The sequence below is a fragment of the Antechinus flavipes genome, chromosome 3 (genome assembly GCF_016432865.1).
Source record: "Antechinus flavipes isolate AdamAnt ecotype Samford, QLD, Australia chromosome 3, AdamAnt_v2, whole genome shotgun sequence".
In the NCBI taxonomy this organism is placed as follows: Eukaryota; Metazoa; Chordata; class Mammalia; order Dasyuromorphia; family Dasyuridae; genus Antechinus; species Antechinus flavipes.
In genome coordinates, this window is record NC_067400.1 from 313,780,414 (window position 1) to 314,054,875 (window position 274,462).

General features: G+C 35.5%; 2 protein-coding genes across 2 annotated transcripts; one reads left to right on the plus strand and one right to left on the minus strand.

Moving 5' to 3' along the window:
* Nucleotides 1–71,381: 71,381 nt before the first annotated feature.
* On the plus strand, nt 71,382–234,256 carry ARHGAP31 (Rho GTPase activating protein 31). Its single transcript, XM_051985332.1, is given in 13 exon segments — nt 71,382–72,350; nt 186,517–186,619; nt 189,460–189,604; nt 199,217–199,302; nt 202,755–202,862; nt 204,501–204,640; nt 207,752–207,950; nt 213,082–213,206; nt 217,792–217,851; nt 222,910–223,077; nt 223,080–223,454; nt 224,801–225,099; nt 226,575–234,256. Coding segments are annotated over 13 exon segments (4,395 nt in total). The 5' UTR covers nt 71,382–72,250; the 3' UTR covers nt 229,062–234,256.
* A 5,680-nt stretch (nt 234,257–239,936) lies between these two features.
* Nucleotides 239,937–269,389, minus strand: TMEM39A (transmembrane protein 39A). Its single transcript, XM_051985333.1, has 9 exons — nt 269,276–269,389; nt 265,132–265,317; nt 259,985–260,207; nt 256,356–256,439; nt 251,229–251,383; nt 245,254–245,602; nt 244,299–244,486; nt 242,357–242,477; nt 239,937–240,335 (listed from the first exon to the last, which is right to left on the minus strand). Exons 2-9 carry the CDS (start codon nt 265,242–265,244, stop codon nt 240,102–240,104), a joined length of 1,467 nt encoding a protein of 488 aa, XP_051841293.1. The 5' UTR covers nt 265,245–265,317; nt 269,276–269,389; the 3' UTR covers nt 239,937–240,101.
* Between the last annotated feature and the right edge of the window lie 5,073 nt (nt 269,390–274,462).

Here is a 274,462-nt window from a genome sequence, read left to right on the forward strand (position 1 = left end):
TACAGAAAAAGAATTCATACATTCCTGTAAGTTCTTCACCTTTTCTATTCCCCACAGCTCCCCCCTTCTAACATGTAAATGATTTTTATCATATTTCTATGAAGAACTTACACACTGTTCAAAATCAGTTAGTATATCTATATATACATTGTTTATCAAGTTCACAATCAAGATCATCCCTCTTTAATACATTTCAGTCTTTTCTCTGAAGAATCATCATTTTAATAGCATCTTCTGTATGCAATATTTTGATAGGGACCACTGAACTATTCTGGTTACTAATGTAATTATACAGGATAGACAAAGCAGCAACAGGATAATACCATTGATTGCAATAAGTTCATACCATAAAAATTGCTTCCATCAACTATCTTAGAAACAGTTATCACAGAACAGATTGGCATTTGGCAAACATAAAAATACAAAGATAAATAAAGATGACAATCTAGGGAAACTGAGGCACAACATTACACATTCTTCTTCTGAATATTTGAATTATTGAATTACCTCCCCAAGATACCTGGAAGGTCTCAGCACCATAATTTTGACCAATCCAATGTGAGGCAAATAAGTCAAAATGAAACTAGAAAATGCAAGGACTTATGGCAAGGACAAGTCTCTTCCTGACAACCCCAGAGTTATCAGCAGTACAAAGGCCCTCATCTCAGCCAGAGAATCCAGTTTGAGATGGACAGTTCACTGTGTTAGGTGGTCTGCAGTCATTTGTGCACTTAACTCAGCTTCTGCTTATAAAGGGAGTAGCAGGGCTCGAGACAGTCATGCTGCCCATTCAGAGGGGCAACCCACTTTAGGGGAGAAGGGTGAGGCTTAGTGTAGCTCCACCTGTCCCCACCCAAGGGGACAGACAGGGCTGCTACTAGAATACAGATTTCTGAGCAGAGCTATCAGAGCATGCACAGTTAGAACATGAAGGCAGGCAAACCCCAAACTTTAGAGGCTTGATCTCAAAAGGGCAATGTTATTAAAAATGCTGAGGTACCAGTTAAGAAACTGGGGTTACAGGGCTGGTGATTGCCAGTCCCAAGACAAATGTCTTTATCTTAGAGATTTCTTTAAAACAGAATAGTTCCCAAAACTGAGTCTGCCAGGGCAATTCCACAGAATAAGGGGTTTCAAAGCTAAAACATAGTAAAAACAAAAAGGATTGTTTAAGGACTTCCAATTCAATCTGAACTGGTGGTATAGGGGGTGGGGCAGAAGTACGTAAGGCAAAAGTGAAAGAAAACTAAGGGTTCCCACTCTTTTAGGTATTTTGAGAAAAATCCACCAGTTTCCCTAGTTCCCTATCTCTTCCTCTCCTTTTTTTTTCCTCATGGAAAGGAATCATCCAAAAAAAAAGTAAATAGTCAAATAACCATCCACATATAAATCCCAAGAGTGAATTAAAGTTCCTACATACATAACAGTCTAGTACAGGAGGAGTTTCCTAAAATCAATCAAATCAAATCAAATCAAATACCTTAAACAATTACATATTCTGAAGTGAACATAGATATTATAAACATATTATAACTTCCTTAACAGCAATAGTTACCATTTTTAATAATTTCCATCCCAAATCTTAAACACACAGTAATGTTTGCATTTTTTTCTAACTCTAGTAATAGAATTGTAATTTTAACAATAATTCATCAACCACTTTCCCATTTCCCCCATATCAGTCCAAATTACATCAGGAGCACTGGCGATGGTCTCGATCTTAGCTGCTTCAGGCTGAGAAATGGGCGAAGGTGCTCAATCCATGCAGGGGTGTGGGTGTGGTGTCAATCTAAGCTTCAGATGTGCCGATCCATGTCTCAGAAGAGATTCAATAATCTGTAATTTGACCAAAATCTAGAACAAAAAACTAAATTTAACAAAGTTAGAACAGTCTGGACCTGCAACAACATGTGGGGATGCCAGTATAGATTGGCCAGCAGTTCCTGTGTGAAGGAATAAGCTTGCTTCACAGGACAAGCAGACAGCTATAGTTCCAATAAATAGCAGTTAGGTTTCACAGACCATTGTAAATTGTCCTCTTATCATTTAAAAAAAAACATTTTAAAAATAAAACACAAATATCCAGTAATAGACAGATGACCAGGCTAAATACTTATTTGCCTAAGTATTTAGGATATAATGATTACATATAACCAGATTGGAAACAGCAAGGTATGACATATTTGAATTACATTAACAATTCTTATTAACTATTGTTCTGATCATAGAAATCAGTCACAGGAGGAAAAAATGCAAGAACATAACTATAACATAATATAAGTAGTTAAAACTCAATCTTCAGCACATCAAAGAGTGGAGCTTTAAAACTTCCAAACAGCATTAATTACAAGCCCAAAGAATTTCGTCTCCAAAGTTTCAAATAAATCTCAGTTATTTACCATGACCTTATATCAATAACAGTAAGAAATTTATCCCAGAAAATTCACACAATTCTTATATACTCAAGTAGATGTTGCATCTTGAATAAATTGAATATACCAATCATTTTGCTAATTTTGCATTTACCCAATATACAGAAAAATCCCAAACTACATATGGTTCACAACAAAAACATTTTCAAAAGGAAGAAGGCAAAAACTATTATCCTTGAAGTCCCATTTCAGATAATTGGCATCAATATAGTTAATTAAAACTTCTTATTTTCACATAAAAAGAATCTGAAAAGTTCTTGAAAACATCAATTAAACTTTTTGAAATAACCCTTTCAAACTATATACCACATTTCTGATCATATTCTTTAATATTTATAACCATTATGTATCTAAAGAAACAAATATTCAATCAATTAATATCTTGTAAGAACAATTTGTCTCTTTAAATAACCGTTTGTTTTCTTCAGCCAAAGGAACCAAGCGGCTGCCGTTTTCCACTGCTGCTCGCTTGCTCTCCTCCCACAAAAACACATCCCTTCTCACAGCCATCTCTCTGTGACTACCCTTTCCAACCAGTTCCTTCTTTTTCCCACTGACGACTTCTTGAAATCATTTGTTTCTACTAATCAATCCTTCTTAAATTACCTTCATTCTCCTATCCCATCTCTGTCTCTCTCTCTTCCCAATGCTTACTTGCTCAAAATTTATTACATACTTTAAACACTCCTAAACCAAAAATCCTTCCGACTAGATGCTCTATTTAAACTATTAATTGCTTTTGTAAATCAATCTCTTTTCCCTTGTCTTTAAACATCTTTTTTTAAACTTTAAACTTCAAGATTCACAATTAATTTTGAATCAAATTTCATAAAACTTATAATATAGTTTACAAATTACTCAATACTTTTAAAAAGCAACATACCATTTAAGTAGGGAGATACAAACACAAGCCCCCCCTAAGGTAAGCTACTGGCATTTTGTTTAATAACCTATATTTCAATTTGAAGTCCAACCAAATAATAAAAAAAAAGAAAAGTTTTTCTCTTCAGTTGTAAAGGCCACAATATTCGAAAAATTCTTAAGATTTTATACTCAGAATAAATCTAACATGTGTCAGACAACAGTAAATTATTTCCCCCAATTTTAATTTTATTTCAATTTCAAAATTATAGTACCTCTTTAAAATATAGTAAATTCCCAAAACTCTTAATCAAATATTGCAAACAATTACCCAGTTTAGTCTTCTTAAACTTTCTGTTCTCTAATTCCATGAAGGCAAATTTACTAATAATGATCTTTCTTTCTTTTCCTGAAAAATGTTTTTTCTTTAGAAGTATGCCTAGTCCACAGGTCCAACAGGTCAGAATGCCCCTGTGTTCAACTATTTACCTCTCTTACTCTATATTTATTCCTCCCTTCCAATATCTGCAGTTTCTTATTTCCGATCTTAAATTTTCCAATCTTAACACACACACCAATTTAAAGTTATTTTACTTCAGTTTGTGAAATTTCCTAAAATTTACCTAGATACTTTATTCCCATGTCTTTTCTTTAGTAACCAGGAAAGAGTTAAGCACCAATCCTTGCTTTACCTTGAGAATTCTTTTCTCTGGCTGAGTCCTGATAACAGGCTCCTTGTTTACAGGAGCGATAGCCACTGTTCTTCTATTTTCTCAAAACTTTCCAAACTTTCAATCTATGTTTTTATTTTCCCCTTCTCTCCCCCTTCCTGCAAAGCCACTGAGAGAGACAGAGGGAGAGAAAGAGAAAAATGATTTTCTTTTCTTGAGAAGCCCAAAACTAGTTCCCAAATTCTAAGACCAATACATTCTGAGCCACTCTGAAAGAATTACTACTCTGAATGAATTCCAGTTCCCACAATTCAGCCTGATATTTTTCTAAGCCTGTAACACAGAGCTGAATTCTTATCTCTTATGAGCTTTCTAACTTTTAACACAGAACAAAGGCAATGCAAAGCAGACATACACACAGACATTCATAAAACTCTTTTCACCTTTTACATACAGATTTAAGTCTGATATACCCAAATAATCCTGGGATATACATCCTCCCAGTTTTCTTCCCTTGTATATCTGGGAAGTTCATTCCAGTCTTGAATTCCCTAGCTAACGTCCTGATACAAATTTTCGGACTGCTTCTATACTACCCTGGACCTGATCCAGGTGTTGGCGGAGGCCCTATGTTACCTTCACGCCCCCACAGCCACTCGAGAGCCTCCTTAGGAAAAGTCCTTTATCGTTGGGGTTAACAGCAGTCCACACGAAAAATAAATTTAAGAGGGCTAATCCCTCAGGGTCTCCCTCGACCCAGCCAATAAACCCCCAGACTTCCCAAGAGCTTTACCTCGAGAACATATGTTTCTTTTCAGGCTGCAAATGCCGGCCATCAGGACTCTATTTCTTTCAATCTTCAATTCTACGTTCCACTGAGTATTCCTGCTTCGGTTCGTTGTCTAAGAGGGGAGGGAGGCTGCTCACCCAGAGCCAGAGACCATGGAGAAAACTACTCCGTGGGCGCCTGTCCCTGTTCGGGGTGCACATAGCCATCTCCCCCAAAGACCCCATCCCGGACAAGCCCCCATCTGTGTGGGATGTAGAAGACCCTTACCCAAAATGACTACTCAGAGATCCCTCAGTAGAAGGCAGAAAAGTTGTTTATTGAAAAACCTCCGGAGTATGAGCCGTCCCATCGCAAGATAAGCTCGCAGTAGGAGGGCTAAAGAAGTAGTAGAGATACATAGCTTTTATATAAGAAATTACATCACAAGTAAGAGAGCATTGAGAAGGGGAGGGGGAGGCATCTAATTGGTTGTTGCTAGTTGGGGAGATTGGAATGGAAGGTTTCTGTTTCCCTGAAATCTCCTGATTTCTGGGAAACAAAGTCAGGCCTTCAGGCTTAATCAAGCAGACAGTGGTCCAGCTAATAGACTAAATATTGATAAATGTCAAATACCAATAAATGTCATCAGTTCAGGTTAAGTAAATATGTTTCTAGCTGGCCAAGGCTCAAGTAGATATGAGCCTGCACATATACAGGTCATAGGGGAGACACAGAAATAATAAAATACAGAAAAAGAATTCATACATTCCTGTAAGTTCTTCACCTTTTCTATTCCCCACAGTATCTACTAGGGTCCTACTTACCCTAGCCTCTTTAGAAACAGGGTTACTTTCTAAAAGCAATAAAGCTCATTCCAAAGCTTCCTAGTCGCCTAAGGGCATAAAAGTTCCACCCTTTTGGAATATTAATGACCTCTGGCTTAATGAACTTCTAATCTAAACTAACAAGATGCTGGTATAGGATCCACCCACTCCCAAATATTTGGCCTAGTCAGTAGTTAAGATAGCTTTGTGGTTCACTTCATTCTTGACTTGGGGAAGGGTACTACAAATATGCAGGGTGGGGTCCTTAGATTGTATGATATACAATTGTATATGAGGAGTCTTCTCTGGAACAAGGAGCAGGCTTTTGCTCATGTGAAAAGATTAGCTCAGTGGATACTGGAAAAAGCTGGGGGGATAACAAAACACCAAATCCAGCATTCATTCTCTATTGCTGACCTTGCAAAAAATCAAACTGCCAGTATAATAAGATTGATAGTGAACTGGCCTTATTGTATTCAGTAACTAAAAAGAGTGTGGTGGGTTTTTAGGGACTAGCCTATGAAAGTCAAGAACTAGTGGCTTTGAAAGTGAAGAAATTACTCAATGAGAATATATCCTGCCCTAGGCTCTCCAATCTGGGTTCTGCATCCTGAGAATATAGTTCTTGATGAGATGTTTAATGCTGGGTGTGACTAGCAGAGGAATTGATAAAAATGATTGGTAATGAATGAAGGTAAAAATTGGTAAAAAATGAAGGTAAACGACATTTGGTAGCTTGTGGTGGACGATGGGGAACTGAACAAAGTCATCATATCTGTTATTAATGGCATAAACTATATTAATCTAGGTCCAAGTAAGCAGTATGGAGTCATCTATCTCACCAAAGCCTTCTCCTCTATCCCATGCTAGGACAAGTCTGAAGCAATTTGCTTTCCTAGGAAAAAGGTCGGTAGCATAAATATGTTGATAATATGACTGAGATCCTAGATTAGATCATGTAAAAAACAAAAGGTGGGAAATTGGCGCTAAAAAAATCCAGGGTCCAATCTGTTCAGTCAAATTTGGAGAATTACAGTAGATGACAAGAACTCAATGGAATCTGTGTTTTTTTTTAAGGAATAAACTATTGATATTTACTTCTCCATTATCTAAGGAGGAAGTCCAGAGAGATTTACTGGACTCCTTACCCCCAATCTGGATAGTTGATGGCCCCCACTTACCAAGTCCCTAACTTTTTTCATAGGGCTCCCAGAAAAGGTTATGTCCTTGGAAGATTTAAAGCTGGCTAATCCAGGCAGTCTTGCCCCTTAAACCCTTCTAACAATTGCATGGCCCATATTTCTGGAGGTCACTGTCCATAAAATACCAGGTTGAGCAGAGCCTTTTGGTACATACCAGGATGTGGTCTGAATAAGCAACTGTTAGTTTTCTCCTGCTGCAAGTTCCCCAAAGAGGCCACTCTAAGCCACTTTTGAAATGCAGTTGCTCCGCCTTGCTCTGCCTTGCTCTGTCATGACCAGTCGACAGAATATCCAGCAGCTGCTGTAGGCTGAGGAATATACTATGAGAGGTTTCCCAAGACCTTAATAGAAAGCACCAGAGACTGAAGCAAACCTAAGAAGCCCAGGCTGAGACTGAATGCTACTGACAGCAAAGATAGTATAGGGAAAGAGCTGAGGCTTTTAAATTGCAAATAAGCTTTTTTTTTCCTTGATAGTCATGGAAGTTGCAGCACTAAAGCAAAGAAGGAAATCCAGGACATGTTCATCTACCAGAACCATTTCTGAAGAATTAAGGAAGAAATTCTAGAAAACCTGTGGGTTTTGTGTGTGCCATCTTGCCAGAAATCCACAAAAAAAACTGTCACCTAAGGATAGGAAAAAAAAAGGAACTACGTTCATTATTTCATAGGTTGGTGGTTCATAGGTGGTTTCTACTGTAGAATTGAAGCTTTAGCCAGGCTGTGATGAGACTTAAAATTATATCCATATAGTATTTGTTGTAATGATTCAGACTTTTTAGAGGATAGAGAATTTAATTACATACAGAGTGAAAGCTCATCTAAAGATTTAATATTCTTAATTCTTCTCATACTAACATATGCAGTAAACAAGTGTGTGGGTCAGAAACAGTTAATAAAAAAGACTGGAGAGATCTTGAGAAGCAAAGCAAAGTTTGTTATATGTTATCACGAGAATCAGACGCCCCATCCATAGAGCAGACAACCGAAGGGAGGAAGCACTGTATGGGGCAGGGTCAACGCTTTTAATCCCTAACGCAAATTCCCCCTCCTACCACTGACCCTCATCCTTATTGGCTGAGAATCTTACATTCTAATCGTGGGAATATCCAAGAAATTGAATTTGACCAATAAGTACATAGTTGCCCATGTTTGGTTGAAATAGGGAGGATAACAAGAAGGGGGCTTAAGTGTGTCCTTAGGAGGATGGCAGGGAGGAGACTTTAAGTATGTCCTTAGGAGGATGGCAGGGAGGAGACTTTAAGTATGCCCTTGACTTAATGCTTAAAGTCCTTCAGGCCTACTCAAACTTTGAAATAGATGAAGCCTTACTCGATTTTCACAACTGTCTTGAAAGATCTCACCTCATCTCGTTCATTCCTCTCTTATTTATAAACTGAGATCTCTTCAAATTCTGGTAGCATAACTTCACATTCCCTATTGAATTCCACGTTCCCTATTGAATTCCTCATCCCCTTCTGGTTCCTGTCTTCTCCTTGGGCCACTGGCTCCCACCCTTGTCCTTTTAACACCATCAATCTAACAGACCCTTCAGCTTTCTCTTCCAACCTAATCATTCTAGGTAATGAGTTCTGGACTATTCTGGTTATCAATCGGATCAAACAAGTTTTGCAGATAGGGAGTAATATAACACTATTGAGAGCTATAAGGCCAAACCAAAGGAGCTGCTTCCCCCAGCTTCCCCCAAACCAGGACCACCAAGAAGTATTGAACAGTGAGGTCCAAGTCTGTACAGGAACATGAGCAAGTTTCCTAATGTTTTTAATGACTTTTTAATAAATTTCCATTGTCATCTTTATACATCTTTATACAACAAATATACAAATTTAGTTTCACACAAACTTCCCCTTCCTCAGCTAACAAATAATCCAGCACAAGGCTGTTATAAAACAGCCTCTCTTGTTTGAGTAGCTTGGTCAGCCAAAAGATCTAGTGCCTCAGCTGTCTGATTGGTGATAATCTCTACAACTGCTTGAAGCTTAATTATCCTGTTCAACATATATATTGGGGTTCTCTATCCCCGGCTTCCATCTTGAGCCCAAGTGGCTGGCTCATACTCTTTATTCTTTTTGGAGGTCAGGCATCACCCACCATTGCATCTTCAGTCTGAGTAATGGAAGTATCTAAACCCCATTTCTCTCTTCCCAAATCATTGTACAACTGAATCCCTAAATATCGGTTTGCCTGTCCAGGAAGAAAGAAAAATTTTGGCCTTATTAGTCCAATATAGCAAATCCCTGTCCAATTAAGAGGTAGGTGAGTATAAGCAGTTAAACCACAGATCCAATAATGACCCATTAGAATAGGTTGTTCCCTGGAAAAAATGTCTGAACTATTCCTTGTAAAAGGGCGATATTGCTGGTCTCTCGTCCCTAGGGGACTTTCCCCTACAAAGGTGACATACTGACATTTCCATAAACCCTGCTCCTTCCTCCTACAATTGGCAACTGGCCATTGACCTATTAGGTTAGAGGTATTCCAAAATGTGGGAAACAGAGTCCCATGTTTCCCAGGTGTCCCTGGGGTGACATGGTACCAACCCCATTGATGTCTAGACAGGTAAAAACTTAGTTTTCCAAATCCTTGCAGCCTCCCTCGTGTCTCCTAGAGACAGAGCAGACAAAAAGTCTTTTGTCAATCCGCAGCAATTCCTAAGGAATTGTGCCAGAGTTCCCAAGAGCTCCAAACGACAACTGCAGTGTCCACTACAAGATAAGGAAAGAAAAAGTCTTTTACCTTGTCCAGAGTTAAGTCCACTCACATACACTATTTCCCAGCTTCAAACTTTGCCCTGTTTAACAAATCCTATCTTCTGTCAATGGCCACTGATGTTTCTCTTCTAAGTTCCAGAAATCAGTCCCATTATGAATTTGGGGTCAGTTACTAAGGATCCAGGTTCGGCTTCAGGGGACAGGTACCCATGGCCATTAGCTCAAATGTTGGGAATGAGCAGGAGGAGCTGGTTCTCATCTCTGGAAGATAAAGGTCTGGTTTCTATGGCTATCATGAGGAAATAGGCAAACCCAAAGCTCAGGGAAAGCCCATGAAAGTTTCCCAAAGTAATTCCCAAAGTAATTAATGTAAGAAAAGTCATACAGATACAACGCACTGGATTCAGAATTTGTGTCCCATTCAGTGGAGGTCCCCTTCTCAAATGTAATTTGAGGTCTCCCCATCTTCAACTGTCCACTCGGCTAAAGGTGGCGCCACAGGTCCTTTTGTTCTGGTGTGCTGTGTCCAGCCTCGTTCCTGGATGCGAATTGCAGTGTCTGAGAGGTCAGTATCACCTGGTAGGGTCCATCCCAGCACAGAGTCAGCTTCTCATCCTTCCAAGAATGAACGGATCAATACCCATTCTCCACTTGAATTCTATGAACAGGAAAATCTAGAGGAGTCTGAGCTATTAACCTTTTTGTTGAAGTCCTTGTAAATGTCTTAGCAATGATTTAACATATCTCTTAAGAAATAAATCCCTTGTCTCTAAGAAAGGGTCCCAGTTTCCCATAGGACAGTCCTGGAGAGGATGACTGTACAATAATTCTTAAGGTGAAAGTCCAATTTCTCTATGTGGCTTAGTTCTGATTCTGACCAGAGCAAGAGGAAGACATTTAGTCCAAGGTAGTGGGGTCTCCAAACATAATTTAGTTAGTTGCCATTTTATTTCCTGATTCATCCTTTCTACTTTCCCAGAAGAAGGAGGATGCCAAGGGGTGTGGAGATCCCAAGTGATTTCTAAAGCCCCAATCACATTCTGTAACACCTGAGCAGAAACATGTATTCCCTGATCCGAGTCTATCCTTTCCACTATTCCATATCTAGGAATAATTTGTTCTAATAAGACCTTACTCGCTGTCGAGGCAGTTGCTCAGGCTGAGGGGAATGCCTCCACCCATGAGGTCAGATGGTCCACTATGACCAGCAAGTATTTGAGGCGACCCATGGTGGCAGCTCAGTGAAGTCCACCTGGATGCTTTGGAATGGTCCGATTCCCGGAGCTCGTCTCCCTTTTGGGATCTGGCGTTGAGTAGCCTTGTTAGCCCTTCGACAAACAAGACAGCCATCCACCAGTTGTCAGGCCATAATATATAGGCTAAGAGTAACATACCTTGTCAGCACAGCATCACACAGGTTTTGGACATCCCAGAGACAGCCCTGGTGCAGTTGCTGAAGGACCTGCCTCACACTTGCTTTGGTCAGTACCTCTCTGCCATCAGGTAAGAGCCATCGTCCTTTCGAGTTTCCAATTGCTCCGAGAGTCAAGGCCTTCTCTTTTCCTTCGGAAGCTGGGAGAGGGTAGACTAGGGGGAAGTACAGGTATCACAGGCATCATGAGAAATCTCCTGGTCTCCAGCTCCCTTGGCCCCCTCATCTGCTAATCTATTTCCTCTTGCCTCAAAAGAGCTTCCCATCTGATGTCCCTTTATATGTATTACTGCTACATTCCTAGGGGCCAGAATGTTTTCCAGTACCTCTCTAACTAGTGTATAATGGGCCAGTTCTTCTCCTTTACTATTTACAAATCCTCTTTCCTCCCAAATCCTTCCAAATACATGCACCACACCCCAAGCATATTTTGAATCAGTATATATATTCCCATCTTGGTCTCTCAATAACTTCAAGGTTTGATTTAAGGCATACAATTCACAAGTTTGAGCCGACCAATGGGCAGGTAGACTGCCCCTGGTAACAGTGGAAGTCCTATCTCCATCCACAATAGCAAACCCATTTTTCCTTTTCCCATCTATCACTCTAGGGGATCCATCTATAAATCAATTTACTCCCCCAGGCATTGGGGAGTCTTGTGAATCCTCTTACTTTCATTTGAAAATCAATTAATTCTAAACAACAATATTCCTCTGCAGGGATGGTTCTGTTCCAAGAGACAGGAGGCAGGATTAAGATTATCAACATTCTGAAATCTGTGAAACCAGCCTTCTGATTTAATTTTGTTCTTACTTGGTGTGGGACACTTACTATAATACTGCCTCCAAAGGTGAGCTTCCTACTCTCTTCTACCAAGAGAGTGGTAGTGATGAGGTATGGATCGTGACAGGAAAATGGGTTGGTCTCCTAGTTCTCCCTAACACCAAGTTAGGGCAGGTTTGCAACGAGAAACGCTACATAAAAGGCTGTCATAAGAAAAGGCTTTATTAAAGAGAGAGATACCAAGATGTTCTCTTGGTGGACAATGTCAAAGAATTGCCGAAAACATTTTCTCAGGGCTTACTCTTATACAGAAACAAAACAATTCGGGTTTTGCATCCAAAAGGAATATACTTAAGATTGGGTGTGGGAAAGGAGTCTTTCCTAGGGAATGTAGGTTTTGCATCCAAAAGGTGCATAATGTTGGGAACAGAGTCTTTCCCAGAGAATGCAAATGCTCTTCTGGGTGAGGCTGCATTATCCTCATCAGTAGCAGCTACTGCTTGTACACAGGTCAGCCATCCTTTGACTACCAGATCTAATACTTTAGAAAGGAAAGTCACTGGTCAGGAGCAAAGGATCAGCAATGCAACATGGGCAGCTGGTCCTATAAGCCTCCTTCCCTTCACCTAGAGTGAATTCCCCTTCATTTCATTTTCTCCGCGTATTTAATGGGGAATTGTTTGGGTATCAAAAGTTCTCTTCCCATATAGCCCCTCCATGATCATGCAAAACATGAAAAACGCATCTGATGACAATATAGATCTTTGATAAGTAAATCAGGGGCCTAGGATTGGGATTCCAGAGATAGCCCTGCCTTCCATCAGAACACAGTGTAAAAGACTCTAGGCCTAAACCTTAGCCTAATCAGGGCGATGAGATTCCCAGCTTTCTCAAAAGGCAAGGTGGGAGTGGCCCGAAGTAAACCTTTAGATAAAGAAATTCTAGCCCCAGGAAGTAAAAAAATTAAAAGATTAATAGCAGCAAACAAAGTCTGGCCGCAAATTAAAATATCTACTTAAGGCAGTTTTACTTCAGGTAACTGTCCTTAAGTTTTAACCATTCCACCTTATGACCTATGCAGTCACACCTGAATTCAAAACTCCCAGCAAATATTAGCTGCAGTCCCAAAGGATTTTATCTTTTACATCAATTATCATTAATCAAGGGCTTCAGATGAATCTAGTTCTCAAGAATCACAGTAAAGGGTTTACAGCTTATACAGCTATCTTTCTTATCTAAGTAGATAGTTCTAAATTTAACATTACACAGATCATTTGCCTTTAAAATACTCAAATACAAAGAAAAAAAAATTCTAAATCGCATGTTGTGCATCCCGTTTCCACATAAAAGAAACTTTTAAATCTTTCAGATTTAACATTAATACTCTCTTCATTGTAAAAAAAAGAATTTTTGGAAATAACTCTATCAAATTATCAGATCAGATTAAAATCCTGCTCTAGATTTTCATCATCTTCCTTAAACAAGGAGACTACCATGCATGTAAATAAGCATTAAATAATTTGCTTTAGACAAATGGGATCTTAGTAGAACAGATAACTTACAGTTCCAACAAATAAAAATAAAACATTCAGTTATTAACACCATATAAATGTAGGCTATTCCTTTAAACAGTAGAAGCAATTGATATCTGAACCAGGAAGGTGTTGCAGCCACCATACTTAATGGGGAAGGGGGATTAGATCACCTGACAAGGTTCCTCTCCATATGGCCACCCTTCCCCCAACCCACCATGCTTCCCAACCCTAACTTATCACAGTCAACTTTTTTAGGGTGCCATTTCCCCAGGATCCAATCTGCCAGCTCAAGACAGGCCCCAACCTCATGGGATATATCTTCTTTTCCCATGGCAAATGGCAGATTCACTAGGGAATTGCGCCTTTTTCTTTTCCATTTCTGGAGAGCTATTTTCCTCTCTTTTTCTTTCACACCATCTCTTCCTGTCCCATCTCTCTCCTTCCAAAACTTACTTGCTTAAGCCTTCTCCGACATATGTTAAACAATCCCAAACCAATACTAGATGCTCCATTTAAACTACTAATTGCTTTTGCAAATGAATCTTTCTTGTCCCTCGTCTTTAAATCAAAGAAAAAAAAATTTTTTTTAAACTTTAAACTTCAAGGTTTGCAAATAACTGAACCAAATTGAATAAAACTTATAATTGCCCAACAGAGATGACAAATTTTAAGACATAACTCAGTTACAAATTACCCAATGAAATGGACAAATCCCTCCTTCCCACCTTGGGCCAGCAGAAGAAAGTTTGCTTAGTTAGATTGGGGATTTGTTTTGTATTTCAAAAGACTGGGTCAACAATGTCCTTAAGGTTATCTGTTCCAGGTGGGTGGTGCTGGGGGGGGGGGTGGTGCTGGGGGGGGGGGGTGCTCAAGATTAATCTCTTTATGCAAAATACCTACTCCCACCCTGTTGTAAAATGCTAATCACAGATTCCAATGTAACATAGCCGAACAAAGAAAAACGTTTATAAAAGCTGTCCTTAGTGCTGTGAAGGTACGGAATTTTGACCATTCCCTCCCGAGCACGGTACCAAATAAATCCTAAATCTTCCTCATTGCGGCTGTCTTGAATTTTATTGCCTGGGCTATTTCACCCAATACCTCTAGAAAACATACTATCTAAGCAGGGAGATACAACCCCAACCTCCCCTAAGGTAAATTACCAGCATTTTGTTTTAGTAACCTATATTTTAACTTAAAATCCCAAACACAGCTTTAAATTCCCAATAATATAAAACCACTTTTGCCATCATATTTAAAATAATGAATTTCACCAAATTGCAGTTTCTTTCCCTTGGTTCCACGTGGCCCTACTGCAGGTCAGGACGTGTGGGAGGGAAAGGAAAGAAGCCACATCTTCACTCTCTCGATCCCACATACTTCCCCGATGTATAGGGTGATTGTGCTTCCAATTGGGATCTGCTAATGGTATTTCTGGTCAGCTGAAATTACACCTGCAGCTGGAGGGTTTCTCCTGTACCACTCCTTCATAGCTGTACCTCTAATTAGTCCCCTCTCCTCTTGTGAGGAGAATTCAAAATAGACCTAAATTCTTCTACTGACCCCGAGGGCCCTTGGAGGAGCTGATGGAATTAAATCCTTTCCTTCTCTTTCAGGTACAAATTCAGTCTTTGGCACATCCAGTCTTCAATAGTGCCTTCATCAATATCTTTGTCACCCCAAACAAAACAATATCTTATCATCTTTTTCTTTTTCCTTGCTTTTTCCTTATATATTTTGGCAGTTCGTCCCAATTACTTAATTTATCTCTCAAGGGACTATCTACCGGTATTTTCTGATCATTTTTCTCATTTCTCTCCGCAAGGACTGGCTGGGACTGGGCCACACTCTTTGAATTTGGACGGAATCTAAATTCTAAAACACCCAAACATGCCAATTGTCGCCAATTGACTCCAGTCACCTTAGAAGGCCTAGCCAAGCCTATCCTGTCCAGAGACCCAGAGTTTAAGGCTCCAGGCCTCACAGGCTCCTGTCCAGAGACCCCTCCAGAGTTTATGACTCAAGGGCCTCACAGGGGGGCTTATCTTATCCTGTCCAGAGACCCAGAGTTTAAGACTCCAGGCCTCACAGGATCCTGTCCAGAGACCCTTCCAGAATTTAAGACTCAAGGGTTTCACAGGGGGTTTACCTCTGGATTGTTGCGCAACAAATTGCTTGATTGATCTTTCCTCCACCGACCGGTCGGGATTTCTGCCTTTTACTGTGGAGTTTCTCTTGCTTTGCTTTGCTCTGAGTTTCTCCACTTCAGGCCCACTTTACCTTGGGAAGTAAGGAGAAGCCCTGGACACTGGCAGGTTGCCTAAATCATGGCAGGGCCCCACCCCACTAGCACCCCAAGGGTTCACCTACTCACCACAAGTAGTGTAATCCTGGACAAGCCCCCAAAACAGTGTGGGTCAGAAACCATTTAATAAAAAAAGACTGGAGAGATCTCTAGAAGCAAAGCAAAGTGTATTATATGTTCTCGCAAGAATCAGGCGTCCCACCCATCAAGCAGACAATCGAAAGGAGGAAGCACCGTAAGGAGCAGGGTCAATGCTTTTAATCCCTAACGCAAATTCCCCTCCCACCACTGACCCTCATCCTTATTGGCTGAGGATCTTACATTCTAAATGTGGGAACTACCCAAGAAATTGAACTTGACCAATAAGTACATAGTTGCCCATATTTGGTTGAAATAGGGAGGATAACAAGAAGGGGACTTACGTATGCCCTTAGGGGGATAGCAAGGAGGAGACACTTTAAGTATGCCCTTGACTTAATGCTTAAAGTCCTTCAGGCCTACTCAAACTTTGAAATAGATGAAGCCTTACTTGATTTTCACAACTGTCGTGAAAGATCTCACCTTATCTCGTTCACAAGTATAGCTTTTCTTTGCCTTTTAGTTGGTAAGCAGAATACTACTCTACTTTCTAGATGGTCTTAGTGCAGAAGAAAATTCCTTAAAGAAAGAAAATTAACTTTTATGTTGCTTTCTCAAGGATTTTTCATTATTGTAAACAAAAGAAGCTCTGGGAAATAAATAATGGTCATCCTTAAAATAATCCCATTTAAATGAGGGTTAGCTTAAAGTTGCTGCTAAGGCTATTTTAGTTCCTTTGAATGACCACTAATGGAAGAGACCCTGCTTCCTGAACTCAGATGGTTAAGAATATGATGTTACATTTAATACACAGATAGTCTCTTGGAAGTAAAGACTATTTAAAGTAAGTGCTCCATAGTTGCACCTTTTCTTCTGGCTCACACACTTTTTAAAAACAGAGGACCCAAAGGAATGGAGACAAGATGACAGTGATAGTACAGTGAGAGAGCAAGTTCAATAGGCAAGAATTACTGAAAGACTCAGGCCCCTTCTCTGAGAAACAAACTATCACTATCATAAAAGCAAGCAAACAGCACCAGAGTCTGGTCTGAAGGGCTTGCCTGATAGTTATAAGGTAAGGATTATCTCCTCCCAAGGGAGATAACCCTTCAATTATTGGTTGGAACTAATACATTTCTGTTAGGCCTCAGAAATTTCCTCCCCTCCCCCCCCCCTTTTAAAATAGCTTTTCATTTTCAAAATATATGCAAAGAGAATTTTCAACATTTACTTTTATAAAACTTGTATTCCAAATTTTTCTCCCTCCCTTCCTCCTAACCATCTCCTCTTACCTGGGGAAGTGGGGGGAAGAGGGGTAATTGCTTGCTTTCTGCAAGTAATCCAAATATATATTAAACATGTACAATTCTTCTGAACCTATTTCCATAGTTATCATGTATGCTACATAAGACAAATCAGATCAAAAAGGAAAAAAAAAAAGAAAATAAAAAAATACCAACGAAAAAAGTGACAATACTATGTTGTAATCCACACTCAGTCCCCATAATTCTCTCTCTGGGTGCAGATGGCTCTTTCCATCATAAAGCCATTGGAATTGTCCTGAATCATCTCATTAATGAAAAGTGCCATGTCCATCAGAGTTGATCACCACATAATCTTGTTGTTGCAATATACAATGTTCTCCTGGTTTGACTCTTCTTCATTTAGCATCAGTTCATGTACATCTCTCCAGGTCTTTACGAAATCATTGGGCCTCAGATCTTGAAGCACTCAGTAAGACTCAAACTTCCTACACCTGGCTGAGAGGGCAACAGCATCTGCCTGCAGTCAGCTGCCCACCCCAAAACTAACAAAGGCCCTTCTGGGGTTCTGTAAGGAAACCTAATGAGTAAGAAATCTTAGCGAGTCTCATCTATGTCTTTTTTATAACTTTTGCTGAGAACATGAGAATATGCTCAGTTATCTGATGAAATGCCAGGAAATATAAAAAAGGGAAAGCCATTCTTCTGATGAAATGATTAATATTATTGATCATCTATATTTGCTTTTGAAACCTGGACAGTTCCCTGAGCAAATAGTCATCCTAAAGGAATGAACAAATATTCTCCTTGGTGCATCCCTTAAAATGAAGCACCCTGTACCTGGAAGGCTACTTTGTCTCAAGAGTCATGTATCAAATGGAACTATTTAGCATAGTGCTTTCTTTGTTCTCAGCCTACAAAAGCTCCTTAGTGGAAAAGGGACTTTGAGAATCTCACTCAGGAAGGATTATACAGCTTGTCTGGGATTTTTTCCCACCCCAATTCTCTGAATGGCTGTGACCAGGAATTCACCTAGCCAAGAAATTCAGATGTTTGTGCTTCCTTGAAGTGGTGATGATATATGTTGTATGTTTAAAATTATATTGTTTGTTATATTATATTTTTTATTATGGTAGCAAGTGTGTTCATTGTATATTACTTTTATGTTTTCCCTTATGTCTTGTTTGAATCAAGATTCTGAATAGTAATAAACCTGTATTCATACCCTTTAAGTCTGTACCTGATGAATGCAAATTCTGAACCTAGATTAATGTTACAGGCCCACTCCAATAGGATATAATGTAGCTGAGCTCTTCTCCACAAATTACTCCACAAATTACTGGTGGGAAAATCTATTAGAAGTCATAGTAAGTCCATTGGCTGGCCCAAATCAACACTGGGCCTGAATCATCTCATTGTTGGAAAGAGCCATGTCCATCAGAACTGATCATCATCTAATCTTGTTGCTGTGTATAATGATCTCCTGGTTCTGCTCATTTCATTTAGCATCAGTTCATGTAAGTCTCTTCGGGCCTCTGAAATCATCCTGCTGATTGTTTCTTACAGAACAATAATGTTCTTTAACATTCATATACAATAACTTATTCAGCCATTCTCCAACTGATGGGCAACCACTCTATTTCCAGTTTCTTGCCATTTCAAAAAGGGCTACCACAAACATTTTTGCACATGTGGGTCCCTTTCCCTCTTTTATGATCTCTTTGGGATATAAGTCCAGTGGAAACACGAAGCAAGTCCACTCATGCTTAGACACAAATCAGAGGCAACAATCAGATTTTGCTCTTGTTTCAAACCACTTTAGGAACACTGAAATATTACAATTCCCTAGGCTCTCTCTAAGATCCTGAAATAACAGACCACCCCAAAAGGCAGCAGCAGGATCCACCTAGACTTTTCCACCAAAAGTGCCATAAAACACAGTCTTAATATAAAGTCTGTGGAAAAGCAGGCAAACAAAAAATGACCCTCAACATAATGAGCTGTTATGATATCAGAAATGCTTAAGGTACAAATGCAAAAGAGAATGATTCCAACAAATCTATAAAGCTTGTCTCAGAAAAAAAATACCTTGAGCATTAACTCAGCAAAATTCCTAGAAGAGATTCAGCAAGAGGATTTTTTAAAAAGTTAAAAATCTTTTTATAAGTGGAATGAGAGTGCTTGATGAAAAAAACTGGAAAATAAATGAGAGCTAATGAAAAAATAATTAGAAAGGAAATTAAAAGCTTGGCACAAGAAACATAAAACCTTTTTCAAGCAACACCTGAAAATTCAAATGGACCAAATAGAAATCAATGACTACATGAGTCAATAAGAAATATTAAAAACAAAGTCAAAAGGATGGGAAAAATAAAAGAAAATATGTTCTCTCATATCAAAAACAATTGATCTGGAAAATAGATCAGGGGAAAATTTTTAAGAATCATTCAACTATCTGAATATCATAACAACAGCAACAACAAGGAGCCTAAACATCTAGTTTCAAGAAATCTTAAAAGAAAGCTACCCAGATCTCTTAGAACCACAGGACAAAATTGAAATAGATGGAACCTATTGGTAATCTCCTGCAGAAAAAATAAAAGCAACCAGAAATCCAGAATAAAAATTCTGAGGAACATCACAGTCAAAATCCAAAGATGTCAAAGAAGAAAAATACTTCAAAAAAGAATTGAAATATCAACAAACCACAGTCAGATATAATTTAATAGCTACTATTGCAAAGAAACAGAGAGCTTGGAACATGATATTCAAGGAGGCAAAAGATATGATATTACAATTGAGAATAACTTATCCAGCAATAGTGAGTATAATGATAAAAGAAAAAAAATGGAGTTTTAATGATATAGAAGACTTTGAAGGATTCCTCATGAAAAGAGCTCTGAGGAAACTTGAAATTCAAACACTGGAGTGAAAATAAATATACAAAGGTAACTATGATGAACAACATAAAAGACTATATAGAAGGATAAACTAATTGCATTCAATTATGAGGAGATGATATTGTCTTCTCTGAACCCTAAAATCATCACAATTCATAGAGGGAGTCTAATTAGACAGGACATGGGAGTGATTCTTTTCTGTCTTGATGATTTCACCAACAATGTTTCATACTATATCTTGCCATTGGATCCAAATGGCTTTGGAAGGGAAAGTGAGGCAGGTGACCTTGTACAGCCCTTCCTCACTTAAATCCAAGTCACTTTCATGTCACAGCATCTCCTTCCTGATGTCATGATCCTCTTCAAGAACAAAGGGCAAACAACAACAAGCAAAGAATTGAAACAGAAGGGAAGAAGAATACATGTGGGGATAAGAGGAGAAAAAGGAAGAGAAATTTTTTCTACATAATGAAAGTGCCTTAGAGTTCTATACAAATAAGGAAGATGAGGTAGAGGGGAGCAATTGACTGTCAAAAAAAAAAAAAAAAGGAAGAATAAATACATATAAAGAATTAGGTAGAAAAACAGATTTCACTTAAAGATGAGGGAGAGAAAATTGAGAAGAGATTATTAGGATATAAAGGAAGATTAGATTTAGGGAGAGACTGTTGTTGTTATTCAGTAATTTCAATCATGTATCACTCTTCATGACCCCATTTGAGATTTTCTTGACAAAGATACTGGAGTGGTTTGCCATTTATGTCTCCAGCTCATTTTACAGATAAGAAAACTTAGCCAAATAGAGAAAAATAAGTGACTTGTTTAAGGTTACACAGCTAGCAAGTTCCAAAGGTCAGATTTGAACTTAGGAATATGAGTTTTTCTGACTCCAGACTTTGAGGTCCATGCATTATACCACATAGCTGTCTATTAAGGGAGGGATTAATTCTAAGCAAAACAAATTATAAGGATCTGCAAAAATATGTATAGCAAAAAATAGGAATCTGAGGGGTATATTGAGGAATGGATGAACAAATTATGGTATATAAATGTGATAAAATATTATTACGCTGATATCTTTTCTTGGGGGGGATTATGATAGGTCAATTTTCTTTTTCTTATTAAAACTTTTTATTTATAAAACATATGCAAATGTAATTTTTTAACATTGAGCCTTGCAAAACTTTCTATTCCAAATTTTCCCTTCCTTCCCCCCACCCCCTACCCTAGATGGCAGATAGTCCACTACATGTTAAATATGTTACAATATATGTTAAATCCAATATATGTGTACATAGTTATACAATTATCTTGTTGCACAAGAAAAACCAGATCAAGAAGGAAAAAAAAAACTGTGAAAGAAAACAAAATGCAAGCAAATAACAATAGAAAGAGTAGAAATGCTATGTTGTGGTTCACACTCAGTTCCCATAGTCCTCTCTCTGGGTGTAGATAACTCTTCATTACTGAACAGGAACTGGTTTGAATCATCTCATTGTTGAAGAAAGCCATGTCCTTCAGAATTGATCGTTGTATAGTCTTCTTGTTGACATGTATAATGATGTCCTAATTCAGATCATTTCTCTCAGCATTAGTTCGTGTAGGTCTCTCCAGGCCTCTCTGTCTCTTTCAAGAATACCCCACAATACTGACTTTTGATATTTTGTTTAATTTGCAAGTGATTTCTTTTCTACTGTGCTAGATGTTTCAAGTCTGTTGTAGCCTCATACCATTTTGCAGGCATGTGTCTTATGTACTGAGCACTAAAGTTGATAAAATATTTATTGAACTTCCACTCCATGTTCAGCATTGTGTTGGATACAATGAAGTAGGCATTAAAGTGATAAGGAAAGAAAGAAGATACCAGTCAATGCTAGAAAAACTCTTAATCTGCTTCTTTGCTGTGGATAAGCTTCTTTTTTTCCTTTTTTTTTTTTCTGTTTATACATGAACACTGATGTTTTAAAATACATATTTCGTTATTAATCATGTTGAGAGAGAAAAATCAGAACAAAAGGGAAAAACCCTGACAGAAAAAAAAAAAAGATGAAAAAGGCAGCGGGGTAGAGGGGAGGAAAGTGAAGATAGCATGTGTTGATTTACATTCAGTTTCTATAGTTCTCTCTCTGGTTGCAGAAGGCATTTTCTATCAAAAGTTTATTCATATTACCTTGAAGGTTAAGCTTTTTCATTTAAGGAAAAAAAAAACTGGGACCTATTGTGATTTTTGACCCAGAATCTCTTATTTCAGTGTTGACATCTTCCATATGTTAGAGGTGAGCTAGTTATCACATTAGCAACATCTTCACAAATCTCAGGACTCAGAATTGTCACTGGTGCAACTATTTAAACTTGGGCCCCCAAAGATTTGTAGTATCTGATAACTTTAGATATACCTCCAAGAATTTATTTTCCAGTCTCTCTATTGGAATTCATCTAGGTAATCCTTTTCATCTCTGTGATTCCTAGATCATACTTTTAAAGGATCTATAGATCTGCCCCAGAGTCCATTAAATATGCTATAATTTTGCCATTAAGATGGAAATAGGTCCTGGACCTCTGTTTTTTTTTGTTTTTTTTTTTCCCTTCTTGTCCCATAACCTAGAACTTTTTTTTTTTTAATAGCTTTTTATTTACAAGTTATATGCATGGGTAATTTTACAGCATTGACAATTGCCAAACTTGTTATTCCAATTTTTCCCCTCCTTCCCTCCACCCCCTCCCCTAGATGGCAGGATGACCAGTAGATGTTAAATATATTAAAGTATAAATTAGATACACAATAAGTATACATGACCAAACCGTTATTTTGCTGTACAAAAAGAATCAAACTCTGAAATATTGTACAATTAGCCTGTAAAGTGTAATGGGCTGAGGCTTGAGTTGATGCACTGAGGTCCCAAGCACATGAGGCTAAATAGTAATTGGACCACACTCTATTAATATATAAGCTTGGAGAAAGAATGGCCCCCACCCACTCTTTGTGCAAGTCCTGATGTGTTGTATAGGAAATGACGATTTTGGTGGGTGGAGGCAGGGGAGTGGAAAAGGAAGGGGAAGGAGAGACTTTTGGGATTGCCATTGCCACAGTTGGCTCAGCTCACATCTCTCTCTGTTAGCTTGGCCCTATTTATATTTCTACTTAATGACATTTTATAACTTTTAGTTCTCCCCATTTCACTTAAGAACCTTTTCTTTTTGCTTCCCTGGACACACACATGTCCTTGACCTATTCAGAGATTCTCTTTCCTCACTAGACTAAATTCCTACAGGGCAAGAAATAATTTACCTTCTATAAGGATTTTCTCTTTCATTGGGACTCTGAGCTTGTCAATCTACCTTCAAAGTGGCTGACACTCTTGATCAACATAAAGTTCTCTATTTTATAACTCACTTAGTATTAGTAAATCTCATACTAGATTGTTAGCACTCCAATACAAATATGCACATACACAGCTCATATACCACCAATAGATGGCAGAGCTAGATCTCAAATTTTAAAGAGTGATTTCAGAGGCTACAGGATGTTTCTGTGGGTATTCTGGTACATTCCACCAACACTTCCTGGGATTCCTTGCTATTAGATGACATTTACTGGGGTAGAAAGAAAGGGATTCTAATACGCTTCTTTGGAGTTTATAAATTAGTTATGTTGTGAACATATTTGTGCTATTTCTTCAAATGTAGAAGTTTGTAATTTCTAGAGTTATCAATTCAGCAGATTATATTTTGCTTTGTGGAAAGTTTAGCATTAAAACTGATGGCAGTTTCACTTTAACTCTAATAATCATCACCATAAAGACAGAAAAGTGGAAAAGCATACTTAGTAGCTTCTCACCACTATATCCCACCTAAATTTTTTTTCTAAAATGAAATTCAATTTAATAAGAATATTAAGTATCTTCTATATACAATACACTATGATAGCCTCTGGAGATACAAAGTTAAAGACATAAGATTCTTATCTTATTTGTTAAAGACAAAAGCTTATATTCACACATGTATACATATATACATGTGTTGAGTATAACATGTGTATGTATATACATATACATATGTGTACACATATACACAGAGGTAGCTGGAGACAGCTCTTACCATTTCTTAAAAACCAACTGTGAAATTTTCAATGTGAGAATTTACACCTCTTTCAGTGATGAAGAGAGCCATCTACTCCCAGAGAGAGGGCTGTGGGAACTGAGTGTGGAACACAACATAGCATTTTCATTCTTTCTGTTGTTGCTTCCTTGCATTTTGTTTTCTTTCCCAGGTTTTTTTTTTTCCTTCTTGATTTGATTTTTATTGTGCAGCAAGATAACTGTATAAATATGTTTACATATATTGGATTTAGCATATATCTTAACATATTTAACATGTATTAGAATACCTGCCATTTAGGGGAGAGGGTGGGGGGAAGGAAGGGATAATTTGGAACAGAAGACTGCAAGGGGCAGTGTTGAAAAATTACCCATGCATATGTTTTGTAAATAAAAAGCTTTAATTAAAAAAAAAAAATTTACACCTCCCAAATCAACAAACACTACAGGTTGGGGGTTTTCTTCTTATTGTTCAGTCATTTCCATTCACATATGACTCTCTGTGACTCCTTGTGGAGTTTTCTTAGCAAAGATACTGGAGTGGTTTACCATTTTCTTCTCCAGCTCATTTTAGAGATGAGAGATTGAGGAAAACAGAGTCAAGTGACTCCCCAGGGTCAAACAATTAGTGTCTGAGGCCAAATTTGGACTCAGAAAGATAAAACTCAAGGCCCAGCAATCTATCCACTGTTGCACTCTAAGAAGTGATGTTAATTTTTTGTTTGTTTGTTTATTTTCTTGCATTTTGTTCCCTTCTTGGTCTGATTTTTTTTTTTATCAAAATATGACAAACACAGAAATATATTTAAAAAGATGGCACATAACTAACCTATATCAGATTGCTTACTGCCTTAAGGAAGAGGGGGGAGGGAGACAATTTTGAAGCTCAAAATCTTATAAAAATGAATGTTGAAAACTATTTTTACATGTAATTGGGAAAATAAAATACTATTGAAAAAAAAAGTGGTGGTGAAAAGATAGATGAATGGCAGCTAAGTGGTGCAGTGGATAGAACATTGGTCTTGGAATCAGAAGAATCCAAGTTCAATATGACCTCAAATATTTTCTCGATGTATAACCCTGCCCAAGTCACTTAAACCTGATTGCATCCCAAAAAGTGATGGTGAAAATTGTAATGATGCAGATTAAATTTAAAAGTATATACTGGACAATTATTTTTGTAATTAAATATCTATCACACATACACACATATATATAAATATACATGAGCATTTGTATTATTTGTAAATGTACACAGAGAATACTTTCAAGAAGGCATCTACTGACACTGGAGGAGAGAGCAAGGAGAGAGCACAACACACTCTTAGGAATGTAATCAACTAAAATTTTAGAAGCTTAAAATACCTGAAGATCATAAAGGTGCATATCTTTTGAATACTTAAAAGGTAAAACAATAAAGTCACAGGATTTCTATACTGAGATGACTTAACGATAAAGAGAGTAGTCAGAACTCTAGACTTGGCGTCAGAAGATCTGGCACTGGCTCCAGTCCCAGCTCTGGAGCTCACTGATCCTGTGACCTTGAACATCTTATTTATCCTCCTCAAGTGTGTTTCCTCCACTTTAAAATAAAGAATGATTAGCCTAGGTGATTTCTAAAGTCAGTTCTAGCATTAATATTTAGAGAAATAAGCATTATTGCCTTCAAAGAAATTGTTATGGAAAGTTATGTAAACATTTCAAAGATGCTACCACTGATCAAAATTGTTTTTGAACTCTCTTTGGAATTGCCTGCAGCTCCTATTTAAACGTCACAGAAGAAATTTTGTCTTATTACTTTAATACTACTTTAATAGGTGCACCTTAAGTTTTGTTTTGTTTTCCTCCTGTTTATTTCCAAAAAAATATATTACCAGCTTAATCTTCAGCTTTCATTTCCCTTACCAGATTTCCCTCATAAATACTTTTGGCTGTTTCTAAAAATCAAAACCACCTTCAAAGAATGAAGATTTACCACACTAAGTAGTTGGTGCTGAAGGCAATCCCAAAGGAGAAGTGCTAAAACTGTTTTTAGTAAAAGCAGCATCCTTGGAATAATTGTAGATATCAGGGTGTGGAGCAAAGCATATTTTTTCAGACTGCCCTTTTTTAGATATTTAATAGCTGCCCTGATTCACCTATTTGCCAAATATAAAATGGTTAAAATGAGGAGTGGCCCATTCACCATTTATCAGGGAATTATAGAAGAAATTTTACTTCTTTACTCCTTTAGAAGCTCCGAGAGAGTTCTTCAATTTACTTGGCAGAATTATAAGGCTAATGGCCTTTGGCTGGGGGAAAAATTAGTCATTGCTTCCAGTAACCTTCGAAAAACAGACAACATTGAGAAAAGTTAGGAAGAATCTTTCACATGAGTCAAGAGAGTCAAATGTAAAGTCTTATAGCCTTGGAGAAAAGCAGACCCAGAGACCCCAGTGAAGCTAGAAGTCTAGTACAACCAGCATAAGAACATCACAAAAAGAAATAAAACATCAGGGTCTGCTGTGTGGGAGATATTAGTTGCCTTGGTGATTTGTATGTCCTATATGTGTGTTCATTCTACATGGTATGTTTTTATGGATGAGTGAGCCCAAGGTTTATGAGCAGAATATTTTATTACTACTATTTATGCTATACCATTTCAATAAATGCCTTTGCTGTTGAGCTAATTGTATTAACTGGCTAACTGGTTTTTTTGTTTTGTTTTGTTTTGTTTTTACTTTTTATTTTTATTTTTAATTTTTAAAGCTTTTTATTTTCAAAGCATATGCACGGATAATTTTTCACCATTGACCTTTGTGTAGCCTTATGTTTCAGATTTTCCCCTCCTTCCCTCCACTCCCTTCCCTAGATGGCAAGCAATCTAATATATGTTTAACCTGTTAAGATGTGTTAAATCCAATATGTATAAACATATTTATACAATTCTCTAATTGCACAAAAAAAAAAATCAGATCAAAAAGAAAAGTAAATGAGTAAGAAAACAAAATGCAAGCAAACAACAACAAAAAGAATGAGAATGTTATGTTGTGATTCACACTCAGCTCCCATGGTCCTCTCTTTGAATGTATGGCTCTCTTCATCACAAGGTCAGTGGAACTGGCATCAATCATCTCGTTGTTGGAAAGAGCCATGTTAATCAGAGTTGATCATTGTATAATATTGATGTTGAACTGGCTAATTGTTACAAATGAATCCACTGATTGGGATTGATAAATCATAGTTTTAGAAGTGCTGACTGAGAGTTTGAGAGGAAGAACCCCAGAGGGAATACTTTATATAGATGGACAACATGATAATACTGAAAAGGGTAGTACTTATTGAAATATAGAAGTTTTGGTCTCTTAAAAGTAATTATACCTAAAATGTAGAATGGCTTAGATGAAGTGATGTAAAACAAAGTAAACAAAACCCAAGAGAACAATTTACACAATAGCATAAAGGAAAACAGCACTGAAGGATAACACAGTAATTTTAAATTCAAGGATCAATCTGGATTCCAGAGGATTATTTGGGAAATATAGCTCTTCTCAGGAGACATGATACACAAGAAGGCATATAATGGCTAATAGACATAGACACAGACATGGCCAATGCATTGGTTTGTTTTCCTTTACCATGTTTCTCTGTTATAAAGGAAGTTTCTATGTGTGTATGGGATGTAAGCTAAAAAACATTTTTTAAATACCTATTATGTACTAGGCACTGTGTTAAGTACTGGGGATACAAAGAGGCAGAAGATACTCCTTGTTCTCAAGGATCTCAAAATCTAATGGGGGAAACAACAATCATACAAATATGTACAAGCAAACTATAATCAAGACAAAAAAATTAAGAAAAGAATGGCACTATGAAATTGTTAGTCTAAGTTCCATAAACACTTAACAATTATTTTTTCAATAATTTCTGTGCTCCAAAATAGATCATTTTGATTCTATTAAATTAAAAAGTTTTTCTATAAACAAAACTAATGCAGACAAGATTAGAAGGGAAGCAATAAACTGGGAAAACATTTTTACATTCAAAGGTTCTAATAAAGTCCTCATTTCCAAAATATATAGAGAATTGACTTAAATTTATAAGAAATCAAGCCATTCTCCAGTTGATAAATGGTCAAAGGATATGAACAGACACTTTTCAGATGAAGAAATTGAAATTATTTCTAGTCATATGAAAAGATGCTCCAAATCATTATTGATCAGAGAAATGCAAATTAAGACAATTCTGAGATACCACTACACACCTGTCAGATTGACTGAGATAACAGAAAAAGATAATGACAAATATTGGAGGAGATGTGGGAAAACTGGGACACTGATACATGTTTGGTGGAACTGTGAACAAATCCAACTATTCTGGAGAGTAATTTGGAATTATTTTCAAAGGTCTATCAAACTGTGCAGACCCTTTGACCCAGCATTATTTCTTTTTTTTTTTTTAATTTAATTTTATTTAATAATAACTTTGTATTGACAGAATCCATGCCAGGGTAATTTTTTTACAACATTATCCCTTGCACTCGCTTATGTTTCGTTTTTTCCCTTCCCTCCCTCCCTCCACCCCCCCCCCCAAGATGGCAAGCAGTCCTATATATGTTAAATATGTTGCTGTATATCCTAGATACAATACATATTTGCAGAACCAAACAGTTCTCCTGTTGCACAGGGAGAATTGGATTCAGAAGGTAAAAATAACTCGGGAAGAAAATCAAAAATGCAAATAGTTCACATTCATTTCCCAGTGTTCCTTCTTTGGGTGTAGCTGTTTCTGTCCATCATTTATCCATTGAAACTCAGTTATGTCTCTTTGTCATAGAAATCCACTTCCATCAGAATACATCCTCATACAATATCGTTGTCAAAGTGTATAATGATCTCCTGGTTCTGCTCATCTCACTTAGCATCAGTCCATGTAGGTCTCTCCAAGCCTCTCTGTATTCATCCTGCTGGTCATTCCTTACAGAACAATAATATTCCATAACATTCATATACCACAATTTACCCAGCCATTCTCCAATTGATGGGCATCCATTCATTTTCCAGTTTTTAGCCACTACAAACAGGGCTGCCACAAACATTTTGGCACATACGGGTCCCTTTCCCTTTTTTAGTATCTCTTTGGGGTATAAGCCCAATAGAAACACTGCTGACCCAGCATTATTTCTACTGGGCTCATATCCCAAAGAAATCTTAAAGGAGGGAAAGGGACCCACATGTGCAAAAATGTTTGTGGCAGCCCTTTTTGTAGTGGCTAAAAACTGGAAACTGAGTGTATGCCCATCAATTGGAGAATGGCTGAATAAATTGTGGTATATGAATATTATGGAATATTATTGTTCGGTAAGAAATGACCAACAGGAAAATTTCAGAAAGCCTGGGGAGACCTACATGAACTAATGCTAAGTGAGATGAGCAGAACCAGGAGATCATCACACACGGCAACAAGAAGACTATATGACGATCAATTCTGATGGATGTGGCTCTCGTCAACAATGAGTTGATTCAAACCAGTTCCAATTGTCCAGTAATGAAGAGAGCCATATACACCCAAAGTCTTTGGGAACTGAGTGTGGACCACAACATAGCATTCTCACTCTCTTTGTTATTGTTTGCTTGCATTTTTGTTTTCCTTCTCCGTTTTTTTTTTCTTTTTAGATCCATTTTTTCTTGTGCAGCAAGATAACTGTATAAATATGTATACATATATTGGATTTAACATATTTAACATGTATTGGACTACCTGCCATCTATGGAAGGGGGCGGGGAAGAAGGAGAAAAGTTGGAACAGAAGGTTTGGCAAGGATCAATGTTGAAAAAATTACCCATGCATATGTTTTGTAAATAAAAAGATATAATAAAAAAAAATTTCTGTGCTCTATCAATCTGTGTGTGTTTACACACACACACACACACACACACACACACACACACACACATATAGAAATAGAAAAGCCCTTAAAGAACTCACTATATATGTGATTTGATATAATCTAAATTATATAGAAAATATTCCTATAATTGAATCTGTGATTGTTTTTCATGAGAATTTTATATATGCATATGTATGTGTCTATATAGATATATATGTTAATATTTTAACAATACAGAATGAATAGTTTAGATTTCCATAAAATATATTTCTAATAATTGTATAAATATGTGTGCATATATTGATTTAACGCATATTTTTACCATGTTTAACATATATTGAATTACTTGCCATCTACCAGAGGGGATAGGGGGAAAAGAGGGAAAAATTGGAACACATTGTTTTGCAGTGGTCAGTGTTGAAAAATTATCCATGCATATCTTTTGAAAATAAAAAGCTTTAATAATATATATATATTTCTAAAATATCAGATGTCTTGAATGAATGATTGGCAAGTTTTAGTATGAATTTTTTGGTGAGTACCCAGAGGGCAAAATATTCTGTGCTGTTGATTAAAAAGCAATCCACATGTTTTTTAGATAACTAGCATGGAAGAGATTGAGTTTAATAAGGTAAAATTCATAAAATCTTAAAAAGACAGACATCAAAAAAAAAAAAAAAGACAGATAGCATTTCCTTTAGAATCTTTAGGATCACATTACCCCTTTAGGATAACATACTAATATTTAAAATTTTCACTTTTCACTGAAAATATATATGGATATTTGCATTTATTTGGACTGAAACATTTTCAACAAAATGTGTGGACACAAATGAAGATTAAGATAAATTAAAGACAATATAACAATATACCTTCATTATTAAGCTGAATTCTAAAGGATTTAAAGTTGATTTTCACTTATGTATAAACAAATTAAACTTACAAAATCTAAAACAAAAAAATAGAAAAGAAAAATTAAGAAAGACATTAAAATTGAGACCAAAAAGCAGGGGGGAGTTGGAAAATAGAGATGCAAGAAAATGTTGAGTAAAACTTTTTTTGTTAAAGATCTAAAAACAAATAATTATTTCAGTCATAGGATCTTTATGTAGATGAGGAGTTTTTAACTATTTTTGTGTCCTAGATTTTATTAACAATTTGGTGAAGCCTATGAACCCCTTCTCAGAACAAAATTTTTAAAAGCATAAAACAAAATACCTACAATTACAAAGGAAACCAATTATATTGAAATAAAGTGAGTTGCTTTTTTCCCCTATTCAAGTTCATGGATCCTCTGAAATCTCTCCATTGTTCCTAAGTTAAGAATCCCTAATATAACTTCTTAAACTATGATTTAGGACAGCATATGGGATCCTACAACTGAATGTGGAGGTCAAAAATTAGAATTGATTATTTGTAAATGTTTGATTTGTACATTTATTTTATGTACCTATATATCTGGGGTCATGTAAAAAATTTCTCTGGCAAAAAGGAACCACAGGTAAAAGTTTAAGAAGTCCTGACCATGGTTAGATTTAGGATAGCAAGATCAAATAGTGGCCAATGAATAGATAGATGAAAACATTCTAGAGTATATAGGAAGAAATAGAAGTTTTGCTCAGCTGAAATAATAGCATCATAAAATTTAAAATGGAAGAAATATCAAAGGTTATCTAGTCAATTTCTTTATTTTACAAATGAGGAAACTTAGATTTAAACAGGGTAAGAATCTTATACAAAGTTCTACAGTCAATAAATAGCATTCAGGATTAGGATACAGGTCTCCTCTCCCCAAACCCAGCTTTCTTTCCACTTGCATCATTCTGGAACCAATATAGTGTGACTATCCAGACATAAGAAAATACTACAAAAAGTCTCAGCCACTGGATTTCAGGGTGTGGGATGTGGCCATTTGCCCAGAGTCCTTTGCCACAGAATAAAATACAACCAGTGATTGAAAGCTAGCAGTTCAAATGAAGAATGTGGGATAGTCTAAAGATTCTAGTCCTCTTTCTTTGAAAAGTAAAATAAAATCAGGACAATATTTCTAATTAAAAAGCTGGAGAGATGGCAAAGAGAATATATATAGAATCAAAAACAGGCATGTGGAAGGGGTAAAGAAATGGTCACTAAAAAAACCCAAAAAACAAAAACAAAAACCCAAGCCCCATTACAGCCAGGATTTGGAGAATGCCTTTTACTCTCATTGCATGCCTTTTCTCTCTCACTATCTAAAAATAGCATTTCCAAATATGGCAGCTTGTAGATGATTTTCTTGCCCCCTCCTCCAATTAGAGTAAAGTTTCTCTGGTTTTCATAATATCATGCTGGTATCCCTTCAAAATGTATTGGTGACCAAAAAGTTATTTTGCAAATAAATGAATAAAAGTGACCCATTAAATAGGACTAAGACTCTCATATCTTCTCCAGCAGAAGAAACATGTTCTAGATTCAATCAAAACTACCTATATTTTCTTTTTTTTAAATAATATTTTAAAAACTACCTATATTTTCTTAACTTCCAGAGGAAGTCTTAAGAATCTATTTTATTATTATTGACATAATAGGATATTATAAGAGAAATATATATTGCTGAAGGGTTGTGTGTAGGAATAATTGGGTAAAAATAATAATAACTCACATTTGTATGATTTTTTAAAGTTTGCAAAGTGCATTACATAAAGGATCTCCTTTGATCCTTACAATAACTCTATGAGGTAACTGCTGCTTTCAGACCCATTCTACCAATGAGGAAACTGAGGAAACTAAGAGACTTTGCTCAAGGTCACACAGCTGTTTTTAACAATGAAACCAGATTGTTAAGTATAATCAAGCCCTATTTACCCAGCTGCCAAAATAATCTTAGTATTAACATAGACTTGATCATTGCCATTTCTGTGCTCAAAAACATTTAGTGGCTCCCTATTCCTTATAGGACAAAATAGAAATGTCATAGTCTAATATTCTAAGCCTTCATAGCCAGAATCCATATTACTTTTACAGTCTTAGATATACTTTCCAACTAAACTGGATTAGTAACTATTCTATTATCTGATCTTCATCTCCTTTTATTCAGAACAGACCATTTTCCTCTCAAGACTGGAATATATTTCATCACTGATACTTGCTGAAATCTTTCAAGGCTTAGTTGAGTTGCTATCATTTCTGTGAAGTTTCACTTATGAGGTTTACTCTCCTTTCTTCCTTCTTTACCCTTCCTCCTCTCCCTTTATCCCCATAGCTGACAGAGTTCTCTGTCTCCTCAAGAACATTTTGACTGGAATTCTCTTTTACTTTCTTGAATTCTACATGGTATTCTGCCAACTTGTACAGCATATCTTTCCTTCACACATGAAGCCTCTAGCATAGCTATCCCAAGATTCAAGATAGTCTGTGGATCCCCATCAACTCAAAACCATTGCTACTGGGCTCCCAGGAATGCTCTTATTTTTTTCTCTAGTCAGCCAGAAAACACAAATGATTCAAAGCAAAGGCATTTAAAATGGAAAAATTAATCAATCAATAAACATTTATAAAGTGCTATGTGCCAGATACAGTGCTAAATGCCTGAGATATAAAAAGGAGCAAAAGACAGTTTCTTCCCTCAAGGATTTTATAATCTACTAAAGAAGATAGGCAAAAAAACAAAATGTACAATGAGTTTTATGCAAGATAAATAAGACATAATTAAGAAAGGGAAAGCACTAGAATTATGAGGGATTAGAAAAGTTACCACATAATATGTTTCTCCCATAAACTTGGACTATATTCTCCTATAAATACATATAACATCACAGAGAGTGAGAATACATAGGAGTTCCACATAAAGAACATATGTTTAGGGCATACATATGATCTCAGCACATGCATAGGAGGTCACTCATATCTCCATTGTGGCAGGATATCTTTGATCAGTGTCATTATGGGCTTGGTAGTTTCTGTTGGTCTTGTAGTGACTTCTACCTAATTAATCAATCAATAACTATTTATTAAATGTCAGTTTGTGCCAGGCCCTGTGCTTAGCTCACATTCTAATAGGGGAGACAACATGCAAAAAATATATTTTTAAAAGCTATATATAGGATAAATAAATTATCAACAGAGGGAAGAAATTGTTAATAGAGGTCAAGGAGAATGAAGATGTTTGGGTTTGTCATTCAAGAGATCAATGGTAATTTTGGAGGGAGAAGTTTTGATGGAATGATGAGGCTGGAAACCAGGATCATAAGGAATTAAGAAGAGAGTGAAAAAAAAAATGCCTATTAAAGATGGACTTAGATACTAACGAAATAAGAAATAAGATCTAGGATGATAATTTTGGGGAATGGAAAGATCAAGTAAGGCAGGGGACAGCTAGGTGGTACAGTGGAATAGAGCACCAGCCCTAAAGTCAGGAGGACCTGAGTTCAAATCTGGTCTCAGACACTTAACACTTCCTGGCTGTGTGACCCTGGGCAAGTCACTTACTCCCAATTGCCTCAAAAAAAAAAAAAAAAAAAAAGATGACAGGTACATTGACACATTTGCTGGCAATAATGAAACAGCCAGTAGACAAGGAGAGATTGAAAATAAGTGAGAGTAGGGATGATAGAGGAGGTAATCTGCTAGAAGATATAGAAGGGTAGTGCTTGAGCAGGTAAGGAGTTTAGTCTTGATAAGAAGTAAGACTATCTCATCTTATGAGATAGGGACAAAGGAAAAGAGTGGCAGAAAACTTATGTATGTTATGAGTTGGGGAAGAGGAGCAAGATAGAACTCACAGCAAATAGTCCCAATTTTTTTCAGTAAAATGTGAGGTAAAGTGAGGTTAAAAAAAAAAAAAACTCAGCTAAGAGAGAGGATGGGGAAGGAGACCCATGAGAGGTTTGAGGAAGGATGAAAAGGTTTAGAAGAACTTTTGTAGAGAATAAACTGATAAGGCAAGTATAAAAGGATTGCCTAGCAATAGAGAGATAGCATAACATAAATTTTTAGCCGACCAAATCATAATGATTGTGTGACTTTCTCCAACTTTGTTCAGCAGCATACATAGGGCATTGAAAACAGTGAATAAGTGATCCAAGGCTGAGGCTTGGCAGGACATAATTGGTAAAATGATAACAGACTTAGGGATTCAAGAGAGGAAGACAGTATAGAGTTGAATTGGTTCACCAAGGGGTCAAGATGAGGAGAAGAGATAAGAATGACTGGTGCTGGGGAGATGGACAAGGAGAGAATTCAAGGGGACTAAGGATTGAAGGTCATTATATGGACAAAGTGTTAGGTTTTGTAAAGAAAATAGAAACCACAAAAAGTCAATAGATTATGGTCAGATAAGGAAAATTTGGGATTCTTGAGAATATGGAAACAGTACATTTGTGTGAAATGGGAAAATCAAGGGTATGTCTATCTTCATATGTGATTGAGGTGGGATGGAGAGGCAGCTGAGAAGTAGTTGAGTAACTGTGTGGTTAAAGTATTTGAGGAAAGTTAATCTTTTGCTGAAGATCCCCATCATGAGGGCAAAAATTAGGGAGGAGAGAAAACTTGTGAGTTATGTACTAAATTTGTTGAGAAAGGGATAGGGGAGGGGATCCTAGGCTACCAGGATTTTGATCGATATGAAGAACATGAACCTCAAAGGAGAAGAGATTCTTGAGTGATAGAGGTAAGGGGAAAATGTAGAAGAAACTTTGAGAACAAGAAGTATTTTAAGACCCTCATCTGCACCAACTGAGGGGAATAAATGAAAGCAGAGCTAGTACTAGAAAGGGTGGCCAAGGAGGTTGTGTTATTGGGAGGGAATCAACTTTCAGTAATGACTAAAAAGTAGAAGGAGAAAGAAAGGAAAAGATTTAGGATGAAGGGAAATTTATTAGCTATGCAACAAGCATTCCACAGGGCTCAATAGAAGAGATGGTGTTTGGTTGAAAATTTGAAGGGGACAGGAATAAAGAATTGGATAGTGGGGTATGGAGAATGGGATTTGTAAGATGACCTACAGAGGTTTTGAGTCACTGGGATATGAAGGGTACGATCAGGCAAGATAACATTGATGGAATAGAGGGTGTCAATCCTATTCCCAAAGGAGATTGAAGATAATGCTAGACCACATATGCAAAAATGTTTGTAGCAGCCCTTTTTGTAGTGGCAAAAAACTGGAAACTGAGTGGATGCCCATCTGTTGGAGAATGGCTGAATAAATTATGGTATATGAATATTATAGTTCTATAAGAAACAATCAGCAGGATGATTTCAGAGAGGCCTGGAGAGACTTACATGAACTGATGCTAGGTAAAATGAGCAGAACCAGGAGATCATTGTACATGGCAACAGCAAGATTATACCATAATCAATTCTGATGGACGTGGCTCTCTTCAACAATGAAATGATTCAGGCCAGTTCCAATGACTTTGTGATGAAGAGAGCCATCTACACTCAGAGAGAGAACTGTGGAAACTAAGCATGCATCACAACACAGCCTTTTCATTCTTTTTGTTGTTGCTTGCTTGCATTTTATTTTCTTTCTCATTTTTTTCCCTTTTTGATTTGATTTTTTTATGCAGCAAGATAATTGTAAAAATATATATGCATATATTGGATTTAACATATTTTTACCATGTTTAATATTTATTGGATTACTTGTCATCTAGGGGAGGAGGTAGGCGGAAGGCAGGAAAAATTGGAACACAAGGTTTTGCAAGGGTTAATGTTGAAAAATTATCCATGCATATGTTTTGAAAATTATAAAGCTTTAATTTTAAAAAAGAAGGAAGGAGAAGAAGAAGAAGAAGAAGAAGAAGAAGAAGAAGAAGAAGAAGAAGAAGAAGAAGAAGAAGAAGATGATGATGCTAGAGGCAAATATAGTATGTGATGGGAGGCATGTAGCTAGATGGGAGTATAGGGAGCCTGCTTCACTAATTTTTTTCCCCCTCTAAATGGTAGTGATTAGTCAGGACAGGGTACAACAGGAGACTTGAACCTGCACAATAGGAGAAATAAATCTTGGGGTTTTTTTTTTGTTTTTTTTTTTTTAATTTTTATTTAATAATGACTTTATATTGACAGAATCCATGCCAGGGTAATTTTTTTACAACATGCACTCAATTTCTGTTCTGATTTTTCCCCTCCCTCCTTCCACCCCCTCCCCTAGATGGCAAGCAGTCCTATATATGTTAGATATGTTGCAGTATATCCTAGATACAATATATGTTTGCAGAACCGAACAGTTCTCTTGTTGCACAGGGAGAATTGGATTCAGAAGGTATAAATAACCCGGGAAGAAAAACAAAAATGCAGATAGTTCACATTTGTTTCCCAGTGTTCTTTCTTTGGGTGTAGCTGCTTCTGTCTGTCATTTATCAATTGAAACTCAGGTCTCTTTGTCAAAGAAATCCCCTTCCATCAAAATATGTCCTCATACAATATCGTTGTCGAAGTGTATAATGATCTCCTAGTTCTGCTCATTTCACTTAGCATCAGTTCATGTAAGTCTCGCCAGTCCTCTCTGTATTCATCTTGCTGGTCATTTCTTACAGAACAATAATATTCCATAACATTCATATACCACAATTTACCCAGCCATTCTCCAATTGATGGGCATCCATTCATTTTCCAGTTTCTAGCCACTACAAATAGGGCTGCCACAAACATTTTGGCACATACAGGTCCCTTTCCCTTCTTTAGTATTTCTTGGGATATAAGCCCAATAGAAACACTGCTGGGTCAAAGGGTATGCACAATTTGATAACTTTTTGGGCATAATTCCAGATTGCTCTCCAGAATGGTTGGATTCGTTCACAACTCCACCAACAATGCATTAGTGTCCCAGTTTTCCCGCAGCCCCTCCAACATTCATCATTATTTTTTCCTGTCATTTTAGCCAATCTGACAGGTGTGTAGTGGTATCTCAGAGTTGTCTTAATTTGCATTTCTCTGATCAATAATGATTTGGAACACTCTTTCATATGAGTGGTAATAGTTTCAATGAGAAATAAATCTTGTGTCCTACCAACTTTATTCTTCCTCTTCCATCAAGGAACAAGTCACAGCAACAGATCAAGGACTGGGGCCAAGTGGAAGTTTGGTTCTCTCTCCACCACAAATTCTCCACATCCTAATTAGGAGGCTGGGCTGGCAGCAGGAGGTAGAAGTTGTCTTATTGATACAAGGAAGTTGTGGCTTTGGAGCAGATGAGACCCCCAGTACAGTCCCTTACCACCCTCCCTTGGGGACCCACTGCACCCAACAGAAGATGGAAGGTATAAGGCTCTCAGGCAGGAAGAGGAGCTGCCTTCTTTCTCATGAATGTAGTCTCAGCTGTGTACTGTGCTACCCATGCTGATTTCTGGGTTCACAGATTCTCCCTTCAATTAGCTTCTGGGCTTTATCTCTTCAATGCCACTTGTGCTATCTCACTTTACTCCAGTTTCATAGATAGTTTAGAACTTTTTTGGATTGAGAACAGGCAGATAGCTTTTTAATCACAGCTACTACACCCAGTTAACAAAAGGCAGGAAGCCTGACTGACTTCTTTATAAAGGTGGGAGATAATAAAAATAGAACATTGCATATACTGTCAAACACAATTGATGTGTTAGTTGCTTTTTGAACTGCCTTTTCTTTGTTTTCTATTCTTTAAAAAAATTTTTTTTAAATAGGGCTGGTTTGCTGAATAGAGTAGAAGAGATATTCCTAAGATTCTCTCTGATTTAGCATAGAAATTATTAAAATACCTTTTTATTATTTAATTAAAATTCCCAATTACATGTAAAAAAAATTATGATTTATTTTAAAAGTTTTTGAGTTTCCAATTCTCTTCCTGACTGTACATGTAAAACTATATCAGATTGCTTGTCTTTTTGGAGAAGGGGATAGGAAGGGAGGAGGAAGGGAAAAAATGATGGAGATCAAAATCTTATAAAAATAAATGTTGAAAACAAAAAACAAATTCTCTCCCTCCCTCTTGCCTCTCCCCTTTCCTTGAGAAGGCAAGTGATTTAATATCAATTATACATGTGAAATCATACAGAACATTTCCATATTAGCCATGTTACAAAAGAAGGCTGATTTTTTAAAAAAGAAAAAGAAAGTTTAAGAAAAAAATATGCTTCAATCTGTATTCAGAATTTATCAGTTTTTTTCCCTGGAGATAGTGTTTTTCATCATGGGTCCTTTGGAATTGGTCTCGAAACTGTCCTCCTTGACTTTTGGGGTGAGCTCTGAAACTCTCCTGACAGAGACCCACTTTTCAGGGCAGTTAAGTGGTTTCATTAACATTAACCCAGGACCACTCCCTACTTATCTGGAACTTAAGTGGTCTCATTCAGCTGGAAAGCTGGGTCTGGGGGCAGTGACAACATTGAAGGAATCTCTTTCAATAGAAATCCCAGTCTCAGATTTCTTATAAAAAGACAAATTTAAACTCCAGATCTTTGCAGAAGTCCAAAGTAGGATTACGCTTTGCCAAAAGACTCTCCTCTTGGCACAGCTGCCTGCCAGGACTCCTGCCTGCTGGGAAAACATTCTCTTCTCAGTGATAACCTTTTGTAATTTCTCTGCCAGGACCTCTTGCCACTCAGAAGTCTGTCTTCCTAGCAAAGCTGGAATAACTTCCAATAAACTTCCTTTTTCCCAGTCAGACTTTTCAGGTTTGTGAATTCCTTCACGTTGGACCTGCATCGACCAGAGTGGGTTCCCACAACTTTCTGCACTGCCACTAACTGCAGCAGAATCATTGTCTTGACCTGAGTATTTTCCAGATGATCATCCTTACACTATTGCTGTTACAATGTAAAATATTCTCCTTGTTCTGCTCACTTTACTTTGTGTGAGTTCATTTAAGTCTTCCCAGGTTTTTCTGAAACTATGTTTTGTTTTTTTTTTTTCCCCTGAGGCAATTGGGAGTTAAGTCACATAGCTAGAAAGTGTTAAGTGTTTGAAGTCAAATTTGAACTCAGGTCCTCCTGACTTCAGGGCTGGTGCTCTATCCACTGTGCCACCTGGCTGCCCCTTTTCTGAAACTATGTTGCTCATCATTTTTTATATTACAATAGTGTTCCATCATAATCATATACTACAACTTATTCATTCATTCCCCCCCATGAATGGGCATCCCATCTAGTTTCAATTCTTTGCCATCACAAAAAGAGCTTTAGCATACAAATCAATTTGAGCCAAATTCAAAGATAAGCTAAGAAAGCAAGATCATTGTTCTCTACCTTCTTCACTGGTATTTCTGCCTTTATTAAGCATATCTACGAATGCCTGAAAGGTTAGATGACTTTTTTTCAGGATTATAGTTTTGATGTCAAATCATGTGTCAGATGCAAGATTTGAATCCATATCTTCCTGCTTCAGAGGCTACCCCTCTATCTACTATGTCACAATGCTTTTCTCCTTCTACATCGTAATCACTTAATATATTTTTGTTGAATGAAGTGTGTCTAGACATCTTTGAATAATTATTTCAGTTTTAGAAATTCTACTAAGTACCTAATGTTGGCACAATCTTTGTGTCTACTTAAATTGTGTCCTTTAGTTTGACTACTTAACAAACTACTTTCATGATTTGAGCACTGGCAAAAGCACAGTTCTCAATAAAGAGAATATTTGATTTTTATGATCAATTAGGGACAGATTTTATTCTAGTAAATACACTATTGCCAAAATAATAATGACATTCAATGACTGGAAAGCAGTCTGGCAAAAATTAGGTTTAGGCTAATGCTTTACACCATATTCTACAATACATTCTAAATAGATTTGTGATCTTAACATTATAGAAAATACCATTTAAAAAAAATAGAAGAGGAGCAGATCATACACTCCTCATTTGTATGAGTAAGAGATGTATTCTAAACCAACAAGAGATAGAAGAATTATTAAAAAATAAAATAGATAATTTTGATTATTTGAAACAGAAAACCTTGCATCATCAATGCATCCAGGATAACAAAGGAAGCAGTCAAATAAAAAAAGGAAATTTGTACCAATTTCCCTGATAAAAATTTGGTATCCAAGATATGTAAATAATTAATATTTTTATGAGACTAATAATCATTCCCCAATAGGATTTTGAACAAACATGTCTCAAAAGAAGAAATGCAAAATATTCATAGCCATGTGAAAATGTCCAAAATTACAATAAGAGAAGAATCAAAATCAAATCAAAACAACCCTTATTTCACTTCAAATCCTATAAATTGGCAACAATGACCAAAAAAAAGAAAAGAAAAAAAATAAAAAAAAAAGAAAAGAAATAGTCAGTGTTGGAGTGATTGTGGATATAATGAGCACCCTGAAAACTTGTTAGTGGAGTTGTGAAATGATATAACCATTTTGGAAATAATGCAAAAAAAATGATAAGATGCCCATACCCTTTGAACCAGATATGGCATTACTGGATTTGTACACCAAGAAAGTCATTGATCTGACATAAGAAATGTAATCCTGAAAAAAAGTCACCTAACCTTTCAGACATTAGATATGCTTAATAAAGGCAGAAATGCCAATGAAGAAGGTAGAGAACAATGATCTGGCTTTCTGAGCCTACTTTTGTAAATGGGGGAAGGGGAAGAGCAAAGGGAAAAAGGAAAGGGAAGAAAAGGAAAGCAAAAGAGAGGAGAGGAGAGGAGAGAAGAGAGGGTAGAGGAGGAGAGGAAAGGGGAAGAGTGGAGAGGGGAAGGGAGAGGAGAAGAGGGGAGGAGAAGAGAGGGGAGGAAAAGAAAGGAGAGGAGAGGAAAAGAGAGGAGAGGAGGAAGGAAGGAAGAAAGGAAGGAAGAGAGGGAGGGAGATATTGGGAAAAGGCTGAACAAATTGTGGCACATAAATGTAATAGAATATTACTATGCTGTAAGAAAAGTAGAGAAGCATGGAAAGATCTACAGGTATTGAAAGAATAAAATAAGCAGAGTCAAGAAAGCAATATGCACAAAAAAAATAACAGTATAAATAGAAAAGTTAAACACACACACATACAAAATCTTCAAGACTAAATGTACCAAAATTATAAAAGACCAGCATGGCTCAAATGAAGAGAAATGAATGGTACCTCAATATGCATACTTTGTAGAAGTTGCACATCTCACATGTTTTCAGATTTGTTCAATGTTTTGATCAGTTGTGCTGATTTTTTTTCCTCTTCTTTTTTTCTCTTCTCTTTTAAAAATATTGTTTGATAGATGGGATAACTATAATAAAGGGAAGGGAGGAATGTTGTAAAAAAAAAAGACATTAATAAAAACATTTTTCAAAATTCAGTGGAAAGAGATCATTTAATTTTTAAAATTATTCACTTTTGATTGATTCAATTCCATCCAATAGCTAGTTATTATACATCTTATATGAGCAAAACACAGTTCTTGACATTGGAATATAAAAAGAAAAAGTAGTTACTGTCCTTAAAGAGCTTATAATCTAACAACTATTGTAATTAAAGCGTTTCTTGGAAAAAGATGAGGAGAGAGCAAGAAATATCTGTTCTGTCTCACTTTAAGCCACATAATGGCTCTGTTACACACAGAGGGACAGCCTTGTTACATCTAAATAAAAGAACTAAGGTATTGTTCAAGTAAATGCCAATCTCCCTTAATGTTAGTGACTTCCCTCTACTCATGATTTTCAAGCCACCTAATGTAGCTTGTTTGTTGCCTTCCCTGTTAGACTGTGAACATCTTGAAAATAAGGATTGTTTTTTTTTACCTTTCTTTGTATCCTTGCAGTGCAGCACAGTATTTGGAATATCGTAAGCATTTAATAAATGCTTATTGTGACAGCTAGATGGAGAAGTAGATAGAGCACTGGCCCTGGAGTCAGGAGGATCTGAGTTCTAATCTAGCCTTAGACATTTAAAACTTATTAGCTATGTGACTTGGGACACATCATCAGTTGCCTTACCAAAAACAAAAAAAATATCAAACAAAAAAAATGCTTATTAACCAACATAAAGACTGAGGAAAGCAGGTCTCCTATTTGGAGACTCCCTTCATTGGCAAGGCAGTAGAAAGAATAGAGATTGTGTTCTGAGGTACCACTACATATCTCTCAGATTGACTAATATGACAGGAAAAAATAATGATAAATATTGGAGGGGATGTTGGAAAACTGGGACACATACATTATTGGTGGAGTTGTGAACTGATCCAACCATTCTGGAGAGCAATTTGGAGCTATACCCAAAAGGCTATCAAACTGTTATTCTTTGATCCAGCAGAGTCTCTACTGGGCCCATATTCCCAAAGAGATCATAGAAAAGGGAAAAGGAAATACATGTGCAAAAATGTTTGTGTCAGCCCTTTTTGTAGTGGCAAGAAACTGAAACTGAGTGGATGTCCGTCAGATGGAGAATGGCTAAATATATTATGGTATATGAATGTTATGGAATACTATTGTTCTGTAAGAAAAAAACAGCAGGATGATTTCACAGAGCCCTGGAGAGACTTATAGGAACTGATGCTGAGTGAAGTGAGTAGAACCAAGAGAACATTGTACACAGAAACAAGATTATGTGATGATCAGGTCTGATGGACAGAGCTCTTTTCAACAATGAGGTGATTCAGGGCAATTCCAATAGACTTGTGATGGAGAGAGCCATTTGTATTCAGGGAGAGGATTGTGGGGACACAATATGGATCACAAGAGAGTATTTTCACTTTTTTGTTGTTGTCACTATTTGCTTTCTCTTTTTTTTCTTTCTTAATTTTTTTTTTTCCTTTAGATAACTAAATTAAGGGATATAATTAAAAAAAAAAAAAACACAGAGATTGAGCTAACATGTTTGGACTTTCCAGAATTTCTAGAGCTAATGAATTACCTCAGGCTGCTTTTTCAGATTCTGATTTACCCTTTCCAGAGATTCCGGACTGAACTCTAATCTTTTATAATGGACAGAAAACTATTATCTTTTATAATGAAAAAAGGCAGTGTGATGCTTTCAGAATTTTTTATCTGAGAGCTCAAAAGTGAAATTTACAATTATAATTGTTTGCATGTGTACATATTTTGAGTGGAAAAGCTGAGGAATGATGAAGGTATATGCCAAAAAAAAAAAATTCATACCATAAGAAAAGAGTGGAAACACAGTGCTCGTTTTTAATTGATGAATAACTAAATGAATTGATTTTAAAATGTGGGTGAAAAGCTAGGTGATACAGTGGATGGAGGACTGGGCTTGGAGTGCCTGAGTTCAAATGCATCCTCAGGCTTTATTAGCTGTGTAACCCTAGACAAGTCAGTTTTCTCATCTACAAAATGAACTAAAGAAGAAAATGGCAAACCATTCTAGTATCTTTGCACCAAATATCCAAATGGGGTTACAAAAAATCAAACAACAATAAGGCTTGCTAATTTGACCTGACTGTAAAACAGTCAAATAGGAGAAAGTCAGAAAAGTGTGGGAAGCTTTTCATGAATTGATGCAGAGCAAAGGAAAATAAAACCCTATGTTTGTAGAGTTTTCTCAATTGCCAGGAGACATGTGAATCTCCTTTCAAAATTTATTTTATGATTTCAGATGTTATTATGGTTTGCACTGTAATTAATCAACATTTCAATTAAAAGAAAACTTTGCATTAATTCATCTTTTCAACTCAGTTTTGAACAAAGGAGAAATTAAAACCATGATTATAATTCTGTAGCATTTTCCTATAGATCCTGTTTAGAAGTATTTGATCTTGTCCTATAATTGCTTTTGTTCTGTAACACCGTAAGTCATGATTCTGTGTCAATAAATTGTGTTTAGAATTCAAAAATAAAATAAAATAAAATAAAACCAAGAGAATATGTATAATGACCACAATGATGTAAATTAAGACAATACAAAAAGATACCAGAATCCAGATTAATGTAATGATCAATCTTGGCTCCACAGAAAAAGGAAAACACAGTCCCTCATTTTAATGGAAACAGCAGATTCCAGTAATCCCTTCTCATCCCACAGGTGAGAAACAATGTAAGTTCTATGTCTGTTACAATGGTTTTTCTCACAACTTATTTGTTGTTCTTGTTGTATTAAGAGAAGGTTGCATGAGAGCTCATTAAAAAATCAAAAATCAAAAAATATTGACAAATGCTACCAAAAACACCCAAAAGTTATTCATAAAATAATTTTTAGGTGATGGGTTCTATTGAGAGCATTTTAGTGAAGCAGAAAAAAGTAAGAAATTTGTGGGATAAAGTACCAGTACAGCTTCTTTATCTGGGATGCCAAGAGATAGCGTGGTAGGAAAATGAGCATCCAGGGGAAAGCTGAAGTGAAAGGGGAGGAGTATAAAAGAGGTAGAAGATTATAGTGTGTCAAGTTCTAACAATAAACTGTGTGTATCAGGAAAACAGTTTTATTCAAGAGTGCTATTTATAGGGATGTTTTTCCTCAGAATTCCCTTCCCCCATCTCCTCCCTTTTGTGTTGAGAGGCGCCTGGCAGATTGGTAGCAAGTTACAGACCAAAGACAGGAAGCTATGGAACACAATGAACGGGGAGTGGACAAATAAGCACCCAAGAATATGACTTGCTCCATTACTTTTGGCTCCCAGGACAGATGAGACAGATCAAACCCTGAAGCATACCTTTTCTTTTCCTGCCATTCTCCAAATCATAAACATTAGCCAACTTAACATCCAAATTAGATTTTTCTAGAACTATAGCACCTAGAACACATCCAAATGAAAAAAAATCTAAGACAGATCTAAAAATTTAAGATTAAATAAAATCCAGGAAAAGGAGTAAAATAAAACAAAACAAAAGCAAAGAAAACGGAGAAGAGGAAGAGGAAGAGGAAGAGGAAGAAGAAGAAGAAGAAGAAGAAGAAGAAGAAGAAGAAGAAGAAGAAGAAGAAGAAGAAGAAGAAGAAGAAGAAGAAGAAGAAGAAGAAGAAGAAGAGAAGAAGAAGAAGAAGAAGAAGAAGAAGAAGAAGAAGAAAGAAAGAAAGAAAAGAAAGAAAGAAAGAAAGAAAGAAAGAAAGAAAGAAAGAAAGAAAGAAAGAAAAGAAAGAAAAGAAAAGAAAAGAAAAAATTATCGTACCAAAAGGATATTTTTTACAATGATCACAGTAATATAAAAGAAAATAGTATTGAAGACAACAAAATGATTTCACATGAGAGATATTTCCATGTTTAGAGAGATGGTGAGCTACAGGGAGCAGAATAAAGTGAATATTGTTAGAACCAATGTATTATTTTGTTTTACTCAATTATACTTCATTAAAAAGAGAAAATTCTATTTGTACTGGGGACAGGGGAGGGAAAGTTGGAAATGATAGCAAAGATACAAAAGATACAATGAGGTAAAGTACTTTACAAACAATAAAGCTATATAAATGCTTTGTTGTTTAGTTGTTTTTCAATCAAGTCCAGCTTTTCATGATTCCTTTAAAGGGTCTTTTTGCAAAGACACCATTTCTTTTTTCAAAAAAGCCCATTTGACAGATGAGGAAACTGAGGCAAATAGGGTTCAGTGATTTGCCCAAGATCACATAACTAAAAAGTGTTTGATGATGGAATTGAACTTAGATTTTCCTGACTTGGACCCAGCATTCTATTTAGTGCCACAATAAGTCGCCATAAATGCAATATTATTGTTACTAGGATTTAGAAAAAAAAGTCTATGGGGAAGAGGCTGGGGAAGAAGGAAAGAAAGCAAGTATTTATTAAATACTACTTTGTTCCAGGTATTGTGCTAAGCACCTTACAAATACTATCTCATTTAATCCTTAGAGCAAGCCCAGGAAGGTAGGAGCTAGTATGGTCCTTATTTTACAAATGATAAAACTGGAACAGGGAGAAGGTAAGTGATTTTCCCAGAGTTGTACCATTAGAAAGTCTATAGATATGAATTAGGTCTTCCTGATTCTAGGTCCAGGGCTCTATCTATCCACTGTGGCACTTAGCCATATCAGGCAACTAACATACAGTTCTTAAATGTTTATTCTATGTCAGACACTGTGCCAAATACTGGGCATAACAAAGCAAAACAGTCCCTGACTTCAAGGGTCTTACATTTTAATGGTATCCTAAATTGGTAGTATTAAGAATAGTGACTAGAAATGCGATTCCACTGGTACAAAGAATTCCTGGATGAAGAAATTACCTCTACCAATATAAGTCAATGGCTTCTCTTCAACATAGAGTCTTAGAGAATTAAGGGCAATTTATTTGTGTGTGTGTTTTTTAAATTTTTAAAAAGATTTTAAGGAGTATTTAATTTTTCCCAATTACATATAAAGACATTTTAAAATATTCATTTTTATAAGATTTTGAGATCCAAATTTTTTTCCCTCCCTTCCCTTCCTCCTTCCTAAGATGGTAAGCAATTTGATATAGGTTATATATGTGCAATCGTGGAAAATATATTTCCATATTAGTCACTTTGTGAAAGAAACAGAATCAAAGAGGGAAAAAAAAACTTTTTAAAAAAAGAAAGTAAAAAGAAAATACCTCAATCTGCATTTAGACTCCATCAGTTCTTTCTCTAGATATGGACACTATTTTCTATCATGTGTTCTTTGTAATTGTCTTGGATCATTGTATTGCTGAGAAAAATTAAGTCATGCATAGTTGATAACACAATGTTGCTGCTTACTGTGTACAATGTTCCCCTAGTTCTGCTCACTTCACTTTGCATCAGTTCATATAAATCTTTCTAGTTTATTTTTGAAATCTACTTGCTCATCATTTCTTATAATACAATAGTATTCCATTACTTTCATATATCACAACTTGTTCAGTCATTCCCCAGTTGATGGATATGACCTCAATTTCCAATTCTTTACCACCACAAGAAGAGTTGCTATAAGTATTTTTGTACATATAGGTAATTTCCCCCTTTTTAATGATCATTAAGAGCATTTTAAAGGACTTCTGATTTAAGTGACATGTCCAGGGCCACCTAGCCAGTATATGTCAGAGGCAGATCTTGAAACAATATCTTCCTGGTTCTGAAGCCGTGAAGACTATGTACCAAGTATGCTTCAGCTCTTTCTCCCACAGACAAGTTGGCTACCACTGACTCTCAGAGTTTTAAAAGTAGCCTAAGGGGTTTGGAAGTATCTTTTATCTTCTGTTATTGACTCAAACACCTATCCCAATTTTTTTCCTCTGGAAGCAGAGTCAAGATGACAGAATAAAGGTAAAGTTTTTCTCTCACTGTTAAGTATCAGCGAGTGATTAGAGTCCCCATTCATGTAAGCACTTAACATCCACTTAGCCTTTAGAAAGAGATATTTAATTTAAAGATATAGCAAGAACAAAAATATAAACATTTTCCTACTTACCCCTTAGAGTGTCTATCTATTGCCTTAGGTCCCTGGTGAGAATGGGCTAAGATTTAATTTAGTTACTATAGTATAATTTAGTATACTATAGTTTAGTATAGTGAAATCGCTGCTGAATGAGTCTTTGCTTCACATATCACTGGACTTGGCCCTGAAAGTCATTTGCAAAGGTCATTCCTAACTCCACAGGACATCAATGCTAAGCTAAATCCAAAACCCAAATGATGGACTCTAGATGTCTGGATGCTAGAATACCCAGACATTTGCTCTCCTGATTTTTCAAAACTCACAAAAATGGAGTCTCAAGATTAATCTCTTTCACCTAAATAAATGGCAAGACAAGCCTCAAAGAGGACAAGGATCTTTTCTCTTATAGCATTGTCTCTCACCAGATGTCAGTGAAGGAATCGAAGCAAGAGAGACCAACCAAATAAAAGAATGCAGGCAGCTGACTTGTTTCAGGTCTGCAATTATAGTTTATGGAGAAGTCTTCTTCTAACTAGCAAAGAGAACCAGTTTCAGACTGTCTATGTATGCTCCAATGTCTTTCAAAGGTACCAACTAGCTGTCCCTATAAAATTCTATTTTTTAAAAAGGAAAAGATTAAACTGACTTGACAAGGATCATACAGCTAGGAAATATGAGGCAGTATTTGAATTTAGGTTTTCCTGACTCCAAATCTTGTGCTCTAAACACTGGGTCAATCTTAGAGGGAAAGGTTTCTTGGAGAAGATGGTACTTGAGCAGAGGATTGAAGGAAGTCAGTGATTATAAAAAAGGAGACTGTGAGTAGCAACATGGAGGAGTGGATAGAGTGTTGGCCCTAGAGTCAGGAGGATCTGAATTCAAAATGGGCCTCAGATTCTTCCTAACTCTGTGATTCTGAGCAAGTCACTCAATCCTTTTTGCCTCAGTTTCTTCATCTGTAAGCTGAAGAAGGAAATGACAAACCACTTTGCCCAGAAAACTCCAAATGGGGTCACACAACTAAAAAACAACAGGCTGATTTCAGCGTTCATCCATCTTTTATTCCTCTGAATGATGATTTCCAATTTATATTCTGTAGCTGGAATCCACTATACAGATAAAGACATGAGCACCACTGAAGCTAGTCTCCCTCGTAAGTGAACAACAAGAGGAAGTTGTGTAGGTAGTAAGTAGCAGAGCCAGATTTGAACCTGGATTATTTATTCTAATTTCATTGTTTTTTTTTTTCCTATTTTCAAAGAATCATCCTTCATCTCAAAGAACAACAACCAACCAATTTACAAATGGGAGCAATCCTGACAAAGGCCACCAAAATGAGGAGAGGTTTGAAAACCATATGTCCCAAAAAGAATGGTTAAAGAAACTAAGAATATTTAACTTGGAGGAAGGGGGTGGTGATGGGATGAGGGGAGAGGGGGACTGTGGTAACTGTCTTCAATTATTTTAAGAATGAATTCAAATTTATTCTATGTTGTTATAACCAAACTAAGGCAAAGGGTAGAAGTAATAAAAAGTAATACTTATGTATAAAGAATAACTTTCTAACAACAAGAGTTAATTAACAAGGGAAAGGTACAATGCTAGATGACCATGCCAAAAATGCTTCAGAGAGGATTTCTTCCAAGAGTGTGAGGTTAGGTTAAATGGAAAGAAGGAAGGAAATAAATACTAAGTTCTTACTGCATGCCAAGCACTATTCTAAGTATTTTGCAAGTATTAACTTGTTTGATCCTCATAACAACCCTGAAGGGTAGGTGCTGTTATTATCTCCATTTTACAGCTGAAAAAACTGAAGCAGGGAGCATTTAAATTGCTTCCCCAGAGTCAGATAGCTAATAAATATGTTCAGGTCATATTTGAACTCAAGTTTTCCTGACTTCTAACCTAATGCTCTAACCATTGCACCACCTATTGGCCTTTAAAAACTGCCTGTCTAAGGCCTGGAGAGACTTACATGAACTGATGCTGAGAGAAATAAGCAGGACCAGATCATTATATACTTCAACAACAAAACTATATGATGATCAATTCTCATGGACCTGGCCATCCTCAGCAATGAGATGAATCAAATCAGTTCCAATAGAGCAGTAATGAACTGAACCAGCTACACCCAGGGAAAGAACTATGGGAAATGAGTGTGAACCACTACATAACATTTCCAATCCCTCTGTTTTTGTCCACCAGCATTTTTGATTTCCTTCACAGTTTAATTGTACACGATTTCAAAATCCGATTCTTCTTGTGCAGCAAAATAACTGTATGGATGTGTATATATATATTGTATTTAACATATACTTTAACATATTTAACATGTATTGGTCTACCTGCCATCTGGGGGAGGGGGTTAGGGGAAGGAGGGGAAAAATTGGAACAAAAGGTTTTGCAATTGTCAATGCTGAAAAATTAGCCATGCATATATCTTGTAAATAAAAAACTACAATAAAATATATATGATAAAAAAAAACATGCCTTTCTAAATCTACATTTTACAGGTATTTCCAAATATCAATTAATAGTGTTATTTATTTATGAGCCAGCTTCAATAAAAACAAATTTCATGAGCAGGACCAGGAGATTATTATATACTTCAACAACAATATTATATGATGATCAATTCTGATGGACCTGGCCATGCTCAGCAATGAGATGAACCAAATCAGTTCCAATGGAGCAGTAATGAACTGAACCAGCTACACCCAGCAAAAGAACTCTGGGAGATGACTAAGAACCATTACATAGAATTCCCAATCCCTATATTTTTATCTGCCTGCATTTTTGATTTCTTTCACAGGCTAATTGTACACTATTACAGAGTCCGATTCTTTTTGTACAGCAAAATAACAGTTTGGACATGTATACTTATTTTGTATTTAATTTATACTTTAACATATTTAACATGTATTGGTCAACAATGTATTGGGGTGGGAGAAAGGAGGGGAAAAATTGGAACAAAAGGTTTGGCAATTGTCAATGCTGTAAAATTACCCATGCATATAACATGTAAATAAAAAGCTATTAAAAATAAAATAAAAATAAATAAATAAAATTTATTCTACAGGAAAAAAAATTTAAAAAAATAAAAACAAATTTCAGTGGGTAGGGATAAATAAAGGTAAGGAGAATTCATCTACTCAAATGCTGAATGCAAGTGACTGTGAGATGTCATTTTCTGATATGACTTCTCATTCTATGTACTTCTATATTTCCTACTGTCTTCAAGACATCTCTATTTGGATATCCTAAAACCTCAAACCTCATCCATCCCCAAAAGAAATTCATTATTTGTTCCTCCATCTCATCACTATCTCTAATCCAATTTCCCATTATTTACACCAGTACTACCATGCACTTTATCCAACTTACAAACTTAGAAACATTCCTTTCTTTCTCTTTTTCACCTTCTACACTACCCATCATTTATTAATTACTCTTTCATAACATTCATTTTAGAGGCAAAGTGGTACAGTGAATAGAGTGTTGATCCTGGCTAGCCTAATGTTTTTACTAGCTATGTGTTCCTGGGTAAGTCACTTAATGCTGCCTGCTTAGTTTTCTTACCTGCAAAATGAAGATAAGGGTACAATAAGAGTATCTGTTATGTGAAGGATTGTAGTGAAGACCAGATGAGATAGTATTTGTAACACTCTTATTACAATACCAAAGTAGATGCTTAATAAATTCTTATTTCTTTCCTTCCTTCCTCATCTAGTATCCTTTCTCATCCATTTTCATTACTATTACTCTGAGGCAAGACTCTGTTTCAGTCTAGTCTCAAATAGCTTCTAAGCTGGGGCTTATTTATTCAAGTCTCCCTCAATCTATCCTTTGAAAAATGGTGACTGCAATTTTGGTTCCCAAAAAACCGACAGATGAAACATATCTTCCTCCTTGTGAGAGGATAGGATGGTAGAATTAACAGGAGCCAAATGTTGTCTACATCAGTAGCTTCAGTTGTCATTCCTGTTATAGTTTTACTTAAATGTTTTTCTTTGTTACATGGGAAGATTCTATTGTGGGTGAGGACATTTGGGAAAATGAAAGTGTTGTTTTAAAAAATAAAGAAAACTAGTGACTTATTGTTTGATATATCTTGGACTATTATTGTTGGGAAGAGAAAAACATTATTACTGTTTTTTAAATAATGTTGTGGTTAGGAAAAGAACATGTCCTAGAGTCTCCTGTTCTCTTCCCTTATATCACCTCCTTACACACACACACACACACACACACACACACACACACACACACACACAACCTTCATCTCTATCCTACTATGAAAAGAAGGGTGAATTGTTTTCTTTTTTCTTTTTTGGCTAGGATAAAGGAAGTGGTCTTTTTAGAGTCTTTTGACAATTCTAATTTGGCCAGTGACCAGAGAATGAGAACTAGTGGTAAGATTGAGAACCAAAAAAAAAAAAAAAAAAAAAAAGAGATGGGAAATGGAGCTCCTGGGTAACAGTGATATATGTTGTTTCCCTCCTATAACTGCTAAGGACCATCTGTTCCTTCCCTGTACACCATTCTCCTGTTTTATATTATAATCATTTGTGCCAGGTACCTTATCTTTTCTTGTAGGTGGACACCTGTTCTTATTTATTTTTGTGTCACCACATTGTAATAAATGCTTATTTGTTGAATCTTACTACTTAGATCATCCATAGATCATCATCATTGGTGTCAGGGATGAGGGTGGTGGGGTCTTTGCTAATTTTCTTATCTCATTTTTTTTTCCCTCATGAACTCTCTAGTCCTACCAAAAGTGAACTCTGTTGTTCCTCACACAAGACAATCTATTTGAATGAGTTTTCCCCTCATGTCTAGAATGTCCTCATTCCTCACTTTTTCCTGATAGAATCTCTAGCTTCCTTCAAAGTTCAAATCAACTATCAACTTTATAATAGATTGGACCTTATTCAATCCAGTATTTAGTTCTGGATCTAATTTAATCTAATCCAATTTAATCTGAATCTAATATAATCAACCTAAATGGAATCAAATTAGACTCAAAATTACTCAAAAGTAATTGAACTATTAATAAAAGGAGGTAGACAAAAAACAAGGATCTTCATTAAATGACTTGATTCAGTTGAATATAGCTCTCCTGCTTCTGAGTTGCTCATCATGGTCTAAGAGCCAAGCCTCAGAATCAGACTTGAAAAAGCCTCATAGGCTTTTTTTTTTTTTTTTTTTTTTTACACTTCAGCAAACAGGAAGTAATGCCAGCTATCTAAGGCTTTAATCCCTTGAGCCAATTAAGTCTCAAGGATGGTTTCACTACCTTTTAAGAAAAAAAAAGTGATCCTAATTTATGAAGGAAGAGGAAGGTTAAAATATTGTTCCTGCATAATACTTTTCCTGATTTTCTTAGTTACTAGTGCCTCCCCATTACAAAACCTTTGTAAAAGGAATGAAGGTGATGTGGAATTAGTACTATCCACTTGAGGGTCTAGTGATAGGAGTATTCACAACAGTTTCTACCTGCTGCCAACCTACATGGAATCTTGAGAAGCTTCCTTCCAGAAATATGTGATGAATGACATGTAATAGAGGGACCCTCATCACCAATTTAGATCATTTTTAGGTTTTCTGTGACTGTTTCCTCTGTTTATTGTATAGCAGAGAAAAGCTGTTTAACTTTCAACTGAGCCAAGTTGGGGGAGTGGGGAGACAAGGAAGAGAGAAGTAAACAATTACTATTTTGTGCCAGACACAATACTATTTTACAAAAAAAATTTTTTTTTTGTTTGATTCTTACAACAACCTTGTAAGATAGAAGAAATGGGACCAGCCATCAAAGCTTCACCAGCACATCACTCCCACCAATGATAAATGCTATTATTATTCCTATTTCATAGTTAGGGAAACTGAGGCAAACAGGTTAAAATGACTTGCCCAGCATCACACACCTAGTAAGGATCTAAAGCCATATTTGAATTAAGAATTTCCTGACTCTAGACTCAACTCGCTATTCACTGCCCACTTAGCTTCTTATCTTTAGGACGAATACAGAAGGCACTAACAGAACAAATTATATTCTCTCTTCCCTAGTTACTAGCTAGGGGGAAATGTCATAAACCTTTGTGCTAGAAAAAGGCTCCTGGTACCTTATCTCCCCAGGCAGGCTCACATGTAGCCTTGGGGTATTTTTGTTTGTTTCTTTGTGTTCATTTATTCTACTCTTAGGTGAATGAAGCAGGAGGGAGAATAGACTAGGCTACAACTCTGTGGATTTGCAGAAAAGCAACTAGGAGTCTATCAACTGGAATCGTGATAGCAGAGACTGAACTACTGCTACAGAAATCAGCACAGCCCTGAATTGCTGAGAAGGATCCTACTTGACTCAGTTCTGCAGTGGATTGACCTGGCAGCCCAAACACTTGTGTCCTGAAAACAAGAGAACAACTTTAGTCATCAGTTGCATCACATTTGGGAGTAAACTTCATAGGGGAAGTAGGGAAGTGAGTGTTTGCAACACTCACTATAATGTGTTTTAGCTCGTTTCCCCAAAGATTGAAATGGTAAAGAATGGGCCTTGAAATTCGAATAGACTTGTGATGGAGAGAGCCATCTGCATCCAGGAAGAGGATAATGGGGACTCAATGTGGACCACAACATAGTATTTTCACCTTTGTTATTGTTGATTGCTTGTTTGTTTTTTTCTTTCTCATTTTTTTTCCCTTTTTGATCTGATTTTTCATGTTCATCAAGAAAATGTAGAACTATGTTTAAAAGAATTGTATATGCTTGACCTATACTGGACTGCTTACTCTCTAAGGGAGAGCAAAGATGGGGAGGGAGTAGGAAAAATTTAGAATACAAAGTTTTGCAGGGGTGGATGCTAAAAACCATTTCTGCTTGTATTTTTTTCCCTCACTTTCTTTTTTTTTATTATTATTATAGCTTTTTATTTACAAGATATATGCATAGGTAATTTTTTTTAGCATGGACAGTTGCAAATCCTTTTGTTCCAACTTTTTCCCTCCTTCCCCCAGATGGCAGGTTGACCAATACATGTTAAATATGTTAAAGTATAAGTTAAATACAATATATGTATACATGTCCAAACATTATTTTGCTGTACAAAAGGGTCGGACTTTGAAATAGTGTACAATTAGCCTGTGAAGGAAATCAAAAATACAGGCAGACAAAAATAGAGGGATTGGGAATTCTATGCAGTGGTTCAAAGTCATCTCCCAGAGTTCTTTCCCTGGGTGTAGCTGATTCAGTTCATTATTGCTCTGTTGGAAGTGATTTGGTCCATCTCATTGTTGAAGAGGGCCACGTCCATGAGGATTGATCATCATATAGTATTGTTGCTGAAGTATATAATGATCTTCTGGTCCTACTTATTTCATTCAGCATCAAGCTTTTCTGAAATCATCCTGCTGGTCATTTCTTACAGAACAATAATATTCCACAATATTCATATATCACAATTTATTCAGCCATTCTCCAATTGATGGGCATCCATTCATTTTCCAGTTTCTAGCCACTACAAACAGGGCTGCCACAAACATTTTGGCACATACAGTTCCCTTTCCCTTCTTTAGTATCTCTTTGGGATATAAGCCCAGTAGAAACACTGCTAGATCAAAGGGTATGCACAGTTTGATAACTTTTTGAGCATAGTTCCAAATTGCTCTCCAGAATGGCTGAATGTATTCACAATTCCACCAACAATATATCAGTGTCCCAATTTTCCCACATCCCCTCCAACATTCCACATTATCTTTCCCTGTCACTCTAGCCAATCTGACAGGTGTGTTGTGGTATCTCAGAGTTGTCATAATTTGCATTTTTGATTAATAATGACTTGGAGCATCTTTTCATATGGCTAGAAATAGTTTCAATTTCTTCATCTGAGAATTGTCTATTCATATCCTTTGACCATTTATCAATTGAAGAATGGCTTGATTTCTTATAGAATCAATTCTCTATATATTTTAGAAATGAGACCTTTTATCAGAACCTTTGATTGTAAAAATGGTTTCCCAGTTTATTGCTTCCCTTCTAATTGCATTAGTTTTGTTTGTACAAAAACTTTTCAATTTGACATAATCAAATTTTTCTACTTTGTGATCTCTAGTTCTTCTTTGGTCATAAATTTCTTCCTCTTCCACAGGTCTGAGAGGTAAACTATCCTATGCTCTTGCAGTTTATTTATAATCTCATTCTTTATGCCTAGGTCATGAACCCATTTTGACCTTATCTTGGTGTATGGCATTAAGTGTGGGTCAATCCTAGTTCTCTCTGCCTGTATTTTGAAAAATAAAAAGCTATTATTATGAAAAAAGTAGGCCTTGATAGAGAGAGAATTCGTTTTTACTTCTTCTGAATAAAACATCTCTGTATAAAAATAAATTGATGTTAATTGCTTATGGATAATATTGAGGATATAGAAACTATATGATATTGAGAAAGTAATTACTGGAAATTGATATTAAAGAGAATACACAAGAAGGAAAGCTTAAACCAGTAATATTTGGAAGACACCATGCCATTTCCAAATAAGATGGTATTCACATTGGAGGCAGACTACCCAGCTCACAATTATATACTCCAGCACACCCCTGAAGTTTGTAGCAAACTGAAAAATCAAGAAATCCAAAGGGAAACTACAATAAGTGATTTCGTTTTATCTCAGGACTGTACAAAAAGAAATCCAGAAGTTTACATATGATAGGACAAGGTACCTGCCATCAAAGCCATTATCAGCAGAATCTATGAGTCTGACAGAAGATAAGACTATGTCTTCAGGAATTGCATGTTTAACATATATTGGATTACTTGCTGTTTAATGAAAGGGGTGAAGGGAGAGAGAAAAATTTGGAATACACGGTTTTACAAAAGTGAATGTTAAAAACTATCTTTGTATATATTTTGAAAATAAAAAGCTATTATTAAAAAAAAAAAAAGATTGTGTCTTTAGGCTGCAAGATTAGAAGATTTCTTGGCAAAAGTCCCAAGTGGTTCAGGCAACAATCTTTATAGCACACTCAGAACTTAGATGAAGCTGTCCTAGGCTATGGAACTCTGAGATCCTTAACATTCTATCTTAAGATTCCAGAGAAAAACAGGAAGAGCTAGGTTTCTGAACTGCAAAGAATCAAATGGACCTAAACTTGGAGTTGGGGGTCAGCAAAGGGACCCAAGAGATCCAACACTAGACCAAGAAGAACTAACTTATCCCACTCAAAAGTGCAGTAGGAGGTACAGATTTGGTCTTGGAAGAAAGATTCAATTCAGGAAATAAAGCTGAGATATGATTAATCAAAGAAAATATGTACCAATACCAAAAAGCATTATAAATCTACAGATCCTTCAAAAAAAGAATTTAAAAAAAATACCTCTATAAAAAATGCAGTCAGATCCAAAGAGAAGAAAAAGTAGATTTTTCATAAGAATTACAGGAATACTTAGAAGAAATACAGCAAAAGATTAAAGTGAAAAGAAGTGCCTGTAATCTCAGCTATTAGGAGAGACTGAAGCTCGTGGAGTGTTTGAACTCTGGAGTTCTGAGGTGTATTAGAGTGATGATTGTGTCTTAACTAAGTTAAACAGAAATGTGTTGAGCCTCTGGAAAAGAAGGTGGTAGGATAGGTTATCAAGCTGCCTCAAACCAGAATAGAACAAGTAGAATTCAGTTGACAATTCTCAACTGAGACAATAAGAAACTATTTTCTAATATGAGACAATCAAAACAAATTGAAAAAAATATAAGGAAATATAAACTAAATATAAAAACAATTGACAGGTCAAAGAGAGATAATTTAAGAATCATTGGACTCAAAACTAAGGAATTTGGCAGTTTATCGTCAGCCACTTAGCTGAACTCTCCCAACATTCCTCTTTAGATAACCTTAAAATAATGCCTCAAATCAAAATTTGGAGTAGCACAGCCAACAAAACATCAGGGTGGAGACATTTTATTGACCTAAGAAAACTTAAAAGATCAGCAGGAAAAGTCTATAACCCTAGGGTGGAAATCTAGCAAGAACTTATACATGCATCAATAAAAACAGCAGCAGCAGCAGTTTTGGGAGCTCTGAGATGAGAGATGGTAAATGCTTCAGACAACTGATCAGAAAGAGATTATTGGGAAACCTTTGCTGGCATCAAGTACATTTGGTGCTGATTGGGAATTCTTTAACTCATAAGCAGTTTTGGATCACAGGAGTGCCAGTGGCTGTCACAGGGAGCAGGAACTCTTGTCATAGTTCCAGGGCCAAGAAAAGCTTTGACACTTGCAGCTACAGGGGACTAGAGGCCATTTCTGGATAAAGACCAGAACACAGCTCAGAAGAACAGTGACTACACATCTCCCAGGATCACACCACCCTGGTAGCAGCAAAATCTCACAGACTCCCAGAAATAACTCTGACAACAATAGTATGAAACAGCCTAAAACTTAGCATCCCTAAGTGATCAGAGCCTAACTTTAACATAAAGTTCAAAGTTAAGAAATAGGTTAGGGGAGGTGTGAGGGGTGGGGGTGGGGGGAAGCACAGCAGATAGAGCATCAGCCCTGAAGTTCAAATCTAGTCTCAGAGACTTAGCTGTCCTAGCTATGTGACCTTGAGCAAGTCACTTAACCCCAATTTCCTCAGAGGGGGAAAAAATAGGCTGGGGAAATGAGCAAGTAACAAAAAAAAGAAAAAGAATTTAAGCATAAAAAGCTATTACATGGTAGGAAAGAGAAGATAACAATGTGAAAATAGCTACAAGCAAAGTGTCAAAGAAAATGCTAATTGGGTACAAGACCAGCAAGAATTTCTGAAAAAGATGAAAAGATAAGAGGGGTAGAGGAAACATTGGGTGGATGATGGGGGATGAGAGGAAATTAGAATGTTGCAAAAAAAATTCTGAAAAGAAAATTAAGTGCTTGGTAAAAGAAGCACAAAAAATATTGAAGAAAATAACACCTTAAATACCAGAATTGGCCAATTAATAAAAGAGGCACAAAAAATGCATTAAAGAGAAGAATTCCTTGAAAAGCAGAATTGGCCCAATGGAAAAGGAGGTACAATAGTTCACTGAAGAAAGTAATTCCTTCAAAGCTAGAATTGGGGAAGTGGAAGCTAATGATTCCATGAGACATTAAGAAACAATAAAACAAAGTTAAGAGAATAAAAAATAAAAGAAAATATGAAATATGTCATTGGAAAAACAACTGATCTGGAAAATACACTGAGGAGAGATAATTTAAGAATTACTGGACTACCTGAAAGCCATGATAAAAAAAGAGAGCCTAAATATCATATTTCAAGATATGTTAGATCCAGAGAGTAATATACAAATTGAAAGAACCCAATGATCACCTCCTGAAAGATATCCTAAAATGAAGACTTGCAGGAATATTATAGCCAAATTCCAGAGCTCCCCACATCAAAGAGAAAATATTTCAAGTAGCTATATTAAAGGACTGAAGGACTTGCAATATAATATTATGGAAAGCAAAGAAGCTAAGGCTACAACTACGAATAATCTGTCCAGCAAAACTGAGTATAATTCTTCAGGTGGGAAAATGGATATTTAATGAAATAGAGAACTCTCAAGCATTCTTGATGAAAAGACTGGCATTGAATAGAGAATTTGACATTCAAACGGAAGACTAATGAAAAGCATAAAGGCAAACATGAAAGAGCAATCAGAAGAGACTCAATTAAGTTAAACTGTATTCTTATATAGGAAGATGACACATATAACTTCTAAGAACTTTATCATCATTTGACAGTTAAAAATAAAACTTTACATAAACAAAACATTAGTATGAAGTAATTGTGTTGGAATGATCTCCAAAAAAAAAATGAAGAAGTGAAAAAGAAGAACACATTGGGAGAAGGGGGAAGGGAGAGAGAGAATAGGAAAATTTTTCTCACATAAAATAGGCACACAAGGAAGAGTTTATACAATGGATGGGAAGTGGGTGCAGGTGGGAACAAAGATTGAACCTTATTCTTATTGGAATTGGTTCAAAGAAAGAAGAAAAACACACACACACTCAGTTGTGTATAAAAATTTAAAATGTTTTTCATAAGGGGAAAGGAAGGGATAATAAAAGGGAGGACAGATTAAAGAGATAATAGTTATAAGCAAATAGACTTTTGAGGAAGGATAAGAGAGAGGAGGAGAAGATGGAGGAGAAGAAGAAGAAGAAGAAGAAGAAGAAGAAGAAGAAGAAGAAGAAGGAGAAGGAGAAGGAGAAGGAGAAGGAGAAGGAGAAGGAGAAGGAGAAGGAGAAGGAGAAGGAGAAGGAGAAGGAGAAGGAAGGAGAAGGAGAAGGAGAAGGAGAAGGAGAAGGAGAAGGAAGAAGAGGAGGAGGAGGAGGAGGAGGAGGAGAGGAAGACAATAAGAAAGAGGAAGAGGAGAAGGAGGAGGAGAAAAAGAAAAGAAGAGAAGAAGAAGAAATGAAAGAAAATGAGAGGGAGAGAAATACACATAACTGAATGTGAGTGGGATGGACTCATTATTAAAAGAGAGATAGCAGAATGAATTAGAAATCAAAATCCAACCAGAGAGAAGGTTAACAAGAGAGAGTATACCTTTGGAGTGTTAGGGAATATATTTGAATGTTCTTTCTTGCTATGTCTTTGAAGTAAATGTAAAATAATAATAATAATAACAATGCATTCATTAATATTATCTTTTTAAAAAAGCAGACTTCAATAAAATTATGATTTAAAAAAATTCTTAATAGTATGTTTCAGCATAAAAAATACCCACAGGTATTAGAATCAGAAGTAATAATTAGAAAAAATCCATGCATTACGTTCTGAAAAGGAAAAGTTTTCAGATTAAGGGAGAAAATACTATAAGCATAGAAAAACAAGTAATTCAACCCCCAATTGAAATAACACAAGATCATGTGGCTCTACATGAATGAAATAACATCTTGAAATACAATATTCCAAAAGACAAAAGAAATAGGCTTACAATCAAGAATAACTTACCCTGTAAAGGATAGTGTAATCTTAGAAGGAGGAAAATAAATCTTTAATGGAATAAAGAACTTTCAAATATTTCTGATAAAGAATCCAGAATTGAGTAAGAATTTTGAAATTCAAACACAAGAATGTAGAGAAACCTAAAAAGATTAATTAGTTAACTAAGATTTATTTTTGTAGAAGAAGCTGTGTGATGGAGTGCTTATTAGAAGAATTGGACTCATCTGTAATGGACAAAAATCTGTAACAAATGTAAAGGTTGAACACAAACACACAAATAGTTTGGTATAGAAATAAGTCAGAGTCAACAGGAATAGTAATGGGGGATGATGAGAAGGGATACCATCAAAGAATCAATAGTAACATGCAAAACAAACTAAAGGAGAAATTATAAAGTAGGAGAACCAAAGTGAAGACCTAGAATCTTAAAAGGATACCTTGGATCTTTTCTTAGACAATTAAGGGATGGCTTAGTAAATCATGGCCTAGGAATATACCAGAATAATATTATATCAAAAGAAATGGAGAAAGAGACAATATCAGAAAATCTAGATTAGTATGAACTGAATCAAAGTGGTGAGTAGAATCAGAATAATCTTTACATGGACAGTAACATGGTAAAGAAGTATTCTTTGAAAAACTTAAGAATTCTAACCAATACAACAAACAAACATGTGTCTAGTATGTTACCCAACTCTTGACACAGAGGAGATGGAATGTTACATACTCTTTTGGATATAGACAATATGTGAATTTATTTTTCTTGGCTAGGTAAATTTATGGTGAGTTATTTTTTTCTTTCTTTCAGTTTATTATGGGGTAGTTGGTCCAAGATGAAGGAAGGGGCTTGGTAATACTTATGTCAATGAAGAGGACCAATGTAACATTTTAAAAATATATACAGGAGAGATCAGAAGGAAGTTGTAGGATACTTTTGAAAGTAACTTATAGACAAACTGTATATACCTTTTGATCCAGCAGTGTTACTATTGGGCTTATATCCCAAAGAGATCATAAAGAAGGGAAAGGGACCTGTATGTGCACAAATGTTTGTGGCAGCCTTCTTTGTAGTGGCCAGAAACTGGAAACTGAGTAGATGCCCATCAGTTGGAGAATGGCTGAATAAATTGTGGTATATGAATATTATGGAATATTATTGTTCGGTAAGAAATGACCAAAGGATGATTTCAGAAAGGACAGGAGAGACTTACACGAACTGATGCTGAGTGAGACGAGCAGGGCGGGGAGATCATTATATACTTCAACAATGGTACTATGTGATGACCAATTCTGGTGGACCTGGCCATCCTTGGCAATGGGATGAACCAGATCAGTTCCGATGGAACAGTGATGAACTGAACCAGCTACCCCCAATGAAAGAACTCTGGAAGATTACTAAGAACCATTACAATGAATTCCCAATCCCTATATTTTTGCCTGCCTGCATTTTGGATTTCTTTCACAGGCTAATTGTATAATATTTCAGAGTCCAATTCTTTTTGTACAGCAAAATAATGGTTTGGTCATGCACACTTATTGTGTATCTAATTTATACTTTAATATATTTAACATCTACTGGTCATCTGCCATCTGGGGGAAAGGGTGGGGGGAAGGGGGAAGGATTGGGAACAGAGGGTTTGGCAGTTGTCAATGCTGTAAAACTACCCAAATTTACCCTTGTAAATAAAAAGCTATTTAAAAAAAAGAAAGTAATTTATATAATTTATTACATACTTAAAAAAAACAAGTAGTATATAATGAAGGTTGGTGGGTTCATTATAGAATCATCTTTTTGGGTTATGTTGTATACATGGGGAAAATGTTCTTTTTAGAAGTATTTTTTGTTCAGAACAAAAAATTTCAAAAATAATTTTTCAAAAAAGAAAAAAGCATCCCATTTCCTCCTGGATATCACTGAAAGTTTGAAAGAGAGAGAGAGAGAGAGAGAGAGAGAGAGAGAGAGAGAGAGAGAAAGAGAGAGAGAGAGAGAGAGAGAGAGAGAGAGAGAGAGAGAATGAAGCCATTATCAGGTATCCATTCAGACAGTGTAAGTAGGAGTTGGGATAAAGATACCCAAAGTTTATATAGGTTATCTCTATTTTATTTTGTTTTGACATCTGTATTCATGTTACTTTTTGCTTAAGAGTAAGGACTATTTTCATTTTTTTCCCCTGTATTCTCAGTGTGAATAGTAAATGCTCAATTAAATGTTTGTTTATTCATTAATTGATCTACTTCCCCAGTCCTCATTTTCTCTTCTTTCTCTGCACATTTGGTCAGTAGTGGCTGTATGAGATCTTTTTATATTGTGAATTTTGTATGACCTCCCTTACAAAGTAATGTCATCCCAATCATGAGTCAAGTCATGAAGTATGTGTGACTCAAGGTATAATTGTCCTATAACATAAAAGAGAGACAAAAGAAAGTAAATGAACATGAGACAATTCTGCTAAGCTCTCAAATGTCCAATTTAGAACAGAGAGAACCAGTCCCTGAGAAAGAACATGTTGAACTCAAATACTTGGGAAGGAAAAACTGGGCCAACTTTAATCTTGCTGAATGATGACTTTTGCTTGATAAATAAACAAAAATAAAAAGAAACTACCATATCAATAGGAACAAATAATGCCCTCTTTCATGCTTCATCCCCATAATGCCAAAGTATCCTTTAAATCTTTTTTAAATTTTTCATTATGAATTTCAAAGCAAATATAACTAACCATCCTAATACACAAAATTTACAAATTTATACAAGAACCAAAGAAGGAGATTGCAAAGCAAATATAAACTTGTTATTGCCATTCTTTTTTTTTTTTTTTTTTTTAAAGAATAGCAACAAATCTGCCCTGTTTGTATCCTCTTCTGACGTTTTTTGTTTGTTTGGCATATTTTATTATATTGATGTTTTTTCTCCCATCCTCCATTTCCCCATCCCCCATTCCCTAGTGTTCCCTTAGGACAAATAAGCAGAGGGAAACAGATTCATTGGTCATATATGAAAATGTATGTCTGTTCTCCACCTCTAGTTTACCACTTCTCTGTAAGAGGTGAAGGGATGTTTCATTAATAGATTTGAATTCATACTTAGTTCTACATTTGTCACAGTCTTGATGACTTTAAAAGCTGTTTTTCCCTATGATATTTTGGTCGTTGTATACTCAGTTTTCCAAGCAACTACATGTTAGTGTTTTTTCAATCATTTTTCAGTGATATCTGACTCTGCTTGGGGTTTTCTTGGCAAAGATACTGGTTTGCCAAATCTCTCTCTGTCCCCCACCCCAAGACAATTAAAGTTAAGTGGTCACACAGCTAGGAAGTGTTAAGTGTCTGAGACCAGATTTGAATCCAAGTCCTTCTGATTTCAGGGCTGGTGCTCTATCCACTGCACCACCTAGCTGCCCCATTGCCATTTCCTTCTAAAGGTCATATGACAGATGAAGAAACTGAGGCAAACAGGGTTAAGTGACTTGCCCAGAGTCACACAGCTATTAAGTGTCTGAGGCCAGATTTGACCTCAGAAAGATGAATTTTCCTAATTCTAGATTTAGCATTTTATTCACTAAGCTTTCAAGTTGCCCCATGTATTTTAATGTACATGGTCCTCTAAGGCAGATGCCTAGCATGCGATAGATTAGGGAGAGAAGTTGTATAATTACTAGACTTTATAGAGTACAGGTATGGCAATCAAATGGTTCCAACAGTAAAATTGTAATTTGATTTCTCTGCTTAGGGGTAACTCTCTCCAGTTAGTCAAATACTATGGAATTTTCTGTTAAACTTATAAATATTCATGCATTTCAATTAGATTGTCAGATATTTTGGCATACAGTTGGGCAAAAGAGCTCCTAATTATTGCTTTCATTCTTCTTCATTGGTGGTAAGTTCACACTTTTCATTTCTGATACTGGTAATGTGCTTTTTGGTCTTCTTTTTCTAACCAAAGGTTTTACTTATTTTGTTGATTTTTTTCCCCCATAAAAGCAATCTTAGTTTTTTTTATTAATTAGATCAATATTTTTCTTAGTTTCAGCTTTATTAATCTCTTCTTTGGTTTTCAGAATTTCTAATTTGATATTTAATTGAAGGGTTTTAATTTATTCTTTTTCTAGCTTTTTCAGTTGCATGCCCAATTCACTGATCTTCTCTTTCTCTATTTTATTCATGTAACTATTTAGAGATATAAAATTTCCCTTAAGAACTATTTTGTTTGCATCCCATGAGTTTTGGTATGTGGTCTCATTATTGTCCTTCTCTTAGATGAAATTACTGATTATTGCTATGATTGGTTGTTTTGTTAAACTTATAACTGATATTATCATTTCTTAGAGAGAACTAGGTCATCTGTTGGCATCTCATACTACTACAATTTAACTTCACTGCTCAAACAACTATAGCAGACTGGGGAAACCCTTAAAATTCCCAACTCTGGACTTATTTCCAGGTACTTAGGAGAAGTTTTCAAAAAGCAACTTTAAAAAAAAAAAAAAGCTAAGAAAGAGAAAGAGGTAGAGTGGCCTAAATGGACTTTTTTTCTTGAAACTAAAAGCATTATTTCTCATAGGGTGGGAGAAGGGAGAAGATGAGCAGAAAGAGACCAATAGGGAAGTGAAATAATTTTTCAGGTATACCCTGAGTCATGTCTTTATCATCTGGTTTCATTATTTAATTTGACATTCTGAATCCTCTCAAAATCAGATGGATTCATTTTCAAATGTTGGTAAGAGGATGGATTATCCATATCTCTGTACTTCATCATTTACTTCAAATAGTTGAAAACTGACCACATATGGATATGAAGGTAGCTAAAAGGTATAAAGAGAGAATTCTATAGTTATAAGACATAGACATGCCTTAACTATGAGATCCTGAGCAATTACCTGATATCTCTGTGCCCCAGTTTTCTCATTTGCAAAATGAGGAAAATAATAACATCTTCCTCCCAGGGTTGTTGTCATGATAAAATGAGTCAATATATATTACAAATATATATATTAAACATATAAAATACTTTGCAAACCCTAAAGCACTATATATATCTTAGGTGTTATTATTATCAAATTAGTGGAATTAAATACTTTTTGCTATCAATTGGAATTTATTCAAAGTATTTGAATTCCTGTAAAAACTCAATACTATATCAAATACTGAACATTAGACAACTTGAATCCAGTGTAAGATATTTAAAGCAGGAATCCTTCTGTGAGGTAACCTAAGTAAAACTGCAGAAAAGGGTCTGATTTTTTTTACACTCTATACTACATGAATATCAATCTCTAGCAGGCCTTGATGGATATAGTATATTTATATTATCAATTGGTTTGTTACTTACTATATCTAAAGTAAAGTAGGATTGAGCCGAGATGGCAGAATAGTAGCAAACAGTCAGCTCTGTGCTCTACCCTCTTCAAACAAACTCTTCCAAATAAATCTGAAAAATGTACTAGACCAAATCCTAATGGGGAATCCAAGAAAAAGGCACAGGGAGTCTTTATTTTTTATCCTAGGCCAGCATAAGGAGACAGACTGAGAGATAAGCAGAAACCAGAGATAGGGTCTGGCCAAGAGCCTGTGGCCATAAGGCAGAAAGAAAATGTACACCAAGATAAGAGGAATTTCCAGATCAATATAGGTGAAGCTTTGTCCCTAGTCTCAGTTCACAAGTGCAAGATGGAGTGAGAAATGAATCTGTGCCCAGGCCTTGAGTTGGGTTCTAAGCAAGGTGCATCTTCTAAGGCAAGCAGCAACATGTGTCTCAAAATCTAGGAGCAGAACAGAATGTCAGTTCTAACTTCTAGCCAAGTTTGAAGCCTAAAGAGGATTAATTAGGGCAGGAATCCCAGGCCAAAGGGGAGTTAGCAATTCTATCACTTTGAAGCAGCAGAATTTTCCAGCTATCTGAGAGAGCCTGACAGGTCCAGCATCATTTTAATGTTACTCAGACATAAATTCAATTTAGGAATGTGAAGATCTCAGACCATGGAATAGCAATTTGATTTCTTCCTGGATTAGCCTATTCTGGGAGCACTGTCCCTTGCCTGAGATGTCCTTGAAATCCTAGAATCACATAACATTCAATATTCCCAAGAAGAAGCAACAGGACTATTCTTAACCTTTTTTCCAGAAACACACAGAGTCTAGGCCTAACATCAAGTCCAAAGACAGGAAGGAGACTGGAAAAGTGAGCAACCCAAATTAAAAAAAAAAAAAAATCCTGCTATAAAAGGCTATTATGATGACAAAGATTCTTTAAAAAACATACTTAGACAAAAAGAATTACTCCAAAATATCTATAAGCAAAGCCTCAAAGAAAAATACAGCTTGGGTACAAATTTTCCTGAAAGAGATAAAGCAAGAATTTTAAAAGAGTTTAAAATGTTTCCTATCAATGTATAGGGGGAAAAAATGAGTTATGGAAGAGAGAACTGGAAAGAAATTTGGCACCTTGGTATAAGCGGTACAGAATCTTACCCAACCACAAACTCCTTGTTCCTCATTTTTATATAATATAGATGTCCTTTACCACTATCTCCTTTATCTTTTTCTCACATGAAGATATAACCTTACTTTTTTTTTTTAACCAAGGCTAACTTTTCTACCTACACAAGCAATCCTTTCCCTTTCATCTCCTTCAGCAAATTGGTGCCTATATCATTTGTACTTTATCACTTATCTTCAATCTCTCCTTGTCTACCAACTTATTCCCTACTGCTTATGACCATGACTTAATCAGTTACTACCCTTTGCTTCTTCTACCCTTTCTAATTAAAACTGAAGACCATCTACAATGTGTATTAACTACTTTTTCTTCTTTTACTCTCTAACCTTTTACAATCTGACTTCCAACCTCATTATTCCAAAATCACTCAAGAAACAAGCATTTATTAAACATATCAGTGTACTGGATATTTAATAATTACATAGTTGTCTAGATCTATATTTTCATTTCTGTAGGGAATTCTTAATGAGAAAATTCCCTTTACCAATGATAAACTGTTACTGCTTTACGTGATTTACTGATTTAACTTCACTCAGAAATTATTTATCAGAGGCAAGGGAGCTTGAATTCAGATTTTCTAGACTGAAGGCTCCACTCTCTCCATTAGACTGGAAAGCTTTTCAATTTGTCTGAAAATAGAACCTACATATCTAGTTTCTGAATCCTGGTTGGGAAGAGTATTGTATAGCCCAGATACTTTGCTGATATGGTGATGTAATTCACAATTGGCAGCTTCTCTGGATAGGGAGTGGGAGTATAGAATTTATGATTGTAAGTATCCTACCAGTCACTCTCCAAACAGGAAAGTTCAGCTGGGTGAGGCACTTAGGCAAGAGCCAGTCTACAAACTTTGTTAGAAGGAAGATGGGAAGGAAGAGAATTGGGAGAAGGTGTGGAACTCACTGACTAGAGTCAGTATAGTTAATTTATAAAAAGGATCTGATGAGTCAGATCACAGACAGGGAGATCTGATTTTGGATCTTAATGCTGGTACCCAGGGATGAGGAAGCAGTATCATCTAATGACAAAAGAACTGGACAAAAAAAAAAAAAATATCAGCTGATTTGAATTCTGGTCCCAGCTCTTTCAGTAATTATCCTGAAAACACTCCTAGGTGAAGGACAAAATTTTGGCATTACAATTCTAGAGCTAGAAGATATCTTGGGACTATTTTATCTCTCAGCCTCACTTGACTCATCATTAAAATACGTAGTAAGAATATATGACCTCTAAAGTCATATATTCTATATGCATTGGCAGGTGATAGAAGATATTCCTTGATTATAATAAAGAATATTATTTCTCAATTATACCAAATAGCCTGTCTCTAAAATCAAATTTTATCACCCATCTGAGGAAGTATCTCATGATTCCTAAATACGAAAGAAAGGTCTGTTAAGATCAATTACAGAAGTCAATTTCATTACTAGATCAAATTCCTTTTTTATGTGCAGCATATGGAATAATGAATAGCAAAGAACTGAGTATATATCCTTGATTCATATATTTTGTAATACATTAGTCTGTCTATAGAGACTGTAATCAGTCAATAAATAAAATTTGTTGTCAATAAAATTCATTGCTTTCTATGTGTTTACAGCATGTTAGAAACTGTGGTGAATATATGAGGAAGGTATAAAACATTGACCTCAAGGATCTAAACATCTCATTTGGGAAATAGAACAGATACATATAAAATAATTTTCATTGACATAAAAAATTAAATTTTAATTTAATGTTTTAATTAACAAAAATATTTTTTTTTAATTCTCACCTTCTGATTTAAAAAAAGAAAAGAAACCTTTGAAGCAAATGTGCTTAGTCAAACAACAAATTCCTGTATTGGCTGTGTCTTAAAAATTGTTTTAGTCTGCACTTTCAATTCATCATGTCTCTGTCAAAAAGTGAATGGTATGTTTCATTGTGAAGCCTCTGAAATCAGAGTTCTAAAGTGTTTCAAAGTTGTTTTTGTTTATAGTGTTGCTGTTGTATAAATGATTACAATAAAATGGTTCTGCTCACTTCATTCTGCATCAATCCATGAAAGCTTTCCACAATTTATCTAAAAATCTAAAATAATTTTTCCTCATTTCTTTCTCACAATAATATTCTATTACTTTCTTACATCCTGATTTGTTCAGTTATTACTGCTTATAACAGTAATCCTGTGTATTTTCAGTTCTTTGCCACCAACACCACCACCCATACACACACAAAAAGCTTGCTTCTATAAATATTTTAAAAAATATTTACATCCATATTGGTTAGCACCATGTTGGGCACATAGCAGGAGCTTAAGAAATAGCTTTTTTCATTCATATTGTATGATATCCAGGGAAGAAAATGAACAAATAAAAAAGGAACAGTTAGGGAAAGTTTTATGAAAAAGTAGCTGGAAAACTGGTACTAGTGGTCTTTGAATAAACAGAGAGGAAAGAAGAGGCCATTTCAGGTAAGTAATCCAATTACACAGGCCAAGGTACAGTTAGAATGAGAATGAAAGAGGTAGTAGTTTGACAGGATGGAGGGTGCTCCATTAGAGATGTAGGTCAGATTAGAGAGAGCCTTGAAAGTCAGGCAGAAGGGTTTAGATTTGATTTGGGACAAAAGGCCAGCCTTATGAATAAACAGACACCTGAGCATGTGATTAATGAGACCATGACAAGGTGACAAGCATCCCCAAATATCAATTTCACTTCTTGACATGGTGTTATTTCTTTGAGACTACAAGTCTTTCCTGACTTTTCAGATCACTTCTTAGAATGAAATACCCACTGGAAAGGGCCATGCCATTGTCCAAACCCATGCTGTTTTAAGGGAGGCCAGAGCTAGAAGAGATATTAGAGGTCATCTAATCCATTCCCCTCATTTATACATGAAAAAACTGAGGCAAACCACTCCAGTATCTTTTTCAAGAAACTCAAATGGGGTCACACAAGTGAACAACAAAACTCAGAACTGATTAATCAAATAAGAATCAAATGGCATAATAATTGTAGAACTTCCAGCACATAGTAAGCACTATACAAATGTTAACAATTACTATTATGAATTTTCTTTCATCTCTGAACCTATAATCCTATTAGCTCCTTTAATAAGAGAGAAATAGGTTTTGGAGAAAATATAAGTTCTATATCTGAAGTGATGAATCTGAAAAGCTAATTGTGGGACTTTGAGGGCAAAAGCAGTTGGAAATGCAGATCTAGAAGAAAAGCTATAGAGATAAGATTTGAGCTTCTTCCTTTAGGAATGAATAAATAAAGGGAAAAAGCATTTCTTCAGAGTTAACTAAGTGCATTGTGCATTCTCTTAGTAACTTGTTAAAGAGACATCCCCTGCCCTCAAAGAGTTTGCTATCGATTTGGGAGGCTGGGTGATTTTGGTCTGGAAGTCAACGATTTGATTAATACGTGGAGTTGTAGGGTGGTTAGTAGAAGAGTCCTTTTCGGAAGCAAAGGTTCAGGAGGTTTCTACCTTTTGGATATATGTGGTGGGGTACATAAATCATGATTGAAGATGGCAGAGGTGAAGCACTGGTGGGGACATAGTGCTGGTTGAAGTCATAGCAATGGAGGATGTCAAGAAAATGTAGACAGACGAAAGAGAACTAAGGAAAGAACATGGGAAGCTACAGATCTTTAGGTTTGTTCCCATCACTATTATATTTGCCTAGGAGAAAGGGGGAAGGAGGACGTCAATCTCCTCCCCTCCCAAAAAAGGTGTAAAAAAAAAATACCAGTTCAAAAATATGAGAGAACTTTTTTGGAAGTTCTATCAAACAGCCCCTGCCCCTAAAGCAAAGGCCCTCCTCCTTCTCTACTCTTCAAAGAGAAGACTGTGGGACAGGAAACCTGTGCACTGAGTTGCTGCAGGCCCATTAGAAGAGCAGCGATTTCCTTTCAAGCTGCCCAGTTATCTATAGACTCAAGAACAGAGTCTCCGAAGAGCCCGTCCTCTCCCCCACCCCTTTTACTCCTCAACCCACCCACCTACTTCCTCCTACTCTACACACATATGCCGAGGGCTGCCAAAAATTTCCACCCTCCGCGCCCACCCCCACCTCCCCACCTCCCTAGCTAACTTCCTTCCAGCATTTCCTGAGCTGGATGATCCTAGGATTTGTAAGACAGGAAAAAAAGGAAAGAGTGAGGGCGGTCGAGAGAGACAGGATGCTTGTTTTTTATTTGACCAAAGCGGTCTGAAAGCAAGATACCGGGGCCTAAGAAAGCAAGCTCCCTGTGGACTCTGCCCAAGCTAAACTCCCTCTTCACTCGCTTGCTAGTTTGTTAGCTCTTTATACCCCTCCGTTATATTCTCCTCCTTCTCTGAACATATTTAGTCGGGAAGGCGGTGAGGGAGGGGATGAGGGAAGGAGACCGCTCCCCTTCCCACTAAAGCAGAGGAAAAACACCAGAAGACCCAGCAGGAGGCTGTGAAAGTCCCTGGGACTCCAGCAAGGAAGTGACACTCCCAACATAACATCTACTTCAGCTGCCAAGTCCGAAGCGGGGCCCTCCTCCACCCACTGCTTTCCTTTGATGAGAACTCTTTGGATTTCAGGCTATGCTCTCTCCACTGCCTCCTCCGGAGCCCGGCTGCGTCCTTCCCCTCCCCCACCCTAAGAGGGGCTGAGTTGAGCCGCCTCGGGTCCGCTTTCATGTGGATGTCTCTGAGCCGAAGCCCTTCTCTCCTCCACACTCGATGTAACCCTCCCGAGCCGTGCTCCAGGCACTGATCCGAGGAGGAGAATCCATCTTCTGCCCGGTGCCAAGCGGAGGGGGAGGGAGGGACCAGGAGGAGGGTGAGCCTCTTTGGGACTAACTCATGAAGAACAAGGGTGCAAAACAGAAGTTGAAACGAAAGGGTGCTACCGGTGCATTTGGCTGTGACCTGACTGAATATCTGGAGACCTCGGGCCAGGATGGTAACGTATTGATCATTGCTAGTTTCCTTCTTTGTGTTTTCCTGGGGGACCTGGTTTTTTCCCCCCTTGGGGTAGGGTGGGTGGGAGAAACAGACCTTGCCGGGATGAGCTGGATTTAGATCTCTCTGTGAATTTTGTTTTAAGCGCAATTAATTGCGCCCCGTGAGCTCTCAAGGGGAACCGCTATGTTAACTGTCACTCGGCTCTGCCCAGTCGGAAGGGGCTGTCCGCTGAAGCTGCCCGATCCTTAGAGCGAGCTCCTTGGTGCTTGGGTGCTGCCCAGCTGATCCGCCAGCTTTCCTCTAGGATGCCAGGGGAGAAAGGACTCCCTCGTCCAGTCCCCAGGCTGGGATGCTGGCAGACAGCGGGAAGAGGGACAGTATGGGCTGGGCTGGTTGAATGAAGGCTTTACTGCCTTCCGAGTATAAACCTGGAATGGTTTGGGTATCCCTCCCTCATTTCAATTTCCGTAGAGTTCCCATCTCCCCTTTAAAACGTGTACTGGAAGGGAGTGGGGGGATCCTCACTGGGGGAGTGGTTGTGCTAACATTTTCTGCATTTCTGAACAGATGCCAGATTTATACTACCTCGCCGCTTCCCATCCCCACTCCCCCCACCCCTCACCCCATACCTCCTCCTGGGTTTTCAGATTAGCATATGGTGTGTCAGACAAGGGGAGTGTTGTAAAAAGGTCAAAGGGCTTTGGCTTGAAAATAGTTTGGGATGTGTAAAAGAAACAGAGAACATTTATGTTTTCAAGATTGAAGAGAAAAAAAGGGGGGCCCAGAGAGGTAGAAACAATTTAAAGATTCATTGCCAAAAAGAAAAAAAAAAGGGCTAAAAAATACATTAACAGTAATGTAGTATTTCAGGTTAGAAGGTAAATTATGGGAAAAGTTAGAAAATTAAGTGTTAAGATCCACTTGTAAGATTTACTGTTCCCAACATACCCACACCCACCGGTCTCAATTGGGCCTTTTACTTTTGGAACAATTTGTTCTTCATGTACATTCAAAATTACAGCAAAAAGGAAGTTTGAATGGGATTTCACAATGTATCATCAATACCATGGGCAATGTTATTGAAATATTAAAAGTTAGTTTAAAACACTTGAAGATGCTCACTACCTTATGTCTAGTATTCAGTGTCTCCCATAACATCGTAAATCTTCTGCTTTAACCTCCTTTTAAAAAATTTTCAGTTGCAAAACATCTAGCTATTTGCAACTTTGTAATGAGTAAAAAAAAAATTTGCTTCATAATAACATAGTACTTTAAAGCTTGCAAACTACTTTACAATATCCCATTTAAATTATGCCACAATTACTCTTCCCCCTTTTATAGATGAGAACACTGCCGCTGAATTTGCTTAGGAAACTTATCATAAGTTACATGACAAGTTTCAGGAGTAGGATTTGAACTCAGGTCTTTCCTGACTTCAACTCTTTTACTCTATCCACTGTTCTGTGTTTTCACTTCCCAGAGGGACTTATATTATTTAAAATAATGGATTATTAAACAGAACTTATTGGTGAACAAAAGATTTCATCAAGAGTCATCAAAAAGTTCTTGACAAAATTGGGAAGTGGTTTGTACACTGGAGCAATATTTATTCAATTCTCATAATACTTCCATCACCCCTATCTGAATCAAGACATGTGTGGATAAATTCTCCTTTGGGTATGAGAGAGCATTTTAAAAAGTATTTTATTTTCCCCCCAATTACAGTAAAAACAAATTTTAACATTCTTTTAAAAAGATTTTTTTTTGACTTCTGCATTTTCTCGCTCCCTTTTCTCCCCTTTCCCTGAGAAAGTAAGCAATTTGCTATAAGCTATACATGTGCAAGTAAGGAATGAGAGAGCTTTAATTCTATATGGGTCTTATTAGGTTTAAGTCAACAAGCATGTTTTAAGTGCCTATTATGTGTCAGGCATTGCCACACTTTGACACCTTTTCTTCCTTCCTCCCATTTTCTCAAGTGCATTCAGGTTCAAGTCCATATGTAAAAAGAACACTTTTGATGAACCTCCTTTAGGCCGATTCCCTATGGTGGCTTCTGATTTGTTTGTTTTTATTTGCTTCTTTCTAGTAAAGGGAGCTTCCTTCTCCTAAAAGGATCTGAGAATTACTGGGATTGGGGTGGGTTGGGGTTATCTGATTGCAAGCTCTATTCTAAAGAACATAGAAATTTAGAATTGGAAGAGATTAAACTGTATGACCTTAAAGTCAAGTCACTTAACCTAATGACAAGGTTAGAACAAAATATTCTTTTCCAGCTCAAAAATCCTAGTATTTCTATTCTAAACTATCAATCAAGTATTTATTAAACATTTATTATGACCCAATCATTGTGTTAGGGTAAGGAGATACAATGACTCCACTGAAATGTAATGTAGGCTATCAAATTTACATATCTATGGGCATATTAAAAAATGTTAGGAAGGAAATGGATTCTTTTTGTAGGAGAGTGTATCTGCAAATGAGGGAATCACAAAAGGTTTCATACAGAAAATAGATGAGATGAGTCTTGCAAAAACCTCGACATTTCACCAGGAGAGTGCATTTCAGAGTTGGGGGATGGCCAATGCAAAGGCATCGATGAGAAAAGGAATTTGTATATGGGGAAAAGGTAAACAGACCAAAGTAAACAGAAATAAAGTTTGTGAAAAGGAGTATTACTTATTACATTGGAAAGATAAATTGGAACCAGGTTGTGAAGAGCTTTAAATTTTTATTTGTATCTTCAGTGTTTAACGAGATAATTTGCATATATTTAGAGTTTAGGAAATGGTTTTACATTCATTCATTTAAATTACAGAGTAAGAAGTTTATATTTGATCCTGTGATAATAGAGAACCACTGCTGTTAGTGTAGGGAAATAACAGGATCAGACTCATGTTTTAAGACTATCTTCTTGTGGGGTGAGATGGGATGGGGATAGGAGTGGAAGGTGTAGGTGGAGAGTATGGATTGTCAGGGATATTTGATAGGAGTTCAGGTGAAATGTGGGGTCTGAATTAAAGTGTAGCTGTGTTGGGGGAGAGAAGGGGACATAGTAGAGATGTTCTCTAGGTAGAAACAAGATTCATTAGTTATGGAAGATCATGTAGAATGAGGATGATGAGAAGAATAAAGTAGAAGGTTGACACAGAGAGCCTAAATGACTAAGAATGATAGTCTTATTGACAGTAACAGAAAAATTCAGAAGGGTGGATTTTAGAAAATAATGAGTTTGGCTTTGATATGTTAAATTTGAGGTGCCTACCAACATACTGTTCAAAATGTCCATAATAATGAAGAAGGACTGGAGCTTAGGAGAGATGCATAGATCTAGGAGTCATCTTCAGAAAGGTGATAATTTAACCCCTGGAAAATGATGAGATCACCTAGAGTGTAGAGAGAGAAGAGGTGGGGCCCGGGACAGAGTCCTGGAGTATATCTACAATTTTAGATGCATAGTTGTTTTGTATGTAGTCTTCCTCATTAGAATGTGAACTTTTCAAGATCAAGGACTTTTTTTGGGGGGGAGAGAGCATGATGTTTACTTTTTTTTCTTTTCTAAGCATGCCTAATACATAAGTTATCTTGTCTAAAAGGAAAATTGCATATGGTAGCAATATATAGCATCAGAACAGAGCTGAATTCCTGACTGTCACTTTCTTGGTCTGTGATTTTCCACCAACCATTATATTACCCTGTGTTTCTTAGCTGCAAAATGGAGAAAGTAGAATTTTGGAACTTATGTCACATTTTCCAAATGAGGACCTTGAATAAATGAAATCAGGAGAATAAAATGATTTTCCTAAAATCATTTGGGAGCAAGTTAGTATCAGAGTTGTGATTTGAAACTATTCTCTAGATTCTCTAATAATCTAGATGGATTTTATGTGTAATTAGCATGCTTTCTTTCAGGAGTGTTAAATCATTATATCTGATTCTCTTACGTAAATTCCTTGTATCCATAAAATACTATACAAATAGTAACTGTTATTAGTCAAAAAAAAAAAAAAAAAAAAAAAGGAAGTGTGGTAGAGTGACTGGAAAGTGGTCTTAAATCAAGGAAGACTGTGTTTAAGTGAGAAGCAGCAGGGTGTAGTGGGTAGAAAGCTAATGTCAAAGGCAGGCACATCCAGGTTCAGTCTAGTTCTGACACATTGTCTGTGGGATTCTGGAACAGTTACACTGTCTCAGTTCTAAGTAATTCTCTTAAGACAATAAGTTGCAAAACAGGTACCCATCTGTATGGTAGGGGGAGTTGCAGCACAGGGGGAATGCAATAATTCCCCATTCAGGGAAATCACAAGTATATTTCCTACTTGAGCCACTCAATTCATCACAAGCTCCCTGGGCAACTAAATCTTTAAGTCTTTAGAGTCCAGAACAATTGTTCAACTGCATTGATGTGAGAAAGATCCTACACCAATGAAATCACACATGTAATAGAAAAAAAAATTAAAATTAAAGTCTTATTCTAATGATTCAGTATGGTACAGAAGTGATATGGTTTCTTAAGCCATGTTGACCAGTTCTGGAAGCTTAAAAGACTTGAAATGCAGACCAATTGGAAAAGATCATCACTGACCTTTGGAATTTACAAGTAAATTAGCTGATTTGGCTGTAACACTCATAAACTACCAACCAATTCCTAGAGGGGTTAGTATCCTGGGAAGTAGAAAGAATATCCATACTTGATGAAACCACAGATGTTTCTAAGAAATGAAGTGGATGGAGTCAAAGAGGGCCTTAGTAACAAGATCACACAGATGACTGACAGAGCTAGAATTAGAATCCAAATCAAGATCACTTCTCCCTCAACATTTGCCAAATTAGTATCGTATTTTTAAAAGTTATTAACAGATAACCATCTGTTGAAATGGTCAAAGGAGTCGTGACAACAGTGAAAACTGAATATACACATGAATCAGAGTTTAGTATTGTAATTTAAGGAAAATTTATGCTAAAGCTACCCATTTAATGATTAGCATAGTCATGACTTTCAGCATGCTAGTTACATATGGCATTTATGTACATTACTATAACTTTGTAAAGATTCTGGACTTGGGGGTCTTGGAGGCAATGTGAATGATGAATACAGAGAACTCAGATCTCCAAGAGGTGGTGTATAAAAAGAACTGGATTCAAATTCTGACCCCACTAAAAGATAGTTGTGTGTCCTTGGAACAAATAAGACATCATTATCTCTCTGGGCCTCAGTTTCCTCATCTATAAAATGAGAAAGTTGGACTTGGGAATATAAGATCCTTTCCAGCTCCAAATTTATGATCTTATAATTTCAGGCAAGGAAGAGAAATATAGAGAGGTGAGGATCACCAAATATCTAGAGAGGTAGATGGCTCCAATGAGCCCCATTATCTATGGATAATGTTCTCCTTTATTACCTCTCTTATTTCTGATTCAAGCCCTCTCTTATGTATGAGTCACAATGTAAGGTACTGAAGATAAAAAAGACAAAAAAGAAACAAATTTGCCATACTCTTTTCACAAATTGTTGAGGCCCTAGATATTCATCATTTTGTGGCCAACTTTCTGGGGATGTGCCCCTCCAATCCCTTATTCATCCAACATTTATTTTCAAAGTACTTATTCTGTGTCTCTCTCTGTCTCCCATTCCTCCTTTTGGCTCTGGCAAATCAAAAACAAAAAAGGAAGTAGTTTTTGCCCTTAAGGGGCTTACTCTTTTCTTGAATTGCTGCTACCCAAAATATTCAATTATCTGGTGGCCAATCTTAGGAACTTGTAGAGTTTATGGTGACATAATACAAGGGTCACTGCTTATCAACTAGAGTGGCTTTAGGACCTTAGAGGAGGAAAAGACAATTTTTTAAAAAAAATATGCAAAGATGGTTTTCAATATTTGCCGTTGCAAAATCTTGTGTTCCAAATTTTTCTCCCTTTCTTTCCCTGGCCTCTACCCCTAGACAGCAAGTAATTCAATATTGAATATAAACAAATGCAATTCTTTTATACCTATTTCTACATTTATTAGATTGCACAAGAAAAATCAAATCAAAAAGGAGAAAAATGAGAAGAAAAAAAAAGCAAACCCACAACTAACAAAAATACTATGTTGTGATTCACATTCAGTCCCCACAATCCTTCTTCTGGATGCAGATGTCTCTCTATATCAACATCTATTAGAATTGGGCTGAATCATCTAATTATAGGACCAGTGATTGATATAATATCTGTCTTTGATAGGACTGAAGAGAATTAGGAAAGAAAACTGGAAGAAGAATAAGGAGAAGAGGATGAGATGAGAAATCATTGGGGAAGAGGAAGATTTACTCAGTGTTTTAAATACCTGTTATATTCTAGGTATTGACATGCTTAGTAAATTAAATGAATTTATTCTTAATAAAAATTCCCTTTTTTTTTTTAAGGGAAAAAAACTCCAAATAAAGAAACCCAGATATAGTAGTTGCCCTTAGTTTATCTGCAGCTGCATTTTGAGGCTGTGGGTGGGCCCTTCTCATTCCTCAGACGTAATCGTATTTAAGCATAATTCCAAGTGGCATATTTCTTCATTTCTGTCCCTTTAACCCTTCTTCCCTGTCAACATATTCAAAGCAACAAGTCCTTTGACAGCCAGGCTGGGTATTATCATGTTGAATCCTAGATTTAGAGCTAACAGGGCTCTATGCAGTCTAAACCCTTCATCTCCCAGAAGAGCAAACTGAGGCACAGGGACATTAAAGTGGCTGTCTTAGAGTCAGAATTTGAATCCAAATATTATTGCCTTCAAATCCAATGCCCAACCCACTATGATATACTACCTCTTTTTTGGGGAGGGGTGAGGAGAATCAAATTGGGCTCTTTTATTTGCTGCTCCTTCTTATGACAATGACATAAGTAATCAATAGGCCTTCTCATTTCTGGAAAAGAAGATGAAAAAATCATCCCTTCTTCAACTGATGAATAAAGTGAATAAGACTCTAGCAAAAAACTAGGAAGATGAGTTTGAGTCTGTAAATTCATTGCAGGCAAATTTGTGCATTCTGGACATCATGAATCTCATCACAACCATGGAGGTGGGTGGTTTTGATTCTTTTCCTGTGGCCATGGACTATGGACTTGTCCCACATTAGCCAACTCAGTGAAAATTTGCTGCAGAAAATGATGTGGACGTTTGAGGGGAAGTACTTGGGCTAGTGATTCACTAACTGTCCCTTGCCTCTTCCTCTTGAGTCATTTATTCTAAGTCTTCCTCTGGGGCTTAGATATACTAGATTGTCTGGCATCACGTGACTGACAGAAGGCTTACTGAGAAACCTTTTAAGAAATCTGTCCTGGCTACTCATCCACTTTTAGCCTGGGATGGGGAATCTCTGACCTCTCCTAATAGGCCTGCTTTATTTCACTGAGCCCCTGACAAGGAACTTATGAGATCAAATTGCTTTGGTACTACTCCTATAGACCCCAGATAACTAATTCTTCTCATGGTAGGCAGTTATCATCATTCTGTTCAGAGACTAGCCTCAGATGGTTTCATTAAGAGATAGAAACAGTAATTAACCCTGTTATTGCTGGAGATATTTTTCGAAGAGCTAGAAGTCCCTATACATCTTATTTCCTTCTAGAATATTACTACACCATGAATCTGGATTTAATTTTGAAAAAAATAAGCTTAGAACAAAAATGTTCATTCCAAAGGTAGCTTTCCAGACCTATAGAAATCAGACATACCCTGTTTTTTAAAAGAATCAAGATAAGGAGACTGCACAGTTTTTGATTTCAAAGAGATCTGTGGCCCAGCTGATAAATTGACTAACACCTCTCAGATTCTAAAGCAAATTTCTAAAACCTAACTCATTCCCTTATACACTTGGAAAGCATTCAGAATTCCTTGGTGAAATAGACCTTCGTTTGTCAAATAGATATTCATAAACTTTGAAGGAGTTTATGAAGTTGAAATGGAAATTCTCAAATTCTATGTATAATTTTAGTTGAAGAGAGTTTTTTTTTCTTTTAAATACCAAAATGGAGTGGGGAGGTAGAGAAAGGGAAGAACAGAACTTAACTATCAGAAACTAAATTTTTAAATTAAAATTCAGATTTAATATTTAAAGAAAAAGGATGAAAGCTATTAGTATTTTTTTTCATTTTTTTTAAGGCAAGGGACACTATTTTATATTTTTTGTTCATCTCAGTATCTGGTACATACAGTGCTTTACATATTGTTGCTACTCAATAGCTATTTGTTGACTAGATGAATGAATGACCAGTTGTTTTCCAAAGTAGAAAGAGTAATTCTAAATTCCTGAAAAGCCTCAAAGGGTGATAACAGTCAATAATTTACTTGAATCACAACTCCAAATGAATCACAACTCCAGAATATATAAGGAAGAAATTCACCATTTGACAACCCAGGCACTTCATCTACTGTCTCTTGTCTTTCCAATTTTTTTTCTTTTCCTTCTATCCTTTATATATCCTTATATTTTATTTAAATAAAAATAAAGATATTTTATATTTTTATGTTTCACTTGGTTGTAACCATTCTTATTTTTTTTTTTTATTTCTTTTTCTCCTTTATAATTTCCATTCTTGCCTTCCTTAACTGGGAACAGTAGAGTAGTAAAATATATTTTACTGTATTTATAGTTAGAGAAGTTCAATTTTTTTTTTCAGTATTGCCCAAACACAAAACAGCAAATAGGATTATCTATATCTATCTATCTATCTATCTATCTATCTATCTATCTATCTATCTATCTATCTATCTATCTATCTATATGTATATCACTAAGGAAAAATAAACAGTCAAAAAGTACAAATGCTAGGTACATGTCCTGCTAGAGCTCAGTTTTTTCTACTATTAAATGTGGAGAGTTAGTCTAGTCAGTTTGTCCCCAGTATTTATTCAATATTAGGCACTGGGCCAAGCAGTGGGGAATGCAAAGAAAGGCAAAAACAGTCCCTGGCCTCAGAAAGCTAATCATCTAGGGGATGGAAAACAATGCATATAGGTACATAAATAATAGATGAAAAGCAGAAGACTCTAGATATCTGAGGAGGAAGGAGGAATGGAAAAGGCTCCCTACAGGAAATGGCAGTTGAGCTGTCTTGAAGGAAGTCAAGGATTCTAAGAATCAGAAGTGAGAAGCAGGAATGTTGAAAGCATTTCTTTAGTTCATTATGGAAAGATACATCATTGAGGATCAGTTAGTTGGTCTCTCTCTCTCTCTCTCTCTCTCTCTCTCTCTCTCTCTCTCTCTCTCTCTCTCTCTTTCTCTCTCCCTCTCTCTCTCCTTCCTTCCCTACCCTCCTCCTCCTCCTCCTCCTCTCCTCCTCCTCCTTCTTTCTCTCTTTCTTTTATTAAAGCTTTTTTTTTTTTTTACAAAACATATTCATGAGTAATTTTTCAACATTGACCCTTGCAAAATTTTGTTCCAAATTTTTCTCTACTTCCTCCTCCCCTTCTTCTAGATGGCAGGTAGTGCAATACATGTTAAATATGTTAAAATATATGTTAAATCCAATATATGTATACATGTTTATACAGTTATCTTGCTCAAGAAAAATTGGATCTAGAAAGAAAAAAAAATCTGAGAAAGAAAACAAAAATGCAAACAAACATCAATAGAAAGCATGAAAATGCTATGTTGTGGTTCACACTCAATTCCCACACACATCTCTCTGGGTATAGATAGCTTCCTTCATCAATGAACAATTGGAACTGGTTTGAATCATCTCTTGGTTGAAGAGAGCCATGTCCATCAGAATAGATCATCGGAGAGTCTTGTTGTTGCTATGTATAATGATCTCCTGGTTCTACTTGTTTCACTTAGTATCAGTTCATGTAAGTCTCTCCAGGCCTTTCTGAAATCATCCTGCCAGTCATTTCTTACAGAACAATAATGTTCCATAACATTCATATACATAATTTTATCAGCCAGTCTCCAAGTGATGGGCATCCCTTAAGTTTCCAGGTTCTTGTCATTACAAAGAGTGCTATCAAAACATTTTTGCACATGTGGATCCCTTTCCCTCCTTTAAGATCTCTTTGGAATATAAGCCCAGTAGTAACACTGCTGAGTCAAAGAGTATGCAGTTTGATAACTTTTTGAGCATAGTTCCACATTGCTCTCCAGAATGGTTGGATTAATTCATAATTCTACCAACATGTATCAGTGTCCCAGTTTTCTCACATCCAACATTAGTCATTATCTTTTCCTGTCATCTTAGCCAATCTGAGAGGTGTGTAGTGATATCTCAGAGTTGTCTCAATTTGCATTTCTCTGATCAATAGGATTTGGAGCACTTTTTCATATAACTAGCAATAGTTTCAATCCCTTCATCTGAAAATTGTCTGTTCATATTCTTTGAGTTCATCATTCTCTTAAGAAAGGAGCATAATTCATTAGTAGAGTTGGAATCTCCAATTCAAGCAGAGGTGTGAAAAATCTTGGGGTTTTATAAGTGAGACAGATTTGAGGACTGGGAAAAAGATTTAGGGGCAGATAATGGTCTAAAGGTTGGGACAATTTTGAAGAATAAAAAGCTGATTGTGTGTGAAGATTTGGGACTTTTCTGGCCCCTTCTCATTTAATCAATTGATATCGCATTGGTTCTGTTTCTTGAGGCAGTATCTCCCACATCAATCCCTTTTATTCTGCTCCTAATGCTATACCAATGTAATTCCTGAATCTGTAGCACATTTTCTCTCATCTCTATGTCTTTGCATAGACTCTTCCAGTGGAAGACACTATTCTCATCCCTGCCACTTGGAATCCCTATTGTTCTTCCAAATTTCTCTTAAATGCTACCTTTCTTGTCATCCCCCTGCTCCCCAGGTTTCTAGTGCTTTCCTCTTACCCTGGGTTTGGCTTGTATTTACTTTGTACATTGTTTATCCTTGTTGTATACATGTTATTTCCCCCAGGCACTGTCCACTCCTTGAACATTTTTGTCTTTTAATCTCCAGTGCCTAGTAAGCATTTAATAATTTTTTGGCTTGATTGATTGAATCAGGCTATTGTAATAACCTTTCCTCCCTTCAGTTACCATCTCCTGCAGGACTCTCCCAGATCCAGTCAACTATGTGATTTTCTTCTTCTTCAATCATTTCTCTTTGTTTAAACCTCTCCCAAGAAGCAAGATGAACAGTGAATAAAGCACTGGGCTAGAAATCAGATACTTACTAATTGTGTGATCCTGGATAGGTCATTTAACCCTCTTTGCCTAAGTTTCTCAACTATAATGAGCTAGAGAAGTAAATGGCAAACTACTCCAGTGTCTTTGTCAAGAAAACCCAAATTGTATTATGAAGTCATACACAACTGAAACAAAATCAATATTCTACTATCCCATGTTCACATTGTCCCTATTTTACAAAATGAGAAAATTGAGGCTGAGATAAGTTAAGTGACTTACCTATGGTCAGAGGTGAGGTTTGAATAGGATTCCCTTCATCCTAATAGTAGTGGTCTTTCCACTATTCCACACTGACTTTCTTATGGCCCTATGTTTTATCTGTATCTAATCCATCCATCCATCCATATATCCATCCATGCATCCATCCATACATCCATATATACATACTCTAGTCTTATTCACTCTTTATAAGACTAAACTCTTGGAGGCCAAAGACTATATCTAACTGGCTTTTGAATCCAGCATAGTGAATAATGGAATATGTTGCATATATTAGGTACTTAATAATAAATATTGATTGATTGAATGCATGTATAAATGAATGACTTAATCGTTGAATCATTAAAGAAGCACAAAGGGCCAGGCTCTGAGTTCCAAAAGCCTAGGCTAGGGGAGAAAATCATTAATGCTCATAAATAAATCATTACAGTGAAAAATTACCCAAGGAAAACCTTGATGGGCCTGGGGAATCTTCTCTATAAGCTCTCTTTCATTATAAAGGGCACCCCTGGAGCTATGCTAGTTAGGCAAACTTTGACTATAGCTTCTCCAAGTCTTCAAGTCTGAGCATATAGAGCAAGTTATGTTTTAAAATTTTTATTTTCTTTGAAGAAACTTTGCTTTACATGAACCAATATAGTATTTCTTCCCAAAACACTAAATTTACTTTTCATCTATGTTCTTTCAGCTCCACCCTACTTACCAGTGTATTCCCTCATACTCACAAAAACAAAAGCTCCTTTCCAATCAAAGCTTCCTTTACCCCACCCTACCCCTTAGGTATGGTATTTTATAGTCTACCACTTTAAAGAAATATGATTTCAGGGACTTTGGGAAGACTCCCTTATCCAAAACAAAATTTTCCTCCTGTTGGTACCTTACATTCCATAAATTTAGGAGTAAAAACTTATATTTCTCTGTAAAAGAAAAGTTTAATTTTTTTTTTTTTTTTTTTTTTTTGCTGAGGCAATTGGGGTCAAGTGACTTGCCAGGGTCACACAGATAGGAAATATTAAGTGTGTCTGAGGCCAGATTTGAACTCAGGTCCTCCTGACTTCAGGGCTGGGTCTCTATCCACTGCACCACCATGTTCTAATTTTCCCATTGGGTGCAGCCCAGAGGACTCAGGAACTCACTTATTTCCACCTTTTCTGAACTCAGAATTCCATCATTTATTGTCCAACCCACAAAATTTAATCTTGTCTTGTGGCTCAATTCTGGATTATTCTGAAAGTTTTATCCTCCCAGTTTAATTATCCACTTTTTACAGGAAGCTATCATATTATATTCATTATTTCCCATAATTTCCTAGCATGATGTTGGGCCCATAGTAAATAGCCAATATCTGCTTATTGATTAATCCCTGTTTGCTGCTCCAGAGAATTAATAGGTTTTTAAGACCTCTGCAGTCATTTCATATAGAATCTAGAATGGTTTTGAAGTCTCATTTATGGAAACTTTAATTCTAAGTCTGGAGAAACTCTAGATGCATTTAAGGTCACAAAAGGGATTTATGTCTACTCTAGGACAGAAATAGAAACCAGATTCAGAGTTTAGTTGTGAAACTCTCAGAGTCATTGAATATTTGATAAGATCTGTTGCACCAGAGTTCAACAATTTAAAAAATATTTGCTAGCTCTTATAAGCAAGGCACTTTGTTGTTGTTGATGATTCCTATCCATTTTGCTATTCCAATGAAAACCATAGGTCCGGGGACCTATAATGGGGTTTGCTTTTGGTTGTTGAATTGTTTCAGTTGTATCCTATTCATGACACCATTTGGGATTTTCTTGACCAAGATGCTTGAATGGTTTGCCATTTCCATTTCCAGCTCATTTTATAGATGAGGAAACTGAGTCAAATAGGATTAAATGACTTGCCTAGCATCACAAAGCTAGAAAGTGACTGAAGCTAGATTTCAACTCAAGTTCTCCTGATTCTAGGGCCAGAGTTCTATCTGCTGCAATTCATCTAGCTGCTCTAAGGGTACTTTCTTAGATGTTGATATATACAAAGCAGGAAAAAAACCAAAAAGATAATCCTTCAACAATAATACAAACTAGTTCCAACTCTTAAGGTTTTAGGATATTGAAATTCCTCCCTGGTTTGAACCATATTCTTGCTCTATACCAGGAGTTGGGGGCATGATATAATTTACTCTAATGTGGTTAACATATACCAGGTCATTTATGTTACTATCATGGACTGATGATTGCATCTACATGATTTTAATTGAACTATTCCATTATTCCTTTGCTGAGTGATGGATTGTGACAACAATCTATCTGCTTACTTCAGATTTGAAAATGATAGTGTTTATCCTTAGTAGATGAGGATTCTAAACAGCACACTTTGCTAATAGATACAGCAAAGATGAACAATTTTAGGAAGCGGAGACCCTGGCTCAGCAAATGGACAAACAGGAAAGAATCAAGTGTAAATAAAGAAGGAAATAGCTAGAAAAATAACAGTCCTCTTAAAATGACAGTTATATTTGTTTTCAGTAGCAACAGATTCCATTGTGTAATTTGAAATGGTGATTAAGACTTAATTCAGAAATAGCTAGATTTTCATATGGAATTTTAGCAAATATCCATGTTTTTTCTCCTTCCTCTCTTTTCCTGAATCTTTCCCTGTTTTTAATCAGAGATGTTTTTTTAAAAAATGCTTTGAACCTAGGTGGAATTTTCACATGGGAAACAGCTGAAGGAAAGAACAGCAGGACCTTCACTCTAAATGGGAAATACTTTTTAAAAATCAATAAAATTATAATATTAAAAACATCTGACTGTGAGGTTGAACCAGGTACTGAAAGAATAAGCAACAGATTCCCTAATTCAGTCATGAGGTTCAGCCAGAAGCATAAGAAGCCCAGATTTGGAGGGAGGAGAGACCATTCCTGATATTGTCTGTGTGCTAATGGGCAAGTCACTGTTTGTCTGAGGCTCAGTTTCTCCATTTGTAAAAATAAGGATAAGAATACTATAGTAGTGACTTTTCAGAGTTGTGAGGAAGATCACATGCGAGAATGTATATAAAATTCCTTGTGAACTTGATACTGATCTACCAATGTCAGTTGTAATTGTGAACTAGGCATAAGACTGGAGATAGAAACCTGGCAACCCAGAACAGTATTTCTACATTATAAGTGTCATCATAGAATAGATTCTACGTTTAGAATAAACTACTGAGATTTTTCAGTTTTACTCATTTTATAGATGAGGAACCTGAGATCTGTCAAGGTAACATATCTTGTCCAAGGTCACATAGCTAATGAAAGAGATAGAATTTAACTACAATTCCTAGTCCAGAATCCAAGGCTTATTATAGTTTATCACACTGAAGTATTGTGATTTCAATCTGACTCATCAAAGAATTGACATCCCCAAGGGAAGTTCATCCTTGAAGTAACAATATTTACAATGTAATGCTATAATATTTATACAATTAATTTTATACTGTGCATTTCATTATGTTCCCATAACAATATTATATATATATGTATATGCATATATACATATATGTAATTATTATAGATAATGTAATGATTATTGATATAGGGCTTTAAGGTTTGTTAAGAAATTTTAGTGCAGATCTTTAGACTGTACTAAGATTTTTGGAATATTTTCTATATTATTCTGGTCCTTAAACATTCTTCTGAGGTAGATACTTTATTACCACTGAACATATGGGGAAACTGAGGTAAACAGAGATTAAGTGACTTGCTATGGGATCACACAGGTCTTCTGATTCCTAAATCCAGTACTTTTTCTGATGCCTCTGGTAAAGAATGAAGGTCAATTCAAATGGCATCAGTTTTCTTTCTTTTTTTTTTAATAATAGTTTTTTATTTTCAAAACACATACAAAGATAGTTTTCAACGTTCACCCTTATAAAGCCTTGTGTTCCAAATTTTTCTCCCTTCACTCCATCCCCTCTCCTAGACAGCAAGTAATCAAATGTATGTTAAATATGTGCAATTTTTCTACAAAATAATTCCACTTTATCATGATGCACAAGAAAAATCAGATAAAAGGGGGAAAAATGAGAAAGAGAACAATGCAAGTAAACAGCAACAACAAAAAAGGTGAAAATATTATCTTATGATCCACATTCAGTCTCCACTGTCCTCTTTCTGGATTCAGATGACTCTCTTCATCACAAGTCTACTGGAATGGGCTTGAATCACCTCATTGTTAAAAAAGAGCCAAGTTCATCAGAGTTGATCATCACATAATCTTTTTGTTGCTATGTACAATGTTCTCCTGGTTCTACTCACTTCACTTAACAACAGTTCATATAAGTCTTTCCAGGTCTCTCTGAAATCATCCTGCTGATTGATCTTATAGAACAATAATATTCCATAACATTCATGTACCATAATTTATTCAGCCATCCCTGAGTTGATGGGCATAGACTCAGTTTCTAATTCCTAGCTAGTACAAAAAAGGGCTGCTACAAATATTTTTGCACATATGGATCTTTCCCCCTTTTTAATGCTCTCTTTGAGTTACAGACCCAGTAGAGATACTGCTGGATCAAAGGACATGCAGTTTTATAATCCTCTGGGCACAGTTCCAAATTGCTCTCCAGAATTGTTGGATCAGTTTACAACTCCTCCAACAATGTATTAGTGCTCCAGTTTTCCCACATCCCCTCCAACATTTATCATTATCTTTTCCTGTCATCTTAGTCAATCTGAGAGATATGTAGTGGTACCTCAGAGTATGACATCAATTTTATACAATTATCTTGCCACACAAGAAAAATCAAATCAAACCAGAAAAAAATGAGAAAGATACTAAAATGCAAGCAAACAACAACAAAAAGAGTAAAAATGCTATTTGTGATTTACACTCAGTTCCCACAGTCCTCTCTCTGGGTGTAGATGGCTCTCTTTATTACAACTAGAATTAGACAAGTTTAAATTTTACTTTAGATATTTGTTAGGTTTGTGAAATTATCCCCTTATCACTCTATGCCTGTGTTACTGCAATAGCCTGAAGGTGGGCCTACTACTTTAAGTATGTCCTCACTCCAATCCATTCTCCATTGAGCCACTAAAGTGATCACATACACACACACACACACACACACACACACACACACACACACACTTTTTTCTTTATTAACTATTCCTCTCTTTACCTCACCTTCCAGTTTTTGATCTATTCTGATATTTTAAATGAGGTATCTATATCTTTAAGGAGTCCATTAACAGGTCCTTTTATCCCAAGTCTCAATGGGTCTAATTGTCTTTTCTCTCAGTATTTTTTAAAATTTTGCATTTCTCTTCTTCTTAGTTGTTGGAATCTTTACAAACTGCTAACTCATTAGAGTTGATTATTGATCTGATCTTATAAGGAGATATTTTGGGCCAGAACCTGAAACAAGGTACTAAGTAGAACTAATTGATACAATGCTTGTGTTCACACCTTTACTCATAGAAGTTCACAAGTATGGGAGATTCACAAAGTTAACTGTGTAACTTTGTGAATTCATACCTCCCTTAGGTGTGCCTCCAGAAGGAGGAGTCAATCTTTGGGAAATCATATATAAAGAGGCTTTTAGCTTCGGGTGAGTGAGTTACTTCAGGTTAGAGAGAGTTACTTTGGAACATTGACTGGGGTCGGAGAGGAACACTCTGGGAGGAAGCCCATAAGCCCTCTCTCCGAGGCAAGAAAGATTCATTCCATTTTCCCCTTGGCTGGCTGGTGGCTGAAGAAAGCAGAGGCAGAAGCAAAGGACAATCTGCAAGAGCTCTTGGAACCAAGCAGAGAGATAGACCTCAACTAACCTGGCTATTTTGGAAGGAGAAAATAAACGTTTGCATTTTTACCAGCTGGCTGCATTTTGGATGATTATTACTCTTTACCGAAACTAAGGCTGCCTCCAGAAAACCTCCCTAAGAAATCTTCTCCCAGAGAGAACCTTTATATTATTTTTATATTATTTTAAAAGAAGAAAATCACCTCATTAGTGATTTGGAACAATTTTTCAATGGATGTTAGTAGTTTTTAGTCTTTTAAAAGCTGTTCATATTCTTTAACCATTTATTTTTTGGGAGAATAGTTTATGACTCAATTTTTTCAGAGTTTTACCAAAGATATTTGATGCAGAGGGTTTTCCCCCCAAACACAAATATTTTTCTTTCTCCTTCTACTTGTTTTGATTTTATTCACACAAGATCTTTTTAATTTTGTAAGATTATTTTTCTTTTTATAGCCATATTTATACCTTGCTTGGTTAAGGGATATAAGTTTTATAGATGGCATCTTTCTTAGATTTTGCTTCCTATGCATCTCTACTCTTTCCTAACTACCTATTGTAGCTATTTCCCACAGTCTAAAAGCAGCAGTTTCTAACTTTTTCCATTTCCAAACCCAACAGTCATCATTTTTATATTTTAACTCATAATCCAGAAATCTAAATTTTATTCTCAGATAGCTTCTTCTTAACTGACTATTATTTCCCAAATGTGCCTTTCTGTTCAGAAATCATTGTTTCTCACTGGCAATAATGACCTCCTTAATCACATTGTTGGTATTTAGACATTTTCAGTTTCATCCAACTCTTCATGATCCCATTTGGGGTTTTCTTGGCAAAGACACAATAGTAAGTTTGCCATTTCCTTCTCCAGTTTATTTTTACAAATGAGGAAACTGAGGTGTAGTTAAGTGACTTGCCTGAGGCTGGATTTCAACTCAAAGATGAGTCTTCCTGACTCCAGGTCCTATTGTGGCAAAATGCTTCTCTTTCCTCTCCCTTCTCCCTAAAAGTAAAATGTGATTTTGGTTTGTAAATAATCTTCAGAACAAGGACTGAGGTTTGGGTGATGAAATGTCCATGTGGAATCTTGAAAAAAATTTTAAATGTGAAGGGAAATTCTTGTTGGCATCCCTGGACCAGATGCAGATGTTTTGTGAATCCTAGAATCCTAGAGTTTGGATCTTAGAGGTCATTAAGTTAGGTTCCTTCCCAATAGATGATTCCCTTAACAACATCCTCACTAAGGATGTTATTTAGGCAGTGCTTTAACCTCTCCAGTGATAGATTCCAGCTGGTGGAAGAAACTGGTGACTTGGGAGGAGGTACAAAAAGGTTAAACATACTTTTTAGGGTAAAGAAGAGGTACAAAAGGGAATAATGAGAATGAAAGAAGAGGCAAAATAATTGATCAAAGGCAATGGATAGAGCCCATCAGAAAACAAGGAGAATATATCTAAGGTGGCTAAATGAAAATAGTTACCCAGTTGGGATAATCACATATGATTTATGAGAATAGATTGATAGAAAAGGTCAAAGAGCAGAGTAGAAAAAACTTTCTTGGGAGAAAATGAAATATTAGCTAAGTTAGTGAGAGAGGTGTAATTTTTAATATTGTTTTTCCCAAGGATCCACTAGGAGTATTTGGCATGGAAACCATGTATTTTACTTTTTTCCAGGAAAAAAGGAATGTGTTGAAGAGGTAGGGCATAAAATGACAAAGGGGACAGATTATGAAAGGCTTTAAAAGCAAAAACCAAGATTTTATATTTGATTTATAGGAATACGGAGACATTGAATGGGGGTTAAAATGAATATAATAGCAATTAAACTTTAAGAAGTTCACCTTCACAGCTAAATGCATTGGAGTGGGAAAAAGCCTTGAAGCAAAGAGACTAAGCCGCAGGCTATTCTGTAATCCAGGTGATTAGATGGTGAGAGCCTGCCCAAGAATGGTGGCAGGATCAGAAAAGAGAAAGGCGTTTAACAGAGAGACAGTACAAATGTAAAATCCATAGACTCTGGACAACAGATTGGAGATGGAGGTGGGGCAAAAGGAGAGAGAGTGAGGAGTTAAGGTTGGCACCTAGGTTTTAAGACTGGGGACTAGGAGAATGATGTGCATAACATTGTGCAGTTACCACTTCTTGCTACTCTCCCTAGCTATTGCTACTTTAATAAGCAAAATAATTTTTGTATATCTCTTTAATATTTTTGCACTGCATTTTGTGTGCAAATTATTATTGATAATTAGCTGCATCTTATTCATATAAATGGTTCACTTTTGGTTTGCTTTTGATGACACAATTTTGATTCTTCATAGTATTCCATAATTTGTAGTTAAATAACATCTGATTTTAGGCAATTTGTAGTATGGCTTCCAGACTGACTAAAATAGGTAAGCCATAAGTATTTGTTGAGTAAATAATATTCTGAGATTAAAATAAAAAATAAACAAGCATGAAGACCTAGGTAGAGAAAATTACCAGTAGATGATAAGCAAGCAAACCCAATAATCTTTATTTAGACTTTAATGCAACATTTGGCAGTGAAATGGCAACATTTGGCAATGAAATCTTTCCTCCAGTTTCAGTTATAAAACAATTCAGTTACAAATGGGTGGTTTTAGCTAAATCATGTCTTGTTCCATTCACAGGTTCTGCTACCATAAGTAGCCTCTTCCACTATTTCTTTCCCATCTGTTTCCTGTGTGATGTGTATTATTGGGAAACAATGATATCACAGCTTCCCTATAAATCTACACCTCCCTGACTTGCCCTCCCCCACAAGGCATATTTTCATTTCTCTTTCTGGCTTTTGTCTTGCTGCTGCAATCTCTCAGGCTGTATTTGTTTGGCATTGGTTGTTGCTTTCTTTTTGATAAGTTTAAACTTTAGCTTCATAGAAGTTTCTTTGATGGGTACTTGATTAAGGCAGTTGTTATTTGACTAATGACTCATGACTAAACTATGGCTGTCTCTGGCATAGTGGTAAGTGCTGAGATCTCAGACTGGTATTAGTTCCATGAGATATAATGGTAAGAAGATCTTTTTGGGGTGTAAAAGCGCTATCTATTTAATCATGAGCTATTCACTTCATCACTCTGAGCTCCCTTCTCCTCATCTATAAAATAGGGATCTATGTATTAGCTGCCTCATATTTCTTGAATTGGAGTATTTCCTGATTTGCCAACCATGGGACATCATGAGAAGAACACATGACAAAGAGAAGGATCTGTGGTTTCCTTAGTACTTGGTGTGGGAACTCTGAATAGCAAAGCAAACCGCAACCCAACTGTGGCTTAATGGATTAATTCTGAGATGTTATCTGGATTACAAAGAAATTAAATGACTAGTAACTATTAAAGCCAGGATTTGAACCCATATCATTTTGGCATTTAATCATTTCTCAAACTTTTGCACTATGGTAGAATCCTTTGATTTAAACAAAACTTTGGCAGAATCTTTGTAATAAAGTCCTCTAATATTATTTCTAATGCCTGTTAACAAACATAAGGTTTATTAACAAACAAACAAACAAACAAACAAAAATATCTTTGACATTCTTCAGGGAACATTTTGAGAAACACAATTCTATACCATAATACTCTTATTCTGCAAAAAAATATAAATCTCTTAGTGTGGAGTTGGTTCTTTATAATTTTGCAACATTCATTTTCTCTTATTTTGTGTCTGGTTTTCTTTTCATTTACATTGGTGTAGTCATTGTGTATATTGTTTTCTTGGCTCTGCTTACTTCATGTTATACCAGTTTGTATAAATCTTTCCATGCTTCTTTGTATTCATATTTCATTTCTTACAGCACAATCATTTTCCATCGCATACATGCCCCATATTTTGCTTAGCTATTGCCCAATCAATGGCCATCTATTTTGTTTCCAGTTCTTTGCAACTACAGTGTTATCATAAATATTTTGATGGTATATGGAGCTTTTTTTTTTTTTTAATGTTAGTTACTTTCCTTCTTAGTAGTAGAATCTCTGGGTCAAGGTACATAGATCTTTTAGTTACTTTATTGCATAATTCCAAACTGCTTTCCAGATTCACAGTTCTACTCCTAATGCATTTGTGTGCTAGTCTTTCCATAAGTCCTTCAAAATTGGATAATAACACCTTTTATAATCTTTGTCAATTTATTATGTGTGGGATATCTCAGTTAAATTTGCATTTCTCTATAATATTACTGATTTGGAATATATTGGAATACATGGGAGCTGTTGAAATACACAGGAGCCACCTGACAGTGGCTGCCAGAGATCCAACCCAGACCTGCAGAATGGATCTCCTCTTGTGAGAGGATGGTACAAAGAGATTGAGAGGCATTTGTTCTCACCTCTCTGACTAAGAGGCCATTGTGGTCTGACTTCTCTCCTCTTCCCTCTGCCTCCAATTTATTTCATTCCCAGTCCGCAACACCTGTGTCAGCAAAAGCTGCCCTGCAACTCCTTCCAATGTTATGATCCACAACTGTGGAGGCTCACGGGGAATTGACCTGCCCCTTAACAGGAATATTCTTTCATATGGCCAATAGTTTGTAATTCCTTTGAAAATAGTTTATATACTCTGACCATTCATCTATTAGAAAATGGCTTTTGGTCTTATATGATTCTATTAATCATTTATATATCTCAGATCAAAATCTTATCTTAGACATTTGATTCCCCACTCCATTTATTTGCATTATTTTTAAAAAATATGCATTATTTAAAAAAAGTTTTTGTTCATATCTTTTGTTATACATTTTCATGAATAATTCCTCACCCCTATTCCTGCTTAGCTCTGTTTCTAATTTTTTGCTTTTTCTTCATAAAAATTGAAAGTTGTGGTGAGTTGGAGAAGGAAGTTTATTTGAATTTTTTTTCAAGGTACTAATTCCTATTTGGGGAGGTAAATTTTATCATTTATGGAATCAAGAAAAGATTGTTTTAATTCTATCACTTAATATTTCACAGTTGTTGTTTTGTTTGTGCCACACCTCTACCCCATCTCACTCCCTTCTTTCTCACTCAACAGTTACAGAATAAAGGAAGACTCCTACTGAGTTACAAATGAATAAACAAATGATAAGTCTCTTATAAACCAGTATAATATGACTACTTAATTAACCTGGAATCTTTAGAAATCTTGGCAAGCAGTATAGAAATAGTACTCCACTATTTGGGACCTAACAGTCCCGGTTTATGTAATATTAGGTCAGCCTACATCTTGGGTAATATGTTTTCTTCTTGGGCACCACATTTTAAGAGGTGCATACTCAAAGGAGAGTCACCAAATAAGAGAGATCTGGAAGCTGTATTTTAAGAGAAATTGTTGAAGGAACTGGGATTATTTTTAACTTGAGTCCAGATCTGGCCTTGGATATTTTCTAGTTGTGTGGCCCTGAACAAATCATTTAATCTCTATTCTCAATGCCTTCATTTGTAAAATGGCAATAATAATAATAATACCTATCTTCCTGGGTAGTTGTGAGGATAGAATGAGATAATATTTTTAAAGCAGTGGGCAAAACTTTAAGTGTTATATAAATGCCACATATTATTATTATTGCTAGCCATTACTGTCTTCCCAAAGTACACCAGCCAGGATTCCTCAATGTATGAGATCATAGATTTTGAATTAAGAAAGATACCTCAGAGACAACTAGTTCAGTCTTTCTGTTTTGTTTTATTTTATTTCATGTTACATTGTATTTTTATTTATTTCATTAAACATTTCCCAATTACAGTTTTTAAGAATTCAATGTGTATATTTTAAACATCCTAAGGAATTTTTTCATAAAATTTTTAATTGATTGATATAACAATAATAACATTTGGGCAGCTAGGTGGTGCAGTAGATAGAGGACAGCTCTTGGAGTCAGGAAGACCCCTTTTCCTGAATTTAAATGTGACTTTGGACTTTGATTTCACAATGATTTTTTTAAAGCACAAAGATCTTTTTGTTCTTTTTTTTTAATTTCAAATTCTCTCCTTCCTTCTTCCTTCTTCCCCATCTAGTTAGAAAGTAAGATAAACAAAACCAAATACAAGTATATATATAGTTATTAAAAACATATGCCTGCATTAGCTAAGTCTCCATCTCCATCCCTCCAAATAAAAAAAAGTTTAAAAAGGGAAAAAATAAGCTATAATCTGCATTTTGAATCCACCAACTTTCTATCTGGTGGTTCCATCATGAGTTCTTTGGAATTGTAATGAGTCATTGTGATGATCAGAATTACCAAGTCTTTCAGTGTTGATTAACTGTACAATATTGCTATTACCATATTGATTGTTCTCTTGGTTCTGCTCCCTTTACTTTGCATCAGATTATACTTTTCCAAGGTTTTTCTGAAACTACCCCTTCATCGTTTCTTACAGGATAATATTAATCGTCATATTTTATATATGTAGAAATTATTTGTCCAAGATCACACAAGGAGTAAGAGTCCCCTTGCTCTTTCCACAATACCCTGCTGCTCTCACCTAATAAAGCATGAGTTTTAATATTTAAAATATTGCATTGCATAGATATGTTTTATTTAGTTACTGGCATCGATAGTCGGCAGTTATTTCAAGAGCTGAGGGTCTACATAAAATTGAATTGAAATGGAATTTTCTAGGATTTGGATTCTGAATTAGGGCCTGAGGCCGTTCTGGACAGAATCATAGGAAACCAGAATTATGGTGTTCTTACAAAAAGAAAAATAAAAGAAAAAAGAAATTCCCTTCAAGATGACAGATGGGGGCATGATGTCCCAGGTTTTCCGTAGTTTGTGCCTCTGAGAGAGAGATTCATTAATTACATCTCAAAGTATTGGTGGCTTGCTTGTTGGCAACCTAATCATAATCCACAATTTTGGAGAGTTTCTCCCATTCTTCCTGCCACTCCTCCACCTACAGGAAGTGGGGGTGGGGAGAACAGAGCTTATGTTTGGTGTGCTGACTTTACAAAGAGCTGGCTGGGGCAAAGTGGAGCACTCATGATCTAATCAGGCTACAGAACAATTGCCAAATCTGACATTGTCACCACCTACATTTTCCAATTGTTCTCAGCTAGGGGGTGATTTATTTGTGACTTGCACAGGGCACAGTGAACAAACCACTCCCAGAAGTAATTTCCATAGGCCTGGGCTGCAGGTGTACATGTGGTTGGTGCCTTTTGCTTTTTGTCCCAAGAAAGCTTGTTGGTCAGTCCATGCCCTCATTGTCCCCAAGTGTGAGAAGCAGAGTGAGGGTTTTGGAAAAATGACATCCTATATTTATACAATACCAAAATGGTACATCATCCCTTTGATTCTTACAGTAAGAATGAGCTATGACTATAATTTTATAGAGTAGGAAGTGAAGACTCAGAAATTTAATATCTTCAAGGAACTGTTCCAAGTGCTGGGACTAGAACAAGGGTCAACCACTCTGTCATGGGCCTTTGGCAATCAGGTGAATCCTAGATCCTTCTTCTCAGAATTCTTTTTAAATGCATAATTAAAGGAAATGCTATTTTCCAGTTAGAGATAAATGAAAATATAAATGTAATTGCTTTTCCTAATAAAAGTTCACAGAAACCCTGAAATCTATTCATAGACTCCCTGGGGGTTCATAAAACCAAGGTTAAGAACTTTTGGACTAGAAGCTAGATTTTGTGACTCCCAAAGCCCCCTCTACTACACTAAACAATACTATGTGTAAGGTATTGTGCTGAGCATTGGGAATACAAATAACAGCCCCCCCTCCTCCAAAAGACAGTTTTTGCCCTCAATAAGCTTGTTTTCTTCTTTTTCTTTTTAAAATAGTTTTTAATTTTTCCAAATACTTGCAAAGATAGTTTTCAACATTTCCAAATTTTTCTTCTTCCTTCCCCATGTCCCTTAGACAGCAAGCAATTCAATATTTGTTAAACATGTGCAATTCAAGAAGTTTGTTTTCTAGTAGAGGAAGATACATTTAAAAATATTCTGTTGGGGTTACTCTGAAGAATCAGGATTGTAATCTGGAGAAGAATGAAGCATGGTTGGCCAGGGCATCTCCTTAAAGTGGAGGTTCTAAGAGGAACTAGCCAAAAGGTGAAGGTACTTTCAATATGAGTAGTTCATGGTTGAAGTTTGTATGTAGGATGAAGAAGTTTCCATGCTGTGGTACAGATATAATGCTTACAGATACTGTATTACTGTATACAGGTTTGTATATGAGCAATGGCCTAGGAAGTGGTTGTCTTTCCATTTTAGAATAATCCTGGAATATCCCTGCTGAACTAGGACTTTACTTCTGCTACTCAAAAACTCCTATCAAAACTGAGGCTCCCTCAGTCAAGAAAATAATGACTCATTTATGCAGAACTAAGAAACATCAGAATATAGTAGACAGAGTCAGGCTATGGTCTCATATGCTTCTGATACTTATATGCTATTAAATAAGCAATGACCTGAATTTGGTAGAGGAAGTTTCCTTTTTATTTTCCCTAGTAAATTTATTTATTTTTAAAACACAATTGCTTTATGAATCATGTTAGGAGATAAAAGTCAGAGCAAAAGGGAAAATCCATGGGAGAGATTAAAAAAAACAACAACAGAAAAAAAGAAGTGAACATAGCATATACTGATTTACATTCAGTCTCCTAAGTTCTTTTTCTGGATGCAGATGGCATTTTCTATGCAAAGTCTTTTAGGATTGCTTTGGATCACTGAACCATTGAGAAGAACCAAGCCTTTCATAGTTAATAATTGCACATTCTTGTTGTTATTGTGTACAATGTATTCCTGGTTCTGCTTGTTTTGCTCAGCATTAGTTCTTGTAAATCTTTCCAGGTCTTTCTAAAATAATTTTATTTTCCGCATTTTCTCATTTTTTATAGAACAATAATGTTCCATTACTTTCATATACCACCAACTTGTTCAGCCATTCCCCTATTGATGGGCATTTACTCATTTTCCAATTCTTTGCTACCACAAAAAGAGCTGTTCCAAACATTTTTGCACACGTGGGTCCTTTTTCCTTCTTTAGGATTTCTTTGGGATATAGATCACTGCTAAGTTAAATGCACAGTTTTATAGCCCTTTGGGCATAGAGGAAGTTTCCTTACCTGGGAGTTCCCTATACCAGTGAGCTGACAGGCTTACCATCTACAGATAAATGGATACAAATATTTATGTTTGTTTATATTTACACATTTCAAATGTCTCTCTGTGTATATAATGTTGCTAATATGTTGCCAAATCTGACATTACCATCACCTACATTTTCAATTTGCATATACACATGTGTGTATGTTTATGTGTAATATTTTGGAAACTTTATAATACTTTATAAAAATTAGCTGTTATTCTAGACCTATCTATGTATATTTGTATGTGTGTGTGTGTGTGTGTGTGTGTGTGTGTGTATAAAGTTTACATTTTCAATTTTTATATATAATATATAATAAAACATTTTGGGAAATTTAAAATGCTCTATAAAAGTTGGATACATATATATTTACTTGTATATATCTTATTAAAAGTTCTGGACACTTTACAATGCTCTATAAAAGTTGGCAATATATGTATATATAATATATGTGTGTATCTGTGTAAACAGTCATCTTTTATAGAGCATTGTAAAGTTTCTAAAATGTTTTATTTAAACCTTATGACAATCCTATAAGTTGGTACTATTGATATTATTATCCTCATTTTACAGATAAAGAAACTGAGCCTCAGAAAGGTTAAGTGGACTGCTTTAGTCATATCATTGGTATCATAGACTATTTTAAAGTCAGGTCTCTCTGATCCCAAATTCTGCATTCTACATATACCACAGGTTCTTAAATCTTTTGATCTCAGGACTCCTTTATACTCTTAAAAATAATTTAGAACTCCAATAAGCTTTTTAAAATATAGTTTGTAAATGATATCATATTAGAAATAAAAATTTTAAAATATTGAATTCATTTAAGAACAATAATAAACCTGCTCATATTAACATTTTCATGGGAAATAACTACATTTTCCAAAATGAAAAAAATAAGGATGGCACTGTTATACTTATTTTTTTTGTAAATCTCTTTAAGGTCTGGTTTAATAAAAGACAGCTGGATTCTCATATTTGTTTCTCCACTTAATCTCTTGCATTATCTGTGGTGATAAGCTGTTTTATTTAAAGCGTTTAAAAAAAAGTCAGCCTTATACAGATATGTTGCTGGAAAAAAGAAAGTATTATTTTGAAAATAATTTTTACTTTGCAGACCCCTTGAAAGGGCCTCAGTGACCCACAAGAATCTACAGACTATTCCTTGAGAACCTCTGTCTTATAAAATGCTGCTTCTCAGATATATAAATAAAGATTTTCCTGCATATTGACATTGTTTGCTGGATTATGTGTTAAGCATAGTGTTTAGCACTATGGGGTATATAGATCCTTTCCTAAAAGCCTTTGTTGAAGAAAGAAGAAATATATATATAAACCTATGGAGAAGCATACAAGGCAGTCTATGTGCTAGATTATGTCATACAGATTTGAAGTGTATTAAATGAGAAAAGAAAGAAGTCAGTGTGTGGCCAAGGGAGACTTGATAGAGAAGGTGGAGCTTGATGAATGAAGCATTGAAGAACAGGTAGAATTTTAGATGAATAGAGGGAAAGGAAGCAGACATTTTTGGTTGGACAGACAGCAGAAGGAAAGGCATAAAAATTATGGAAATAAATATGACATATGTAGGGGACAGAGAGGAACCTGGCTTACTTAAATATTTGGGAAGATTCTTTTGGAGAATAATGAGACATAGGTTATAAATATATATATATATATGTGTGTGTGTGTGTGTGTGTGTGTGTGTGTGTGTGTGTATCTTTATGTGAGATATATATATATATATATGTGTGTGTGTGTGTGTGTGTGTGTGTGTATATACATATAGGATAAGACCAGATTGCAGACAACCTTAAAAACCATCAGTTTTTAAGTTTTATATGCTAGGGAATAGGGAATCATGATAGATTCCTGAGAAGGTTAAGTGACATTATGAATTAGAGTTTTCGGTTTTGTTTTTTTAAGAAAGATTAGCCTATTGGCAGTGTCATGTATCACCCAAAAAGGAGGTGGACCAGCCATGCTGTGAGAGTGAATGATAACAGATGGAAAGGATTAGTGTTTTACCAGTATCCATGAAATATTAAAAGAAATAGAGGAAGAGCTTTAACATGTTGAGTAGATTATTGGTAAACAATTTCCAGAAGAAAATAGATAAAATCGACATGAATATAAGGAATTAAAAAAAATTTAACCATCTGGTTCTGTGTTTTTAAGTGCTCATGATAACCAGGTAATTGTTTAGTTCCACTTTTGACTATAGGTGTTCTAAGTGGCATATTTATGGTTCTACAATGACTTCAATTGTCCATATTATTAACAGAGAAACATGGGCCTGCTGTTTTATAAATAAAAAATTATCTTCTTAGTTATTTAAAAGGCATGTAATACATTTTTAAGTTAATCCAAACTCGCTCTAAACATGTATTCCTCTATGATCCTTGGCTGTGAGTAGGGAAAGAAAGCAGAGCCAGAGGTAGCAGAGCCAAATAATGTGTATGTTGGATGGAAAGCTGGAATGGGATCAGGCAAAGATGAAAACAGTGGTGCCCATTTTAAACTCTAGTTTGGGAATGGAAGAGCTCTTTTTTTGCCTAAAAAAAAAAAAAAGCTCAGAAATTTGTTTTGCTTGACTGTGCATATTTTAACAAGGATTTTCTTTCTTTCTTTCTTTTTCAAATGGAGGGGTAAGTGGGAGGAAGAGGAGGTGAATATTTGTTAATTAAAAAAAATTCAAACTAAAACTATTATTGATAGTTTAAAAATCTTCTAAGTTAAAAAGGAAATCAACATTTCTGAATATATCCCCCTACTTTCCACATGTGCAGCAAGCTATCCCATTTAACAAAGAAGAGGGAAAAAAGCAGAAGATGGGGATGCAGCGTGGGTGGGTTTGGAAGAAGAGTTCAGCAAAACCAATGTGAAATTTGCCAAGTCTGACAGCATATGCAGTATTCTCTTCCTGTAGTTGACCACCTTTGTGCAGAATGGAGAGAGGCTTATTTTCCTCTTCTGGAAGAGATCTTAATAAATCTCATCTTGGAAAAAGGGAAACAGACTATCTCAAAGACAAAATTTTTGCACATAAACTTAACAGACAGTTAAGCCTTAGGGAAGTATGAGAATCAACAATTTAAAAATAGAAACATAAGCTATTTCATTTAATAGTTTGAATAATAGAATCAGTTCTATAGAACTTTAAAACATATGGTAATTGCTATACAAAACAAGAACAATGAGCAAATGAGAAAGCAAATCACATTTATTATTTATACAATAAATTATAAATCTAAAAAAATAAAACTAATTAACAATAAACAATAAATCTGAAGTCAGAAAACTAGTAACACCCTTAATGTTCAACATCAGAAGAATGGTTTAATAAATTGATATATTAAGTAATAGTAATAATAGCTAATATTTATATAGTACTGACTGTCAGATACAACAATCCTGGGAGGTTAGTGCTATTGTTTTCCTTGTTCAATCATTTTTCAGTTGCGTCTGATTCTTCACAATCCCATTTAGGGTTTTCTTGGCAAAAATAGTGGAGCTGTTTGCCATTTTCTTCTCATTTTACAGATGAGGAAATGGAGGTAAACAGAGTTAAGTGATTTGCCCAGGATCACATAGATAGTGTGTGAGGCCAGATTTGAATTCAGGAAGATTCTTCTTCCTGGGACTGCAGTCCCAGTACTCTGTGCAGTGTGCTACCTGACTGCTATGTTTCAAAATGAAATAATGATAAAGTTGGGGAAAGGTTTTGAAAAGTAAGAAATGGAAACTTTAGGAAGATATAAGAATGGGATAGATATTGTCATGGGAGGGAAGCATGATGTGACATTTTATTAAGAACTATGTGCTAGGCTTCAAGGATACTAAGACAGATTTGAAATAGTTCTTACTCAAGGAGTTTATGCTCTATGAGAGAAACAACTTGTACTCATAGAAGTAGATAAAATTATATATACAAAATATAAGGTAATTTTGTGCAAGGGAAGGCATTAGAAGCTGGAGAGGATTAGGATAGTCTGGGATGTCTGGGATGAGTTTTAAAGGTTACTAGGGATTGCTTTTATGCTAACGTGTAAGGACATTTCATTCTAGATTGAGAACAAACTGTACAAAATCAAGGATATGAGAGATGGATTGTTGTTTGTGAGGGACTGCAAGTTGACAAATTCATGAAGGGTAGTAATGTATAACAAATCTGGAAAGGTAGGATGGAGCCAGATGGTGAAGGGTTTTAAATACTAACCAAAGAAATCTGTTTTTGACTAATTCAGTTATAATTGATCATCTTACAATGTTGTCATAACTGTGTACAATGGTCTTCTAGTTCTACTCACTTTACTCAGCATCAGGTTTTGCTGAAATCTACCTTCTCATCATTATAAAAGAAGCCACAAGTACCCAGAATGATTGGATTGGTTCACAACTCCATCAACAATGCATTAGTGTTCTAAATTGCCCATATCTTCTCCAACATTTTATTATTTTCCTTTTCTGTCATATTAGCCAATTTGATAGATAAGTGGTACCTCAAAGTTGTTTTCATTTGCATTTCTCTAATTGAAATTGATTTAGAGAATTTTTTTCTTACAACAGCTTTGATTTTGAAAATGTATTAAAGAAAGAAAAAATTGGAAGCAGAGAACCCAGTAATTAGGAATCCATTGCAATATTCTATGCTAGAAGTGATGAAGACTTTAACTAAGGTAGAAATGTGTGAATGGAGAGGAAGTAGCAGATGAAAGAGATATTGTGAAGGTAGAATAAAAATAAATGAATTAAAAAAAAACATTAATAAAGGCTTACCATGTGCTTTTGTTAATATCTTTGTTAAGAAGAACAAAGGGTAAAAGTGCCAAAGTGAGACTGTCCATTTTTATTCTGAAATGAAACATAGAAGAAGAAAAAATTTAGAACATAGGAGAGAATTATATAGAAAAATATTCCATGCAACTTGTCTTTTTAAAAGTATATAATATCACCTTACTTTCAAAGCTGTCCTTTTTCTTTGTGCTTCATTCTGAACCTGCTTCTTTTCTCTGCTGTGCATTTAAAAAAAAATTCCAATTTCTTTACTTTTTTTTATTGGGGGAGGGGAGGGGCAATTATTATTACTAAACCTCTTTCCCCTGAAATTTCAGTCCCAACTTAAAAACGACAAAACAACAACCTTCTAACAAATAAGCATAGCAAGAAAAACAAACCCACATAGTCCCATGCCCCCAAAGATAGTTCTCTTTCAGAAAGAAACTTATATTTGAATATGGGAACACTATATTTTTAGGGAGTGGTGACCTGAGCTGGGTGTTTTGGTCTGGGAAGTCTGGGTGAGTAGAACAATAGAGGAGTCAATTGACACACCCTTTCCAGAGACCATGATAAAGTTGTTCTGAATATTGTTCTCAGAGCAAGTAGAAGCAGATGGGATACAGACCATTGGGGTCAGAAAATGATGAGGATGAAATTTTATGGCCAGGTTTGAGTGTCTTGAACTTCTAGCTAAATTCACACTTGAAATTTTTAAGAATTCATTATCTTCTCTAGTGATACTCAAATGACATTTCCACAAATTATAAACAGAATTTGACAGTTTATGATCCTGCAAATTAATAGGTTTAGCCAGTTGTAGATGTGACTTTTAGCCCCTCACTTAATTGAATTTACAGTGTCCTGTAAAGAGTAATTCACCTTCTCTTTATAATGTAATTTACCTCCCTTGATCTTAAGGTGCTCCATATTTTGTGACCTTCTAGTCAACAGCTGTGTTCCTTAAGTTCCCTTCCTTTTTTGGAAGACCATCTTCAACTCAGACTCCTCCTACTTCTGTCATCTTTATATATACTACTCATTGTTCAAATTCAACTTAAGCAAGGCCACACCCTGGGGATCAGGGATCAGATGATGGATCCTTTCATGACAAGAGAATGTTAAGAATTCAGATCTAGAAATTCAGTAAGCAACTGGGGTTGAAGGAATGAGCTACTGAAATGCTGATGAGTGGAGAAATGGATGGTTGGCAGGGCTCTCCAATGTGGCGATTGTCTTCCTGTGGCTTCCTTTTGACCACATTGCCTGCCTTTGTCAAGGACTCAGAAATTCTTCTGTGATATATTCAAACCACCAGAGCTTCTCTTCATCACCTTCAGGTTCCTGAACCTAAAAATAGTCTAATTGCTGCCTCTTAGACTGGCACATGACCAAAATATTTTTTCTAAGTCTCACAATGTCTTGGAAACAGAACCTAAGGAGGAGTTTGAGTATATTAGTCAATAATCCTTTCGGGTTTGGGGTCCAGCTGACTATCCCAAACCATGACATTCTACCAGGAATTACAGATTTGCGCTAATTCTTCCAAGCTCTTTTACCTGGTGCTTCCTTCGTACCTGCTGCTTCCTTCAGCCTATAGCTTACATTCACAGGAAGATAGTTGGGATTAAAGGTACATAGAGTGGTCATGAAAAAATAAAAAGTCCTCTGGTTTACAGGGGAAGCAAATCTATGTCCTTGGCATCCCAGTTCTATGATCTAATCAGCCAAACCCAACCAACCACAGACAATAGAGGTCCAGGAATAGAGACTGGAAGACATACAGGGGCGGGGGTGGAAATCAGAATGAAAGAAAAGATATGAGTCAGTTAAGAACAAAGACATTGGGATGGGAGAAACATCAATTATTTTTTGAGCAGGATGTCTCCAGGTGCTAAGGAAACACTTACTCCCTAGAGTAAAGGCTTAATTAACACAAGGTACCAATCCTGGAAGGATGACAGGTGGGAGGCATTAAAGTCAAGATTTGGTCCAAGAAAATGTTTTTCTTTAGGTGGAAAAGAGTGATGTGAGGAGTAGTCTAAGCCTCAGAAAGGGAGATCCTGTGTCAATTGCCTCCTTCTCAAGTTTCATCTAAGTTTTTAACTATTCATCTTAGTCACACAATTGGCTGAAAGGTTCAAAAAATATAAAATCCCATTTAGTTTGTTTAAAAAAAATTAATTGATTAAATAGAAGACATTAGTCTTCCTTTAAAAAATTATCTATTTTTCTCCCAGTTACATTCCAAACATTTTTTAAAAATTTGTTTTTACAATTTTTGAGTTCTAGGTTCTCTCCCTTATCCCCACTCACAATTAAGAAACCACCTGTGAAGTTATGCAAAACATTTTCATAAAAGTCAAGTTGTAAAAGAAAACATAGATCTCCCACTCTAATAAAAACAAAAACCTTCAAGAAAAATTAGGTTAAAAAACAAAGAGAGTGATAAATAAAGAATGCTTTATCTGTATTCAGACTTGATTAGTTTCTTCTCTGGGTATGAATAGAATTTTTTTTTATCACAAGTCCTTCAGCATAGTTGTGGATGATTGTACTACTGAGAATAACAAAGTCATTTAGAGCTAATCATCCCAGAATATTGTTATCACTTTGTATACAGTACATTTCACTTTGTTCATGGAGGACTTTGCAAGTTTTTGCTTTTTCCTGAGATCATCCTGTTCATCAAAAAATTACAGTCTTAAAAAGACTCTCCAATAAGGCATTTCCTTATTGGATATGTTGAAATGAAAGAAAATTATTGGGTAGCTGTGATAATTGGCAGATTTTAATAAGATCTTCTGATTATTAATATCAATCAAGGCATGAAACACAGATGCTTGATAAAAGTATTTACCACTGGGTTGAAGTGTCAAGTTAAGAGATAAGCAGGACTATTCTGAAGGTAATGAGTTATTAAATTACATATCTTTATCTCTATCCATCTATATCTATCAGCAAGTTATATGTATTAGATTCCTAGTTTCAACAAAATCATTACAGTACTAGTCCTTGGATTCAAATCCCACACTTCTGCTTCTTAGTAGCTATGTGACTTTTATGGGCCTCAGTTCTTTATCCACATAAAGTCCATTACAGCTCTAAATCTTGAATCCATTTATATTATTGCTATTTCAATAGTACTTTCTTTGCATAAAGATTTGTTAATGTCATTACATACTTATCGAGTACATAATTTATCTTTGGATGCAATTAGCAGCTTGATGAGGGTATGGACCTCAAGTTTTAGATCCATGGTCTAGACAATTGTAAGGATAGAAGTTTGCATGTGTCTGAATAGGCCAACAGGATTAAGTGACTTGCCCAGAATTTCATAGCTAGTGTCTGAGGCTATATTAAATACCTATAATTTGTCTGTTCCTTTGCTAGGCTCTGGAGATACAAGTGCTAAGAGTGAGACAAAGTCATACTTTCCTACAATAAGCTTACATTGTTGTTAGGCATTGAATTGATAAGGATTCTTGGCTTTCAAAGTTGTTTGACTCTAAAATAGGACTGTTATTATATAAACTCTTCTGGTTCTACTCATTTTATTATATATTAGTTTCTACTAGTCTTCTCAAACCATCCCTTTAATCATTTTTTATAACTCAATAGCATTATTACATTGCATTCATGTATCACAATTTGTTCAGGCATTCCAAAATTAATGAATATCCCTTAGTTGTCATTTATTGTCACTATAAAATTGTTGCTATGTTTTAAAATATAGGGATCCTTTTATTCTTTGATCTCAGGTATAAACCTAATAGAAGCAGCTGAACCAAAAGGTGTACACAGTTTAATCACTTTTGGGGGCATAACTCAAAATTTGCTTTCCAGAATGGCCGTATCAATTCACAGCTCCACTAACATCAGTGTGCTGTTTGATTTTTTTTTTCACTCATAACTCTTTCAACATGTATTCTTTTTTTTTTTTTTTTTTTTGGGGGGGGTCATCATTTTTGCCAGTCCTATGGATACAAGGTGGAATGTAAAAGAGGATCTTGGGAGGCTTGAAGAATAATCAATTTTTTTCTTTCTTTTTTAATAATAACTTTTTATTTTCAAAATATATGCAAAGATAGTTTTCAGTATTCACCCTTGCACAACCTTGTGTTCCAAATTTTTTCTCCCTTTCCCCCACCTCCTCTCTTAGATAATAAGTGATTTAATATAGGTTTTGTTTGTTTGTTTTTTGTTGAGGCAATTGGGGTTAAGTGGCTTGTCCAGAGTGTCACACCGCTAGGAAGTGTTAAGTGTCTGAGGCCAGATTTGAGCTCACGTCCTCCTGACTTCAGGGCTGATGCTCTGTTCACTGTACCACTTAGCCGCCCCTCCAATATATATTAAATGTACAATTCTTCTATACATATTTCCACAATTATCATGCTGCAGAAGAAAAATCAGATCAAAAAGGAAAAAAAAAGAAATAAAAAAGAAGCAAACAACAACAAAAAAGGTGAAAATATTATGGTGTGATCCACACTCAGTCTTCCGAGACTGAGTGTAGATGGCTTTCTCCATCACAAGACCATTGTCTTGACCTGTCATTGTCAAGGCCTGAATCAGCTCATTGTTGAGAAGAGCCATGTCTATCAGAACTGACCAAAAGATGATCTTCTTGCTGTGTACAATGTTCTCTTGGTTCTACACACTTCAGTTAGCATCAGTTCATGCAATTCTCTCCAAAGCTTTTCTGAAATCATCCTGCTGATTATTTCTTATAGAATAAGAATATTCTATATCATTCATATACCATAACTTATTCAGCCATTCTCCAACTCTCAATGGGCATCCACTCAATTCCTGACACTTCAAAAATGGCTGCACAAACATTTTTGCATATGTGGGTCTTTCTCTCCTCTTCTCTTCTCTTCTCTTCTCTTCTTTTCTCTTCTCTTCTCTTCTCTTCTTCTCTTCTCTTCTCTTCTTTTCTCTTCTCTTCTCTCTCTTCTCTTCTCTCTCTTCTCTTCTCTTCTCTTCTCTTCTCTCTCTCTCTCTCTCTCTCTCTCTCTCTCTTTAAAATGATTTCTTTGGGATTCAAACCCAGTAGATCAAAGGATATGCACAGTTTGATAGCTTTAAATTGCTCTCCAGAATGGTTGGCTCAGTTTACAACTGTACCAACCATATCTTAGTGCTCCAATTTTCCCACATCCCCTCAACATTTTTATGTTGTTTCTCACATCCCCTCAGCAAAATTATCTTTTCCTGCCATCTTAGCCAACCTGAGAAATGTATAGTGGTACTTCAGAGTTGCTTAATTTGCATTTCTCTGATCACTGGTAATTTAGACCATTTTTTTTTTTGTATGTCTAGAAATGGTTTTAATTTCTTCATCTGAAAATTGTTCATATCCTTTGATCATTTATCAATTGGAGCCATGGCTTGTATTCTTATAAATTTGAGTCAATTCTCTATATATTTTAGAAATGAGGTCTTTATCAGAACAATTTGAATGTAAAAATTTTCCCCCAGTTTTCTGCTTTCCTTTTAATTGTGTCTGCATGGGTTTTGTTTGTGCAAAAACCTTTTAACTTAATATAATCAAATTATCCATTTTGCATTTCATATTGTACTCTAATTTTTCTTTGGCCATAAATTCCTTCCTTCTCCATAGATCTGAGAGATAGACTATCCTTAGAATAAAGAATTTTACTTCTCATTCCTTTCTTAGGAAATACTTTTCATATAATTCTGTGTACCCAAATAGATGGTGTTAAATTAAAGGTGTAGCATATAACACTACTATTCAGTTCCCTTGAAATGTCACTGAATTCTACTGCCTAGACAGCCCTATTATCCAAAATAAATGTTTACCAAATGGAATTCTTTGCCATGCTGGCTGGAATTTGAGAAACATTTGCATAACATCTTTATAGAGTGAGTGTTAACTAGATTTATTTCATTTTTAAAAGTCACTTCCAAGCTATTAAAAAGCTAGACCTGCTAAGGCTCAATCTTAAAGATTTCTCCACAGTCTGTAGAGAAATTAGCAGGGGAGTATGTACCAGGAAGAACGAGCTGGCCAATATATTGCTCTGTTTAAAAAGAAAAAAAAAGACATCTTTAAAGACAAATATTAGTAAGCATATCATCAGTCAATTAACAGGCATTTATAAAGTGCATATAATATGCCAGCCAGACTCCTAAACACTAGAGAATACAGAGGAAAAACTCTTATGGAGTCTAGATTCTAATGAGGAAAACATGTATATGCAAAGTAGATGCAAGGCAAGGGTGTGCTGGAGCCAACTCTCGCCTATGTAAACTGATTGTTAAATTTTTAGTGTAAGCATGTATACCTCAGAAATCAGTTATCGATATAAACTAGCACTGGTTTAACTATTGTTAAATATTTACTAGTATTCCTCTGTATTGTTCTCTAGCCATCCCTTCAGCTCATCAGGGGTACAATTAAAGTCTCAGAAAATGAAGGTAGGCTAACAATAGCCATAACTTAAATGTGCTTGGTAGTTTTGCAAAGTGTTTTGCAGCATCATCTTATTTGGATCTCTGATACAAAGTACCTTTAGAGGAGAAGGTACTAGTGGCTGGAGCTTGGAAGTGGGCTGGAAAGGTCTTCTATAAAAGATAGGTGCTTGAACTGTCTTTTTTTTTTTTTTTTTTTTTTTTGGCAAGGCACTTGGGATAAAGTGACTTGCCCAGGGTCACACAACTAGTTAATGTCTGAGACCAGATTTGACAAAGGTGAGGAGAGAGTACATTCTAAATGTGTTGTTCAGTTAGTTTTCAGTTGTGTCCATCTCTTCATGATCCCACTGGGTTTTTGTTTTGTTTTTTTGACAAAAATACTGAAGTAGTTTGCCATTTCTGTCTCTAGATCATTTTATTTAGATGAGGAAACTGAGGCAAACTGAGGCAAAGTGGCTTGCCCAAGATCAGACAGTTAGGAAATGTCTGAGGTCAAATTTGAACTTCAATGTGAGCACTCTATCCACTGTGGTTCCTATAGTCAATGGGTAAACTCAGACATGGAGCAAGGCATAAATCTTTACAGATAAGGTTTGAAAATTGGACCTCACTGGGTGTTGCTGGCCACCAGAGGCCTTAATCCTTTGCTCTAATACATGACTCTACTGATCACAATAGATATTTATAAACTATTAAAAAATCAATCACTTATAGAGCCAGGAAAGGTTTATTTTGAAATACCTTAAATTTAATGTGGTGATCTCATCATTGCTTCTGCTTATCAGTTTCAATGAATAGTTCTCTGGGCTCTTCTGTGTGTTTTTCAAAATGTTTCAATCATATTCTATTCTTCCCCTTCATCCCTCCCTCCCTCCTTCTCTCTCTTTCTCCTTTTCTCTCTCTTTGTCTCCTTTTATCTCTTTATATTTCTCTCTTTGTTACTCTTTCTCTGTCTCTCTCTCTCCTTTCTTTCCTCTTTCTTTTTCCTTCTCTCAACTCACTTTCTCCCTCTCTTCTCTCTCCTTTTATCTCTCTTACTTTCTCTCTCTCATTCTTCTTCTTTCTTGCTTCTTTCTATTTCTCTTTATTATCACTACCTTCCCACTTTCACCATTTCTCATGCCAAGTTAAACAAAATTATGGTGTAATGGGAAGATCTGAAAATCTATGTTTCATTGTATACTTAAATTCCATCCATCATCTCTCTACCAGGAGGTGGGAGGCATGATCCATTATTGTTCTTCAGGAGTCATAATTAGTCATAGAACTAATCAAAAATGTTAAGTCTTTTAAATTCTTTTCCTTTACAGTACTGCGATTATTGAATAAAATTTTACTCTATTTCAATTTGTTTTAATTTTTTTTTTTTTCTGGTATAGACTGCCCTACTCATTTCTGTTCAGATTAAAGAGAAATTTTTAGGAGTTCATCTTAGTAGAAATTCTAACTTCTGATAGTATTAATTAAGGGAAAGTCAGACTGGTAAAGCTGGAAAGAGCATTGACTGTGAAGACCAAACTTCAAATGCTGCCTTTGAAGTTTACTAACTTTGTGACCATTTAGGTAAATTACTATCTCTCTCCAGTCCTCAGTTCCCTTATCTGTAAAAAGAGAAGGTTGGATTTGATGTCTTCTAAAATTTTCCTTTCAGTTTTAGATCCATTCGACTCTTCTTTGAAACAAATAAAAAAACAGTAAAACAAAATTAAATCACGTAGAAAATTCATGCCTGTCATTCCCTACCTCTGCAAGAGTAAGAAAAGGAAAGAGGTGTGTTTCACTATTTTGCAGTGTTCTTTAGAGTTGAAACCATTGTGTACATTGTTCTCCTGGTTCTGCTTACTTCAACTGCCTGCTAAAATTTCCAAAAGGCTTGTTGAGATTGGGGAGGGCCCGCTGAGCTATCTGTGCGGGCTTCCTAGCATATGGAGCACAGAGGAAATGCCACCAGATCCCAGAAGGGCAGCAGAAAGGCTGACTGATGTGATTGTTGTGGCATTTCGCTTTCTCTGATGCTGGAGAGAGCCTGGCTGCAGTCCTACTGCATATTTTCTAGAGTGTGTTCCTGGAATCTCCATGTGATTGCAGCCTGTCTCACAGAGGGTAAAGGAGCCAACACCATTATAATGGACTTGCAAAGCACTTACTGCCTCTGGGTTGTTAAGCAAGTTTGGCTGCCTTGTAAAATCTTCCACGATGATATAATTAATCAAGTGAAAGCAGGCTTATGTCTTATCTGACCCATTCTCCATTGCTAAGTAAAGCCAGTTGCCCAATAAGTCTAGTTTCATTCAATCTAGTTAATGTGGGCCTGCCTAAAGATGCAGCCAAAGACTGAAAGCTGGGGTCAGAATCTATTTTCACTTGTGTGGACAACTGTACAGAAGATAACTAGAAATGGAAGAGATCTACTATCTCCTCCCTTCCTACCTCCATTCCTTCTATTTGCAGATGGGGAAACCAGACTCAAAAGAAGTTAAAAGTAACCTGCTCAAAGTCACACAAAGTGATATGAGAAATAAAATTTAGATCATCCAATGAAAAAAAAAATAAGTCCCTTTTCGCTTCTTCATTCAATTCCTTGATGTTGAGACCAGAGCAGGGCTGTCTATTTCTTTCAGGTCACAGATTATGAATCAGTCAATCAATAAACATCTATTAAATAACCAAACAAAGGATAAATGTAATAGATAAAATAGTTTATTTCAGTTTCATTAAATTTAAAAAAGCTTTTGTATGAACAAAATTAATACAGGCAGGATAAGAAGCATTGTCTGAGGAAAAAAAGATCTTGTTAATATGAAGAATTCTGGCTTTCAGTACAGGTGACTAACCATTTCAAACTAGATAAGTTGTCAAAGATATGGACAATTGTTAAAAGAATTGAAAAATATTAACATGAAAGAATACTTCAAATCACTAATAATAAGAGAAATGGAAATCAAACCTTTTTGAAGTTTTACCTCGAAAATTGGCCAAGGAAAAAAGATGATATTAGTCAATATTGGAGGGTTTGCATTAGTCAAAATTGGAGGAATTGATGAAGTTGTGAATTGGTCAAACTAGTCTTGAGAAAGTAACTAAAACGGCCATAGCCCTTTTACCCAAATATCCCACTTGTATGAATTCATGTATAATGAAGTTAGCAGAACCAGAAATGCATCATACACAATGACTATATCAATGTAATTGAAAAGAACAACAAAACAAATGAAATTGAATGACACAAAATTATCATGATTAAGCATGCCTCAAAAACATTAAAAAAAAAAAAAACCAATCTTCCTTCTCTTCTTTGTGTAGATGGAAAAGTGTGTGTATGGAGCACTATCTAGAGTGTCAGAATTTTTTACTGTGTTAGTTTTGATGAATTGAGTTTTTCCCACTTTTTTAAAAATAAGGGATAGCTCTTGGTAGAACAGAAGGCTACAGAGAGAAACATTGGGAAATGTAGATGATATAAGAACAGATTTCTTTTTTAATATTATACATATATATTATAACGTATCAAACACTAGATCACTACAGTCATTAATTATTGTGTCTTGTAAACCTTATCTATTTCTCTGAACAACTACTCTATTTCTTAGACAGTACCAAATGTTTTTGATGACCGCTGCTTTATAATATAGTTTTAGGTCTGATACAGCTAGGCCGCCTTCATTTGCATTTTTTCAATTAATTTTCTTAAAATTCTTGTCCTTTTGTTCTTCCAGATGAACTTTGTTGTTATGTTTTCTAGGTCTGTAAAAGTAATTGGGAAGTTTGACTGGTATGGCACTGAATAAGTAGATTGATTTAGGTAGAATTGTCATTTTTATTATTTAATCTTATGAGCATTTGATATTCTTCCATTTGTTTAGATGTGACTTTATTTGTATGCAGAATGTTTTGTAATTGTGTTCAAATAGAACAAAATATTTCAATATAATTTTTCTTTTACAAAGAACACAAAAACCCAACAGAGCCCAATTATGAGGGCGGACCACAGGGATACAAAAATAAACAAGAAATAGATTCTGTCCTCAAGAGACTTACATTTCATGGAGAAGTGGGGGAATAACATGTTAAGTAAATGCAAAATATATACATAGCAGATACAAGGCTTTTTGGAGGTGAGGTCAGCAGCAACCGACAAGAAGGGTGAATGATCAGAAAAGTTCTCCTGTAGCAGATAACTTTTAAGCTGAGCTTTGAAGGAAAACACTTTTCCCCAAACTCTGAGACACTGTCCAAAATAGAAGCTTCTAGCATGCTAATCACTGTGCCCTCCAGTCTGACAATACAGACAAAAAGATGAATGCAAAATTGATACCAGCTGTAGTGCTGCACGAGCTTTGCATTGTATACCGATGGAGCAATTTGAACTTGTTAGCATGTTTGAAACTTTAAATATTCAAAGATTGTTTACCCTGGCTGCCATTGTATTCAGCTGCCTGCATGGCCCATTGTCTAGAGCTGTGCTGATTGATAGAATAAAAGAACACATTACAACTGTTCCTCATTTATGTCAGTGTGTGTGTGTGTGTGTGTGTGTGTGTGTGTGTGTGTGTGTGTGTGAGAGAGAGAGAGAGAGAGAGAGAGAGAGAGAGAGAGAGGGAGAGAGAAAGAGAGAAAGAGAGAGATTTCTTGATATGATTTTGGTTCTATTCATATCACCATTTTTAGACAAGAGGGATATAGAAAGTTTTGCACAAATTGGAGCAACAGGAAAGAAGGCAGAGGAGTTAGTACTGACAGGTTATAAAAATATGGAAAAGGAAAAACAAAAAAGCAAAGGAAAAATACAAGGATATGTCAAAGACAGTGCAACAATGTTCTAAGCACCTATTTGGGGAATAGATGGAGAATAACTACACCAAAAAGTCAAAGGAAATTGAGGAAATGGGAAAAGTAGGAATTTTTAAACTCCTTTTGCCTTTATTGTCCTCTTATCAAATTCAACTTCCTAATTGAGATCATCTAGACCAGTGTATCCTACTACTTTTCATTTGCAAAGTCATTTCATTCCTAATTTTTCCAGTATACACAATACAAATTTTATTTGGGGAAGGAGTTGGTTATATATATGCTAGTATAGAGGACCAGGAGAGAAATATCTCTTTTGGAAGTTAGTGTGTGACTAGTAAAAAAGAGGAGAGAGTATGAGATTTGAGAGATAAAGGGGAAAGAGGGAAAAGAAGGATGAGTGGGAAGAACAGAAGAAAAACAGAAAATGAAGTGATGGGAAAGATGAGAAAGATTAAAAAAAAAGAGAAAGCTGGGAATGTGGGATTTTGTTCTGCTTGACTAAGCATATTTGTTATAAGGATTTTGTTTTTCTTTTCTTTTTTTTTCCTCCCCTTCCTCAAAGGGATTTTTGATAGAGATTTAAAAAAAAAAAAAGATTAGAAATAATTAAGAAACAAGAATCATCAAAGAATCTTATTTTTATAAATGCAGAAAATAGAAGATCAGAAAGAAACACAAACAAGTGAGACACCTATAGGTTAAATTTATTGTATTCTTTAAAAGAAAAACAAATATAATGAATGTGCAGTTTTATATACAGTCCTCTTTTTCTTCTGTCCTATATAATATGGATAGATCCATGTTAACTTGGTGTTTGCTAAATTAAGAATAAAGAATTTTAAAAGGAAAAAAATAATTCTGGGAATCTCATTGTGCTGGGCTGGGTAAATACTTCACCACTAGACTGGTAAAAGGTTTGCCACTGGCTTCCTCCTGACAACAGGGTTTGTTGACTAACACTTGGAGTTGATTTTCTTCCAAATGTGGCTAAGTTTCACTGATCTTCTTCCTCTCTGTTTGCACACCATCCTCTTCTGCTTTTAACTAATGGTCTGGGAGATTTCTGAAGAGTGAATCCTACTCTCACTTCCAGGCATTTAAAAGTGAGAGATTCCAGTTATCCAGAATGCTTCTTTAAACTTTACAGAGAAATCAAAAAGACATAACTGATGTATTTAAATTAAGAGCTCAGCAAATTAGAAAGATTACTAAAATTCATACTTTTGGACCCAGAGATCTCACAGCTATATGTATACCTTAAAAAGGTCAATAACAGAAAGATAATAAAATATTCATAGCAACATTTTTTGTGGTATCAAAAAACTAGGAGCAAAGATGGTGCCTGTCGATTGAGGATTGGTTGAACAAATTGTTGTATATGAATGCAAGTGATTGTATATTCTAAGTAAAGATCAATATAAAAAATTTTAAGAAACATGAGAAATATATAAACTGAAATCAGAATCAGGAATAATGCACAAAACAACTACAATTATATAGTTTAAAAATATAACAAAAGGTCATTGAACTTAGCATAAAAGCCTTGATTTAAGATATTTAAGATAATTAGCAGTTTCCTTAAATAACCTGACAGTAAGAGTTGAATGTCATTATGAAAGCAACCATATAAAAAGGGTTTTTAAAATTTTTATTTTTAATAGTATTTTTCTTTCTAATTATATGTAAGGATAGTTTTCAAAAATTCACTTTTTGTAAGATTTTAAGTTCCAGTTTTTTTTCTCCTTTCCTTCTCCCTCCCCAAGACAGCAAGCAATCTGATATAGCTTATACAGGTACAATTATTTCAAATGTATTTCCATATTAATCATGTAAAAAAAATCAAAACAAAAGGGAAAAACTATGAGAACAACAACAAATGAATATAGTATGCTTATTTTTGCATTCAAACTCCATAGTTCTCTATGGTTCATTATCTATCCTACTACTACTGGAATTGTCTTGGATTCACTGTATTGCTGAGAATAACTAAATCTGTCATAGCTGATCATTATACAATCTTACTATTACTGTGTACAATGTTCTACTTCTGCTTACTTCACTCAGTATCAGTTTCTGAAATCTGTAAAAAAAAATTTGTTAAAGTTAATAGTATTTTATTTTTCCAAATACATGCAAAGATAGTTTTCAATATTCACCTTTGCAAAACCACTCTCCATTCTACAGTACCCCCTCCTCAAAACAGCAAATGAGCCAACATAGGTTAAATAAATACAATTCTTTTAAATATATTTTCATAGTCATCATGCTGCACACACACACACATACACACACACAAAGATCAGATCAAAAGGGGAAAAGACATGAGAGAGAGAAAAAAAGAAGCAAACCAACAACTACAAAAAAAGTGAAAATATTGTACTTTGATCCACATTTAGACTCCATACATAGTTTTCTCTCTGGAAGTACATGGCTCTCTCCATCACATATTTATTGGAATTCCTTGAATCACCTCATTGTTGAAAAGAGCTAAGTCTATCACATTTGATCATCACATAATCTTTTTTGCTTTGTCTCTCCCGATTTTTCTGAAATCAGGCTGCTTATCATTTCTTATAGAACAATAATATTCCATTACATCCATATACCATAACTTATTCAACCATTCTTCAATTTATGGGCCTCCACTCTATTTTCAATTCCTTGCCACTACAAAAAGGGCTGCTACATTTTTGGATTGTAATGCATCAGAAATGTCCATGTTATAAAAATGAGGCTTCAAGAAATAAAAATATTAGGCCAGTGGCCTGTAACTTAGATTATGAATCCTGAGGGGAAAAAATTGGGAACCACACACACATGTCCAACTCTGTCATAGTGGGGCTCAGAAGCTGACATGTAAATGAAAGGTCCCTAAACTGAGAAATCACAAACTCTAGAGCTCACTGTGTATCACTATTTTTTTATTTTTTGCTGAAGTAATTGGGGTTAAGTGACTTGCCCAGAATCACACAGCTAGAGAGTAAGTATTAAGTGTCTGAGGTCAAATTTGAACTCAGTTCCTTCTGACTTCAGGGCTGGTGCTCTCTCCACTGCACCACCTAGCTGCCCCGACTGTTTTGTTTTTAACATTGCTCAAGAATTTATTAGTGTAGGTAATGTCAGGTGAGGAACCTGTGTAGATATTCTGAAACTTTAAGCTTTAAAGAATTACAAAAAAGATCACACAAGTTGTCCAGCATCAAACAACTAGCTTGTATCAAAGGCAGGACTTGAATGTCTTTTCATTTCCACCATTCCAAGATGCTGCTCAATATAGTGGGAAAAGTTGTATTCTCACTATAGGATGAAACATGTAGAATGTATGTGGTAGTATTTAGAGTATTATTGTTATATGGCTAATGTAAGTAAATACAGAATTCACTCGTAGGTCTCATAATCTTTTGAATGTAATAATATTTAGTCTTTTTCAGCTGTCTCATTCTTTGTGACTTCATGTGGTGTTTATTTAGCAAAGAGGAGTGGTTAACCATTTCCATCTCTAGTTTCTTTTATAGATGAGGAAACTGAGGCAAACCAGATTCAGTAATATAGCTAGTAATTATCTGAGGCCATATTTGAATTCAGAAAGAGTTTTTTTCCTGACTCTCTTATGCCGCTTACCTACTGGTTATAATAATGGCCAACACTTTATATGTTAACTTTAAATGATTTCATTTAATTCTATCATTATCCCTCAGATTAGGAAATAGGCAAATAGATGAAATGATTTGCTCAGAGTTACACAGAAAATATCTGAGGGAGGATTCAAATTCAGATCCTCATAAGTCTAAGCTCATTGCTTAATCATTATATCACCTACGCCGAGTACAGTCTGGAAAAGCCCATCCCCCTTTTCCAGGAATCCAGACATTCTTTCATTATATCTTTTGACTTGCTGAGGGTCACTCACTCAACTTGTTGACCATTAAAAAAAAGCAAATAAGTTTCAAGGAAAAGTCAGTCCTGTTAGCTATTTTCCCTTTGTAAATATAGCCCAAGTAGCATCACCCTCTCCCAAGAGCAATGTGTCTAGACATCTGCTTATTTCATATATAACATAGTTTAAGGGACTTCTTTCTAAAATGTTTGCTTGGGGACCCAGTCTTTAATCATAAACAACTAGTCCAGCATGTTTACCCAGAGGAGATTTAAGTATAAATACTTTAAATCATCTTTAAAGTGTTACTCTGTTCTAAGCTACATCATCGCTACATACCATGGCCACATCTGTTCTTCTGTTTGCCTTTCCTGTCCTCCCTCATCTCTCACTCTTGACATCTGCTTCTCCCTTAGACTCGCCTTATGCCCATCCTCCTGGGCATTCCAGCTTATTGAGAGGTCAGGCTCTCCAATTATTCTCCCAGGAATACACAGGTCAGGCTATTCCCTTGGCAAGCTTGGCAAGCCTTGAACATTATTAGACCCTACTAAAAGCTGTCAGGACTGATTTGCAAAGTGCTGCCATTTTCATTAGAAGCTTCTTAGTAGAGAAATCAGATGGAGATGAAAGATTGGCATTAATCTAATCTCTCTAGCAGTCTGTGAATAGCAATTTGTCTTTATGGTTCTGTCGATTTATTAAAGAATCTTTTCCTTCTTGGCTTTTTTACCCCGTCCTCCGGTAAGATGTTCCTTGCCAGAAAGCAGAAGCAATATCATCCCATCAATCAGTGGATCTGCATGACAACTGGAAATAAGATCAGGAACAACTCAAACAAAACACACTGGGGAAGGACCAAGCTAGCTTAGCAGGAGTAGTCAGTGCAATGAACGACATATTTCTGCTGCACCGAGGTCAAACACTCCCTGATAAATAAATGCCACTACTTTCTGATTTTTGGAAGATCTTTATTAAGGCACAGACAGAATTTTTTTTTCAATAAAAAGACTGATTCTGCCATTTTATTTTCATACATTGTAAATTCATTAATAAATGTGTACATGATTTTTTTAAAGAGCACCTACGAATATAATTCATATACAAGCTTTGTATTATGTTTGTTTTTTTTTAAGTTTGGATTTGCTAAAAATATGTTTTTATAGTAATATGCTGCAGTGGTACGATGGAAAAGTTTTATGAAAATGCCTTGATTTGAAGAATTAAAGAAAATAAAAAAAATTCTTCAAGATTTTTAAAACAAGGCCTCACTAATCTTAAATAGATAGAATGAATCTGAGGAGCTATTATCTCCTCAGCTTCAGTTTTTAATGTAGGAAGGATGAAATCATGTATGATCACTTGAGCATCCTTAAATGAGAAGTTGAATAGATTGGAAGTGACTGAAATTTTTTTTGTCAAAAATGCATCTATTTTTAAAGTTCTTAACCTTTTTTGTGTCATGGCTCCCTTATACAATCTGATAAAACTCATGAATTCTTCTCAGAAGAATGTTTTTAAGTGCAAAAAAGTAAAATACAAAAGATTACAAAGAAAACCAATTATATTAAAAAATTTACTGAACTCAAGTTAAGAATCTTTAAATTTTAATAGATGGTTTTAAAACCAAAATCTTTACTTGGCAGCTACAAGTAAATTTGCTTTATTTAGAACTTTGGTCCAAAGGACCATCTCAGATTGGTTGGCAATTTAAGGAAAAATACAATTTAGCTAATTAGGAAAAATTCTTACCATGCTATACAATAATGATTTCTCCTTCATAAAACTTAAAGAAACAAATCTATTCTTCACAAAGGAAGAAAATCTGAATGATAAAGACAACAAGAAACCTAGACTTCCTTTCCCAAACTCTTGGAAGCAATTTAATACCAAGTTTCCAAAAAATAAATATAGTTCACCATGTCTGTGACATGGTAACAGTCTTCAGTTTTCAAGAAAGTCTTCAAGATATTATTCAAAACTCAAAAATAAATTCTTATGGTGTGGAATGCAATTATAATTAATTTTATGAGGAAGAATATGAGTGTGTTTGTGTGTGTGTGTGTGTGTGTGTGTATAATATTGTCAAAAAACATTCATTGGTCCACAAACCTGCCAATTTTCCCTGCACAATATAAAGTTCATGCTATTTTAAAATCCTGTTTCAAAATAATCAGTACTGCCAGTTGGCCTGGCCTGTCTTAAGAATTATTTCTAAAAACTTTTTCCTCATGATGATGTCCTTTGTTCAATACCAAATAAATAGTAACAACTGTGAAACAGATGTTAGAAATGTTGAGGAATCCAAAATGATGGTAAAATATAGCACCATCAAGAACAAGGCATGTACACGATCCACTCATCTCTAGGCAGGGATGTTACTAGATTAAAAAATACCTTCTGGATTCCATTACATCTTTTAAAATAGTTTGGAGATCTTTTAAACAGGACATAGTCAGAAAAATTATTATGTTTTCTTGAGTCCAAATGTCATCAAGTCCTTCTGTTAAAATTCTACTTCAAGGTGAAGTGAATGGGAACATTCATTGCCCTGTTAATATAATTTTTATAAGATGATTTTTTAGGGGTTGTTCTTTTATTTGATTTTGATGAAAAGCATATTTGAAGCCATTGGATACTGTGGCATGATTTTTCATAAAGTGTTATCATCTGATTGAATTGAGTATTTTTCAGGAGAATAGACCCAGAAATTCCCATCCACTCTCTAGGCAGAAACAGAAAGTTGCATTTACAGATGGCTGAATTTCCCTGCCCTTCAATTAATCACCACAGTCATCATCATATCACATTTATAGTACCTACCATGTTCCAGGCTAAGTGCTTTACAATTTTTAATTTAGTTGAGCCTCACAATAACCTAGGGGACGAGGTGCTGTTATTACTCTCATTTTACAGCTGAGTGAACTGAGACAATCAGGCTCAATAACTTATCCATTCAGTCAGTAATAAGTGTATCGGAAGCTAGAATTGAACTCACTCAGTAAACATTTATTTATTACCTACTTAGAGTGCTAATCACTGTGAATACAAAAAAAAAGAGGTAAAAGACCTCCTAATGGGGAAAACAACATGCAGACAAAAATGTACAAAGGAACTAATTATTTATGGTGTAAATGGGAAATAGTCAACCAAGGAAAAGCACAGGAATGAATAGGGATTAGAGGAAAGGTAGGATTTTAGTTGGGATGAAAAGGAAGCCAGGGAGGTCAGTAGTCCTCCTGATGCTAGGCTCAGTGTCCACTGTGCCACCTAACTAACCTCAACAAGTATTTATTAAGTTTTTAACGTATACTTAGCCCTAAGATCCAACATCACCTGCTACTTGTAATGATTCTGATTTGAAAATTTTGAAAACAATATTGTCACTGCCCAAATAGTCCCTGCCCTCAAATAACTTGCATATAGTCTACCCTTAAGTTATAAAATTGATATGATCAAGTCTGTTTACACATTAAATAGAATGATAGGTCCCACAGACACAAATCCCACCTCAGACATGAGCTATGTGGCTCTAGCGTCTCAGTCTGTTTCCTCATCTGTAAAATGAAGATACTTTTCTAATAGGTTTGTTGTCAAGTTCAAATCAGATAGCCTGGTAAAGAGATTTTCAAACCTTAAAAGCATTAATTTTATATGTGTGTGTGTGTATCTTAAATTCAGTTTTTTTTGGTTTTAAGTTTATATCATTCCTCATTAACTATAATTGAAATCTTTGTTCTTTTTCCAAAAAGAGGCTTTTAACAAAATTATTTATTGTTCTAGAAGAAAAGATGATGGGACGCTTCATATCATTTGAAGAAATACATTTGGTTTTTGGTTCTTGAATTAGATATAAAATGTTATCAGTAGTCATAGACCAAATGTTAATTTAGTTCATTCATTGATTTGCAATTTCTTCATGACTAAAAAATAACTTACAACTTAGTACTTAGTGAAATAGAGTGATTTTGACAAGCATTACATGATGTCTTGCTTTCATCTTTCACTTCTTTATCTAGCAAAACATTTAATTCTATTGATTTTTTCCCCCTGTTCCACTGGTTAGGTTAAATGTGTTATCCTAATTCCTAACTACAGTGGCTTAAAGAGATCTTTTCCACTCCTGTTAACAATTGCGTAATCATTAACCATAAAGCCTGAATGACTGAAGTCACCTCTGCTTCCAGCCTTTTCCTTCTATCATTCTCCACACAGCTGTAGAATTGCTATTTAGTGACTTAAAATAGCCCCTACAATAAAATATAAACGTATACTTATTTGGTACATAAAGCCTTTCAACACTCTGGCTTTCTTCTTTCTAGAAGGATCTCACATTATTCCTCATTATACTCTTATAAAAACATTATACTTAATGTTTTCCATATTCAACCTTCCATCCCATAGTCCCATGTCTTTATGTAAGCAAGCCTCCACATTTTGATCACTCTCTGCACTCATTCCTGCCTCCTAGAGTTCCCCATTTCCTTTGAAGCAAGTCTTGGGGACCATCTACTACATGGACACCAAAAACTTATGGTCTAATCATTGTAGACTTCCACATTACAAGATGTAGTGTATTTCCTGAGTTCTCCTCTTCCCCAATTATTAGCACTTTTTTAGCACCCCAAAAATTTCTTTGTGTTTATTTTTTCTATATTGTGTATATTCAGTTCCAGTGCTTTCCCTTTATTATCTCTTATTTATCCTGTATACAGCTTGTTTTATATATATATGTATTTATATGTTATCTCCCCCATTAGATTGTAAAGTCCTTGAGAGCAGTGACTTTTTATTTCCACAATATGTAGCACAGTAACCTGGCACAGAGTAGGTTCTTAATAAATGTTTATTGATACCTTTTGTACACATATCATATGCATATTTATGTATATGCTATATATGTTATATGCATGTTATATACATATAAATCTGTATACATGTTTTCTGCGAACATAATGTAAACATTTTGAAGTCAAAGATTCAAGGGCTTGTATTTCCAGAGTCTAGTACACAGTCTAGCATTTAGTAAATACTCAGTAAATGCTTGTTAAATTAAAAAAAATCTCTGGGTCCTTCTTTTAGCACTTTTTAAAAAATCACCGAAATTCTTCCCTTTTTGTCACTCAGCATCAGTCCATATAATTCTAACCACATTTACTTGCATTTTTCACATTTGTTGTTTCTTACAGCACAGTAATATTCTAGCAAGGTGGCAAGTGATACACTAGAGCTGGAGTCAGAAATGAGTTCAGATCTAGCTTTACACTTTTAATATTTCCAACTTTATTAGCTCTGCGACTCTAGGCAAATCTTCATGTATAAGAGCGACATAATAGTAGCACCTACTTCTTAGGATTTTTGTTCAAATCATAAAGCACTATATAAATGCTATTATTATTACTATATTTATGTACCTCAATTTGCTTTTCCATTTCCTAATCAATGATCATCTACTTTGTTTCTGAGTTCTTTGCTATGACAAAAAATGCTGCTATAAATATTTTGGCATGTATAGAGACTTTCTTCTTATCAATCATTTGCCTAATATAGTCAAAGACTATGGATGTTTTAGTAATTTTATCTGAAAACTTCCAACATGTATTTCAAATATTAATTCATAGCTCTAAGAACAATGCCTATCTTCCTACAGCCCTTCCAAAATTGACTATTGCCACCTTTTCTCACCTTTGCCTTTTGGGCAAGAGGAATGTTATAAAGCAAAATTTCAGGATTATTTTGAGTTGTGTCTCTAATTATTAGTAATTTGGATCATTTTCATATAATTGGTAATTGCTTACAATTCTTTCAAGAACAACTGTTCATACCTATAATCGTCTTATTGGAAAATGTTTTAGTCATAGCTATAAATAAATATGCAAGTTGTCTATATATCTTAGATAGCAAACTACTATCTGAAAAATCTGGTACAAAGATTTTTTTTTTTTCCGTTTTAGACCACTTCCACTTATCCTAGGTGCATTAATTTTGTTTGGGTTTGCCAATTTTTTCACTAATGCCCCTCCCTCCCTTTAATTTTTTTTTCTTTGTTACAGATAAAAACAACTTTTTTTTTCTGTTTTGGTTATACATGTACATTTGGGCTTTCTTATATATTTACTTTTGGTAGGAGGAAAAAATCAGAACAAAAGGGAAAAACCACAAGAGAAAAAAAGAAGAAAAAGGGAAAAAAGTGAACATAGAATGTATTGATTTATATTCAGTCTCCATAGTTCTCTCTCTGAATGTAGATGGTATTTTCCATCCAAAGTTTATTGGGATTGCCTTGAATCACTGAACAACAGAGAACCATAGTTGATTATCGCATAATCTTGCTATTGTACAATGTTTTCTGTGTATAATGTTTTCCTGGTTCTGCTTGTTTCATTCAGCATCAGTTTATGTAAATCTTTCCATGCCTTTCTAAAATCATCCTGTTTATCATTTTTTCAGATCATATTCCATTATTTTCATAAACCATAATTTATTCAGCCACTTCCCAATTGATAGGCATTTACTTATTTTCCAACTCTTTGCCACTATAAAAAGGGCTGCTACAAACATTTTTGCACATGTGGGTCCCTTTCCCTCCTTTATGATCTCTGGGATACAGACCCAGTAGAGACACTGCTGAATCAAAGGGTATGCAGAATTTTATAGCTCTTTGGGCATAGTTCCAAATTACTCTCCAGAATCACTGATGCCCTTTTGAGAGCATACGGTACCAAATCTTTTGGGACCAGAGTGTTGCTCTTAAAAGGCATACCCCTAATTTTTAAGTCTCAGTGCAACTTGGTCCTAGCTGCCTAGTGGAAAGTGAGTCTGAGGTACTTTGAGGAAACAAAGAGCCTACTCTGTACTATGGAAAAGGAGCCAAAAATCAGTTTGTATAATCTTGGGAGCCAGAAAAGAGGTGGGGATTTCCTCTCAGCCCCACCCTGTCTGAACATGCAACTTTCAAGCCTCAATCTTCACTCTTCTACCCACAAAATATATGTGTATCACAGACTCTTAGAACTCAAAGGGATTTAGGAAGATCACCTGGTTTAGCCTTTTGCTTTCTTGAAGGCGAACATTTAAGCCAGGGGTGGGGATGCTATTCAGGGGATCCCTGAAGCTATTATTGGTGGCTAGCTACTTCTTTCTTGTCTTATTTCTTTACCTTCTCTCTCTCTTCTTCTACTTCCCACAATTTTTCCTGCTTTTTTTCCTTCTCCTTTCGCATTGTCTTAGACATAACAATGTCCCCCATAAACACCATCCTACCCCACTCATAGCATTCAGGAGGTTTAACCTCTGGACCCAAATATGGAAGCTAAAAGTTTGTCTGTTTTCTTTTTGAAAACCTATTGATTAGAAATCCACAATATTCCTCAATGATCTAGTCTAGTGCCTTGTGATCTAGACTATCAAGGAGGGTCCTCTATTTAGCCAACTGAAGTTTATTATTTATTTTTAAATAACCACTTCCTCTTAATCTTTGTTTATTTAAATACTTCAAAAAAGTTGTTGTTTCATCAGACTGGATAAACCCTGTAAAACTTATTGGTAATTTTCATAAGATACTTTGAGCAAATAGTAATAATAAATAACAATAATAGTAAAACTTTTGACAGCCAAACTTCTAATCCTGAGCTTCTATATACTTTGCTAATCCTCTATTAATCGATAAGCATTTATTAAGATCCTACTATGTACTAGGCCATAGGAATACAAAAGACCAAGATAAAGAAGTGCATGGCCTCCATAAATTATACTCTGGAAAAAGCAGTATGTATGCAGAAAAGTTTATGTAAAATATATAGAAAAGTAAATATAAGGTAATTTCCTTGGGGGAGGGGGAGGGAATTACTTGCAACTGCGGCAGGGGGAAGGAGGGACTGTTCAGAGGGGACTTCCTATTGCAGGTGGCACAAATTGATTTTAAGAGACGTTAGGGATTCTAAAAGGCAGAGATATATAAGCGTGGGGCAGCCTGGGTAAAGGCAGAGACAGCAGGTAAAAAAAAAAAAAAATGTGAGTTAAAGCAAATAAACCAGTTTGGCTGATCAGAGAATACAAGAAATGGGGTAATATATATTATGCCCAGAAAGGTAGAATGGCACCAGCTCCAGAAGGGCTTTTAATGCCTAAAAGAATTGTTTGTATTTATTCTGGATTAACAAGATCAGTAAACCTTCACTTCATGCTCCTTCTAGATGTGTTGGACCATCTTAGACCTAGGCATAGAGACTAAGGTCACCTCCAGTGCATAGCAAAGTTTCAGAATAAATTTTATTTTATTTTATTTTTTAAAATAATAGCTAAGATAGTTTTCAACATTTACCCTAGCAAAACCTTGTCTTCCAAAATTTTTTCTCCCTCTCTTACCCCATTCCCTACACAGCAAGTAATCCAATATATGTTAAACATATGAAATTCTTCTATACATATTTTCACAATTATCATACTGCACAGAAAAAATCAAATCAAAAAGGGAAAAAATGAGAAAGAAAACAAAATGCAAGCAAACAACAACAACAAAAAAAAAGGTGAAATAATATGCTGTGATCCATATTAAGTCCCTATCGTCCTATCTCTGGGTGCAGATGGCTCTCTTCATCATAAGTCTATTGGAATTGGCCTGAATGACCTCATTGTTTAAAAGAGCCATGTCCATCAGAATTGATCATTATCTCCTTGTGGTTGTGTACAATGTTTTCTTGGTTCTACTCACTTCACTTAACGTAAGTTCATGTCACTCTCTCCAGGCCTTTCTGAAATCATCTTGATGATCTTTTCTTACAAAACAATAATATTCCATAACATTCATATACCATAACTTTTTCAGCCATTCTCCAACTGATGGGTATCCAATCAGTTTCCAGTTCTTGCTCCACTACAAAGAGACCTGCCACAAACACTTTTTCTCATACAGGTCCTTTTTCTCTTTCTTATGATCTCTTTGGGATATAAGCCCAGTAGAGACATTGCAGGATCAAAGGGTTTGCACAGTTTGATAGCCCTTTGGGCACAGTTCCATATTGCCCTCTAGAATGGTTGAATCAGTTCACAACTCAACGAAGTGTCAGTATCCCATTTTTCCCACATTCCCTCCAACATTCATCATTATCTTTTCCTGTCATGTTAGCTAATCTGAGAGGTGTATCGTAGTCCCTCAGAATTGTCTTAATTTTCATTTATCTGATGAATAATAATTTAGAGCATTTGTTCATGTGACTAGAAATAGTTTTAATATCTTCTGAAAATTGTCTGTTCCTATTCTTTGATCATTTATCAATTGGAGAATGGCTTGTACTATAAATTTGAGTCAATTCTCTATATATTTTAGAAATGAGACCTTTATCAGAACTGTTGGATGTAAAAATTTTCCTTTGTGTTTGCTTTTTCTGCTTCCCTTCTAATCTTGTTGGCATTGGTTTTATTTGTACAAAACCTTTTTAACTTAATATAATCAAAATTATCTATTTTCCATTTCATAATGTACTTTAGTTCTTCTTTGGCCATAAATTCCTTCCTCCTTCACAGGTCTGAGAGGTAGACTATCCTTTGTTCTTCTAATTTACTTATAGTATCATTCTTTCTGTCTAAATTATGTATGTACCCATTTCAACCTTATTTGGGGATAGAGTGTTAGGTGTTAGTCAATGTCTAGTTTCTGCTTTACTATTTTTCAATTTTTCCAGCAATTTTTGTCAAATAATTCTTATCCCAGAAACTGGGGTCTTTGGATTTATCAAACACTATAATTTATAATTTATAAACACTATAATATCAAAAACTACATTGCATTACTATAGTCATTGTTTATTGTGTCTTATGAACCTAACCTTTTCCACTGATCAACTACTCTATTTCTTAGCCAGAACCAAATGTTTTTAACTGCCTGCTTTACAATATAGTTTTAGGACTGATATAGCTAGGCCATCTTCATTTGCATTTTTTTTCATTAATTCCCTTGAAATTCTTGGCCTTTTGTTCTTCCAAATGAACTTTCTTGTTATTTTTTCTGGCTTTGTAATTTCTTGGCAGTTTGATTGGTATGATATTGAATAAGTAAATTAATTTTGGTAAAATTGTCATGTTTATTATATTAGTTCAGCCTAGGAGCACTTGATATTTTTCCAGTTGTTTAGATCTGACTTTATTTGTGTGGAAAGTGTTTTGTAATTGTGCTTATATAGTTCCTGACTTTGTCTGGGCAGATAGACTCCCAAGTACTTTATGTTACCTACAGTTATTTTATTATTATTATTATTATTATTATAGCTTTTTATTTCTATTATACGCATGGGTAATTTTTCAACATTGACCCTTGCAAAATCTTCTGTTTCAACTTTTCCCCTCCTTCCCCCCCATCCCCTCTCCTAGATGGCAGTACATGTTAAAAATGTTACAGTGTATGTTAAATCCAATGTATGTGTACATATTTATACAGTTATCTTGCTGCACAAGAAAAATCAAAATCTAGAAAGAAAAAAATACCTGATAAGGAAAACAAAAATGAAAGCAAACAATAACAGCAAGAGTGAAAATGCCATGTTGTGTTCCACACTCTGTTCCCACAGTCCTCTCTCTGGGTGTAGATGGCTCTCTTCATTACTGAACAATTGGAACTAGTTTGAATCATCTCATTGTTGAAGAGAGCCACGTCCATCAGGATTGATCATTGTATAATTTTGTTGTTGCTGTGTATAACGATCTCCTGGTTCTGCTCATTTCACTTAACATCAATTCACGTTAAGTCTCGCCAAGTCTCTCTGAAATCATCTTGCTGATCATTTCTTATAGAACGATAATATTCCATAACATTCACACGCCACAATTTATTCAGCCATTCTCCAGTTGATGGGCATCCACTCAGTTTCCAGTTTCTAGCCACTACAAAAAGGGCTGCTACAAACATTTTTGCACATGTGGGTCCCTTTCCCCTCTTTAAGATCTCTTTGGGATATAAGTCCAATAATAACATTGGTGGATCAAAGGGTATGCACAGTTTGATAACTTTTTGAGCATAGTTCCAAATTGCTCTACAGAATGGTTGGATTCGTTCATAATTCCACGAGCAATGTATCAGTGTCCCAGTTTTCCCACATCCCCTTCAACATTCGTCATTACCTTTTCCTCTACAGTTATTTTAAATGGAATTTCTTTTTGTATCTCTTGCTGTTGGACTTTTTTTGGTATCTTATAAAAATGGTGATGATTTATGTTGATTTATTTTGTATCTTGCAAGTTTGCTAAACTTGTTAATTTTTTCTAATAAGTTTTTAGTTGATACTTGAGGATTCTCTAAAGATACTATCATATCATCTGCAAACAGCGATGATTTTGTTTGCTTATTTTTGACTCTAATTTTTTAAAGTTTTTCTTTCTTCTCTTATTGCTAAAGCTAACATTTCTAATACAATATTGAGTAATAATGGTGATAGTAGGCAACTTTTTTTCACCCTTGATCTTAGTGGGAATGCTTCTAGTTTATCCCCATTACCTATGATGCTTGCTGATTGTTTTAATAGATGCTACATTTTCAGGAAAACTCCATTTATTCCCATGCTCTCTAGTGTTTGTTTTTTTTTTTTTTAATAGGAATGGGTATTGGATTTTATCAAATGCTTTTTCTACATCTATTGAGATAATCAATATGATTTCTATTAGTTTAGTTATTGATATAATCAGTTATGCTAATAGTTTTCCTAATATTGAACCAGTCTTTATTCCTGGTATAAATATTTGCTCATAGTGTATTATCCTGGTGATAACTTTCTTTAAGCTCTTTGCTAATATTTTATTTAAGATTTTTTTGCATCAGTATTCATTAGCAAAATTGGTCAATAATTTTCTTTCCCTGTTTTGGTCCTTCCTAATTTAAGAGTCACTACCATATCTGTGTCATAAGAAAATTTGGTAGGACTCCTTCTTTTCTTATTTTTCCAAATAGTTTGCATAGTATTAGAAATTATTTGTTCTTTAAATGTTTGGTAAAATTCACTTGTAAATCCATCTGGTCTTGGAGATTTTTTTTTCCTTAGGTATTTTTTTTCTTTCTAGATTTTGATTTTTGTTCAATTTCTTTTTCTTTTTCTAAAATGGGAGTAATTAAGTAATTTATCTCCTTCTTTGTTAATCTGAGAAATCTGTATTTTTGTAAATATTTATCCATTTCACTTAGACTATCAGATTTATAGGCATACAGTTGGACAAAATAACATCTTTAATTGCTTTAATTTCTTTTTCATTGGTGGAAAGTTTCATCCTTTTAATTTTTGATACTAGCAATTTGATTTTCTTTCCATTTTTAAATCAAATTAACTAAAGGTTTATCTATTTTATTGGAGTTTCATAAAACCAATACTTAGGTTTTTTTTTTTTTATTAGTTCAATAGTTCTTCACTTTGTTTTATTAATCTCCCCTTTTTTTCAGAATTTCAAATTTGGTATTGGGCTTTTTAAATCTTTTTTTTCCTTAGCTTTTTTAATTGCATGCCCAAATTATTAATCTTCTCCTTATTTTATTCAAGAAAGGATGGAGATTTATAAAATTTCCCCTAAGAACTGCTTTAGCTGCACCCAGTAAATTTTGTCATGTTGTCTCATTATTATTATTCTCTTGGATGAAATTATCAATTGTGCCTATAATTTGATGCTTTATCCACTCTTTTTTTAGAATAGATTATTTATTTTTCAATTAATTGTTGGTCTATTTTTCTCAGTTCATTTACTACTTGTAATTTTTATTATATCATGTTCTGGAAAAGATGCATTTACTATTTCTGCCTTTCTTCATTTGATTTTGAGGGTTTTAATGCCCTAACACATGGTCAATTTTTGTGTAGGTGCTATATAATTATAATTAATATAATTATAATATAATTTTTAGTGAATTATTTTCTTCAGTTAGCTTTTTAAATTTCCTTTTGTATTTGGTCAATTGAACTTTTAATTGAGTTGTTTTGTTCATTGGGTTTTTTTCATTTCACAAATTTTGTTTTTCAAGAAGTTTTTTTTTTCATTTTGCTAAAACTATTTTTTAAGGAGTGATTTTTTTCAGACAATTTCTATGTTTTCTTTTCCAGAGCTCTAATGTTCTTTCCCCATTTTTCTTCTAGCTCTCTTTTAAGATCATTTTTGAATTCTTCCAAGAGAGCCTTTTGAGATGGAGACCAATCCTTTAAGTCTTCATCTGGAGATGTCTTGCTTTTAGAATCCTCAGGGTTTGTGGTCTGTTTTTCCCTGTCTCCACAAAAGCTATCTATGATCAGAGCACTTTTTGCTTTTTTGCTCCTTTTTAAAAGTTGAGATCTGCTCTTAGGACAAAATAGAGATTGTCTCAAGCTTCCTGTACAGGCAACAGAGGCTTCATGTTGTCCTGGGCCTGGTGGTGCTGGCTTCCTTTTTGTGCTGGGTTGGCTTGGCCAAGTCCTGCCTGTAATGCTGGGGTTTAAAGTGCCTTTGGTAGTTGTGTTGGAAATCTAACAACTAGTCTGCTGATCTACTGGCTTCTGAGTTAGGACAGACTAGCCAACACTACTGTAGATTCCCTCTGTGCATGTAGGCTGCTCTTCCCTGGGTCTTCCAATAGTACCCCAAATGAGACATATCTTTCCTAAAGTTTTTCCAAAATATCTTCTGCTGGAAATCTGTTACAATCCAAATATTTGTGAGTTCTGTCTGTCACCTCAAAACCTTTTCAAAGGCTTGATCTGGTGTTGATCTGAGGGAAGCCTGGAAGAACTCAAATATCCTGTTTACTCTTTGCCATCTTGACTCCAGCCTTCCCATAATAAATTTTAGTAGGGAGCGAAATAGAACAAGTATTCTAGTTCTTCACATGCTTGTTTTATGTTGCTCAGGGTATAATTTCATCTTTCTCTTTTTTTAAAGTAGAAATTCCTGCTGTGGTTAGAAGTACACTTGAGATTTTCTGATTCCCTCCCCCTCCCCAAACTCCCCACCCTAGCTGTCATCCTATGGTAAATATTAATGTGGGGTCCATAAAACTTTTACCATTAAAAGCCCCTTATTTCTAGAAATCTATTTTAAATAACTGACTTTCTGTTCTTTCATCTGACTTGTGGCCTGTACTTCCTCAACCCCACCCCATCCCAACCATTCTTCCTTCCCAAATCTCAATCCTTCTTCCTGTTCTACCAGGCCTGATACTGCAATGGTCAGCAGTGAATAATTTAAGTCTTTTGCTAATCAGCATTGAGAAATGCTATTCTAGTCTACTATCATCTCTGCAAATGAGACCACATTTTAACCATCCCAGAAAAGGCAAATTCTCTACTTTTAAAAAGACACTATTAGTGGATTCTAGACCCTACCCAATGGACATACTTTAGAGTGTAGACATGGTCAGATCTGTGCTTTAGGAAGATCACGGACACCAAAAGCTGAACCAGAGTGGGAAAATTTAAGGGACACTAGTCAGCAGACTAGGCATGAGGTCATTAGAATTTCATTTAGGAAATGTTGAGTTTAAGACATATGGAAAGGGAAAAACCATACAGGTTTTTCAGGAAAACTCCATTTATTCCCATGTTCTCTAGTATTTTTTAATAGGAATGGGTATTAGATTTTATCTAATAAAATCTATTTTTTTTAGATAATTTTTTTTAGATAGATTTTTTTTTTTTTTTTAGGACATATAGTTCAAGATGTTCTATAGATAATTGGAGGTATGAGCCTGAAAGATAGGAGAAAGGTTGAGGCTGGACAGATATGTCTGAGAAGCATCTGTATGGAGATGAATGAGATCATCAAGAGAAATAAGGGCCTTGTTATTCTTTCTGGATTATTTCAATTATGTCTGATTCTTTGTGATCCCATTTGAGATTTTATTGGCAAAGATATTGAAGTGGTTTGCCATTTCCTTCTCCAGCTTATTTTACAAATAGGGAAACTGAGGCAAATAGGGTTATGTGATTTGTTCAGAGTCACACAGTTAGTAATTGTTCCAGGCTCGATCTCTTCCTGATTTCAAGTCAAATGCTATATCTGCTGCACCACCCAGATGCTCAGAACAATTCCTTGGGTGTAACTGTTATTAGCTGGTACGAACTGAATGAAGAGCCACACATGGGTGAAAATTCAGCAAAGGATACTGGTTTCCCAGAGAGGGGTGGATAGAGGGTGGTAAAATTAGGAGAAAACTCAAAACAGCAAGAACATATGTAATAGATCCCCTTCCCACACCCTCTTCCACATTCCCTTGTCATCCATCTGGAGTACATTTTAAACTACTCAACTACCTCTGTAGCTAAGGTTATGTCTCTGAAAGTGAAAGTTCAGGCAGGATTTAGTTGACCTGGAACTAGCTTGCTCCCCACTCCCTACACCACCAAAGCATTCCTTGCTAATGTTTCAGCTATTGTTATTTTTTCCTCTTCCTTTGTTCCTAAATTTTCCCTCTCTCTCACACCCTTCCCTTCAGGGAATTATGGGGTGGGGTAGTTACAATGGTGGTCTTGTGAAAGAAAGAAGAAAAAAGGTGAAATCATCTGTGTCTCTTATTCAGAGCCTAGGCAAATAATGGCTTCTGTATCCCACCCCTTGTTCTCTCCTAACTCCCACCTCCTACTTGCTCCTGTTCTAACAACTCAGTTCCCTTTCCTTCCCTCCAGCAGTTTTTTGCTACCTTGAAAACCTCCCTTACTAGTAAGTGTATTTCCCTTTATCTTGCTTCAGTTCTCTTCCATCTTCTCCAAACTGTTCTGCCAAATACTCTTTTGCCTATCCTTCCTTTCAACTCCCCACTATGTATTGTCTTCTTGCATCAGAATGTAAATTATTAAAGGGTAGGGACTTCCTTGCTTGCTTCTCTTGGTATCCCTATCTTAGTAAATATTCAATAAATGATTTTTCTACCTATCTAAATTTCAATGACTATTGATTCCAAAATAAAATACAAAATATCTTATTTGATATGGGTATTTGTATAAAGAAGGTGTGTACTGTCCATGTAAGATTGTTACAACAGGGATCTGGGAAACATGCAAAACACCATGACATTTTCTCCATGTGCAGAATTGTGAAAACAAGTAAGAGAAATACCTTGGAGAGACAAAAGTGTGGAACATGAGTAGACATTGAGGAACTGGTTCCCATTGCCTAATTAATCAAGAAGAGATCTCCATCCCATCCAAGGGAAGATACTTTGAAATTTCTAAGAACAGAAGCTGGAAATAAGGGATACATTGATAAGCTAGCTTCTCCTATACTTACAGCTTCTAAAAGGAGAGCTTTCTTAATATATTTACATGCACAGATAATTCATTGATCAATTTAGATTTTTTAAAGAAGGCATGGCCATGATGTAAGATAAAGATTTGGATGACCTGAGGTTGGCTATGAATGCTGAAGATAACAACTTTGTCTCACTCAACAAATACTTGTAAACTTATTGCAGTTTTCTTAAAATTTATTCCCCTTCATGCATTCTATAATCCAGCTACATTAGCCTACTGGCTTTTCCTCAAACATAGGAAATCTTTCCTGGTTTTCCCTTTCCATACTCCTTCCAACTTCTCTCTGAGATTATCCAGTCTATGTCTTTTACATACAATTATTTAGGTGTTGTCTCTCTTGTTAGAATGTGAACTTACATGCTTTTTGACTTAGTGAATGATTTTGGAAAAAATCTCAGCACAAAATCTCAGAACAACTCAAATTTTTAGTTATTATCCTGAATTTGAGCTGAAACATGCTTCCTTCTAACTTCCCGTTTACTACTAGGTTTGTCATATGGGGATAACCTCCCCCCCACACACACACCACAAGTTTAATTCCGCTTTCATAATATTTCTATTTTGTTACCATGTTTGCCTTAAGTCTTCTCCAGTCTAAATATCCCCAGATCCTTTAATCAAATGTTATATACAGCATGATTTAAAAACCTTTCACCACCTGGACACTCTTACCTGTAGCTTATCTATATAACTTTTAAAATGTGGTGCACAGAACTGAACATGGTATTTCAATGTAGTCAGAGTGAGAAAGAACATGGTAGGATTATCATGTTGCTCACTTTGTACTCTATCCTTCTCTTCATTCAGCCTCAGCTTACTTCTTAGCCTTTTTGGCAGCCATGTCACATTGTTGATTCATTTTGAGCTTGCAATCCATTAAAAGCCGCAAGCTTTTATTTATACAAATTGTTGTCTAGCCTTCCTTCTCTGTCCTGTATTTCTATATTTGATTTCTTTAAATCCAAGTACGACTTAACCCATGTTCCTGTTAAATGGCATTTTATTAGATTCTGCCCGTTATTCTAGTCTCTTGAATCTTTTGGGATCCTGTATGTCATTCAAAATATTAGCTATGTTTCCCAGGTTTTTGTCATTAGTAAATATTTAAGTATGACAATTATGTCATTGATTTTTTTTTTTAATTACAGTTGGATCTTTGAGGTACCCCGTAAGAGACTTCTCCATATTGGCATTGACTCAATTTTGATTACTCTTTAGATCAAGTATTCAACCTTTACAATTATCCTGCATTTCTTTATTTTGCTAACAGAGTTGGGTAGATTCCTTTTTACCTCTAGTTCTACTTTGGCTCTGTGTGTGGTGCAAATATGCATGTATGAGTGTGGTGGTGTCAAAAAACATTCATTGATCCTCAAACCTACCAATTTTCCCTGTACAGTTTGTAGCTCATGCTGTTAAAAAATGCTATTTCAAAATAATCAGTATTCCTCGTTGGAGGTGGGGGGAGATTAGTAAGGATTTTGAGTGCAGGGAACTTCCAGCACAGAAACTCCCTTCACCAATATCAATCACAATTCATCCTCACAAAAGACAATTGTAAAAGATTTTTTCAAATCCCAACACACTTTAAAAAAAATTCCTCTGATCTATTCAATGATTAAAAGAGTCAAAAAGGAAATGAGATTTGTCTGGAATGAGTTGTTCTTAATGACATCATGTTGGCTTTTAGTTATTACCACTTCCCTTTCTAAATGGAAGAAAACCATTACTTTAATAACACATTACAGAATTTCACTAGAAATTCAAATAAGCTCACTAACTTACAATCGAAAAATGATGGCCTCTTCCTATTTTTAAAAATGGGACACCATTTGCTGATATTTAGTCTTATGGGACCTCTCCTTTTTACCATCTTTCACTGACATCAACTTAGCAATTATTTCAGTTCCTTCAGTACTTTAACTCAAAACTGTAGAGCTAAGTATTCTCTTATCATCTATCTTTTTTTGATTTTTTACTCCATCAATCTTTTTTTTTTCCCTGAGGCAATTAGGGTTAAGTGACTTGCCCAGGATCACACAGCCAGGAAGTGTTAAGTGTCTGAGATCAAATTTGAACTCAAGTCCTCCTGACTTCAGAGCTAGTACTCTATCCACTGTGGCATTTAGTTGCCCTTCCATCAGTCATTTTTGTTTTGTGCTCCCACTCAAAATAGTCTTTGCTTTGAGAAAGAAATATGAGTTGAGTAGTTGCAAAATAGTTTCTCACTTCTTAGATTTTGCTCTTGATTCCAACAAAGCTTTAAAAAAAACTATTCAGAAGTAAAAATGATGTAAAAACAAAAGACAACAATACAAACAAAAATAAAACATTTAGGATTCTTAGCCAACTTCAACTCATACAAAACTTTAGCTTATTTAGTGCATTGATTACCTTTATGTAATACTGTTATTTGTCTTAGATTTCATCTTCTGTGTTTTTTTAAAAATCTAAATTGATCAATGAATTTTCCATACATCCATACTAATTTTTTAGATTGTCCTACCTTTTCTTTTCTTTCTCCTTCTCCACTTCCTTGTTATTCAGAATTTTCCATTTCTTGTGGATCAGTTTCCTAATTGTGTCCAATTTTAGGACAGAGAATGCTACCTTATTCTTTCTCTGTATTCCTTGAAATATGCTCTCCCCTGAGAGTCACTCCAGGCTAATTTTTTTTTTTTTTTGAAGCAATCAGGGTTAAGTTACTTGCCCAGAATCACACAGTTAGTAAGTATCTGAGGCTAGATTTAATTTTAGATCCTCCAAACTCCAGGGCCAGTGGTCCATGCACTGTGCCACCATAAGATCTTAACTATAGAGCTTGAAAGGATTTTAAAGGTCAATATAGTCTAACTTTATTTTACAAATAGGAAAATTTTATTTGTTCCAGATCCTGCAAGCAGTGCATACTTTTCTTCCTTCTTCCCTTCCTCTTCTTTTCTTCCCTTTTTCTTTCTCTTTCTTCCTTCCTTCCTTCCTTCCTTCCTTCCTTCCTTCCTTCCTTCCTTCCTTCCTTCCTTCCTTCCTTCCTTCCTTCTTTCCTTCCTTCCTTCCTTCCTTTTCTTTCCTTCCTTCCCCAAGCAAATTAATTGCTCTATTATATTTCATATGTGAATACAGTGTCTATGATAAACTCAAGAAGTTATTTCCTTTCATATTTACTTGGAGGGTGCAGGAAATTTTACTGAAAAACCATAAGGGGCATGGAGATGGGGGGCGGGGAGGGGGAAAGGGCTGGGAACCACCACAGGAAGTCTTGTCATTCACATCCATGAATCATAAATATGACTTAAGTCAAGATACAGGATCATCTGCCCCGAAGATAACAGGAAAAACATGAAGGAATTTGTGTCCACCATCTTCTGTCTATTCTCAGAATCTCATGGGGAGGGGAGTGAGAAGCACACCATATTTGTCATCATCAGAACTGAAATCAGATCCTAGTTTTTCTGCCTGGCCTTAGATAAGTGATTCACCCTCTCTCGGTCTTTATTTCCTCCTCTGCAAAGTCTAGACCAGGAGTCCAGTAAAATCTGACCTGTAGACCAAATCCCTTGTCTTTTTTTGTATGGCCTTTCAGCTAAGAATGGATTTTTTACATTTTTAAATTCCAGACTTTGCCCTTGGGCCATAGTTTACTGATCTCCTTATACACTTTTCACTGTAACACTGCTTCTATGCCTTATTTTTCCACTGCTCTGATCTCAAAAAAATGAAATGATCTCTTTCAATAATAATACAAAGATAATGCTAATTAAGCATCTGCTATGTGCCAAGTGCTTTATTAAGCACATTAGAAATTTATTATTAGCACATTTATTAAGCACATTAGAAATATTTTTTCACTTGAGCCTCACAACAACCTGATAAGTAGGTACTATTACTATCTCCAATTTACAACTGGGGCAACTGAGATAAACAATATTATATAACTTTTCCAAGGTCAATCAACTAGTAAGAACCTGAATCCAGATTTGAATCTGAGTATTTCTCTACTAAGAGAAGCATGCTATTTTTTGTGCCATTTAGCTGGCTCTAATGTCTAGATTATTTCTATTCCAACAATCTCAGGAATAGGGGAATCAATTATTAAACAATTCACATAGAAATGCTAATGACAATGTTACTTCTAAAGTGCATTCTACTATCTTTTCAAAAATTTGTTTGGTTTTTTTACATGGTGATTAGAGTTAAGTGACTTGCCCAGGATCATACAACTATTAAGTATCAAGTTTCTGAGGCTGAATTTGAACTCAGGTCCTCCTGACTCCAGCACCAATGCTCTGTAGTTGAATCTTTAAAAAAGACTTGGGGATGCCTTCCCAGTTGCTAATCTACGGGGATTTCTAATGGTAAATTTCAATCTGAGGTCCTGGTAGGGAAAAAAAAAATTGTAGTGAGAGCTCTTCTTGGAGTCCTTCTGCCTGTTCAAAACATGAGACTGGCTTCTTATGTCTCAGCTTAAGTTTCAAAACACAGAATAACTTTTAGTAGACTCCTCCATTTCAATTCATGGTGCTATTTGCAGAGAATCAATTTTGAGACAACTACATTTACTTAGTTTACAGATCAATAAGATCTGATTCAAACAAATTGATTGATGCAAGTGTTCCCATGTTTCTTTGAATTTTTGAGGCTAATATAAAATAGTGATCTTGACTGGTAAGTTTCATTTACTTGACAAAACAGAGAAAAACATTCATTGGATCATTTTCAAAATTTGGCTCACAAGAGCCCTTTACACTTTAAAAAAAAATTGAGAATCTCCCCCATGTCAAAGAACTTTTATTTTATATCTATATATATGTGTATATATATATATATATATATATATATATATATATATATAAAGATATAGATATATATATATATATATATGTATTCAAAATTAAAATGTCATCACTGTGGTTTTTTTTTTTAGGCAATTAAGGTTAAATGTTCTGTTTACTGACTTCAAGGCCAGTGCTCTATTCACTGCACTGTTTAGCTGCCCCTCATTGTAGTATTATGAAAATAGATTTGACCTCACAGATTCCCTGAAAGTGTTTCAGAGACGTCTAGATTATTCTTTATGAACTGCTGGTTCACGGAGAGAAAAATGAAAAGTAAACATAGTAGGAATTTTTTAAAAGTTAATTAGAAGCTAAAGTCTTTATTTTATTTATGTTGGTTTGGGAAGGATTCTTATATGTGGTGAAATTTGAAGAGAACATATTTGGATGAACTAGATTGCTATTTTCAAATACTTGAAGGGCTATGACATGGAAAGTGGGTTAGACTTATTACGTTTCACCCTAGAAGGCAGAACTAGGACCAGTGTTTGGAAGTTAGAGGGAGGCAGGTGTCAGCCCAATTTAAGAAAAAATCATAAGTAGTAATTAATAAATATTAATGAAGGCAGTCACATAAGTTTTTTTTTGTTTTTCCAGCATATATAAGTTATCTTTATGTAATCTATTAAGTGTATAGTACTAGTATGTCTAAAAATAATGTAAATATCATAATTTTAAAAATGCTTTATGGCTAAAAAATGCTAGCCATTCTTTGAGCTTAAGTCAAGTCATAATTTTTTTACTGATGGATGGTAGTTGCTGAAGCTTGGTATGGCTCTGGCAATTTCTTAAAATAAGTCTGCAATAAAGTTTGCCTCATTGATTTCACTTAAACACTTCAAAGTCATTGTAGGATTATTAATTGGTTTGATTGTTGTATCTCAGGGAATAGGGAGGCCTAAGAAGAAGAACTGTTGGTCCCTGGAGCAGTCAGAACATACACGACATTTATTAAGTTCAAGATCATCATGAAACAATTACAATAGTAATATCAAAGATCACAGATCACCCATAGCATATAATAGCAATGGAAAATATTTGAAGTATTGTGAGAATTACCAAAATACATAGAGCTATGATGTGAGCATATGTTTGGGGAAATGGTACTAACAGACTTTATTCCACAGAGTTATCACAAACCATCAATTAAAAAAAAAAAAAAACAACAATCCAAAATATTTGCAAAGCACAATAAAGCAAAGTGCATAAAACAAGGTATGCCTATATGAAGAGAAGGTGTAGAGAGACACCCCCCCTCCAAAAGAAAAAAGTGTATACACCTTTTGATTCTAGAGAAATAAAAGCACATTTCAAGTGGAAAACTATTTGTGTCATACTCCTTATCTCCCAGTGTTTCACCCACATATATCCCAATGACAGGTCATTACTCAATATCAAGTCCAGTGTATTCCCTTCTAATAAAGGATCTGAAAATAAGCTATTTAAAGAGATATTTATTCATACCTGCCAGAAGTTTTACCTCCACATTTCATTCTTATGAGATAGACTGCCAAGATATGTTAAGATGAATCCATGACTGTCAGAACAAGCTTCCTAAAAGAAAACTCCGATAGGTTGTTGTCTCCTATTCACAACTCTCAGTTGCTCTCCATCATCTATGAAATAAAATATGTTTCTTTGACCTACCATTCAAAGCTCTGCACAATCTAGTTTCAGTCTTGTCTTATACTTCTCACATTTATAAACTCTTCCTGCTGCTGTCTTGGGGGAAAGGGAGAAAGGGAGAAAAATTTGGAACACAAGCTTTTGCGAAAGTGAATGTTGAAAATTATCTTTGCATATATTTGGAAAAGTAAAATGCTATAATAAAATAAAATATTTTAAAATATCTGTTGGAAATTTAAGATAAATATATACTATAGACTGAGCATTTTTAAAATTAAAGGTCCTCCATAATCTTCCATAATGAATTGTGATACTTGGTTAACTATTGAAATAAAAATTATTATGAAATACACTGAGAGAAGAATAAATAGATAAAAGAAATGGAAAGATTGTTTTAGCAAAGGAAAAGGGGGAAGCTCAACTTGGGTTTGCAAATTTGAGAAATAACTTACAAGGAAGGAGAACATCATCAGTTATCTTTGCGGGCTCTTACTATAGGGTGAAAACCTTTTTTTTTTTTTTTTCTTTTTCCCCCCTTTTTTTATTAAAGTTTTTTTTTAATTTCAAAACATATGCAAGGATAATTTTTCAATATTGACCCTTGAAAAACCTTGAATTCCAATTTTCTCACCTTTCCCTCACCCTCTCCCCTAGATGGCATATAATGCAATATATGTTAAACATAGTAATATATATATGCACATATATGTTAAATCCAATATAGGCATATATATTTATATAATTATCTTGCTGCACAAGAAAAATCAGATTAAAAAGTAAAAAAAAAAATAAGAAAGAAAATAAAATTCAAGCAAACCACAGTAGATAGTGAAAATGTTATGTTGCAATTTACCCTCAATTCCCACAGTTCTCTGTCTGGGTGCAGATGGCTCTCTTCATCACAAGATCATTAGAACTGCTCTGAATCATCTCATTGTTGAAAAGAGCCACATCCATCAGAATTGATCATCATATAGTCTTGTTGTTGTCATGTACAATGATCTTCTGATTCTTTTCATTTCACTTAGCATCAGTTCACATGAGTCTCTCTCCAGGCCTCTCTGAAATCATCCTATTGATCATATCTTATAGAACAATAATATTCCATAACATTCATATATCATAACTTAGCCATTTCTTAACTGATGAGCATCCACTCAGTTTCCAGAAAAACCTTTCTCTTTAAATAAAAAAAAAAGTTGATAATTGATTTTCAATATAATTGGGTACTTTTGCAATATTTTGTGTGTGTGTGTGTGTGTGTATGTGTGTATGTTAAAAACCTTTTGCGAAGGGGTTCATAGGTTTTCTCATATAGCCATAGGAATCCAAGATACACCAAAAGATTAAAAACTCTTGATGTAGAGAATCTTTAGTGGACCTACCCATCATTCAAGGTATATTCAAGAAGGCAAAAGCATATATAAAGGGGGGAAATGAATTCATTCTTTGTCTCAGGTGTTTTCATTTGTACTTGGTTTTTCAACAATTAAATAATTGTAAATGGCCAATGGTTTCATTCATGTATCTCTTCTGCGACTTTAAACAATCTGCATATACAATGTATTGAGAAAGGTCTTTAAATGAAGATTACCATAGACAATAGATTTAGAGCTAGAAAGAACTTAAAAAACTATTATGTTGTTGTTGTTGTTGTTGTTTAGTTGTTTTTTCAGTCATATATAACTCTTGTTACCTATGGGGTTTTCTTGGCAAAAATCCTGAAGTGGTTTCCCATTTCCTTGTTCAGATCATTTGTCAGATGAGGAAAATCAGGCAAATAGGATTAAATAACTTGTCCAGGCTCTAAAAGCAATGTGAATTTATACCTGCTCTAGATCTCCTTGTTGTGGAGATAAAGAAACTCTGCACTATTTTTCAAGATAATTCAACCCTCTTTTTTCCCTCCCAGCTTGAGAAAATATAAAGAAGGCATCTCCTCAGGATTTTCTGTGACAAACAATGGCCTTCTCATAGGGGCTTCCCACCCCCATCTATCCAGTCTCCAAGGCTACAACAGAGAACTTTGAAATGGGATTTTACTTTAGACAGAGGATGCCCTGAGAGCTCATTTACAGATTTTGTGCTCATTCCACAGCGGTGAAAGAACGGACTGTTCTGTACTTGAACTATGGGAGTATTTAGAAGAACCTCAGTCAGCAGTGTCTACTTTAAGAGTCCCCATTAATGCTTCATTGTTTGATTCCTGCAGTGCTGCTGAAAAATCCCTTCCTATGAAGATCCTGTCTGTATAAGCAAATAATGATAGAAATAAATAAAGCCACATTCTCTGAAAAGAGAAGAAACACATATCTGTGTAGGGTCACTTGATCAATTATTATTATTGAATCAATTAATCACTTAAGTAAAAATTAGTTTTGCTGATATTTCCTCCGAATTGTCCAAGTTACCTAAATTATAGAAGTCAGATCAAGCCAAGAAACAAATCTTTGTTGTCTATTTTTTTGCCAGGCACAGTGCTAAGAACTAGGGATACACAGAAAGGCAAAAACACTACTTGTTCTCAAGGAGCTCACAATCTAATGGGAGAGATATCCTATATAAACAATTATATACAAACAAGTGTGTGTGTGTGTGTGTGTGTGTGTGTATACATATAGTTATACCTTCCACCATCACAACTTTGCTCATCACAATTTTGATATATGGTGGGTTGACAAAAAATTAAATGAGAATTTTGGGGGAGCTTTGAGGAAGCTGTAGATTGCACAAGAAAACAATTAGAAACTCAGAAATGCATAAAATATATGTATAGTATTTTAGAATTATATTAATATATTTTATTTTTTATTACCATTATAATTCAGGCTTCTTCTCTAGTACAAAGGGAGGGTCAAATAATTTTACACAATTTTTTTGATCACTGAGGTATTGTGCCCTTAACTCCAGTGATATGGAAAGGTTAACTATATATGTGTGTCTGTGTATTACATATATATAAACCCATAGAATAAATTGGAGATATTCTCTTTCTCCAGGTCATTTTTTTTTTTTGGTGCTACTTTTTTTAAAAAAATTTTTATTTAATAATTACTTTATATTGACAGAATCCATGCCAGGGTAATTTTTTTACAACATTATCCCTTGCACTCGTTTCTGTTCCGATTTTTCCCCTCCCTCCCTCCACCCCTTCCCCTAAATGGCAAGCAGTTTTATATATGTTAGATATGTTTCAGTATATCCTAGATACAATATATGTTTGCAGAACTGAACAGTTCTCTTGTTGCACAGGGAGAATTGGATTCAGAAGGTATAAATAACCCGGGAAGAAAAACAAAAATGCAGATAGTTCACATTCGTTTCCCAGTGTTCTTTCTTTGGGTGTAGCTGCTTCTATCCATCATTTATCAATTGAAACTCAGTTAGGTCTCTTTGTCAAAGAAATCCACTTCCATCAGAATACATCCTCATACAATATCGTTGTCGAAGTGTATAATGATCTCCTGGTTCTGCTCATTTCACTTAGTATCAGTTCATGTAAGTCTCGCCAGTCCTCTCTGTATTCATCCTGCTGGTCATTTCTTACAGAACAATAATATTCCATAACATTCATATACCACAATTTACCCAGCCATTCTCCAATTGATGGGCATCCATTCAATTTCCAATTTCTGGCCACTACAAACAGGGCTCCTACAAACATTTTGGCACATACAGGTCCCTTTCCCTTCTTTAGTATTTCTTTGGGATATAAGTAAATTGGAGATATTCTCAGAGGGAAGATACCAGCATTAAGAGGGGATAGAAAAGTCTTCTTGTAGAAGGGAAATTTTAGCTGGTACCTGAAGGAAGCCAGGAAACAAAGGTAAGGAAGGAGAGCACTTTGGAGGCACCCATTTAGTGGGGAGGTGGAGTATTATGTTTGAAAAATAGCACAGAGGCAATATTATTGGCTCTCAGACCCTACAGAAGGGAATAAGATATAAAATGACTGGAAAGGTAGGAAGAGGCCAGATTATGAAGGACTGCAAAACCAAACAAAGTGTTTTCTGTTTCATCCTGCACACTGGAATTTATTGAGGGAGTGGGAGTGGTGGGGGATGACATAGTCCGGCCTGCACTTTAGGAAGATCACTTTGATAGCTGAGTGCAAAATGGACTAAAGTGGGGAGGCACTTGAGGCAGAGAGATATTAGTCATAGATTGAGAGCTAGGAAGGACTTTCATAACCATCAAGTCCAATCCCTTCATTCTACAGGTAAAAAAAAAAAAAAAAAAAACTGAGGCAGAGACAAATTCAGTAACTTCCTCAGGATTACACATCTAGTAAATGTCAGAGATAGATTTTGAACTCAAGTCTTAGTGACTCTAAACCCACCATCCACTATGCTGAATCAACCAATTGCTCTGGCATTGTGTAGACATCACTTGAGATGAACAAATCTGATTCAAGGATAAAAATATCAAATAGCACAATTTAAAGGTTGTTCTCATTTGTTTTCTTTTTTTCTCCTTGTTGTTTTATGAAAAATAAATTATAGAGGATTTTGTTTTGCTTTACTTTTTGGAAGGAGTAGTTATTCCAGAGGAAGGAATAAACAAAGTAGTGCTGGCTGTTCAACTTGGCTAGCTTTGTAGTAGAAAAGGGTCATCCTACTTCCCCTCCTTATCCCATTACCAATCTGTAACCTCATGCAAGTAGTTGATGTCCAATAATCCTGGATGGATGGCTTCCAGGAGATGAGAAAAGACCTGTCTTCCTTAACTGAAATAAGAATTATAATCTTTGAGTTGCCCAGCTAACCTACCCTAGGATTAGTTGTTTAATGAATTGTAGGATATGTATATCTTCCCTATGGGGTAAAGACAAGGTTTTTCTACATCTCCCTCACAGCACCTGCTAAATACATAACAAGTCTGTAATAAATATATGTTGAAGCCTGCCCTGGCAATGCTGAAGTGTTTCCCATGAGCTCTGGAGTGCTAAGCTGCAAGTGGTCTATGCTGATCAAATAATAATAATAGCTAATATTCCCACTACTGTGCTAAGTGTATTCTGATTATTCTCATTTGATCCTCACAGGGTAGGTAGGCACTTTTTATTATTTCCATTTTACAGATGAGGAAGTTGAAGTTGTAAATGTCTGTTTAGAACTGAATTCAAGTCTTTCTCACTCCAGGCCCTGTGTGGGCTACTGCTTCACCCAGCTGCCTAATTGTTGTGGAATAGTGAAGAATGTAATGTAATGGTTGCCAACGGCTAGAGATGGACAAATATTTTACAGTTATAATTCAATTAGTTCTCTCGATCCCCATTAAAGTTCTAGAATAGAGGATGATAGAATTGTGTGTGTGTGGGAGGAGTATTTTAGTTGTTCTTTTTTATTTTTACATCATAATCATTTCTGGATATAATCTCCCTTCATAACAAAGAAAAAAATAGCTAAACAAAAAAACCCTCAACTGATACAGTGAGTGACCTCGCTTGAGAATGTCGGAACATTCTGCAGTTTCCCCGTCTTCCTTTCAAGAGGAAGGTGATATGATTCATTATCTGTTTTCCTGGAACATGTTGGGTTATTACAGTTACTCAGAATTCAGCTTTCTTATAGTGTTCTTGTCATTTACATAAGTATAGCTGTTGTGTATATTGTTCTCATTTCATACACTACTCTTTAATTAAAACATATCATTCCATATTTCTTGAAATTATCTCTCCATATATATGTGTACATATGTATGTATGTATGTACATAACACATATATTATATATATTTTAAAATCCTTGCATAATGAGTCTATTATCTTTCATATATCACCAATTATTTTAGCCATTCCCCAATCAGTGATCATTCACTTAGTTTTTAGGGTGTTTTTATTTCCATAAGCAATATTGCTATAAATATATTATTATATAATGTATCTTTCTGCATTTGATCTCTTTGAAATTTATGTGTCCAATAATGAGATTTTTGGGTCACAGAGTATAAAAAAATTTAATCACTTTTTTAGTACAATTGCAAATTGTGGTTTAGGTAGACCAATGTACAACTTTCCACAAGTGTTTTAATATTAATTTCTTAAAATAGTGCATCAATATTTTATTATTTTCAGTTGATTAGTGTTTTGGAGAGATATCAATGATACTTGATGCTATTTATTTCTCCACTCAAAAGATTCTTTTTAAAATTTTATTTTAGCTGCATTGATTTTTTTCATGCAAAGGATTTTTAATTTTATATAATTGAAATTATCTATTTAATAATTATCTCAATCCCTTGCTATGTTGTGAATTCTTGGTCTTAACCATAGGTGTAAAAAGTTGTCTATAGGTTTTTATTTTCTATGTTTACCAGTGTGGCACTTAGGTTTTCCATCTGTTACACTGATGCTGCATAAATGTTTTGTTCAAAAAACTCTTGTACTTATCCGAGCTTTATCATAGAACCTTAGGTGTTAAGTGGCTTGTTTCTCCAGCCCCCTTTAAAGCCTCAATGCTTTCAAGTTTTCAGTGGCTTCAGCAGTTTTGCAATTTTGCACATTCCACAAGTGATGGCATGGCTGCTGGTGGGAGTTAGTCTATTTACACTTTTTAGATACAAATGTCACCAGGCACTGCTCTAGGATTGCTGACATGACTTCATTATCTGCTTATGAAGTTCCATCCTTCAGCAAGTGAACTATATACCCAACATATCTGCATTCAGCTTCAGAAGTCCTAATGCTGAAAATTATACCTTGCTTGAACACCAAATTCTTTATTTTGATGGGGTACTGAAACAACAGATAAACAAAGAGATATATCCGAGTCTCCCCTTTTCTTACAGAAAAGAAAACTGAGGCCCCAGAGGGTGTGAGTGACTTGTCCAGTCAGAAGGGTAGAAATTAGCCAGACCAGGATTCAGATACAAACCCAGCGTTTTTCCCACTGGGTCATCTTTCATTGCCTCTTAGAGAAAAGACGGACTTTTAGAATCTTTCTTTTCCCCTCCCTCATATTTAATTTACATTTTGGAGGAAAACAAAGAGTATTTTTCAATGTCCAAAATAATTTTTGGGAATGGAAATAAAATTTAAAATTGTTGGATAAATTAAATTTTGTTGTTGTTGTTTAGACTGTTGTTTTTCAATTTTTTAAAAAATCATATCCAAATATTCATGACCCCATTTGAGGTTTTCTTGATAAAAGTACTGTATTGGTTTGCCAACTCCTTCTCCAATTCATTTTACAGATAAGGGAGCTGAGGCAAAAACAGAGGAAAGGGTGACATACATAATAAATATTTGAAGCAGGATTTGACTTCAGTTTTTCTTGATTCCAGGATAAGTGCTCCATCCATGGATCTCACCTCTAATCAGTGGGTAAACTCAGACATGAGACAAGGTGCAAATCTTTATAGAAAAGGTTATATAGCCAATATTTGCCAGAATTTTAGTCTGGGGTCTCAGGGTCAGTTTCTCTTTTCCCCATCTTGTGATAAAATGAACTTGTAAAAACAAAGTATTTTAATACTTGTTTTTGGATCTGCCTCCTCCCCACAATTTTCCTCATAATCATTCTTAAAAAATCATCTGTTTTATAATAATAACAGTAGGAACTATACTTCATACTACATTTATGTAGTATCATAAGCCTGGAATTAAAGCATACTGTATAAGCACACCTATAAATTTGGCAAGCAAAATCTGTTCAAATACAGAGAAATTTTATTCTAGGCTTAAAAAATATACAATGGGGTTTCTTCAAAATACATTTACATAAATAGCTATGTACTGAATTTGAATAGTTCAAAAATATCTAACAAATTTCACATAGAAACAACATTAGTATCAAAATTAATTTTTTTAAGCTTGTTCTTAAAATGCTTTTCAAAATACTTTAAAAATTTTAATCCTTAGATTTTTTTAAAGTCCTAAATTGAGCATTGAGAATTGAGAAAGTCTGGCAGCCTTTTAATAGGTAGTAAGAGACACAAGGCAACTAGGTGGCAGCTCGAGAGTCATGAAGACGTTATTCTGAGTTCAAATCCAACCTCAGACATTCACTAGCTGTGTGACCTGAGCAAGTCCCTTAATCTTTTTTTTGCTTTACTTTCCTCATCTGTAAAATGATCTGGAGATAGAAATGACAAATCACTGCAGTATCTTTGCCAAGAAAATTCCAAATGAGGCCACAGAGAGCCAGATGTGACTGACACAACTCAACAACAAAGTTCTCCATACTCTTTCCCTAGATTCCCATACTCTTCATATCTGATCCAGTTATTAACTTCCTGAATTTTTATATGGATATTCTGCTATCAACCCAAGTTTAAAATATCTCAGACTGAATTCATTGTCTTTTCCCCCAAAAGTTCACCATATATCCAAAGAATTACTTAGTCAAACCCATTCATTTCACAGCTAAGGAAACTCAAGCTTAAAAAAGTTAACTGAGACTTCCATTCTGGTAAGGTCTTGTGAGGTGATGGGAAGGCCATTGTATGTAGCTCCGGATTCCAAACCTACATCAAACATTTAATGGGCAAGTCACTTAACCTCAGTTTTTGGAAAAAGATGGGGTTGGACTTGATGAGGTCTCAGATGCTTTCCCACTCTTGACCTGTGACCCCATTAAGTGACTTGCCCAAAATCAAACAGATGGCAAATGACACAACCAGAATTCAAGTCACTAATATCTGATTCCAACCTCAGTGTTCTTTCCATTTCCCCATGCTGCTACAAGAGCATAAAACAATAGAACAGTTAAAAATGAATATGTGCCTGGTGCAGTAAAGGATGGGCACTCATTAAATTATCTGTTGATTTGAGGAGCAAGATAATCTAGTCTTTAAATAAGACATAAACTCTGAGCCTATAAAGAAGTGACTAAAATAGGGTAGGATTAGGCCAAAAAAACTTCTTAGAAAAGCATTGGAAATGGAATAGAGAAGGAAGGCACATTCCATTTATTTTAATGGTGTGAGCAAAGTTCCAGAAGTATGAATTAGCAAACCATATGTGGGGAATGGCAAACAGATTGCTTTTAGCAAAAACTCAGGGACACCAGAAGGTGTAAGTAAGATTCAAGGGTAGAAAATTATGAGGGAAGGAAGGAATATTAATTATTAATATGAGAGGTTTAGCTTGGATCTAATAAGTAATAAAGAGACAATATAAGCATTTTATCAAGAGAATGATGTATATAGTATTTGAGGAAGACTTTTTTATTCCAGTAGTAGTTTATACAACCCACTTATGACAAGAGCAAGGAAGATGGGAAAAAGTAAAGACGGAAAGACAGCTGGTGCTATAATGCAGATATAAAGTGAAGGCTTGAGGGGGAGATATAAAAATAGAAAGGAAGGGATAAATCTGATAAATATTAGAAAAGGAGAGTCACCAGGACTTAATGGCTGCATATAAGAGTTAGCTCCTTCTATTTGATACTTGGAAATGTGATACTTGGAACCCCTTTGTTGTTGTTATTCAGTCATTTTAGTTGTGCCTGACTGTGACCCCATTTGGGTTTTTTTGGGCAAAGATACTGTAGAGGATTTCCATTTCTTTCTCCAGCTCATTTTACAGATGAGGAAACAGGCAATTAGTTATGTGACTTACTCAGGGTCACCCAGCTAGTAAGTGTCTGAGGCTGGATTTCAACTCAGGAAGATCAGACTTAATTGATTCTAGACCTGGCACTTTATGCATTGCACTATCTAGCTGTCCTATACTCTTTTGAAATGTTTTAGCATACTTTTATTTATTTGGATACATTTTAAAATAGTTTTCTTTTTTTCTTTTGCTTTAAAATCCTTTTACTTGTTCTCCCCTTTTAAAAATCTCTACAAATCATCTATTTAAAGTCAATAGACTGAGGACATTACCTGTCAGTGTATATACTTCATTCCACACTCATAGTACCCACTTCTCTACTGGGAGCTGGAAGGTATATTTTATTTGTATCCATTTTGGATGAACCAACTCATATCATAATATTATCTGACCCCCCCCACACCTCAATATATTTAACTGAGACAGTTTGATAGAACCATATAGTATCCACCATCTTCTGAACAGTATGAGATGACTTCTTGCCACCTAGAAAACAGATATCATGGAATCACAGATTGAAAACTGAAATTTTTATCTTTATTTATTTATTTATTTTTAAAAAAGTTTTTATTGATAGAACCCATGCCAGGGTAATTTTTTACAGCATTATCCCTTGCACTCACTTTTGTTCCGATTTTTCCCCTTCCTCCCTCCACCCCCTCCCCCAGATGGCAAGCAGTCCTAAAAACTAAAATTTAGAAATTTTTTAGTCCAATCATGTTTGCATTGTTCTTTTTCTTTAACATGTGAATTATTAAGGAAATGCTTCAAGATTTCAAAAATGTTCTAAGTTGTACTTTCTTATCATATTGGAGATTTTTAGGCTGGAGATCAGAAGCTTTGAATTCTAGTCTTGTTTTTAGCACTAATTCATTGTTATTTATCTTTGCATTCTGGACCTTAGTTTCTTCTCCGTGGAATAAGAGTCTTGGGCTCAATCTCCAAAGTTCTTTCCAAGTCTGATTCTCATGACTGAGTTTTTTATATAAGAAGGTAGATGAGAAAACTGACGGCAGCAATTATAATTATCTAGTATCCTGCTCCCCACCATAGCAGGATATTAGATAAAGTTTTCCTGGACTGACTGTTCTTCAACATTTCCAGAGATGGAGCTGAAAAGAAATATAACAAGGAAAGCAGCCATGTGATATAACAAGGACCAGGATTTTTGCTTTGTGGCAGATAAAAGAGAAAAGAGAGGAAACATATGTAAAGGCCTGCTCTCTATTTGTTGATTTTACAAAAGCTTTTAATACGACAAAGAATCATATTAAAGTCTTTTTTAATTTTTTATTTGTAAATTAGGTTCTGTGATTTTAGTGATCTCTAGTTCTTAAAGCAGTTTCTACAGGAATTGGGTTAAAGGGACTACAATTTAGTAAGCAACCATTGCTTTACAAGTTCTAGAAAGCAGAAGGTGAGGGGATAAAACTGTTCATACTTGAATGAAAGTTTCAAAAAATAAAAATAAACCAAAGATCTCTAGAAACCTGAGGCAATGGGCAATTAAATCAAAGTTCTTAACACTTGCTGGAATCAAAGTATGGTTTAGCTTTTTAACTCAGAAAATACTGAAGGAAAGCCCCTCTCCCCCCCCAAAAAAGCTAAAGGAGAAAAAATGGTTCATCTTGGTTGATGAAATTCTGATTGAAAATGAAAATTAAAATCATTTCTAAGTAAAATGAAATATATATATGTGTGTGTTTAAATATCAATTAAAGAATATTAATAATGGAAAGGACTCTAGAGATCATGTAGTCCAATTTGCTTATTTTATAAATGTGTATAGAGATTGTCCAAAGAGTAGATCTCAATAAATTGTTTAAAATCACACAATTAGAAAGTAAGTGGAAAAAAAAAAGAGATATGAAAAAAATTACATTAACATTGTGCTTGACACATAGTAGGTGCATGACAAAATGCTTAACAGCAATATATCACAATATACAAAAAATATTTATTATTGATTGATAACCCCTCCTGACCCCTTCTAGTAGTTCTCATACATTGTCACCACAGGAATGTTAGTCAAGCCTAATAATGACACAAATCAGAGCTAGCTCATTCTCTCTCCCTCTCCTCTCCCTCCCAAATACATGTATTATATATATATATTTGTAATATCTAGCTTATGTTTTTAATGTGCCTGCTTCCTATCATTTTTTTTGGTTAAAGTAGTAGCTATTTTCCATTTTAATATCTTTATAATTGTAGTTTCTGAAGATCCCTGTTCCTCTTTTAAGTGACATTTTTGTTAACTAGCCTCCTATAAGTATGGGTGTGCACATACTCTGAAACAGCACTAATACCCTAGGCTGAAGACTTCAAGGATTTTTCCATCCATAATCTCCTCATGTCTTTCCAGATCTAGTAATGCTTTATTAAAAGGAGATTGAGGTCATAGATTTGTAAATGGAAACATATTAAGGGGGAAAAAATGAATACCAAATGTACATTAAGATCAAAAGCAAAAAAATTGTTTCTCAAAAGGAATACTTCACTTTATTAATAAACTGCTCTTTACGGTATGGGTTACAGGAAAATGAAAATCAGAATAAATTTCAAGATTAATCATATCAAAGAAGGTCCTACCTCTAAGTAGGTAGGGTAATCTTGAGAATATTGTAAGGATCTGAGCTTCCAAAAATGCAATTGTACCTGAAACCATCTGACTGGGATCAGAGAAATGCCTTTCATCTTTGAAACTATCTTGTCTCCCTCCTGATTAGTGACTACCTCTTCTAGTCCACCATTTCAGCAGTGTTCCAACCTTGCTTCTCTTCACTCCTTACTAGTCTTATTATAACTTGATTTTGAGCCTCCTCTTTACTCTCAACTCAATATGCTCCTCCAGTTCTGTTGTTGTTTGTAGAGTCCCATGACATCAGAGAGATGATGTCATGACATACTAATGAATTGGATTGAAGTAAGGGAGTGTTGGGCAAGGTCACCTGCCTCACTCTCCCTTCAAGAGCCATCTGGGTCTAGTGGGTCAAGACAACTGGAAATGGCCTTGAATGCAGTGGGAGACTTTGACCTTCTTAAGCTAAGTTGTTTAACAGGTCTCAGTTTGACTGAGACTGCACTTATTCAGTGATTAAGATTAGGTAGCAAGGGAGGCAAAGAATCTCTTTCACCAAAAAAGAAAAAGAAAAAAATCCAAATAAATAAATCTAGGAGGGGAGAACTCTCAGGGTTTCTGGCCCAAACAGAAATGATTGCTATTTACATTGAATCTGAGTCAATTGGACTCAAACAATGACTAAAGGGAACCATGATCAAATCAACACTGCAATATTCCTGTGGCAGTCTACTCCTAATTTAGCTTCTGTTCAGTGTCCCAGTTATATTTTTGCACCAAAATTCCCCTTCCTATCACATCCCAATACGTATTGTTTCTTCCCATGAACTTAGAATATAAATTCTTTAAAGACAGGGATTGTCTTTGCTTTTTTATATGTTTTTCCAGCTCTCAGAACAGTACTTTGAACATAGTAAGCACTTAAATAATTTGTTAAAATTATTTATTAAATTGTTTTCTGTTCATATGTTCCTGAAAATCACTCTGTGATTTGAAACTAATCACATAAGTGATGATTTTCTATAGGAAACTGGCAAGTAAAGACTAGTTACCAAGGTAAAATTGTGATATTTTATAAAAGCATAAATGTATCCAAAAGCTATCTTAGAATTAATAGTCTTATTATGGCTTTGTATACATTTATTTTTTCACAATTTATTCACAAATTACAACTTGATGAAATTTTAGTAGAATGTATCTCTTTCATGCCTATAAATTTTACCTTCTTAATATTCTGATTATTTTCATGTTTCTCATGAATTATCTACTATCCTGTAGTCAGGTTGAGGTTTGAAGGACAGAATGCCCTAAGGATTCCATATCATTATCTTCTAAGGAGATTCAGGTGACTGGGATCACCCAATTTATCTCTCAGATCACTGAGAATATTCTTTCTACTCAAGAATATTTCCAGTGGGAGAAAAATGATGCCATAGGAGATAGGAAAAGTGATTAAGAGGAAAAGAACCAATGCAGATTTTATTAGTTTGAAAATTTTAGTTCCTATCTTTCTTCCAAGCACTAAATAAACCAATCTAACCTTAAGAAAATGAAAATGGTATCACAAGAAGTCGAGAAAACCCATTCCACATGTCTCACTGCACTATTAACTGTTCCTGGATAACCTGAAGTGCAGAGTAAGGTGTACTTCAGGTTGTGTCTGATGCTCTTTCCTGAAATCAAAAATCCACATTTTTTTTTTGTGGGGGTGAGGATGGAGATGGGAATGGGAAAAGTCATTTCTAGTTCTCTCTGGTTCATCCGCCCCAATCCAAGTGAAACTTTAGGTCAATATTCACCATTTCTTTTTTTTTTTTTTTTTTTAACTTTTTATTGACAGAACCCATGCCAGGGTAATTTTCACCATTTCTTGAAGGAAAGTCATCAATTCAGTCTTTCCACTAATCTAACTCATTCAGTATTCAAGAAGGTAATAACTAGAAATATTAACTTAAAACACTTCTCCAAAGGATGTTCATGAGTTACTTCTTATAAGTACTCAGTACTGAAGCCTGCATCAAATAGCTCTTGTGTTCCTTTTACACAAGAACAACTATAGAGAGCTTGGAGAGTACATAGAATTCCTTTAAGGTCCTCTTAATTTATAGCTCTTCTTTGGTGGGGATGAAGGGTAGATAGCAAAGTGAAAGAACTTGGGGTTTGCTAGAGAATCAAATAATCTATCTTTTTTATCTTTCCCTCGAGATCCATAGTTTGTGGATTTGGGGTTTATTGTTATTTTAAAGAATAGGGATCAGGACAGCTAGGTGGTGCAGTGGATAGAGCACCAGCCCTGAAGTCAGGAGGACCTGAGTTCAAATCTCATCTCAGACACTTAATACTTCCTAGCTGTGTGATCCTGGGTAAGTCACTTAATCCCAATTGCCTCAGAAAAAATAAAAATAAAGAAAGAATGGGGGGGGGGTGTATTTGTAAAACATCCCTGTTGTTTATTTTTTACACCCTGATACCTATTCTTCCCTTCACCACCTACCTATCCTCAGGGATCCTCCTTGCTTAGAAAAACACAACTCCTCATCTGACATTATATAGTCTCTCACTTCTCTACTTAGAGAAGGCAAAGGCATCGTTTGTCATCTTGGACTATATATTGGTCCAGTTCATGGGATTTATGGTACTCCCCTGAAGACAATCCTCACTCGCACTACAAGTAGGAAATCTTAGGGATCTTTCCTTTTATATGAGACTCTATACCACTTTCTCCTCTGTTTTCTGCTGGTTGTTCATTTTCCAGTTTCTATTATGCTCTCCCTTCTTAATAATGCTAGGTACTAACTTCCCTGACTCTTTGACCCGTTTTTATAGGTCCCTTCCTTTTATTCACTGTCTAGGTTATTCCCTACTGGTTGTTCACCAATATGGTTCTTATCTCTGCTATGGCTTGTCCTGTCTTAGGTCTCCATGCTCCAATTGTCTACTACATTGCTTTGCTTCTCCCAGAAAATGGTGGCAGGTCTTGAAAGTTACAGTTCTTTCAGAGTAAAATAGCCAGAGCCAGTGTATTTGCCTATGATTCAGTAGGAAGGAGGATAACAGAAAAGATACGCTTCTTTGTGTGTGAGGAGTGGGGCAGCTCTTCCTTAGGAGTGGCCGGATGGGCCCAGGTCAGCTAGATGAGCTGATTGAACTGAAAGTAACCACAGAGTGCTCAGTTTACAGGGAAGATCCAACTGGGTCAGGAGAGAGGAATTACTGGAAAGTAGGACAGCTCCCAAAGCCACTTGTCCAGCAGGAGAGAGAGAGCAAAGTTAAGGGGAAAGGTTTTAGAATTGGGGCAAATCTTGACTCTGACACTTACTCCCTATATGATCTTCGACAAGTCCCTCCACCTACCTCTCTGGATCTCAGTGAGGGATCAAAATGGTTCCTCAAATCCCTTAGTGTAGCATTCGAAGAATATAACTATATGGTATCGTGTATTTATAGATATACTTAGTATACATAAGTATATGATATTATGAATCCCTTAGTTCTTAATATATGACACTGTATCTTGCTAGAGATCAGGGATTAGAGCAGGAATTCTTAAACTTATTTTATGTCATAGACTCCATTGGCAGTCTATTTAAAATGTGAAAGATAAAATACATTCAATTACAAAGAAAACTAGGAATAGCAAAATATTTTTTTCCTGCTATAAGCCCCTTGAAATCTATCTACAGACCTTATATCAATCCCAGTTAAGAACCACTGAATTAGAGATCCTTCTGAATGAACAAATTAGGTCTCTACATATACAAACAGATCCTGACAAAATTTGTGACTTAAAAATTGCTATGAATTATTTTAATCAAATAATTAATTCCCTAAAACTAAAATGACTTCAGCTTAAATTGTTGGAGGGAAAGATAAGAGGGAGGAACTGTGAGGGCTTGAAGGAAATGCTTAGCATACAGCAGGATAATACCTGATTATCAAAGCAGGAGAATGATTAAGCGATTGCTTACATGTCTGTGTGAAACATTTTTATTTTTCTCTTGACCTGTGATTTTGTTGGTATTGTAACCTCCCAATTGTTCTGCAGTTGTAATCTTGGAGAAGTTGAAAGGCTAAATGAATTGCCCAAGATAACAAAACCAATGTTGTGAGATATAGGATTTGACCTCAAGTCTTCTCAGTTCAGAAGCTGGTTCTTCATCCACTGCTGAGTATCACTTAAAAAAGAAAATTATCAATAATCTTTCTAATTCTCTATACCCGCATCATTTGCAATAAAGAAATATGGCTAAATAAAAATAAATAGGGAAGGCATCAACTTTTATTCCAGGCACTGTGCTAAGCACTTTACAATTATCTTATTTGGTGCTCAAAACAAATTTGTCAAGTGGGAGCTTTTATTATTTATATAAATATAATATTTATTTATAGTTATATAAGATTTATAGAAATTAATATAAATATATAAATATTTATAAATAAATATATGAATATAAAAATATATAAATAAAATTATTATTTTGCAATTGATGAAACTGAGGCAGACAGTGGGTAAAATGACTTGCTTAGGTTTATATTATGTCTGATGCTTGGTTTGACCTCAAATCTTCCTGACTTCAGGCCCAGCTGCCTGTGGACATTGGATAGGCAGGGATGTGCTACAGTGGGTAGGATGCTAGGAATACTCATCTTCATGAGTTCAAATCTAGACCCTGAGCAAATCATTTAATCCTGTTTGCCTGATTTTCCTTATCTGAAAAATGAGCTGAAGAAATGAATGGTAAAATACTCCAATACTTTGCAAGAAAATTCCAAATAGGCTCATAAACAGTCTGACACAACTTAAATGATTAAACAATAATGGCAACAGATGATATTGGACATGTCTGATACTAATGTATGTCCTTAGTCCACTACTTCTTTGCAGAAAGTAGGGAAATAGATTTCACTGTTAGTTCTCTGAAGTTGACATAGGTCACTGCAATAATAGAGCTCTATTTTTTTTTTCATATTTACATTACATATATGTGTGTGTATATGTGTGTGTGTGTGTGTGTGTGTGTGTGTGTGTGTAAATTATTTTCTTGATGCTACTTGATTTGTTCTGAATCAGTTTACATGAATCTTCCCAGGGATCTCTAGATTTTAAAAAATATCCATTCTTTCATGAAGTGTGATAATATTCTATTATATTCACATACCACAGTTTTTTCAGGACATATAAAGGACCTTTATTTTAAGTTCTTTGCCAACACAAAAAGTGTATATGTATGTATATATGCTACAAACCTTTCTCTTGATCTTTGTCCTCTTTGGAATATATTTATTGCTAGTTATGGTATATTAGTGAGCCAAAGGGCATATGCAATTTAATGACTTTTCCAGTATAATTCCTGAACAGTTAAATAATTCATAGCTTCCACAAGAGTGAATTGTGTTTGTCTTCTTACCGCCCTTCTAACGTTTACTATTTTCATCTTTTCATCTTTGCCAATCCTATGGATGTGAGTAAAATCAGTATAACCTAATCTAACCCAACAACATAACTAGGGCTTCAGCTACATCTTCCTGTATCCAAAATTCCCATATTAGGACAAGTTTTGACTAGGAAAGGAAAAAGGTCTTTCATGAAAGATAGATTAGATGTAAACAACCACCTACATGAAATCCCAGGGTAGTGCCAGAGGTCTCTCAACATGACTATTCCTTCATCTTTTGTCACCAGATCTCTCCATGTTTCCATATTTAGCCCTGATTGATTTCTCCTAGCCAAGTTCTTTCTTTGAAATTCAGCTTTGCAATAGGACTCTATAAATCTTGCTATAGTGGAAAGAACATTGATTTTAGAGTTTACATTTGGGTTTACATTCCTTCCACCTCTCATTCTCATTATCCATGTGATTTTAACCATCTTGGAACTCAGTGTCCTCATCTGTAAAATGAGGAGATTGGACCATTAGATGGCCCCTGAGATCTCCTCTAGCTCTGAATCTGTGATTTTTCTGAAGTCCTGAGTGTCATGTCTCCTTGGTGTCTTACAATTTCATCTTGGCCCCTAGTATTTTCAATTTCAATATTTCAACAGTCTTAATGTGAAGGAAGTAACAAAAGGCTATTTCATTCTTCCCACTCATGTTCAGTCCAATTTTAAAAGGACAATAACTTGACAAGAAGCCAAAATTTTGAAAAAGAGCCTCTCAGTGAGGACAGTAGGCTTCATAAGCACCTGGAAGCTCCTCAGGGTTGTCAGCCACCTACACTTCTGAGTTAGATATTTGTTCCCCAGGAGCCCAAGAAAAGGGGATAACGGGTGGTGGTGACCACTCCCTGCCCAGTTCCTTTCAGAAGCTTTCCAGAAGATCTTTCTAATTCTTTATGAATTCCTGGTGACTCTAATGTGCCAATACACTAATGGCAAAATATTGCTCTATTTTTTTTTTCTTTTCATTTTTCTTTACTTGAAAGTTCTTTTAAAAAATTTGTCTGGTTTCTATTTACTGTTGATAGTCATTTTTCAATTGTGGCCATCTCTTTGTGATCCCCTTTGAGGTTTTCTTGGCAAAGATACTAGAGTGATTTGCCTTTCCTTTTGTTCATTTTACAGATGAGGAAACTGAGGCAAACAGGGTTAAATGACAATCCCAGAATCACATAGTAAGCGTCTGAGGCTGGATCTTCCTGACTCCAGACCCAACACTTTATTCACTGCACTATCCCACTTCCCTGTTCTGGAAATATGATGGAAGATTAAAAACAGTGTCTCTCCCCTTATGAGGGAAACGTAAATAATAACATAGTTTTAAAAAACACACAGAACATTTAGTTGCTAGTTTCTATATCCAAAGCAAATTTGTTGCATTCTATGTAATATAATCATGCCTGACTCAGAAGTCCAGAGAAATAATGAACTCTTGAATCAAAGGAGAACATAGTAGGGAAAACCTTGGATTTTGAGAGGACCAAATGTACAGCATATGTAGTGAATTTAGCAAACATAAAGTAGGATAAAATACTGCTATAATTTATTCATCATTATTATCTGCAGCCAGGTTCTCCTTCCAACTGTGACCCAGGGTGAGCCACATAAGTATTCTGGACCTCATTTTCTTCATCTGTAAAATAAGCTGTAGAAGGAAGTAACAAAGCACTTCAGTTTCTTTGATAAGAAAACAAACCCATCACAGATTGCTTGCTGTCTTGGGAGAAAAAGAGAACACAAGATTTTGCAAAGGTAAATGTTGAAGACTACCTTTACATGTATTTGTAAAAATAAAATACTATTTTGAAAAAAACAAACATGAAATGGGGTCATGAAGAGTTAGATATGACTGAATAACAACATTTTCCCATATTAGTCACTGAACTTTTGCCTCAATTTCCCGAACTGTAAAATAAAGTTAATAATAGCACCTACCTCCCAGGGTTTTTGTTTTTATTTTTTGCCAGGCTACTGCCCAGGATCACACAGCTAGGATATGTTAAGTGTCTGAGGCTCCAGGGTTGTCATAAGGATCAAACTAGATAATATTTGCAGTACACTTAGCCCAGGGCCAGGCCCAAAGTAGGTACTTTAAAAAAAGCAAACACTCCTTCCTATTCAGAATTTGAACAAGTAAGAGAAAACACAGAAGTAAGAGAAAACACAGAAAAGCCTTTCAAGGAAAAATATTTCAGCTGTTGGGATTGTAGAAGTTGACCATCAAAAACCTTCATCAAGAACATGTGATAGAAAAACAGATTCTTAGTTCTTTGAGGGTGGTACTAAGACATGGAAGCCCATATAGGTTTCCAAAGTGGAGTGAACAATGGGAGGAATGTTCTGGGATAATCACCAAGGACGATGAAAGAATATAGTTTTTGGCGTGGCTTTTGTGTGCAATAAAGTAGTCTAAGGATAGAGATTTTGTTTATGTGTAAAATACCATTACTAAGGAGGGTTGTTTATTTCAAAGCAGAAAAGACATAACAGGGATATGATAGTTGTCTTCAAATATTTGAAAGATTGTCATGTGCAAGAAGGATTAGTCTTGTTCTAGCAGAACTAGAAGCAATGGGTAAAAGTGATCGAGAACCAGATTTAGGCACAGCTCAGTAAAAACAAACAGGCAAACAAACTTTAAAAACAATTAGAGCTGTCCAAAAGTTGAATGAATTAAGGAGGTTATAGTGGGAGGTCTTCAAGTGGAAACTGTCTACTCAATACATAAATATACAATTCCTCTGAGGCAAATTGTATTTAACATAGTTTCTTCTACAAATCTTCTCATTCTTTTTCTGTTTTTCAGATGTTTGTGCTGGTTAATGATAGTTAATTTCACAAAGAGCAATGTAAAAAAAATTATGCTTATGCATGGCAGGATGGCAGTATATAGGGAATATCCCAAAAATAGATTGCTAGTCAATTTTATTGGTGACTGGGTTAGCGCTCCCATCATGCTGATCCTGGAATCTAAGTTTCTGCACACTAACAATAATTGTTTATATTTACAAAGTGTTCAAACCTTTTTTCCCCCCACAACAGTTCTGTGAAGTAGGTTAGTATCAGTATCTCTATTATATAGGTGAAGAAACAGGTCCCTGAGATGGCATCAAACAATTACAAACCTAGCAAACCTGGAACTCAAATCCAAGTCTTCTACATCCATTTCCTAGACTTTTCCCAGACAAATCTGCTAATAATTATAGTGGTAACAGTATCTGTTGAATGTTTTGCAGTTTACAATATTGTTTTAAGAAGTTAAATCAAAGTTTAAAACTATTCCTGATAATAAAGTGTAGGGGCAGCTAGGTAGTGCAATGGGTAGAGCATCAGCACTGGAGTCAGGAGGACCTGAGTTTAACAGTGGTCTCAGATACTTAACATTTACTAGCTGTGTGACCCTGGACAAAGTCACTTAATGACATTTGCCTCATGGGAGGGTGGGGGGAAATGGGGAGGGGCGAGTCACTTAATGACATTTGCCTCATGGGAAGGGGTGGCAGAAGAGGTATAAATGGGAATGGGAAGAGAATAAACATTTATTTGGTTTACAATATACCAGGCATCATGCTGAGCACTTTACAAATACATCTCTTTGAGATCCCATTTGGGGTTTTCTTGGCAAAGATACTGGAATATGGGGCAGCTAGATGGTACAGTGGACAGAGCACTGGTCTTAGGGTCAGGAGGTCCTGAGTTCAAATTTGGCTTCAGATACTTAACGCTTCCTAGCTGTGTACTCCTGAGCAAGTCACTTACCCCTAATTGCTTTGCCAAAAAAGAAAGTAAAGATACTAGAGTGGTTTGCTTTTTCTTTCTCTTTTTTTCATTTTACAGTTGAGGAAACTGAGGCAAACAATAGGTTAACAGATATATAATAAGTATCAGACGCTAAACTTGAACTCAGATCTTTCTGACTTTAGCTCCAGTGTTTTGTCCACTGTACCAACTAGTTGCCTCATGAAACTAAGAAAAACAGTTCAATACATTATCCGTGTTCAGTTCTATACCCCTCCTCTGCCACTTCCTTTCAAAGGGAGAAGGAAGTGATAAGGTCAAATAAGGCTTCTCACGCAGGATCCAGTGACTCACAAGGAGATGAATAACTATTTTCCTTCTATTAATAGTAGTTGTGAATTTAAGACTCTTTCATCAATTAAGGGGGAGTTAGGACGGACATTTTAAGAATAAGTAGTATCTATAATTTCATTTAAATATCCTATAAAAATGAGGAATAGCTGATGTATTTGTTTTTCAATAGTGTCTGATCCCATATGGGGTTTTTTCTTGGCAAAAGTCCCGCAGTGATTTGCCATTTCTTTCTCCAGCTCATTTTACAGATGAGGAAACTGAGGCATACACAGTTAAAAGACTTGCCCAGGGTCACATACCTGATTTGAGCTCAGGTCTAGCACTATATCCAGTGAACTACTCAGCCGCCCCTGCAGCATAGTGATGGAAAATGATAGATTTGGGATCAAAAGATCTGTTACTTACCAGATGTGTCACCTTAGGCAGAACTGAATCTCTTTGTATCTGTGTGAACTTATAAAAATGAAGGACAAGTATTTCCTTATGAACTACTCACTTATTTGCTGATGCAATCGCCACATCATTTTCTGTACTATTTATGACTGTTTCCTTCTCTGATGGAATTTCTAGAATCTGACGCCAATTTTTTTGGTCAATTCTTATCACCAGACAATAATTTTAAAACATTTGGAATGGATTACTAGTGCAGACATTATTGAATGAGCAACTAAAAAAAAAAAAAAAAAAAAAACAGCACAGGTAAAAGAGAGAAGAAAGGAATGAGCAGGATTTACTTACTGTGATAATTTTTTTTTTTTTGATCCACAAAGTCTACAGCTGGTTTTGATGGTATGAAACTTACATTAACCAAATCCTTATGTTCATTAAATTGTAAAGTTAACACTGAAGAGACCTACAAAAGTCAATGATGTATAGACAGGCTGCTCAACAAAAAGAGCACGAGGCTTCTAGACAAATTCAAACCCTGCACTAGATATTTAGAGAAATGGGGATAATCATAATATGTATCTCCCAGTGCTATTAGAAGAATCAAATGTAATAAAGCATCTAAAAATGCTCATTTCCTTCCATATATTTATTGTTTTTAAAAAAAAAAACATGATGAATGCTTTGGGTTTTTCCTTCTTTCTCTACACATAAAGACAACAAATTGTCTAGATAAAGTTCAATCTATTCTTCTGCAACAAAGGAATTTAAGAAAATGGGTATAGGTATAACTCCTTCCTTGCGTCATTCCTTGCACCTGGATTCAAATGTCAGCTCTGCTGCACACTGCCTGTGGGATCTCTTACAAATACTTCCCTGAGTCTCAGTTTCTAAGTCTGCAAAATATAAGAATTGAAGTAATTATTTTCAGCATCCCTTCCAGCCCCAAATCTATGAACACAAAACTTATGAACCCATAATCCTATGACCTCATTATATGGGAGACAGGATAAATAGGAAAGCTGTTTGAATGGATTTTAGGTAGGAATACCATTAAGTCTATTTTTTTTTAAGAGGGAAAAGCAACCACAAAAAAAAAAAAAATGTTTGCTGCAGCTCTTTTTGTGGTGACAAATTTTCATTCCCTTCCCCCCCCCCCCATCAGCTGGGGAATGGTTGAATAAGTTATGGTGGGCAGCTAAATGGAGCAGTGGATAGAACACCAGCCCTCAAATCAGGAGGACCTCAGCTCAAAGCCAACCTTTGACACTTTCTAGCTCTATAACCCTATCTACTCTATCCACTGCACCACCTAGCTGCCCCAAACAAGCTGATTTTAGAAAGACCTGGAAAGATTTGCTCGAATTGATGCTGACCAAAACAAGAAGAACCAGGAATATATTATATAGACAGTAACAGCAAGATTGTGCAATGATCAACTGTAAAACACTTGGTTCTTCTAAGCCATTCAATGATCTAAGGCAATCCCAATAAATTTTGGATGGAAAATGTCATCTGCATCCAGAAAAAGAACTATGGGCACTGAATGTAAATCAATACCTGCTATGGTCACTTTTTTCCTATTTCCTTTTTTTTTTTTTTTTTGCCTCTTTCTCATGTTTTTTTCCTTTTGGTCTGATTTTTCTCTCCCAACATGATTCATAAGTGTGTGTGTGTGTGTGTGTGTGTGTGTGTGTGTATTTTAATGAATGTACATGTATGAGTAGAAAAAAAATTTTTTAAAATGTTTTTCTTATATCATAGTCATTTCTTGATATACTATTCCATTATTTCCTCCCCCCCCCCCCCTTTCTCCTTTGTCCTCTTAATACCCTATCCTTCCCATTGAAACCTCTGTGGTAACAAATAAAAAAAATATATTAAGTACAACCAATTGACAAAGCAATATTTTATATACATGGTCCTCTAGCTCTTGATAGATGAAAACCTTAGTTCTTTGCCACCTACATTTGTTGTTTCATTTTATCTGAACATAGTTGTCTTTTAGTGATATCTTCATTTCTATAATCCTAGTCATTGTGAATATTGTTCTAAGAAACCCTCTATTGTTAGGATGTCATGGCTGGCAATAGCTGGGTGATGGTGGCAATGTTTATAGAAAGGAAGAGATGGATTTAATAGCAATCACTTCCTGGCAGAGAAGTGATGGACTATTTAAAGAATGAAACATACATTTTGGGTCAAGGGAAATATGGGAATTTCTTTTTGCTTGATTTGCATATTTGTCATAAGGATTTTGTCTTTTTCTTTCTTTTCAGGAGTGGAGAGGGTAGGGGATGAACATTTGATAACTGGAAAAAATTAGTCACCAAAAAAGAAAAAGATTTTCTAAGAATCAAAACCATAAGTTTTAATGGGTATTTCAAGGCCATTTACGTTCAACTTTTCATTTAGTAGCAGCATTTTGAAACTATGAATACAATACTTCTAGGTAGTCCTTTATTTACCAAATCTCTTATAATATTCTCTAAGAAACAGAGATCGAAGATCACAGAATCTAAGAGTAGAAATCTATTCAATTTGTATGTGAAAGGAAATCTCTGATACTGCATACTTAACAAGTAATCATTCACCCTCTGCTTATAGAATTGTAGGGAAAGGAAATTCAGTACCCCTCCAAACCCATTTCACATTTGGACAGCTCTAAATGGTTCTGGCACTTTTCCTGTTATGCTGCATTTTCCAGCCATGTATTTGCTAATCTGCCTTCTGAGGTTAAACTGAACAACCCTAATCCCTCTTCCGAATGTCAGTCCTTTAGAGACTGGAAAACTGTTATCACGTTCCTTTTGAAGTTTCTCTTAGCCAGACTAAACATGCTTGGTTCCTTCACCTGATCCTCAGATGATAAGGACTATTCATCAATCCTGGTTGTCCTACTCTGGATTCTCTATCATTTATTAATGTCCTTCTTAAGCTGTAATACCCAACTTGAACACAATACTCTACATGTGGTCTCATTAGAGTAGAGTAGAAAGCTCTGCAGGGATCTTCTCCAGTAAGCTTGGACCTTGACAGGTTGTTAAAATTTAAACTCATCTCCAAATGCTGCCTCTGGCTTTATTTATTATTTTGTTGATTGTCCAGACTTAAGAAAGTAAAGGAGAAAAATGTTAATAATGCAGAATGAACTTAAAAGCATATCATATGCACATTTTTAAATTTTTAAAGCTTTTTACTTTCAAAACAAAAGCATAGATAATTTTCAGCATTCACCCTTGCAAAACCTTGTGTTCCAAATTTTTTTCTCCGCTGCTCTCTTCTCCTCACCTCCTCCTTTAGATGGCAAATAATACAATATATGTTAAACATGTGCAATTTCTACATTTAGGTTACACAAGAAAAATCAGATCACAAAAGAAAAAGAATGGTAAAGAAAACAAAAATCAAGCAAACCACAACAAAAAAAAGTGAAAATACTATGTTGTGATCTACATTCAGTCCCTACAATCCTCTCTCTGGGTACAGATGAGATCTCTCCATTCTAAGTCCATTGGAACTAATCTGAATCACCACGCTGTTGAAAAGAGACATGTCCATCAGAATTGATCATCATATAATCTTCTTGTTGCTGGGTATGGTGTTCTTTTGGTTCTACTCACTTCACTTAGCATTAGTTCATGTAAGTCTCTTCAGGCTTTTCTGAAATCATTCTACTGATCGTTTCTTATAGAACAATAATATTCCATAAAATACATATACTGTAACTTATTCAGCTGTTCTCCAACTGATGGTAATCCACTCAGTTTTCAGTTCCTTACCACTACAAAAAGGGCTCATATGCACACTTTTTGAGAGCCCTTTATCAAACATTTACCAGTACACTCCTAAAGCTACATCTCTTAATACAGTTCAAAATTGTATTAGCGTTTTTGACTTCATGCTGATGAACCATGTTGATCTTTTTTAGAACCCTTCCTACCATGTCTCCCTATATTGTATTTGTAAAGTTGATATTTTTTGTGGGAATGAGGGTCCTTGATTATAAAATTTTACATGTATCATTATTGAATTTGATCTTATTAAATTAAGATTCTAGCCTGACAAGATACTTTGGGATTCATCCTGTCATTCTTGCTGTACCAAGGATGTGCTTCACCTGGGCCAGGTCACTTGAAATTCATCATAGAATGAATGTTCTTATTGTCTCCCCACTTTTCTTGGTTATCAACTCAATGTTGGCCTTCTGTAATTTCCAATGAAAAGATCATTCTTCTTGATATAGAAAACAGAAGTAAAATTAGAAATAAGCAGTTCTGCCTTCTCAGTTTGTCAGCTATCATAATATAACCCCATCTGTCCCAAGAAAAAGTTCTATCCTTCTTTTATACTCTTCTGATTCCCATTTTAGTTACATGACACTCTCTTTTTCTTGTCTTAATCTTCCCTTTCCAGCCTTCATTCAATCTGAGCTTTAACATTCCTGATGCTATTTTTAAAGTGTCCTGTATGCTCACTTTCATTCTCAGTTCCTTGATCTTGCTTCCATCTACCATACATTTCTTTTTTGACATCCAAGTTGGCTAGGAATTCCTTATACATTTACATAGGTTTCCTCAGATAATTCTCATCGTAATTGTTTCTTTTCCTGTCTTCAGAATTTTATTCTTGATCTTTTATCCCTCTGGGCTAACTTCCCTATGGTCTATCCATCTTTTTGTCCTTGAAATTTGGCATGGTAAAGTAGTTTCATATCATATTACTGTTGGCCTTTAACAAATCCTATTAATGCTTTCCAAGCTCAAATTTCCTCATCTGCAAAATGGGTATATATTTTCTGTATCTCATTAAGATTATTGTGAAGGTTAAGTGATGAAGAAGTAAATTTGTTTTTTTTCAAACGATATTGCTACATAAGTGCTAATTTAAAATTATATTTTCTTTAAAATTTCTACAACTTCTGGAATTTCCAAGAGACCACAGTTCCCAATTTAAGCTTAGGAATGATTAGAAATAATGTATCTAACTAACTGAGAATAAATGGGCATTTTGGTCTATATTGGTCTAGTCATGTAAGACTATGACAAAAGATTAGAGGCTTGGATATGTGGTAGGAGTATAGAGGAGTGAAAGTGGATTCTGTCACTTTGGTGGAAGGAATCACATAGGAATAATTTTATTTTGTTCACTTAATTTAAAATTTGATTAATTAAATTAATTAAAACTAGATCAAGTTTCCTAATTATATTTAGCAGTAGTCTGTGATATTTGAGTGTGAAATCATATATGTTTGGGATAGGAGTGGTTGGTATGGACAAGAATTATAGATCATGACCTGGAGAGTATTTTTGGGATTATTTATACTGCCATTTTATAGAGAATGACTTACTTGTTCAAGTAATTAAGAGACAGAAGGAGGAATTAAACTAAGGTCTTTTGATTTCTACTATAACACAATTTCCATTACATCATGATGGAGATTTGGAAAAAGGAAAATAATCAGTGACCCTCTACTTTTTCCATTTTTCATTACAAGGCATTCTTAGCTTCATTCTCAGAGAATTAACCATCAGGAGGCTTAGTCAGAGTTAGGCAATAAGGGTAGCATCCTGGATAGTTTCCATGTGGGAGAGAAAAGTTCAAAGGTTGGGCTGTTAATATGAATGTTCATCCATTCATTCATCACAATTAGGGGATGTCTTGTTATGGACAGAGGGAGGAATTTAGGTATTTAGTCTGGGGTTGATTTGGAGAAAGAAAGAATGAATCTTAGAATCTTTCTAATTCAACCTCTTCATTTTACAGATGTTAAGTGATTTGTCCAAGGTGACACAAGTAATATCAGATTTGGTATTTGGACCCAAATTCTTTGTTTTCAAATATTCTTTCTGTTTATCCTTTCCCATCAACTTTATGACTGAGATTTCAATACTAACTTACTTGGAGAAGGCAGCATTAGGTGCTAAAGGGGTCTAGTAGATCCAAGAAAGACTCATTTCTTCCTTTTTGTCTAATGAGAACCCTTTTCACTATCCCAAACAACATGATGGCCACCATTTTGAGCAGACCCAGTGCCAAGAATCACTCCTCATATTTCAGCTTTAGGGAGGTCTCTTTGCTTCATAGTCTGCATTAGAAAATCATTACATCCAGATCTTTTGAAAAAAGGGTTACAGGCTGAAGGGAAGTCCTGTTGTTTTAAGCAGGAAAGAGAGGCCTTATCACAACAGGAAGTATTGTGAAGCAAAGTTACAGAGGCTTCCAAGTGAGAGAGACTTTGGAAACAATGTCGGCCTGTAGTTCAGGAATATCAGGCAGGAAATGAAAATATGCTGGTGTGCGGAGTAGAAAGGAACTGATAAGCACTACCTGGTTGGCCTTCATGCAGATATAGCCCAGTAAAGATGAAGTTGTTTTTCTAAATGTTCCCAATCTCTCATCAGCAAAATTTATTTTAGAAAAACACAGGGATAAGTGGAACCAACATTGAAATATGGCTGGAAACCCTTAGGTAATGTTGAAAAAATAGAGAAAATAGATGATATAATAAGCAAGGAAAGGTTGGTGATCAGCTTGGAGTGAAGATGGGAATTGAATAAGGCAAGCACACTGGTTTTGGAGGAGATGTGGTCAAGTTTATTTATTCCTGAAATTAGAATTTATTAAGCACTTATCATGTGGCAGGCAATGTGCTAAGTGCTAGGGACACAGAGACAAAGACAAAAACAAAAACAATCCCTGACCTCTGAGGAGCTTACCTTCACTTGGGGAGTTTACATTCTGCTGAATTTCCTTCTGGCCTTTATTAGCTGTGTGACCTTGGGAAAGGTCTGTAGACAAGCAGATTTTAGGTTCTTTGTCAGGAAAAATTTCCTGATAACAGGAGGTGTCCAAAAAGAGATTGGGTTGCTACAAAAGCAGTGGATTCCCTTGTACTACAATTTATTTGTTGGTATTCTTTGGGAATTAGGGAGCTTAGTAGATTTTTTTTTAAATGAAAAGGAGAAGCAATTAGGTGGCCCAATAAGTGGAATATGGCACCTCCAGTCAGAAATAGTGCAGTTTCAATGAAAAAGAGGCTAAGGTTTAGTCAAGGAGAAAAAGAGTAAAATTTTGGAGCCTCTTTCATCCCCAGAGAGATACCACAGTTTGTGCTCGCTTTTTTGGATGTGGCTGGAGAGGTGTGTTAATGATTTAGGCCAGCTAAATCAGGACTGGAAGAGAGGTTATCTAGAATATTCCCCTCATTATACCTGAAAGGATAAAAACCCAGAAGTTGGTGACCTTGGTCACTCACTTAGCAAATGGCTGTCAGGATTTGAGTCCTTAATCCAAAACTAATATGCCTTCTACCATAGAGAGGTAGGATGCTACCTCTCTAACATGTAACAATTATACACACACACACATACACTCACACACACAATCACTTTGATATAATAGATTGATATTATATTATTATAACATCTTAATATTTTATTATAATATATAAAATTATGTGTTATATATGTTATAGTATTTTATATATAAATATTGCAAATAATTATACAATAATATGTAAATTTGATATATAATATATATTAATACATAATATAGCATTTTCAGGTTTGTGAATCATTTTTATATGTTATCTGATTTATTCCTTACAGCAGTTCTGTGAGGCAGATGCTATTATTATCCCCATTTTGCAGATGAGGAAAGTAAGCGTTAAATAACTTGGTCCCAAGGTCACACAATCTGGAATTGTCTGAGGTGGGATTTGAACTCAGGTTTTTATGAATCTATACCTATATACTTCATCACAGGGAATAAATATCATCCAGGATTCTGAGTCAAGTTCACCAGAAAAGACAGTCTGTGATTTCTTCTCCCACTCCAATAGATAGGACTCACTCTATAGGGATGCTATAGGCTAGGGGTTACTGCATCTCTGTGCATTTGAAACTGTCTTCTATACTCAGAACTCATCTTTCCCTACTGCAATGATGCTTGGTAGAAGCCTCTTTCTGGAGATTTCCTCAGTCCCTCCAAACTCAGCACAAATGGGTCCCTCCTCTTTCCTGATTTCCCCCAATTATTAGTGCTTTTCCCTCCACAAACTATCTTTATGTGACAACATAGATGTTGTAGCATTAGGAAAACAACTTATCCAACAGAGGAACTTAATAAATGTTTATTGAATTCAGAATTCATTTTTATTTTATTATTTTGAAGCATATCTGACATTGTTTTAGGCAGTATTTTCCAGATAGGCATTTTGCTTTGTTAGTATAATCATAGGCATCTGATGTCCTAGACAGTATCTTCATGTAATTCCCTCTGTTAATAAAATTTTTTAAAGTGTTAGTATTAATTAATAGCTTTTTATTAATAGTGGCATTATTCCAATACAAATGAGGTATTATAAGTGTACCCAACAGTTGCCTATATTTATTGAATATCTCCTTGTGTGAGAAGCTAGATGGTTTGGTGGAAAGCATATTATACTTAATGACAAGAAAAACCTTAATTCCTTCCTATCTAACCTTAGACACATACCAGTTATGTGGCAGTGGGTAAAGGGTCTTTGCCTTATGTGGAAAAGGTTTATACAATGGAATGAATACTGTTTCCTGCCTTTCCCAGCCCTTTTTAGTTAAAAATCCCTTTCCTCTTTTAATTAATTTTTAATTTTTTTAAACAATTTTTTGGGTTTTTTAAACAATGTATTCTTTTTTTTTTAACAATTTAAAAAAAATTTTTAAAACAATTTTATTAAACAATTTATTCTTTACATAGCTCATTTATACTTATTTAATTTTTGTCTCCCCCCCAATGGATTATGAACTCCTTGCTGTCTTTTGTTTCTTTTTGTATCCCTGTCACTTAGTACAGTGCCTGCCATGTAGTTGTTTATTGATTGACTAATTGACATCAAGGGACCAGGATTCAAAAATACCTTTGGGGCATACTATTTCTATGACTTTAGGCAAGTCCCCTAGTTTCCCTCAGTTTTCCTCTTCTGTAAAATAAAAAAGAGTTGGACTAATTCTTCTCTGAGGATTTTTCTAGATCTTAATCTATCTTCCTATGGTCTCAGTTTTCTCATCTATAAAATGAAAATAATAATGCTAGAACAGCTTCTTTATAGGCCTCTTATATATATAAAACCTTGCTTGACTCAGTTTCCTCATCTATAAAATGAGCTGGAGAAGGAAATGGCAAACCACTCCATTGTCTTTGCCAAGAAAACCCTGAATGGGGTCATAGAGTGTTAACATAATTGAACAACAACAAACACTTTGAGGGCAGAGACTTTTTTGATTTTATTTGTATCCTCAGTGCCTGTCACATGACTAGTAATGCCTGAGGTCAGATTTGAACTTTCAAAAATTGCTCCAGGTCTGGCATTCTATCCACCTTACCATCTAGTGGCCTGGCACATAGTGGGCACTTTATAAATACTCCTTGACTTTTATGCTTCTGTTCAACAGAATGGGAGCTCTTTGAGCACAAGGGTGATCTGCAATTTCATCTTTGGTTTTTAAAGCCCAGAACCTATGATAAGGTTTGGGATATAGTGGACATTTAGGGTTAGTACCAATCCTGGGCAGCACTGAGAATGGGGCAACATTCGGGAACTGTACCCCGTCCCCCCCTTTCTCTGTCTGTGCCTCTCTGATGAATCATCTTCATTTTACCTTCCCCTCAGGCTCCCATTTATTAGCTGTTAACTCATCAGATGGCAAGAGTAACACCTTTTAATACATTTTAATGGGAAACTCTTGAGAACCCAAGGGAATGATTGTGTGATGATGGAATTTGAGGCACCCTAACAAGCTTCCTTCTTCATGCCCTCAGACCCCATCTAATACACTGCTGCTGCTATGCTTCTTCCTCTCCAATCCCCATCCTACCTTTAACAACAATATTAGCAATTATTTATATAACACTTTAAGATGTACAAAGTACTTTACAAATATAATGTCATTTGATCCTCACTAGGACCCTGTTTTACCCCTATTTTGCAGATGAAGCAACTGAGACATAGAGAAGTCTATGAAAAAGACTTTGAAGTAGGAATTGAGTTGAATTAAGGTCTTCCTGATTTTATCCACTATCTCACTTCACTACTTCTGCTCTGGAAATTGTTCTGGCTTGTCCCTCTTTTTAGAATGGAAGTGCTTTGAAAACAGACTGTTTTAAAAATCAGTCCTACTAGTGATGAGAAAATTTATGGCAAAGGTGTTTGAGCTAGAGGGAGGGAGAAAAGGGAAGAGAGAGAGAGGAGGAGGAGAGAGATTATTATATAACTTTACAACCTGTTAAGTTCAAAAGTTTGTCATAAGGGTGTTACAAGAAAAAAGCTTATTTATGTAGTCACCTTCAGAGCTCATGGCAGTGACAACTGAAATAAATCTTATGTATCAATTCCTTCCTTCCTTCCTTCTTCCTTCCTTCCTTCCTTCCTTCCTTCCTTCCTTCCTTCCTTCCTTCCTTCCTTCCTTCCTTCCTTCCTTCCTTCCTTCCTTCCTTCCTTCCTTCCTCCCCAACCCCTCTCTTTCTTTCTGTCTCTATCCATCTGATTATTATTGCCTGGACACAAGTTCCAACTGAATTATTATTGTATCTTTCTCTCATATTTATTGGATACTTTTTATACACTCTGTTCTTTCCCTTTCACTCTCTCTTTAAGCAATGGGCCGTTTGAATAAAAAGAATGTGCTTATTTTCAAATGGCTACCTGAGGGGAAAGAATTGCTTCATGTGTACAGTACTTTCATTTTTTATGTGGGTAGGAACTTTTGCTGCCAGAAAGTTTCCCTATTCTAGGTTTTGCTGGTGGTAACTTTGCTTTATCATTTAATCAAGTTCAAGAAGAGAGAAGAAGAGCTGTATCAGTTTGTGCTAGATCCGGTTGCTTTAGGCCACCCACTTGGATAGGCTACCACCTAAGTATAGGATTTGGTTGAGGAAAGAGTAGGGGAGTGGCCTTGATTAATATGCCCACAGGTCTATTTATTTAACACTTCGTAGGTTCTTTCAACTGGGTTTTTCTTTTGCAGGGGGAGGGGAGGGGGGGGAGGAGAGAGGAGGGGAGAAAGAGGGGAAAGAGGAAGCTATAGCTGAAATTGAGAATCTCATAGACTTCCTCCTAGAAGAATAGGATCCCCAATGGGCAAACTTCATCAGCTTGCTCACCTGTTTCAACTTCCTCACCTGGGAAGCTTGTTTTTTAAAAGAACCTTGATAACATGGAAGAGAAGTGCTTTGGAGAAACTGTGAAGTAGCAAGGACATTCTGTAGTTGATTCTAGCCACAATGTGATTGAGAAATTTCATTGACTGACTGGAGCTGCTGAAATTTTCAAAAAAGACCTAAATCAGCACTCTTTGCTCTTTTCACATCAGAGAAAGATTAGTGATCCTGGACACTCTGGCCAGTGAGAAACTATGTAATGAAGGGGTGGGAAATCCCCACGTAGTGAGTTGATTGTTAAACATTTATCAAGCACCCTCTATCATAATGCTATATCTAGGAGGACTCTAAAGGTCATATGGTCCTTTTTACATTAGGTTATTGGGACTTTTAAAAAAATTAAATGACTTATCCAAGGTCATAAAGCTAGTTAGAATTAAAGCTTGAATTAAGTGGAGCTCTCATGACTTCAATGCTCATTCTCTTCTCATACCTCACTTCTCTTTCTTACTTCCTCCTAATTACATAATTACATGCAAGTTGATATTGATATATGCAGTATTGTTTGGCTATGTATACATGGATGAGTATAAAATTTAAACTGTTTCAGAATTAATTTTTTGCCACTTGACAAATTTTTGCTTTAACCATTTAAAAAACAGCAAGTTTCTTTATATGTAGTCCAAAGATTGTAACTCAGAAATTTCCACGTAGACCATTACTATACCCTAGAAACACCTGGAACTGGAAAATTAATATAAATATATATTTGAATCATTGTTTAGACAAATTTCATCAAAAAGTATCCTTCTTCAGTCTCTTGCCTCCTATTCATTTTGTTTTATACAATTATAAACCTTATTCTGATAAGGATCTTTAGGCATCATCAATCTACCAAAGGTCTTCATGAAACAAAAGAAGTTAAGATACTTTGCTCCAAATTAAAGGAAGTGGTAATGAGAGAGGTTATAAGGATGGTTCTGAGGGAGAAGGTTTTTTAATATTCAGGCTTTAGGCATAGGAGAAGTAGGTTTTCTCTTTGTTGGGATTTGTAGGGTAAAGAATTCACTGGATACAGCTGACTGCTATAGCCCAACAAAATCCCACTTTCATGGAGGAAAGCTGGCCAAATGATCAGGGTGCAGTGGGCAGAGTTCTGGGTGGTTGAGGTAGCATGGGAGTAAGGAAGGTTTATAGCTGGACCACCAAAGAAATAAACAAGCAAACAAAATTGTTGCAATTAACAACAATTGAGTCCCTTTGGGGGCCCTGAGGTAGACTGAGGGCTTATGGACACTGTATTGTGACACAACATTATGGGAAAGTGAATTGTAGATGGTACCGTGGATAGAGTACCAGTCCTGAAGTCTGGCAAACCTGATTTCAAATCTGGTCTTGAATATTTAACACTTACTAGCTATGTGATAACTCCAATTATCTTGCAGGAAAAAAGAAAGAAAAGAAAAGAAAAGAAAGTGAGTTGGAGAAATGGCTTCTCAGTTGTTAGAGCATTGATGTCTGGAATTCAAATGCATACCTGCATGAAAGAATGTTGGTTTGGGGAATATTATTATGCTGCAATGAGGGCAAAAATGTAAATTAACAAGTATCAAAGATTTATGAACTCAGGTGTACTTTGGAGGACATTCTCATTTGTCTCAGCTCTTATACAACAGCCAGGAAAATTTGGAAGGAATATTGTGTATATATATGTACATATACGTATGTGTATATATGTATACATATATGTGTGTACATGTACGTTTATTAGTCAAAATCCCAATACTGTTTCTCCCTTTGTCAATGGCTCATTCATATATTATAGAAGAAAATTTTATTATTAAAATACATTTTCGTAGCTTTTGATTTTATATTGCCTAAATTTCTTACAATATCCCTTCAACTCTCCCCTCATAGAGAGCCATCCCACATAACAAAGAATTGTTTATAAAGAAAAAGGAGAGGGAGAAAAATCAGCAAAACTAATTGATTCATTGGAAAAAATCTGGGGAAAAAAACCATACAGTCATGGCAGAAATTAGGCAAGGACCCTCACTTAACACCACATACCAAGATAAGATCAAAATGGGTCCATGACCTAGGCATAAAGAACGAGATTATAAATAAATTAGAGGAACATAGGATAGTTTATCTCTCAAACTTGTGGAGGAGAAAGAAATTTGTGACCAGAGATGAACTAGAGACCATTACCGATCACAAAATAGAAAATTTTGATTATATCAAATTAAAAAGCCTTTGTACAAACAGAACGAATGCAAACAAGATTAGTAGGGAAGCAACAAACTGGGAAAACATCTTTACAATTAAAGGTTCTGATAAAGGCCTCATTTCCAAAATATATAGAGAACTGACTCAAATTTATAAAAAATCAAGCCATTCTCCAATTGATAAATGGTCAAAGGATATGAACAGACAATTTTCAGATGAAGAAATTGAAACTATTACCACTCACATGAAAGAGTGTTCCAAATCACTATTGATCAGAGAAATGCAAATTAAGACAACTCTGAGATATCACTACACACCTGTCAGATTGGCTAAGATGACAGGAAAAAATAATGATGAATGTTGGAGGGGATGTGGGAAAACGGGGACACTGATGCATTGTTAGTGGAGTTGTGAACGAATCCAGCCATTCTGGAGAGCAATCTGGAATTATGCCCAAAAAGTTATCAAACTGTGCTGGATCAAACCTTTGATCCAGCAGTGTTTCTATTGGGCTATATCCCAAAGAAATACTAAAGAAGGGAAAAGGACCTGTATGTGCCAAAATGTTTGTAGCAGCCCTGTTTGTAGTGGCTAGAAACTGGAAAATGAATGGATGCCCATCAATTGGAGAATGGCTGGGTAAATTGTGGTATATGAATGTTATGGAATATTATTGCTCTGTAAGGAATGACCAGCAGGATGAATACAGAGAGGCTTGGAGAGACCTACATGGGCTGATGCTAAGTGAGATGAGCAGAACCAGGAGATCATTATACACTTCGACAACGATATTGTATGAGGATGTATTCTGATGCAAGTGGATTTCTATGACAAAGAGACTTAACTGAGTTTCAATGGATAAATGATGGACAGAAACAGCTACACCCAAAGAAGGAACACTGGGAAATGAATGTGAACTATTTGCATTTTTGATTTTCTTCCCGAGTTATTTTTACCTTCTGAATCCAATTCTCCCTGTGCAACAGGAGAACTGTTCGGTTCTGCAAATATGTATTGTATCTAGGATATACTGCAACATATTTAACATATATAGGACTGCTTGCCATCTTGGGGGGGGGTGGAGGGAGGGAGGGGAAAAAAAAACGAAACATAAGCAAGTGCAAGGGATAATGTTGTAAAAAAAAATTATCCTGGCATGGATTCTGTCAATACAAAGTTATTATTAAATAAAATAAAATTTAAATAAAAAAAAAAACCATACAGTCCCTTCTTAACTTTCAAGGCGGTAATTTTCCTAGATAACTGTGGAAGTCAAAAATTCAAAGTTGATATAATAAACCTATGGGAAATGGGAGGAAGGGTAGATGGTCAGATTCCTTCAATTACCCAAAACTGTAATTTTTTGCTAGAAATGTTTGAAAATACTTTTCTGCATTTGATTGTTTATTAACAAAATAATAATTCTGGTAATAAGCACTTTTACTAATACAGTAAGCATGAAATAACTCATAAAATGCAGAGGAAAGGAGAGGCAATGGAAGAGACTGGAAAAGGTACCAGTAGTGACTTTAGAAGAACCCTAAGGTAAAAAAGGAAAAGGGGGAACTTATCATCTCTTATCTTTCTTTCTTTTCTGTAGTTGAACTTTTCCTGGATTCTACAAAGCATGATTATCAACTCCTTCCTTTTTTTCTCCTTCTCCTTCTTCATCACCATTCTGGAAGAATGGGGGGGAAGATCACAAAAGCATAGTTCTAAATCTGGAAGGAACTTTCAAAAGCCAACTCCTTCATTTTCAGAGCTAAGGAAATTGGGGCTTAAGAAAATTAAATTTTCCCAAAGTCACACACATAGTAAATGCCCAAGGAAGAATTTGAACCCATGTATGCTGATTTCAAACTGGTAATTTTTCACACAATTACCTGTATGTAGACTATTCTTTTCCCCTCCATTTCTGCCTATAGTAGAGTAGAAAGAGTATTCCTTGTCTAGATAACTGTGCAAACAAGAGTATGCACTCTAAAAAGAATATTATGTGCCCTGGGAAACATGAATAGCTCCTTTTGGCCCAGAGTATAATAATGTATTTCCTTGCAACCACTCCACAAAAATTTTACTAACCCAAATTCTTACTTTTTTAAACTTATAAACATACGCACAATTTTTTTTTTTTTTACTCTTTTTTTCCTCCTTCCTTTGCTGTCATTTCTCTTGTACTCCACTATCTTTCCACTCAAGGCTGAAAAAAGCAGAAGTGTTCTATGGCAGATAACTCAGATATTTTATTTGTCTGAAAGAGACTGAGGTGGAAAAGACTGCCAAAACATAAGTGAGGAGGGGAGGAGGAAGGGGTGAGATATGAGCTGGAAAGGAAGGTTGGTGCCAGGCTGTGGAGAGCCTTCAGGTAACATTAAGGTCCTTATCCCGAGGCACTTCTGTTTAGTGGGCTATTTGGTGGAAACACTTTTATAAGTAAACCTGATTTTGCAATTCAAAATTCTTGAATAGTTTATCTCCAGTTATTTCATTTATGAGAAAAAAGGCAGCTACAGACATAATTCTGTTTCTTTGTATAAGTGTTGCCCATGCTTGCTCCCATTCTATTTATGAAAAGATCTTTATTGTCCTTTTTATCGTAGAAATTTCAAAAGATAAACATGACCAAATTTTCTTTTCCATATATCTGAGGCAAAACACTTTGTTTTGTTGTTGGATAATACCATACCTTGAATGCCTGGCTATAGATTTTGTCCTATATTCAATCCAGTGAAAAAGGACAGCATGAGAAACTTTTAGGGTGGAGAAGTGTAAGAGAATGAGGAGAGGAATGTGTGGCTGAACTAAAGCAAACTTCAACTACCACATTTCCTATTTTTAATGGTTCCTTATTTATTTATTGGGTGGTTCTTCATATGAATTTTACTTGGACTTCCATTGACAAACACAGGTGAAGGAAATAAGTAAAATTAACGAGTAAAGCTGAAAATACAATAAGAAATAATAATTTTTACATGTGCAATCATGTAAAAATATTTCCATATTAGTCATATTGTGAAAAAAGAAATAGAATGAGACAGAAAGAGAGAAGAGAGAGAGAGAGAGAGAGAGAGAGAGAGAGAGAGAGAGAGAGAGAGAGAGAGAGAGAATAGTTGTTTTGATCTGCATTCAAACTCCATAGTTCTTTCTCTGAATGTGGATAGAATTTTTTGTAATGAGTCTTTTGCATTGTCTTATATCATTGTATTTCTGAGAAGAGCTAAGTTTATCATAGTTGATTGTTGCAAAATGTTTCTGTTAGTTGTGTGCAGTGTTCTTCTGGTTCTGTACACTTCATTCATGTAAGTCTTTCCAGGTTTTTCTGAAATCTGCTTGCTCATCATTTCTTATAGTACAATAGCATTCCATTACATTCATATACTTCAACTTGTTCAGTCACTCAATTGATGGGCATTTCTTAATTTATAATTCTTTGTCACTACAAAAAGAGCTGTTATCAATATTTTTATACTTGTATGTTTTTTCTTCCTTCCTTCCTTCCTTCCTTCCTTCCTTCCTTCCTTCCTTCCTTCCTTCCTTCCTTCCTTCCTTCCTTCCTTCTTTCTTCCTTCCTTCCTACAAGTATTTTCCCCTTTTTTATGCTTTCTTTGGAAACAGATCTAGTAGTAGTAGTGCTGGATCAAAGGGTATGTACAGTTGATTGTCTTTTTGGCATAGTTCCAAATTGCTCTTCAGAATGGTTGGATCAATTCACAACTCTGACAATAAAGCATCAATGTCCCAAAGCAATAATAAACTTTTATATATTTGTACTTTCAGTTATTTGCCAGTCATTAACTCTAGTCTATTCCCAAGTGATATACAAATTGACTTTCATATGTTAATGTCTATAGTACAGTAGAAAGAGCAATTAGTTTGGAGTTGAAAGACCTGGGTTCAAACATTATCTGTGTGCATTTGAAGAAATCTCTTTAGGTTCTGCTCTCATCTGAAAAATGGTCTAGATGGAAGCCTCAGCCCTCTTTCAATACCAGAGATATGGTTCCATGATCCCTTTACTTCTCTGATTCTTAAGAAGTATGCAGGTGGCACCTAGACCTGGTGTCAGGAAGTTCAAATCCTGTCCCAAATACTTTCTAGGTTGCTCTTTCTATCTTCATTCAAGAAAAGATCTTTTTTTTTTTTTTTTTTACTACAAATTTCAAAAGATAAACATGATCCTAGAAAAATTACTCTAAATATCAATTTTCTCATCTGTAAAAAGGGGATGATAATAGCACATATGTTTAAAGATTCCTGTGAGGATCAAATGAGAACAATTGTAAACTGCTTTGCAAATCTTCAAGGGCTATGTAAGTAAATATTTATATCGCCATTGTTATGTCAATCAAAATCTTTCTTTTTCTTTTTTTCTTCCTTCCTTCCTTCCTTCCTTCCTTCCTTCCTTCCTTCCTTCCTTCCTTCCTTCCTTCCTTCCTTCCCTCCTTCCTTCCTTCCTTTCTTCCTTCCTTCCTTTCTTTCTTCCTTTCTTTTTTCACTGAGGCAAGGGGTTAAGTGACTTGACCAAGGTCACACAGCTAGGAAGTATTAAGTGTCTAAGACCAAATTTGAATTCAACTCCTCTCGACTTCAGGGCTGGTGCTCTATCCACTGCACCAACTAGCCGCCTCTCTTTGATTTCTTTATGGTACAACAGTACTGCAATATATTCATATATCTTTAATTTATTAATAATAATTGATTGATACCAATTGATTGATACTTAGTTTATTCCTGGTTTTGTTATTGTTGTTGTTGGTGGTGGTCTTCCAATGTCACTCTCAATATCTTGGGCTCCAATAGGTCTTTTTTTTTTGTTTGTTTCCTGACAAAGTTTAAGATTGACTTTTAGCATCAAGGGCAAGTCTGACCTATGAGGAAGGAATGGTTTCCGTAGAAAGAACTCTTTGAGATCCAGAGTCAGAAGACTTGTTTTTCTTTGAGACCCTTCTTTTTTGCAATGAAGAACTTTCCTGGATAAACTGTAACATTCCTTCCAGATAAAAATTCTATGAAGAGGAAGGGCATGTGGTGGGGTGGACAAAGTAGAATAGGCCAACAAGACTGAGAGCTGGTACATTCAAAAGAGAAGCAGCAGCAGTTGCTCTAAAAAGAAAAGCTGGTCCCAGATGGGAGGGCTCAAGGAGAATGAAAGTTTATACTTCTGGGCCTTTTCTGCCACAAACCACAGGAGGTGCTCTCTGAATTAAGGAAGGCAGTTCTCCAAATGTAAATGTAAAAGTGGGTTGAGTTGCACGCTATCAGTATTTTGGATTGGGTTTGTTTTTGTTTTTGTTTTTTTTGTATGAGGGAAAAAAAATTCTAAGCCTCAGACAATGGTTTGTTTATTTCAAATGCTATTGGATAAAACAAAATTCCAGTACAACAAATTTGCTTGGAATGCCTAGTAGGGTGTTTTTTAATGGGATTCACCTTGCAATCAAACTTTGGCTCTATTTTACTTTAAATAGCTCTTGTGTCAGAAACTCTTACTATAGCATGGAACCAGGTTTAATTTGGAGGATTTCATTCCCCTTCTCATGGTTCATAATAAGCCTTTGCCCAGAAAACCTGGGAAAGTTACCAATTTGTACCACATCTATGCACTTAAAAACATATCATTGAATTTGCCATGACACAAAAGGAGTCAATACATCTTGTTGTTTTTCCAACAATATATGCATTGAAGGAAAGAAAAAAAAAAAAAACACTCCGGTTGCATCCAAAGCTGCATGCAATAATTTTCTGCTAAAATGAGTGTCCCCAAAATGGTTTTTGATGCTATAGCCATTCAACAACAGAAGGTTAGAATTTGGGAGGCTATAGCCTACTGGTTCTTCAACCAGAGAGCTTGAGTTCAATCTTGTCTTTTAGTATTTACTGTGTGTAACATTGGACAAGTCACTTAACTTCCTTTTTCCTCACTTTCCTCACCTTACACCAACAATCAGAATGGGGAGTCACAAAACTTAAAATAATTCAATGCAATGACAGTTCAAACTAATCAGGAACTACATTCTTTTTTGAAACAGGAAGAAAGGAATAGAATAACACAGAACTTACGACCAACTCTCATAGAGTATCCATTGTTTGGCACGTACCCTTATCCACAAATTGATGATGGTTGTCATGTTTAAGGTCAACCTTTTGTATACCCATTCACTTAATATTATAGTTGTAAACAAGGAATGTTTTTCCCCCCTTAAAAAAAAATTCTATGATGTGCCTAGACTAAATTTGATCCTTGGCACTATAATTTAAAAAATGGGGGATCTTTGGGTCAAAATAGTCTTGCCATGTTCCTTTTCAGGTCTTAGCTTAGATTGTTCAGAATGGGTGCATTGTAACATGTATTCCACTTGTATGGCATTTACGTATTGCCTTTTCCCCTTGGCATGGTCTAAGTAAAGAGATTTGAAGAACTGGTAGCATTCCTAATATAGAGGAAAGAATTGGTCCTCCTTGGTTATTTAATTATTACTATTTGAACAAAATTGGGTACAAGAGTTCTAGTAGTTTATGTACTAAAGTCAAAGTCAATTCACGGTCAGCATATATACAGGGAGTGAATTTTCCTGTTTCTTTTAAAGTTAACTGAGCACTAGTTGATAATAATGGTAGCTGATAATGGTCTTTTCTTTTATAAAGGCAAATATAGTAACTGCATCATCATCATTATAGTTGCTAATAATGTATTGCTGATTTTATCTGACCACTTCTTTGGTGGTGGTGGTGGGATAGGGGGAAAAAAGCAGTTCTATGGCCTGATTAAGTCTTAAATTGTTTCTTCTTGTGTGACATGCCTCATGAGCTCCCTGTAGTCTTGAGAACACTTGGACAGCACTCAAAGTATAATTCACGTATTACTGCACTGACTCATATCAAAACATCCCAAGGGCAAGTCAGTGGTAGAGCCAAAAAATCAAAGACTCCCAGAATTGGAAGGGACTTTAGAGGTCATAGAGACTAGTCCATACCTTAATAATTGAATTGGTCCCAATACTCCAGGTCTTATTTCAAAAGCAAACTAGGTGGCTCACTGGATAGAACACCAGTTCTAGAGTGAGGACTCTCTGAAAACAAATTCAGCTTCAAATATTTACTGGCTGTGTGACCAATAGATTATGTTCTTACTGTTATAAACATAAGTAGAAAAAAAGATCAACGGGGAAGGGGGGAAGTGTTTTTAGAATTTAAATGCATTGTCAGTATACTGGCAGTATACTCTAAAAAACAGGAGGCTACTCCCCATTAATTAATTAGTTAAATGTTAGTTAATTAATATTGTTTGAGAATATAGTCATAGCAAGGTACTGAAAAATGAGTAGAAGAAATGAGCAGAAAAATGATTTCAGAAAGTCCTAGAGAGACTTACATGAACTGATGCCAAATGAACTGACTAGAACCAAGACAATATTGTACAGAGCAATAAGATTATGTGATGATCAACTGTGATAGACTTGGCTCTTTTCAGCAATGAGCTGATTCAGGCCAGTTCTAATAGACTTGTGATGGAGAGAGAGCCACCTGCATCTAGAGAGAGGACTGTGGGAACTGAGTGTAGATCACAGCATAGTATCTTCCCTTTTTAGTTGCTGTTATTTGCTTGCATTTTGATTTTTTTCTCATTTTTTTTCCTTTTTGATCTAATTTTTCTTGTGGAGCATGATAATTGTGAAAATATGTATGGAAGAATTGCACACGTTTAACATATATTGGATTATTTGCCATCTAGGGGAGGAGGTGGGGGAAAGAGAGGGAGAAAAAAATTAGAACAAAAGTTTGTGCAAGGGTGAATGTTGAAAATTATGCATATGTTTTGAAAATAAAAAGCTTTATACAAAATAAAAATAAAATAAAACTGTTTAAAAAGAGGGGGGAGAAGAGGGGAGGGAGAGAGAGAGAGAGAGAGTTGTTCAATTGTTTTTCAATTATATTTGACTTCGTGATCCCATTGGGGATTTTCTTGTCATTTCCTTCATATTATATGCAAGAGGTATGTGTGTAATAGAGAGACAGAGAGTTGTTCAATTGTTTTTCAGTCATGTCTGATATTTTGTGATGCCTTTGGGAGTTTTCTTGGCAAAGAACTGGAGGGGTTTGCCATTCTCTTCTCCAGTTCATTTTATAGATGGGGAAACTGAGGCAAACAAGGTCAAATGACTTGCCCAGGGTCACTCAACTAGCAAGTGTCTAAAGCCAGATTTGAATTCAAGTCTTCCTGACTCTGAGCTTGGTAATCTGTGGGGTTTTTTAAGTCAACAAGTAGCTCCCCCAAATTCTAATGTACACTTGAGTAGCCCTTTTCCATTGGAGCTTGATACCATTTGTTTACAAAATTAACAAAACATAAATCAAGCCCTGGTTTGTAGCTCGATGATTTTTGATATGTCATTGCTCACTAAAAAGTTAACAATTGACTGGCTTCATTATATCCTGACTAGAACTAATTTTCCAACCATTGCTTATGCTACTGTACCACATTTTTTCTTTATTATAAGGCAGAGTACGAATTTAAGGACTTAAGCTGAACATAATAAGCTATAAGGGATAAAAAGAAAAGGGAGAAGAAAGGGAATATAAAAAAAATAAGCATTTCTGTAGCACCTACTATGTGCTGGGCACAATGCTAAGCACTTTTATAAATATTATCTCTTTTTGATCCTACAGTAGCAGAAAGAGGCCTGGACTTGGGAATTAGAATATCTGAATTCAAATTTTAGCTCTCTGACCTTCCATAAGTCATTTAAATTAGCCAAGTAAACTTTGTATCTTCATCTGTGGAATGGGGATAATAATGTGTGTCCTACTATATCTTATACGGTAGAGTTACAAAAGTCCAATTACTAATGTCAGTAAAGTGCTTTGTAATAGTAAAGGAAGGGATGTGCTGAAGCCAGCAAAAACAGGCTGGAGCCGATTTACCCTTGGAACTCAGCCAGTACAACAAATCAAGGCTTGATTTATGGTTTTGTTGATTGTCTAGACTTAAAAAAATGATGGAGAAAATGTTAACAGTACAGATTAGATTTAAACTTATTTCATGCATATATGTCCCCTCCAGAAGGCTGGTTGTTAAATATTTACTAGCACACCTCTGGAAAGCATTATAAAAACAGAATATGGAAGCAGCTTCAGCCATCACCCTGGCTACAGTTGCCATCACTTTAAGCAGTGAAACTAGTGACAAAACTCACTGAGGTATCTCCAAACTTCTGCCCTAGATTAAGGTTCAAGACTGTACATTCTTCAAGTACAGAGGTAGAACTGTTATGTAAAGACAGACCAGCCTATCTGGCCCTTAGTCCCTGCCATAAGATAGTGAGCAAGAGGGAAATAATAAGGTCATTTCTGTCACTTTGGCATGGTCAGTAAAGATGTTAATTGATTAAGATTTGACACATATGGGGCAGGTAGGTAATGCAGTGGAGAAAGCACCAGCCCTGAAGTCAGGAGGATCTGAGTTCAAATCTGTCTCAGACACTTCCCAGCTGTGTGACCCTGGGCAAGCCACTTAACCTCAATTGCCTCAGGGAACAAAAAAAAAAAAAAAGATTTAACACATTCTTTTTCTTTTAAACCAATTATTTTCTCCCCTGCAAATACACATACACTGTTACCATTTGGAGAATGTCAGGTCTTAGATCTGACAAATGATCCTTTTTTAAGCAGTGAAATGTGTTCTTATGTTTGTTTGTTTGTTTTTTTAATATTAGCACTTTGCTTTTGAAACCTATAAAAACGTCATGACCCATAACTTAAATCACTTACGGTTTACAGTGATTGCTTTCAACACTTGTACATTTTTTTTAGAAGATAACATGGATTTAAAAAGCATTGCAAAAGACTATAAAGTTCATATCTAATGTGTTTCTTTTTTTTTTCTTTATGTAGTTCCCTATGTACTGAGGAGTTGTGCAGAATTTATTGAGACTCATGGCATTGTGGATGGAATCTATCGACTTTCAGGAGTAACATCAAATATCCAAAAACTAAGGTATTTTATTTATATCCTAGCTTATGGTAGAGCCATAACTGACCCCTCCCAAAGTGATGAATGCATTCAGGTTCTCTTGGGGAAAAGAATTCCAAGGGTGATTATGGTTCTTTCAATCAAGAGTTTCTTTATCAAGTCTAATATAAATATTTCCAATAAAATTACTAGAAGAATTTATTCTTATTCTCTGGATTCCTGATGGTTACATTTGATTTCAGTAAAATCAGTAGGAACAACTAGAATTATTTCCCCCAACAACAATAAACTTTTGCTTTTTATATAACATCAACATTTATTCTTTTTAAAAATAATATCTTTTTGTTCCCTAAATACATACAACCTTTTCAATATTCATCTTAGCAAAACTTTGTGTTCTAAATTTTTCTTCTCTACCCTTCTTCTTCCCGCCACCCCCCATCTCTTTGCCCTCCCCAAGATAGCAATCGATCTGATTTGGTTAAACATAACACTATGTGTTCTAAATTTTTCTTCTCTACCCTTCTTCTTCCCGCCACCCCCCATCTCTTTGCCCTCCCCAAGATAGCAATTGATCTGATTTGGTTAAACATAACACTTATTCTTAATGACTCTCTAGAAAACTCCATCATGGAACTAAGTCCTTGGAATTCAAATAGCAATAAAAAGTTTATAAGTGAACTGAAGTCTTCCCCTAATTTTCTTGTACTTGTAATGATAGACTCTACATCAAAGACAGATAAGATTTCATTTTGAGGAAGGGTAACTGAACAATCATCTTCAAAAAAATTTTATTTCACCTAGTTCATTGTAACAGTGAATAATGATTTGGCTCTTTTATAATTATGGCTAATTGAACAGATACTTGTCAAATTATTGATTAGTGAATTGAATGATGAAAACATCACTTTTATATATTTTGGAAACTATTCTTTAATATTAAAATATTTAAATATTCTTTAATTCTTCAACTTAAATTAATGTTTAATTTAGTTAAACATATGGTTTTAGACTACTTTTTTAGGCTACTTTACCCATAAATAAAAGAATTGCCAACTCAAAATTAGAGATTCTTTTAGTAAAGCTAATATGAAAATACATATAAATTATTCATGTAATTAATCATCTATTTACTTAACCATAAACTGGGGGGGGGGGGGGAGAGGAGGGAGACAAGCTTTCCAACCTTTTCATTTTCCAAATGATTTCTTTACTTAGAATAAAATAATAAAAGAACTTTTTTTCTATAGCAAAGACATTATTGTTGAAAGCTGGATTATTGATTCCAAAGACTCTGTTTTCAGGAGCTTGAGAGATTTACATTAGATGACTGGTTTTAACTTTATTCAAACATTCATCAACAATAATGTATTTTTGCTGGTTGCTCATGTCATAACCAGTTCTTCAGCAGTTAGGGATTGACCCTGTACTAAACAGTAAGATTATTGGCAAGAAATGAACTAACAAGAATGTTGGCAAGAAATTGAGCTGGCAAGAATGTTGGCAAGAAAATCTAGTTGCTTGAAAAATCTAGTTACATTTTTTTAAATGCCTATAAATTAAATTGGTTGTTGCATTTTTCCCTTTTCAAGGTCTTAGTTCCTTCCAAATTTTAACAGCATCAGAAATGTCATAGCATTATGTTCAAGGTTTTGGAAACATACTTCAGGATGGTCAGCATGCCCTGTATGATTGTTTTTTGTTTTGTTTTGTTTTGTTTTTTAGCATATCTTAGCATCTTTTAGGATTATTATCTTGTGAGTTTCATCTATTTTGTCAAAAATCTAATCTTGTTCTGTTTTAAAACTCAAAGTTCTTATCATATAATTGGGAATTTAACTTCTAGTCATGTACCATTTTGAGACAATATGACTTGTTTTAGAGACTCAATGAATTTATCATGATAGGGCATAGAAGATATTAAGGATCCTTTTATTCCCAGTAACCAGAGCTTCTATCTAGATGCTGAGAGTTAGAAGATTCTGAGATGCACTGCGTATTAGGAATAGAGAACCAGCTTCAAAGCCATAGCGACTGGTTTTGAGGCCCTGGTCAATATTGATTTAACCCTTCAATCTTCTAGGCAACTCTCAAAGTTTAAGTTGAAAAAAAGATACTGAACTTATATTGGACAAGGGAATTTCCTCTAATGGTCCATATACTAATGAAATCACAGGTCCTATTCCTATCTCTACTTATCTGAATTGCTTACTTTTAGTTCTTAGGTTGAATTTGTGATATCTGATTCACTCTATTTTCTCCTTCTCCCCTCTCTCTGCCTCCTATTCTTCCTTTTCCCCTTTCTTCCCCCTCCCTTCCTACTTCTTTTCCCTCTTCCCTTCCCTCATCTCCTCTTCCTTATTCCTTTCCCTTTCCCCTTCATGTTTCTCTTCTTTCCCTTTACTCCCCTCCTTTCAGCTGTTTTTCTCTTTCTTTTCTCTTTTCCTCTCTCTCTTTCTTCCTCCTTTTTTTCTTCCTTTTCTTCTCCATGCCTTCTTCCTTCCCTCTGGAGCTTATTTGGAACATGTTATTAAAAATTAAGTTTTTAATGTTCATGCTAAACAAATTGTTTTCATCCCTATCAGTTACATTGAGAGATTAGAGATAGAATAGTCTATGAGAAACTCATTACTAAGTGATTGTATGACCTTCAAACTGCTGAAGTTGATTTGGGGGAGTATCTTCCCACAACCTTTCCCTCAAAGTTTTGCCTAGAATAGAGGATCTTGGATGGGGAGGAGGTCAAGGTTAAAAGTACAGTTAGATCAACCATTCCAAGTTGGTTACACTTTTATTCTGTCTGCTCCTGATAGATCTAATTTGTGTTCTTCAGTACTGTTATGTCTCTGTCTGTGTTGTTTCAGGCAAGAGTTTGGCTCAGATCAATGTCCAGATCTGACAAGGGAAGTTTACCTTCAGGACATTCACTGTGTTGGCTCCCTTTGTAAGCTGTACTTTAGGGAGCTGCCCAACCCTCTTCTCACTTATGAGCTCTACGAGAAATTCACGGTGAGCTTTTCTTCTTCTGTTACAGGAGGTGGGTGGGTAGTGTACATGGGTATTCAGAGAAAGAGGTAATAGCTCTCTTCTCCTTTCAGTTTTGAATCTCAGATCATAGGTTTTTTTTTTTGTGAAGTGGGAAGAAATGATTCATTGATCCAATCTCATAACTGGAGACTAATTGTTATTATTATTGTAGATCCTCAAAAAATGTTAGTTATTCCATTTATACTTATCTATGGGGATAGTGGTATTTGCTAATTTTTTTTCTTCCTTGTAGTTTGCTTATTTTCTTTTGGGACTGAAGAAAGAGAAAAGAAGGAGATTGGGGAGAATGAAGAAAGTGGATGGTTAAACAAGAATAAAGAAGAAGGGAACAAGGGAGAATAGCCATGCAGTCTAGGCTTGTATGGAGAAAAGATGTTAGCAGAACATGTGGTCAGCTGGCAAATAGCAAATAAACAAGGGTTAACTACAAGAAAAGATGTCAAAAGAATGTTTTTTTAAAGACTAAATAAAATGAACAAGTTTGATACTGAGAAAGCTTTGAGAAAATGCACCTCCTTTACATAGGTGAGGGACTATGAATATGGAATTTAGCTTAGTAAATTATTATATAAGACTGATAAATAATTTTGCTAAAATGCTTTTTTTTGTCTTTCTTTTCTTAAAAAAAAATTAGCTTTTGGGGAAGTAGAGGAAAGAGAGGTAGTCAGAAAGGAAATTCATGTTAAACAAAATATATTAATAAAAGTAAGATTTATTAAAAGCCCAGCTTCAAACTTGGGCTTTTTTTTTGCCTTTGCCTTAGTGTCCTATTGGACTAGTTCTTACTTTTCAATCTCAGAAAGCAATCTTGACTTCGGCCCAAGGGCTTTTGTCACTTTTTATTCTAAGATTCTTTTAGCCCAAACTGAAACCTGAAAAGGCTCCTGAAACTTCTGACGTCTATATCTATATGACTCCCTCAGTTTAGGGATCTCTTACATGTAAACTTTTATTATCTTTCCCCATCCTCAGGTTATTTTCCCACTACCCACCAACTGCTTTCACTTACTCCAGGCTATGTGTACTTTTTCTTGTGTTTATTAAATAAGGAAAAGGTGTAACTATACACATTTAAAAGCAATATGCAGGATAATGTATATAGTCTATACCATTCCATGACCTCAACTTTTCATAAATTATCCTATCCTGATTCTATAATAGCCAAGAATGATGTCAACTGCATCTACCAGATGAATATGGCTTTACTTCAGAGAATTGCCTCCTCACCCTCAAAACAAATTAGATTTTCCCATGTGGGAAAGAGTTTATTGATTGATTAGTACAATTTCCCAATCTCAGGCTCAGTTTTAGCCAATCTGGCAGCTTTCTAATAATGGATCTTCTCATTCAAATCCAAAATATTATGCAATTCTTGACTTCATTTCTTCATTCTTCCCCTCTCCAAACAAGGAAAAAGCAAAGATATACAAACAGATAGATTCTCTTTTAATTTAAAAAGTATATTTTTTAGGTTTTTTTCCCCCAAGTTAAAACAATTTTAAACTTTTTCCCCTTTTTTTCTTTCTTTCTTTCTTGCTGAGGCAGTTGAGGTTAAGTGACTTGCCAAGGGTCACACAGCCAGGAAGTATTAAGTGTCTGAGGTCAGATTTGAACTCAAATCCTCTTGATTTCAGGACTGGTGCTCTATCCACTACACCAACTAGCTGCCCCAATTTTTAACTTTAAAAAAAAAAAAAAATTTGAGTTCCAAAATTCTATTCCTTCCTCCTTTCCTCCCCAGCAATACAATAAAGTTATATATGTGTGATTATATTAAAAATTACCATATTCATTTTGTATAAGCATTCTGGAATAAAAAAAAAGAGGAGAAAGGAAGCGAAAAAGAGCATGTGTCAGTCTATATTCAGACAATATCAGTTTTTTCTTTAGAGGTGGATAGAGTGCTTCATCATTATGGTATTATCCTTTATGTGTAAATCAAAACAGGTACAATAGCTAAGTTCCTATCATCTTATAATTGAGAGTCAGCACAACACACTGTTCTCCCTCATTCCTATTTCTCCTTTCCAAATTACTGAATACAAAGTTAAATAATATTGGGATTGGGAGACAGGTGTGGCTAATGGAAACCAAGATCTTAAATTTAGTCACAGAGACATACTCTGGGTTTAGGGATCTGAGGCCTTTATTCACTAAAGAGAAAAGAAGATTTCCCCTCCTCCATACCATTGGCTCTTTATAAAGCCTTGAAGCAAAGAAGACCTGGACTCTCTGTCACATAATTGGCTATGTGATCCTAAACAAATCACAATCTTTTTTTTTTTCTTTCCATTTAAAAAAATTATTTTCCTCAGTTACATGGTTTTTTGTTATATATGTATATTCATTTAAAAACATATTTCCATATGAATCATATTGGGAGAGAAAAATCAGATCAAAAGGGAAATGCCACAAGGAAAAAAAAACAGAAGAAAAAAAGTGAACATAGCATGTATTGATTTACATTCAGTTTCCATAGTTATTTTTCTGGATGCAGATAGTGTTTTCCATCCAAAGTTTATTAGGATTGCCTTGGATCATTGAAACACTGAAAAGAACCAAGTCTGTCATAGTTGATCATCATCACACAATCTTGCTATTGCTGTATACAATATTTTGCTAGTTTTGCTTGTTTTACTCAGCATCAGTGCATGTAAATCTTTCTAGGCCATTCTAAAATCAGCCAGTTCATCATTTTTTATAGAACATTAGTATTCCATTACTTTCATATATCATAACTTCCCCATTTGATAGGTATCTACTTATTTTTCAGTTCTTTGCCACACAAAAAATGCTGCTACCAAGTATTTTTGCACATGAAATCAGAACCTTAGCCTCTATTTCCCCCTCTGTAAAGTGAGGATATTGGATCCAATGGCCTCTAAGTTTTCTTCTAGCTCTGAATCTAGGATTCTATGACATTTGGTCTAGCTCCAGCCAAAGCCTCATTTAGGAACGGTTCTGCCAACACAGTCACTGATTAGATTCAGTTGGCCATCCCTTCTCTCAGTCTCCATGTCAGTCTTTTCTTTTGTTGAATAGTGGTTCACTATGGAAAACTGAGTTTGTATTTCTAGCCATATGAAAATATGCTCCAAATCATTATTAATCAGAGAAATGCAAATTAAGACAACTCTGAGATACCACTACACACCTGTCAGATTAGCTAGAATGACGGAGAAAGATAATGCGGAATGTTGGAGGGGATGTGGGAAAACAGGGACACTGATACATTGTTGGTGAAATTGTGAACACATCCAGCCATTCTGGAGAGCAATTTGGAACTATGCTCAAAAAGTTATCAAGCTGTGCATACCCTTTGATCCAGCAGTGTTTCTACTGGGCTTATCCCCCAAAGAGATACTAAAGAAGGAAAAGGGACCTGTATGTGCCAAAATGTTTGTGGCAGCCCTGTTTGTAGGAGCCAGAAACTGGAAAATGAATGGATGCCCATCAATTGGAGAATGGTTGAGTAAATTGTGGTATATGAATGTTATGGAATATTATTATTCTGTAAGGAATGACCAGCAGGATGAATACAGAGAGGACTGGCGAGACTTACATGAACTGATGCTAAGTGAAATGAGCAGAACCAGGAGATCATTATATACCTCAACAACGATACTGTTTGAGCATGTATTCTGATGGAAGTGGATTTCTTTGATAAAGAGAGCTAATTCAGTTTCAATTGATCAAGGATGGACAGAAGCAGCTACACCCAAACTGCTTGCATTTTTGTTTTTCTTCCCGGGTTATTTATACCTTCTGAATCCAGTTCTCCCTGTGCAACAAGAGAACTGTTCAGTTCTGCACACATATATTGGTGTCTAGGATATACTGTGACATATTTAACATGTAAAGGACTGCTTGCCATCTAGGGGAGAGGGTGGAGGGAGAAAGGGGAAAATCGGAACAGAAGTGAGTGCAAGGGATAATGCTGTAAAAAATTACCCTGGCATGGGTTCTGTCAATAAAAAGTTATTTAAAAAAAAAAAGGAAAACTGAGTTTGTTGAAAATAAAACTGTTCCCTTTTCCTTTGGCTAGCTTACTATCCTGTCTCTTCGCAATGGAAGTATAAAATCTCCATAATCTGGGCCTTAGTTTCCTACCTATAAAATCAGGGGGTTAGACTAGATGGTTTTGGGGGGATATCTTCAAATTCTAAATTCCTTTAACTCTGTTAACTCTCTGGGTTACACTGGAGCTCTTTTATCTTATATCTACTAAACTTCCCAGATCCTGAAGCTCAGTGTGCTGAAGTGAAAATAGAGTTGGTTTGGAATAAAAAGACCTGGATTCTGCCACACACTATATGGGGCAAAGTCATTTAATCCCTCTCCGCCCTGGTTCTTTTTTTTCCTTTTTTTTCCCTCTTTATAATAATATCTTTTTATTTTTCTTTTTTTTTAATAAATAATTTTTTTTATTAAAGCTTTTTATTTACAAAACATATGCATGGGTAATTTTTCAACATTGACCCTTGCAAAGCCTTCTTTTCCAAATTATCCCTTCCTTTCCCCACTCCCCACTCCCCCAGATGTCAGGTAATACATGTTAAATATGTTAAAATATATGTTAAATCCAATACATATTTATATAGTTATTTTGCTGCACAAGAAAACTTGGATCAAGAAGGAAAAAAAACTGAGAAAGAAAACAAATGCAAACAAACAACAACAGAAAGAATGAGAATGCTATGCTGTTTTCCACACTCAGTTCCCATGGTCTTCTCTCTGAATGTAGATAGCTTTCTTCATCACTGAACAATTGGAATTGGTTTGAATCATCTCATTATTGGAGAGAGTTTTTTTTTTATTTTCCAAATTGCATGCAAAGATAATTTTTAACTTGAAGATTGAATCCTTGCAAAACATTTTGTTCCAAATTTTTCTCCTTCCCCTTCCCACATCCTTCTTAGATAGCAAGTAATCCAATATAGGCTAAATATGTGCAGTTTTTCTAAATACATTCCCACATTTAACATGCTGCACCAGAAAAATAAGGTTAAAAAGAAAAAAAAGAGAGAAAGGAAAAAAACAAGCAAGTAAATAACAACAACAAAAGGTGAAAATACTATCCTATGATCCATATTCAGTCTCCATAGTCCTCTCTCTGGATGTTGATGGCTCTCTCCATCACAAGTCTATTGAATCACCTTACTGTTGAAAAGAGCCGAGTCTATCACAGTTGATCATCTCTTTATCTTGTTGTTGCTAGATACAATGTTTTTCTGCTTCTACTTACTTCACTTAGCGTCAGTTCATGTAAGTCTGTCCAGGCCTTTCTGAAATCAGCCTGCTCATCCTTTCTTATAGAACAATAATATTCTATTATATTCATAAACTTATTCAACCATTCCTCAACTGATAAGCATCCACTCATCCAGTTTCTTGCCACTACATAAAGTTGGGACTAGATGACTTCTAAGATCTACTCAATCTTTAAATACTAAATCTATTTAGTTTGCAACCAAATCCCTTTTAAATCTCTCTGAATCTTGAATCTGGATTCTTTAATTCAGGGATTTATTCTCTTATGTATCCTGGTTAGCTGTACACCACTACGTCTAGATGTCCTTTTTATCCTGTATCCATATACTCCAGGACAAAAGAGAATATGTTCTAGGATTAGAGAAAAGTAAGATAATTATAGAGATTAAAAGTAAGATAAATATAGAGAAAAGTAAGATAATTATAAATGAATATTCAAAATTAATCCCAGACTAGATGATGGTCCTAAATTATTGAATTTATCCTACACTAAAATTCTCTCAGAACCAACTTGGTTCTCAGAGATTAGGCATTTCAAAATCTCATCCATATTCTTTTTTTTTAATAGTATTTTTTTTCCCACATACATGCAAAAATAGTTCTCAGCATTCACTTTTGCAAAACCTTGTGTTCCAAATTGTTCTTCTTCTCTCTATCCCTTCCCCAAGACAGCAGCAATCCAGTATAGGTTAAAAACACATGCATTTCTTCTAACTTATTTCTATATTCATCATGCTATGAGAGAAAAATCAGATCAAAAGGGAAAAAACCCAAGAAAGAAAAAAGCCAAGCAAGCAAGCAACAATAACAAGATGAAAATATTATGCTTTGATTTATATTCAGGCTCCATAGTTCTCTTTCTGGATGTAAATGACTTTTCATTCCACATCTATTAGAGTTGTCTTGGATGACCTCATTGTTGAAAAGAATCATGTCCATCAAAGTTGATCATCACATAATTTTGTTGTTGCCATGTACAATGTTCTCTTGGTTCTGCTTACTACACTTAGTATCAGTTCATGCAAATCTTTCAAGGCTTTTCTGAAATCAGCCTGTTCATCTTCTCTTACTGAACATTCTTACTGAATGTAATATTCCATTACGTTCATATAACATAACTTATTCAGCCATCCCCCCACTGATGAGCATCCATTCACTTCATCCATGGCCTCAGAAAAGAATGGCTTTTTAAATTTAGAGCACTCTCCTCCCCCAATCAGAATTTAACCCCATCGCCTTCGAGCTCTGTAGTCCATGTTTCCAATCTCAGGTTCATTCTTCACCAGTCAGGAAATGTCTTGTTAGTATTGCAGGAGCAAGGTTGCATAGTGGATAGAATAGTGAACTTGAAGTCACAAAGACCTGAGTTCAAAGTTGGCTTCAGGTACTTACTTAACTGCATGACACTACTTAACCTCTGTCTGCCTCAGTTTCCACATCTATAAAATGGACTGGAGAAATATTTTTTTCTTTTTTTTTTTTTAATTTTTTTTTAATTTTTATTTTTTATTTAATGATTACTTTATATTGACAACATTATTCCTTGCACTCGTTTCTTTTCCGATTTTTTTCCCCCCTCCCTCCCTGGAGAAATAATTAACCAAGTACTCCAGTATTTTTGTCAAGAAAACTCTAAATGAAGTTACAAAGAGTTGGATACAACTGAAAAATGACTGAACAACCAAAAAAAATAGTATAATAATAGTACTTATATTCCAAGGTTCTTGTGAGAATAAAGTGAGTTAATAATTCTAAAAAGCTTTGCAAATGTTAAAGTTCTATATCAATGTTAGCTCTAGTGCTAGGTTTATCATAGTTTGTCCATTGTGTTATATATTCTCTTAGTTAATGAGGCATCTAATTTTGCCTCCAGCCATCAAAAGACAAATAAAGAAATACAAATAAATATATTAACTTGGTTCTCATTGTGTCACACAATAGAATAACAGAACTCGCACAGATTACCCACCCTCTCTTACTTACCCTTAACTCTAGTTCCCTTTAACTGATCTGTTTGTTTTCATGCCAGAAGATGCAGTACCTTCCCCATTTTATTGCCTGACTTTTTAAACTGCCATTTTATATTCTCCACATGCAACAGAACACTGCAGTTAAAATGGACATAACTTTTAATTCATCTACCTCTTGGTACATTTTTTTCAATTAATAAAAATATAATATGCTCTTCTTCCCACTTCTTTCACCTTCCTTCTCCTTCATTAGAAAGAAAAAGGAAAATTCTTATAACAAATATACATGGTCAAATAAAACAAATTTCCAATCAGACAGATATTAAAACTATGTCACATTTGCTACTCTGAATCCCTCATCTCTCTGTCAGGTGATGGATAACATCCTTCTTTATTAGTGGTTGGTCATTGCCTTGCTCAAAGTTTTAAAATCTTTCAAAATGAGTAGTTTTGACAATGGACAATGGTGTTTGTTGTTTTTATTAAGTTGTTCTCCATGTTCTCTTTCCTTTTCTTTGTATCAAGTCATATAAGCTTTTCCAGGTTTCTCTGAAATCATTAAAAAAATCAATTTTCTTGTAACAATAATATTCATATGTTATAATTTGTTAATAATATATATTACATTATGCCCAATTAATGCCCTTTTGCTTCCAATTCTTTGCCATTACAAAAAGTTGCTACAAATAAATTCATACTTTTGGATCTTTTTCCTTTCTTTTGTCTCTTTGAAACATAGATCTTATAATGGTATCAAAAAGATATAACTTACTTACATGAACTGATGCTAAGTGAAATGAGCAGAACCAGGAGATCATTATATACCTCAACAACGATACTGTTTGAGGATGTATTCTGATGGAAGTGGATCTCTTCGATAAAGAGAGCTAATTCAATTCCAATTGATCAAGGATGGACAGAAGCAGCTACACCCAAAGAAAGAACACTGGGAAATGAATATAAACTGCTTGCATTTTTATTTTTCTTCCCAGGTTATTTATACCTTCTGAATCCAATTCTCCCTGTGCAACAAGAAAACTATTTGGTTCTGCAAACATATATTGTATCTAGGATATACTGTAACCTATTCAACATGTAAAGGACTGCTTGCCATCTGGGGGAGGGGGTGGAGGGAGGAAGGGGAAAAATCGGAACAGAAGAGAGTGCAAGGGATAATGTTGTAAAAAATTACCCTGGCATGGGTTCTGTCAATAAAAAGTTATTTAAAAAAAAAGACATAACTTTTTGTAAAAATCTGTCAAATCATAATATTATTTTATATTGTTTTCAAACACACAAGATTTACCATGACAAGTACAAATAGCCAGGTGACTATGTCTTTAATATAAGATAGACTTAAATACGGACAAGAGACCAGCAAAAAAGGATTCAAGGATTAGTAAAAACTTCTATATAATTAACAAAGCATATTGCAATGAATCTTTGCCTTGAACATGCATACTTTATTCACTTATACATAACAATGCTTATGTTTAAGAATGTTTATTAAGTTCAGAATAATAAAAAATAAATTATAATAATTACAAAGTCATCTAGTTGACATAGTGTATAGAGTGCTGGACTTGGAGATAGGAAAACCTGAATACAAATCCTGCCTCAGATATTTGTTACCTAAGTGGCTTTGACAATGTGCCTCAATTTCTTCATCTATAAAATATGGATAAGAGCCTCTTCCTCTCAAGATTGTTGTGAAGGTCAAATGAAATAATATTTGTAAAATATTTAGCAAACTTTAAAGCATTATATAAATTCCAGGTAGTAGTGGTAATGGTAGTTATAATGGTAATATAGTATAGTAATAATGTAGTACTGTAGTATACTACTACATATACTCACTACAACTTACTACTATATTTAGTAGTGGTGGTGGTGGTGGTGGGAGTAATGTAGAGTAATAGCAGTAGCAGCATCAACAGCTATTGTTATTGTAGCATATATGGAGAGAAAGAGTGAGATTAGGGACCAAGAGTAGAATATGCAACCAGAATCAAATTGTGAGGTTGGATGATCTAGACTCAAGGTAACAGGTGTTTGAAAGCAAATAACCGTCAATATGTGTCAGTATGTTCACAGGAAGGGCAGCTGAAAACGTATAAGTATTCAAAGCAAAAACGCTTAATGGGTAAAAAAAATGAAATGAATATGATATAAATACAAAAAAATAAAAATAAGAAGGAAATGTACCCTTAAGAAGGCTGATCTCATGCTACTTTTAATTGGAAATTACTGAGGGCATTTCTGTATATGAACACATCGAGGTTATCTTTCAATATATTCACTCACTGAACTCCTTTCACATTTTTCTCCACAGCAAGCAGTATCACACTGCCCAGAAGAAGAAGGCCAATTGGCCCGAATCCAAAATGTCATCCAGGAACTTCCCCCACCACATTATAGGTAAGCATTCTTTGTCACTATTGTCACTGTCATCTCATTTATATTAATAGTAATTAATTATTAAAGATAAGCAATAGTCAAAGAATCAAAAATATAAGCATCCCATAGAAAAGGCATAGAGTCATCTTATGCCTTTACTTAATTTCAGTAGCAATTTAAAGTTTGTAAAGTACTTCATATGCATTATCTCATTTTAGCCTCAAACAACTATATGAGAATACATTTAGATATTAATATCTCCCCTTTGCAGATTGGAAAACTGAGGCTTAGAGTCTTTAAGTGATTAGTCTAAATCACACAGAAAATTTCAGAGGCAGGTTTGAACCTAACCTTTCTGGAAAATAAGTTCAATATTCTATGTACTATATAACATTCTGCTCCAGAATCTCTTATACCCAGGCACAAGGTACATTTTGTTGGCACCAGTTCCAGTTCTGAATATTGCCAGTATATATATATATATATATTTATTGCTGAGGCAGTTGAGGTTAAGTGACTTGCCCAGGATCACATAACTAGGAAGTGTTAAGCGTCTGAGACCTGAACTCAGGTCCTCCTGACTTCAGGGCTGGTTCTCTATCCACTGCACCACCTAGCTGCTCCTGGCAGTATATTTTTGATGATAAAATGGACAAATGAAGCAAATAGTGCTTCAGTATCACAACCTACCAGGCTTGCAAAGTAGGAGGGAAGTTTTTAATATAGAAAAAGGGTGTATGTAGAGGCTTTGGGTTCCAAAGACTAGCAACAATCAGGGATTTTGGTGTCAGAACAAACTGAAGGAAATAGGTAAACTGAGAAATCTGATAGATAAACCAGTGTCCTTGAAGAAAATGAATAAGGAGAACAGCCCAGTGTCTAGAATAGGTAAAAAATAACAGCACAATCAGAGTTGGTTCCTACTAGTCTTTTTGAGACCAACAGGTGGTGCTTTCTAGGAGTGGAATATGGTTTGATAGCTGAATCTTAAGAAAACTAGAAATTCTAAATGGTGAAATTGAAGAAGGATAACATTCAGGCAAGGGGGTCAGCCAGTTATTGGCATAGAAATGGATAGTGGAGTGTTCTGTTTGAAGAATTATAAGGTTAATTTGGCTAAATTGCGGAGTTCATGAAGGTGAATAATGTGTGGTAAGACCAGAGAGGAGTACTGGGACCAAGTTATAAAGAATTTTAAATACTAAACAAATACATTTGTCTTTGATCCTAGAGGTAATAGGTTGCATCCTATCATTATTGAACAGAGGGACTATTAATCTAGGGAAAGAAAGGAACTGAAACAAGAATAAATTAGGGAATTGGGCCCTTCTCTCTCATCTAACATTCAAATTTATTAAGCATTTTTGTAATATGCATTAAAATAATTTTAAAAAACATTTATTAAGTGCCTACTATGTGTAGGATCTAAGAATATAAAAATGGGGGGGGGAGAGGGATGACAACCTTATTTCTAAGCAATTTAAAATAATGAAAATTGTCACTATTTAAATAAATTTTGCCAGGGCTTTACATGCACCATCACATATGAACCTCACAACCATGTAGCATAAATGCATAAATCCACTCGCAAGGATATACTATATTCACAAATAAGATGGGATGTATTAGGAAATACAACTTAACTTCTCTAGAAAATGGGAGGAGAGAGAAACTATTTTTTTGAGTTGAATTTAGTATTTTCAGCCTATTCTTCAATAAAGAAAACCTTTTACTATTGCCTTCAAAGTGCTCTATTGACTAATTCTCCTCAAACTATTGACTTTCACCTCTTCCAGACCACACCAAACCTTCTTCCTGCTACCAATGTTTTTTTTTTTTCCTTTTTCCCTGAGTCTGCTGAGACCACCTCCCAAATATTCAGAGTAACCTCATGGTTTCCTTCCACTATGTCATGTTCTTTCCTTTTGTAGATCACTGCTCAAGATCCAATTTAACAACAATCTAATCTAACTGCCTACTATTTATAAAGGACTTTACTAAGCAAAGAGAGTGCAGAAGCAATGTGGAAGATTATCCATACCTTTAAGAAACTTACATTCTACTAAATCTTTTTTATTCTGGAAATTTTTGTCCATCTTGCTCTGACAACTTAGATTAGGATTTATGCCCTTTGTTTTGTGAATTCATAGTCATTTAACATCTCTTTCTCTTATAAGGATTGCTCTCAGAAGCACAAAATGGGATGAGTCCCTATCCCTTTAATCACATTGTTCAGAATTATATTGATTTGCATTTGTGTTGTTTTTATGTTGTCTTACTATTAACTTTCCCTATTTATAGAGGTGAAGAACCATGATCTAAAACAATTAGGTACATTGCCTTCCTAATTCTTTTGCCGTCAGTACTTCTAACAGAAATGCATAGGAAGGTCAGTGTTAAGGAATAAAATTAATAACTAATTTTGAGTGAGAGAGCAGTCCTCCCTAACACTTGAGTGTACAAGGATATAATTAGACTCAAAAGAAAACCAAAACAGTGGAATACAAGGAACAAGATAGTTTTTTAAAGCCCAACTTCAATAACATCAGGACTTTACCATATTTGTTGATATATTAACTAATCTTGCCCTTGTTCCCCCAATCACAATTCCTGCTGCCAGATTTAGCCCTGCCACTGAAATGATCTACACCTTACTACTTATTCCCTTTATTTTAATATCCCTTTCTTACCCTTCCTCATCTTTCTCCTTCACAATCTCACAGACATTTTCCCTAGAATTTGTCCCTGACTGTTTTTCACTGAACCACAGCTAACGTGTGCCAACCTTCCTAGATTCATGGAAAAATGGAGTGGTTCAACTTTTTCATTTTACTAATGTGAATCCATGAAAGTCAAGATAATGTCCTTTCTTTAGGGCAAAGAGTTATATTCAACATTCATTTATTGCATATTATTAAATATAAAGCTTTGTACTGGATGCTAGAGTTACAAAGGCAAAGATTAATTAGAATTAAATGCTTGATCATCAATCAATATTCATTTATCAAGCATCTACTGTGTTTTCAGGTTCTAGGAACTTAGACAAAAATTAAATAGTCATGATTCTCAATGAGCTTACATTCTACTGGGGGAGACTACCTATTTGTACAGAATAAATATAAGATGGTCTTGGGAAAGAGTACATCAACATCTGGAAAGGCTTCATGTAGAATAGGGCTTCTTAACATTTGCCCTGTGATATATCCCTTTGGTATTCTGATGAAGCCTATGGATCACTCCTCAGAAAAATACAAAGGATAAATAAAATTACATCTTTTGCTCTAAAGGAGCTTACATTTTCCTGGAAGACTGATTTCTAATGATTGCAAGAGATCTTCCTGATATTTCTCCAACATTCCTGGGACAACAATACTCAGATACTTCTTTAAATCTAAACTTTGAAATTATTTACAGATTATAAGATTCACATAGGCTTTAAAAAATTTTTTTAATCAAAAAATAAACCATTACAGGACCTTGGAATACCTGATCAGGCACCTGACCCATATTGCCTCCTTCAGCAGCAAGACCAACATGCATACCAGAAACCTCGCATTGGTGTGGGCGCCAAATCTTCTCAGGTAAAAACACCTTTACGTTAACTCAAATTAGGAAAAACTGGCCAATGAATTGATGCAGAACAAAATCAGGAGAAATAGGAGAATTGACATGATGACTATATAAATTTAAATGAAAATATCTATTCTAGGGAATGGATGGTATTCATTTCCCTCCTTAACTGAAATGTTGTACTCTTAGTTAAACAGTTTCATTTTGTTGGTTGGTTTTGCTTAAGTGTTTTTCTTTGTTGCAAGGGAGGTTTCAAGGGCAGTGGGGAGCACTGAGAATTTGGAATGACCTTGCTAGAGGAAATTTAGGGAAGAAGGAATCAAAGAAGGAATCCCCTGTGAAAGGAAATCCCCTTGGCAAATAAATAAGCAGTCAATGAGTTCAAAGCATCCATTATGGAAAAATTAAAACAGAAGATCATATAAAGTTAAAATCTCTTTTAAATTATTTTGTTTCAACTATTAAATCAGGAGGAAACAATTAGTAAATTTGGGGGTCTCTTTGTTGTTTAAATAGATTTTGATGGCAAATCTCGTTCAATAGCTAACTTGGAAACATCTGGAACCAGATTAAGTTTTCTCATTATAATTACAGTAGAATATAGATAGGCTCATGGGTCATTTCTCAAAAAAAAAAAATACTTTGTAGTCTTTGTGTATAAATGATTAGCTATTCTCATCTTCCCAGAGTCATTTTTAACTGGCTGAAACCCAGAAGGTCTGCTTGCAGTAGGAAAAAGGCAGGCTCTTATTACTTAATGAATGATGACAAGTCCTTTAGAACAATGGGGGGAAAGGCACTTTTGAGGGGGAAAAATCTACTTCCTTGTTACTTGTACAGACTGTTTTGTTTTTAAAAGTCCTCTGTTAGTAGTTGATTCTTAATACTGACTACTAGTAATGATAGTTATATAAAACATGTTTACTATATAATAATTAGAATTAAGTGCTTGATTGTTAATCTTTATTCATTTATCAAGTATCTACTATGTTCCAGGATCTAGGGACTTAGACAAAAATTAAGTAGTTATGACCCTCAATGAGTTTACATTCTACTGGGGGAAACCACATGTTTGTATAGAATAAATACAAGATAGTTTTGGGAGAGAGTACATTAACATCTGGAAAGGCTTCATATAGAACAGGGCTTCTTACTTAAAATGCCCTGTGATATATCCTTTTATCATTTTGGTGAAGTCTGTGGACTACTTCTCATAAAAATATTTTTAAATTAATAAAACAAAGGAACCACATTATACTGAAATACAATTATTAAAATATTTTTTAAAAAACCATATAGACTCTAAGATGAGAACCTCCTATGGATAAAATGACATGTAGCCTAAGATTTGAAGGAAATATGAGATTCTTAGACATTCAGGTGAGGTGGGAGTACAACTAAGTCATTATAGGCATTGGGTACAGCTAGGTCAAAAGTGTAGAGATTGGAAGAATAGTGTTATGTGAGGAACAGCAAGAAGGCCAGTATGAATAAATATTAGATTAGTTAGTTAACCCTCGCTGCATTGCTATACAAGTTGACAAATATTTTTAAAAATTGAGGGATTTGGCTCAGGTCATTTCTGATGACTTATCTTTTTTATCTCATAATGCACTGCTGCTCACTGTATATTTTCTTTTATGCCTTAGGTCTAAAGAAATTGAAGCTATTGGCTGTAATGGAGATGCAGCTTTTCTTGCCGTCCGAGTCCAGCAGGTGGTGATTGAATTTATCTTGAATCATGTGGATCAAATTTTCAGCAGCTCATCATGCTCCATAGAGAATGATGGTAATTGTCCTGACATTTGTCACATAACCTGGCAGTCCATTCCAATCTTTCCTTGCCCTAGCGATATAAGCCAGAAACAAGTTGGAACAGAAATAGAATCCAAACTAGTGTGTGTCTGTTCTATGCATGTCTCCATGTTTTTAATATTTGTTAGACCTTGCCATGGCTATGTCTGCTGAATGTATGTGCCATGTGTTTGCAATTGGCATTTGCATGTTTCTGTCTGTTCTAACATATACAACTTGCACCTATCGTGTATGTAGTTCTTGTGATGTGGTTAGGGACAATAGGATTCATGCAAATAGTGTGGTCATGATGATTTTTCTAAACGATTTACAAGGTTGGTTTGATGTTTATCAATTCTGAGCATGTACTTTTGTCCAAATTTAGCTGCATTTTCATTATTTCATGTACCTTCTTAGAAGATGCTAATGTCTTCATCTGGATAATTTAAGTACAAGAGCTAAGCATTTTTTCAGTCTAGTGTAGAGCAGCTAGGTGGTGTGGTAGATAGATATCTCTGGAGATAGGAGAACCTGAGTTCAAATCTGGCCTCAAATAAACATTTGACACTTATTAGCTGTGTCACCCTGCTTAGGTCAGTTAACTCTGATTGCCTGAAAAAGAGGAGGGGAGTTGGGCACTGTGCTGGGTGTTGGGAATACACAGACAAAAGGAAATTTCCCCTATATCAAGAAGCCCACTCTCTCTTGGGGGAGATGAAGGGTACATATACAAAATGTAGAGACTGGATCTGTGATTTCATTGGTCTAGGGCTTTCCTGATTGAGAAAGCCTGTAGATCATCATCTTCTCAGGCGACTGCCCAGTCATCTAACCTGTATATTTCAGAGGTAGGATCTGAATTAGGAATTGCTGGCTTCAAGTCAGCTCTACCTACTATACCATACTTCTTCCCTATATGCAAAATAAACGGAAGGTAATTTGAGAAAGAAAGGCTTTAGAAGATGAACCAACCAGAAAAAGCTTGTTGTAAATGGTGATTTTCGAAGGAAAGTAAGTATTCTAAGAGGTTAAAGTGAAGCAGGATCATATTCCAGAGATGGGAAGCAGTCCACACAAAGGAATGGAAATGGGGTATGGGATCTCTTATGATATCTTGCAGAAAGATTATTAGAAAGTTCAGTTTGACTAGAGTGCTAAGGGGGTGTAAAGATTATGGCTTAGGGCTCCTTTTATTTCCCTCTCAGACTTGGGAAAATATGCTTCCAGCTCTCTGAAACAGAACTGAAACTACATTGAAGGGTTAAATTTCAGAATTTAGAAAAATGCAAAAAGCTTCATGTGAAACTGTAAAAAGAGGATAATAATAACACCTACCTCCCAGGGTTTTGTAAGGATCGAAAGAAATAACTTTTATAAGGCATATTGCAATAATTTAAGCACTATATAAGTGCTGTTTCTTTTAAGACTTTTAGTAAAGCTCCTGACTTTAGTTGCCCAATAAATGACTAAACTGATTACATTGGAAAATGAATTAATTTTTTTTGAAGTTTATTTAATTCTTCTCTAATATTTGTCTGTGTTATATGTGTTCTTATAATTTATGGCTTTGTTGATTATTTGTTAGGAGCATTATAGAAGGAATTAGCGGACAAGTATTCCACTTTTTGTAAAGTTGACTCTTTTAGACTTCTCTTTAGGGTTATAGATCTTGGTAAGATTAGGGTTTGGTTCCTGTGGGTCTAGTCCCTACAGAGTCAAACTTGGGCCAACCAGAGCCTGGGGAAACCAGCTTATGGCTTATGCTATCCAAACTCATATGAGATTGATTTACCTGCTAAAATGCCAATTTATTAATTGGCATGATTAATCTCATACAGATGTAAAAAACATAACTGCCTCAAAACCAGAATGTTTATGCTGGAAGAACCCAATATCTTCCCAGTAGGCAACCTTACTTGGGAAAACAAATTAATAACCAGAAGATTGCTTAGTAAATAAAGACTCCAGGAAAGGGAATTATATGCCTTCCTGGGATATTTCCCATATCGGGTTGTTTATGATCTCATCGGTCACTGTTCTCCTGGGGATAATCCGCCTGGCAGATTGGCATATTGGGCAGAGCGCCCTCTCCTTGCTCAATGCTAGAAACACACAAACAATTCTCATGCTCCAAAGCTGCCTTTGTTTGATTCTCGAAAGACTGTCACGACCATAACTGCTGTGAACTGTTGCTTTAAGAGTTTTTGCTGAACTAAGCTTGCTCAGATTTCTAAGAGAAATATACCTAGAGTTGACTGGGACCTTAAGTGCTTTTGGTTTGGTATGGCTTAGTTGGGTCTCAAGCTTCAAGAAAACCTCCTCATTGTACAGAGGTGGAAACTGAGGCCCACAGATATTAAGTATTTTGCCAAAGGTCACATAATAAACAGAAGAGCCAGTATTTGAACTAGTTTCATACCAATGTAATAGCTTATCAATTCCATTTTAAGTGAATTGTTATTCAGTTGTGTCTAACTCTTTATGATCCCATTTGGAGTTTTCTTGGCAGAAATAATGGAGTGGTTTATTTCCTTTTCTAGCTCATTTGACAGATGAGGAAACAGAGGCAAACATGGTTAAGTGATTTGGGCGGGATCACACAGCTAGGAAGTGTCTGATTCTGATTTAAATTCAGAAAGATAAATCTTCTTTACTCTAGGTGCTGCACTCTATCCACTGACTTTTATTCACTAAAGTGAATAGCTACCCTATAACATCTTAATCTCCAATCCCTCTGTGAATGAGTGATTCACATTCAGACATTCACAGATGAGCAGAAATATCTCCATGGAACAGGGCAGTCAAATTCCTATTATGTTCAACCATCAAAGTACCCAGTATGTAGAACTCCTAAATTCACTTCTCTCAGCTCTACAACCTATATAAGAGCCAGTTATTGATAAGGAAGGTTGTCCTGGGAAGTAATCTGGTTCTGTTGGTGACCTCTGAAATAACCAGGAGGAAAGCCAACGGGCTTTTCTTCCAGCTCCACAGACTTTATGTTCAAAAACAAGGTTACCAAAAGATGGCTGTAGGAAGTAAGGATGGTTTGAGCTTAATCCTTAGGGTCTCCTCAAAGGACTTACTTCCTCCAATTTCTTTACAGAAAACAGGCCAATTATGAAAAGTCTGACCTTGCCTGCCCTCTCCCTCCCGATGAAGCTGGTGAGTCTTGAAGAAGCTCAGGCTCGGAGTTTGGCTACTAATCACCCTGCACGCAAAGAGAGGAGAGAAAATAGCCTGCCTGAAATTGTCCCTTCCACAGGAGCCCTCTTCCATACTGTCCTTGAGTTACCAGACAACAAGTAAGCTTGTATTTTTTAACCTAAGCATTTGAAAATATTTCACTGCTGGGAAATTTTAGGTACAAATTGGAGAAATTAAATTCTTCACTTCTCTGCCAGATGAGGAAGGCTGTTAATCAAAGTTATATTAAGTATCTACAATGACTTAATGAGTGCTAAACTGTATACTGAATGCTGAGGGTAGAAGTAAGAGAATGAAGCAATCCCTATTACTTTTAATTAATTTAATTACAAAAATAAATGTAAATGTAGTTAAATGCAAGGTATTTGAGTGAACTGTGGTTCACTATTAATCAAATGTGGGAGTCATGAAATTATGATTTTGATTTATATACCTATTTTATATACCTGGGATTTATATACCTATTTTATATAGGTTTTGGAGTTGCCTAAAAATTTCTCAGGTATAAAGGGATTGTGAATGGCAAGATTTAAGAAGTCCTGTTTTAGAGGTTTAGGCATTCGTATTTGGGAGTATGAAGAAAGGTTTCATGTAGGAGATGGTACTTAAGTTTTCAAGAAAAAGTGGGCCTTCATGAGGGAAAGGTAAGAAGGGAATGCATTATTAGGCATGGGGAATGACCAGTGACCAGTCCAAAGTTTTACAATCAAGCAGGAGATGGAATGTTGGGTGTGAGTAACAAAGAGAAGACAGTTTGGCTACATTATAGAGTATAAATGGAAGAGTACTGTTTATAAAGATTAGGAAGCTAAGCTGACTCAGCTTTTGAAATGCTTTAAAAGCTCAATAGAGAAATTTATATTTTATCTGAGAAGCAATAGGAAGGGAAAGAGAGGAAATGCAAGGTCAGGTTGTATTATCATGATGCTTTATATTTTTCTGAGAGGCAATAGGAAGACCTTGGCTTAAGGAGGAAAGTGCTATGGCAACCATCTATGTTTAAGGTAAATCACTTTTGCAAGAGTGTGTAAAATAGAGCCAGTTGTAGGAAATTTGAGACCAATTAAGAACCTGTTGCAATAATGTAGACCAAAGCTTCTTAGGTCTTGTGACTGAATGTGGGAGATACAAAATTAGGATTTATTATTAGTGAATGTTTGATTTGTATACCTATTTTAGATACCCAGGGTCACGTAAAAATTTCTCAGGAAAAAAGGAGTCACAAGTGGAAAAAGTTTAAGAAACTTTGCTCTAGACCAATCAATCAACTAACATTTATTAAAGTGGTTATATTAGTGAAGGGAAAGGGTCCAAGGCAAGAAATGTCATATTTTCTCCCACAACAGACAAGGCAAGAAGAAAATTTATTTGCAGAATTCTGGTACCAATCTCATCGCTCCCAGCAGTTCTAGGAGGAATTTTCTATCCCAGGAATTGTGTTATTTCTATAGAGTTAGTAACCTCTTATGCAACTATGCATTTTTTCCAGTTTATTACCACACCTGAGATATTATTCACATAACTATACAGCTCTTGTGAAATATACTTATACTCTGCTTGCCTGAAAGGCATTAGGATAGAACTAAAGATGATCTCTATTGGGCATTTTGCTGTTTGTTTTTAGAAATATACTATCCTTGTAATGTATAAGTCCCAGTAAATGATTTGAAATCTTCAGAGTAAGGACTTTGTGCAGAAATAGACACATATTGTCAGGGTCAGTTCCTATTTGGGCTGAATCAGGTATTTTCTCCAAGTGAATACAGGCATTGGATTCTGTGCTCCCCCTGGTGTATCCATGATTTACTGCACTTTCTTAGCTAGTATAGCTGATTCTCCCTTTCTTTGAAAGAAATAAAAATAAAGATCATAAATTGACCCCTACCTATGGTGCTAATTGTCCATCATTTGCAATAATTATAGAGACAAGTAGAAAACAGAAAAAGGGAATGTTTTCCTTATCAAAAATTTGCTTTGCCGCCAACTTAAAATAAGTCTCCCCAGACAAGGAAGCTGTCAAGAGTCTTTTTCTCATAGCAGTGATGGCCCTAAGGGTACGTCCAACAAGTAGACTGAAAAATCTAGTTATTATTGGTTTGGAGATCCTTGCAAGGTTCTTCCCTTAGTCTCCATGTAAAATACTGCACTGATGGATTTACTAGAGCTCTTTAATGACTTTCTCAGCCATGGCTATTCAGTGTCTTGGGCACCTGAGCTGTTCTTGCTGCCATTTCCCCACAGTAACCTTGAATTTCTCTCCTGGAACTACTCAGGGCTCTGGCTGGCAGGCTTTCACCACATCTTGCCCATATCCAGGCCTCTACTTCACTTACTGACCATTCTACTTTATATCTTCTCTATTTTTTGCATCATCTTCATGTCCTCCTCACTAGAACTCTGGACCTCTCAACCTGGAGCCACTCCCCATGTGGGTGGTAGAGTGGATACAGCAAAAAGGCTTGAGTTCAAATTTGCCTCTGCTTATTAGCCATGTGATCTTTGAGCAATCATTTAACCTCCAACTGAATATTCCTTCAACTAAAAAAGGAGACTAAGGGGCAGCTAATTGGTGTAATGGATAGAGCACTAGCCCTGAAGTCAGGAGGACCTGAGTTCAAATCCAGTCTCAGACACTTAACACTTCCTAGCTGTGTGACCCTGGGCAAATCACTTAACCCCAATTGCCTCAGCAAAAAAAAAAAAAAAATAATAATTAATTTAATTTAAAAAATAAAAAAGGAGATTAATAATAATATAACTTTCATCCCAGGATTGTTAGGAGAATCAATAATTCTTACAGTCTCATGATTTTAGATATAATACAAATTTATATATTACAAATAACATTTATTTATTTAATAACTTTTTTATTGATAGAACCCATGCCAGGGTAATTTTTTACAACATTATCCCTTGCACTCACTTCTGTTCTGATTTTTCCCCTCCCTCCCTCAACCCCCTCCCCCAGGTGGCAAGCAGTCCTTTACATGTTGAATAGGTTACAGTATATCCTAGATACAATATATGTGTGCAGAACCGAACAGTTTTCTTATTGCACAGGGAGAATTGAATTCAGAAGGTATAAATAACCCAGGAAGAAAAGCAAAAATGCAAGCAGTTTATATTCATTTCCCAGTGTTCTTTCTTTGGGTGTAGTTGCTTCTGTCCATCTTTTACAAATAACATTTAAAAATGATGATTCCTTTCCCTTTCTTGCATTCCCTTCCATGTATACCTTGAGTTGTCTATTGAATGATAGCCATCATTATAGTACAGGATTCCCTCATCTCTCACTTGGACTATTTCATTGAGTCATCATATCACCCACCCTTTGCCAAAGCTTTTCTTTGTTGTTGTTATTTCTTAAACATTCTCTTTATGACTTTTAAATACATAGAAACATCAAGCATTTTTTTTTTAATTTTATAACTTTATATTGACAGAATCCATGCCAGGGTAATTTTTTACAACCTTATCCCTTGCACTCGCTTCTGTTCCGATTTTTCCCTTCCCTCCCTCCACCCCTTCCCCCAGATGGCAAGCAGTCCTATACATGTTAGATATATTGCAGTATATCTTAGATACTATATATGTTTGTAGAACCAAACAGTTCTCCTGTTGCACAGGGAGAATTGGATTCAGAAGGTAAAAATAACTCGGGAAGAAAATCAAAAATGCAAATAGTTCATATTCGTCTCCCAGTGTTCTTTCTTTGGGTGTAGCTGTTTTTGTCCATCATTTATCCATTGAAACTCCATCAAGCATTTATTAAGTAAGCACTTGTTATATATCAGACATCTTTTCAATTTATCCCATTAGAATGTAAACTCCTTGAGGGCAGACAGCCTTGCTTATTTATATTTGTATCCTCAGCTCTTAGTATAGTGCCTGGTGTACAGTAAGTACTTACTTAATAAATACTCAATGAAATAATCCAGGGGAAAGACCTAGGGTGGTTGTAAATCATCCAGCATTTATTAGGTGGTTATAATGTGATAAGTACCAAGTCACAGACATAGTGATAAAAATTAAGTAATCTTTACCCTCAAGGAACTTACATACTTTTGGACTTTGAGATGTGCAACATGTGCTCATGGTAGAATCTCTGCCCACATAGTAGCCAGCCCTTTCTCCTTTGGGTAACAAATTTTTATTTGTGGCTTTTGTTTTTATGTCACCTTAATTTTAAAATAGCTAATACCTACACCCCTACCCAGCAATCCATCCCTTCTAATAAACAAAAAAAAAAAAAAAAAAAAAGGGAAGCAAGTGAAAACAAATAAAGGCTATTGAGTAAAACTAACTAAATTATAAACTGAGTCTGAGAATATTTGCAATGTTACACACACACACACACAAACACACACACACACACATATATATATAGTTGCCACCTTTAGAGAAATGCAGTGGAGATTTTTTCTCATCTCTTCTTTGGGTACAAGCTTATATATACCACTATGTATATATACCACTATTTGTATTACCTTCATGTCCTATCATCTTCCCTTTCCTTTCCAGAGAAATATCTTTTGTAAATTAAATTTAAAAGGAAGAAAAAAATTTAAATTCACAAAATTAACCAACATTGCAATGAAGTTTTACATTCCATGCAGTGTGCATATATAAAGTAGTGATATCGTATGTATAGCCTTGATCCTCCACTTTGGAATCCCATCTCCTACCAATAGTACAATACTTCTGTAAAATCAGACTGCCGTAGGAGTAGAAGAAGTGATTCTTTTCCTTTGCCTTTTCAGATCTGCGCTAGGTTATTCATCACATGGCATTCTTTGACCATAGGGAAGCATTGGCCTGAATTTAATTTTCTTCAGACAATAAGTTACTAAATGTCATGTTCATCTGTTTCTAAATAAACATCATCATTCAGAATGTCATTACAAAGCTCTTTGTAGAAGAGTAAAGTACCATCTAAATTTGTTGTTGCTGTTCACTTATCTTTGTGACTCCATTTGGGGTTTTCTTGGCAGAGATACTGCAATGATTTACCATTTCCTTCTCCAGATCATTTTACAGATGAAGAAACTGAGGCAAATAAGGTTAAGTGATTTGCTCAGGTAACACAGTAAATGTCTGAGATGAGATTTAAACTCAAGAAGATGACTCTTCCTGATACCAAATCCAGGGCTCTACCTACTCTGCTACCCAACTACCCATCATCTAAATAGTAAACAATAAAAATGATTATTGCTGATTTTTTTTTTTTAGAAGGAAGCTCTCTAGTAAATCCAAGAAGTGGAAGTCAATATTTAACCTGGGACGTTCTGGCTCGGACTCAAAATCAAAACTGAACCGGAATGGAAGTGTTTTTGTGAGAGGACAGAGGCTTTCTGGTAAGCTCCTTCCCTTATTTAGTTTGGGCATTTAGAACTCTCTAGCCCTGAAAGCTAAACTTGTATGTCTATCAAGATGATCATGATTCTTAAATACAAACATGTTGAACTTTTGCCTTTTTTTCCCAATTTTTTTACATTTTTATTTAAAGTTTTGAGTTTAGAATTCTATCCCTTCCTCCCCTACCTCTCCTCTGAGACAATAAGTAATCAAATATAGGTTCTACAAACATTTCTGTATTAATCATTTTGTATCAGAGGATTTAGATAAAAGGGGGGGAAAATGAAAGAAAGTGAAAAATAGCAGGCTTCAATTTACATATGTACAATATCAGTTCAACCTTCTCTTCTTTTTACTTGCAATGTTCCATATATATATATATATATATATACAGTTGCCATAATGCCAACAATATTTACTTCATTATGCATCAGTTCATGTAAATCCACATCAGTTCATATAAATCCACAGTTTTATAGCTCTTTGGACATAATTCCAAATTGCTCTTCAGGATGTTACAACTTCACCAACAGTGCATTAGTTTCCCAGTTTTACAATATCCCCTCTAATATCCAACATTTTCTTTTTTGTCAAATTAGCCAATTTGATACATGTGAGGTGGTACCTCAGAGTTGTTTTAATTTGTATTTTTCTAACCTATTGTGATTTAAAACATTTTTTTGTATGACTATAGATAACTTTGATTTCTTTGTCTGAAAACGATTTCTTCATATTTTTTGACCATTTATCAATTGGGGAATGAATAACATTTTTTTTAATAAATCTGTCTCAATTCTCTGTGTATTTGAGAAATGAAGTCTTTATCAAAGATATTTGTAAAAATTCCCCCATCTTTTTTGCTTTTCTTATAATTTTGGTTCCATTGGTTATGTTTGTGCAAAAAGTTTTTGATTTTTATATAATCACAATTACCTCTTTTGCATTTTGTAATTCATTCTATGTCTTCTTTGGTCCTAAATTATTCCCTTACCCATAAACCTCAAAGAAAAAAACAATTTCATTCTCTTTTAATTTGATTATGGTAACACCCTTTATCTGAAAATCATGGATTTGACCTTTTTTTGATCTATGTCTGTCTGTCTTTTTTATATATACATATATATACATACATTTACATTAATGAATAATCCTATATGGGTAATTGTGAGTTTTCCCTGAGATTCGATCTTGAAACTACATTTAAAACTTTTACAAATCATCTGGAAAATGGAATTCAATAAAATATTAACTTACAAGCTTTTCTGGATACTGACATTTCAAAGTAAGAACAAACTACAGGAAAATTTCTCGAGGCTGTGTGATTTGTCAGAAAAAATGTGTTTCACTTTGGTTCCATGCAGTGTCATGCACTGTTTTCTGATGTCTCTAATCATGCTTTCTCATCTGGGAAATGTCTTTTTTTTTTTTTAATAATATTTTATTTTTCCAATTACGTGCAAAGACAAATTTTTAATATTCACTTTTTAAAAATTTTGAGTTCCAAATATTCTTTCTCCATTAACTCTTTCATCTAAGAAATGGTAAGCAATTTGATATAGGTTAACATAAAACAATTCCATATTAGTCATGTTGTAAAAGAAGAAACAGACCAAAAGAAAAAAGATACCAAGAAATTAAAATAAAAATAGTATGTTTTAAGTCAGCATTCAGACTTCTTTACTTTTTTCTCTGGATATAGATAGCATTTTTAATTATGAGTCCTTTCACATTATCTTGGATCATTGTAGTGTTGAAAATAGCCACCTCATTCATAATTATTGTTATTGTACACAATGTTCTCCTGGTTCTGCTCACTTCACTTTGTATCAGTTCATACAAGTCTTCCCACCTGCTTTTCATTTCTTATTGCACAATAGTATACCATTATATTTACATACCACATCTTGTTCAGCCATTTCCTAACTGATGGGCATCCTCTCAATTTCCAAATCCTCTACAAATGGAGGTGCTATAAATATTTTTTAACAAGGTCATTTTCCCTTTTTTTTTAAATCTCTTTGATTTATTTCTTTAGTAGTGATATTGCTGCATCAAAGGATATGCACAATTTTATACATATATAGTTTACACACAGAACATTGTAATAAATGTTGTATAGAAATACAAAAATATAAATATACATTGGTATTTGTCATCTATTCATAGGCACCTTTTTGTTGTAATAATACTTACAGAGATCTTTTCAGGACTGTCTCCTTCTCTAACATGTCTTGTAAATTAACCCTTAAATAATTTTAAATCTGTCACCTCCATTATCAGTTTAAGTGTGTGTGTATGTATTTGGCAATGTCCATTGTTCTGTTCCATACTCTTCAAAATTAAATGCAATTTCCACTTCTTCACTTAGTATCTGGAACAGTGATAGGATAGATTCCATTTGTAATGGTTTGATTATTGCAATGAAGAGAATAGATTGTGCTAGAAAGATTGGCAAATTTGTTTCATCTATTTGATTAAATAGATGATGATGAATTTCTATTTGATGAATAGATTTCATCTATTTGTTTCATCTCTTTGATGTCTTTCTTTCAAAGTCATCTACAGAAGCTTTTAGGATGATTTGACTTAGCTTGATCTCAAGTTGTCTAGATAAAAGCCAAAGTTTCTCTTGTATCTGACAAATAAGAGATTTGTAAAAAGGAATTTGTTGTCTTTGTCTCATTCAATCTTCAAAGTTTGCTCTTATTAACCCCTTCTCTCCCCCTCCCCTTTTTTTTTTAACTTTATAAGATAATTAATTGGACCTCTAAGAACTTAGGTATTCATGTTTTCTAATGGCATATCTGTATGCATAATTTAAAAAAAATTATAGCTTTTTATTTATAAAACATATGCATGTGTAGTTTTTCAATACTGACCCTTGCAAAATCTTCTGTTCCAATTTTTCCCCTTCTTCCCTCCATTCCCTCCACTAGATGGCAGGTAGTATGCATAATGTTAAGATATTTTAAAAATATAAGCATATGCTACCCACAGCCTAATATGGTGAGAAATACATTTGACCAGGAATATAAAGACATAGGCGTTATTCCCTGTCCCCTTAGTTATTATTAACTATGTGACCTAAGAAAGTCACTTAACTTCTTACTTTGTTCTGAGATTCTATAAAATTGGAATAAAGGATTTTTTGGAAATAATGTTTTTAAAGCACTTAATAAAATTTAAAGTGCTCCATAGATATAAGCTATAATAATAATGATAGTTATCATTGTTATTTTTTTTGATGATTTTGAGGCTCAAGTACAATGATGTATATAAATACACTTTGAAAACTGAAATGCCATACTATGCAAGGTGAATACTAAAATGGCATAATAGTGGTCATGGTGATTGTTTATACTGTACTAAGATTTTATATCCATACCCATTTCAGTGCTATTAAGTGTTTAAAGAGAGGTTCCATATGGAAAGAATGCATATGTAGTCAAATTTGGCAAGTGCTAACTAGTTCTGCTGAATTGCCTTAAAAATTTTTTTTAATTTTTTGTTTAAAAGATCATTGGATTATAGATTTAGCAATGGACAAAATCTTAAAGCAGCAGTTCTCAAAGTGTGGTCCAGGCAATCCTACCCTGTCAGAGGAATTCTCAAGATCAAAATTATTTTTGTAATAATATGATGACATTTTCATTTCTACTATGGTAAATGTTGAGATATCTAATCCCATAAATGAAAGCTCTTTGGGAAATCTTCGATTTTTAAGAGTGTGAAGGATCCTAAAACCAAAAAGTTTGAGAACCACTGTCTTTGGGAAACAGCTTTCTGGGAAAAGAAGAAGGGGGATATATTTTCACATTAATGAAAAACAAAAAATATCAATACAAATGGAGAAATAAATAAGAAATAAGAAAAATAAACCTTGACTATTTGGAATCCTACAGGAATGGGCTCTTCTGGATAGTTAAGTTTCAGTATCTAAGGATTTGTATGTTTAAGTTTTATTTTAATTAATTCAAATGGGAAAGGTTTTCAAACAGATCACTTACTTTCCTGGTTTAACAGCATATTGAAAACAATTTAGTCCTTTTTTATTTTTTTTTGATGAATTTGTACATGATTTCGAATGTCAATTTGTGTATTGTATTGTAAGACAAAGATAGCCTGCAGATATGCTCGAGTAGTTATAACTAATTGATTCAGGCTAAGATACCTTTCAGTTATTTTGCATTTTTAAAAAGTTTTCCTGCAGCTTCACAGTCAACTGTCATTTCTCATTATTGTCTTTTAAGTCTACCTAGTAAAACTCTTCCCTCACACTTGAAACTTAATTCCTATAATTTTGAAGACTGTAACCAATCCTAGTAGGAATGAGTATAAGTAAGATTAAGTAGTGACAAACTGATAACTTCTTCTCTAAATAAAATATGAGAACTTTAACAATGGGGGAATAATTAATAAATAAAAGGGAGGTTCCTTTGAAAAGCATCAGTAGTTGGTCCATGATTAAGTTTTCTGGGCTGGTAAATTCTACATGGAAAATTTCTTCTAAGATATTATTTCTTCAGTGATATTTATACATTTTCTTTAATAACTGGGCTGTTGTGTTTTTTTTTTTTTTAATAGAAAAAGCTACCATCCGACCTGCCAAAAGCATGGACTCCCTCTGTTCTCTGCCGGTAGAAGGTGAGATCTAATAATTAATATCTGAATTGACTGTTTTGAGCTATTGGTTTTTGGTATTCATAAATTTGCAAAACCTCCATTTTTTTGTGCAATCAGATCTGTTCTTGTTCAATATTCAGTATGAAGGACCAGTAGGACAGTGTTGGTCAAACTTAGTACTCATGCACACAAAGCAGCCCACAGAGCTTCTCAGAGGAGCTCTCTGACATGACCCCTAAGTACAGAAGTAATTAAGGCTAACAGTTGCAGAGCTATAATTTTTTTTTTTTTTGAGAGCCATTTTCTTTATCATGCATGAGCTTGGTTCGAAGAGATTCTACCATAAATGGCATGGAAAAAGGACTTTCTTGGGGTAATGGACTTCAGTTACAGAATGAGTCACATAAGAGTTTTAGACATGAATGATATGTTGATTGGTTAAGTTTGATTCTACTTATTAATTCTGCAATTGAAGTGGGGGACCTTTCAAGGGAAAGAAGAATTGAAAAAGGGAATGGAGAATGAGAGGTAAACAAGTATACATTCATTCATCCATCCATTTATTTGTTAAATAGTTTTTTTTTAATATTTTTCTTTTTATTTTCAAAATATATGCATAGTTTTTAACATTCACCTTTGCAAAACCTTTTGTCCCAAATTTTTTTCTCCCTCCCTTTCTCCTGCCCCCTCCTTTAGACAGCAAGTAATCAAATATATATTAAGTATGTGCAATTCTTCTATACATATTTGCACAATTATCATGTTGCACAAGAAAAATCAAATCAAAAAGGGAAAAAAATGAGAAAGAAAACAAAAATCAAGCAAACAACAACAAAAAAGGTGAAAATACTATGTTGGGACATTCAGTCCCTATAGTCCTCTTTTCAGATGCAAATGACTCTCTCTTTCACAAGCCTATTGGAACTGGCCTGAATCATTTCATTGTTAAAAAGAGCAACATCCATCAGAATTGATTGTCACAAAATCTTGTCGTTGCTGTGTACAGTGTTCTCTTGGTTCTACTCACTTCACTCAGATCAGTTCATGTAAAGTCTCCAGTTTTTCTGAAATCATCCTGATGATCCTTTCTTATAGAACAATAATATTCCATTACATTTATATACCATAACTTATTGAGCTATTCCCCGGTTGATGGGCATCTATTCACTTTCCATTTCCTACTCACTACAAAAAAGGCTGCTACAAATTGTTTATATAGGTTTTTTTCTTCCTTTAAGATCTCTTTGGGATACAGTTCTAGTAGACACATTGCTGGATCAAGGGGTATATGCAGTTTGATAGCCCTTTGGGCATAGTCCCAAATTACTCTCCAGAATAGTTGGATCAATAACAACAATGCATTAGTGTCCCAGTTTTCCCACATCCCCTCCAACATTTATCATCATCTTTTCCTGTCATTTTAGCCAATCTGAGAGGTGTGTAATAGTATCTCAGAGTTGTCTTAATTTGCATTTCTCATCATCTATAATGATTTAGAACATTTTTTCATATGAGTAGAAATGGTTTTAATTTCTTCATCTGAAAATTGTCTGTTCATATCCTTTGACCTCAATAATTAAAAAAATATATACATCTGCTGTCTGGAAAGTAATATATGTACAAAGTTTAAATGAGATATAGCCCATGAACTTAGAATCTAGTCTGTGGAAAAGACAAACTATAATTACATGACCAAGATATGAAAAATAAAATTCTTTGTGGAGAGGCAAAGTTGTTTTTGACGAGTGAGAATTAGGATTGGGAAAAACTTCACACAGGAGGCTTTAAAGCATAGTTCAGAATTCAAACAGGGAAAGTTATAATTACAAAGCATTCAGTGCCATTTCATTTTTGCTCTATTTCCGTTATTGTAGTTATCTAAATATTTTATGTTTCTACATTTTTCCTTCTAATCAGTTTATTTAAGTCTTCCTATGCTTTTTGGAATTCTTCTATATCCTTATTAAACATCATTTAGGAATGACTAAAGAAGATAACCCTTTTGATTTTTCATATTATTTTAATTACCTTATTGTTAATAATTTTAATGTCACTTAGTTTTTATGAAGGATTATTAACTGGAGAGGCATAACAAGACCAGAAATACAAAAACAGTAGATAATCCTTTTGAAAAAAAATTTTTTTAAGAAAAAATCAATTGGGAATACTCGGTGACAGATTTTAGGGCTATCACTCCTCTTACACTCAAGTCAAATGGAGGATATCCCCGACAAAGGGAATAGCATAAGGAAAAGCATCAAGATGGGAGAAAATAGTATGTGGCAAGTGATACACAGTAGTCTAATTTGACTGGAGCATAGTTTGTGAGGAGGGAAGTAATATTAGATTGGGTTGGAATAGGGAGTTTTGAATGTCTGACAAAGGAGTTCAAACTCCACTCAAAAGATAACAGAGTTCCTCAAATTTTGTGAGCTAATAATAATAATACCAGATCCGTGCATAAGAAAAATTAATCTTTCTTATAAGAATAAGTATGAAGAATGGAGTGGAGGAGGCAGAGACTGGTAAGGTCATTAGAAGTCTGTTACAATAGTCTGAGTGGGCCATGGTGAAGGTGGAGACTGTGGAAATAATTGGGGACGGGTATAAGAGGTATTCTGAAGGTAGAATGTATGGAACTTGCTAACTGATTGTCAGTTGTTGTTCAGTTATTTTAGTTGTGTCTGCCTCTTCGCGACCTCATTTGGGTTTTCTTGGCAAAGATCCCAGAGTATTTTGCCATTTCTTTCTTTAGCTCATTTTATAGAAGTGCAAACTGAGGCAAATAGGGTGAAATGACTTGTCCAACACCACACAGCTAGTAATTGTCTGAGGCCAAATTTGAACTCAGTTCTTGCTGACTTCAGTGTGACTTTCTATGCACTGTTCTCCATCAAGCTGCCTTCATCAGTAACTAAGTTCAACTACATGTGCATAAAATTGCATATGCAATAGTTATAGCCATGACAGGTTTTGGAGCTGAAGAATTCTGGCTCTTGACTAACTTTCACTGCAAGCTGCCACAAGGTGGTAATGCTATATTACAAATGGCACTGCCATTCCTTTCTTGCCCCGAAGATTTAGAAGGTAGCTTTCTGTTCAAACCTCTTCCTCTATTATACTTATACATTTCCTTGGCTCATTTTTTAAAAAAAATAACAAATACCTCTATTAAAATTAATCTGTGGTATATTTTGGTTTTTTTTCTTTTAACCTCACCTTTATTTGTGAACATATCCTTTCTTCCTCCCATACAAAATAGGTCACTTCTTATAACCACAAATGCAAAGCAGTTTAGCAAAATCAACTTTTAAGCAAGTCACACAGTATATATAATACTCCCCACTCATACTCCTCCATCTCTGGAAAAAAAGTAAGGAAGATGTATTTCCTTATCTATTCTACAGGGTCAAGTATCAGTGTCATTAAATTTTTGTTCAATTTCTGTTATTGTGGTCATTAATATGTTGTTATCATGGTTTTACCTATTTCCTTCTAATCAGTTTATTTAAAATTTCCTGTACTTTTTATATGTCCTTATTATATATCCTTTAAGGAAGCCTAAAAAAGATAATCCTTTTGATTTTTCTAACTAATTTTTCTTATTATTTTCTTATAAATTTTAATTAGCTTATTGTTATATCACCTAGCTTTTATGATGGAATATAACTGGAAAGGCATAACAAGAACAGAAATATAAAACCCAAAGATAATCCTTTTTAATATTTTTTTAAAAAGAAAAAATCAGTTGGGAATATTTAGTGACTCAGCTGATGAAACTAGCACTCATCTTTAATACTCAACTTTCTAGACTGTTAAAAAGTCCCTGGGGCCACCCCATTTTAGTTCTCCAAGTTTTATGCTTCAAAATTCCCTGTAGGACCAACCAGATCAGCCTGACCACTTCCCTTATGGGGAACTTTTCTCTTTCTAAACTCTGAGCCAGTCAAGTTCCATATCCTGTTACCTCTGTGCTTCTTCCCTGTCTGCTGTTTACTCCAGGGTTGAGTTAGTTCAGAATTTTAGTTGAGGGAGGGAAGAAAAAAAGGAAACAAATCTAATATCCCTGATCACCTTTTAAAGTCCCCAAACCCTTGTCCCTTTCTCTTTCTCTCTTCATGTATTTTTTAATAGCTCCAAATCAATGACTTCATTTTTGCAGGGAACTCCCAATGAAGAAATTACCTCTACCATTGCAGATCATAGAAGGGACATCAGAGATGATTACTTCAGTTTCTTTTTAGAAGTGTTTTGTCCAAGGTCATCATCAGAGGCAGCATCTGAACTCATGTCCTCTTACTCTACAATTAATCCTATTTTTCCAATAATTTTCTGCCTTGTAACTTATATTTTTAGAATCACCTGTGACACAGGCTGCAGCTTGTGTATATCAAAGAAAGAGTTAAAATCCGAGTCTTGTTGACTTCTCTATGCCCAGTCTCATCCAATCATTTGGAGGCTTTTATATTCATTTTTGGTTTTACTGTTTTCTTGATTAAGAAAACACTCACTTCCTTGTGTTCTCTCATTCTCTCCCCAAACCCTTTCCCAATAACTCTTTAAATAAAAAGACTTAAATTCAAGAATTTCTTGAAGGACCAAGCACATTTTTGCATGTGGTCCTTCTGGTGTTAAAACACAACCCTCCTCAGCTTGTATCTCCTAGCAACTTTAACAGCTGGCTTCTTCTAAAAATCCCTCATAGTTGGAAATGGCATTATTCCTTATGACTACACATAGAAAAAAGCAATTGAAAGGCTTTCAGCCAGTACTTGATTGACTTTACTGGCACTTTATCATTAAAATTGATTGCTTTTTACTGAGATGCTACAGCTACTTTATTATTTCCATTTGTTTTTTCTTTTACTGAGGGGAAACCCAGTTACATGACAACATCCATCTCAGAATTCTGTTGTCAACCCATACACTCTTTTCCCCTCAAAGCTTGTTTTTGCACAGGTAGATATGTCCTGGTGTTTTGTACATGAATAATGGAGCGTGCATTTATCTGGATGAATAGGAACTTGCAGGTGTTTTTGCTGTCAAAAACTGTTCCTGTGTTTGCTCTGACTTCCCTAGGAAAGGAAGCCAAAGGACATTTCAATCGGGCTGTCACCACTGGAGGATTTTTTATCCCGACAATGAAACTGCAGACAACAAATACTGGCAGCTCTTGTGATCTTAGCAAGCCAGAGGGTGAATGGGTTGGAGGCCCAGCAGGAGCGGAAGGGGGAAAGGCTCCCCAGGCCCGCCCCCTCCAGAGCAACTGAAGGTATTTCGAGCTGTGGAGGATCCAGAGAATGATCAGGCATCCCCAAAAATGCTTGCCATGTTCTATACTTCAGGTGATAGCTCCAGCAAATCAGTCTTCACCAGCAGCCTCTTCCAGATGGAATCCTCCCCTCGTCACCAGCGGAAGGCTCTCAACATCTCCGAGCCATTTGCGGTCTCAGTACCCCTTCGGGTGTCGGCAGTTATCAGCACCAACAGCACCCCTTGCAGAACACCTCCTAAGGAAATGCAATCACTCTCTAGCCTAGAAGAATCTTCTCTCCAAGGGGCTGAGGGTGGGGGTTGGCCTGGGTTTGAGGAGGAGAAGACATCGGTAACTGACGCTTCTGCAGGTAAAATTTCGTTGATTTTGATAACCATTTTCTTCTATTTCCAATGTGATTCCTTAAAGTATAGCCAAATTCCTTTTATTTCAGTTGGCATTGGAGAAAGGGAAAGGGTCACTACTTTAAAGCGCCCCTATCACATGTTCACAGATACAGAAAGAGAACAGAAACATATAAATAGAAACAGAATAATTGATAAATTCCTGAATCCAGTACCTGACTACCAAAAGCAAATAATTTGCTAACCTTTGTGTATTTCGGTCGGTATATACAAAGGAACCTGAGGTCTATTCACCTTGGATTGATATTTTTTTTTTTAAGATTCTAGCATTTTTTGTTTACCTCAACATGAAACCATCTAGCTCTTAGTTGCCTAGTGTCATTGTGAATTGTTTTTAGTTCTGAAGAGAAGTATTTCCTGCATTGAAATCACATGTGCAGTTTCAGTTCCTAGAATCAAAATGAGATTGGGACATTGCCTTGTGTTATGTGTTCCCCAGGTAGTTTTTATGTTACTAATAAGCCCTGTAGTCAGACTAAGCAAGGCTATATATCTGTTGCTTGAGATCCACAATTAGAATAACATATCTCCCTGTGTTTGCTAAGAACAATAGTTTTGCATGCAAATTTTCTGGACACATTTATTTTGTAGCTGAAATCTTATTTTTGAGTATCTTGGACTTTTTTCCTTGACTCATTTGTGAATATATTTTTGTCCCTTTTCCCTAAATTATGAGTTCTCTAAAGCTAGGAAGTCACCAGGGTAAAAAGCTGTAAGAATTAGGAAATCAGTCAATGGACAAAATATATTTTTGGATTGTTGTTCAAATTGCAAGGCATTGTGTGAAATTACTCTAGGGCCCAGCTTCTTAAACTGTGGGTTGCAACCCCATATGTGGTCTTCTAACTAAATGTGAAGGTCATGAAATTATGGTTTATTTTCAGTAAATGTTTGATTTGTATATTTATTTATAGATGTATACACCTGGAGGTCACATAAAAATTTCTCAGGGGAAAAGGGGTCATGAGTGGCAAAAGTAAGAAGCACTGCTCTAAGGGGACAAGCCTTGTCATTACTCTAATGTCTCTATAAGTTCTGAGAATAAGTCTTAAGAAAAGAGACAGGCAATGAGATTGATTGTTCAGCTATAGCTATTTTAAGGGGACCACAAATTGGGCACAAGAGAGAAAGTGAAAACACTGGAGACAATTCAGTGAGAAGTCTTTCTCAATTCTTGTAGATCAGAGAGCTATCTGCCCAGCAATCTCTGTGCCATGAACTTTTAGGGAAAGAAAGTAAGTCATTTTAAATCATCAAGTTAACTAATCACCCATTTTTATTTCTACCACAGCTTCTGCACCTCAGAAATTAAGAACTATAAAGTCTGAATCTCTGGAAGATTCCAAACCAATGCCTGAAAAGGAAAGGAAGGTGGAATGCAGTTGTAATCATTCCCCAGAGCAAAGTACCCACCCTGGAGAGAAAGAAATCTCTGCCATCTCAGCAAACTTGCCAGTTTCGACCATGATAGAGAAGACTCATGATTTAGAGGCAGCCACAAAGATCAATGAAAGCTACCAGAGTGAGCCCACTGCTCAGCAGGAGAACCCCAGGGATAAAAAAGAAGATGCTATGGTCCTTTCAGAAATGGTAAAGTAGCTGCAATAACTAATCTAACTTGGAGGCACTCCTCCCCCTTTCTCTGCCCTGTTTTCTAACTTGCTCAAGTTCAAAATATCTTTTTCAAGGCTAGAAGAAATTACAGATAATCATAAGTATTGTAGTTACATGTTAAATTTTTCATAAAGTTAAAAAGTTCATATCAGAGATTTTTGTTTCATGTACAAATCTCCTTCTATTATATAATATATAATTTATTTTGGTGTTTAAGATCAAAATTAAAAAAAAGTTAAGGTTATGAAAAACAAATGAACAAAAAAAAATTAGAAAAATTCTAATATCTAGGATTAGAAAGGACCATGGAGATAGTATAGATCAATGTCCTCATTTTTATAAATTGTAAAATTTGAGTCTTTGAGGTTAAGTGATTTGCCTGGAAATATAGTTACTCAATGGCTCAGTGGCCCAGATAGAACTTTAAGAAACAAATTTCTTCTTTCTACATTTCAACAAGTCTTTCCACTCTACCAAGTCCTCCAAAGCATTTACAAGCCCAATTAACTAACATAAGTACAGTATGTCATAAGTGTTTCATGAATGGTGGGAGTCATTTAGAAGGAGTGTTTGAGAAATGCTGGGAAACACAAAGGGCAGTGAATAAAATGTGGGGCCTGGAATCAGGAAAATCTGAGTTCACATCTGGCTGTAGACATTTACTAGGTATGTGACTCTGAGCAAGTCACTTAATCCTGTTTGTCTCAGTTTCCTCATCTGTAAAATGAGCTGGAGAAGGAAATGGCAAATCATTCCAGTGTCTTTGCCAAGAAAACCCTGAGTGGAATCACAAAGAGTTAAACACAACTAAAAATGAGATTTTTAAAAGTTCTACAATGAACTGTTTTTCAGTAGGAGTAAAACAAGATTTGAGGTAGGGAAATTTTTAAAAATTGAAAACTTTCCCAAACTCTAATTTAAGTTACTTAATTTTAAATGAGCCTTTGGGCTTTGAGATTTGTTGGATGGAACAATAGATAAAATGAAGGACAAATGAGAATCTTGACCACATTATGGGAGAAGACAGGCGATAGACTAATAAAATAAGTCAGAGGTTCAGGTGGTTAGAATTCTAAACTTTGGCTGTTGTGGTTTTATTTCATATATGTTATATTTAAGTGAGATATGTTTATTCATTCATCCTCCACTTACCAATGAAGGAATTTTTTGGATGAATTTAGGAATGTATCTAGCATCAGAATGTTCACAAACCAGCTATTTCAGGTTCCCTAAGTCCAAGTAGAAAGCCCTGGTGAATTCCCTGTAGAATGTCATCTCCTTGAGGACAGAGACTATTTCACTTTTGTCTTTGTACTCTCACCGTTATCAAACAAGTTTTGCATATGATAAGGACATAAGAAATGTTTGTTAAATGAATGAGCAACTATTAAAACTGGACGGGGGGGAAAGAAACCTGCTAAGTTAATAACAGAATTTGTGATATATTTCAGGATGAAGATGACTCTTCAAATGCTTTGATGTGGCCTGAAATTCAACAAGAGTTGAAAATCATTGAATCTGAGGAAGAGCTCCAGGCCCTACCATCAACTGCCCCAAAGATCAGCACTGATCAAACAGCTTTTATTTCAAGCCCAAAGACCACCCTTTCTCCTTGGACAAGGGGCTTCCCTGATGAGTCCAGCCTGTCTGCAGTCACAATGGAAGAAATTCCAGATAAAACCATTCAAATCCCAACTTCAGAAGGTGCTGTGGTCCCCAAGACTGGAGCTAAGGGAGACCCCGATCAACCCCACAACCATCAGAGGACTGAACAGGAAACAAAACTATTATCTGAGTACAATAAGCAGGGGGACTCTCCAAGGACTCCCATGCTGGAAATGGTTCCACTTGATTCTGCTTCTCCACAGGACAAATTATTCATGGGGAGCTCAGGGAATGTACTTCCACCTCCCCAACCTCAAGAGCAAACTCTTCAGAAAGAAGACTCTTTGACAAAAAACCCTGAGAAAGAAGAAACTTCAGAAGCTATGGGAGAAAATTCTCATTCAGACCAAACTCAGGCTGTGGACGGTGCTAGTGACCCCAGCAGCTTCTACCAGAGAGAAGACGTTCTCCCAGCACAGGGTGAAAAGCAGAGCCCCAAGGAGAAGGGAGAGAAATTGGTTTCTGGGGGAGAAGGCCCACTAAGGGAATTGGGGACCTCACCACATAGAGCCAGTCTAATGCAGGAAACTTTTGATTATGATGAAGAAGACACCTCCACTGACATTGCACCACAGAGTTTAGAAATGGTAGAGCCTTGGGAAGATCATCAATGGGTCACAAGCCCTCTTCATTCCCCAACACTAAAAGATGTTCAGGGAACTCGGCCGCAAGAGCTCCTCCTCCAAAATCAAAGAGAGAAAAGGCTCTCTCACAGACCCATTTTTGTTCAGAGTCATTCCCTAGATAGCGAACTTACCATGAAAAACCAATGGACTCATCCATTTCCGTCATCAAGTAGCTGTGTCAGTCTGGGGTCATTGATGGCTTTTGACCCCTTACAGCTGCTGCCCCCAAACAGAGAAAAAGGTGAATGGGAAAAGAAAGCACCAACTCATTCCAAAGAGATCTCAGAGCCAGGGAGAACAGAAGACAACTTTGGCTTGAATTCAGGAAGAGATGTACACTCCAAAATAGTAAGAACTAGTCCTGACTGCTTCACAGAGAAGGAAACGAACATAGATGAAGAAAACCTTCTGCCAAACCCTTCGATGACCATGAATCAACAAAGTAGCTGTGGCTTAGCCTTGGAGAATGTTAAGGAAAATAGTCCATCTGGAGGTCAGGACAAGGCAAGCCCTGAAATGTCTCTTGTTCCCAAAGGTGAGTTGCTTTCTTCCTCCAAGTTACAGCTAACAAGTAATGATTGTGTACCTCCTAAAGGGAAGAATAGACCCTCTTCCCTCAACCTGGACTGTGTACCTCTTGTAAATGACTTCTTTAGGTTTGAGAATGTGATTTCACTTAGTTCACCTGGAAGCCAACTGTTTGACCAAGGAGAAGCTAAAAGGGAAGGTCCCAACTACCCATGGTCCCCCATTTGTATGATCTCACCCCACAGTACAGCAGACCCCTGGAGAGCTCACTGTGGTGCCCAGGACTTAGACATGGTCACTCATGCCTTAACAGGCCGTCGTAATTCTGCCCCTGTGAGTGTGTCAGCAGTGAGAACTTCCTTCATGGTCAAAATGTGCCAGGCCAAGGCTGTGCCTGTCATACCACCTAAGATTCAGTACACACAGATTCCACAGCCCCTTCAGGCTCAGAACATAGGGGAAGATGCCCTTCCCTCTGCAGAGAAGGCCAAAGCAGAGGCCAGCCCTATTGATGGGACGCCTCCAAAGTCTGCTACAGAGGAGTCCCCTTTTTCCCCAGGGAGACCTCAGGAGGAGAACACCAACCAAGAAGGAAAGGAAACCATCAATTCTATCCAAATGGACTCCACATCTTTTGAGACTGATGACCATGCTCTTTCTCCAGATGCATGCGTGTCTTGCCTTCTCTCCTCCCAGGATGCTTCAGCACCCTGCAGAAAACGTACATCAGAAACAGAACCACCTGGGGACAATCCACTTTCTTCAAAAATTGAGCGGTCATCTGGAATGTCCAAACCTTTCCACAGGTCAAGACCAGGAAGACCTCAGAGCTTAATCTTGTTTAGCCCTCCTTTCCCTATTATGGATCACCCATCTTCCTCTTCAGACTCCAGGGCCCTACTTTCCCCTATTAGAAGCCCCACCCAAACAATTTCTTCTGGTCTCATTTGTGGTGAGCTGGCTGAGAACACATGGGTGACCCCAGAAGGAGTCACACTTAGGAACAAAATGACTATTCCTAAGAATGGCCAGAGACTAGAGACCTCAACCAGTTGCTTTTACCAGCCCCAGAGGAGATCAGTGATTCTGGATGGAAGAAGTGGAAGGCAAATAGAATGACATCAGCTTATTCCCCACTCCTTCACTTGGAACCTTCTCCTATCAGGACTCTGTTAAGATTTGCCTGGGTATTATTTTATGGTCAACTCTTTTATTCCAGAGGAAAATTTGATTGCTTTGGGATTTTCCAGGCCTCTTGTTTCACTTTTTTTAGCCATTCTACTCACAATCTTGAGGTCATTCAGGTGCCAGAAGGATTGGGGTGCTTGGTAGAAGGGCAAAGAGACAAAATTCGATCAGTCCATTTCCTGCTTATTAACAGATGAAGGAAAAAATGTTCATCGAGAGAGATGACTAAAATGCAATTTAGAAATTATTTGTGAATTGCATTTATTCATCCATGCTATCTTTATCCAAAACTATTGAGAGCTGGCCATAATAATACCCTTTGCAACAAAGAAAAATCTTTTTCCTATATCAGAAGACATTCTTTCTGAAGTTTCTGGTTTCCTGTTCTCCATGTTATTTAATGCTTTTTAAAACTCATGCTTCTTTAGTAACTTTTTCTAATATGCTTCATAAAAATTCTACTATCAGAAAAAAGAGATTTGGAAATATAAATCTACTGTGCCCTTAGAAATTTAGGCAGGTGGATTAACAAATACACTTTGTCCTTGGTGGTTCTACACCTGTCCACACCACCAAGTGGTGCTACTGGCTATAATACAGCATAGAAAATAAAAACACACAATTACAAATCCTGTGATTGACACCAATTAAAAAGAGAATTTTTTCATTTGTATTTAGCTGTGTGTGAATTTGCCTGCCTTTCTCAGTGACATACCCAGTAACTCAGAGAAAGACATTTGAGGGCTATGATAATGATGGATGCTCTTTTTATTTGGGAGCACTGCAGTGTTAAATTGCTTTCCTCCAAATCTTTCTAATGTCAGAGTGACAGAATGGTATAATATATAAACTCCCTGCATAGAAAATTGGGGGTGGTGTCAATACTTTTTAGTTGGTAGGGATAGATTCCACCCTTCTCCCTGAAAGGGGTGATTCTAGGAAGGGAAGAATGGAAAAAAAGGAGGCAGTGACTAGTGAGAAGGTTCCTCCCCCCACACCTTATCCATGCCAATGTAAGAGCCTCCCCCATAGAAAATATATTTAATTGTAACCAACAAACCACCTTCCTTTTCCCTGCCCTCTCAGTTCTCATGGACTGATGTGAGAGAATCCTTCTCTCTTAATCCAACCTCCTGATCGTAATACATGCTCCTTAGTCTACTTCTTCCAGATATTTAAGGAATAATCTAGCCTGACTCTTCCTCCTTTTTTGTTGGACGGAAGAAAACTGAGCATGATCTAGAGTCAGGTTTTTGAAGAAAGCACTCCAGTTTCGATCCTACAGAAAACAAAATAAATCTATATACCAGTTCATTTTCTTTGCACCCCAGTAAAGGAAACCTTCTTGTTTGAAGGTTAAATGGAAATGGGATCATCTTGGTGATCCCATTTCTTAGTAGCCCCTTTCATCATCCTTTTTTCAGGTCAAGTCCTGGTTAGATCTACCACTCTGCCCAGAATTACCCACCAAAGAATTGGGTAGGATGCTGTTTTGGCCTGGCCTGATGGCATTCCACTCCATCCACATGCAAAGAGGACTTTAGAAATCACTTGGTCCAAGACTCTATTTTATGGATGAGAAATATAAGGCTCAGAATGAAATGATTTGCCTAAGGCCATGCAGCTAGCAAGTGAGAGGGCTCAAGACTAGAGCTTATACTTTCTTTCCAATAAACCAGAAGAGTAAGCATGAATTTTTTTCTAACAGGTATCTTGATCAGAAATATCTGACAGTTCACTCCATAGGACATATCCAGTCTCCAGGGAGAAAGTCTTACATATCAGGAGAATTAAGACAAGTTGAAAAAAGAGGTTGAAGGTTTTTGGTTGGTTTTGATATATTTCTAGCAGAGGCAATAAAAATGGTGAAATGAGCATAAGCAAAGGAGGCAGATATTCAATTGATCTATAGGAATGGGTTTGACTGACATATAATGTAATTCTGGGGTTACAGTGAGTAAAAGTAATTGTGATGACATTATGAATTTGTTGTCCAAGAATTTCAAGTATTAGATTAACTTCCTGTGCTAAAGTTACATTTCCACCCTTAGAAAAATTAGCTTATGAGACACAACTTAATAACCGGGCTCTCATCAATTGCTTTTTGATATCGACCATTTTGCTAACATCTTTCCCATATGAACTGCATTTTAGAAAATAAAAGATGAAAGTATCAGCATTTTGCTTCAGTCAGGAAACCTCTGAGCTTAGCAAAGGGATATTTAAAATATATTTTGCATATTTTGAATTCTTGATTGTAACACACGAGTATATTTTTGTTATTTTGCTATAAGACTGAAAAGCCATTGGTTTGCCTATTAATTTGCCTATTAATAACATTTTCAGTGCTCAGTGTTTGATTTCATATATATGTGTAAGCATATACACACATATCTTTAGTTTGACTTTAGATTCTGACACTGTATATTTATAGAAGTATCTTCAAGAGCCTAAGTGGAAGTTCTCAAAATATGCATTGGAATTTGCCTAGAGACAAATAGAGATTTTCTTTTCTCTGCTGTCCTTCACAAGCCAGTCAAATCCCACATGCTGACTTTTCCTCAGAATGCCTCTGCTGGAATTTGAGAAACTATCAATAATTTTCTATGAATGAATTGCTCCCTTCTTCCCCCCAAAAATGATACCTTCTTTATTCTATTTGATTCCTGGAGAAATCAACTGTAATTTTCATTAAGATTTTCTTAGACACGGCTGTATATGCAGGTCTGGTACTAAAGAAATCCTTGCAATATTTGTAAATGGAAAGGGAAACCCCTCCAAAGCTTATTGTAACACTTTGAAACAACTGAGTAAAAAGTGACCCAGTTGAGGTCATTGTCCATAGAGGAAAAATACCTTGGGTTTTCCCATTCATTCCCTTAGTTTATACACTGAAATTTATATCCTCTGAGATTAAAGAGAAATCGGGGCTGGCCATCTGTGACTGGGGAAGTTATGATGCTAGACCATTTCACAATATAACTATTTCAGGAAGATGCTGCAATATTATAGACCTGTTCTTATGCTGGAAGGAAAATGCTAATACCAACTCCTTGGGGAATTCCGCAACCTATATAAATTTTATACTATTTAAACATATGCCATTAATAGAGAAACAATTGAATTTAGTCATAGAATGGCCACAGTAGGCCAAAAATTGATGATACTATCAAAATGAACTAGATTCAAGATATCTTATGGAGAATTCTAATAGAAACTGAAGTTTTAATTTAATTCATTTGAAAAGGAAGGAAAGAAAGAATGAAAGATGATCCACAGTGAAGTCTGAATTGAAATATTTCTAGGGACATTAAAAATCCAAGCATCAACCACCAACAGCAACAGTAAATATTAAGTGCTTTCTGTATACAAGATACTTTCACAGTTCCATAAATATTTGTTAAACAATTTATTAATTCCTTATGTAAATCCAAATTATGAAGAAAAAAGACGAGCAGTTGAGGCAAAGCTTTTAGAACTAGAAACACCGGGATTGAGATAGAAGGCAATGTTGCTAATGTAAAGTTACTTTTTATGTCTCCCCCTTTCCAGATCAGGATTTATCAAAGGCTGTGTGGTTTCCACCAGAGTTAGAGCACTTTTTGAGATTATTCAAATCCAAATGAAATGTCAACAGATTAGATAACCATACCTTTTCATCCTATATTACTTTTTTTCCATTTTTTCCAGATAACAGAGAAAATACTTCATAAAAGGTCTGTTCAGTGTGCTGAGAACTTTTTAACATTCTATTGGTACCAGTGCCAACATTGGGACTGTCTTTTTGTTCTCTCTCACATTTGACCCATGACCACTTCACCTCCTTTTCTAATAATACAAGTCCTAGATGAACCCTTTCAGGTTATCTTAAATAAATAAAATCAGGAATATTTTAGGTATCTGGACAATATTCCAATTTTTAATATTTTGTTTTGATGACTTTCATGAACTAGTTCCAAGTTAGGCAAGTGTTTGTTTTGCATATTTTCAAGTCAGAACTAAGGTTCAAATGGTTTTAAATGACCCTAATTGGTTCTGTCTCTGGATCCTATCTTATCTGAAAATGGGCAGGTTCACATGTGATATTCTTCAATGGTGGATTTTAGAAGCTTCACTTAAGTTCTAACAAGTTAGATAATTATATTTATTTCTATTGTTTCTTAGATATGGCAGAATCAGAAGGGCTAGCCCAAATTGGGCAGAATGGGAAGGATGATAGGGAATAGGGAATATTTACATGTGTCTTGGAGCCTCCTACATGAAGGGACACTATTAACTACCAGATTTATATATCTGAATAGCGGTAGAAGATCTTGGTTAGACGTATGCCTCACCTAAATAGATGAGAGTCAGATGATGCCTTGAAACTTAGCGTGATGTGTTCCCAGAAGGGTAATTCCAGATACTTTAAGGGGTAGAAGTGAGGACCAATCTCTTGTCCAGAAAGAACAGCCCTCACCCAACTCAATACAACCCAATTTTAATAAGTAAGGGACACAGAAGGAAGTGAGCAACTCTATAAACATGGAAGTGATAGTTTAAGTATGAGGAGTGATTAGCTGGTAGCTCTACCATTTCAGAAAGCACGTAACTGGGGATTATCCCAGTATGTCAAGCACACAACAGTATTTTTTGATAGTAAGAAGAGAAATGTGAATGAAGGTTATTTTTCTAACCAAGTGAGGGAGGGAAAGGATAGGAAGTCCATGAAAAACCACCATATTATTGGAATATATATTATTGGGTGAGTTACAAGGATTTGTGATAATTTAGCACAATAGTACTTCGTGATTTATGATTTTGCAAGGTGAAGCACTTTTCCAAAGGTTTCTATTTGAAAGCCACAGGATTTCAGTTGTATGCTGAAATTCATGAACCTGTATAATCAAAATTTTTTTTCTGATTTAAAATAAAATGTATGAATATTACATTAAACATATGCAGAGAAACATAATGTGTAATTAAAGATAAAATTGTTATATGCTTCCAAAATGTATACTAATAAATATTTTAAAGTATAGTGTTTGTGTTGAGAAAATGAATATAAGGCGGTGTTAGGATGCTCATTAGATCTTGGTCATGTCAATGACAGAATAAAGGAGTATCTTTCATGCATTTACAAGGCATGCTTTTAGATTGCCTGGGCTTTGTTTGGGGTAATTTCTGGGATTGGGGTGAGGTTTGGGAATGGAGTCAGGGTGGTGTTGGCAGTTGATATGTTGGGATTGACATTGGGAAATGATGGTATGGCACTGTATTGATTGGCACTAGATTACACAGAAAATAGAAAGGTTCCCAGAGATCATTTAAGTCCAATTCCTACTCCTTTACTATCATTTTATAGATGGGAAACAGCAGATTCAGAGCAAGTGGCTTGCCCAAGGTCACACAGCTAGTTCAGTGATAGTTGGGATGTGTCTTGGATTTTAACATAAAACCAGGCTTAGTATTGGACCCAATTTCAGGCCCAATGTTTAAAGTAGAGATGGAAAGGTTAGGGTAGGCTTGATTGTATGTGTCTTAAACCCTTAAACTAGGGAAGTTGAGACTGGTGGATCACAAGCTCTGAAGTTCTGAACTGCAATGAGCTAAGTCAACTGGTTTGCAGCTAGTTTGGTACCAGTATGATGAGCCCCACAGACCCCAGGCCACCAGACTGGCTAAGGAGAGGTAGTCCAGATTGGAAATGGGAGTAGTCAAAGCTTCCATACCAATCAGTAGTGGTATTAGGTACATGAATTTCTGCTGTACTGTCAGCCTGGATGAAATAAGGAGACCTAATTAACAACAAAAGGAATGGGTATTCACAGGTTGACATAGGATCAGGACTTTACATTATAATAGCACTATGCACTGCCTCCTAGGTCAAACTTCTGGATTGAAAAAAAATTGAAAACTGCATTAACATAGATTCACCTTGAAAGGTGCTTTTTGATGCTGACAAAGAATGTTCTCTCTCAAATTAGGGCTGTCTAGAAAAATCTCAAGACTCACAAGAAAATATACTTCCTGGTGAATGACTTGTGAAAACTCCCACAACTGAGATAAATTTTGTCCTTTGATTAAGATCTTGGGTTTACAACTATTCGACAATAATTCCACATTTTCTCATATATTGGCCAGACTGGCAATATTCTGGGGTTTAACTGAGCTCAGTTTTACTCTTTCAAGAGCCTAGAAATAGGTCTCTATCTTTTAGGCAACTCTAAGTTTCAACTGAATTTCATCTAATTCCCTTTAGACTCACATCTACATATTAATTTTTCCCAAATTATTCTGGACTTCAGATGATTTGTGAATGTAGAGCCCCAGAACTCCCTCAGGGGAAGAGCTTTCTAAATCAGAAATTAGCCAGCCTTTGTGAGTAGAGTTTGATTTGTTAACAAAAGGGTTGCTAAGTTTATTTTAAAACTAATGTCACACCAAAGAAGTATTTCAGCAATACAGGTACTCACTTGATAAACCTAGATGGTAAACTCTCACATGGTAGATGGTATTTGAGAGTTACAGTAGCAAAAACAAAACAAAAAATCCCTCCTTCCACCCCCAACTTGAATCACCCTGTGGCCAATCTAGGGACAAGACTCTTAAATTTAGTAAAATTGGTGCTCAGCTAAGTTATATCATGTCTGCAACAGAAACTTCCTCTTGATGAGAGCTACTAAGGCTTTCGTTCTTTTGACATAATCTTCCAAGAACTGAGGCACTTCCACACTATGATGAGCTATCACAATATAATTTTAGTGGAGATTCACATACCAATCTTAAAATAAAGACTGGAAGCTTCAGTGCATGCAAGGGCCTGGGGGGGAAATGCTGTAGTCTACACCTAAGGACCAACACAGGTCACAAAGGGTGGGTCTTAAGTGTGGCAATACCTGCTACTCGGGAACCAAGTAAAGTCCCTCATCCTTATACAAAACACAGAATCTTTCAGTTGGAAGCAACCCTCTTGGAATCTTCTTTACAATGACACATGGCCATACAGACTGCTTAAAGATTTCCAATGAAAGGGGATACACCACCTCCCTCAGCAACCCAGTTAACTGAGAGAATGCTAATTGCCAAAAATAGTTTTTCCTTACATCAAACTTTCTAACTTCTATCTTGGTTTTGTTCTCCAGGATGAAGCAATACAACTCCAATCCCTTTTCCATAAACATTTAAAGGCAGCTATTTATTTGTCCCCCTTCCCCTCAAGTATAAATATCCTATTTCTTCAATTTTCCTATAGCATGGTTAGTAATCACAATTCTGTTTACTGTAGGAACAAGTTTGTCAATGTTCTTCTTAAAATATGATAACCAGAACTAAGCACAATATTCCAAATCAAAGCATAGTAGGATTGTCATTTCATTCAGGTTAATGGATCTGAAGACAGTATTAGCTTTTCGGGGTCATATTGCTGACTCCTATTTATCTTGTAGTCTCCTCAATCTCAAATCTTTTTCACACAATGTCTCACCACAGTACTCCTATATTTATTTGTAAAGCTAATCCTTTTTAACCCAAGTCTAAAGCTATATATCCCTACAATTAGGTTTATCATTTTTTGCTATGAGATACTGTCATTCACAAATTTGAAAACTGCTATCTATGCCTTCAGGCAAGCAGTAATTTTGTGAATATGTAGAGTCCCCTCTCCTCCCAACACTTTGATGTCATTTCATTGACAATTTTCTGGGTCATCATTCAATCATTTTCAACCAAACTAGGCCATACAGCTCCACAAAGTATGAGAGACTTTGGTCAAATACTTTGCTTAAATGTATTAGAGAGAACAGAACATTCCTCTAAACTACTTTAATAACCACATCAAAGAAAAAAATGATATTATTCTGGCATATGTTCTTGATGAAGTCATGCTGGTTTTTTGTGATCACATTTTTCTTTCTAAATGCTGACATATTCATATTTTAGAATTTTGTCAAAATCAGCAATCATATGGAATAAAGATTAGTCATTAGGTTAAATGAATTCTAATGTTTTAGTATAGTGTCTTAAACTATTTTAAGTTGCATACGTTCTCTTGACTCTGCTTTCTTCACTCTGTATCAACTCATATAGCTTTCCAAGTTCGTCTGAATCCCTCGTATTTGTTCTTTGTTGCAGTGTAACAATATACCATTACATTCACATACCCCAATTCAATCATTTGTTAATTGGACACCTAGTATGATTCTGTTTCCATGATCAAAAGTGCTTTTGATGATTAATCTGCTTTTGACTTCCTAGGAATATATTCCAAATAATCCTATCTGGACCAGCTTCATCCATAGAAATTTAGGTCAGGGGAGCTCAATTATCTTTCCATTCTGAAATCTGTTCTTCCAAAGTCTAACGTGCATGTCTGACTTTGCCTGGCTTTTCTTTTTTTTCATATATGAATTCTAAGATGAAATGATGAGTCATTTCTCTTTCAATGTTCTCAAGATTTCTACTTTAGTAACTAAGGTTAGCTTTGAACAAACTTTGGAAATCATTAAGTTTGTCTAGAAGCCATTTTCTCCTCTCTACCCTTTAGTCACTAAATTTCACCTTTAGCTAATCTCTTCAAGGTTGTTAGTTGATAAGAACAGATTTAGAGGTCATAAATATGAACATTTCAAAAAGGATTCCAGAAAACCCAAGTTTTCAGGTTCAATGGAATGAATTTTTAATAGAAATTCTAGGCCTTGGCAGGTTAGGACTCAAGAGGAGGAGGAATCCTTAAATCTGAGAAACTGTACACCCCACCCTAGTTAAGAAAGGGGGGAAAAAGTGACATTCATTCATCTCCTCAAGGTTTCCTGAGAATTCCCACCACAAATCACTCCAATCTGCTTTTCTCTACCTTCTTTTACTAGACATGTCTACTCTGGTTCAAGATATAACTCATGCCAAATAGTTTCCTGAATTCACAGACATTGCCATTGTCCAAAACACTTCTGGATTCCTTCTAATTTCAATTTGGTATAACCAATAAATTGGCTACTTTACACGGGACATTTGGTTCCATGAGCTTCCATATTTCCGTTGGTTAAATATACAATGCAATCCTATTCCAATGCCTAATCCATCACAAGGAAGTAACCCTTGTTTTTTGAAAGTCATATCTAGAGTGTAAGCAGATCCTTTCAATCTGCAGAATATATAGATTGCTGATAGACTAGCTATGTCACTAGATCTGACAGTTTGCAAAAATTCATTACCAAGTTGATATAAGGTACCATCCATTAAGATACTATTATCCAGCTAAAGATTACACACCAGACATGGAGCCTATCTTCCCAACTCTTATTTCTCTATCTCCTACAGCACCCAGTGAAACTGGGGATATAATAGAAGCTTATTAGAGATTTGGTGATATACTATGATATATTATGTAACAAAGGGTCTATAGAGAAGTACTGAGTCATTCTTTGTCCTCATTATTCTTTTAACTGATTCACAGTCAGGACCAGACACTAACTTCTCATCTTTATTCATCATTTTTATCTCCCAAAGACATTCCAACCCATTAATCCTATCTTGACCTAAAGAAAGCACATTTGGGCAAAGATTACTAGTGTTAAATAGTTGGAAAATTTTTAAAAATAGTTTTAAAATCATTAAAGCCCTATAAAGCACAACCACTTTAATAATTATATTTGCGAAGAGAAGCAAATAAGAACATAATGGAATGTTAATTTTCCTCTCACTGTAGATGTTAGCTATGTATAGATTTAGCCATGATGATTCCTACATATGATATGGTTATATATAGACTGGTTTTTTATACACATATACATAGATACCATACCCACTTATTTTCTGTTTGGGAGCAACTCCTAATATATTATCCTCTAATTAACCTGGCTCTTTTCATCAGCATCAACAAACAAGTATAGGTGTTAGCTTTGAAGCAGGCTCTGGGCTGAATAAACATCAATTTAGATTATCATTCTTAGATGAACAAAAATTTGATGTCACTGACAATTCAGAAAAACTATATCCATAAACATATGTAAGAGGAAAGGCACAAATGACAAAAATTGGTCCACAGAGGGAACAAAATATGGAAATAAAATAGTATAAATGATTATGAACATGAGTAAACAAAGAAAATCATGTTATTTCTCCTTCATTAACTAGAGTCTAACTTCTCCACTAATCCTGGTCTATTATCCATTTTTCTCTAAGAGATCAATATTTTCTTTGATCAGTTCTAATACATGCTCATCAGTCATTTCATAATATATCATTATTTGATTATATAATGACTTACACTTACTTTTCTCTTGTTTCATGATGTTCCTCTTACTCCCCAAGTTGCAATATAAATTCTCAAGGGTAGAGATCATTTCTTTTATTTTCCTATCTCATACAGTACTAAATAAAAAGGTATATATACTGAGTTCTCTATAAACACTTGTTAATGAATAAATAAATTAGTGAGAAGGAAGAGGGTGACACACTCCATGATCGTGAATGTGACCATGGGGCTCAATATACCATTATAGGGCACCTAAAACTTGTCCTAGTAATTTTTCTCATTGCTGTCCTGATTCAGTAATCTCTATCCTTCTCTCCAGATTTCATTACTGGCAATAGAGAAGGAAAAAAAAGGAGCCACAAAAGGAAAGCTCTATTTATCTTGGGAAAAAGGAGTCCTTATGTAAGGAAAAGAATTAAGAAAGACAGATGTAGCAAAGCCATTGCCCAACTTAAAACACAAAATGTGACTTTAAAACAATGAACTTCATTTCACAATCAGTTTCTCTATATTCACGACCTCACATACATATACTCAGAAACAATTAACACAGGAAAAAAAAGCACATCACCTTGTTTATGGAGACATTTAATAGCCCTTACCCTTCCCACCTTTCAAAACACATAGTATACAAAATATAAAATATCTTAAATATTTATAAACATTGCGAGAAAAAAAAAATAGAACTGTATGAAAATATTTTTATCTGGGTTTTCCCTCACTGTTGGCCAGGCAGCTTAATTTGCCTTGAGTTCGTAACTGTTGAGCGGGTAGGAATATGCTCTGCCTAATACTATTCGGTCCCGGAGGAGTTTAAATAAGACGTAGTAATTGCAGAAGAGGATGAGGGCCATGGAAAGTGTGTGATTCCATTTCTCTGACCGAAGTAGGGAATAAAGTTGGTAGCAGACAACACTTCCCTCAATAAGGATGAGCAGATTTAACAGCCTTAATGGACGATGAAAGAGAAACTGTAAGAAAAAAATTGGGGAAAAAAAAAGCTATATAAGAATGACTAAAATTATCTTCAATGAAATGTTTCTCTGATGACATTATTCTAAATTAATAATTTAATACTTAATTATTAAGTTTGGTTATTACATAGGACACTAAAGTACTGGTTCTTGGAAAAACCAGAGAACATGCTAAAAAATGTGGCTGTACATAGAACTAGCTCTAAAGTACTTTCGTTTTAAATTTAGTCTTGATATGAAAATCAATACCCTCTGAGATTTTTGTTCCCAAGAAATAATGGTAGAATGAATTTTCTTGTTCAATCTTATTTCAATGCCTTCAAGAAAAAAAGAAAGAAAATCACCCTCTAAGGCAGTTCCTCATGAGAATATTAGGGAGAATACATCTCAGCACATTAATTCCTAAAAAGAACCATGTGTATATTTTTATTGAAATTAGTAAAAATCCTACATTGTACAACATTTTTTTCCAGATAATTTCAAGGAAAAACAATATTATATATTTAATATAATCCTTGTTTAATTTTTCTCTTTATTTCCTGTAGTTGGTCATGACTATCTAAGTCAGTGGTTCTCAAAATATGGTCTAGAGAATCCTGGGGAGCTCTGAAACCTTTTTAGAGAGTCTACAAATTCAAAAATAGTTTTATTTCCAATATAGTAAATGTCTATAAATATAACCCAGATAAACAAACACGCTTTGGAGAGATCCTCAATAATTTTTAATAGGATAAAGATACTGAAAACAAAAGTTTGAGAACCACTGATCTAAGTCACGCACCATGCATTTCTGTATATTTTCTGGTTATGAAGAAGCTGGATATACAGAACCAGGATGAGAAAAATGAAGATGAAACAGGATTTCAAGCTTTCTCCACCAACCTCCCAGTTCCAAGTATTTAGTCTAAGTGATATAGCATCAACAAAGTAAAAATAACGGGGTTTGTGCCTATGAGCATTGGTGATAAGAAGGCATATGCCTTAACAAGTCTTCTTAGATTAGAGCTGGCATGGAGGCGGGGAAGTAAAGAGGACTTCTCTCAAATAGAAATTAATTAAGACTTCTGTGCCTGACCAGGGTATAACCAATTCCTCAAGGCAGCTTTGAAGGCATTCAATTGCCAGAAGCCTCTTGCTAAAAAAATAAGATGTAATTCAACTGAACTTTCACCCCCCATTGCCTGGTATTACAAAGGAAACTTGGGAGCCAATGATAAATGGTCAGGGGTTGTATACCAAACTAAGGACTGTGAGAAGAATGTTTAATTTTATTAGCAATCTGTCTTAAAAAATAATAGATCCACAGTACTGAAAGCCACTATAATTTAGTAAGCCAACTCCAGCAAATTAGTGACATAGTAATTTACCAGCTAACTCCCTCTAAGTCAGCAAGATTCTCCTGAACAAAGTGTCCAAAAACGCATGTTGAGTACTCTGCTACTTAACATATACCAATTGCAGTTTTCAAGAGAGCAGTGAGAGTCACCATGATTTCCATTAAGCCATTATTGGCCTACAGGCCTCACAAGTCAGGAAACACTTTTCTATGTATGCTAAAATAAAATCACACATCTTCTTTGGAAATCATCTGCTTCATTTAATTGTGGAATAGTATCCCCATTTTACTTCTTTAGAATAATCTACTCAGGATTCAAATCATATGAAAACCTTTTTCTGAAGCAGGCTTCTAATCTTTAGCTGCAATGCTCCTAGACAAGAGTTTTTGGTAATCCCCCATGCCTAGCACACCAGGGAAGACAAGTATTCTTTCAAGGCAACAGCTTTCACGCAAATCCTACTCTGAATTCCTCAATATACCTTTCACAACAATCACTCTGGCATGAGTTCTATCAATAAAAAGTTATTTAAAAAAATGAAAAAAAAATCTAAATTTTAAAATATCTGCTTCATAATTCTATAGAATGTGTATTCAGAATTAGAATCAAATTAATATAATATCATCTCCTAAACTTCCCTCATCCCCAATTCAGATTTGAGAATAAATAAGAGATACTTGCATAAAAACGAGCATGGGAGACATCTGAAGGCACTGCTACGTTATAAGGCCCCACAGCTCTATACAAACAGCGACTATGTCGTACCAGCACACCCTGAGGCCATATCGTACTTTCTGACCATCTAGAGAAGAAAAATTTACCATTAATACATAGGCAACAGGAGAATTTATAGTCTCTGAAAGGGACAACTACATTTCTGTAGTAAGAGACAAAATGTTCAAAAAAGGAAGTGTTCAAGGCTTCACCTGCCTGGGTTTGGAAATACAGAATCCCTTTGTCAAGTTGAAAGAAATAGAAAGTGTTTATTATACTGGATTTTAGTATAGTAAGAAATAGGATGCAAAGTGATACTGATAACTCTTAGAATTAGAAGATTCAATTAACTTGTTTAGGAAAATGAGCAAAGATAAATATTTGATGTATTATAGATGGGTTACGAATTTTAATACTGGTGGTTGAGCTGTCAACTCAATCCCAAGTGAAAAAGATTTATCTGAAAGTACTAAAAGGAACCTAATTATAAGAGAAGCCGATTCTAGCAAGAGCAACAGTGAGAGTAAGTAATATATAGCCAGGGCTTGTATATAACTTGCTATGAATAGACATAACATAAAAATTATAATGTCCTCTCCTACATTAAGAGTCTAAAACATGCTGCAGTCTATACAGCAGAATAAAGAAACTTTTTAATTTTATTAAAGTTCTTTGAGTTTGGTTTTATTTCAATTAATTTGGATAAAAATGAGTCTTTCCCATTAGCTACCTGGTTTTAGAGAGGAAATTCTGAAAACTGTATATGTTTTGATTATATAAATTAACTCACCATTTATTTTATAATAATTAGGTTTTTAAGTTTAAGCTTTTTAGATATATTTATGGAATAAAGAGTCTACTGGCAACCTAGTATTTTCCCATTCCAGAAAATTTTCCATTGGCCCTACTCACACTTACCAGCATCATAGTGATGATACACTCCCTCATGGCCATGTGCCATCAGTAGCCTGCAGAAGAACAGTACTAGTGCTGTGGGTTGTATTTTCAATTTTTATTGAAATTTGTCCTTTGCCCATAGTCGGGTTTCTTTTCAGTCTGGCCCAATTTCTTTCAGATCCTGGGCTTGAGGGCCTGTGCTAATCTGTATCAGACATCAAGGCAGATAATTGAAGGGAGAACTTTTGGGTGGGGATAAAGGTTACCTGAATCTGTTCCACTAAATCAGGAAAGGATTTCTACACATGATGGGATCTGTGTAATGTTTAGAGGAGAAGAACACAGAAGAATGGTCCAGGCTTAAGGTACAATGGAAGGAATGGGAAAAAAAAGGAGCTCAGCTCTAAGAAAACTAAACATTGTGCAGAAAAGCAGGAGATGAAAAGATGTAAAAGCAATGGAACACTTAGGGAGGACTTTGAAGTCAAGAAATGGTTTGAATCTGAGTAGGAGGCCAATCAAATCATTAGGAATTTGGGAAAAAGAAAGTGAAAAAGGATAAGCAACATAGAAGCAGATGTCTAATCAATGTTATTAGCAAAGGAGAAAAGGCTTGTCACAGAAACAGAAGTTACAGCTTCCTAGATATGGTAACTAATCAATATTGGTCTGTGTCAATGAAGGTATAGAATCAATCTTTCAGTTTCTTGGAAAGAAATAAAGATGTATGACAATCATCTGCATCTGGGAGAAGAAAGCTAATGTGGGAAGCAAATTATAACATTACCTAAAGTAACCAGGTAGCTGAAAGGGAAGAAATGAGAGGGTTTGAAGGAGAATGAAGAGTTAATATCTTTGCTTATGTTCAGCTTAGAGTGATAAGATGAGCATCCATGTGGACAATGGTGAAAAATTAAATGTATATACTCATGAATATGAATGGCACACAAAGCAAGTAAACACAATCAGTTGCAAAAAGGTGATATGTGGTATCTCCCTCAATTCTACTCACATGTGTTGTGGAGCATTGCTGTAGGACCCATGTTCAAGTTTCTGCCATTTGCCCAGGTGAGCAGCTGATTTGTGCAGTAAATCACAGTATTTAGATGGTAGCAGCTGTGTGGTGAGCATGACAAAGGCATTAATCCATACCATAATGAGGTGCTCACATGACCAGCGCATGTCATAGTACTGGGTACTCTGGAAGAAATCAGAAGAAAGATAAATGATTCATGCATTTCTGAACAGAGGAGATAGGGATGAGTGCGTAAACATACGCCCTGTAGATATGTTGAACACTTGGAAAAAATCATGCATTAGCTGCCCGGTTGTCGGCGCAGAAAATTCAAGAACAGTGTCTTCCAAAATCCTTCAATTTGACTCTTTAGTGGTTTGGGTTAGGACTGGGAGAATAATTATAGTTCAATTGTGCTTTCTTCCTAGAAGCACTCCACCTGAGTGTTTCCTGTGAATGAATTCATACTGCTGTAGAACTGCTTCAGGATGAGTAGTGGGCACATAACTGTCCCAAAATATGCAGGCAGCCACATTGCCCAAGGTATATCCAGCAACGTTTTCCTTTTCAATAGATCGAGTTGAAGATTAGATAAAGGTTAGCTAAAATTAAAAGTTCTGATGTCAAAGCAAGACCAAGAGCAATCATCTCAGTTGCAGTAAAACCCTGGACTAAAATTACTACACACTGATACTAGTATCAGTATAAATTTAATTCTCTCCGGGTGTAGAAAAATTAATAAACAAGGAAGGGGGCACCATAGGTGCATCACATATATGGAAATACCTATCGACCAACCAGGAGCGGTACTAGTGCACTCCAGATGCAGCCGCACTCCACCATCCAGGCTGCCGAAGGGGAGACAGAGAAGAGGGGAATTAAACAAGAAATACCGAGTTTATGTAATGTACACACAAATCCAGAAAATGCACAAAAACAAGACAACCACTACCTTCACAAAACAGAGTGGCAGAAATGCAACGTAGTAGGCACTGAAGAGGGAATTGAAGAGGACTTCCTTGATCCTGTGGTTGAAATCTGCTTTTAAACATTCTACCTCATTACGGATGAGGTCTGGTGACAAAGGACAGCTGTGAGTGGGGATGGGTGTGGCATTATTAAATTGTTCTTTCAGAGACTCTCGCAACAAGGAGATGAAGTCTTTGGATTTGGCCAAGCCACCCATAGCGGAGGAACTTTCCTCCACCACCTGGTGCTGAACCACATAGTTATAGTCCGTTGGAAGAAGATGTGCTCTACTATCTTGATGGAAACAGCAGAGAGGCACATAAACACCAAACCTGTGAAACAAGGTGAAAATGAAAATAAGTAGATAACAGATGTGTCCAAGACAAGAGCTTGTAACCATGTCAATAAAACTTGTGAATGAGTAGCTATTAGAGTGAAAATAACCCAAGATTTCCATCATAGCTAAGGCCCTCTCTAATGGCAAGGTAGCTTAGGAAAGCACATTAATTCTCAGTAGTACACTACTAATCTGGTTCTCTAGTAGCTTGTGAGAAAATAAAAATGTTTCTCTATGTGCTTATTAGATTACAGCTAGGGTGACCTAGATACTAAAATGAAATATGATTATTATTTCACATGAATAAATACATCTGTAGCATAAAAATAAGGGCAATTCAAGAACATTCATTTCATCAGAGACTTCTGATTAGAATGATTTGTTGAATATATAGAATTTATGACAGATTTATATAGACTATATTGCATATAAATCTAGATTAAAGACACATAAATGTAGTATGAAGAACAGACAAAAGGAAGAGAAATAGTGATAGGAAGATATAACATATGAAATGGTAAGGTCTTATGTCATAAAAACTGTCAGAATAGAGAAGGACAAATGAATTGGGAAAGATATACTTTGTAGGGAGTATACCGAAAAAAAAAAAATCGCAGAATGCTAAAACCTGAATCACAGAAAACTTTCTAGTTAATGGAATAAAAAAGAGAAAGCCAATAAAGTAGAAGAAATGGTAAATCAGAGAAATACAATTTCATGGACAGAGTAGATGAGTTTCTAGAAGCACTGGTGGCCAACATCAAATACTACACAGTTCAAGTAGAATAATAACAGAAAGAGTCTCTGTATTTGGAGTCAAGACTATTAGTAGTGACTTTGCAAAAATCAGTTTCAGAAACAGCAGAAACATAAAAAATAATGTAAATGAAAAGAAGGCAGAAAAAAAGACTACTCATTCAAGAAAGGATAGCAAGATCAAGAAGGGTGTTGGTTTAGGTTTTTTAAGATAAACGTGGCTCATAATTATTTGAAGGCAAAAGGAAAGGAACTTATAGGAAGAGACAGAAGATTAGTGGTCAGGAGTGAGGAAGGAAAGAGAAAGGAATAAATGTGAAAGTTCCTGAGGATTTGGAGAGGGAGTGGAAGCTATGACAAGTGATTGTTACCTTCAGAGAAAATGCAGACGTCTTTCTCTGACACTAAATGGATGGAAGAGAGGTTAGATGTAGAAACAGAAATACGTTGAGATGAAAGTAAATAAGGGACTGCAGAAAAAGGAATACTGTGATATTTACCCACTTTTTGCTTCAAAATATCTGTCTCTACGTCTACCCTCTTATTCTTTCTTGGTATCTCAGAGCAAGAGCTATTGTTCCTTCTCTCCAAAGCTGACTCTTCTTCTGTATCCCAGCCCTTCCACTGGTTTCTTACTTTCTGCCAACCAGGTATCCCCTATCTTAAAAACAAAACAAAGACAACAAAAAACAAAACCTTCACTTGACCTTAATATGCCCTCACCTTCTATCATTCTATTTTTTCCTCCTCTCTTAGTCAAACTTCTTCAATAAATATCCCACATCTGCTGCCCCCATATCTTTATAATCTGGCTACCACCCACTGGATCCCAAGGAAATTCCTCAATGGCCTTCCATCTAAAAATAATGACCTTTTCTTAGTCCTTGTCTTCTCTAACTTCTTAACTGTATATGATCACCTTTTCCTTCTTAAGATTCTCTTCCTGTCACTTCTGTAATGTTTTACTTGACTAACTACTTCTCCATAATTCCTTTCTACTTTTCATTTATAGGCAACACTCAGTCCTTAGCCCTCTACTTATTTTCCCCCCATTTACTTCCTTAGACAGCTCCTCCACTCTCAGGGCATCAATCCTCAATTCTCTGATGATGACTCCCAAACTTACATTTTGATACCTCAACATTCTCTAATCCTACATTCCTAATTGTTTACAGCTCATTGTGACTGGTTATCACAATCACCTGACTCAACATGCTTAAAACTGAATACCTACTTTCTCATCCTTTCAGATCCACTAGTTTGCAGGCTGAATCGTTTTATTTGTTTCTCCTTCCTCCACATTCTTTTATCAAGTTCAGAAGATTTTTCTTTGCTAAGACTCTCAGATTTTTACTTTTCCATTCCTAATCTCTAATCTAGGTTCTCATCACCTTTCCCCTGCATCATATACCAAAAGTCTTTTCTCACTCTATTCTGCTGGTCCATTTTACACATCAACTATTTACAAACCTACTAATTCTTTATTGCCTACAATATCTCAACTGTCTATACCTATGGCTTGGTATTCCAGGAGCCTTTTCACCAACTTAACCTTGCCTCCTATGACTTTATACCATTTTCTGACATGGTCAGGGTGATTTCCTTATTGTCCATTACTATTCAAATTATTTTTCCCCTCAATTGTCATATGCTGTCTATTCCTTTCCACCAATCCAAATGCTGAACTTCTTTTGAAATTAGACTTACCAAACTGTCCCATCACAGACCTTTCTTTTCTCTAATTTCCCACAATAGTTAGTGTAGACACTTGATTGGGTCTTATATCTGATAATGACAATGCCTGAGAAGAAAGCATTTGCAGGTGCTATTAAAGAAACAGCCTTTGATAACTTTAACACATTCATCAAAGCCACATCTCTTTGGTGTTTTCAAGGCCTTAATGTTTAGGAAGTTGAACAGTGTGACTTTGCCTACCAATTACTTTAGTGACTGGCACATAAGAACAAGGGGACCACCCACAACAGAGGCACACAGGAGAAGACACCAGGAAACATCCAATCTCCAAAGCTATTCTACACTGTAACAAATTCTACTTGTTTCTTACTTTTTTCTTTCCTCCAAATACTATGTATTCTGTACCAAAAGTTCAATTATGGTCTGCCTTCCAAAATCAGAAGTGAACACCCTTCTTCTCCCTGTTTTAATATGCTGGTTGCAAACACTCCCGGCTTGGGAGAAGCTAATATACTCTTTGAAAACTACTAATCATACCCTATCGCCTTCTCTCTTCCAAAGCTCAGCTGTACCTCTTCCTTTACTATGCTAACAATATCATACAGTTTATCATTTGACTAGATATTGCATTTACTTATCTAGTTTTCTGCAGGGATATCATTTCCCCAAGAAGACTTCTAACTTCTCAAAGTCTATGTCTTCATACTTTTATATTTTCTGCCATCTAGTACAGTGCTGGGCACATTGTTTCAATCTAAATATTCTGAGTAACCATTATAAGTATACATTGACCTGATGATTTATTTAGGTAGCAAATAAATTATAACTTAGTATCCAAAGTAAATTTTTACCGTTATATAAAGTTGTGAGAACCTAAATGAAAACATCATTAAGTTATTAAAACTTTACAAAATTTTATTCCATTTGCTACAGTTAATTGTACTATTGTGGACAAAAGGTGGCTATTAAAAGATGACTACTGAAATCAATACTTCATGTTGCATCATGAAAGGAAATTTCATGGGCATGGAAGAAATTAAATAATCTTTAATCTTTGTTTCATTTCTCTTCTTTCTTTACCTAAGCATTTCATAAAACTACCTTTAAAAATTATAAATCTGATTCTTGGAAGTTTTCTTAAAATGCTTTCTTTAATAAAATCTATGCAGTAGAAAGTTTTAAGATGTTTAAACTCAAAGACTTTATAATAAAGATTATACCCTTAATTTATCAACTATGATAAACACTTGTATAACCTTTTTTAAAAAAATGAATCAATAATTCATGAATTCCCTCTAGCCCATTTTTTTTTTTTGCTTATCAATATTCTCACAATCCTTAAATGTCAAAGAAAAAAGGCTATAACATGGATATATAGACACAGAAAGCAACTGTCCCTCTGTAATATCAATTATAATCAATTTTAAGCTCAAGGTTAAAAGCATCACAAAAATATGTATTGGTGAGATTTTGAATAAAATCACACTGGAAGTCAAGCACCTGGATTCAAAGAAAACTGAAGTGATAATCCAGTTTTTAGCAGCAATATCTTCTGCAGATGTAGAAAGAATATTTTCTTCTTTCAGTCTAATTCATACTAAATTGAGAAATTATTTGGGAATTGAAAAAGCAGGAAAGATCCTCTTTCTTTTCTAGTCTATGAATAAAGAGGAAGAGGAAATTAGCCATATACTTTATGTTTCTCTTATTGACCTGACTGAAGTAGTTTATTTTTATAGATGACTATGTTTGGTGAATTGATATTTAAAGAAATAAAATATATTGGAGATTTGTGCTCAAAATATATGCCTATTTTTACCTGAATAACTTTATATGTAGAAGAAAAATACCTAGAATATTTGTTGTTTTACTTCAGTAATGATTTCAATAATTTTACCATTGATTCTTCTTAATAGCATATGGAAAAAATATAAAAACATTATTTACTCATTGAATAAGACCTGATTTACATTCTTTTAAATGGTTTTGGAAAACAAAATAACCAAATCATCGCTCAATTTTCTGATGTAGTTACAAAATTAAGCTAGAAAAATGAAAATAAATCATTGCCATAAAATATATAGTATGTATCTTTAAAAAGTGAAATCTACATTTAAAATGCTGCAAATTGTGGAAAAACATATTATGGGCACAAAATCAAATGTGCTTATTTAAGAAAAAAAAAACCTATCACATTAAGTTTTCTTATTTTGTTGTTCAGTTCTTTCAATCATATCCAATTTTCCATGACCCTATTTGGGGTTTTCCTGGAGTGGTTTGCCATTTCCTTTTACACTCATTTTACAGATGAGGAACTGAGGCAAACAAGGTGAAGATCAAGAGTCAAACAGTAAGCGTCTGAGGCCAAATTTGAACTCAGGAAGATGACCGTCTTGACTTAAGGCCTGGCACTCTACTGCAACACCTAGCTGCCCTTACCAATTTCTAATTGAAATCTAAGTTTTAATTCTATCACTGATCCCAAATAGAAAGTTATCCCTTAAACTGACAGCATATTTTCTAATCAAGCCTTTTTTTCTGTACTGGGTATCCATTAAAAGATTTATTATATTATCCAAAGCTAACCTGTCCCTCCTCCTTTGAAGGAGAAACAGCTAAAACAATTCAAATATGGCATTAGAATCACTTGATCTTTCTGAGTTTGTTTCCTGAAATGCATAATGAGGAGGACTTGACGACAAGACTTTTAAGAATTCTTCCTTCTATAAAGAATTATGATTCTAATCATACAAAGGAGCTCATTACTGAAAAATACAGCTTTTTACTTATAGTTCGTTCTACACACTCATGATCATTTCTAGTGAAATACCAAATTTGTATTGTAATTGTATGCTTTAATAAAGGAGTACAAAATCAATAAATCAACATCTTGACCGTTGATTATTTTACATGAGCCAAGAATATTTTTATTAAGCAAGTATCTAGCTAAAAAAAGCATTATAAACCTTGATCCTTTCTACAATTGATCCTTCTATAATTAAAACATCATACTTGTCCTCCTAATATATGAAGTCCCAATAACTCCTACCTAACAAAGCTTCCAAATGGATGCTTTTTCTTTTAAGTATTTTAGTTCTACCATTTCCTTACTTCTCCCTATATTATTTCGCTATGGGTTGATAACAAAATGTTAAGAATGTATTACTCACGGGTAGCCAAGGAAAAGGAGATTGAGGACTGAATGACTTCGGAAGAGATTGACCAGAGTCCAACAAAGCACCCATCCACACAAGGTAAGCAGCACCAAACGAGCTGTTATTAGTAATACGTAGTGAATCACAGATGCTGCACCCACCTTAGAGGCCTGGAAATTTAGAAGCACCAGATATAAGATTTCATAAAGCAGAGAATACTATAGTAATTATTTTTTTCCAAAACAAATATGGTTAAAGTGAGGCCACCTGGGCTTACTAATGTTCCAAGGAAAAGCCAAAAAAAAAGAAAAAAAAAGAAAGAAAGAAAAAGAAAATTCAAAAGCACCTTTCCCCCCCGCCCTCCCCCCAAGAAAACCCATTCAAACTTCAACCACTTATAGTTTTTGTTTGGTTTTAAAAATAGGAATCCAAATTAATGGAAAGGAAACAAGTATGTTGAGATTTTTAAGTTTTGCAAAATGGGAATATACAGATATAGGAATCTATCCTTTTTTTTTAAATCCAATATTCTGAAGGCTAAATTATGACAATGAGAAAACATTTTGTCAGAACCTGGAGCTATGTAGCTCCTAATTTCTTCTTCAAAGAGAGGAAAAAATTAAGAAGTAGAAGGAAAAGTTGACTTTCTATAACTTCTGAGACAGTTGTCTGCTCTCATAAATAAAGATCAGAAGCACATGTAAAAAGAAAATGAAAAAGAAAACACAAGGAAGGAGTGTTTCCAAGGCTCTCAATCTCTCAAATCAGGCCACAAATAGCTAAGGGCAAAGATGAGGAAGGGGAAAAATATGTAGTGATACATTGTACAAATTAAGCTATTAGAAACAAATATTATCCCCTATCCCCAAAGTGAGTAAATGCTAGTCTGTGTATTCTTCTTATATATATTTCCTTAATATAAGGGTTGAGGTCAGAATTTTTCCCTTTAAATATTCTTCATGTTGCCATTAAATGTGGAAGTTTTAAAATGATTAAGTAGCAATAATGATAAGATGATAATGCAATATTTAAGCCTACAATGATGTACAAATTCAGTTATTCTGAATAGGTACAAACCTTATGCTTCTCCATTGATAATACCCATTCTAATTCAACCTTATTTACCAACTCTCAGCCAAAACCCTGGAGAAGGAGCCTCAGCCATTGGACCCACTCAGCCCCATTTCCAAGGTCCCCAGGGCTGGCTGCTATTAATCAGTGAAGTAGCAGCCCAATAAATTTTAGTCCTGGCAGGAGGGAGGTGGACTTGGAGGTGGCAGAACAGGGCCCAATGGATGGGACTCACCTCTGAATGGCCTCTGAATTCGTGGGTTTATTAGCTCCAGCACCTCCTTAAAGAGGACTGGTCTTCCTCAGAGCAGAGATCCTCCCTGTTACATAGATAATAAACAAAGAGGAAACAAGAGGCAGGCAAACTAACATTAACATCTACTAAAAATCTGTACATGGTGTTTTTGGCACTCTTCCCAACTAAGTTAAATTTTTTAGGAAATTAAAGGGAAAATAAGGCCATGAAACTAGTTAGAAATATGTTCAACTCAAAATCTTACAAAAATGAATGTTGAAAACTATCTTTACATGTAATTGGAAAAATTATTACTATTACGATTGAAAGTTATTTTTTAAATTGTTTTGGCTTTACCTACTCATGAGCAATAAATATTGTTTCAATTGTTTAGATCTATTTATTTGTATAAAAATATTTTGTCAGATATATGCTCAGGTATTTTGTGCTGTCTAGGTATTTTAAACGGTCTAAAACAATATTGAATAATATTGCTGACATAATGTAGTTTCTCTATTTTTCACTTTTAGTTAAATCTATTATAACTTTAAAATATATGTTCAAAATATTCTATTTCTGTATAAAAGATAAAACTTTTTTTAGGATACAATTTGCAAAAGTTTCTTGTTAAAATTCTGCTAGGAGTTGCTAAATGCTAAATCAATTTCAAGTTGGAGTATATCCCACCTCATGGGAAGGATAAGCATATATTTTACTTGTAAGTGGAAAGTTATCTAGACTTTTAGGATTTACTGCATTAATGCCCCTTTGCTATTTCTGCAAAACAAAAATGAAAAGGGAGGAGTTCAGAGAAAGAGAATGGAGCTGAAGTTCACACATAATAACTTTAGTTGCCGGTTGGAAATGGCAGCAGGTACAAGAATGAATTTCGGAGAAGTATTCATAGTGGACAATAAAAGAGAAACTAAAAGCATTTTAAGGCCAAAATGGTGTAAGTCCTGAAAAAACATACTTGACATGGACTCTAAAATAGATTCAGAATCAGTAAGAAAGCAGCATTAAAATAAAAGCCTGGAGTTAAAACCAGGATTTTAAAATTTTTATTATTTTATTTTCCCCCAGTAAAACCAGGATTATTTTAATCTGTGATTGAGGACAGTTAAGGAAGGAAAGTGACCTAATTGAATCTAGACTTGACTTTTTAAAACAAGTTTACTCTTTGAGAATGATCTACTTTGTTAATAAATTTTACTTAAGTTCCACTGATGTAATATTAATTACATAATTTTTGTAAATAAGTAATGAATAATATATGATTATAATCTGGACTGCAGGAAAACATCTGCATTGCATCTGGACCACTGAAATATCACTGCTACCTGCAGCAATGTATCTTCAAGAGCAGGAAAAGTATCTAAGGAAAATAACAACTGAATAAATACTGAAACTGCGAACCAAAAGTTCTGAAGTAACAACAAACATCCCAGGAGACTGGTATGAGGTAGGAAGCATAAAAGATGCAAAAAATGATAATGGGAAATAAAACAATTTCTCTTCATTGAAAACATTCTTAGCAGGTTTTGGGACTACTATCATCCACTATCGTTTCATTTTGCATTAGTCAAACAGCAAAAATTTTAGGTAGGTTGACTCTAGCTATGCCAATTTTCCCATAAAAAAATGTAAAAGCCAATCCATAAGGGTCATTACTATTAATTAAAAATAGTTCATTTTCATATATTACAACAGTTTAAGAACACATTCTCTACTCTAAGTCAGGATTGGCATAAGTATTAAAATTTTCATTTTGAAGATGAGAAAATTTAAGTCCTCAATAGGTTAAATGCCATACCTAAATAATAAATGAAAGACCTGGTGTTTTAAAACTCCATGTCTTCTGACTATGAATTCAGCATTTTTCCATTACCATACATATTTGTGTTTGTAAACATAGCTCTGTATATTTTTCCATTTATGACACAATTTTCAAAAACATTTTTTTAGAGTAGCCATATTTTCCAATACATCATTTGTCTTCATTTTAAACGTCAGAGCCAATAATAGCAACTGCTGAATAAATCCATTCGCTTTTTTACCTCCTTTCTTTCTTTCTTTCTTTCTTTTTTTTTTTTTTTGCTGAGACAATTGGGGTTAAGTGTACACAGGTAGGACGTGTTAAGTGTCTGAGGCCACATTTGAACTCAGATCCTCCTGACTTCAGGGCTGGTGCTCTTACCACTACACCACCTAGTTGTCCCCCATTTGCTTTTTTTTTTTTTTTTTTTTTTAGTTAAACTTGCAATGAAAAAATTTCTTGGACCACCTCATTTCCTCTCTATATAGGAAGTAGTCCAAGCTACTTAAGAAAGCAAACCCTGCATTTCAGATGGCTTAAAAGAACTTTTAGGATGGAATAATTATTAAACTGGGTTTTAAAACTTCTAAGAGAAATCTTCATTATTGAGTTCACACTCAAGACTGTGAGGTTGAATATCTTGGCACAAAGATGTACTTATAAACATCCCCAATTCCATATGCAAGATGTTTCAGTCACTAAATGGTTGCCTAAGAGAATTTATTTACTGTTTTTCCAAAGTAAATAGGCAGACATTTCTAGTTACATTCTCCGGTGTTTTTCTCTGTAAGCTTCTTACATGCATCTCATAAAACTAACTCAGCTCAGGATCTTAATAAGCCTGAATAAAAAGCAAGCAATCACTCTTCTAAAACATATTTTCCTTGAGAGTCTTTTAGACGAAAGATCAAGTTGAATGGCTTTCCCTTGTTCCAAATGGCACTCTACAAACACCAAGGACTATTATATGTTTCCTCACATTTTTTACGATGCTGAGACTAATCATTCTGATTCTAAATGAACATCCATTGACCCCCTTTTTTTCCAAACAACTGAGATGGTTAGACAACAAAATTCCATGATCAGCTTAGCATATATATATAAAGCATTTTACAAATATCCAAATTTTTGGAGGCAGGGTTCCCTCGAATTCTTCCCAAGGGAAGATACTAGATAAATTTTCAATGCATCTAAAATCCTCCTTATAAAGGAAGCTCAGGGGAAAAAAATGAAACCAAAGAATATCTTTAGTTATGAAAAATATAGAAAACTAACCTTCTTATGTAATCTCAAATATTCAATTAATTCTTGCCCATAAAAACAAAGCTAAAAATTGGGATTAACTCAAAGGATTTAAATCACTTTTCAGGGTGGAGGCCTCTGACCAAGCTATTCTTTTTGCTCTGCTGAATATTCTTCATGGGACTAAGGCAAAATTCTCAGGTCAAGAATTACTAGCTCTGATTGCTATCTGACAAATAACAAATGGCAAACAGTACAGCGTAAGAATCTAACATGGCAATAACAATACATTCTGATAAAAAAATAAAACTTCTCCCTAGAGGATGATCTTTTTTTTAAAGACTGAAATTTATATAATAATCCATAGAACTGTACGCAAAGTTTGAAATTGGTAAATGTTAATTAAGTTGAGCTTTAAAAAATATGAAGTAATTTCTTTAATCAAACCTGCCAAATGAACTTAAAAGGAATTTTTAATCTATAAGCAATTCAAATTCAATACCATTCCAAAAGGAGTTATAATTTCATAATTAGGAGATCTGGGAAATTTTCTGTAAACTGTCAGTCAATACAGTACAAGAAAAAGTGAGGAAACTGAGTTCTCCTTAAACAAGTATTCGAACATGTTTGGGGAGAACACTTTTCTTTTATACATCATGCAATTAAAAAAATAATTCTTTAAAAAGTGGTAATAAGTTTTAACTTAGACATTTTTAATAACCATAATATCTTCAACTTGAGCCCTCAAAGAGAAAGAATATAGCAAAATAGGCATTACCTCTGAGATGAGCGCCCAGACAAGCCTCCTTGCTAGCATCACTGTGATGAATGCAGCCAGGTGGTAATCAATGAGATGAAAATTCTACAGAGAACAAATATTTGTATCAGAAAGAAACAGACTGTATTCAGTTGAAAAGTACTATGTAGATGTTAGTTTCCAGAGAAAAGAAGTTTGCACTAACAGTGAAGGATCTTTAAGTCATCTAAAAGTTACACTTCCTATGCGGCCACCATTATAGTCAGGGATAAAAATTATAGTGTATTTTAGTGGTGCTAGAATTAGGAAACACTATTATCCAACTATGACACTAACTGTACAGCTCTGAACAAAGTTCAACTCTCTGAGCCTCAGTTCTCTCAGTCTGTAGATGGGATAGTACTCAGCACTATACACCATATAGAGTTCCCTGGGAGTAAAGCACTTTCCAAACCTCAAAGTGCTATAGAAACATTAGCCACAATTCACGAATAATTATTGGCTGACCAAAGAATTAAATATAAATTGGAAATGTCATTAAACGTACAATTTAAAAGTTTGCATTATAGTTTAGAGTAATGGTATTAAATTCAAAATAGAAACAGATCCTTGCAGACTTCACACTGACTTTAAAAAAAATCACAAGCATTATATTTTTAAAAAAACATTTCCCAATTACATTTTAACCTGATTCCAGGCCTCTTTGAGGGTCACAATTTTGATACCTCTGGTATAGAGCACAGATGACTGGAAAAGTGGAAAGATTTAAAATATATACCTAGCTCTGGTAATCTCTCAGTTGGGCATATTAATTAAGCTTCCAAAATCTTAGGCAGTGTTTTTACTCACAAAATGGGAAAGTATTTTGGCCATAGATTTTTAGAGCTAGATAGGATCTTACATATGATCAAAACATTTTATTTTATTATTATTTTTTAAAATAACTTTTTATTGACAGAGATCAAAACATTTTAGATGTAAAGAAATGGAGGTCCAGAGTAGTGAAGTCATTTGCCCAAGGATACACAGTTAGATCTTTGACTCAATACACTGTTCTTTTGAGTATACCACCCTGCCTTGCCTGTCATCAACAACAATGGGATCTAGAACAAAATATGTATCAACTAATAGAGCAGATATAATTTGTTTTACATATTTTTGATTTTGTCTTTATATCATAATTATTTCTGAGACTCTCATTCCCTCCAGCTCCTGAGATTACTCAACTTTTTCTTATGACAAAGAAAATCAATTAAACAGAAACCTCCAAAAACAATGACTACTTCTGAAAATGTCTACAACATCCTTACCCCACTTCTGAATCCTACATGACAAGGGAGACTTGTGTCATGATCTATGTTCTAGGACCTTCACTGTTTTTCCCAATTACCCAAGGTCTGGCTTTGTTTTAGTGATTTTTTTCATTTACATAACTGAGGTCATTGCACATAGTTTCTCCTGGTACCGCTTATTTTGTAGATGATAGAAATCTTCCCATGTTTCTTTGAATTCTTTAGTCATATACTTTAAAATAATATTCCATTACATTTATATACTATTGTTTAAATGATGGTCACCCACTTCATTTTCAAATTTTTGCTTCCATAAAGAATATTACTACAGTACATTCAATCTATTTCCTTGAGGTATATACCCAAGAACAAGACTGTTGCATCGAATGATACAGATATTTTGCCACTTTTCTTGCATAATTTTCAAACGATATTCAGAAAGATCAGTCCAATTCACAGCTTCACAAATACGGCCCTTCCTCCAGTTTTATGTTCATGCAGCTCTTGCAAAACTGAATACTGGACCTTTCTGTCATCTTTGCAAATTTGCAGAGGATGAGATGGAATCTTAGACTTTTATAATACTAATAATTTTAAGACAATTTCATAAAAAAAAATCTCAGAATGTGCAATGTTAACAAAAAAAATTCAAATTCGTATCTCTACATTTCTTTGAGGCTTTAGGACTAGATTATATTCATGTTAAAGAGAATAATGAAGATTCAGCAGTTATACTTTCAACATATATTTAAAAATAAAAATTCTAATCACAGTGGTTTGGAGTAGAAAAGTTCCTTACTTAGTCTTAAAAACTCAAGAAAAGCAGAGAGAGTCATCATAAGGACAAAGAAAATTTTAATCAACCAACAAAGAATTACTAAGTTACCTCTTAAACACTCCCCTCTGTTGGATACTACAAATCAGAAGTATCAAACACATATCTTATCAAGGGCTGCCTAAGCTAGATTAAAATGTTACTGTGAAATGCTTAACAACAATAAAGACCAATAAAACATACAGAACATATTTCAAAACTTGTCAATAAAAGGCCCAAAGGAATCCTTATGTACAGATTAGCAGCTTCCATTTCTATTTGAGTTTGATACTACCACTATAAAGAATTATGGAAATATTATATGCCATAGCATCAGCCTTCATGAAAATTACAATCTTAGGAAGAGTCAAGTAAATACAAGAAGTAAAAATTACTGTTAACTAATTGTGTAGCACATTAACTATGAAACAGATTAGTCCAAACTTTCCTGACAATAACATATTAATCAATGGCAAGAGTTCTTAACCTGAGGACATGAACTTGTTTTTAAAAACCATTTTGATAATCTCAATGTATTATTGAGATTGTTTTTATATTATCCGTGCTTAGCAAAGTTCCTGACACATAGTAAGCACTTAACAGAAAAGTGCTCATTGCCTTGCCTTTTGCCATTTATGCAAGTATCCATCTTCTGGACATTCTTATTCTTTTTCCACAAGGATTATCACTGTCTTCTATTCCCTCTGTCAACAATTAGCAGAGAGTAGGGGAAGAAATCCAGGAAAATGTCACTCAACAGAGCCAACTTTGGAATGCACCAAAATGTCACAACAAACTGGCTGGGTAATATTTGAGTTGGAAGCCTGTGGCCTGTTGCATTTCAAAAACACAGAACCTTCACATTTCCATTAAATTTAATATGATACTCAGAAGAGTCAAATTCAACAATTCCCCAAATTGGAGCTTGACTATTTGTTTTATTGGTTTTTATTGAATGATACTGGCAAAAACCTAAACATCATCACTAGCATAATTCAAATTATTCCAAGCTTTTGGGATTAAGTTTTGCTTTTTTTAACCCTACACCTGTGATTTCACCAGTATAGGGAACTTTCAGTGAGAAAATTCTTTAACAATGAAAACTGGCAATTGTTCTAAAATATATAGTCTTCCAGAATTGCCTGAAAGAATTGAATTTACATGACTTGGCAATGACCACAGAGAGAGGACTTGAACCCAGATTATCTTGACTCTAAGTCTGATTTATCTATCCATAATGCCATGCTACTCTTTGAGACAATATAATTTATTCTAGAAATACTTGTGATAGTGCAAGAAATATGCATTCATACTAAAGAATTCAGAATTGATCCATTTATATATCTCCAATTATTTTCATTCCTTCAAAACATGAACTATGAGAAAAGATTCTTGGAATAGAACTTGGACTGTAAGTCACTTGATTCTTCCAAGTTTTAATGAAAAGATATTTTTGCTGTACATAATTTTTATACCTATAATGAGATATATAAGCATCTAATAAGACCTAAAGGAATTTGAACTGGAAGGTCAATAAAACTTACCAGTGAAGTACAAGAAGCAGGATGATTGTAAGGATACCACCACACAGTTTTGTAGATGTTGATGTATTGAATGAACAGGGCTACCAAAAGGTAGATGAAGAAGAGAAACTCAAAGAGTAGGCTCCCGTCCACCGGCAAGTCTGGAATCTGGCAATGACGTACAGGCTCAGGAGTGATTAAGGCTGTGATAGGAGGGACCGAAAGGCCAACAGCACTACCATTCCTGAAACAGATAACTATAATTAATTCAAGACCTTTTTATACTTAGATGACAATAAAAAAGGCTAAAGAGCTTTAAAAAGCACAACAGTTGTATGGACAGAATATTAAAATGACCTGTTTTACTATGTACATGGAGGGGCATGTGTTTTAAAGCCAGCAACCCCCCCCTATCTGATTCAAGTGGATGGCCATAAGTTTAGCCTCTGCTTTCTTTACTACTCTAATTCAATGTTTTCACACTCTCATACTTATTCTACTATTTTGTCCTGCTTTCTTGGTATTCTGTTTTTCATTCTACTTATATTTTCTTTTCTTCAGCTTCCTCTACCCACCTCCCTATCAAGTCACCTGCTCTTTTCTGACCTTTTCACACTTAGAATGATCTAATACATCAATAACTTATTAAAACATGAAAATCAAATTTAAAAAATTAAAAAAAAAAGTTAAGTATAAAATTTCCTTAACAATTTTCAAATATATCTCTTTGGTGATGCAAATGTTATTTTAATGAATTGAAGTAACTACCAATATACTTGTGTCAAGTTCATTTAGTATATGAACCCCTAGTCTTTCACTGATAGTCCTCATCTCAGCCCACATCATCATAGCCAGTACCTTTTCCCATGTATAAATCTATACTTTTATCTGTATCTTAAAGTTATGGGGCAAAGGGAGGAAGAATAACAGAAGTCACAATAGACTTAGTAGTAGGTAGCAGTCATCTTCTAATGCCTCTGTTCCTTGACAAAGGAATGCATGGATGCAAGACACACAAATTTCTAATCTATAGATGCTACCATCACTTGGAGTATTTCTGCCAAGAAAACACTCTACACAGGATAGAGGCAGGGGGACAGCCTGCTCACTATTACAAATCGAAAGAAATCTGCTATGCTTTAGGTCAAGCCAATTTCAAAAATACTGAGTAATCAAACGCTAAGGCTATTTTTTTTTTCTGACAAAGGCTTCCTTCCTTCCCTTAAGCAAATGTTTCAGTGTCTAATCACTTTAGGTAAACCTGGTTCAAGAAAGGAGTTCTTATTCCCAGCATGATAGGATTCTTTTTGATTGTGTCTCTAACAAAATCATTCTCAATCCCTGCTTCTCATCTTCTCTCACAAAGAACTCCAAAATCAAAGTTCTGAGTATAAATAGTAGTATGTAGATAACATTATCTACAACTTAGAGCAAAACTATATAACAGTGTTCCACCAGGCACACCTCCCAGTGTGGCCTTATTCTATCCAGTCCCTGTCATTTTCTTCCCTGTGACTCAAGTCATTTCTTTTATGTTGTTCACTCTCCTTTGTTGTTTTGCAGCTGTAACCTAGGTAACCTAATACCTCCAAGATAGAAGTACTAAGCAGTGGGATGTTAGAGTCACATAATTACTATATGCTTTGTAGATTCTCGATTGTTATGTTAATAAAGAAACTAGAGGTCCTGAAGAACACATATGTTAAAGATTCAGTTTTAACATCTAAGCCTATATTCATTAACTGTAATCTAAACAGGTATTTCTCATAATTCCGAAAGCTAGTTTCCTATTGCAAAAAAAAAAAAAAAAAAAAAAAAAAAATTCTTATTTTTTTGAAAGGAATCAGGTTTTAATGTCTTTGTGTCTTTTAATTATCTTGGTATCTACACTGATTCACCCTAAGATAATCAAGGCAGAATGCTTGCCCATAAGTACATCAATCCAAAAAGGGAGCAGAACTCTCATCTTCTTTTATAATGGGTCCCTGGTAGCTTAAACAAGCAGTGTTCTGCCTTGGTCCTTTTAAGATCTATCATCTTTAGCCCCCTAAAAAGACAAGTTTGTATCTGATAACACCTGAAGAGCAGGAATGAAATACTGCTGATAATGTCCAAAGAATACCAGATATCTCTATTTTTCGCTAGGGTGATCTACTATACAATAAATTGGAGCTCCTAATCTCAAATCTTAAATGGAGAACAATAGTTTTCTTGCAGAATATTACTCAAGCAGGGAGTCCTTGCACTAAGATACAATAGAACAAGACCTGCATTTTGTAAAATTACAAAAAGGGAGCTACTTTGAAAATGCTAATTGAGCGAGGAAAACCCTAGAAGCAATACCCTACTGCAAGAAAAAAAGCAAAATAAATAAATAAAAGAATGAATGAATAAATAAATAAAAGAAAAAATCTAAATTCTGATTCTAGCAAATCATTTAAAATATTTTTAGCAAGTTGTTACGTACCATGCAAATAGCACTCAAGGTTTGAAAATTTTGGTGTAGGATGGTGACTATAAAATTGATGCCTCTTCTGTAAAATCCTCTCAGAAGATACTTTTTTCACATAACTAAGGCTTTTCCTCATGTCCTATGAATAATCTTTAAGTCTCTGAAAATATCCCCTGTTGTATAAATAGCAAAAAGTTCTACTATCTACTCCCAAAAGAACTTTGTATAACTTAATTCATATCTCAGATGGGCCTATTTTTCTGATCTATAAAATCAAAAAGCTAGACTAGATCTAAGATTTTTTTTTCCAGATTTAAATCTATGATCTTATGATTATTGGTACCATTTTTATGCACCCAGGGAGAGCAAATAAGCATATTTCCATGATTAATATTCTGCCTTTCTTGCTAGTTTCTTATAGTGGGATATTCTATACTAAGCATTGATCAGTAACCAAATGGTTTTATGATTTTGAGTACAGACATAGAGAACCAAGTTTCCAATTGTTTATACAAAATGAGATAATTTTCAGAGACTTGAATGTTGTTGCAGAATATGCAAAAAGCTTAGGTCATGTGAGGATGGTATTTTCAGAAAATGTTTTCTAGAAAAGAGGGATCAGTTTCAGACTGACCATCCAACATTAAGTTTCCAAATCACAATACACTATTGAAGTAATACAAGACAATTTTCTATACTTTAGAAATTCACAAGAATCAGAACCTATCTTTTCCCCTAATGGACAAGATCAAAAGAATATTACAACTAGCCCCTGAAAGGGACAGAAGGAAATAATAGAAGAAAAGGTCCACAAAACCAATTATTTCATGAATACTTTGAAATACTTTGAAATTAATGTCTCAAAATTCAACAGTCTAAGACAGAATTCATTATTACTTAAAATCCACTCCCTATTCCCAATTTCCCAGTTTTTGTCAATGACATCATTTACCTTCCAGTAATGAAGGTATATTACCTCAGAGGCATTCTGAACTCCTCAGTCACTCAGAGTAAAAGAATAATAATCCCTAAGGATCAACTAAAGTAGCAGCACTGAGACAGGTAATATAGTCAGAAACAGGGGGAGGGTGAGGGGGATAAAGCTAGTTAAAAAAGATAATATAATAATTAAGAATATAAGTCAAAAGTCTTTTACAAAATAAAGTATATGAAAGGAGAAGAGAGAAGAAAAAGGAAGAGTAATTCTGGCTAACAACTTCCCCACACACAAATCCCTAAACCACAAGATTACCACTTTCATTAGAAAATTCCCTCAAATACTCCAAGACATACACCTCATATTTCCCTTCTCTAAAAAAGACTGTCAAAATAGATTAGACAAATGGATTTATGCCCTGTTTATATCTAGGACATATTCTTTACTACATGGTACCATGATCCAAAGGAGGAAATAAAACTCATCCAGGGTTTTCCTAGGGTAAAGACAAAAACTTTGCCTACTTCAGTGTTTAAAAACAGCTCTTGTTTTGTTTGTTTTCAAGGGGTGTTTTGTTTTGTTTTGATAAATGAGTGATTAGAAACGATAGCAAGTATTAGGAAAAATAATATGAAAGTCTATTAAGAAGTAGAGGCCCAATCTTTGCTTACTGGAAGTTTAAGGTATAGGTATGAAGACAAAACAAACACATGATAAAATTAATAAAGAAGTTAAATAGCAGCTTTATACAAAAATACAAGAGTATTTACAAGTCAGAGGGAAACATCTCTGACTGCAATGGATAGGGAGATTTCAGCTATTTCCTGAAGAATAAGTAAAATTTTAAAAAAGATACTGTAGACAATAATACACTTCAGGTGATGTAAAAAAGCTTAGACAAAATTTAAGGAATCAAGTACAGGACATACTTAGAAGACTAGTTTGGCTGGAGTATAAGGTTTATACTGTGTAAAAGTGAAAGATGAGGCTGTTAACAGTATAGATAATACGTTTTAGAATTAAAATGCTGATTTAAATCAAAGCAAGTAATAACTTTGTTCAGATGGCAAAAATGACAGATTAGAAAAGAGATTAGGGAGAACCTGGAACAGAATCCCCGCCCACTGCTACACAATCAAACTTCTTGATGAGGTAGCTAAAAATACACTTAATTCTTAATAATCATGCTACTGAGAACCAGGAAAAACAGGGATAAGTTAAGCTTACAAATTAAATCATTTATTCTTTTAGAACACAAACCATTAAAACAAAAATTTTCGTATAACCAGTTTTTCAAACTCATTTGTTGCTAAGATATCTTAGTAAAGAAAAATTTGGGCAATTCTTACTTCAATGTAATGCAATCAAGCCTATAATCCCAGACCTCATGCTAGCCATTACTTTCAACTTCCTTCCTGTTAATATCTATAACTTTGTTTCCTAATTTCTTGCAAAATATCACACTATTTTCCTCCACATTTCCCATTTTCTCATGAAGATACAAATTAACAATGAAATAATCAAAAAGCTAACAGCTAGAAAGATCACCTAGATACTCAGATACTCTTTTAAACCAAGAAACAGATGGTACTATATTCCTTAATCTCTAACTATGAGATTCCCCTGCTACAATCTTGCTATACCTAAGGCAATCTAAAAATATTCCAAAGCTTTCAAACAGTGGGATTCAGGAATAATTTTTGAAAAATACCTCTCTGCAGCCTGATGGCTTCTGATCTTATCCATTACAAATAGCATATAGCATCATTCTCCCCATACCTGTTTCTTAGACCTGTTCCATTGCCACAGCCTCCTCCAACCAAGGTCTGTAGAGAGGGTAAAGCTGAACGGCTGAGCTGTTGCCGACTGGGGCCCCTCCTTCCACCGGGCATGTCCAGGAACCAGAATGTTTCCAGTGCCACCTGCAGCTGTGACCCAGTCAGTAGTTTCCAACCTGTTCCACCTCTGGAAAAATATTGAAATATAAATTTACTGCTTTAGAATAATGCAACAAAGGAAGAAGAAAAAAGTAAATGAAAAGCTTCTTAAGACAAGTGAATCAAATATTTGCAGTATTCTTTAGCTATGTTAGTCAAATGTAGCATTTCTCAGGGTCCCTGAGGTCAAAACTATTTTCACAATAATACTAACACATTTTAATGTCAAATACAGCAAATATTAATACCCACATAAATAAAGGCTCTTGGGCAAACAGGGGTGGGGGGAAGAAAGAAAATGGAGTAAGAGGGAGGTCTAGTGTCCTCAATGACTTTTAAAAGTGCAAAGGACCAAAACTTATGAGAAGCACTGGTCTAATGGAAGTATTAACAATATTCATCCTTCTGACCCCAGAAGAAGCAGATAAAAGTTCTACTTCATTCTCTAGAAAAATTTAAATAAATCTTCCTACCTCATTTGATTCAATGTAAAATGATTGATATTGTTTATTTCTAATTACAAATGTCTTACAAAATTGATGTAAATGAAAATATTTTGAGCTAAGGTATTTGCATGAAAAGTCTGTAGAAAAAAATTCACTAAGGCTAATCCTACAATGTATTCTTAATTCCAAAAACCTCAAATTTACACAGGAGACTGCAATTATAACCACTTCCTTTCTCTAATTTTCAATCTCTCCATCGCTCCACTGAATCCAGTCTTCACTGGATTCTTCCCAGATGCCTACAAGCACATTCAAGTCTCCTCCATTTCTCCTTCATTCTTTAAAGAACACACACATACACCCCCCCCCCCCAAATGAGCTTTACAACGCTCATTTGGCTTTATCACCCTCTGAAGCTATTCCTTTATCTCTCCTCCTTTCAGGGCCAAACTGCTGGGACCTAGGAACCCTCTGTAATCTGGTTGATCCTATCATTCAACTGAAATTGCTCCTGAAAAAGTTATCAATCTATCAGTTGCCAAATCTGAAAATCTTTTCTCAATCTTCACCCTCCAGACCTTTCAGCAATATTTGACACCTTCTTGTACATACTCTTTTCTGTTTCTTTGTGTTATATCATTCCCTCTGATCTACTCCAAACAATAATCACTTCTCAATCTCTTTTCCTAAATCATCCTCCTTATGTGGGTATATCTCAAGACTATGTCACACATTCTCTTTTCTCTTTACAAGTTCTTCTTTGGTGAGCTCATCTCCTCCCGTGGGTTTAAATATAATCTTTATGGAGATAATCCCTAGATCTATATATCCAGCCCTTGACTCTCTCGCAGTGAACTTCTGGAAATGGATGTCTCACAGGCATCTCCAATTCAACAGCCCAAAACACAACTCACCATCCCCTAAAACCCACTTCTCCCTATTTCCAATTTCTCTATTTTTGTCAATGGCACCAATCTTCTAGTCTTTCAGGAATGCAACTTCAGAGGCATTCTCAATTCCTCAAACTCACCCTATATATTCAACCAATCACCAAGTCTTGCTAATTATCTATAATATCTCTTGCAATTATCCCCTTTTTCTCTATTACCCTAGTCACCACTTTGGTTCAGACTCTTATCACCTTTCACTGGGACTTTTCAATAACTTCCAAGTTGACCTCCCTTTCTCAAGCTTCTCTCTTCATCCTATTCTCCATGTCAGAGATATCAACCACACCCCCTAGGTCAGGTATGCAGTCTACAACACTATTTCCATAACATTTCCAAATGCTGCCACATCAAATTAAAATGTAACCTTTGAAATATTTAGCAAAATTTTTAAAAAATATCATAAAGCATGAACATTGTATTTTTAAAATACATCAATATGAAGCCACAGAGACTTATATATACATATTAGTGGCCCTCATTTTCATCTGAATTTGACATCACTGCTACACACAACTGCCAAAAGGACTTTTTCCTAAAGCAAAGATGTAATGATTATGTTATCTCTCTGCTCAATAAGGTTCAGTGGTTTCTTATTTATTACTTGTAGGAGCAAACAAACTTCTCTGCTTGGCATTTAAAGACCCTTCACTATCTATATCCAACCTATCTTTCCAATCTTATATACATTAGTCTCTTGCAAACATTCTATTGTCCAGCCAAACAGGTTATCTTGCTGTTCCTCAAACAGAACATTCCCCAAACTCAGCTCTGTGATTTTAAAAGGGCCAAGATCCATGCCTAGAATGTACTCTCTCTTCATGTCTGCTTCCCAGATTCCCTATTTCTCTTTAAAACTCAGCTTGTGGATCACTTCCAATATAATATTTCTCTTGATTAAGCCTCTCTCACTGCCTCTACCTTCTTCTCCCAAATTTCTTTTTATTTACTTTGTATATTTTATTCAACCTTACATACAAATAGGTATCCTGATAGAATGTATACTTGAGGACAAGGGTTGTTTTCACTTTTGTACTAAATCCCCAGGATAGTGTCTGGCATATAGTAGATGCTTAATGCTAGAAAGAACATAAATACAACCTTCAATTTAACATAACAAGATATATACTTATATATTATAAATTTATCATTTAATTTTCAATTAACTGAAATACTGAAGGGGCTGGTATACTGCCCAGGGAATTACTTATATACTGGAGAGTCTGAAATGAGGAATTAAAAGATTCTAGTATTAGTTTCACTACTAATTGAATTTAAGACTTTAGTCAAATCACTTAAGTATAATTCAGTTTTCTCTGGGAAAAAAAGAACTCCATATTCTATCTACTTTGTCTTTTACAGAGGATGGCTTTGAGAATCACCTGATATGTTAGATAAGAACGCACTTTCAAAAATTAGATGTCATAGAAATATAAAATACTGTTAACAATGGACAAACTTTTCTCCAAAAAAAAAAAAAAAAAAAAAGGGTATGGCATCTATGGTCATCAAGTCCCTTTCAGCACAGAACCAATGATTCTCTTACAATAAGCCCTTAAAAAATTTGCTTGGGAAAAGAAACATTCAAGTGTTGGAGAAATTATTCAAATCCTATAGCAGAAGTTTCTTTGGGTTGCTACTGTTTTAATATTTTGATAATTGTTTTTCTATATAATTGGTTTCCTTTATAATCTTGTTTAATTTAGGTATGTAATATGTATGCATATTTTAAGTACGTATTTACTCATATAAAAGTAGTCCACAGGCTTCACTAGACTGACAAAGGGGTCCAAGGCACAAAAAGAACTTTTGTTTTACAGTGTGGAAAAATATTGATGATAAAATCTTACTAGGTAAATTAGAAAGGGAATGGAAAAAGAAAAAAAAATTCCTAATAATCAGAGATATCCAAACTTGGAACAGGGTGCAACTGGGGACAATAAGTTTTCTCTCCTTGAGAGATCTGCAAGCACGGGTTGGAAAATTCCTTGTCCAGTAATGTTGGGGGTGGAGGGGATTTTTTTTTTTCAGGTGTGAGTTGTATTATAGTCCCATTATGGTCCCCTAGGATCCCCCAATGCCCCTCCCAACACAGACCTCTCAATCCCGTGAAATTAAATCCTTAAAAAGTTTGCTCAGAAAAAGGGAGATTGACAAATAGGAGAACTGAAATTTCCCATCAAACTGACTACTCCACGGGCCCTCGGGTAGGGTGAGCAAACCAAGTTTCCTATGCTGCAGCTTTTAGGGTTCCAGAATCATCACAAAGCGTCTGAGAAACTCAGATTTCCAAAACGTCACAGCTGACTTTTTACTAACTCCCGTGTCGGCGCCTCGGGAGTCTGGATAGACTAATACACAAGAGGCGAATGAAAGGAGTTTAAAGGGCTTGGGCTCCCTCCTTCGTGAAGGGGCTTCTCTCGTTCTAAGCTGCAGAAGACAGAAAAGGGTGAGAAAAGAAGAAGAAAGGAGGAAGGGACCCGGAGGGAGGTTGTGCTGGGGCCTCTTCCTGATCAGTAAGAGTGAAAGAGAAGAGGAGAAAGACGAGACAGGCGGCCAGACCCGGAGATGGGCCAGCGGCCTTGGGACTTACGCATGGAGGCCTGGACGGCGGGGCGGGTTCCCCAAAAAGGCGGTGATGGCTTCACGGGCTGTCCCTGGGGCGGGCGGACAGGTTCCCTCCCCCGCCCCGACCGCGACGCTCCAGGCCTGCTGTCCCTCGTCGCCTCACAGAGATCCGAAAAGGGGTGGCCAGTCTGTCTCCGGACGCCCGGCGGCCAGACCCCAGCTGCAGTCCAGTCAGCAGTGACCAGCCCCGGTTGCCGCGGAGCTGAGGAGACGTGGCAGCGCGCAGTGATGACGTCAGCGGCGCGCCTGAAGGCCGGCCTCTCCGGCCCCCGGAAATTAAACACTCGGAGGGAGGCGGAGATCTCCGGACTCCAGCCATCCCGAGCGCTCATTCCTCGCGCCTGCGTGGTGGCGCGAGTGCTCTTGCTAGCTGAGGGTGGTACTCGTTCCCGGTGCTTTCGCACCTGCGCAGTAGTGCATCTTCCCGACTCGCAGTTTCCGGCGACGGTTGAGCCCCTGGTCTTATAGTGTTCCCTGTACCTTTCCCCATCCCCCCCGGGCGTTAGTTAAACGTCTATTATGATTATTAATATTTTTTTTTATTCCTTTCTTGCTGAACGTGCCTGAACGCTGTATGTCTGCCGTCGGAGGCCCAGCCTAGCCGAGCGCGGAGAGGCTCGTCACCAGAAGGTCAGCCTGCTGGGTGCTCCCCAATCTTTTTTTTTTTTTTTTTGCCCACGAAAACTATGAATCGGGCAGAAATACAAAATGGCCCCTCTCCCTATGACGGCCCCTCCTGCAGTGACGGGGCCCGAGGCGGAAGCGGAAAGGCGCAAAAAGCCCCCCAGGCCGCCAAGAGACCCTATATAAACATAGATTTGGCCGTTGGGACGTTCAACGTGGGTTCCTTGTCCACTGATGAGTTAGTAGACACGCTCCTCGAGGAACTAAAAAACATACACATTGATATCCTTGCCATAAATGAAACTAGACGGGAAGAAGAAGTTTCATCTGAATGGAAGGATGGTTGGCAGGTTCTCCTTGGAGAGGGGAATGAAGGAGTTGGTGGGGTTGGTTTCATGGTGGGCCCAAAGGCAACAAGGAATATAATTTCATGGTATACTTGGTCATCTCGCCTCGCAGTGCTTACGATGAGAGTCAGCCGAGATGCCACCATGAAAATCATTGCTGCTTATGCACCAAGATCCATAGCAGAGGAAGAAGAAGTAGATAAATTCTATGAGGATCTTGATAAAATCCTCCAAATTGAATCAGCATATACTTTGATACTTGGTGACTTCAATGCAAAAGTGGGCACAGGAGAGGAAGGGGAAGAGTATGTTGGAAGATATGGTTCTGGATCAAGAGATGAAAGAGGTCAAAGACTTGTAGAATATGCAGAAGCCTCACATTTGTATATTATGAATACTTTTTTCATGAAGAGAGTTGGAAGGCGCTGGACATGGTCACCAGATGAAGTTGTAAAAGAAGAAGTTGATTATATTTTAACAGACAAGAAACAACTGGTTACAGATGTGGCAGTCATTTCAGAATCAGTTGTCTGTATGCAGTCGTATCATCGACTGGTTCGGGCAAAGGTTAAATTAAACACCAAATTAGAAGAAAGGATGAAGATGAAAAGAAGGCACTGTGTGCGGTTACAGCAGCTTGAAGAAGAACTGTTTCAACATACTGTGGAATCTCAAAATTGGGAAATGAACAGAAATAGAGACTATGATTCTGAATATGAACGGCATTTATTACAAAAGATTAACCGATGTAAAAAAATCATCACAATGAAGAGACCAAAAGAGCCCAGAAACCGCCTTAGCCAAGAAACACTCAATCTACTTGCTAAGAGGAGAGACATGGCAGCTAGGGGTGATAAGGGCCAGGAATACAAAGCCATTTGCAAAATGCTACGGAAGAAGATGACTGAAGATTATGAACAATATCGCCAAACTAGACAGCAAAAAGCAGTTGAAGAGAAAACAGTTCATCAGAAAGGTTGGCGTGAAAACCAGCCAAAATATAGTTTCCAAAGAGAATTTGCAGAGAGAATTGGAAGAAGGACAGCAAACCGATGGGAAATAGAACAGACTGTTCCTGGTCGTCCAGAAACAGCTACTTCCCAATCAGGAGGTAGTGGAGGTGAGCAGGGACCAGCTGATCCAGAAGATCAGGGGGGTGCCCACCTCATTGAGACTGAAAAACTATAAGAATCCTTTGCTTAACTTCAGGCTCTTCCTTTGGCCGTTATCCAGTTTTTCTGACCCTTGCTTTGGCCTTGGACTGTTAATTGTCTGCTCCCTTGGACTGTTAACTTGTTGCTGACTTCCTTACCTTGATACACAGATATATCTCTTTACTTCTGGCCATTGTGGATTGTGCTTAACAATCTGGCCTTTGATTTCATCCACTGTGCATACAACTTCTCTAACTCTGGTCCTTCATAAATTAACTCTCATTGCTTACTGTTCTTTCTCACCTATTTCAAACCTCTCTCTCCCAACTGTATCTAGGATATATTTGGATATAACTGAGTTAGAAATGAATCGAATTCTTTCACATCTGCAGAGGGCTGGGTCACCTTAAGTTTCTGATGAAAAGTTGCTGTATCAATGGCTTTGGAAAATTCAGTTGATATCAGGTAGTGTGTTGTCATGTATTTTTACTTTTTAAGGGGTCACCACTGGAAATCAAGGGAGTATTTATTCTCTCCTTAGTTACTGAGGCATGGGGTAAACAGACTGGTGGAAACCTACATAACCTGAACCTTACTTTCAATTTAATGTTAGTAATGTGTTTGGTTTTTTTATTTTTATGGTAGACCCATTTTTTAGGGTGAACCATGAAGAATTCCAGGGTGCTTCCTGAGGGAGTATGGGGGAAAACTTTGGAAGTTACACAGAGGCTTCCGTTCGAATGATATTAGGAGTTGAGACTGTTAATATTTCTACTTTCTCTTGACATGTACTTGAAAACTCCTGATTCTGTAATCCTACAAAATGAGAAATTTTTAATTATAAATGAAACTAGGCTTTGCTGTACTTCTAGCCATACAACTAGATAGAAACAGGGAAATGACAACTTAACTTCCAGTTAAAAACAAAATGGGAAAATTTTAAATATAATGAAACTGGACTTTGCTGCACTTCCAGCTATACAACTAGATAGAAACAGGGAAATGACAACTTGACTGTACCTGTTAAAACCTCAGCACCCTACACCGCTCACTGGAGTGGTCTCGCTTCTGAAATTTCCTAAGGTGGGATAACAGCTAGTAGAGGACCCAGCATATGCAAAGAATATCTACTGGTTGCTGCTCCATGCTGCAGTTGCCTTACAAAACATCAATCAGTTGGACTCTTGCTAAATGTTGTGGAAAAGGACATTTTGACCAACTGAATAATAGTTGGTGTTGACAGTTTGATTCTTTTATTTTGGTTCAGGTAACTGTACATGGTGAGAGTTGCTGTGCAGGATGGGACCCATATGGATTGTATTTGTTGGCTGCTATTTGGGCATTGTAAAGGATCCCTCAAAGTTCACAAAACAACTTTGTTCCTAACATTAACTAACTCCCAAGATTATGATTCTTCAGAACCACTTCTAGAACTTGTAATTCTCACAAATAAAATCTTTTGTTCAGATATGAGTCTTTTAAGATTGAAAAATAAGGTGAAAATGTTGAATAGAAAAAAATTTCCAACAATTAGAGATATTTCCTCTTTGCTATTAATTAGACTCCACTGCTGTTGCTGCTAGGTGATCAGACATTGAACACCTAAAAGAAAATACTATTTTCCTCCCATCCCCACTTTGTGCATTATAGTTAAATTTGATTGTCTAAGCACACTCTTCCAGAAGCTACCTAATAATATTGAAAGGGAGTGTTCAAGCATTCTTCTATTTTCCTATGTTGTACCTCAATTTCTGTGAAAGGATAAGTAAAATCAGCACTGAGGCTAAAACTTTAGCAAGGTACCTTTGTGAGTATTTCTTGGCATATGTGTAACCATTTACTACCATTTGGAAGTTGTTTACTGCTGTGGATCCTTTATTTCTATCTTTCTGCTGAGAAGGAAACATAATTCAAAAATTCTAATTGTAGCTCCTTTGGATCTATGAGTATTCCTCTCCCAGAATTCTAGGTCTAGAGAAAAGTTGGCAGTTATTCATTCTTTGGTGGGCTAACAGTAGCAGCAATTGTCTTTTCTGGGGTTTTGCATTATTATTAGGGTTTGTTTCTGCCAGTGTAACAAAAGCTATAGTCTTCCTAATCGGAAAATATGTAGATTGTCTATCTCTAAGGGACCTATTTCTCAAGGGCCACCAGGGCTGCACAGCACCCTCAGCATCTTGGTTTCTGGCTTTCAATGTGATTACCCATTCTTGGCAATAGATTTGAAACTGAGGGGGAGATATAGTGGGAGGATAAGATATATAAGCCCTCAGTTTCTCCTCAGAATCTAGGCAACTCTTCTTAGTTTTCCTTTCTTCTCTATAAGTAGATATTACAGGCAAGGTTGTTTCAGTACTCCATGGTTTATGATTAACCCTTGGCCTTTTAGAAATTTGGTCAGTTTTATTTCTGAGCATAACATACTCTCATCTTTAGGATGAATCCTTGAGTATATTAATTCCTCTTTGGAGAATTTCAAGAGAAAATTTAGTTCTCTTTTCCTCCCCTTTCCAGTTCCATTGGGCAGGGTCACCTTGGTTTTAAGAAAACTATCACTTGGATTCAAGAACACCCTAGATTTATTTTACATGCTTGAGATAAGACTAAAAGCCCAGTGGAACTTTGAGATTCTGTAAGCATCATAAAGCCAAGGCTGCTATCAGTGTCAAACAAAATCTCTTCCTTTGGCTTCTCTGCACTAAGTATCTTTCTGTTCATTCCAGATAATTCCTATAGAAAGATTATGAAACCAGAACTTCTTTGCCACCTCAACAGCATAAATTCCATTCTTTTACCACACTTCTCTTGGTTCTAGTCTTGAAGTTAATGGAGTTTCAATGACTTCTTGGCAATTCTGGAACTACCAGCATTATAGTGATTTCTCCCAGATTACCTCCAACAGATTTAGGGATTTGCTCACCTAATGCATTGAATTCCCCTCCCCTTGCGTGCTTGTTTTTAAATTATTTCAGGCTTCTAGCCAAAAAAGGAAATTTTCTGATTGAATAGATTTTTGATCTACCCATT

Coding starts and splice junctions, on each gene's coding strand:
- TMEM39A (XM_051985333.1), bottom strand. CDS start 265,244: ATGCCCGGTGGAAGGAGGGGCCCCAGTCGGCAACAGCTCAGCCGTTCA. Junction 244,487..245,253: donor TGCCACTCTGTTTTGTGAAG/GTAGTGGTTGTC, acceptor GATTTCTTCCAG/AGTACCCAGTACTATGACAT. Junction 242,478..244,298: donor AGCAATGCTCCACAACACAT/GTGAGTAGAATT, acceptor TTTCTTCTCTAG/ATGGTCAGAAAGTACGATAT.